This window comes from Vipera berus, assembly GCF_964194415.1.
Source record: "Vipera berus genome assembly, chromosome: 7".
Lineage (NCBI taxonomy): Eukaryota > Metazoa > Chordata > Lepidosauria > Squamata > Viperidae > Vipera > Vipera berus.
The window spans coordinates 29,672,974-29,961,331 of NC_138209.1; the positions used below are offsets into that span (position 1 = coordinate 29,672,974).

The window sequence follows — 288,358 nt, forward strand, 5'->3', positions numbered from 1 at the left end:
AAGGCCTAAACCAATGCAGACGCCCCCTCCACCCTCACAGAATCAGTCACAGGCTATTCTGAATGTGATACACTGCCTTGATGAGGCATGCCAAGAAGAGAATGGTGACACAGACACTCGCCTGGGATTGTTGGAGGAACACTGCCAACCTTCCCTCAGCTGACCACTCTTAAAGGAAAAACACATGCATTTCACTTAGTTCTGCCAACACTCAGCTAACATTTATGGGCTTTGGCTCCCAATGGGTAAGAAATCTTACCTAACAGGCAGAGATTCCTTTCCCTGCCAAAGAATACAGGAGAGAAACAGCATTTCAATTGCATTTACAAATCTGCAAAGTAGGTGGCAGATTTAATTCCAATTCATTCCAAATCCAAGAAAATCGTATAAGGATAAACCAATCTTTGATTATGCTTGTGTTGTGAAACCAACTAAGAAAATGTCTAAGCCTTGAGCAGTTCTAACATACAGAATGTTAAAGGGAAGCAGCTATATACCACAAATTTATCTCAGTTTTTGACAGTAGAAGTACTGAATTCTTTCTTGCTTCATACTTGACGTAATTCCTAGCCATAGATGATGCCAGTTATATACTGTTTCTAAAGATAGCAAAAATCTAACACCCCAAGTGTACTAATAATCCTTCTTTTTGTTCCCCAACTTTCTTTCACAGTCTCACCCAGTTGTTCAGAAAAGATATACACGAAAAGGGCAATGATTGCCATAAGGGAACATGCAATAGTCTGGCCATCTGAGGAGCTTAAAGAACAGATTATGGTGCAACAAAAGGAAGTTGTTAGTGTTACTTCATTTGTAGGAGAAAAAATTGCTGGTCTAGTACTGTATGTTTTTCTTTTGCTGAAGAATTAAAAAGGCAGGGTCAGGCCACTGGTGGTATTATGGCCAACTCTTCTTATTCTCGGACAGCCTAGTTGTGCTTGCACAGCATACATACTGTGATTAATCCAATTATGTGAGTTTGCATGACACACTGAACTTTCCGCTAGCCACAGCCTAAGTTTGTGTAACACATAAGTTAAAATGTGATTTGGTGAATTGATGGCTCAAGTTGTTTTTTTTTATGAACATAGCCAGATGGCTGCACTGTACAGCATGTGTGACAAAATTTTTCATTTTCATTTTCTCATTTTTCTAAATGTGTCAAATTTATTTTATGTGTGAGGGGTTTTTTCAGTTTGTATGATGCTTTTGAATTTGTCAAGTTTGGTTTATCACACCTGATTTTTTTCTGTAAATTTTTTTTCCCGGAAGTTTATACAGTATTTATTATTCTACATTGTCCCCAACTATGCATATTTCTGCTTGCAGAAATTGTACATTTCTGCAAACAATTTTCCCCGTACTTATTTTGGGTAATTTTTTTAAAATAAGTTCATTTTAAATCAAACTTTTCTATTTCTTTTAAGTTGGCAAATGCTTTACAATTGGAAAAGTGCAATTTGAAGAATAGCTACATTTTATGAATTAATGCACTATATTGACATTTTTAAAAATAAAAAAAAATGAAATTCCTCTTTTATGCAATTTCTCTACAGCTTTTTTTTTATTCTGTGAAATCACCATTGCCTGCCAACCTTAGTGCTTTTAACACTACAAAAGCTAATCAAGCCATTTTCTCCCAATCAGTTGACATTCATAACTAGTTGTTTTAGCTCTTCATTTTTTATGTTACTTGGTGATGAAAAGGTCTAATTTCCCCCCACACACACCTTTTAATATGTACTGAATATGTAAAAACCATTAGACTAAACTTTTTATGGTTTTCAGGTAATGAATGCTATCACAAATTAATAATTACAGGCCATGCTGCTGCTGACAAATATAGCTATGAAGCTGGTTCAAAAAATTGTCAACTGTATTTAAATTTACATCTATATTTGCATTACCTTTATTACTTAGTTTTGTTTAAAACCTGGCTTCATACACAGTGCAAATCCAGTTTGTCCAGCACACTAAGCCCAAAACAAACAAATCTAAATCTGCTGTCTCTTGTAATGTTAATGGCTGGGTAGATATATTGTGCTAACCCAAAAAAATGGTTTGCTTATAATTTGGGGAACTTAGTTAATTTTAGTTCAAATTATTTGCCCTTGAGTTCATCCTTCTCTTGTTCTCTGATATAATACAACCATTTTGGTTATTAGAAAATATTCTTGTTTTCAATATAATTCAATACTTTAGTTGTTGTAAGGTATATTTAGGTCAAAAGATTTGAAAACAAGTTCTACTGAAAATTGGGAAAAATAGAAGTTGCTTCTAACTACTGTAAAACTGTTTTGGACTAAATATTATTAGTTAAGGTCTGTCAGCTTCAATTGGCTACTTATATTACCACAAAATAGTTATGCAAATGTTTCATTGGCTATGTTGATAGTCCTCGAAGGAAATAGCCACAGTAATTAATATTAGATACATATTCAAGGCAATTTCTTTTAAAAATCTATACCGTACTTGTATTGGTGTTTACTTCTCTTTTAGTTACCCTAAGAATATATTATATTTGAAGCAAATAAAGCAAGGAAATAATAAACATTAGAAATGGTGGAAAATATTTGTGGCTCGGGTGGTACATGTTGGTGGTGGTTTGTTTTCTGAGCTTGTTTAGTTTCCAAATGTTTCATCACCAGGTTAGGTAATATCATCAGCAAAATTTCGATTGAAGTGTCTTGTTTCAGTTCTCTTCTGCTTTTATAGATCTTATGAGGTCAGTTGGTCATGTGGTCAGATGGTCATGTGACTGACTGGTCATGCCATATGAGGGTGACCACATGACCCAAAATGCCTGATCTTGACTCACATTGACACCAAACAACATCAGTTCGACTGGAACAGAACAAAAATTATTGGTCATGCAACTACACATCACACATGCGAATTCATTGAAGCCTGGTATTCAACAAACAGATCATTCAATAAACATATCAATCTGCAACCAGCCTAAGAGTCTATAAGAAGTTGGAACAATCAAGCGACCAACCAACAATGGCATTGACCACCAGCTGACTTGCATGACCTCCAGCTAGGGTGACCTCACCACCAGATGACCTCACACGGCATGATATGTAGGTCATAATATTTATGGGGGAAGATATACTAATGCTAATAGTATTAACGTGTGAAATTCAATGGAGATAAATGCTTCAATCAATTTTTAAACAGTTTTTGAAGAGGGCTTTTAACTTTATCAATTAGCAGGAGACAATGCTTATTTCATGCTAGTTATTATTCAAGGAGAGCCATGGAATTTAAGAACATGGCAATTTTAAACTGATTTGGTCTAGAAATTAGGGAGATTGTCCATATCATATGGGAGAGAATCATCAGATAGGAGAAAATTATTATTTCCTATTTAGACACAGCATGCAAATTGTAATCCATCTGAGTCTACATGTGCATTGGATTATTAATTTTAATCTAAGAATGTGGTGAAAATCTTCCTTTCTCTTTTAGTTGTCTACTGTATATTGTGCTGTAAAATTTCATTACATAGGCCTCATATTTAACTTTTCACACTGAAACATATGAACATTAGGGAAGGAAGGTTTAATGATTAGCATAGTCATAAAATAAACTTGTATTGTGTAACAACAATAATAATAGTTTTAGAAACTGAACCCATATTATATGCGTATACGTGTACCAAAAATTAAACAATATTTTCAAAGTGACATTTATAGCTGTGGACTTAAAAATGGAACATTTAGTCATATGATTTGGTTGTATCAGTCACTGACAACTTTCTGGAATATTTTAATTTACATAAGTACATTTATGAGGAAATCTTTTATTTTTAAAGACATTAACATTATGTTAAATTATGTCCTGAACTCTGATATCTGAATATTTTTAAGGTATTATGACTATATTGGGTGTTTGGTAAGACAAACAGCATTATGAATTGGATATTATGAGATGTGTAATTTGTCTGTTTTTAAAAAGGCAGTTCTATCTACTAATGTTTACCAAACTCTTTGGCACAGATTTCATGACATTTTACAACATATAATATTATCATTTAAGCTCCTTAACCTATATGTTTTAACAGGTTTTTTTATATTTGATGGTACATACCAGTAGATGTTTATATAGCTTGTCATTTGGAGTTCCCTTCAATTGGTATGGGTATTCATATCATTCATATCATACCTTTCTTAATTTCCTAGAATTTTTCATTAGGTGGCTATTGAAAGAAATGAGAGAGAAAGTTGACTTACAGTTAAAATTTACATTGCAAAAACTGGTTTTACCAGAGTTTTAATTTAAAGTAAAAGAGTTTGTTACCCCATATCTATTACATTAAAATAAAGACATAATTAAGTAAGTCTCTTCATGGCCAACAATATGTAGAATTGGACTATTAATTAGATTAGGCTGTTAACAGTGATGGATCCAGCTGATTAAATTTAAGACAAGTCCACAGATGGCATTTTGTTACTTCAAAACTGTTTTCATGTCCCTTTGATCCCATAATGGTGCCCCTGTCCAATAGCTGGGATAATCTATTTCCAGCTCAGGTGGTCAACTTGAACTGTTGTTTTAAATTTACCTTTTAAGATTATGTTGCTTTTTGGAACTTGTAAATGGGCTGATGTCGAATGGACAGATACTCTTGTTCCTAGGCTGCAGTGGGGCAAACAAATCTTTTAAGGGGAAAGGTGGCTTCATGCCTTTTCAGCTCTACAAGAAGTGCTAAATACAAACAGTGTGACAGACAGTGCTTTTTTTGTAAAAGAAAAAGGTGCCGGAACTCACACGTCATACAACCTGCCTTGCCTACCCTACAAGGTTCCATCCAAAAAAGGTGCCGGAACTCTGTTCTGAGCGTTCTATGAGAAAAAAAAGCCCTGGGACAGATAAATACACCAACAACTGTAGATGCAGATTGTAGAGTTTAAATTACATTACATTTTGCCTTAAGCATAAGAGAAAGACGTTTTTTTGTGGCTACAGGATCTTAGATGCTTGAGAGGGAAATGATTTTGATTCCTTGTTCTCAGAATTTCTGAGCTAGTAAGAGGAAGATGATTGCAGATCATGTACAAAGGGATTTTAATGATTTGGGAAAGCAAATGCTGGCAGTGTAGAAAGCTATAAAGTAGATATTTAAGGAATATTTGCCTGGTCAAATAGTCGTGATTTTCAGGGAGAGTATATAAAGTGCATTTAAGATAAATCGAAATTCTATTACATGGTATCTTTCATATATATTTGGGATTATTAATTTTTCCTTCCATTCAATCATTCTAATTTTCAGAGACTACCTGGACTAATCCCTGCAGTTTTTTAGGCAAGGTTTTCCCAAAAGTGATTTACCATTGCCTCTTTTCTAGGGCTTGACAGAAACTGATTGGTCCAAGATCATCCAGCTGGCTTTGGCCTAGGATAGTACTAGAAACTATCCTGGTTTCTAGCCTGATGCTTTAACCAATGTGCCAAACTGACTCTCATATTTTGGATTAGAATTACAATAATTTGTTATTGTTATACTTAATTGTTTCCCAATAATACTTTCAGAAAATACCAACTAACCATTTCTACCCATCCCACCCCATCTCCCTGGCTATTTTTGCATAATATGCTTCATTCAATGTATTACGTATTAATGCTTCATTGAACACAATAAGAAGAAATACCTGCTATTGTCGTTATTTTATTATATCTACTTGTTACTTTCCAGTGTAATAGAATGCACGTGTCATTTTTAGCATTATGGAAGAATTAGGTGTCGTTAAACACTGTACAAAATTATGGCCTAATTGGTAGAAATAGTATACAACAATTTGGCATTAGGCAGAGACCTTAGATTCTTGAGTAATTGCATTTTTCATATTGTTTTTCATTAAAAAAAATCTAATCCTGCAAAAAAAGAGGATTTATAGTACAGAAAACATCTGGTGTGATATGTATGAAAAGGTGAAGTCAGGCAGATGTCTAGAAGTGCTAGAAGTGAAAGTTTTCCCTTTTTAGCAAAGCAAAACAAACAACTAAGGCTGAAAAATCTGATTACAAATATTTTCATTTGATTAATAGTGCATTCTGTGCATGCATAATAAGCAGCAAGTCTGACTAAATTCAAGAAAGCTTCATTTCCAAATACATGGATATAAGATTGCAGCTTTATGCAATTATCCAGCAGTCAGTCCCACCGGATGGGAATGCATTCATTTCTCAGCAGATATATATATAGAATATCTTTGCATTGTAATTATGTAAATTTTAAGCTGAAATTCTTTGCACCTTAGGTGGAATATTTGAAAAAGTCATACTATATTTTGATAATATTTTCAGTTTTGTGGCCTCAAAATCAAAGTAGAGTTTTAGACTTGTAGCAGATCCTTTCTTCCAAGACTGAATTCATAAAAAATACAGATGTGTTTACATAGTTTATGGGCCAGATTAGCGGCTAAGTGTCTGCAGATGTGAATGACACTTCAAGGAATCTCCCTGCAGAACACATTTATTTTATTTTCCTGAATTCAGGAAAATAAAACCTAAAATTATTTCATTTTCTTGAAGCTTCTTTGCCATCTTCATTTTATATTTTGTCAATGTATCATCTAAATCTCAAATAAAATAGTCTCTTTCACACATGCATGTCACATACATATACCCACACATACTATATTACTTTACAGCACGAATGTCAAACTTGCCGCATCACGTGACGTGTTGCAATGTATCACGACTTTTTTTGCATTGCCGGAGCTGGGATGGGTGCAGCCTCTGTATGATGCAACCAGCCTGCAGGCTGGCAGTTTGACACCCCTGCTTTACAGTATATTATTACTATTATAAATTAAAGTGGGGGTATCTTTTAAAGTGATTCTGGTTTCTAAAGTCTTCAGCAGTATAAATTAATCCACCCTCCATTTTTTTTCCTTTGGGCAATGACTGATCTCACAACAATGTGATGAACAAATATATTTATTTTGAATTTTTATTTTGCATAAATATGTTGCAGATTTTCTTTCTTTTCCACATTAAAATTGTTAAATATTGCATTAATAAAGAAATGTAATTTCTATTTTTACTTTGCTAAAGTACAGAGGACCTACAAACAAGCTCTGAGTCATTAAATAAAAATCCTGAAATATAATACAGCCTTTTCAAGTTGTGTCAACTGGCCAAAAGACAGTTGTTTATTTGCTTGAAGATTTCTACCTAATTTTGAACATTTGTTTAGTACAAAAATTTGTGTTAATATTAGTAGCAGCAATAAGACTATATACATACACAGACACACAGAAACACACATACATATATAGATGTTAGCATAATAACCCTTTTTAAAATTTGTGTCTATTTATAACAATATATGCATACATACATACATAAAATGCAGCTTTTTACAAACATTGTAATATGAGATTATAATAGACCTCAAGGTTTACAATGTCCCAATGTTTATAGAAATACAGTGGTATCTTGGTACTTAAATTAAATGCTTTGTAATTCATTGAATTTAGTACTCAACGCATTTTGACGTGAAAATTTTGTCCCAGTCTTTATCATTTGTTTGGTACTCAACACACAACCTAAAACTTGTCAGTGTTGGCTGTCTTGTGACTCAGTACATTATTCCTTATGGGAAAAAATTGTTTGGCACTCATAGTTTTTGGTACTCATCACACTTCCCAGAACCAATAAAGGATGAGTACTGAGGTACCACTGTAGATAAAATAACCTGATTTTAAGTGCATAATTTGATTTAATCAAAGTAGTAAAAGGTATGTGCTTATGTGATCATTGGGTTAAACAGTTCCTAGCTCAAGATCTTTAGGGTGCAGGTTACCACTAATTATGTTCCCAATCATATTGCCATGAAGGAAAGTCATGCTGTACAGTTCCTATGGTAGAACCATGATAGAATTGGATTTTTTAATTTGAAAGGAGCACTTTGCTATTACACTGCTGTACTGACAGAAGTGTGCAATGTGGACCATTCCTATTAAAGGTGTTGCCTCTTATATAGTTGTTCTTTTAATATCTGAGCCTACTACAATCACTTCCATATATCCTATATACAGAAGCAATAGTATACATCTAGAGTAAATTAAAGAATGTAGACTTTAGATTGGTTACTTCATTATATGCTCCATGTTCCATCTTAGCTAGCAGAATCTATGTGACAATTATTTCTCCTGGTGAGAACTAGACTAAAAACTATCAACTGAACAATCTCCAACCAATTAATAACATGTTTTTACTTGAAAAGATAAAGTGTGCTAATTTTACTATCATATGCATGCATAAAACATAACTGATATAGGATTAGGAAAACTCTGTAACTTCTGCCTTAAATTCACATTTTCCTTTGATCAGAACATTGTATGTTTTTTTATCTTGCCTCATATTAGTTGCATATACTACACAATAAGCAATCTAATATGATTTATTGTTCCAAGCATTCATTCGTTCATTGGCATCCTTCAGTCTCGAGAGACTATGGTATCGTGCTCTGGAAAGAGGTCCTAAAACAGCATCTGGTATGGCTAAAAAGGCCAATTCGAGATTGGCAGTCCCTTCCACACTGAGGGCATTACAATCTTAGCAAAAGAACTAAGATGTAATTTTGTTATCTAGTAAAAAGGGTGACATTGGTCATATCCTGGGAAGTCGAGAGGGATGTTTCAAAGTATCAATTATTTATTTCTCTTCCTCCCCCCCTTGTCTTTCTTTTTCCTTTCTCTTCTTCCTCTCCCTCTCCTTTTTTTATAGTTACAACTCCCCAGTGGCGTAGCGTGGGTTGTCAGCACCCGGGGCAAGCACCCGGCCGCTGCACTGTCCCTCCCCCAGATAGTCCCTCGCTCTCTCTCTGCACCTCACCGCACGCCTGGCACCCCCCCTCCACAGTGGGTGGCGACCCGGCGGCTCGGATCGGATTCGCACAGCCAGCACTGCAGTGAGAGAGAGTGAGTGAGCCAGGCAGGGGCATAGAGCTGCGAGTGCGAGCGCGCCCCCCCAGATGTTGCACCCGGTGCGGCCGGCCCCCCCTGCACCCCCCACGCTACGCCACTGCAACTCCCTAAACATCCCAAAAAAGATTTCCAATAGTAGAGACAAAACCAGTGTACTGTAAATGGGTACTGCCACTGTCAGCATTAATTTTTATAGAAATATAGGAGACGTTGAAGGAAGAATGATGTTACAGAAAGTAAAGTCCAAACTTCTCCTGAATCACAGAGACTCCTTTTTTTGTGGCATCTGCCTTCAGGTCTAAAAACAACTTTTGATGCCAACTTTAAAACTATTCCTCTAAAGTTGCCTTTGTTGGAAGAAATGTAGCACTAACAACATTTCTGCCAAGTGAAAGAATGAAGCTTGTTTCATTTTGTTTGTGCTAAAGCTACTTGCTTCCCATATGTAACCTCACTGGAAATGAGCCTGTCTTAAGAAATCCCTTTCTGGATTTCAGCTCATTCCTCTATTTTGTTTATGGCTTGCTAAAATACCGATTGCTCCTCTTTCTACAGGTGGGCCCTTCAGGGCCTGTGACTTCCACTACAAACTTTTTAATGAGTCCCACTTCTCTGACTCATTGACATCTTCTCATTGGGTATATCTATTGGTGGAACAATTAAAAGAAAATATTGTTTTAACCATTCTTCTCCTTACTTGAGTTGGAAACTGGGAAAATTCTTGTTATAGAGGGAGGGAGGGAGGGAGGGAGGGAGGGAGGGAGGGAGGGAAGGAAGGAAGGAAGGAAGGAAGGAAGGAAGGAAGGAAGGAAGGAAGGAAGGAAGGATCACATCAATGAAGTACAGGCAATACATTTGCCAATTTTATGTGGTTTGAAAAAGCTCAACATTTCACCATTCCACTGGTGAACTTGCAAAGAGAGAGAGAGAGAGAGAGAGAGAGAAAGAGAGAAACAAATCCAATATTTAACATACAATATTTAATCTTTGACCTGATAATCAAAGTAATTTTAATCCTACAGAGTTTATCTGCTGGATACCTGCATGATGGATGGGCCAAGCAAACAGTCAACATAGTAAATAGTAGGAGACATCCAATATCTCCATTTTTTATCAGGCTGATACTCTTTTCTCTTTCTCCTAAAGCCAGGTGTCTAATGAGAAATGCTTAAATGTCTAGCAGCTGCATTTAGATGGCAAGCTTAATTCATTCCAGCTATGACTAGTTTGTGGGTATGATTGGTATACAGTTAAATATATTGTCCAAATACAAAAAAATGGGTTATTTCAGTGACCATGTTAAGTTGTGTGAACCCAAACAAAATTTAGGCTGCAGTGAAAGATATTACTAGAAACCTAGATTGCTTGCTTGCAGAAGACTTTTGAAAGCTAAAATATAAACGATGTATGAAAGCATGCAGTTGCTAAGAAAACAACTATCTAATATTTTATTTTTACATTTATGATATAACATCCTGATTGTTTTAAAAAAATATTTCAGTTGCAAGTCATGTTATTCCTTTACTTATTTGAAATTGAAACTATTTCAATTTAAAATAGTTACTCCTAATCTAAACATTCAAAGCAAGTATAGATATGCAATATGAATATAAATATATTTTTTGTAGCTCTATACATCTGTGCTCAGTCTTAGGTTATTACCTGTTTTAATTCATTGAAACCATAGTTATATGTTTTTTCTATTTGTTTTACTATAGAAATGTCTCTATATGAGCTTCCTGAACCTCAGTGAATTCTGGATATTTCACTAGAGCAGACATGTCAAACACAAGGCCCGGGGGCCAGATCCGGCCCACGAAATGGTTTCATGCGGCCCGCGAAGCCATCCTGGAAACAGTGAGGGAACGGCCCCCACTGCCTTGGCCCTGGCCCAGAGACCCTCCTTCTGCCAGAGACCCTCAGATCTGTCCCACTCCTGCCCAGGCCCCCATAGGCACCCTTGATGCAAACGATGTAGAGCTGGCCATGCCCACCCAGTAGGCCATATGCACTCTAGCCATGCCTACCCAGTAGGCAACGCCCACCCTGGCCATACCCACCCGGCCCCCTGAGGGCAACCGCAATGCTGATGCGGCCCTCAGTGAAATTGAGTTTGACACCCCTGCACTAGAGAAATGATTAGAAGGGGGAAAGGTAGTATAAGATTAAAATTTGGCTTGCTATTTAACTAAAGATAATTGAAGCAGAGCTGATAGGGTTTAACAGAATTCTTCGGGTTTCTTAGTTGGGTTAAGGTCAGTATTCACATTTCTAGCTTTGGTTAAGAGCATCTTTTATTAACTTAGTCTGAATTGCCAGCTAAGTCCTTGATTAAAGAAAAACAGACCTTGCCTTGGTTATATCCAGAATATTGCAATGCACTCTATACCAAGCTCCCTTTAAAAGGAGTTTAAACTTCCCCAGTTCCATATGCAGTGTTTGGATATTTATATACAGTGGACAGTTAGAACGTGCTTAACATTTGAGTCCAACATTTCTGTTGCTAAGTGAGACATTAAATGAGTTTTGTCCCATTTTATGACATTTTGTGCCCCAATTGTTAAGTGAATCCCTGCAGTTAGGTTAGTAACACGGTTGCTAAGTGAATCTGGTTTCCCAATCGACTTTGCTTGTCAGAAGGTTGCAAAAGGGGATCACATGACCGCAGGATGCTGCAACTAAGTACAAGTCAGTTGCCAAGTGGCTGAATTTTGATCACGTGACCATGGGGATGCTGCAATGATCGTAAGTGTGAAAAACGGTCCCTTTTTTCAGTGCCGTTGTAACTTCAAATAGCCACTAAATGAACTGTTGTAAGTCGAAGACTACCTGTATTACCTTTTTAATAATCTTTGATACATTATTTTTGCCTCACAACTATTATTCAAGATAGATATAATCACCCTTTGAAATATCTCTTTGGGCAAGACCTGCCCCCCTCCCCCATCCTTCTGCAAGAGCCTGAAGACCTGGCTCGGCCTGGTTCGCCTGGGAACCAAACAGGAGCTGTTATGTATGCAGGCACCTGCATAGCAACAGCCACCAGGGGGCGTTGGCCTGGACAGTTTCGGCGGGAAACCTAGGGCCAACCCCATTGGCTGTTAGCTTACCTGGCCAGGTATATAAGGAGGCCAGGTAGCCCTCATTCCCCAGTTCACTTCCCCTTCCAATAAAGAGCTGAACTCACACACCGGCTGGCGTCTCTCTTGCGTCGGACCCACTACACCAGTGTTTTTCAACCACTGTTCCGCGGCACACTAGTGTGCCGCGAGATGTTGCCTGGTGTGCCGTGGGAAAAATTGAAAAGTAATTATAAAATACTTTCTTTGTGTTTATTTGATTCCTATTCAAGAGAATTACTTTATATATAGTCAATATAGGCACAGAGTTAAATTTTTTAACATTTTCTAATGGTGGAGTGCCTCGTGATTTTTTTCATGAAACAAGTGTGCCTTTGCCCAAAAAAGGTTGAAAAACACTGCACTACACAATAGGAGCCTTCCACCCTGGAGGTAGCTGCTGGATTGATGGCAGACTCCACCTCCCTCTCTTGCTCTCTACTCTCCACCCATCTATCTTTTTGGTTATCATATTGATATATTCTAGTTGTGTTATTTTTCATTTTTTAAAATTTTATTTCTGTTTACACTCTTTTCATCTCTTTTTTATTGTTGTAAGCTGCCTAGAGTAGCCCCACAGCAAAACGGAGGCAAATAAATTTAACAAACAAACAAAGTATACTGAACTTTAGTGTTCCGCATGTTTAAAAGGTTTCAATTTCCCTTTAACGTTACATATGTGTTCACTTGTATATGTCTCAGATCCACATGGTGCTTCTGAATTCATTGGTCCAATTGGATCAACAGGTGGTAGACCTAGACAGTGGTGGCTTTTCCTAGCTATGATTAATGTGTTTATGGTGGCCCCTTTTGGAACAGGACCTGTGGCAATATTAAGGCCATTATTACCTCTAGACTGCAATGTATTGGGGCTGCTGCTCTTAAAGATTATTGTAACTGGAAAATTTTGTCAGTGCAGAAAGTTGCAGTCAACATATTTGTAGTTGACAGCTAACTGACCTTAATTTAACTAATTAAAATTCATAATTTGAGAACTCTGTTGGCTTTCCATGTGTTCCTGATTAGAGTTCAGAGTGCTGATAGTAACCTATAATTCTGAGAAAGGCTTGAACCAGGGTATCAATGGGATTATTTGTTCTAGATCAGGGGTAGGCAACCTCAGCTCTTTTATGACTCATGGACTTCAACTCCCAGAATTCCTGAGCCAGCTGGCTCAGGAATTCTGGGAGTTGAAGTCCATGAGTCATAAAAGAACCGAGGTTGCCTACCCCTGTTCTAGATGCTGAGGGTATCCCTGGTCTGGAAAAGGAGGGAAGAAGCTGGCCCCCCAAAACAGTTTCTTTGTGACTGACAAGGACCTCTAGAATATGCTTCTACCACCCCCTTCCCCTTCCCCATCCCCTGATGGTCCCCACACATATTTAGGCAAACTAGTTTGCTTTTCTCAACAAGCTTTTGAAAATGAAGGGTCTTGCATTTGGCAAGTGGCCATTTTAATCCTGTGTTGGTTTTAGTGTTAATTTAGAAGTTAAAATTAATTGTACTGTAAAAATCAAAATATTCAGAAGATTTGAAACATGTTTTAATGTGAATCACCTAGATTATAATTTGATAGAATATAAATACTGGAAATTAAAAATTAAAGCTTTCCATTGTAATCTGCCCAGATTTCACCAATTTGTAACCTCACTTCACTGTTTATTACACTAGGGTGTCTTGAAATAGGATCTTTCAGTAGCCATGCCATGTATGTGAAATTTCTTTTCTATTAAAGTGTGTAAGACTTGATTTAAAACCATGTTTAATTAATAATAAGTCACCTCTAAGTGAAATGGGAAGCACACAAGTCTAACAAATAAATAGAAAATATTTGTGCTCTTTGCTATTTTTTAATAGGCCGCTTCTAATTATTGAAAATATTTTAATATTTTGTACTTTATTGATGTATGATAATTCTCTAATATTGCCTTTTGTTATCTTTTGATGTAAACTGCCTTATTTTTGTCCTATAGTATATAAATTCTGAAACAAATGAACTTGTTTATATTTATTTCAAGTTGGACATTATGAACTGTGATAGCCCATTAATGTAAATAAAAATATATGTATATATTTTATATCAATTGTTGATTATGACCATGGTAGGAACAGTTTACTGTAGTGAAATCCTATTATTCAAGGGCATCAGCTCCCTTAAAACAATCCACTAGTTCCAGAATGTAACATTTTAGTTTCTCTAAAAATAATTGTGAGAATGTTCTTATATAAATATACATCTGATTATTTGAGTTAATTTCCATCTTTTATTGCAAGGTCAATCCAAATAACTCACAAATAATTCCAGTTATGTAATCTAACCTAACACAGTTAAAGTAGTAGTTCAAATCATCTTCTGTACATTTTAAAATGTCTAGCTGAAAGTAAACTTATCTGAATTCACAAGTCTCTACTGTTTAAAAGGCAAAATGTACATTTTAGCACTTTTAAGATGGGTTTCTAAATCTATTAAGAATATTTCATAAAAGTGTTTTGTTTTGGGTATTATCTATTTGAATTTGATTTCAGTGTGTTTTGAGAAAATGTAAAAAACATACTGAACTTTGCTATAGGATACCAGGCATGAAAACTAACCACTTTTCTCATTTGTAGAAATGACTTGATATAATTAAAAAAGAATAATGTGGAAACATTTACTCAAGAGATATGAATTTAGTGGAAACAAAACTATACACAATCTCTGACTCAAGCATACTGGAATTATATTGGAGTTTCACACAAAGGCATAGAAAGTTTTATATTTGCAATATATGATAGAAAGGGTTATTAATATTTGTTGTTCTTTGAAATGCACACGTTCCTACAATTTTTCCATTCCTAATTTAAATGAACTAGAATCACCTTTGAAAACATACTTGTTCTACTCAAATGACATTTCTTCATAGGAATATGAAGCAGGAAACCTGTGTTCAGAGGGTCATATATGATGAGCCACCAATGAAGTTAAAAATCAAGCTTGGCTTGGCTTCTCTTGTATGTGGTAGGTATGTAAATTTTAGTCCTGCCCTTGACTACCACCTACATATATATCTAAAGTTCTACATAGTGTATAATATAAAAATGATAATTAAAAGAAGGTAAGAGTTAAAAACAAAAGAAAAGGTGAGAGGATAAAATTTTGAAACTATCAAAGAAATGTAATTTTATTGAACAGTATTTGCTGCTTACTCTCATGGTGATTATGGCATTGATATAGGCCTAAATATGGACTTACCTACAAGTACCGTTCAGTCTTTTTAGAATAAATTGCCCATATTGTTCTTTTTGTAAAAGAAATGACTACCACTAGCAAGAATATCTCGGAAATAGTGCAGTGGTGAGTAAGATTACAAAAAGTGAGCAGCCCATTGAAACAGTTTTTGTAAAAATATCTGCATTATTATTCACTTTATGTCAGGTACCAAGTTCAAAGTTAGTGAGGGTTCTGAGAAGCAACTGTGCCTTCAATCATTTCACTTCCATTGTGTTAACAAGTTTTAGAGTTGAAATCATCAACTACCTCAGCATGAATCTCAGTCCAAATGACTGGAAATTGAACACAAAAAGAGCACTTATCTTTTCCAGTACTTTCTGGGGGACTCAACCCTTTCTCCATTCCTCCACCCGCACCCATCCTCCCTTCATGTTTGTCCTGATAGAAAAATGTATGGTTTTGTACGGCGTATGAAAGCCCCGTATGAGTTAATAACTGCAATCCCGGCTTCCTGCTATTCAGTGGGAAGGTTTCAGTAAGGCTTTTTTCGAAACCCGCATTTATGCAGAAATAAACTATAAGCTCAGAAGTCAATGTGAGTGTACTCCAGAATCAATTATTAAGGCTGACCTAATCTTACTCCACCCCCTCCACTTCCATTCTTTACATCAAGAAATTAAAAGGTTAATGTTCTTATGCTTGCCTCCCCCGACGCTTTTGATTTATTAAAGAGGACTCTTATTTGCATACATACTTGGCGCAATTCAGTTTAGTTATGTGACCACCTTCCTTGCTCCACGCCCAAAATATTATCGCACCGACTTGACCTTTATAATATTTCTCAGACCCATTTTATTTTGCAATCGACGTGGGACTCCCCCTCCCATTCCTTCCCCCCCCAACGATTCTAAGAGGAAAAAAAATGGGGGCGCATCCTGGCGGCGACCGCCTTTGTCCCCCCTTGAACCTCGCGAGGAAGAGCGCTCGCAGTTCGGTGTGTAAAGTACAGCCTAAGAGCCTGGGGGCACCTTCCTTCTTCGCTCTGCCTTGTGTGCCTGTGTGTCTCGTCTCCTCTCTCTCTCTCTTCCTCTCTCTCCTTTTCTCCCTCCCCAGCCTGTGTGTGAGCTGCGAGCACTGCCGCCGCCGCCGCTGCCCTTTGATCCCTGCATTAGTGTTAGTTAGGGGCTTGGAGACACACAGGGAGCAGCCATAGACACCGCCGCACCAGCCCTCCTTATTGACACCGCATATGAGCACACACTCTCCCTCGTCCATTAGATCCATTTCCATTGAGGAATATTGCGACCGGGGACAAACCAGGTGCACGACCGGGGGGGGGGCAGAGAAAGGGGGGAAAAAGGGGGGGAGAGGGCAAGGAAAAGGGGAGCGGGGAATCCCTTCTCCTTGGCTCCAGGAAAAGCGGCTTTCTAACCGCCTCCCCCCCCCACTTGCCCACGAGAAGGAAAGCAACCTCTGTCGGGCAGCTTCCCTTGCCCCCGCTTTGTGCCTGCCTCTGTCCCTCTTTGGGATTTTTTTTTCCCCTTTGGTCTCCCATTAAACCAAGGAGAAGAATGTGAAAAGGGGGGAAAATGCCCAGGAGGAAGCAGGAGCAACCCAAGCGCCTCTCTTCACGTAAGTGCTCCTTTTTTTTTCTCCCTTCTGTGTCCCCCCCCCCCTATCTTCCCCTTTTCCTTCTCTGCCTTGTCTCCGACCTCCCCCCTCTGCAGCCTCCTCCGTTGTTTTGTGCATTAGTTTAGGGTTACGGAGGTGAAACTGACAAAGACAGCACCCGGGTTATGCCTCTTTTAGGTCTGAGCTAAGGCAGCCATGTTGGTGATGAACAGCCTTGTGCCCTTTTAATTTTTTTCTCTCCTCTCTCCCTCTCCGTCTCTGTGTCTGAGTGCGTCTGTGTGAGCGCGAGAGGGAGAGCGTGTGTGTGTGTGTCTTTCCCTCCTCTCTTTCTTCGCTCTTCTCTTTCCCCTCCCCTTTCTTTTGATTGTGCATTTGTGTGCGTGTACGGGCGGCTTTCTCTTTTTTTTAGTCTGAAGGGGGTCTTTTTTTATTGGGGTGGGGAGTCGCAGTTGGAAAGGGTTTCTGGCGTCTTGTGCGGAATCGGCTGCGAGGTCCGTCTCCGGCTAAAGGTTGCGGCTGGGCTGGTCGGCCTCGGAGCCGGGGAAGAGGCGGGAGAAGGCGAAGAGCAGCGGGGAGGGCGAGGCAGCGGCCGGGTGGGGGGTGGTGGTGGGATAGGATAGATAGAGGGACACAGGGGACTCCGGGTCTGCCGCTTCGCCGCCGCCGAGAGGTGCGGGGAGGGCGAGAGGGAGATCGTGGCATGCGAGGTCCCTGCAGAGCAGAGGGGGTGGCGGAGGCGGCGGCATAGCAGCGGCGGTGGCAGGCGAGCTGGAGTCTGCTTCGCCTCCTCGCTGCAATAAAATGAAGGGTCAGATGCAGCCTCAGCGAGCCAAAGGTTTACGCGCCTCTGCCCCAGACCAGACCAGCAGAAGGCAGGAAGGACTGAGAGCGCGGATCACCCCCCACTTCCCCCACCTGGTGCGGGCAAAGCACACACCACACCGCAGTTTCTCCCCCCCCCCGTCCTCCTCCTCCTCCTCCTCCTCCTCAATTCTTCGCAAAACAGTTAACTTTTTCTTCTGCTTCTCTCTGGAATGGAGAAGCGATCGGGCATTCTTTGCGGAGAGGAAGAGGGAAATATCTTCGGACGAATAAGATACACGTTTTAAAAGACCTTTAAAGCGACTGGAGGCTCCTTCTGGTTGGTCTCCAAAGAAAAGAAGAATGAAGGCGGGGGGGGGGTGAATTTTGAGGGGTCATTTTTTTTCTTCCCCTCCCTGCCTCCGCACCGACGTTCTGTGCAGCCTCGCTTGGCCCCTCCCTGGCTGCGCCCCGAGGTTCGTTGTCGGCAGGCTGAACTGCTTATGTGTCAAAGCCACGGTCGGTCACCTGAAGTTCACCCGGGAGGGGGAGCGTAGAGGAAGGGAAAGCGAAGACTGTGGCGGGTGGCTGCTGAGAAGGGTGCTTGTGTGCGTGGGAGGGAGAGCGACCGTGCCCTTGTCGCAGGGGAAGATGCGATCGATTACTGACTGGTTCATATATATATATATATAATTAGCGAGAGTTTGTAGAGGGAAAGATTCCCCAGATTACCAAGACGCCCCCTCCCACTTCCCCCCCCCCCGCCGCTCTGTCCTACTACGCTCCTAGGCACCCTTCCTCTCTCCTGCCCTCCCGCCGCCCAGAATACATGATCAGCCTGGCACACATGATCCGGGGCTGAGGTAGGGAAAGGCCGGGCACAGGCTTGGCACTTGGAGCGCGCGCGCACAGCCTTCCTTTTCCTTGCCGCGTAAAGTCGGGGCCGAAGGGCTTCCTGTTTGACCCCTCCCAGCACACGGTTTGATTCCACACTCACGCCCCGCCGCCCTGCTGTCGGCCTCACGGTTTTGAAAGGGGTATATTTATAGTTTAAAAGGCCGAGAGTCGTGCTCCTATGAAAACCGAATTCAGGAAGCTTGCATAAGTGAGTTTCCTGAACCCGCGAGGGACTGCTTTGCTGTTCTACTACCCTAGTCTCCAGTAAGGGGGGGGGGGGAAGATGATAGTGATGCTTTGCAAGAATCTAGAGAGAGAGAGGAAAAAAAACGTTTGTATTTTAAAAGTGCCGAGTTATGAAATACCACATAAGCCAACATATGAGCAAATGAGAATTTGAAATATAAAGTTGTTTTGTTTTTAACTTGTGTGTGTGTGTGTGTGTGTGCGCGCGCGCGCGCGCGCGCAGAAACTCTGGGCGTAGAGTTTGGAAGGCCTGTTGTGCTTTGCTGTTGAAGAGAGCAATGCAAGCAGCTGCAAACTGCCCCGCTAGTGACCTTGACCTGGCCCTGGCTCTGCTGCCCTTTCTGTCTGTTTCTGCAGGGCAGAAATGAAGTTCTGTCTCCATTTTAGCTCACTTAGGAAGGATTTGTCCTGCAAACAGGCAGTTTCTGGTTTTGCTATTTTGTGTGTATCTGAATTTTAACTTTACCTCCCTCCCCAGAATTGCAAGTTTTGCTTGTAGAGAAGTGAACAGTATTTAAACTACAAGGTGCACTGTGGCCTTTGGGAAAGTAGACTGTGAAAAGCCCAGTTTTAAAAATGTTTCATGTTTCTCCAGCTTTGATACTTAAGTTTTTAATACATTGTAATGATTTTAAGATATGTATGCCTCAGAAGGAAAAAGGTTGTATTTTAGCCCCATTTCTAATGAAATGAGAGCTTGCCTTTGTTCTACTTTTATCATCAATTAATTTTAGAAAATAAAAATGTTAATTTGTTATTAAGACTTCCATAAAACATGAGAATTTGTTTGTGTGTTTTTGTGTGAAACATTTGTTTTCAGTGGGAAATTTAAATAAAAGTGTCCTTTGAAAGGAACCTAAGTATTCTACAGCTCATTTTAAGTGATAAGTTGAACTTCTCAAAGAACTAGCCACACTGAAGTTGAAAAAAATTATTTTTGAACAGATGTGTTTTAAACTTAATGTATATATTAATCAATGACTGCTTTTAAAAAAGAGAAATTAAAAAGCAAGTCTAATGCTAGCTGTGTTTAAACATGTGAGAGTAGTTTTGACTTTATTTGTGAGCAAATATAACTAAACATTTGGGTGTTTAATAGATTATTTTTTCCAATATTGCATTTCAGAAAAGTTGTGATAGTGATAGAAATAAAATGCCACCGTATGAATATGCTGGACTTTAATTCATTTGTTGAAAAGTTGAGATAAATACATGAGGAAAAGTTTGATCTAAATATATGTCTTGAGAAAAAAGGTTTGTATATAGCATAAAATTTATAAAAATGACAGTAATCTATTATAGGATTAAAGAACATTATAATATGCTGTTTAGATAGATATATAGATGGACAGTCAGAGCAAAGGTCATCTTTTCTTTTGCAACTTCACTTCCTGGGATCAAATGAATTGATCTAGTAAGCAGGCATTTGTTGGAATAAAATCTTGAAAGCCTTATCACTGGTACTATGAAGAAAAGAGGGAAATGTACAACTCTTGTCAATTTCATTGCAGCTCTGTAAACCTGGGAAAAGTTGCAAATATTTGCAGTTTTACAGCTGCAGTAGCAAGCAGCCAGGTTCTACTGTGAAAAGTGCTTGGTTGCAAAAAATACCGAAATGCTAACCTCCTGATTTTACAAATCACATTTGCTCTTAAATAGAAACAGAAGGAATGGCATCCTTGCAGCCAGGAAGGCTCCCCTTGAAACAACCAGATTTTTTAAAATTTCAATTGGCTAAACCAGTCCACATATCATGTACTAAAAAATATGTGGAAGGGGATTTTGTTACTGTTAAGTTAGCAAGAGAGAGCTGAAAGTATTCTGCATGTTCTTTGTATTTTGGCAGAATTGAGGGAGATTGTGGGGCAACTTCAAACTGCTTTGAGGGAATAGTGTTTTCTTTTGTGCCTGTGTTCCAGCTACATATTTTAATTTTATTTATTATTTTTAATGAAGAAACATTTTATAATGTCTTATGTTTCCATTAATGACTTTCTTTGAACCTTCTTCAATTTATCACTGTCTCATCCAAAACTGTACCTAAAATTTATATAGGTAAAGGTAAAGGTTCCCTCCCTTGCACATGCGTGCTAGTCGTTTCCGACTCTAGGGGCCGGTGCTCATCTCCGTTTCAAAGCCGAAGAGCCAGCGTTTGTCCGAGGACGTCTCCGTGGTCATGTGGCAGGCATGACTAGACGCCAAAGGCGCACGGAACGCTATTACCTTCCCACCGTAGTGGTCCCTATTTTTCTACTTGCATTTTTACATGCTTTCAAACTGCTAGGTTGGCAGAAGCTGGGACGAGTAACAGGCGCTCACTCTGTTACGCGGCACTCGGGATTCGACCCGCCAAACTGGCAACCTGATCGACAAGCTCAGCGTCCTAACCCACTGAGCCACCGCGTCCCTCCGAAAAAAAAATTATATATAATTTATATATAAAATTTATATATAAAATTTATATATAATTATATAAATACTTAACAAACACTTAACATGTGTGTGTGTATATATATATATATATATATATATATATATATATATATATATATATATATATATATATATATATATATATATATATAAAACACGGAATATTTGACACCCATTTTAACAGGGAAGAATAAATTAGTATTATTGCTTCTAATTTTGAGGGTATGGACTAAGGTTTTCAAGTTTTCATTCATAACGGTAGCAGAAATGCATAGGGAATTAAAAATATGCTTGAGGCTAAAAGTTCTCACTTAGATTTCTAAAAATATGTTTTACACCTCTAGCATTGCCAATAGTTCAACACATGATCAGAAATTATTTTCAACACTGGAAATCAAAGGTTCCTTGTTCTAATTTTATTCTTGTTGAGAAATCAGTTTGATATTATACCATCTTCCTTCGTACTTGGAATCAGATAGGGTATGAGTAGCAATGAAATACAGGTAGTGTCGACTTGCAATAGTTCATTTAGTGACTGTTCAAAGTTACAATGGCACTGGAAAAAGTGACTTAATGACCTTTTTTCACAGTGTTACGAACTTTGCAGCATCCCCATAATCATGTGATCAAAATTGAGATGCTTGGCAACTGGTACATATTTATAATCGTTGCTGGGTCCCAAATAAATAAAAACTTCACCTTACCTGTACTGATGAGAAAAAAGCATACAAATACACAAAATGACCACAGAAGCTAAGACCGCAAGGGGATGTGCACAGAGCAAGAGTTACCATCTGACTAATGTGTAACACCTTGTTTTGACTAGAAAGGGTAGCAAGTCATGAGGCAACTGACACCGACAAGTTCTAGCTTGCTCGTCAAGTACCAAATGACAATTAATGGGACAAAGTTTTCCCATCAAAATGTGTTGAGTTTGATGATTTTCAAAGCAGTCAAGTACTGAAGTACCATTGTATACAAGATCCCAGTTTTGCTCAGGTAAATTATTCCCTTAAAGTCACTGAGGAATGATGGGGTTGCAGATATCTGCTAGATTCTGCTTCAGTAAAATAGGGATGGAAGTAATGTATGTGTGCAATAGGTCATTGTAGGGATGGAAGAGCAGCCTTTAGATTGCTGAGGAGTCTGCAATCTTTTGGGGCTCTGCAGGCCACCGTGTTTGGGGCAATGACACAATGGGAAGGGTGAATGTTTTCTAAGTTTCAGGTGAGTTCTTTATATTGTGTTTAATTCTATTTTAAGAGCTATATTAGCTCATTCTTCACAGTGGAAGAAAAATGTCCTTTCAGATTTCAGCAGCATACTCAAAAATATGCTAAAGTTACAAAAAGGATTCTTTGAAGCTACAGACAGTTGTAGGTTATCCGTTGGTGCTCTAGGAAAATAATTGTCAAGTGCTAGAAAGTGTAAATGAAGCTGTAATTGGAGCTGGACAGAAAAGAAGGAAATGGTACAAATAGAAGAGGTGAATTAAGTATATCCAGTGAAATTTGAAAGTTTGGAGACTTTGGAAGTTTCATACTACAAAGAAAAACAAATCAAAAGTTTTTCAAAATACATTTCTGATCATGTAGCGCAGACATGTCAAACACAAGGCCCGGGGGCCAGATCCGGCCCGCGAAGTGGTTTCATGCGGCCCGTGAAGCCATCCTGGAAACAGTGAGGGAACGGCCCCCACTGCCTTGGCCCTGGCCCAGAGACCCCCCTTCTGCCAGAGACCCTCAGATCTGTCCCACTCCTGCCCAGGCCCCCATAGGCACCCTTGACGCAAATGATGTAGAGCTGGCCACACCCACACAGTAGGCCATACACACTCTAGCCACACCCACCCAGTAGGCCACACCCACCCTGGCCACACCCACCCGGCCCCCTGAGGGCAACCACAATGCTGATGCGGCCCTCAATGAAATTGAGTTTGACACCCCTGATGTAGCGTATGAGCTCTCCTGGAACAGCTTTCTAACCTCTTAACAGGGAAGAGACAGTTTGCAGACATACATCCTACCAGCTGTAGATGATGGTGGAGATGCAAATAGGAAGGCTTAATTTCATAGGAACAAGAAACTAAATAATCCATTGATCATTGCTTGCAATTTTAGCAGTGTCACACAAGATAACTTTCAAGTTATTTTAGTTAAGATCAAACTTTTATTTCTAAATCTTAGTAATGTATATGTTAGTAAAGAGAACAGTGGAGTTTGTTTGTTTATTTATTTATTTATTTATTTATTTATTTATTTATTTATTTATTTATTAATTTAATTTGTATACCGCCCTTCTCCCAAAGGACTCAGGGCGGTGAACAGGGCAATACATAATAAAAACAAGATACAAAAATTAAAAATTATTAAAAGTAATTAAACAACGATGCCCGTAATAAATTAGTACAGATTAAAAGTTAAGTTAATTTATAACACCCAACCCCATTCCATCAGGTCAGGCCGGCTTGTTCAAAAAGGTGGGTTTTAAGATCGCGCCGGAAGGAGCGGAGATCAGGCGCCATCCGGAGCTCGACCGGAAGATGGTTCCATAAATCCGGTGCGCCCACAGAGAACGCCCTCCCCCTGGGGGCCAGGGAGTTTAATGGCTGAACCATGAAAGTGGGATTCTGGTTTTTAAATTTATGGGCTTTAATAAGAGAAACTAATTCATATGTATATCTATTCAGAAAAAAAAATCCTACTGAGTATGATAGGTCTAATTCTCAGAAAATGGGTACAGGATTACAAGATTGTGGTATGTTACAACTTTGCTACTAATCTCTTTTGTGACTCACAGTTTACAGCAGATTGCTTATTAGGGCCATGCAAATGCTCTTATAATCTATGTTGACTTTTTTTTCAATGCGTAATAAAAATACCAGGCTAGCTAAAAATATTGACTACAAGTTTTAAACTTGTTTTCAAGAAAAAAATGAGAATGATGAAGTATATGTAAGCAAGCAGCTTGGTATGTAGCAATTATAATCAGTAGAAATAATTTATGCTATATACTATTTTCCCAGTTTTAATACATTGTTGGAAATGCTAGATTGTATTTATATTACTAATTATATTTCTTCATTTCTATGTTCATATGTACAAGCCCAATCATACTGTATTTGAGTAGTGAGCCCCACATTAAAGTGTAGCAAATACAAAATATCATGGATACATATCTTAAAAGTGGGCTAGACTGAAGTAGGTTGCAATCCGAACCAACCCAGTGATGTCCTCAACGTGATGTCCCGTTGCCTGGAAGCGGTACGAATCTGGATGGGGAAGAACAGGCTCCAGCTCAACCCGGCCAAGACCGAGTGGCTCTATGTGTCGGCATCTCGCGTTGTCCAAGATCTACCATCTTTGGTTATGAGGGGAGAGGTGTTGCCTCCTGTTGATAGGGCGTGCAACTTAGGCGTCCTCCTGGATGCACGACTCGATTTAGAACATCATATAGGAGTCGTGGCCAGGGGGGCATTTGCCCAGGTTCACCTGGTGTGCCAGTTGCGCCCCTATCTGGACCGACATGCCTTACGTATGGCCACTCATGCACTCGTCACCTCCCGTATAGATTACTGCAACGCACTCTACATGGGGCTGCCCTTGAAGACCACCCAGAGGCTTCAGCTGGTGCAGAATGCAGCCGCGCAGGTTGTGATGGGAGCATCCCGATACTCCCATATTACACCCCTCCTGCGTGGGCTGCATTGGTTGCCGGTTGCCCTTCGGGTGAGGTTCAAGGTGCTGGTTCTTACCTATAAAGCCCTACATGGCTTAGGCCTGGCATATTTACAGGACCGTCTCCTGCCAGGAATGATTTCCCATTGCCCTGTGCGCTCACACAGAGAGGGTCTCCTCAGGGTGCCGTCGGCCAGACAATGTTGGCTGGCGACCCCCAGGGGGAGGGCCTTCTCTGTTGGAGCACCTGCCCTTGGAATCAGCTCCCCCGAGAACTTCAGATGGCCCCAGATCTCCGGTCCTTTCGTCACGACCTAAAGACATACCTTTTCCAACTGGCCGACCTGGACTGAAGACAGGGGTTTTAATATTGCTTTATTTTATTGGTTTTAGTAAATAATGGGGCTTTGTAAATTTAATCTTTTTTTAATATTTGTATTTATTGTTTTTATTGTTGTTAGCTGCCCTGAGTCCTTCGGGAGATAGGGCGGCATATAAGTCCCATAATTAAATTAAATTAAATTAGATGTGTAAACTAATTTCAGAAAAATAGATACATGTTATTTCTCTTGGTAGAAAAGCTACAAAGCTGTAGGATTCCTATGTTGCAGAGCCATGGTCTTGTGATGTTTAGTGACACAGATAAAATTTATTGGTCAGTATTGGCCAGTAATAGAGCCACTTTGGTATTATAGTTTGGTGTTTATAGCTAGAAACCAGAAGAGAGCGAAGCCAGCCAAATGACCTTGGGCCACTCTCTCTCAGCTCTAGGAAGCAGGCAATGCAAACTACTTATGAAATCTCGCCAAGAAAATGCAGGGATTGGTCCAGATTGTTGCCAGGACTCAACATTGACTTGAAGGCATAAAACAACAACGTCGCCCTGTATTTCCAAAATTTTGCACATACAGATTGCACAAATACTGTTGTCTCTTCTTCCGTGTTTTCCAAATCTAGGAAGCTTTCTGAGTTTCATCCAATTCATGTTTGAATGAATATGAGAGACAATATTTTTATATGAAAACATTGAGAGCCAGTTTGAACTAGTGGTTAAGGCACCTGGCTAGAAAGCAAGAGACCATTTCATGTGCTTCCTGCTATTACTCACCATGTAAGATTCTTGAGTTTTCTTTGAGTGACATTTGGGACATGGTAGAGATGCAAATGAAGGTAAAGTTCAAGTACTGACTCTATAAACAACTTTTATAAGAGCCCCTGAGGGAAACAGGGATCAGAATGTTTTCTTAAATGAATGACAAAATCATCACCCAATTTTAAAAATATTTTTTTCCTCTACATGTCAGAATGGGAAGATGGATTAAGAAATGATATAAAACAGAAGGATTAGGAAGAGCTGGTCACTTTGGAATTAACTATTATTAATTTCTATAATTGAATTAAAACAGATCCCAGAACTAGATAATAGGAGCATGATCTACCACTAAGGGCTTTTGGGAAGGTCAAAGGCCTTCCAGCATAAAAGATTAATAAAGGTATGTTTTCATTTGTAAATGTAACATAAATAAAAATGATGTCTTTGTTCTTCAGTGTACCCAGTTTGTGCCACGCGATTTGCTAAGCAATCTAAATTATAACGTTAGCTATGGTTGTATAACCTGTTTCATTATTATTGGCTAGATTGGGCAACTAGAAGCTCGTGACCTCCCATTTACACTACTGCAATGCTCTCTACATGGGGCTGCCCTTGAGGACCACTCGGAGGCTTCAACTGGTGCAGAATGCGGCCGCGCGAGTTGTGATGGGGGCTTCCCAATACTCCCATGTAACACCTCTACTCCGCGAGCTGCATTGGCTTCCGGTTGCCCTTCGGGTCAGATTCAAGGTGCTGGTGATGACCTATAAAGCCCTAAATGGCTTGGGTCCGGGTTATCTGAGGGAACACCTGCTGCCGGCATCAAGCTCCCTTCGTCCTGTGCGCTCCCACAGGGAGGGCCTTCTCAGGATACCGCCGGTTAGGGAATGCCGGTGGGTTATTCTCAGGGGAAGAGCGTTCTCTGTGGGCGCGCCGGCCCTATGGAACCAGCTCCCCATGGAACTTAGGACTGCCCCCGACCTTCGCTCATTCCGCAGGGACCTGAAAACTTGGCTTTTTGAGCTATCTGGCCCAGGCTGAGGGGTTTTAATTTTTATTAGGCTTTAGTTTTAAATTTCGGGGACTTTAATTAATTGTTTTAATCTGATTTTACTTTTTGTATGTTTGTTTTAATCTTCCCTGTACACTGCCCTGAGTCCTCCGGGAATAGCACGGTATATAAATTTAATAAAATAAAATAAAATAAATAAATTATTGCTGAGCCATGCTTCTTAGAATCTAGTTTTTAAAGACTATTACCTATGATTCAGAATGTCTGAATACATTTGAGTTTTTTGAAATGTCTCAATACATTTGAGTTTTTTGGAAGCAATACACATTATACTAAAATGTAGTGCCAATGTGTTATGCTAGAATCTTTTCAGTGTTAAATTTATTATCTATTGGTACCTATTAATTCTTTATGATCTTTTAAAAATTATCAGTCCATGAGAATAATTTAATGCCATAGCTGTTGTGTTAGCTTAGGAAACTTTAATAACAGACTTTGTCAAATACTTTTGAAATTTATATGTCTTATATTTGTTGCAGCACTTCTGTCTATATGTTTGCTATCACTCTTAGAAAAATCTGAAGATTAGTGAGATAAGAAGCCTCCCAAGCAGGGTGAATAATAATCAATGTTTTTTAAAAAAAATTAAAAAATGGATTATTTTGATTTAAATCAGATTTTTTTATTTAAATTGGATTTTTTATTTTTATCAAATTTATTTTAATAAAATGCTTTTGGAGTAAAATCTATCTAAACATAGTTTTATATGTAAGATACATTAATAATTTAGTTTATTCAGCATGAAATGAGCTTAGTTGTGTAGCATGAGACTGTATATTCTGCAATATTTACATTTTTGGTAAACTCATTCAATGAATCCAAGCTCTGCAAGCTGAGATAACATGCACTGCACTGATGCATTCACACAATTTCACAGTAACCTTGAGATAAATCATAAAACAAAGTTCAGGACTATTCTTTTATCCCATTGTTTTGCAAATCTATGTACTCTACAAACTGTATGGTTTGAAGAGAAATGCATCTTCAGGCTCTAAATGTTTTACTTAAATTTAATTAAATAAAAGAATTTGACTAGTTCGCCAACTATGTGTAATTAACCTATGAACCTAAAATCGATTCTGATATCGCTGTTTTACTAACCTGACAGTTTATTATTCTAAATAGGAAGCCTTGATTTTGTTTGCAAATAATAATATTAAAAATTCTAACTACCAGCAAGAATGAGTCCTTACATTTAAAGAGCACCTGTCATTTCAGATCCATCATGGCAGTGCCTGTTAGCGGGCATCCACTCACCTGCTGCCCGCTACGCCCCACACCTTGTTGTGTCACTGCCGCATCACCAGCCATCCCATTAAAATGAATGGGACTGTCTGTGAGTCAACAGCGGGTCAGAGGAGGAGCCACTGCGGGACAGAGATGATAGCTACTCTTTAAAAATTACGATTTAAATTGAGTTGATTTAAATCAAGCCTTTTTACTAGTGATTTAAATTATGATTTAAATCAAATCCACTCTGCTCCTAAGAGTTTTTATTCTCTAAGTTGGGTGATTTTCTTTCTTTAATAATACTTTTTGCTACTTTTTTATTTATTTAATTAATTTATTATTTTGACTTAGATGTCACCTGACTACAATTGCTTTTGGATAACTCATAAAACAACTAATAATGTTAAGTGAAGTGACCTTTACTTTCCTCTAGCCTTCCACTCACTTTTTAAAAAAATGATATTTTATAGACTGTTTTCTAATTATCAGGAATAAGTTAAATAAGTTATCTTTGTTAACGATAAATTTTGCTTTTATGTAAGAATCAGAAATTTTGTGTCTTGAGTTCCTTACACTCCGTATTTATTGCGTGTGGACTTGGGGATGTCTACTCTATAGCATAAGTTCAATGCCTTGTCATTCAGTAGATCCCTAGTCCCCTTGTTTCATTTTCTTCTTAGAGTGTATTAAGCATTTTTAATGTTAATTTTATGTTTATTGTTCTTTTATTTATGCCCTAAAAGTATTTTGTGTCTTTGTATATGTGCTTTTTCATTGATTATTTGCATTTCTTATTCTAAACCTTAAGATCCTTTTTGTTTTCTTTTTTAAGCAAAACATTTTAAAAGAGTTCTTGCCTCCAATATAATACTTATGTTTGCTGCCCCACAAAAATTTGATGGAAAACACAAGATTAATGCCAGTTTTTGTGAGGTGTATGTAGGCCAAAGCAAGAAAGGGTTCCGTTATGATTCTGTTTCCACTAACTTTAAGCCTACTTTGTGTGGTATAGAGACATCAAAATTGATTCTTTTTCTTTCATGCAGTTCTGAGAATCTGAAGGATGGGTGAAAGAAGAAATATAAACTTTATGTAAACATAAATGTAAAATTAAAGTATACTAGAGTAGATAGTAGCCTCTTCTGAGATTAAAAGGATTTTAAATTTTTAATTCCTGTTGAAGTTGAGTGACATAGAAGCTTAAATAAATAAAGTTAAATCACTGGTATAACTTTCACCAGTTAACTATTAGAAGCAGATAGTCAAAAGTTATGTTTCTTATTCTAGCACTTTTTTGTGGCTTACATGTTAGCCATGTTTAACATCATCTAGACATGCTTCTAATTTACTGTGTGAAGTAGATAATAAATATTGAAAAGGTGGCCTTTAGAAATCCATGGGATTTGTTGAAGGTGAGTTGCTGGTATGATGATACTATAACAGTGCATAATCAAACATTAAGATTTCTCAAAGTGAGTGACTGAGTGACTGTGTCTATGTATCTATAATTTGATAAATTTCATTCTGATTTTGAGGCATAAGCTATTCTTTCAACTCAGAACAGCATAAGAGTTACCGTATTTTTAAAACACCATTGATTACTAGGTAAAGTATTGTTCATCTAATTATTATTCTTGTACTAAAACAAGAAGTCTTACATTCAAAACTCCACTTTGTCATAAAGTTCTCTGGGTACAAGGCCAATTCCACTGTTTGGAAATTAAGTGAATTCCAAGTATAAAATAGATAGCTGCAAGACAATTATGGGCAAACAAATCAGTTGGTATATGTCTGTATTAATCATAACTTATTTTCACTCCATTTATCTGTGAATTTTAAAAATCTGCAGAGAAATTTATTTGTCAAACTGGCCTTAAAATTTATCTACCATATGGACCTATGTATGTAGCTATTCCTCATAATAATTTCTCCTAATAAACATTTTCCTGTGCAGTTTTTAAGCCAAGAATTGCACCACGTACATTATGTTCCAATTTTCTTTCAGTTAGTCTGGAAAATGTAGTCTGGATCAGACCACCTAGAAAAGAAACCAACTAAATTCTTAATCTCTAGATACCATTATGACTATTATCCTAAGTTTCTTGGGGGAAAACAGGCTATAAATTAATAAATACTACAAGGAGATTTGACATTTGGTTATGTTTCCCTAAGTGGGCTGCAAGGCTCAGCAGTTAAAGACGCTGAGCTTGTTTTTCTCTATTGGAAAGCTGACAGCCTGAATTTGAGACCTGAGTGCCGTACAATGGGTTGACCTTCCGTTACTTGCTCCAGCTCCTGCTCACTAGCAGTTTGAAAACATGCAAGTGAAAGTAGATAAATAGGTACCCCTTTGATGGGAAGGTAACGGTGTTCCATGCGCCATGGCATATAATCATGCTGCCCACATGACCCTGAAATGTCTTTGGACAACGCTGGCTCCCTTGGCTAAGAAGCGGAGATGAGCAGCACCATCTAAAGTCAGAAATAACTGGATGGGAAATCTTTACCTTTTCCCTATACAAAGTCTATCCCTCTCTCTGTCTTCATTTGATATATGAAATGGCATCATTTGATTGACAAAAGAAAAAGCCCTATATCATAAACAGATGATGTAGTCTATAATGCTCGCTTATCTGTTTAACCACTTTGAATATATTTTTCTAGTATTAATTTACTTTTCTAGGTCACCTAGGAAACACTAATCTGTAGACCTGAGCAACCAGGGACCCAACCCACTATGGGCTCAATTAACCTCTTGCTTTTGCTATTTGCTGGGGATTAGCAAAGCAATAAATGATGATGGGATGAGTTAGATTAATGGAATTACAAATTTTGCAAATTTATTTACTACTGGGGAAGCCATTTTAATCCGGTCTGCTAATACCAAAGTATCTTGCAGCAGTTTTAAAGATTCATATTCGTAGCTGAAGTTATTTTCATCAGCTGTATCTGATGCAATTTTAGAAGTCCAGCAGTGTTTATCGATTCTTTTTGGCACTGTCCTATGGAGAAATAGTATTCTGAAATACAGATGTCTCCAGGTCATACATTTAGTGAGGCTCAGGCGCTGATGTCTCATTATTGGGCAATGCAACACTTGTAATTGGTTGGTATAAAAATATGATAAATAAATCATGGACAGTAGTCCAGTCAAGCTTTTACTCATAATAAATTAATTGGTCACAAAACTCATTTTTATGGTGATTGCTAGAAATGTCCTTAAATCTCAATTTTCCCTTGCTTTCAAGAAAAAAATGAGGAAGGGTCTGTATTTAACCTTGCTACACTGATTATATAATCTTTGACTTTTTCATGGGTCAGAAGCTGTGACAATGCCTTGAAAGGATCTATCTTGGAGTGAGCAATGCCTATTCCACCCAGCTTGTTCTCTTTTATCGTATTAGCCTAGGAGTACTGGTAGTTTCCTTATTCTCTCTTATTTGACTCTACTTGTTAACCCCAAAGAATCCTCTCAGGGCCTGAGAATGCAGCTGTCTTTGGTGAAGGAAACAGAATGCTGGAAAACAAACATTTCTCTGAGTTTCCCCATTGATGTTATAATGCAAGGCATGTTAGAAGTAAAATTCCTAATAAAGAAAAATGTAACTGTAACCGAACCATAGGAATTATTAAAAGCAAGATTGCTTTGATATTATAGAAAAGATGTATTTGCAAGCTAAAGGCTACTGAACCCTTGGGAACACTGCCGTATTTAAAGTACAATGATAAACAGAGCAGGAGGAAGCTCATAAAAGCATTATAAATGGCCAGTCAGATGCACAATGCTTACTAAATATAACAGTGGATGCTACAGCTTGTAGAATTAGGCTCAAACCAATTAAAAGCAACGATAAATTATTTCTGAGATCTTGCTTCTTATGTCACCTGTTACTGCTTGAGAGCTGCCAACAGATATGAAGTGAATGTGAAACTTTTTTCTGTTTTCTGATATAAATGCAGTAGCAATAATTAAAGATTCAGAATTTTAAGTGTCAAGCCTGCCCGTTTTTTGTGACAACATAGCTCTAATTTCCAGAGGCTAATCGTGTTATTTGTTGCCACAAAAGAAGCAGTCTTACTGTTCCTAAAAGTATTACAGAATAAATTTAGCACTTAGTGCTTTCAGAGTGGGAGAGGTGTGACTGTCTAACCTTTAAAGGAAATCCCATTGAATTTTCTCTGGCTTACTCAAAGGTACACATATGCTAAAGCTGAATTTGAATTTTTATCTTTTTTTTCTTTTTACTGTGGGAGGCTCAGCCAGTGACATCAGACAGCTGTAGCTATTGGTGTCATAGCGCCACAGTAGAGTAAAGAAAACAGTATTCTGTGCCACATCTCTGATTGTAACAATTGGGGTGTGTGTGTGTGTGTGTTTTGTTTTACCCTGCCTTGCCATTTGAGTACTAAAGGATGGGATGTACCTGATTTTAGAGTGTATTACTGTATGGCAGAAAAGAGTTGAAAAATCTGTCAGTGTTGTCAACAAATATCTGGGTACCTGTGCTCTTGAAATAATATATATATTTCTGATCACTGTAGCTCAAAAAGTAATTCCCTAGTGGAAAAGAGCAGGTGAAATGAACAAGAAAACACATATAGAGAAGCTTTTCTTCTATGCTCATTGGATGAGAATTGGGATCAAAGAAAAGATGAGAGATTCAGAGCAGACACTAGTAAACACTTAATACTGAAAGTTACATAATTTGCTGCCACAAGACTAACTCTACCTCAATTAGCTTTCAAATAATTCAGATAAAGACTAATTGATGAAGAAGATAGGCCAATTTATTTATTTATTTATTTATTTATTTATTTATTTATTTATTTATTTATTTATTTATTTATTTATTTATTTATTTTATTGGATTTATATACCGCCCTTCTCCCGAAGGACTCGGGGCGGTGTACAGGGCAGTTAAAACACAATATACAAAGTTAAAAATAAATTTAATTAAATTAACCCCAACAAATAAATCACATTCTAAAAATTTAAAATTCCAATCCCTCAGTCCAGGCCGGCAAGCTCAAATAACCAAGTTTTCAGGTTGCGGCAAAAGGATCGAAGGTCGGGAGCCGTCCGGAGCTCAACAGGGAGCTGGTTCCAGAGGGCAGGCGTGCCCACAGAGAATGCTCTCCCCCTGGGGGCCGCCAGTCGGCATTCCCTGGCCGACGGCACCCTGAGGAGGCCCTCTCTGTGGGAGCGCACAGGACGATGGGAAGTTAACGCCGGCAGAAGGTGCTCCCGTAAATAATTCGGACCCATGCCATTTAGGGCTTTATAGGTCATCACCAGCACCTTGAATCTCACCCGGAGGGCAACTGGAAGCCAGTGCAGCTCACGGAGAAGAGGTGTTATATGGGAGTATCGGGAGACCCCCATCACCACTCGCGCGGCCGCATTCTGCACCAGTTGGAGCCTCCGAGTGGTCCTCAAGGGCAGCCCCATGTAGAGAGCATTGCAGTAGTCAATCCGAGAGGTCACAAGCGCATGAGTGACTATACCTAGGGCATCTCGGTCCAAATAGGGCCGCAACTGGCGCACCAGGCGAACCTGGGCAATTCCCTCATGCATTTAATGCTCCAATCCTAGGATAGTTATTGTTTTGCTCCAATTTGTGACCTTTCTTGCCACAGTTGTTAAGTGAATCACTGCAATTGCTAGGTTAGTAACAGGGTTGTTAAGTGAATCTGGCTTCCCATTGACTTTGCTTGTGAGAAGGTTGCAAATGGTGATCGTATGGTTCCAGGACACTGCGACCATTATAAATATATGCCAGTTGCCAAGTGTCTGAATTTTGTCATATGACCATGGGGATGCCGCAGCAATCCTAAGTGCTAAAAATGATCATTAGTCAGTTTTTTTCAGTGCTGTGGTAACTTCGAACAATTGTGAGTCAAGAATTACTACCGTGTAAAGCAGGGATACTATATCCAGTATGCATTGAATACATTTGGTTGCTTGTAGTGGTATTGCTGCTCAATATGTTATTTTATATGTTATTATAGTTATCCACTCAATTATACAATGCTGATAAAATCTCATTCAGTGTTAGGAAATCAATCTGTAGGAAATCCTAGTAATCGACAGTCTAGCCAGCATCGATGTTCTGCATGGCTTCTGCTATGATTTGAATATCATAGACAATATCCTTACACAGCGATTTAAGCAGTTGAATGCACATGCAAATAAGTGTGCACTCAGCAACCCAAATTCAGTTCTCAGCTTGCTTATGAGTTTGTATACCAAGCATACACAATGTATCTTTAAACAAGAGGGTTTATCAGACAAAATCTGTCACTGGGATAATAGATAATATCCTAGGAACCCAGTTTGCTTTCTGGAAAATAAAACATCTTATGACATTAGGTGACATTTTGAGAGCACATATATAGCTTCAACATTCTGAATGTGCCTCTAGCTTCAAAGGTTGCCTTTTCTTGGTGGATGTGCTCAATCTCGTACTAGATGTATGCACACAGATTCAGTATGAACACTTATTTATACCTGGCATTGTGCATGGACAATGTCTTATATATTATTGCAGCCTCTAGATGTCATCCAACACATTTTTGAATACTGAAGAGGAGTTCGGAAATTATAGTCTCTTATATCTAAGGCACCAAGTTTGGAAAATCTTGGTTGTTGCCATTAGCTGATGATATATCCACAACCAAAACCCTTCTCAGCATTTGAGAGTCCCAGTTTCATTGCCAGAGAGTGATAAGAGATTTGTAATGACAAGACATACCAGAGGTGCCCCTTAAAAAGTTATATTTTTCTAGATATTTCCTGCTTTGCAGATTTTTTTTCCTAAAATTTCCTTTCTTTTTTAGTTCAAGTAAACTGCATAAAAAGGAAATATCCAGAATAATGTTTGGCTTGTACAGCTCACTAATTGATACCTATATCAGTAATACAATAAATAATGTGGTGTTGCAGTATATTTTCTTCCTTTTTTCCCTGGGTTTCAGTCAGCAATATTAAAACTCATTAACATTGTAGAGCCATTGTGGAGGATCAGGGAAGTGACTCTTGGAGTTAAGTTACTAAATTCCTAAGTTATACTCTGACTATAGCATCCCATGTTTTGTGTTTTTACCAACAAGTGATGGTTGAAGATTTTTCAAATTACACTTAATATCCTGGATACTGTTTGTGTGGTAGCAAATGGAAACTCTGAACTCTGTTAATATGCCACTTCAGCATTTACTTCAATGAAAGGTAGGTATCTTAAAGGTAAAGGTTCCCCCGCACATTCGTGCTAGTCGTTTCCGACTCTAGGGGCCGGTGCTCATCTCCGTTTCAAAGCCGAAGAGCCAGCGCTTGTCCGAGGACGTCTCCGTGGTCATGTGGCTGGCATGATTAGATGCCAAAGGCGCACGGAACGCTGTTACCTTCCCGCCGTAGTGGTCCCTATTTTTCTACTTGCATTTTTATGTGCTTTCGAACTGCTAGGTTGGCAGAAGCTGGGACGAGTAACAGACGCTCACTCTGTTACGCGGCACTCGGGATTTGACCCGTCAAACTGCCGACCTTCTGATCGACAAGCTCAGCGTCCTAACCCACTGAGCCACCACGTCCCTAGGTATCTTAATACATGTTTAATAATAAATTATTCAGTCATGGAAAAAAGATGATGATGAAAACAATAACACAAAGACCAGCTGGAAATCTTTCAATTTGGACAATATATCATGAGTATTTTTTGTGTTAAGCAGAATGGCAACTCTTGTAGTGTAAAGTGCTTCTGTTCAGCACCTGTATTTGTATTTGTTCCATTCACCCACCACCATTTAATCCCTTCTTTTCATTTGCTACTATCCTTTCCCTCACAACATCTTCAATGTTTTGTAACTCTAGACTTTGTCAGCCTTTTGCGCCTGTTTTATTTTATTTTTCCTTAGAGTTCCTGATCACTCGGAGAATAAATTCACAATCTGTCTACAGAATATTTAACAATAAGCTCCTTTTTAAAATGGTAACATTATTAAAGATTATAATTACAAAAGCAAACTAATACAAACTGAAAAGAATAAATAGAAGATCCAGAAAATGAAAACAGGAAAAATAAAAAAAGAGAAAAGAAAGAATATAGTAAAAAAATAAAGAAGTGACTTATCTTAATGACAAGTATAAACAACTTTAATAATTTTTCATCTCTTCATTTACTAGCTGTGATCTCTTCTTCCCATGTTCCATCTCTTTTCTATAATCCACAAAGCATTGTCATTTTAATTCTAGTGTCAGAAAAAGTCCACTAAGGGTTACTAGAATAATAATCAAATAAACCCACTTTATATTCCTTCCTTTTATTGCTAACAATTTTAATCTTTAGTCCATTCAAATAATATTGTAAAACTTTTTGACTTGTTTTCTTTCTCCCTTCCTTGTCATGAAAGTCTTCAAAATTGAAACAAGCCTCTTTTGTAAATCGAATATAGGAAAATTGTACAGGTTACTCTTTTTACTCTGTATATTACTTTTAATTATACCATTAGCCAGTTTCTTTTGTATGCCCAATGCAACATCTTTTTCCATGTCAATCTCATAGCCTATCCTTTGTATATCCACTTTCAACTCAGACTTGATCTTGTCAAGTAACACTTTTGATAAAACAACTTATATAGTAATGTCTTCTTATAATAGGTACTGTTAATGTACAAATAAATAGATTAAAATTATCTTTCTATTTTAAAAAAACCTATTTGGAGAGTTATGCCTTCATTTCTATAACTGTAAAATATTAATTATATAAAAATATTATTGATATGTTCATGTTCAGTCACCAACTAACCCAAGTTATTTTCCTGATTAAGTTTGACAAATAAATGTTGTCAAATTTGACTCAACTCCATAGCTGCACCTGCTCTTGCTCACAGTTTGCCAAACAGCAAGGGTGGGCTTTCATAAGGAGGGAGGGAAGCTCCAAAATGTAAGAGTGCCCTCTGTTGCCATTGAGATGCTATACACCAAGTCAGGTTATGAAATGTTTTGAGTCTTTTCTCAAAACAAAAGAACTGAACCCAATTGGTGAACTAAGAACTGTGGGTGGCCCGGAGGGGGAAAAGAGATTTTACCTATGGGGTTTTCACAGGAAAATTCCCAGAACTGATTTTGCTTCTGCTGTACCTAGATGGATTATTCAATACAGCTACTGTATACTCTTGGTAATTTAAAAGAGCTGAAAGTTTCTTTGGTTGGATGTGTCAAATGGGATGGTTGACATTAAGTCAGTTTTCAAAATAGAGGGAAGCCAAAGACCCGAGATGTTGACAACCATCAGAGGAGGAGAAGCTGGAAGACCCACTGCCTCAGGAAGCCTCAGTGGCGCTGCAGGCTGGGGCAGGGGCATAGCTGGCAGGTGCATGCTCAAAACAGGACTGAAAAGCCAGAGCCGCAAGTGGTAAGCCTAAGCAAGTGGCTGCAGGATGCTCCATATCGGGCTGAAGACTCACTGGGCAGCAAGCGTGGGGAAGGTGGCAGAGGCTGAGGGCCACCTAATTCCCGCAGGAGTCAGTATGACCCAAGGGAACAGATGGAAGGTGAGGCGACAGGTTGAGTGGGACAAACCGATCGAGTGGAAGCTCCCTACTGCTGCCCACAGCCCATTGATGGAGCACCTGGGAGAGAAGTTTGGAGGCCTGGCAGTCAAGGGAGCAATGTCACCAGGGACCAAGTGGCCGGGATGGGGGGGGAGTGAAATCACTAACCATTTTGTCTCCTCCCCTTCTGCAGCTGATGGAGCCAGCACCTGCTGGGACAGTTGGATTCCCCCTATAGGCAGTAGACTTTGCTGCCTCTCCCCCAGTTGGGCAGCATGCAATCCCAGTGGTACAATCTGGTTGTAGCCCCTCTGCCTCCTCTCCCAGCGGCAGCAGTGGTCCTACCGCCAGGGTACATTGTAGTAAGAGATGAGTGACTACTGACCCCCATCACAGGGGATTTCAATGGGGATTTGGCCAAGCTGGCTTACTTCTTAGCCCAGACATGGCATCACATGGAACACTATGGGCGAATATACCCATATGATGCAGCCCAGGTTCACCCAATGGCATCCAACCTGGAGGGCAGCATGGCCAGATGGCTGGTGTCCCTGCATGATGTCAGGGTGTGGGAGCTGGGTGACTTAGATGCATTCATCCAGATTGTGGGAGGGTGGTTTGAGGATTCCATGGCGGCCCGGCAAGTTGATCCCTGCATTTGAACCTTTAAGCAGGGGAAACAGCCATTGGCAGAGTATATCCAAGTCTTCCACAGCCTAGCCAGCCACCTTCCTGACTGGCCCAAGTGCATGCTGGTCTCCTACTTCCAAGGGAAACTACGACCAAGAACTGTAGCAGAACTACATTCCCCCAGGAATGCCATGGAACCTGCAAACATGGTTCCAAGTGGCCAGCAAAGTGGAGATTGAGCTGACTGGAGTTCCAAGAGCTCACCATGCAGGAATTCCAACATTGCAGAGCACCCAAGAGACTCCCGGGCCCTGGGTGGAAGGGGAGACACACCCTTCCCCCAGAGGAGGCAAACCTCACCAAACCACAGGAGCCTGCTTCCGCTGCAATAAGAAGGGCTACCGAGTTGCTGAGTGCCTCACATCACAACCAGAGACAGTTCTTCCGTCTACCAGTCAGCCCAAGAAGAGGCTCTGGCAAAGCCAAAAGAGAAGACATACATGGGACAGCAAGTCATTGAGTTTTCTCCATTCAGCAAGGAGGGGTTTTACCTATGTGGGTTTTCACAGGAAAAATCCCAGAACTGACTTTGCTTCTGCTGTAACTAGATGGATCTTTCAATAAAGCTACACTCTTGGTAATTTAAAAGAGCTGAGAGTTTCTTTGGTTGAATGTGCCAAATGGGACAGTTGACAAACGGTCTATCCTATTTTCCTGTTCAAAGATACACATGAAGTCAAGTTTCCTTGGAGTGGATCTTGATTACCTGGGAACCTCACAGACAGCTCCATTAAAGTTTTTGGCAACAGAACAAAAATAGTCTCTCTTTGTCTTCTGGAATAGTTAGTGTAGCCAGTTAAGTAGGTTCTGGAGGTCTCTCATTCAATTAATAGCCAAACCTAACTATTCCTAGGTTCTGACCTCAAATGAAGTCATGCAGATGCTGCCTTGTTGAGGCAGGATACTTTGTTGTGTGTTTATTTGTTGAATTTATATCCAGCCAACTCTACAGAGGACTCCCAGTAGTTAATGAAAAGAATAACAAAACATACTTAACTTAAAATTGTCCATGGGACAATTAAAACTTCCACAGCAAATCTAACAATATGTTAACTTTAAAGTAAAATAGAAAGAAGATAATGAAGAAAGAGAAGGAAAAGAAATGACAAAGTCACCACAATAAAATAAACCCAGATGGCATGAATTTATTAATCACCAAATAATAACCAGACATGCTCTGTCATTAGCAGCTTTTGGCAGTCACAGATAAATCCAACTTTTAAAGGGCAGCCATTTCATATGACCATATCTATCACAAAACATGGTTGTCTGGTCTCTTTCATGAAAATGGAGAATAGTAACAATTTTACTTGTGACAAAAGTATTGGTGAATTGATTCTGGTTGGAGAAGCTAATCTTGAAGATGACCGTGTACCAAATTATTTTCAGAATTTGAATTGCACCTATTGGCAACTAATGTAGGACTTTAGGCATAGCATAACATTTCAGCACTGGCCAATTTCAATTTCAAATCTGGTAAACCAAAACCTGTCCTTTCTTTGGTATCTTGCAGTAATTCGTATCTAATTCTCATTTTTCCCCTTGCCATATAGAAATATCCTTTTGCCATTGTCTTCCAATAGTTCTTCATTTCTATCATGGTGAATTTACTAGCAATTTATTATCTTTCCATGTTTGTCAGATTATGCTTTCTAGGGCTGCTACTCCTCTTTATGATAGATCTGTACCTGCTAAGAAAAAAAACCGGTATATTGCTTAAGGGAAAAGGAAGGAAGGATCAGATTCTTCATCTGTGCTATTTAAATACAACACTCTTGAAATTGTCTTGCTGACATTAGGGGCAGAAAATTGATTCCCTTGTCACAAAAAAGAGCTTCCCACTTAACAGTTCCCCACAGACTGACTTTGAGGAGACCTCATTGCAGGCAGTGTCTCAGGTTTATTAAATGTATTGAATTTCTAGTTAAAATTTTGAAATAGACTTTTGAGCCTATTGAGAGCTACTACAGGAGTGAGCAATGAGGCCTTCAGTGTTTGAAGTAAAATTGTCATCATTCCTCATAATTGGCTAAGACTGATGGCAGAGATTCAACACCTGGAGGGCCAGATTCTTTAGGTCAGATGATGGTAGGAAACTGTGTCACTTATATAGAGATTACTGTGTCCTCTATTGTGTTGGAATAATCTATTCATCCACTCAAGTTAGCAACCTGATTGGCACTTGGATATTTTTTCCCCTCTATGCATTGACAACCTATCATGTGTTTTATTATTTTTTAAAAACAGGTGTGGGTTTGTCTTTGATAATTATGAAAAAAGAAGTTTCAGCTGAACTGAAACCTTCACTTTTATGATCAAATTTCCTTAAGTATACTTTTTTCAAAACATTCTCTGTATCTTTTTTGCCTCCTGGAACAATCTGAAAGCTGGTTGCCTTGGTGACCTTCACAGGTTGAAATAAGTTGCAGCAAAAAAAAGTTGCTTGCATCAAAGTGTACTGATGTTTTAATCAAAGTGGTGTTAAAAAATTAGCAAGGGCATTGTAAGGGCTTGTAAATTCTTAGGAAAATTAAGACTTTTGCACCCACTCATAGGCACAAGTGAATTTTCCAGTATATGCCTAAAGATGAGTAGGTCCTAGGTCACTTGGAGGATTAAGAATGGCTGGTTAGAGGCTGTTGAAATGTTGTGCTGCAATGTCCAGTAAGTTATATAAATTTCAGCTGAAAGTTTAGCAATCTTTTCATTGGGGTTCTTTTTCTTATTGGAACTTTGAGGAAGACTTTTTTATTTTTTAAAAAAGTTTTCACTCATTTCATTAGCTTTTGTGGAAATTTTCAAGGTAAGTGATCCATTGGAGACTTTGGCCATAGGAAGGCTACATCAACCTAAGCAATAAACTAATCTGATTTCATCCTTTGATGTAAAAAAGAATACTTCCATTTTGCTACAATGAGTTAGAAGTCTGTTTAAATATCTGCTAATAGTTCATCACTTTGTACTAATCCTGAAGTACAACTTTTCCACTTTTCCAGTTCTCTTCATTACATTTTCCTAATGTGTGTTGTAAACTGAATGGCATTGATGTGAACTACCGTATATACTTGAGTATAAGCCGAATTTTTCAGCCCACTTTTTGGGCTGAAAAATTCCACTTCGGCTTATACTCCAGTCAACAAAAAAACTTACCGAGGACTTGTGCGCGGCCGAGGCTTTGGTGCTTCCGGGATCGCGCGCACCTCTCCCAAGCCACCGCCGTCCGAGACCTGCCGAAGTTTGGGGAGGTTTGGGGAGGTGCGCGCGCACCTCCCCAAACCTCCCCAAACGTCGGCAGGTCTCCGTTCCTCCGCGCCCTGCCTGCCTGCTTCTTTCCGCAGCGGAAAGAAGCAGGCAGGCAGGGCGCGGAGGAACGGAGACCTGCCGACGTTTGGGGAGGTTTGGGCGCCTCCCCAAACGTCGGCAGGTCTCCGTTCCTCCTGCCGACGTTTGGGGAGGTTTGGGCGCCTCCCCAAACCTCCCCAGGTCTCCGTTCCTCCGCGCAGACCTGCCGACATTTGGGGAGGTTTGGGCGCCTCCCCAAACCTCCCCAAACGTCGGCAGGTCTCCGTTCCTCCTGCCGACGTTTGGGGAGGTTTGGGCACCTCCCCAAACCTCCCCAGGTCTCCGTTCCTCCGCGCAGACCTGCCGACGTTTGGGGAGGTTTGGGCGCCTCCCCAAACCTCCCCAGGTCTCCGTTCCTCCTGCCGACGTTTGGGGAGGTTTGGGCGCCTCCCCAGGTCTCCGTTCCTCCGCGCAGACCTGCCGAGGTTTGGGGAGGTTTGGGCGCCTCCCCAAACCTCCCCAAACGTCGGCAGGTCTCCGTTCCTCCTGCCGAGGTTTGGGGAGGTTTGGGCGCCTCCCCAAACCTCCCCAGGTCTCCGTTCCTCTGCGCAGACCTGCCGACGTTTGGGGAGGTTTGGGCACCTCCCCAAACCTCCCCAAACGTCGGCAGGTCTCCGTTCCTCTGCGCAGACCTGCCGACGTTTGGGGAGGTTTGGGCGCCTCCCCAAACCTCCCCAGGTCTCCGTTCCTCCGCGCAGACCTGCCGACGTTTGGGGAGGTTTGGGCGCCTCCCCAAACCTCCCCAGGTCTCCGTTCCTCCTGCCGACGTTTGGGGAGGTTTGGGCACCTCCCCAAACCTCCCCAGGTCTCCGTTCCTCCGCGCAGACCTGCCGACGTTTGGGGAGGTTTGGGGAGGCGCCCAAACCTCCCCAAACGTCGGCAGGAGGAACGGAGACCTGCCGACATTTGGGGAGGTTTGGGGAGGCGCCCAAACCTCCCCAAACGTCGGCAGGTCTGCGCGGAGGAACGGAGACCTGGGGAGGTTTGGGGAGGCGCCCAAACCTCCCCAAACGTCGGCAGGAGGAACGGAGACCTGCCGACGTTTGGGGAGGTTTGGGGAGGCGCCCAAACCTCCCCAAACGTTGGCAGGTCTGCGCGGAGGAACGGAGACCTGCCGACGTTTGGGGAGGTTTGGGGAGGCGCCCAAACCTCCCCAAACGTCGGCAGGAGGAACGGAGACCTGCCGACGTTTGGGGAGGCGCCCAAACCTCCCCAAACGTCGGCAGGTCTGCGCGGAGGAACGGAGACCTGCCGACGTTTGGGGAGGTTTGGGGAGGTGCGTGCGCACCTCCCCAAACCTCCCCAAACTTCGGCAGGTCTCCGGACGGCGGCGGCTTGGGAGAGGTGCGCGCGATCCTGGAAGCACCGAAGCCTCGGCCGCGCGCAAGTCCTCGGTAAGCTCCGGGCGGTCACTTGCTTCGCGTCTCCTGAGGGAAGGGGGGGCGACTGGAGCGGGCGTGTTTCCTCGCCTGCTGGGCGCCGCGATTTGCCCGGGGAACGCGCGGGCCCCGAATGGCAGCGTGGAGCGAGGAAGCGGACAGCCAGGGCTTCCCCGAGAGCCGCGGCCACACAGGGTATTCCTGTGTATTCAGGCTTGCAAAATGGCGGATCGAGCCTCTGCTGGCGGCAGAGGCTTGCAGAGCGCGGATCCAGCCTCCGCCGGCGGCGGAGGCTTGCAGAGCGCGGATCCAGCCTCCGCCAGCGGCGGAGGCTTGCAGAGCGCGGATCGGCTTATACTCGAGTCAACAACTTTTCCCAGTTTTTGGGGGTGAAATTGGGGGTCTTGGCTTATACTCGAGTCGGCTTATACTCAAGTATATACGGTACTTTGAAAAACAGTTGCAAATAAGTAAGGGTAAAGTACTTTAAATGCATTTTGGACACATTAGGCGAAGACCTGGTTCTTTGGAGAAGGCCTTCATTTTGGGAATGATTGACAGAAAGAGAAGAAAGATCAACAGCAAGGTGGATAGGCACATTTATAGTAGCAATGACTGCCAAGTTGGAACTTCTGAAAGTCTAAGTTTGGGACTGATTGTCAAGGAGAAAATCTACCTACTTTTGTATTATCTATAAAGAATGTAAGCAAACAGGCATTTTCAATGTATGCATGTTCACATTTTTTTACAATATAATGTATAAAAATTAATTCTTATGCTTTTAATAACATTATATTGCTTTTGATAAAAAGTAAATGTTATTAAAAGCATAAGAATTAATGCTTTTTATGTGAAAAATTATGAGTTGTGTGACTTGCTTATTTTGCTGTCCAAATGGTGGTTGGACAGTTTTCAAAGTTCCAATTTTCCTTTCTTTGTTTACCTACAATCTGGTCTTAAACTAAATTATTCTTCAGAGGATGCTGCCAAAATAGAGAAATATTAGAAAGCAGGACATGACAATCCTGTACTTTAATGTTATTATTTTTTGTTGTTACCCCAGTATTTTCAATTGATGCCCATTGACAGTATTTGTTGTCAGAAAAATACAATTCAGGAAATCCGATTTTTGTTGACTATATAACGGGGAACAACTGACTGAAATTAGGTATCCTACAATTTGCAAGCATAAATATTTTTTGGAGTTGCACGTTATTGTATAAAAACATTCAATGACTTCAGTGACACTGGCTAATTAGGAAACATGCTGCATTGCATCATCATGTAATTAGGCAATGTGGTAATTCCAATCCAGGAGGAAAATCTTACCGTGGTTCCCTGAAAATAAGACTGGGTTTTATTTTATTTTTTTGCCTCCAAAAGAGGCACCAGGTCTTTTTTGCAGGGTAGGCCTTACTTCACCTCTGGCACCGACAGCCCCACCCAGCCGGTCCACTTTTTCTGGGGCTGATGTTCTGCAGCTGCATTCGGGCCTTCATTTTGCAGTCAGGCCTTTCCAGAAGGCCTTAGCAGCTGAGTACCAAGATATGGATTCAATCCATAGCTTGGTGCTCAGCTGCTGAGATCTTGCAGAACTGAGCTATGGATTGAATCCATAGCTCAGTTCTTGGCTGCACAGGCCTTCCGGAAAGCCCTGTGACCGAGAAATGCAGACCTGGCTGCAGAAGAGGCCTCAGAAGAAGGGGGCTGGCAAGGAGAAGCCTGGCTGCAAGGTAAGTGGGTGTGGGGCGGGTGGGGCAGCTCCATCCCCCCGCCCTGCCCTAGCTTGATTTTTAGGTGTGTGCCTTGCCCCAAAACTGGGGCTTTTATTAGGGATAGGGCTTATATTAGGCCCACCCCCCCAAAATCAAGTTAAGTCTTGGTGTAGGCCTTACTTTCGGGGAAACACAATAGTTGTAAGCAGATTTAGAACTTTTAGCAGGGAACAAAATCAGAAACAGCTAGAAAGTGCCAAAGTTTAAGAATCTGTTTACACAAATCTGTTTGGCATAGGTAAAAATATTTCCATAACACACACACACACACACACACAGAGAGAGAGAGAGAGAGAGAGAGAGAGAGAGAGAGAGAGAGAGCTCTTTACAACTGAAGAATCTTTGTAGACTTCACTCTTACACAAATTTATTCAGAAGTATCTCACTGATGTTATACTGTTGTTTTTCAATTCCATGTTTTTCAAAACAGTCTTTTAAAATAATGACTGTAGTTCTACATAGAGTTAGAAGAATCTCAGTTGATTATGGCAGATCATGTCTGATTAACAACCATGAAGTTGTTCTACCCAAAGGTAGAATCTAGATTAGAAGAGGATATATAGCTCCTCTTCTCATTTTGCAGTATTCTAGGGGGCTAGAATACTGTCAACATTGGCCAAATGACTGATTTTGGAGAATATGATTGTTAGTTATAAAAATAAAGGTAGAAACAGACATTGAATCTTTATTAGGCAAGCTACCTATTTTCACCTTTTAAACCTCCTTCCTAATCATTTCCCACAAACAGTGTAAGCTCATTTGATTTACACTGGTTTATGGGATCAGCCTATTTATTACTTTTTCATAAAAGAACATTTCCAGTAGTCTCCACAACAGTAGCTATGTCACACGTGCAGCTACATTCACACTAATAACATTGCATCACAACATCTGACATAAGCATATCAAAGCATCATTTTTGTAATACATGTCATTTGCTCCATACCTATGGACATGGTACTTTTCTATAGGTGCTAGTGTTTTGAAGATCCAGGGCAAAATAAGGAAGCACTATAATAAATTAAATATATATAAGACAAAATTGCTAACAAGATCATACATCCAAAAGAAAAACTGTTTTTCTATCTAGACATTTTCACTGGAATTTTATCTTCTTAAAGTTTTAATCATCGAATTGTATTAGACTAAAACAATTATTACTATCAGTCATCTCAGCATATCTGGAAAGCAGGAACTGTATCTAAATTACAATTAGGCAGGTGTCAAATGACCATGCCTGTAACAGTTTTTCATTTTCACTCAGTAACACATAGATGCAGTGTGCCACTATTAATCATTAAGCCGGTAATTGATTGATACTTTGTATATTATAACATATACAAGCTCAAATAATAATTCTGTTCATATGTTTGTTTCACCAGATAATTGGAAGTTCAACCAATCCATTCACTGCAATCCAATATTAGTTTACAGTTCCATCTGAATGTCCATGTAATTGGTTACTGCTTTTGGTATTGATTGTAATCATCTTTTTGTGACTCTTTTTGTCATGCTAATGAAAGGTATCTGGCAAGGAAGATAGATTCCATTTTATACTGACACTGCTACTGTTCTAGATTATTTCAGGGTTGGCCAGCCAAAGATGCACAAAAAATCTTTGACAATATCTATCACTCTTTGAATGACTATGATGAGCAGGTGCGACCTAGGGTCACTTCTTTTAAACACTGCCAGAAACCTCTCAGAAGATACGTTAGAATTGCTAATAGTATGAAAATGTAGTTATAGAAGCAGGTTTTCAGTTTAAAAAATTAGCATTCTATGAGAAGTGTTTGTTTTACATTTTAGAACACATTCTTATGAAAGAACTGTTTCTGAGGAACATTAGGAGAAGGAAGAGTTGTTCATTTTCTTAAGCCTAATGTTATTTAAAATTATACTCTGACTAATCATTAATATTTTGAAGATTAGTGTCATAATATGCTATTTAAAATTCCTGAGTGGAATTTGAAAAAGGGTTCAATAAATAAGTAAATTTCTTTTGTATCTGGAATGGGACAACTCACTATGGCCAACTTCCTGGAGGAAGCTTGCCACAATTCAACAAATAATAAACTTAACAGAACTGTGGCCAGTAATAATAAAATAAAGTTACAATAATTTTGATGAAAATGTGATCACCAATAGTAAAAGTAACTGAATAAAATGATTAATACAGCACTGAATTGTCCTGCAGCGAATTGTTCTGTGGAGACTTGGCTGCAGTGAGTTGTCCCATGGTAAGTTGGCCACAGCAAGTTGTTCTAGAACAGACATGTCAAACTCGCGACATCCTGTGACATCACGGGACGTATCGGAACGTTTTCCCCATTGCCGGCAATGGGGTGGGTGTGGTTTCCTTGTGACGCGTCTGGCCCATGGGCCGGCAGTTTGACACCCCTGTTCTAGAATGTAGAGCCTCTATATTGCATTTATGGATTTTTCAGTACTTCAAAAAATAAATCTCTGAAAAGATACTCTTCAGTTTGAAATGTGAGATTCTTCCCCCCCTAAGTATAAAAAAGAATATTGCCGTGGGTTTAGTTAGCTACAGATTTAGTCATTCTGTGAAATTGGACTTCTTAGAAGTGTGGAAGTTTGTTTCAATGTGAGTAGCACCTATATTTTCCTATCCAAAAATCCACACACAAATTGTGCCTGAAAAGCTGCATATATAGCATTAATAAGATTTAAAAAGAGCTTAAATTAGGCAACTATACATTAAAAGAAACATTGACTGTATGAACAAAGAATAAAAATGTAAATAGAGTAAAAAAAATCCCTGTTATATGGTTATAAAAGCAAGAGGAAAATATACTCAAAAGTCGCAAAAGTTCTGAGACATTAAGCATTGCAAGTAATCAGAGAACCAAGTGTTATGAGATTGTGTGAATATTATAAGAATAATATTCTGAAGGACATGGATAGTTTGAAAAAGACATGTAATATTTCATATAGATGCATACAGAACAAGTGCTAACAACTATATGTTGAAAATAAAGTTACTGTTCCTAGTGTATACATTATTGTGACAAAGCTCTAAAGCAGCTTTTCCTAGGCTCATGTTGGGATTACAGCTTCCAGAATTCTTATGTCTTGTTCATTCTGGCTAGGTTATTCTTTGATTTGTGCTCATAACATATATGTGGACATCAGAACATCTTGTATATAAACACTGTGCAGATTCAAGGATAGGGAAAACAACACCAAGGTCCATTGATAAAAAAGATGGAAAGAAAAGATCTAAAATTTAAATCCTGGGGGAGAGAGATGGAGAGATGGATGGATGATAGATGGATAAATATACTTAGACTTCAGTAAGGCATTTATAATAATAATAATAAAAATAATAAGTTGGAAGGGACCTTGGAGGTCATCTAGTCCAACCCCCTGCTAAGGCAGGAAACCCTATACCATTTCAGACAAATGGCTGTCCAGTCTCTTCTTAAAAACTTCCAGTGTTGGAGCATTCACCACTTCTGGAGGCAGGTTGTTCCACTGATTATCTGTCAGGAAATTTCTCCTTAGTTCTAGGTTGCTTCTCTCCTTGACTAGTTTCCATCCATTGCTTCTTGTCCTGCTCTCAGGTGCTCTGGAGAACAGCCTGGCTCCCTCCTCTTTGTGGCAGCCCCTGAGATATTGGAACACTGCTATCATGTCACCCCTCACTTTTCTCTTCATTAAACTACACATACCCAATTCCAGCAACCGTTCCCTATATGTTTTAGCCTCCAGTCCCCCAATGATAGATGGATGCATGGATCAAGGGATGGGTGGATAAGTGGATGTGTAGAGAAGCAAACTAATTTCTGTGTTCTGTGATAGGCATATCTCTACATGTATTTTTTTGTCTGCCATGTCATTTTTGGAAGCTTCTGCTATAAGCAAATTCCTAAATACTGTACAGGGTTGATTGTTTTCATTATCAAGTTTTAGTTGTATGTCTGGTGTGAAGTCAGATAGCAAGATTTGCCTGTTTTTATTCATAATACTAAGGGAAGAAATGCTATACTTCAACAGCTTTCATAATGATTACAGATCCCATTAAGTATACATTATATCACCTGTGCCTTCTCAGGACCAAGTTACCACCAGATGGACCAGGTAGTTCAGCAGAATCTACCACAACCAGCAGTCCCTTTACCAGTTCTGGCCCAAGATTCGTCAGCTGTTGGAACAGTAACTTTCTGATGCTGTGTGCTCATCTTCTCCTACCTGGCAAATATGATGGGAATCCGGCAAATTTGCTACCTTCCTGAATTATAAATCTCTATAAACTTAAAGATTTTTCCATTTTTCAGTCTCATGTATCATATGTAATAAGTCTAATAATGAAAGAGAACTGCAAAATAACCATAGTTGAAAAATTGGCAACTCCCTTTCTGGTACAAAACAGCACAGGCTTGGACAACTGCATCAATGTTATGACACTGATAAAAGTCTTAACTTCAATGATTCAGTTGCACAAGTGACCCCTAGTTGTGGAAACAATAATCTCCAACAGGGTAAGTGACAGGTGAGAGAATACCATTGAATTTCTGCTGTTAACTCAGGATTAACTATAATGAAAGAACCTAAGCAGACCATTTAAAAGAGGAATTATCAGATGAAATATGAAATTAACTCATTCATCGGGGCATTTGAAGACTTCTAGATCTGCTTGGCTATTGATGGGAGACTTAGGGAGTTGTGATAAAAGTACAAGAGAGGAAGGGAAGATGTCATTGTTCCTCTTACTGTGTTTCCTGCATCACCCCCACTCACATATGTACACCAGAGATTTGGGAAGTTGAACCCATGTAGCTAAAAACTTGAATTTCAGTATTTGTCTGACGTTCACCAACAAAAGGCTTACATTTTTCTTATAAAGAATCTCACCATATAATGCTATCCTAAAGCCCTCTTCCTTCCAGAGCATCAACAGAAGAATGTACTGGGTTCAAATGAATAATTGACATATTCATTAGGATAATAGAGCCCTTGCTTCTTTATCACACAAACTTCACAGCCTGCAAGGTCTCAAATACCTATGCAATCCAAAATAGTCTTGCTTAGCAAGAAAAGGAAAGAGAAAAATGCAACACCCCCCCATTTGTTCTCATTCGTGCAAATCAGAGTCCCATGAAATGCTACAATTTGATATCAAATATAAAGATAGCTTGAATAAAAGTATTTATTGATGAGAATTTACAGAAATTTGCCCATCTTCCTCCTTTCTTTCCCTCCAGTGTTTTTATCATTTTTATTAATAAGAAGGATAGCTCCCCATATATTTGTCTTTGATTATTGGCTTTGAACTCCATAAAAATTAAGGATAATTATCGTCTTGTTTGTTGAAGAAAGTTAACATTTTAACTCAAGATACCATTTAACTGATTTTTATTCTTATTATCTGAACAGCCAGACAGAATTCCGTATATGAAGTGGTTGGCTACATAAATTGAACAAAAAATAAATACACAGCAGTTGTATGGATTTGTTAAATTACCTTCATTCTTTGTGCAATTTATGACCAATTTTCATAAATTTTGGGTGACTTTGAATTGTGTAGTTGGACAATTTGCTCATTGATTCTGAGAATTTTGCTGTCAATACTGGAACATTCAGGTATTTTTTCAGTGGCTTTGTGATTATAGTCTCTAGTATAAATTAAAGGCTTTGACCTACCTGTGCTGGATTATTTGGGCAACTGTAGTTCCTCAGAATGAATCCAGATGGACCTGGCTAAAGTAGACCTCATTATACTTTGAAAGAAAGTGTCTCTTGGCTGTCAAGATCAAGAAGACATCAGAAGGTTCATTGATTAGAATAAAAAGGAGGAAAAAGCCTAGAATTTAAACCAGGAGCAATGTGTATGTCCGGGGGGGGGGGCTGTTCGTGTGTGCATGAGCTATGACATAATTTTGTTTTCTGTAACGTAAATTATGTGTATATTGCTTCTTGTTTACAATAAAACAACTTCTTTAACTATGTCATATCTGTAAGGCTTCTCTTATACCAAATTTCTTAATATAGGGTTAAGTATCTGGAATATCAAAATATATTACTGTGCCTATTGTGATTTACAGGACAAGAATATTCTGAAGTTGATAAGAATTCTGTTTGTTCATACTTCATGTTACACATTTTATTACCATAGAATTACCATGTAATGTGTAAAACTACAACACAATATATAACTATATAAACTAACATTTATTGATAAATTTAATATTTACTGTACTTAGTTACTTTGTAATTAAGTATATTTGAATTCATTAGCCTTACTGTATGAATAACATGGATAGAATTTAAAATGAAGTATATCCACCTTGGTTTTTCACAGATGGTACTAGACAGGAAGAAGCCGAAGAGGAGCTTAGTGAGGAAGAACATTGGTTTGGGAACTCTTCAGAAACCCCATCAGAAGCATCTTATGGAGAAATCCAGGAGAACTTCAAATTATCCTTTGAGGATAGGATCCAAGAACAATCCACATCTCCAGATACCTCTTTGGATAGCGGGACTCCTAGCAGCAACACATTGGAATTGATGGTTGTTGAGAATGAAGGCATAAGAGATGTATTACAGAACAAGGAACATCTGTCTTCTAGTGTATCTTCTGTCTGTGATGATGATAATCTTGGCCCAAACAAGCCATTGAGTAGTAACTTGAGACGTCTGTTAGAGGCTGGTTCTCTCAAGCTAGACACTACTATCACAGTTAATGGCCAGGTTGAGTCCCCAGTAAATCTTGGCTCAAATATCTCTTTTTCTCCAGCTACACATCATGCCCAGCAGCTAAGTGTCCTTGCAAGAAAGCTAGCTGAAAAACAGGAACAAAACGATCAATATGGCCCAAACACAGGTTTCATATGGAATCAAGGCAAATGGTTGCCTAACTCAATGCCCTCTTGCAGCTTGTCTCCAGATTCAGCAATCCTAAAATTGAAAGCCGCTGCCAATGCAGTCCTTCAGGACAAGTCTCTTTCTCGAACTGAAGATCCAACAATAAGGTTTGAAACCTTCCCTTCACCATTTAGTTCTCAATCAGCAAGCTCCACCTTAGCTGCATTGTCAAAGAAGGTCAGTGAAAGAAGCATGACTCCTGGTCAGGACCACTCACCGCCAGCAAATTCTTTCCTTTCTCTCACCTCAATGACTTCTTCAGCAGCCCTACTCAAGGAGGTGGCTGCAAGAGCTGCAGGCAGCCTTTTGGCTGAAAAGAAAAAGTCACTGATTGTAGAAAGCCCCCTGCAGCTTTCAGACATGAAGCAAGAGAAAGTGACTCCACCACAGTCTTTGGAACTATTGTTACTCCCAGCCCCTAAAGGAAGAGCTTCTAAAACCACAAATTCAGGTAGGAGTTCTCATTTTGCTCTAGATTCTTTATACTGCTTTATCTCTGTATCATTTCCATTACAACTAAATAGAAGACAGCAAAAATACTGTATTCACAGTAGTCCACCATCCTGATGCCTGAAAGGGAACTATTGTTGCAAATATTTTTTCTGTTACGGACAAAAAAACAACATATCTGGAAATACCTGTATAAAATTTAATAGGGGAAATCAAATAATTGTTTATGTTTTACAGTAAGGTAAAGGTAAAGCACGCACATGCATGCTAGTCATTTCCAACTCTAGGGGCCAGTGCTCATCTCCGTTTCAAAGCCTATGAGCCAGCGCTTGTCCGAGGACGTCTCCGTGGTCATGTGGCCGGCATGACTAGACGCTAAAGGCGCACGGAACGCTGTTACCTTCCTACCGTAGTGGTCCCTATTTTTCTACTTGCATTTTTTACGTGCTTTCGAACTGCTAGGTTGGCAGAAGCTGGGACGAGTAACAGGCGCTCACTCTGTTACGCGGCACTCGGGATTTGACCCGCCAAACTGGCGACCTTCTGATCAACAAGCTCAGCGTCCTAACCCACTGAGCCACCGTGTCCCTATGTTTTACAGTACATTATATTTAATAATATTTTCATCACGAGACAATTTATCAAATTGTTTTGCCCTAACAACATATTATTTCTGTTTTACTTTCTTCATTTACATGGTTTTCTACAATGCCTCTTGCATTGTGCCCAAAACCATTCTGGCAATTCACAAAGCTTTTAAAACATACTAAGCCATGCCCATCACTGCCTGCCATACTGCATTTTTGACCATTTGTATCTTCCAAGTGGTCTTCAAGTACTTGTATGTAGAGCATGTTGCCATTAGGTAAGTAGAGTAATAGCTGTCTAAGCAGCCTTTCAATACCGAAAGGGCATAACTGCTACAAAAAACCTTTTACAAAGGTTTCTTTTTAAAAATTTATTGAAAGGTGTTTACATGTTACAAAAGTTAAGTAAGAACAAGTATATAAAAGAAAAATAAAAACATAAAGATAAAAGAAAAATATGCTAAAAAAGGTTAAAAATTCTAGGAGAGATAAAAAAGAAGCAGTTTCTGATCTTCTTTAACAGCAGTTATAAATAAACATACTATCATTTCCCCCCTTTAGAACTAGGTTAAATATTTCCATTTCCCCCTATACAATTCACTTTAAATCCAGAAATCATCATTTCATTTTCTTTCCATTTTCAGCAAAAATGTCCATGACATTGTCTTTTATAAAAGTATTTATTCTTTGTACTTCTATATTGTCCCTTCTTTGTACATATAGGAGCACGTGGCAGTTACCATATGTAAAACCAGTTGTCCATGAATTCTTTCTAATTGTTTGTCCATAAATCCTAATTAAAAAATCTGGTTTCATATGAATATTAATTTTTATAAATTTATTGCATCATTGTATGCATTTGTTTCTAGTACTTTTCACTTTTTCACATGTCCACCATGTATAATAAAATGTTCCTTCATGTTTTTCATATTTCAAAAGTAATTAGTCCCTCTATACATCTTAGACAATTTCTCTGGTGAGCTATACCAATTTCTCTGGTGATCTGTATCTCTGGTCCATCATTTTATAAAAATTCTCTTTTAATTGTAGGACAGTGTGAATTTTAAACTTTTTAACCACTTCCTCTCCCATTAAAACCAAAATTCTTCCCCATTTTGTCATATACACTTTAACTTACCCTTTTTTCCCCAAAAATAAGACCAGGTCTTATATTAATTTTTGCTCCAAAAGGGCACATTGGGGCTTATTTTCCATTAAGGTCTTATTTCTGGGAAAATATGGTACTAAATGCATCCATCTGGCTGACGATCTTAACTGTGGCTTATTTTTGGGTAGGGCTTATATTACGAGCATCCTGAAAAATCATGCTAGGGTTTATTTTCCGGTTGGGTCTTATTTTCGGGGAAACACAATATTTTTTCTGTTTCAAATCTCTACAAAAGTTTCTACTTTTTAGCAATCGTGTTCAACATTTGTACATAATTCATTTTCAAATTGTTTTATGATATTCTATACTGGGCATTTTAAAATCTATATTAATCTTCCTCTCAATTGTACACGTGAAAACCATTGACAATTAAGTCCCTCTGCAATCAAGTATTCTCTGAAATTCCACTTAAGTCCTCCATTTTCTTTTACTAACAAATCTTGATATATTAACTATTTTTCTTTGCCTGATGTCTCTGTAAAATAAAATACTTGTGCTGATGCCAATAGAAGTATTTTTGGAGAAAGATTGGGTCTTTTATTTATTCCACATTCTTAATGTCATGCTTCTAATAATGATTTTTGAAATCTACATTAACTTTGACTTTATCATACCATTTTAAAAAAATGCCACTCAAACCTCAGGTTATGCTCTTATAGTTCCAGCATTCTCTTATTTCTCAACAATAGTCATTCTTTCATCCAAACTAAGCAGCAGGTGGCAGAATACAAATCTAGATATACTCTGTTTTTTTGCCACTGCTGAAAATCTTCATCATTAGTCAAAACAGGTATTATTTGAAAAAAGCAAACAAACATCATTCTAGGTAGTATATTCATTTTTACCACAGAAACTCTTCTCAGTTATGATCATTGTAACTTTCCCCATCTTGACATTTTCTTAATTTTACTTCATGACATGTTTTTTGAAATTATATATACTTCATGATTATCATAGTAATATCTATATCTTTCATTTTTTCTCAGTCTTAAAGCTGTTTCTCTTTGATCTTCTGTCTCATATTTTTTGTTATCATCTTTGTTGTTGGGTTATTTTAAATCTAGCAAATGTATAAACTTCCTTTAGTTTTTCCAATAATGTTCTATTTCTCTTAACTGGTTTTCCAAAATTAAAGCTAAATTATATGAAAGTGCCATTGGCTTATACGTTTCTCTCATCCAGCAAATTCACGTAGATATTAAATGTGAAGAGACTGACGAACTGTCCAAAGGAGAGCCCTTGAGGACTTCCCCCCCCCCCGCCTTTTCCTCCTCCATCAATAGTAACTGGGAGGAAGGAGAAGAATCACCATAAAACAGTAGCCTCAATTCCCAATCCCTGTAGCTGGTCCAGAAAGACACTCATAGACAATACTGAAAACTGCTGAGAGATCATGGAGTATAAGGATTAATACGCCAGTCAACAAGCATATCAGAATCTGTATTCCTATTGAATCCGGCTTGCAACATGTCTGAAATTCCAACCTTTTTGTCAACAACCTTCCCTAAAAGGAAAGTTGAGTGAGGTTGTTCAGTTGAAGGTTTTTTGGAGGGGAACTCCTTCAAAGTTTGAGGACTCCATTCCTTCTCTCAAAGAGGCAGTATGGACTCAACTTGCGGGTCACCTCCCTTGCTACCTTAATAACCCAGGAGGGACCTGGATTAAATAGACAGGAGACAAGCCAGAGCAAGTGTAGAGAATCTTAGCAATAGCACCTAAACTTATATATTGCTTCATAGTGCTTTACAGCACTCTCTGAGCAGTTTACAGTGTTGACATATTGTCCCCAGCACTCTGGATTCTCATTTTACTGACCTCAGAAGGATGGAAGGCTAAGTCAGCCTTGAGCTCATCAGGATCAAACTCCAAACTGTGGGCAGAGTTACTGCAATACTGCATTCTAACCTCTGTGCCACCAGGGCTGTTGTCAAATTCCTCAAGAATTACCAATTGAAACCCATCCCAGGTCACTTCACAAGATGAAATTGTTGGCATTTTGACGAACCTGGCCAGCTGGAATCTAAGAGAGGTTCTAAGCAATTTTATCTGCCAGATAGTCAAAATATATCTCAAGCAGCCCTACAAATGACTCTCTGACCTGTCTTTCTTAGTAGGGACTGAATAACCTAAATAGGGCCACCGGATAGTTATCCCCAGATGCATTAAGGGTGGAGAAATACTTACCTTTTTCTGCCCTTATTATTGCTATGAGGTAATCCCAGATGTTTGATCAAACTTGCTCCCAGTCTTCCTCCAGGGATGCTTGAGCATTTCTTTTGGTGCTTCATCTCCTGGAGTTCCTCAGTAAACCAACAGCCACCTAACCATTCCAAGCAGCAGCTAAGTGTTGGCTGAATTATCTTAAATCTTCAGGAAATACCTTAACTTCTGGGTCCATCAATTGTCTGGGGCAAGCCAGTCAAATTGGCCTTATCTCAGACAGGTGAGGTGTGTGGCACTGTATCTTTAAACATGAGAGGCTGGCCAGTGCCTCAAATAGAAATATAGATCATGTTCATGACAATTATGAATTATGGTATCATCATACTGAAGGGGGAAAACAGAATTTTGTAGAGTATGCTCCATAGAATCTATTTATTTCATTTTGCTCTGAATAATACTCCATTTTTTAAGAAGGTAATACTGTTAGGAACCAATGAATAAAATTGATAACTAGGAAACAAAAAGCTGAACATATTCTGTCTTCTATAAAGTATGAATTTATTCCTCCTTCTTATGACTCAATTTTTTTAACATCTAATTGTTTAATATTGTTTCCATACAATTTTAGAAATACTGTTCAGTGCTATTGTGAAAAGGGAAAACTTTAAAAAATTTCACCAGAATTTATTTTTTTAAAAAGTAGTATGCTGTTTATGCAAAAGGAATGAATTTTGAGCATTGCCAGTTGATGTCTGGTCTGCTATACAAACATTTTAGTAACCAAAGCTTTTTTCCAAGTTTAGCAAGAAATATTGCTCAAAGTGGATTGCCACAGACTTCTGGACACCCTGCATAAATCTTGGAAAGACATGTATGAAAGTAATAAAATCTGACATCCTGCAGTGAAATCTGATAATCCATATTGACAAGATGAAACAGTACCATCCATAATGTATAATATATGCAATGTTGCTTTTACCCTGTTTAGATGACTTTTTATAGGCTAAAAATAATAGATAAAACAAAATATAATCAAACAGTGAGAAAAGAAGGTCAAGCAAAGCATATGGCATTCCAGATACTGTGAGATTCCCATAATCTCTTAGCATTTGTCATTCTAAAAAGGGCTAATGGAAATTCAAGAACTTCTGGAAGACTACGTTTTACTTGTACAAGAAGGAATATTTCTTCATCCATAAGCTAAACATTAAGAATTGGAGTAGCTTTCATAGAAACACCATTGTTTTTGGTGCAAACTGTCCACCTTATGCTACTTGCACAAAGACCCAAACAGCTTTCAGAGAGAACAAGATTGTGTTCTTGTCCCCTTCCAAATTGTGCACTGTTCCACCTGTTGCAATTATTTCCACATTCGCTTAAGCAGTAGCACTCAAGTCAACAGGAAGTCATGTCGCAAGCATAGCTGAAGAGAGCATTTGTTGCTCCTCTAAAAACATTTTTCCCTTCGCTTTAGCAGTGTATTAAGAGGCTTATTATTCACAATCTCATACTTATTTCATCTTTTACAAACAAAGTAAATGAGACTCTTGGACAATGAACATAACACAGAAACAGAGGTCAAAAATGCCAACATTTGGCAAATTTATACATGTTAAAGTCTAGAACTTCTAAGGATTTTGAAAGTTGACTTCTAGTTCATCTGGAAGACCCCAGATTAGAGACTGTATAAATGCTTTAAAAGAACCACTTTGAAATGCAAGGGAGCACATAGGAAATACTATTTTTGAATAGTTAAGGCAGCTGTGTCTTTTTCCAGGTTCTTGTGGATGCTTCAGGATGATAGGAAGGAGTGTGCTACACATGCATGTGGAGACAGCTGAAAGTAACTTGAAGAAAATGCTTCTGTGTTTGTGTGTATTTACAATGTTTCATGTCCTTAACAAACCATTTATGATACCCTGGATAAAAGTAGGTCTAATATGAAATGCATATGCTTGATGATCTTTTGAAATTATCCTTTGAAATTATCCCTTGGATTGAAGCTTCTTTGGTCACCTTTATTTCCCAGTTCATCTTGAAAATATTTGAATAATGATAAGATGAATGAAACACTATTGTTTCTGGAGGTGAGATGCTAATATTGAAATACATGATACTGTGCAACAATCAACTCCTTTGCAAAGAAGTATGACTTGAAAGGAAATGCATCTGTTGGAGAAAACTGTTATGCATCTGTTGGGAAAAACTGTTAGAAACTGAACTGAGTACCAAAGATGTATATTAGCTATGAAAATACTCATTCATATTCCATTTATTATTTTCACAATCAGAACATAAGGTATTTTATTGTACAAGTTTCTGGATGTTATTTCTTGGGTCTCTTGCCTCTATAGGTACAGTATATGTCCTGTCCAACTTCCAATAAGATATATATCATTTCCTCATTGGCAGCATTTCTTATATGTGGTATGTAGGACAAAAACTGAGTACTCCAGTCTGAAATATATGATGAATTAGATTCTTTCACTATTATCAGCAATCCTGCTTACAGTCAGAAAGGCTGTTTTGGTAATTACAGGCCAGTGACCATATATATCATAGTTGCATTGCACACAAAAATGGCATAAAAGGAGAAATAGTGGAGGTGTTGTGCATTGTAAGTCACCTCTCATCTGTAGCACAATCATCTGTTTCAGGGAACTGTTTTGCTGCAATAAGGCAATATCTACACTGGAGCTCTTTTTATTTGTTATGTAGAACTGTGACAGTACCACTTCCAGATAGAATTGCTATTTGGTAGGCACATCACAGCAATTTCAGGATAATGTTAAACATGAGCAGACAGTGCAACTCAGCACATTGCATCATAAGTGCAAGGGTGTTGAGGATGTTTCAGAGGGCTGTCCCCCCTCTTTTACAGACAGTAATTCTTAAATCATCAGTTCCAATTTGCCATATTTTTTATTTTTTAAAATATAAAATTTAACAGAGATTTTTATGAGTAAAACCCCCCACAAAATATACAAAAAATGAGATTAAGAAAGAAAACTAGAGATTATCTTCTTTGTATAATTACAGACTTAATATCACTCCATTTCCTTTAAAATTATATTACATAGTTTGCTTCTTTCCTATTATTATTTTTGACTATGGGAAGAAGACATGTATGTGAAAGTGGACAAGGTGTACAATAATAGCTCAAGAAATTAAAAGTTAAGAATGTGCAAGAAACAGACCTATGTACTTTCTCAGGAAGAAGATAAGAACTGTGACAACAATACTAAACTAAGAATTAGTAATACTAGAATACTAATAATATTGCTAATTATTAATATTAATTCTAGTACATACTGATTATAAAATTGATTTGTTTGATTTTCCTGAAATGGACAGAAATTTATTGGTAATTTCTGGATTTGCCAATTGAAAATGGTTAACTATGGGAAGAATTAAACTATGTAATGTAATATTAGGGATGCGGTGGCTCAGTGGGTTAGGACGCTGAGCTTGTCGATCAGAAGGCTGGCAGTTTGGCGGGTGAAATCCCGAGTGCCGCGTAACAGAGTGAGCGCCTGTTACTCGTCCCAGCTTCTGCCAACCTAGCAGTTCGAAAGCACGTAAAAATGCAAGTAGAAAAATAGGGACCACTACGGTGGGAAGGTAACAGCGTTCTGTGCGCCTTTGGCATCTAGTCATGCCGGCCACATGACCACGGAGACATCCTTGGACAAGCGCTGGCTCTTTGGCTTTGAAACGGAGATGAGCACCGGCCCCTGATAAGCAAAGTCAATGGGGAAGCCAGATTCACTTAACAACCGAGTTACTAACAACAGCTGCAGTGATTCACTTAACAACTGTGGTAAAAAAAGTCATAAAATGGGGCAAAACTCACTTAATAACTGTCCTGCTTAGCCACAGAAATTCTGGACTCAGATATGGTCATAAATCAAAGATTATCTGTACTTACTTTCCAAAGTGGGTATTTAAAATCAAATGAAATGCCTAAATGTATTAACCCTGCTTCTTTAAATTAATTTACTTAGTAGTAAATCCCAGAGAATCCCTTTGAGCCTCCAAATATACATAAGCAACATAGTGCTGGAAAAAAGGCACACATATCCATGATCTTTAATGAGCAGAAAATAGAGAGTGACCTCCAACTACAAACCCATGCTTTTATTAGATGTTCCCTGCAATTAGAGTTCAGTTTAAGGTTTCCTTTCAATGTGAGGTAACTTCTCTTTGGAACAATCATTCAGTTTTAGCTTAGTCTACCTTATAGGTTTGTTGTTGAGATAAAAGGAGAAGGGAACCCCATATATGGTGCTTTGACCTCCTGGGGAAAAATGGAATGTATTAAATAATATTTCAATATTTAAATTGAGTGAATATGCATATAGATGTCCCTGAAGGAGTGCAACAAAGAAATGTACATTAGCTGCAAGTACCTAAGGATGGAATTTGTGTCATCACATCCTTTTTGCGACAAAATTATTTTGTAGCAGATGTCCATGATAGTTAATATATTGGGATGCTAAGCCAGATTTTACTGTTTAATACTCTGATAATATTTAAAAAAATAAAGTACTTAAATTTAAATAAAGTTTAAGTAAAATGAGGACCCAGATTGTTGGGGGCAATATGCTGATGTTGTAAACCAGCCAGAAAGTGCTGTAAAGCACTATGGGGAGGTGCAGTATAAAGGTTTAAGTGCTATTGCTATTGCTAGATCATAAAAGCATTCTTTATAGGTTAGCCCATGCAGGAAACTATGAGAACATGCAGCTTTTATCACTTAATTCCAGAACATTAGAACTAGTAACATTTCAGTTTTTCAAGTAAGACCAACAGCTAATGAATGCATTAGGCATTGGATTTAATATTCTGAGAGTATGCCACGGATTTTGAAAGTTTTGAAAAAATAATCAGATAACCTTTCAGCAGTCACAGAAATATTTTCTGTTGCTACAGTAACATTGTAAACTTAAAACAGAACTAGAAATGTGCAGTGTATTGTCAGATGGTTAATTATGTCAATGCAGTGGGCAGAATCCTCACATCTCTTTAGATGCCAAGACTTAACCTAATGATTATCTCATAAACTTATTACACTTTTTCATCTAGTTCCAAACTATCCCTTGTCTTGATATTGTTTGCAACAAGGGTATATAATAGCCTCATATATAAAGGCAAATCTTAATACATAAGTTCTATTTGTAAAAAATAAAATTATCATAAATAAATTATCATAATAATACAGGTAGTCCTTGACTTACAACATTTAGTTGCCATTCAAAGATACAACAACACTGGAAAATATGACTTACGACCATTTTTCACAGTTATGACCTTTGCAGCATCCCCATGACCATCTGATCAAAATTCAGATGCTTGGCAGCTGGTTCATATTTATGATTGTTGCTGTGTTCCAGTGTCATGTGATTACCTTTTGCGATCTTCTTACAAGCAAAGTCAATGGGGAAGTCAGATTCACTTAACAACTGGGTTACTAACTTATCAACTGCAATGATTCAGTTAATAACTGTGGCAAGAAAGGTCAATAAAATGGAGCAAAACTCACTTAACAAATGTTTCACTTAAGAACATAAATTTTGGGCTCAGTTGTGGTCGTACATCGAGGACTACCTGTATTCAAATCAGTCTATTAAAATGAGTTTGGAAAGGTTTTTTTCTTTTGATTCATGTAATTTGAATATGCCCAATGAAATGGTTAATTGATGCATGAATCAGCAACTTTTTCTGGCCCTAGATACTATACTACAATATTACACAGGATTGATAAAAGTTGAAGTAAGAATCTGTATAGCTTATTTAAATATCTTCAAAGAACTTTACTTTCAAGTTAACCAGGAAATATAAAGAACACCATTCAGGGTTAAGCTTAACACTGTGAGCATTGTTGCAGAAACTAGTGTTGGGTGAGACTTCATTACATTAAAATGTAAAATGAATTCTTAATGTGGGTGAAGTGAATTCTCCACTCTACTAGTTGAGGGCCAATTTGCAGGATTCTATTCTAGATTTTCAATAGACCAACATAAATAAGAGAAAGAGGATGAAAATTTTCTCTGATATAAATCCTCTTTGATTATTTTAGCACCTTTGTCCATGAGAAAGAAGCAGCAATTTATATAGCCCCTTTAGCTAGAGAGATTAAATTTAGCTTGCTTAAATTACTCTAAAATAAATTATTTATATTTATCTACACACAAAGAGACTCTTGGGCTGTGTTGTGTTGCCTTTGGCTCAAGTTAATTTTTTCAACATTACTGCACTAATAAAACAGTTGAACAAAAACTAAATACTGTCTCTTTATCTGAAATGAAATTGAGTTCTTAGATTTTTCAGGATAAAACCAATCATCAAGAGTGATTTTGGAATTTCAGTACTAGGAGTGGAATATAGCACTGTCTTAACTCTGGTCTTAATTCAGACTTGGGGATACCTGATAATGTTATTTTATTGTTTCTTGGTGAATTACAAATACTAAAGTGAAAAAGGCACTTTTGTAATGTTACATACATCTAGAGCTGACAAATTAGTTGTGAATTATAAGACTAGGTAAAGAACAGTAGCATCCTCTGCTGGTTGTTCAAAGTATGATTGGGCCCTGTCCTGTATTGTTTAGTATCGGGTTTGTTTGTTTGGACCATTCGATTTCCATGTCAGAAAAATGGAGATTAAAAGTCCACTGCATTTAATAAGATTTAAAAGATTATAATAGGTGTAAAGTTGTGGCTTCAAAGTTCTGTATCCAAAGGTACCTGAAAATTTTGAAAAAAATACTCGAGTTTGTCATAAAGTTGAAAAACTGTAAAATGGAAATAAATTCATGATAAATTCCCTCCTTCCTTTTTTCTTTTTTTTCCAAGCCTCAGAAGAAGAAAGTGGAAAACCTTTCCAATGTCCAATCTGTGGCTTGGTTATAAAAAGGAAGAGCTACTGGAAACGGCACATGGTGATCCACACAGGCTTAAAAAGTCATCAGTGTCCTTTGTGTCCATTTCGTTGTGCACGGAAAGACAATTTGAAGTCACATATGAAGGTAAGACTGGTAAATTCTGGCATTTAAAAAAATTTAGTCCCTAAAATTGCTATTGAGGATTTTAAAGCAAACTCTTAATGAAAGGCAGTGTATTTTTCATTATTAATATGATTGTTATAAATTCATTTTGTCTAGCAGAAGAATTGAGAGATTTTGGGCTTCACTTTGTTGCATTTGTTCAAACAGAGGGTAATAGGTGTTTCTCAAGACTGTTTGAATGTGAATTTTTATGTAGTTGGGAAGTAGATTTGGTATCTAAATTGCCTTTCCAACTTTATGATGTTATAATCATAAAAGTACTGATCTAACTACTACTATCTTTGAGACATCATCAAATAATTTGTCTTTAAACGTGTGTATGTGTGTACACTCACACAGGTAGATATACACATCCTAGGAAATAACTTGTTTTTGGACATAACTTGGGAAACAATAAGCTTTGTATCTGGTGTTTAATAACGTGTATAGAAGGACAACCACTTTGACCTCTATATGCTGACCTCTGTTAAAATGTTGAGATCCTCAAATGAAATGTACAGAACATAAGTTAAAAAAAAATCAGGGCAGGAAGGGAGATGATAAATCAGTAAGTGGTAACTAGCCTAATGCTCTATATATGCACCTAGACGATAACTCCCATAATCTCTTATCACTGACTTTGTCAATTGAATCTTATGAGAATTGTACAGTAATAGAGTATATTAGAATATCAGTTTACTGAATATGCATATCTTCTAGTGACACTTTTTTACCTACATGCAGTGCTTATAAGCTTCTATCTATACAATTCATTTGCAGATCTCTATGATCTTAACAAGGGATTTGTATTTATCTGAGTTATGTGCTGTTATCACTGTTGTTATTACTGAATTAGGTTCACCAACACCAGGACCGGGGAGAGACATTTCAGTGCCAGCTGTGTCCATTTACTTCCTCTCGCCATTTCAGTCTGAAACTCCACATGCGTTGCCACCAACACTTTCTGAGGACAGAAGCCAAAGTGAAGGAAGAGATTCCAGAAATGGATGTCAAGGTCTCCCCACTACTGAGTGACAACTCCAGAATGAGTCAGGAGGTGGATGGAGGAACAGACCATGTAGGGACTACTGCTGCCTCTAGATCTCCTGATGCACTTGGGCAGGTGGGAACTGTCATTCCACCTCTGCTAGTCAAAGAAGAACCCAAAGATGACAGCAGTGCCCCTAGCCCCTCTTTAGCCCTCAATGTTGTTGACAGAATTGCCAACAGTACAAAGCTAAAAGACTCGATTGACTTTGTGACCAATACAGCATCAGCACTTTTCAGTCAAGATATATCGGTCAAGATGGCTTCAGATTTTCTCATGAAACTTTCAGGTAAAGATAAACCAAACTTTTTTCTCTCTAGGTTGGGCCATTTTCTTATGCTTTTTTATACCATGAAAATAATAGTCTCTTCAGGTTATTAAAATATATTTCCAGGCATCTTAAATCAGCTGTATCCAATCCATGGTCTGGAGGGCTCATGCAGTTTAGACAACTAGTAATTCAGCCCCATAAACGTTTAACATTATTATGTGATTTTATAGTATAAAACTATATTATGTATTTTATATGCAGTCCGAAAAGGTTATTCTTCATTCAGTGTGACCCAAGTAGGCCAAAATGTTGGACACCCATGTCTTAAATGCTATTTTCTCTCAAAATAATGCATTATGCAGACATAATTATTTTCAAGATTGCCTTTGGATGCCACCAGTGTCCCACAGCACTAGGAGAGAGTTTCTTAGGAGTATAGTTCGTTATTTGGTGAATGGATGTCTATAATTGATCCTATCAATTAACATAGCTATTTTGGTAGCTGTGCACTGTGGTGGACACTTTGTGCCCAAAAAGTTCTCTACACTGTGGCTTGCATCTAAAAGTACCTAAGCTTATATTGCCAAGAATTTTATCATAACATTTGAAGAAGTACAAAATTCACAGAATAGCTAAATTTAAATCTCAGTATTACTCCAAGAAAAACAAGTAAGGAGTTTGAGAATGAATCTCAGCTGTTTCTCTCTGTTTCCAACTTTTTTCTTGGGTTGTTTTTTTTTAAGAAATCTTGTAGCAAGGATAGAAAGTAGCCAAGGCACCATGATACCTTGGCTTTTGAAAAGGGGGACAACCCAGAAACAGGATAAAACAAAAGTTCCTACCAATAGGAAACTACTTTACCCTGCAGCTCCAAAGGAAATTCTGCAACGTTGTTGTTGCACTGCCTCCTCTACATTGAAAGTTGAACTAATTCACTTCTGAAACTGGTTGAGTAAGCTTTGACTTTTATCTACTCCCATTTTTTTACATGTAAAAGGACATATTACAGTGGGAGTATAGAGTTGGTCCAATTTCCTAATTTCCCAATGAATCTAGTTGCAGAAATTACTGAGGTTATGATATACAGTAGTACAATTTCAACTGGGTTCAGGCAACGTCTAGTCATGCTGGCTACTTACACTCAGGTTGCTCTGTAATACTGCTTTGGAAATAAATCAGTGGATAGATTCTAGCTTTTGAGTCTGAGCATTTTTTAAAACAAATAGTTTTATTTTCAATTGTTGTAACAACACAGCAGCACTTCACTAATAATCTTAGGTGAATCCTGAAGCTACAGCCAGAGAGATTGCTGACAGGTGTGTCAGGGTATCACCGATGGCATACTGAACATCTGTCATTACAACACTCTTACTTAGTAAGGTGCTTACATTGTTTCTTGACACATTCAAAACTTTTACATAACATTTATGTTACTTTAAAAAAGGCTATAATATTCTCTATGCCTCCATGGTCAGGAATTTTCTTACTATTTCCTCACTCAACATTTACTAAAGAAAGGGGGGAAAAATCTGGCAGCTACTTTACTGTGATTTAAGGCCGAAAAATTTTCAGAGGCTGCTATAGAGAAAAGATATTTGTGAAGTGTGTTCTGTAGCTCTTCATACTTTTGAAGACTGAGAGTGCCCTTTTCAATGAACATTAATTGATCATCTATGTATGCTGTATCTCAGTAAATGGGAATGCTAAATGAATTGGAGGATCAGAATATATACAACCCTTTTTTTGGTAATTTCTCACTGATATTTTATAACTATTACCGGTAATTCACTTTAAAATGCAGTTTTATGTCCTGAGGATGAGAAAAGTTTCTCAAGGAGCTACAGTATGGGATATCTTCCCCTTTCTCCTCCAATTGCAGAGTAAAGTGATGGTTATAAGAAGCATTTTCGTGGCTCTTCTTATGGCCAAGGAAAGACAAATTGCAATGCTTTCAGCAGTAATAACATAAATGGAGATTCGGGGATAGACTTAAGGAAATGTTTGATCCACAGTATCTAAGCTCTTCTACTGCTAAACATGGGTAACTGCATTCTTCAGCTCCTTCACTGTGAGCAGCTTTCTCCCACTTTGCTTGCTGAAGAGGCCAATGTTAAGGTTGTTCTGTTCTGTATTTATACTCTGATCATTTAAAATGCTTTGGGTGGTTTAAAGCACTTCGAAAATGCAATGAAAACAGAAAATACGTACGGTAATAGAAACAACTAGCAAAATGAAACAGATTAAATTGATTTACAAGATGTAAAAACTTACAAAATTATTTGCCTGACATTTGAAAAATGACATCTGGGTAGGTGCTTTGCTAACCTTTGTAGTGAAAGCATTCCTCGGCATTCTGGGAAGGCCCTTTTCCCAGTAACTGCCAAGTACACAAGGTAGTGGAGATCACATAGGAATTTGGTTGAGTCTTTCAATGTGCTCTTAATCCTTTTACTCCAGGGTGGAATAAACATAAGATAGAAGGGTGGAAAGAAAAACCGCGAATAAAAGAAACTGAATGAATGCAGTTCTGAGAAACATGAAAATGATGGAATTAATAAAATGTTTTATTCTAGCTTTTTCAAGGTACAGTCTTATAAAATGCCTGCAAAGAGTAATTTCCATAGTGAAATCTACTTAGAGATAGATTAGAGAGAGTTAGAAACATGTTGATATTTTCCTCTGTTAAAGCACACTGCTTTGGAAGAAAGGGAAATGATCTCTTAAGATGTTGATCTTTTTTAAAGCCACGCTTATACCAATAATCAATTTGTAACTTCTTCGTTATACTAACCCAGTGTTTTAAATTATATTGTTTTAAGTTCATGTCATAAATTAAATGATATATTAGGTTGTGCTTTATATGTATTAAATGAATAATACAGCTTGAAATAGATATAAAAACAAATTTTGCATGGAGAGAGAAATAAGAGGAACTGAAAACTGAATATATCTTCTCTTTTGTTGCCTGTTTTTTAATTCAGAAATTGATAAGCAATTCTGTAGTGTTTAGCAAACAGAAATACGAAGGACCCAGATGAGATCTCTCATGCAAAGAGGACCGAAGCATTTTTTTAGTGTCTTTAACAAAAAGGTCCTCAAACTTGACTTGTGTGCACTGTTACCTAGCAACATGTTATAAAGTCACTGAAGGAGTGAGATATATCTTTTAGATGAAAATCTAAACTTGGTAGATGTGTCAATGCCACACAAGGGAAAGATGTTAGGTTAAAGGAAGAAATTAAATCCATTGATCAGAACGATATGTGTCTAAAATAACATATGGAATTATGCATTGAACCAACATGGCAATACTTAACAGATCCTTCCCATAAAACAATGTTTTATTTAGTAGACTTGAGAGATTTGCTAGCAACATTTTAAAAGAAACATTTCCATTTATTATAATATGAACAAACAAAAACATGAATATGAGAAAGACTCTGAGGATAGTTCTATGTCAGCTTTTTGGAGAAAAGTACTTCCTTTGGCTCAGATTGATGTACTGCAGGCTGCTCTGCAAATAAGCAAAATAGCAAGGGCAATTAAAGAAATGAAAAAGAAAAAAAATGCCAGGGCCAAGTCAGATTGGGACAGTCTGGTTATGCTGCCCTGAAGGCATTGCTTGAGGAATCCATAGATGGGTCATTGATAGTTCTTGTCCCAAAGGATATATGTGCTCTGTCAATTTTGTGAGTAATTGGGACTCTGAAGGCAATTTCACACATAGGCATCCTAAGAGGTTCATAACTTTATAAAACACCAGATATTGAAATGCTGTTTTTTTCTTCTATAAATGTCCATTAAATCTATATTTAAGTATTGGAAGCTGAAAATCATCAATCTGTTATCTCTATGCTATAGGTATGGTAATATGACTAACTTGATTAGGCTGATATTGAAGATTCTTGTGAGATGGACACCTCTCTTTTAATTTATGAAATAGAGATGTGTTGAATGAGATGGTCATAAATGCCTTTCAGCTATAGCATCTAAGGTATATTTATTGCTATCAATCAGCACAAAATGTTGGTTTTGTTCTGCTGGACAAAAGAGTAGAAAGGCTTTTTATTATTTTTGTAAGCATGTCAGGAATGGATGACAAGAAAAATTGGCAAATTATTTCAGTGTGCTATCTCTGTAGGAATAACCTGTAGGGAGATCTATTTTATTTTATTTTATTTATATGGATTTATTGTGGCTAGTATTGGGGATCTTTAGTCATAAAAAGTCATAAAATTTCCAAGCACTTGCACAAAAAACTAATAAGAATACATATATGTATATACACAAATAGATACACACAGCACACAAACCCTTTTTACGACCCTATAGCCCCTATTCAGGGTAGAGTTAGCTAGCTAGATTGGAGTTATATATAAGAAGCTCTCAAAATTGTAAATTGGGTGAACCATTGTCAGGTTCTAGAACAGCTTTTTCTAACCTCTTAGAGAATTGCCTTAATGTCAGGACCCACCCCAATCCACATCTTAGGAAAACAAAAACTCTTGGAGTCAGTTCTAGTCCAAAAGGAATTTTTACTAGGACATGTTTGGTTGTGGAAATACAAGACAGGACCTGGTATTGTTTTACAGATTGAAACTTTATAAAGAGTTCCCGGTTCAACCCCCCCTTCCCTCAACCCCATTTGGTCAGCCCCCCATCATTTACTTCGTGTCATCCCTTTCGTGGAAAAAAGGGAACTTTGGATCTTTATAGTTATTGCCTTCTTCCTTTACAGATTCAAATGGAGACACAGGCCAGATGCCTTCTTCCCTAACCCTCCCCTTTGTTCCCCCAGTTCAAAAGGTTTCCCTTGGTCTTTGAAATAACCTAAGGCAGGTTGAATCCACATCCGCTCCTCCTTCCTTGGGAGATAGCAGAATATGGGGGGGGGAAGATAATGTTTTAAACATACATTTATGAATGTGATATAAATGGATTCTGACAGTCTGCTCTCCTTAAAAGAAAGATATGTCCATCTGTAGGGAAAGAAAAGAAAAAAAACATATATAAATGTTAACCCGGTTTGTTCGGATATTCTGTATGAAATCTCTTAAACAGCTTTGGTGCTTTAACATGGCGTTTATTGACCCATTCATTTTCTGAGGAGGGGAGGTGTTTCCAAGCCACTAAACATTGGGTCGTTCCATGATGTTTTCTGGAATCCAAAATTTCTTCCACCTCAAAGTGTTGTTCCCCTTCCACCATGATGGGAGGTGGTGGTGGTGGTGGGATTTTTGTTCGTAGGGGAGATTGTTGTTCTCTCTTTATTAGGCTGCAGTGAAAGATTGGGTGTATTTGTCTAAGATTTTTAGGTAGTCCTAATTCAACTGTTACTGGGTTTATGATTCTTTTAATTGGAAAAGGTCCAATATATTTTGGTCCTAGTTTTTTACAGGGTTGGAGTGATTTAAGGTATTTTGTGGACAGATATACCATCTCTCCCACCTTGAACGGTATGGGATCGGCTCTTTTCCTGTCTGCCTGTGTCTTGTATGCTAGTCTAGCATCTGTTAATGCTCTTCTGACAATAGGCCAGGTGTATTGTAATTGAGCAATCCATTCCTTTAGTTCTGGAATTACCGGTTCTTTTGGGGTTAGTTCAGGTATGGGATTGAAGCTTTGGCCTGTAGCTACTTGAAAAGGAGTGTAACCTGTGCTGGAGTGGACTGCATTATTATATGCCACTTCTGTGAAAGGCAGTAGGTCCTTCTAGTTTGACTGCTGAAAATTTACATAACATCTTAAATATTGCTCAAGTACTGCATTAGATCTTTCACATTGCCCGTTCGATTGAGGATGATGACTAGATGTCAATCCTTGGGTAGTTTCTAACAGGGATAAAAATTCCTTCCAAAATGCCGTGGTAAACTGCACCCCTCTGTCAGATATGATGCATTGTGGTGCCCCATGCAATCTGTAAATATGCTGTACAAAAAGTTTTGCGAATGCTTTTGCAGTTGGAATTTTTTGGCAAGGTATGAAATGGACTTGCTTAGAGAACAGATCAGTGGCAGTCCAGACAATGGTGTTTTTGTTGCTTTCTGGTAGTTCTACGATAAAGTCCATGGCTATTTCTTTCCATGTGGCTGAGGGATTTGCCACCGGTTGTAACAGTCCTGGCGATTTCCCTTGTAACCTCTTAGCCATCGTGCAAATTTGACAACTGCTCACATAGCTTTCTATGTCTTTTTTCATAGATGGCCACCAAAATTGCCTTTTAGTTAAGTGTAATGTTTTTACAAACCCGAAATGTCCTGCTGATTTTGTATCATGGCACAGTTGCATGAAATTGCTCCTCTGGGTGGCAGGTATGTATAACTTCTCACCCACCCAGGGTAGTCCATCTTTAATTGTGCACACATGCTTATTTTTCTGGAACCATTCGTCCCCTTCCAAGGACTTTCGGAATTCTATTCCGGTTTGGCTATCCACTTTCGGCTTCATTTTTACTTGTGCCCTGGTGGTGACTGGTGCTGCCAGTTGTTCTGGAACAAGTGGTTTAAAGTCGGTTACCCGTGTGCTGTTATATTGGGGCATGCGAGATAATGCGTCTGCCAGGAAGTTCTTTTCCCCCAGCAAGTGTTTGAGAGTGAAATTGAATCGGTGAAAGTGTTGGGACCAGCGGGCTTGCTTAGGAGTGAGTTTCCTGGGCATTTTTAGTGTAGGCTGAATCCACATCCGCTCCTCCTTCCTTGGGAGATGGCAGAATCCTGGGGGGGGGAGATAATGTTTTAAACATACATTTATGAATGTGATATAAATGGATTCTGACACTTTAGATTCAGGTCATCCCTTGGAAAGGAAGGACTATACAGGGAATCTTTGACTTATAACCATTTGTTTAGCAACTGTTCAAAGTTTCCACAGAACTGAAAAAGTGACTTATGACAAATCTTCATACTTGTGACCAGCACAGCATTCCCATCCACAATCAAAGTTCAGGTATTTGGCAACCAGCATGTGTTTATGATGGTTTTAGCATTTTGGGGTCACATGATCACCATTTATGACCTACCCAGTTGAATTCTGGGAATAAGAAAAAATAAGACAATACATTACAATCTCTATAAACCTACAACACAATTATATATAAAATTATATAATATTATAAGCTTAAACAACAAATTCACTATGCAGAATTGATCACTTTCCATTGCATTTTATAAAGGGTCAGTTTAAAGCTCGAAAGTCTCTATGATTTTAAATCTGAGGTGGTTATTTGAAACCACACTTTTTTTTTCTTCGTTGCCCTCAAGCCTAGCAAATTATCTTTTAACATATTTGCCACAAGAACCAAAGTTTATGCGAGTTAGACAAAGAAAGGTATGGTAGGAAAAATATGTATTTTAATTTTTTTAATGAAGATATTTTTAAAAAAAGAAAAGAAAAATATTGGAGAAATATATCAAAATTAGGGACCTCTCCTAAGTTACTCAATTAGATTTCTTGGTGCGATTTCCCCAGTTGTTGCCCATGTTTAGCTTTCTCTTGTGAACTGATTTTATATTCATGCATTTCCTTTCACTATTCCCCCTTTTTCTAATAGCTGCAAATCAAAAAGAACCCTTGACGCCCACATTTAAAGTGAAAGAAGAACCGAAAGATGAGGACAGTGCAAGCTCCACGTTGTCTCAAACCAGTTACGGATTTAGTCATGAACCTGAAGTATCTGCCCCAAGTATTCCTAAGGAGAATCTCAAATCACAAGAAGTGCCAGCAAATGTACTGCAACAGGATATGTCAGTCAAAGCAGCATCTGAACTTCTCATGAAATTATCAGGTAATTAGTTACTTGAACATTAATCTAGCTTCTTGCATTTTTATTTTGTTTATTTGAAATTGCCTACCATTCCATTATTATTTATTTTTATGGGCACCAAGTTCTCCATCGTCATGCTGAGAAAAGGCGTTCAGGTAAGACAACGCCCCATCTCATTACTGGAATGCACAAAATTATAAATATTATTAAATAGTTGCGGAACCTATTCGTTTCTTAATGAGTGCATTTGTGCATTACTAATATTGGTACAATTTTAAAATGTTATAAAACAGCCCTCCCTCACCAAGTGACATCTGGATATACTGGGATTATAATCATCATGTTTTGTCATAGAAGGTTGAAGAATTCAGTCTTTTCTGTTATCTGTCTTGTTGTAAAAGGGAAAAAGATTGGGGGAAAGTGACATCAGTGTTAATACTTCGACTGTGTCCAAGAGCATCTTGAGCCACAAAGTAGCTGATTGCATTTTATAGTAAAGTATTATTTAATCTTGCCTGTGGTAGCTTATGCCTTCGTATGTTGTAGAAGTTTGACTTATTTTTGAAAAGCATGTGTAAATTAACTATGTAGTCATAAATTTAAAGCCTTTGTAAAAGGAGAAACATCACCCTTATCCCTGTTATCCAGAAATCCCTCCTCTTTTTAAACCCTTTTAACCCGGCAGTTTCATTGGCTCTTAAGCCTAACCGCTACAGTAATGCTCACATAATTTAAATTTTCCAAGCCATTATTTTACTGGCTGAAAATCTCTTAATTTGTATGAAATTTTGTCTACAAAATTTTTGCAAGTACAACAGAATTAGTTAAGGTTCTTCCTACAGACACCCGTGTACTCCTAACAATTCCCTGGCTGCCACAGTCTCTCTACGCTTGATTTTTTATAAAAGGTTTTAAATAAAAAAATTACATGATCGTACATAATTTGTGTCATGACCTGCATCATGTATCTGGAAAAATAGTTGATTGGGGAGGGTTGTGGCATATACTCAAATGTTCTGTTCTATATTTTACTTTGGTGGTTTTCTAACATTATTAGTACAGTTCAAAGAAAATAGCGGGGGGAGGGGGGAATCTCAATTGGCACTTTTTCCAGGGACTATCATTCTGGATGCCTAGTTGTATACTAAGATTATTATATTTCATCAGCATGACAGACTTTATTCTTATTTCATGACAATTTCAAAACATTCACAACCTGGCATAGAAAAGCTTACATTCTAGATTAATATAGGTTCATATAGTACTGCACCGACTATCATATACATTAATGACTTCTTTGTGTGAAGATTTTTATGTATCCATACTATACACACAATAGTTTAAGGAGATCTGCAGGAAAACCCATATTTTCAGAATTTGGTAATGGTATGACAAAAACCACATAATAAGGATTGCATATGCTCAGTTGAAGGGCTTTTTAGGAGGGAACTGTAGAATTGAACATATTATCCTGAAACGACATAGATCTCTCACTGGAATTCTAAGAATTGCTCCAGAAGAAATGGGGTGTGTGCTCTGTTAAATACACCACTGGATGCAAGTGTATTTGTTTTTTAAAAAATAGCTTTGAAATAGGCGGAAAGGTCATAGAAAACTCTGATCTCCAGTACTGGAAGTTATAATTGATCCTTCTATGGGAACTATTCCATTCCTGCATGTTTGTTATATAACTAGGTATTCTGGCTTTAGTCATTAGTTAATTCAGTTCAATCTAGAAGTTAAAATTAATAGTACTAAAATTAAATACTGCTTAATAATAGCTCAGAGTCCACATGCATTTGAATAAAGTTCCCCAATGCTGCCCATATCCTTCTGTTTATTTGTCTGCTCTTTAAGTGCACTGTGTATTCTATGTAATTATGCTATGATATTTGCAAACAGCTCACTTGGGTAAACTACTCTTGTGCAGATAGTGTATATGCCTCGTAGCTTTACATAAATATTAGGTAGCACCCTATATAAAATATTCAGCATGTAATTATAGGAAATTGAGATTTTGATAACATTTCCAGCACCATACCTAGTGACATAGAATTTGTTTTTCATTGAGAAAGCACATGTGTTTGTAGGTAATGTTCAGAATACAAATATAAAAGCATATATAGAAGAAACCACACATTTTGAAGTCATGAATATTAAGTGCTTGTTTTTGGCAAGGAAGTTTTATTAATTCTTGTGCATTTAGTTATAAAGTAATAAAAAGTCTTGTTTGGCTTCCAAGTAATATAGTTCAATTTGGTTACCCACAACTTAAGAAGAACTGATTCAGAATCCCAAATGATTGTTGAACAGAAATGTAATTCTAATAATAATTTCTGTAATCACATGACTACTTATTCTTTTTCTTTCTAAAATGCATTGGTTATAAAGGGAGATATGGCACAAAGCAGCTTATTAGACTATAATATTGAAGACGTTGCTTGAAGAGAATTGGTCGACTCCCCTCCGTCCCGTGCGTTCCCACAGAGAGGGCCTCCTCAGGGTGCCTCCAGTCAGAGAATGTCGACTGGTGGCCCCCAGGGGGAGGGCCTTCTCTGTGGGCGCTCCGGCTTTGTGGAATCAGCTGCCGGTTGAGCTCTGGATGGCACCGGATCTCCGCTCCTTCCGGCGCGGGTTAAAGACCCATTTATTTGAACAAGCTGGCCTGGCCTGATGGGGAATTACTTAGGGTTTTAATATTTATATATATATATTATTGTTTTTATTGTGGGCAATAATTTAATTCTTTTTTAACTTTTGTACTTTTGTAGTTTTAAGATATGCCCTGTTCACCGCCCTGAGTCCTTCGGGAGAAGGGCGGTATAAAAATTTAATTAAATAAATAAATAAATAAATAAATATACCTGACTCAGGAAGCAGTCCCTAATCTTTCCCCACTAATACCCTTTATACAGAATTGTCCAAAGCATGAGTCAGCACAGAGATTTGTGCCAAAAAAATAATCATCACCTTCCAATTGTCAGCTGTGTTGTAGAGGCAGTAATCAGGGTAAGCAGCCACCAGCCGGGCATAGAGGATTTTACAGAATACCTAGCCATGATTGATTCCACTGTGCAAAAAGAGATGGAGGGAACAGCATCACAACCTGTTTCTATGTCCTATGGAAAACCAAGAAAGGCAACAAGCATGAAAAATGCACATGCTGCTGCTTATATACTTGTTCTTTATATCTTTGTTCAACTACCCCATGCAAGAATTTAACCTAGCTAAGCAATTGGCTAAGATATCTGCTTGTTTGCCATCCTCTTATATTATAAAAAGTAGATGCAATGTAAAGTAATGATGTTAGTTTTCAGGATGTAGCTTCTTTTCAGGGTGTCTAAGAGCTAAATCACCAAGTGTTCTGCTAGTGCAGGGGTAGGCAACCTTGACTCTTTTATGACTTGTGGTCTTCAATACCCAGAATTCCTGAACCAGTCATGCTGACTCAGGAATTCTGGGATTTGAAGTCCACAAGTCATAAAAGAGCCAAGGTTGCCTAACCCTGCTGTAGTGGAAAGCTTTGCAAATCTCTGCATACAGCCAACTACTGTAGGTGACTCAGCCTGTCGTTCCCTCTCAGTCCTGTGAAGAAGGAAATAGGCCATTTCTGAAAATGTTGCAGAAAAAAATGCATGGACTTAACCACGTAGTAGCCACTAGTCAAGACTTATATGAAGATCCATCTATTCTATCTCTCCATCCACCTACCCTACCTACAAAGGAAGTACTCAAAGTTAGACTAGTACAGTGATGGCGAACCTTTTAGAGACCGAGTGCCCAAACTAAAACCCAAAACCCACTTATTTATCACCGGGTGCCAGGTGGGACGTGGCCCACTGGGTGGGTGTGGCTGTGGTGGTCATGGCAGACTGGGTGGGTGTGGCCAAAGTGAGCGTGGTCACCTCGATGTTGCTCGTGGGGAGGGACACCTGTGGGGGCTGGACAGGGTTGGGGGAGATCCATGGCGTCTCTGGCAGGTGGGGTGGTGGGCAGGAGTCTCGTCCTGTGGGGTGAAGCAAAGCAGGATGGGGGTGCCATTGCCACAGGGCAAGGCGAGGCAGGGGCCAGGCCAGCTGCTGCCTGACACCATTGGCCCCTGCACACAGAGGCCAGCGAGTGCATGGGGGCTGACGGTGTCCGTCAGCAGCCAGAGCCTGCCAGCTCCTTGACCAGTGCACTCTGGAGCATCACAGCCCGCCACCAGCAGTTCAGAGAAGCTGCCTCTGAGCTGGACAGCTGCCGGACAGCTGAGGAGGCGATGCAGTGGGTTGTGCCCAGGAAAAGGAGAGCATGCGAGGCCAGGAGGGGACAGGATGGGGGGAGAGGGAAACCAGCCGTGCCGGGATGCATCCGGCCACGTGGGACCTCGGGCAGCTGGTTGAAGAGGGACGGTTGCCATCTCCAGGGCATGGCATGTTTGCCCACAAAAAGGGCTCTGACTGCCACCTCTGGCACGCGTATATTGTATTAAAATGTTGCTGTATAACATACTATACCAATAACTTTGGGTACTTCCTTTGTGGGTACTTTGGAAAGAGAAATGTTCTGCTTTAAAAAATTATATAGTATTAAACTTGCACTATAAATTGTTGGGAGTTCAGTTTTCTTTAGGGTTTTTTTTTTGTTTTTTGAATAGTTGGTCAGTGCCAAGCTTCTGGATTTCATTTGATTATGTATTTAAATACTTTTAAAAACTCAACAGCTGTAAGTGCAGATGTTTTCTGTTTTGCAGGAAGTGTTTCCTTTCTCATTTCTTTTCATCTTTTTCCAATTAAACTACAATAATGAATTTCAATAGTTGGATTTGCTATTTCCAGGGTTATTGGTCAGTAGCATCCCAGCTTCTAATAGTCTCACAAGGAAGATTTGGCTAATGCCACATTCAAGTATTTTTGATTGTGTGATTTTTTTAAAAAAATATTTACTTATTGAATTATTTATGTGATTATACTGTTATACTTGTTGTTCAGGGTCAAAGAGGACAACTGCAGCATTCATCCTTTAATAAATTGCCCATATTTGTGACTATTTCTTGAAATATATTATGATTGCCTCTGTAGGAAAATAAAAATCCAATACAGCAGCTGCATGCAAGAGCAAGGGTTAAAGATCTATAAATATGAAAAAGGATATAAAAAATACTGGAAATGTAGAGTAGAAAGATCAAACTTTTTTATGCAATTTATTCATAGTATTTTTAAAACAGTATTTTGCAGACAGTTACACAACTGAAACTCCCAAGAACCATGATGCAGAGTTTGTAAAGTTAGTTGACTTCTGTCCATATACCAGGGGTGTCAAACTCAATTTCATTGAGGGCCGCATCAGCATTGCGGTTGCCCTCAGGGGGCCGGGTGGGTATGGCCAGGGTGGGTGTGGCCTACTGGGTGGGCGTGGCTAGAGTGTGTATGGCCTACTGGGTGGGCGTGGCCAGCTCTACATAGTTCACATCAAGGCTGCCTATGGGGGCCTGGGCAGGAGTGGGACAGATCTGAGGGTCTCTGGCAGGAGGAGGGTCTCTGGGCCAGGGCCAAGGCAGTGGGGGCCGTTCCCTCACTGTTTCCAGGATGGCTTCGCGGGCCGCATGAAACCACTTCGCGGGCCGGATCTGGCCCCCGGGCCTTGTGTTTGACATGTCTGCCATATACAATGAACTTAGTACAGGTAGTTCTCTACTTACAATAGTTCATTTGGTGTTTTGTTTATGTTTTATTTAATTTATATACCGCCCTTCTCCCTGGGGACTCAGGGCGGTTCACAGGGCATATAAATAAAAATACAATACTATACAAAAGTTAAAACAAAGATTAAATCAGTGCCCAATTAAAAAACAATAATGCAATCTAAAATGACAATTTAAAACACAGCTCCCCCATCAGGCCAGACCGGCCAATTCAAACAAATGGGTCTTCAGACCACGACGGAAAGTTCGGAGGTCCGATGCCGTCCGGAGCTCCACCGGCAGTTGGTTCCACAAAGCCGGGGCACCCACAGAGAAGGCTCTCCCCCTGGGGGCCGCCAGTCGACATTCCCTGACCGGAGGCACCCTGAGGAGGCCCTCTCTGTGGGAACGCACAGGGCGGAGGGGAGTTGAAGCCGGCAGCAGGTGGTCCCCGAGGTACCCCGGACCCATGCCATGTAGGGACTTAAAGATCATAACTAAGACCTTGAACCTCACCCGGAAGACAACTGGTAACCAATGCAGCTCGCGGAGCAAAGGTGTAACATGGGAGTACCGGGAAACTCCCAAGACAACTCTCGCGGCCGCATTCTGTACCAGTTGGAGCCTCCGAGTGGTCTTCAAGGGAAGCCCCATGTAGAGAGCATTACAGTAGTCAAGGCGAGAGGTCACGAGCGCATGAGTGACCGTGCACAGGGCATCCCGGTCCAGATAGGGCCGCAACTGGCGCACCAGGCGAACCTGGGCAAAAGCCCCCCTAGTCACGGCCACTACATGATCTTCTAGGGTAAGCCGTGAATCTAGGAGGACTCCCAAGTTGCGAGCCCTATCCACGGGGGGTAAGAGCTCACCCCCCATAGAAAGAGATGGAACATCTTGAATGTCCCGGGATGCCGGAATGCACAGCCACTCAGTCTTGTCAGGGTTGAGCTGAAGTCTGTTCCTCCCCATCCAGACCCGAACCGCCTCCAGGCAACGGGACATCACAGCGAGGGCATCACTGGGGTGGTTTGGGGTCGAAAAGAAAAGTTGGGTATCATCGGCATATTGATGATACCCAACTCCAAAACCACGAATGATCTTACCCAGCGGTTTCATGTAGATGTTGAACAGGAGAGGCGAGAGAACCGACCCCTGAGGAACTCCACAAACGAGAGACCTCGGGGCCGATCTCTGCCCCCCTGCCAACACCGACTGCGAACGTCCCAGGAGATAGGAGGAGAACCACCGAAGAACCGTGCCTCCCACTCCCAATCCCCTGAGACGCCGCAGCAAGATACCATGGTCGATGGTATCGAAAGCCGCCGAGAGGTCTAATAGGACTAGGACAGAGGAATATCCCCTGTCCCGAGCCCTCCAGAGATCATTCACCAGAGCGACCAATGCCGTCTCCGTGCTGTACCCGGGCCTGAAACCCGATTGGTAGGGGTCCAGATAATCCGCTTCATCCAGGACCAGAGGGAGCTGATGCGCCACCACACTCTCAACAACCTTCGCAAGAAAGCGAAGGTTGGAGACTGGACGAAAGTTGTTCAACACAGCTGGGTCCAAGGCAGGCTTCTTGAGGAGAGGTCTCACCACCGCCTCCTTCAAGACGGTGGGGAAATAACCCTCACTCAAAGAAGCAGATATAACCGCCTGGAGCCAGCCTCGTGTCCTCTCCCTAGCTGCATAAACCAGCCAGGAAGGGCACGGGTCCAACAAACATGTGGAGGAGCTCAGCCTCCCCATAATCCTGTCCACTTCATCAGGGGTCACAGAATCAAACTCTTCCCAGATAACATTGACAAGACCGTCCGTGTCCTGATCGCCTGACTCTGCCCAGCTGGAGTCCAAACCGGTCCGAATCCGAGCGATTTTATCCGACAGATGTTGACTAAATTCCTCGGCACGACCCTGCAAGGGATCCTCCCTCACCTCCTGATTAAGAAGTGAGCGAGTCACCCTAAACAGGGCGGCCGGGCGATTATCTGCGGACGCAATGAGGGTAGAGAAGTAATTACACCTCGCCACCCTCATCGCTGCAAGATAAGACCTAATATAGGTTCTTAACCGCAACCGGTCGGGTTCGGATCGGCTCGACCTCCAACAGCTCTCTAGGCCCCGTTTCCGACGCTTCATCTCCCGGAGCTCCGCGGAGAACCATGGAGCTCGCTGGGATCTGCGCCGGGTCAGGGGCCGCAAGGGTACAACCCGGTCAAGTGCCTCAGTGGCTGCCCTTTCCCAGGTTTCCACTAAGGCATCCGCCGAGCTGTGAGCAATGGAGGCAGGTGGGGACCCCAGCGCCGCTTGGAATCTATCAGGATCCATTAAGCGTCTGGGGCGGTACCATCTAATTGGTTCCGTATCCCCACGGCGGGGGGTGGCAAAACGGAAGACCATCCGCAGGAGATGATGATCGGTCCATGACAGGGGCATAATAAATGGAGAGCCCCCACCAAGATCATCCAACCACCGTCTAGATAAAAAAATCAGGTCAAGAGTGTGGCCTCCCTCATGAGTTGGTTCAGAAATTACTTGCGTCAGGTCCATGGCCGTCATGGAAGCCATGAACTCCCGAGCTAGCTCAGATGAGCCTCCCAGGGATGGTAGATTGAAGTCTCCCAAAACTATAAGTTTGGGAAACTCAACCACCAACCCTGAGAGGATATCAAGCAGCTCGGGCAGGGCTGCCGCTGTACGACTAGGCGAAATGTACGTCAGCAGCAAACCCAACTGCGCCCCAGAACCAAATCTCACAAAGAGAGACTCACACCCGACTATCTGAGAAACGGTGGTCTCCCGCGGACATAAGGTCTCCCTAATAATAACCGCCACTCCCCCACCCCTACCTTGAGCTCTTGGCCGGTGCAGCACCCGGAAGCCTGGTGGGCAGATGTCAACCAAAGGGACCCCACCCTCTGGGCCCAACCAGGTCTCCGTGATGCAGGCCAGGTCCGCATGCTCACCCTCAACTAAATCCCTAACGATTAACGAGGGTGACCGTTCAAAGTTACAACATTACTGAAAAAAGTGACTTATGACTATTTTTCACACTTACCACTGTTGCAGTATCCTCATGATCACATGATCAGAATTCAGTTGCTTGACAACTGGCATATATTTATGAAGATTGCTGTGGCCCAGGATCATGTGATCGTCTTTTGCAACCTTTTGACCAGCAAAGTCAATGGGGAAGCCACATTCACTTAATAACTGTATTATTAACAACTGCAGTGATTCACTTAACAATTGTGGCAAGAAAGGTCATAAATGGGGCAAAATTCACTTAACACCTTTCTCACCTAGCAACAGAAATTTTGGGCTCAGTTATGATTGTAAGTCAAGGACTATCTGGAGTCAGGAAGGATTTCAAGATACCAAACACTGTCTTTCTATTACTACTGTTACTGTTCTAATATTTATTATTGTTATTAATAGTAATATTGCTAATTTATACAGTAACTACACCATATATGCATTCATTTTAATTTTTAAACAAGTGATATGTGGAGAAAAGCAAAGTCTTACATTTAGGCAGGAAAACCCAAAAGCACAAATACAGATTGGGCGAGACCTGGCTTAAAAACAGTAACTGTGAGAGGCACCTTGGCATCCTAGTGGACGATCACTTGACTATGAGCCAGTTGCGTGCAGCAGCAACCAAAAAAGCTAATACAATACTTTGTTGTATAAACAGAGGCATAGAATCAAGATCACACGAAGTATTATTACCGCTTTATAAAACCTTAGTAAGACCACACCTGGAATACTGCAGCCAATTTTGGTCACCATATCATAAAAAAGATGTTGAGAGTTTGGAAAAAATTCAGAGAAGAGCAACTAAGATGATCAAAGGCCTGGAGACTAAAACATACAAAGAATGGCTATGGGACTTGGGTTTGACTAGTCTAAAGAAAAAGAAGAAATAGAGGAGACATGATAGCAGTGTTCCAGTATCTAAGGGGCTGCCACAAGGCAGAGGGGGTCAGGTTGTTCACCAAAATGCCAGATGGAAAGATGAGAAACAATGGTTGGAAACTGATCAAAGAGAGAAGCAACCTGGAATTAAGGACAAACTTCCTGACAGTGAGGACAATCAACCAGCGGAACAGCTTACCCCCAGAAATCGTGGGCGCTCCATTACTAGAGATTTTTAAGAAGAGACTAGACATTCACCTGTCTGAGATGGTATAGGTTCTCCTGCTTGAGCAGGGGGCTGGACTTAGAAGACCTCCAAGGTCCCTTTCCAGCTCTATTCTATTCTACACATGCATATATATGATGCTGATGCCCCTTTTCCAGCACTTAAAGAGAACATCTGTAAAAGAACATTTGCAGGATATCTTTTTAGACCAATGTAAATTCAAACTTCCCCTTCATGGATTACTGCCTTGTCGTGGCAAAGGGGCTTGCGTAATTCAATGAAGCTATGAGCTATGCCGTGCAGGGCCACCCAAGACAGAAAGGTCATAGCAGAGAGTTCTGACAAAACGTGATCCACTGGAGAAGGAAATGGCAACTCACTCCAGTATCTTTGCCATGAAAACCCTATGGACAGTACCAAAAGGCAAAATGATATGACGCTGGAAAATGAGCCCCTCAGGTCGGAAGGCGTCCAATATGCTACTGGGGAAGAGCAGAGGGCTAGTACTTGTAGCACCAGAAAGAATGAAGCGACTGGCCCAAAGCCGAAAGGACGCTCAGCTGTGGATGTATCTAATGGTGAAAGGAAAGTCTGATGTTGTAAAGATTTTTTCTCCATAGGAACCTGGAATGTAAGATCCATGAATCAAGGCAAGCTGGACGTGGTCAAACAAGAGATGACAAGACTGAACATCGACATCTTAGGAATCATCGAACTAAAATGGACAGGAATGGGTGAATTTAATTCAGATGACCATCAGGTATACTACTGTGGACAAGAATCCTTCAGAAGAAATGGAGTAGCCTTCATAGTCAATAAAAGAGTAGGAAAAGCAATACTGGGATACAATCCTCAAAATGACAGAATGATCTCAGTTCGAATCCAAGGCAAACCATTCAATATCACAGTAGTCCAAGTCTATGCCCCAACCACCAGTGCTGAAGAGGATGAAATTGACCAGTTCTATGAAGCACTACAGCACCTTATAGAACTAACACCAAAAAATGATGTTCTTATCATCATGGGGGATTGGAATGCTAAAGTAGGAAGCCAAAAGATAACTGGAATAACAGGCAAGTTTGGCCTTGGAGTGCAAAATGAAGCAGGGCACAGGCTGATAGAATTCTGTCAAGAGAATGCGATGGTCATAGCAAACACTCTTTTCCAACAACCCAAGAGACGGCTCTACACATGGACATCACCAGACGGTCAACACAGAAATCAGATTGACTATATGCTCTGCAGCCAAAGATGGAGAAGCTCTATACAGTCAGTAAAAACAAGACCAGGAGCTGACTGTGGCTCAGACCATGAGCTTCTTGTTGCAAAGTTTAGGCTTAAACTGAAGAAAGTAGGGAAAAGTGCTAGGCCAGTCAGGTATGAATTAAATCATATCCCTGTTGAATATACAGTAGAGGTGACAAATAGATTTAAGGAATTAGATCTGATAGACAAAGTGCCTGAAGAACTATGGACAGAGGTTCGCAACATTGTACAACAGGTAGCAACCAAAACCATCCCAAAGAAAAAGAAATGCAAGAAAGCAAAATGGCTGTCTGAGGAAGCTTTGCAAATAACTGAGGAAAGGAGGGAAGTAAAAGGCAAGGGAGAAAAAGTAAAGTTATGCTTAAAATCCTACAAGCTAGACTTCAGCAGTATGTGGATCGAGAACTACCAGAAGTACAGGCAGGATTTCAAAGAGGCAGAGGAACTAGAGATCAATTTGCCAACATACGCTGGATCATGGAGAAAGCTAGAGAGTTCCAGAAAAACATCTACTTCTGCTTCATTGACTATGCTAAAGCCTTTGATTGTGTGGATCATAACAAACTGTGGCAAGTCCTTAAAGAGATGGGTGTACCAGACCATCTTATTTGTCTCTTGAGAAACTATATGCAGGCCACGAAGCAACAGTGAGAACTGGACACGGAACCACTGATTGGTTCAAAATTGGGAAAGGAGTCCAGCAAGGCTGTATACTGTCGCCTTGCCTATTTAACTTATATGCAGAGCACATCATGAGAAAGGCAGGGCTAGATGAATCAAAAGTTGGAATTAAGATTGCCGGGAGAAATATCAACAACCTAAGATATGCAGATGGTACCACTGTAATGGCAGAAAGTGAACAAGAACTAAAGAGCCTCTTGTTGCGGGTGAAGAAGGAGAGTGCAAAACTTGGGTTGAAACTAAACATTAAGAAAACCAAGATCATGGCATCCGGCCCTCTCAATTCCTGGCAAATAGATGGGGAAGAAATGGAGGTGGTGACAGATTTTATTTTCCTGGGCTCCAAGGTCACTGCAGATGGGGACTGTAGCCAAGAAATTAAAAGACGCTTGCTCCTGAGGAGGAAAGCCATGGCAAATCTAGACAGCACACTAAAAAGCAGAGACCTCACCCTGTCAACAAAAGTGCGTATAGTCAAGGCTATGGTCTTCCCAGTTGCAATGTATGGCAGTGAAAGTTGGACCATAAAAAAGGTTGAGCGCCAAAGAATTGAGGCCTTTGAACTATGGTGCTGGAGAGGACACCTGCGAGTCCCTTGGACTGCAAGGCGATCAAACCGGTCAGTCCTAGAGGAGATCAACCCTGACTGCTCTTTAGAAGGTCAGGTCCTGAAGCTAAAACTCAAATACTTTGGCCACCTAATGAGAAGGAAGGACTCACTAGAGAAGAGCCTAATGCTGGGAAAGATTGAGGGCAATAGAAGAAGGGGACGACAGAGAATGAGGTGGCTGGATGGAGGCACTGAAGCAGTAGTCGTGAGCTTAAATGGACTCCAGAAGATAGTAGAGGACAGGAAGGCCTGGAGGAATGTTGTCCATAGGGTTGCGATGGGTCGGACACGACTTCGCAACTAACAACAACAAATTCAAACTTGAATAGGATTGTCAAAAAGAGAGAGAGATAAAGCCAATAATATTTGTGTCTCCCAAAAGCTTTATTTCTTTCAATTATAGGCAGGGGTTTTTTTTGGCACATAAGAGGCAGTAATGAAAATCAAGATTATTTTTCCATCACATAGGTCCTATTTGAAATATATAAAACAGTCAAAAGGAGTGAAAAAAATTGTTTTATATATTATGAACAAATATACAAGATTGTACTCCTTGAAATATAGATGTCATGAACACAGCTTTAAGAATAGTTGAAAATAATTATTGATTCTGGGTTCTCATTTTATTGACCTCAGAAGGATGGAAGGCTGAGTCAACCTTGAACTGGTGAGACACGAACTAACCACTGCGCCACCACGGCTCATTTCTGGATGTATACCAATGCTTATTTAGTAGTGTTTAATTGCATTATTTTTGTTAAAAAATAAAGCAACATTGTTATGTTTTTGTATTTGTTTTTATGAAATAAAAATATAATCTAATTGTTTAAATCTTGGATAAAAGACCTATAAAAATGGATGTCCTTAATTTGTCAACATTATGCTTCACTCTAAAAAGACTGGACTACATTAATCTCATCTCCATATTGAGATAGATTGTTGCCACACTTTTTTTATTAAATATACCACACAAATAAAAGGAAAAGGAAAGGAGCCTTTGCAGAATTTACTCTGCTAGTCGTTGGGGGCAGTGCTCGTCTCCATTTCAAGGCCATGAGCCATTGTTGTCTGAAGACATTTCTGCAGTCATGGGGCCAGTATGATGTCACAAAGTGATACCTGTTTACCTACTCACATTTGCATGCTTTAAACTGCTGGATGGACAGGAGCCAGCATCGTGCGACACTCTGGTCTCGAACTCGGGCTATCACTGACAAGCCATGTTTCTTGATCGCTGAGCCATCGTGCTGTACTAATAAAGCTTATTAGAAAATCTTCAAGGCTTTATTTTACTTTGCTCTGCAGTAAGATGGGTGGCAAACAAATTTAATAAATAAATAAAATTAAAACAATTGTAATCTCTGAAATTTATTTGCTTATTTTTATTAATGTTGAAGTTCATACAACTAATAAAAAATGCATATTAATTTATGCAGCTAGTTAGTATTTTTACCATAAATCTTGTAAATGATGGATAATAAAATTGTACTGTGAATTTTGTATCTCAGACGTTTTGGGGTTTTATCTTAGAATTTAGCTACCATGTTATTTCAGAAAGTCTTTTAATATCTAGACATACAAACTTAGGAGAAGTACAGTGGTACCTTGGTACTCATTGTTAATTGGTTCCAGGAGGCCCAAGGAGTACCAAAAACCATGAGTAATGGAAAAAAATCCATAAGGAATAATGTAATGAATCACAAGGCAGCTGACACTGACAGATTCTATTTGTGCATTGAGTACCAAACAAATGATGAGTACCAGGACAAATTATTTGCATCAAATGCGTTGAGTACCAAATTTGATGAGTTCCAAAGTGGTTGAGTAACAAGGTGCCACTGAATAGAGAATTCTGGCATTGTTTGGCGCAATGAGGTTTGCAGCAACAGCAGCATGATCACCACCCATTTCAGACAATTTCCTGACATCTGAACATAGATGGATTGGTGCAGGGGAAAGAAAAGTCCCCATTCTGTTGCTCAAACAATCTCTCATCAACAGAATACTGGCTGAATCAGTGAATTTATGTAATTTCAGACATACATTTTTTCCATAAGGCATAGTCCTTTTATGAAATGTTTAACCATGAAGTGCCAAGAAATCTGCCACTCAGAAACTGGTGGCAGTTTATAATGTTATAAACTCCTAATTCAATCAACATTAAAAATCAGATAGTAAAAAGTGTATTTATTGAAAATAGTTCTACTTGCATTTGAATTCCCCCTAATCTCATTATGAACATGGAATGGAAAGAGGCATCAACTAATAATCCAGAAATTAATTAATGAACCAAACAGAACTTTTCCCCATTACATTTCATGCAAAAAAACATATATTTCAAGAGTATCTGGCACAGTTAAAGGAGGAATAGAAAAATCTGCATGGTCATTAATATTGCAGCTACTTGGATGGATTACCCTCTGAGTTAAGGCCAGGTTCATATCTCTTATAGTAAATTTCTTTGTTCGTTTTTCCCATCCTGAGTGAGAAATTTGAAACTAATATTGTCAACTTCTATATCTGAAAGGTATTTGAAATTTAATAATAATAAACCTGTTGTGTTGATTTAAACAATGTTTATACAATGTTTAAACATGACCTGTTGATTGGAATTACCGTAGTTCAAATCATTTCAAAGTTGACTATTTAATGCTGTATAAACTTAGGTATAATTGCCTGATGTCATCTTTGGAAATAGATTCCACAAATAAGCAATTCTGTTTTGATAAATAGTCTGAAAATATTAATAGTAGTGAATATGCAGCTTGATCTCAGTATGTAAATAAAGCATTCTTACAACTTGGTGCTCCACTTCTGGAGGTCATCAAAATGGAGAAGGTTACCATCACAACTCTGTTAAGAAGTTTGTGCACTTATTCATATGAATCAGTTATGGGTAACTATCCCCATTTTCAAAAATAGCATAGTGCCTTAAATCCTGTGTTCAGTCTTATGTTCATTTATTTGGGAATAAATCCTGCGCAAGAGAGAGATTTGCTTAGTCTGCCATTTCCTGAAAAATGTTAATACAATTAAATATTGCACTGTCCAGCAATGGCCACCAGTTGGAAAAGTTCCAGGATTTTTACAGAGAAGCAAAAGTTCTTTAATGTGTCCATTTATTTTTAAACAAAGGCTTAAATCTATATTTTTGTTCATAACCTGTCAAATGAGCCTTGCTTAGTATTTAGACAAGTCCATTTGATTTTCTAAAAATTTGTGCTTCCTGGGAGCACAAAAAAGACATAAGATTTCAAACAAGTTAAAAGGAAAATAAAATGGAATTTTGACCAACTGCTGTTCTAACTGCAAGGGAATGTTCAACTGGTCATTTATTGTTTGTAATCTTTGAAGATTACAAAATACATTGTTCTACAGTGTCTACTTGAAGAAGGTGAAAAAGCTTTCCACTTGACAAAGATGGTTAGGAAGAGGATATACTACTAAAGTAATCAAGTAGAATTCTATGTGAAGTGAACAATCCTTTTGCAGGTGAAGTGACCTTTGAGCTCCTTAAGGAGGACATAATCTTGGGCATGCTGTAATTAGGATAAGTGAAAATGCACAAAATAATGGGCAAACTTTCAAGGTCTCTAGATTTCTTCATCAGGCAAAATGTTTTAAAAGTGAAGGAGATGCTGAATTCATATAGAAGTAATAAAAGACTGTATAATCTTTTCCTCATGTCTGCTTTGTTAATTTTTTCAGTAGTTACAATGCATAGATGTAGAAATTGCCTACAATTTTGTGGATTTTTATTGGACTTAATAATGGTGTTGATTCTGGAATCAATTCCGTTTACTATAATTTACTAGAAGAGAAAATTGTAAGAAATTAAAGTAATTAGATATTATAATGCTTTTACTATAAAGGAGATAGCTGAGAAAAAGCTCTGGCAAAATTGAAACAAAAGCTTAAGGTGAAAAAAGATATATTTTGCCATTAATACATTAAAGATCAAGGATAGCAGTTGTTTGGCAGGCAGTACAGCTTTTTCCTTTACATAGCTTTTCAAAAATATTGTGCAGTGTATCTTACTTTTCATATGCGTGTGATACTCATACAATGAATAACCTCTTTTCAACCTTTTTCTTATTTAGCTCAGCCAGCCAATAAATAAATTTCTGATAACTTCCATGCAGCGTGGGGGGTGAGCGAAGTCTTTATTGTGCATGTAACAATAAAATGCTGGTTTGATTCAGTATCATATCATATCATATCGCAACTGACAATCTGTTGACAATTAGCATTGCTATATGGTATATTCTCTTTTTCTTGTTATTTACATAGATTTAATTGCCTTGTTAGTAACCTATAGCGACCAAAGATTATGCCAAGATAAGAGGTGATGTGTGTGTGATTTATTCCTGGCAAAGAGATAGAGCAGAAATTTTGTTTCAAGTATTTAATTTAATGTAACAGATCTTTCCATGACAATCATAGAAACTCAAAATAACATGAGCCCTAGAGAAAGTCAGTACAATGATACCTCCCATGTTGGATTTTGACCAGATTTTGAATGCTGAACCATGAAGTTCCCTGGATGACCTTGGGCCACTTGCCAAGTCTCAGCCTAACCTTTTCAATGACCATTTTTTTTAAAAAACAGCCTTATTTCCTTAGATGGTGGAAGACAGATGCATTATTAAAAATAATAATAGATATGTTGAGCATTTATAATGCCTGATGCAGCTAAACTATTTTTAAATGATACATTAGAATGTCAGGAGTTTGCAGTCATTACAGACCCTTTAAATGTTCTCCAAATCTAAAAAATTACTAGAGCTTAAGACTAGAACCCACTTGTTGCTGATTATCTTAGTCCATTCACGAACAGAAAGGTATAATTTCTTGAGTTGTTTCTAAGCAGGGATCAACCCAGTGATGCCCTCGACGTGATGTCCCGTTGCCTGGAAGCGGTACGGATTTGGATGGGGAAGAACAGGCTCCGGCTCAACCCGGCCAAGACTGAGTGGCTTTACGTACCGGCATCTCGTTTAGTCCAAGAGGTTCCATCTTTGGTTATGGGAGGAGAGGTGTTACCTCCTGTTGATAGGGCACGTAATTTAGGCATCCTCCTGGATTCACGACTCAGTTTTGAAGATCATATTGGAGTCATGGCCAGGGGGGCATTTGCCCAGGTTCGCCTGGTGCGCCAGTTGCGCCCCTATCTGGACCGAGATGCCCTACGTATGGTCACTCACGCACTTATTACCTCCCGTATAGATTACTGCAATGCTCTCTACATGGGGCTGCCCTTGAAGACCACCCGGAGGGTCCAGGTGGTGCAGAATGCAGCCACGCGGGTAGTGATGGGAGCATCCCGATATTCCCATATTACACCCCTCCTGCGTGAGCTGCATTGGTTACCGGTTGTCCTCCGGGTGAGATTTAAGGTGCTGGTACTTACCTTTAAAGCCCTACATGGCTTAGGCCCGGGATATTTGCAGGACCGTCTGCTGCCGGGAATGATCTCCCATCGCCCAGTACGCTCACACAGAGAGGGCCTCCTCAGGGTGCCATCGGCTAGACAATGTCGGCTGGCGACCCCCAGGGGTAGGGCCTTCTCTGTGGGAGCACCAGCCCTATGGAACCAACTTCCCCTTGAGCTCCGGATGGCCCTGGATCTCCGGTCCTTTTGCCGCGGCCTTAAAACACTTCTTTTCCATCAGGCTGACCTGGACTGACAACAGGGATTTTAAATTGTTATTTAATTTTTAACTTCAATTGTAATTTATTTTATTGGGGCTGTTAATTTAATTCTTTTTAACTTTTGTATCATTGTATTTTATTGTTGTTAGCCGCCCTGAGTCCTTCGGGAGATAGGGCGGCATATAAATCCCAAAAATAAATAAATAAATAAATAAATAAATAAATAAATAAATAAATAAATAAATAAATAAATATTCAAAATTTGTTCATTCTGTTCATAAAGAAAATCTAAAATAATATATGATGATGGATTACATCCTTCAATTCAAATGGAAATGATATTAGTAATTCTCTTCACCTAATATTTAAACAGTTTGCAAGCTCCTTTTTATTCCCACTCATCCTCTGCCAATTCTTGCATTTAAGTCCTATACTAAAATGATGGTAGAAATTGGGATGCTACTTTCCAGTTCTACAGCTCCATCAAACTCATACCACTAGAAAGTGTTAGTTCTCATGGAATTAAATATTAACTATTATTCTAGAAATCCTACTGTAACACAGAGCTTTATCACTAGAAGGTAAGGGAAGAAATCTAATTTAATTTGCATGGGTTCCAATTTGCTTTTTCAAATTACTGGTGTGAATAAACCACTTTGTGGAAATCCCATATAGGTTATAGGAGGAGGTCATAGAATAGTCACTTCAAATATATTAAGTGTATTTTTTGCTCAGATTCATGTTTCTCATAGTTTTTCAGTGTTATGGAAGTGTAATAGTTTAAAAAACTATAATCTGCTTTCTCACCAGAAATGTTCCAAATGAAGATTAATAAAAAATAAAGTATATAATGAAATATAATACTACATAGATAAAACTTATAAAATAAATCCAAACAAAGGGTTAACAAATGTAAAGTATTAATTAATAAAAAGGTTACACATATACCATATCAGTTTGTAATCTGGTCATTTACCACAGATATTAATTGGCTGTGAAATGGGAATATCTTCACTCTATTACCCTGTACCTGCTCCTCTAGATATCTGATGGTTGTCTTGTCTTAATCACACATAATTTCTACTCCCCCCCCATTGTTTTTACAAGATTTTATGACAGATTAGACAATCTATGCCCTATTAGGTAATTTTTTCAGGGATATTTCCTTACCTAAACAGAGAAACAGAATGATCATGGCTGGGCAAAAGATCAGTGGAAGTGAGAATGATCATAAATACTCCCTCCCTGTGATTCTGTCATTTCCTTCTTTACTGTACACTGATGATACCCAAATATACATATCTGCCCTTGTCAAAATAAATGATATGTGCATCTTATTCCAGTCCCTGGCGTCTGTGAATGTCTGCATGGTGAATAACACCTTCTATTGAGCCCTGACTAGACTGAGTTCTACTCACAGTCACTTAGGGCCTAGTCACTTCCCCATGTACAGAGCATTAGTAATGTAATGCTCTGTAGGGGGGGCTGCCACTGCAGAGTATTTTAAAGCTTCAGCAGGTGCAGAATGCAGCAGCATGGGCAATTATATGTTTGTTTACGAGTCTAATTCAAGATTCTGGTTTTGACCTTTAAAGCCTTACATGGGACTGCCTTATTTGAGGTACTGTGTCACCCCCTATTACATCTACCTGTCCAGCAAGTCCAGCAAAGACAGGTCCATGGTCCAAAACACAAAGACCTCAAGCCAAAATCCAATTCCAAGGTCCACAAGGCAAAGTCCAGAAGTAGAATCAGGGACGAAGTTCCAAGGCAAGGTACACAGTGGCTGAACAAATGCACGATCCGAAATGGAAGAATTGTTCTCAGCATCACTCTGCTCCATTGGGACTGGTGCAAGTCATTAGGGATGAGGCTGCTTCTTCGCAAGTAGCCTCGCCGAACTCCATTGCACCTCTCGGCCCTGTGAGCCATAGGATCTGGCAGAGGAAGCAGTTCTCGCTCATTAGTTGCAGCTGCGCCCCTTCTCTGTCCTCTGCTTTTGGCTGGCCTTCCAAGCCTCTTGGCTGCGGCTACATTTCTTCCTTCTCATTGTCAGCCAACTGCTTGTCTGATCACTCCTCTGGCCCTTCTAAAGTTCTTGGTCTCTCCTATTCTTCTTGCCCATCCTCTCTTGGTTCAGAGTCCCCCCACTTCTTCCAGACGCTCTGCCACACCCTGCTCCCAAATTTCTGAAGCAGGCTCTTCCTCTTCATTTGAGTCCACTTTGGGGATACCTATGACACCACCTTTATCTCAGGCAGAAAATTGTTTGGGGTTGGATATACCTGAAAATATAATCTGTGGCCCTTTATTTTATTATTTATTTATTAATTAAATTTATATACCGCCCTATTCCCATAGGACTCAGGGCAGTTTACAGGGAAAATTAAAATCAGTTAAAAACAATTAATTAAATTCCAGTCCCTGAAATTAAAACTAAAACCCAATTAAATTAAAACCCCTCAGTCTGGGCCAAACAGCTCGAAGAGCCAAGTTTTCAGGTCCCGGCGAAATGAACGAAGGTCGGGGGCAGTCCTGAGTTCCGTGGGAAGTTGGTTCCATAGGGCCGGTGCGCCCACAGAGAACACCCTTCCCCTGGGAATAACCCGCCGGCATTCCTTAACCGGCGGTACCCTGAGAAGGCCCTCCCTGTGGGAACGCACAGGACGATGGGAAGTTGATGCTGGCAGCATGTGTTCCCTTAGATAATCCGAACCCAAGCCATTTGAGGCTTTATAGGTCATTACCAGCACCTTGCCCATTATTGGCTCTGCATAGACCAAAATAATTTCATGTTACAATTTATTTTTGTTCTAAAATACAGGATGATCCTGAACTTTTTTAACCTCCCTTTCAAAACAGCAATGTTAATATGTACCCTTTTGTCTGACTGCAGAGGAAATCAGTTCCGGAAGTTTGGAACAAAGCAGAAATGGTTCCAAAATGAGACTCAAACTGTGGGGGGGGGGGGGGTAGGGGGAGAAGAGAAGGAAATCATAAGGTTTTATTTTGGTGCGCAAGGGCATCAGAAACAGAGTAATTATTTAGTACTTAAATCCAAGTTAGAATAGATGGAGAAACTACCCGAATGAAGCAAGGTCATGATGTAAACTGAACATTTACACAGTAATACGTCTAACACTAAAATAATTTCCAATAATTTAAAATTCAATCACTATATTCTGGTAATCTTGAAGTCAGAGTGTGGTAATTATTCTGTAAAGGTCATTCTTTAAAATAAAATGTTTTATGAAATTATCCTGAGAATTTCTGCTAAAAGGCAGTATAGGCATAAAATTATCTAAATAGAGTTGGAAGGGTCCATATTGGCAGTTGAACAGTTGCTAAGTGCAGGAATTCAAATTAAATCTTCAGTAATCTGCACAGACCTGTTCAGTAATTCATTGCATATCTGCTTGAACACCTTTAGTGAATGAAAGCATATTTCCACTGCAGTTAGTTGTAATGTCATTTTTTTTTGTTTTTAAAAAGTTTTTCCTTAGCTTATAATTGGAATTTATAATAACCTCCTGTAATTTAAGACCATTATTATTGTCGTGTCTTTTGGAATAATAGAAAATCTTTACTTTCTTCTGTGACATCCTATATGTTTTTGAAAAGCACTACCATATCTGTCCCTAGTCTTTTCTTTCCAGCTAAATAGCCCAAATTCCTGTAAATTCTTTTCACAGGATTTAGTATATAATCCCTTGAACATTCTGGGTGTCCTTTTCTAAATATGCACCACTTTATTTGAATCCTTCATAATGTATGATGATCAGAACTAGAAAAATACTCCAGGTAAACTCACACCAACATCAAATAAAATGCAACCATTTTTCCTGATTAGGAAATAATTTTTCTCTGATGCATTCTAAAACGGAATTTGACTTTTTTACAGTTATATCACACTGCTGACTCATATTTGTAATTGACTATTCTAATTTTTTCCCCAAATATTGTTGAGAAGCTAAAAAACAGTCATCTTATACTTTGGTTTGCCTTCTGTTTCCTAAATGCATAGTTTTGCATTTGTCTTACATGCAGAATTTGTGTAAATGCATAATTTGATTTTAATTCTATTATTTTCAGTTTCTTTCTATAATTTATGAAGATTATTTAGAATGTTATTTCTTCCTTCTAAGGTAGTAGCAATCCATTTTGGGCCAACTAAAAAATTGATAAACATTGCCTTCGCCTACTCAATTATATCGTTATTAATAATAGTCTTTGAAAGAACAGGCCTCGAGGCCAAATGTTGTGGCATTCCTCTGGTCACCTCATTTCAGTTGAATAAAAAAGCCATCCATGAGCATTCTTTGAATATGATTTTTAAGCCAGCATATGTCCATTTAATTGTCATGCTATTCAGCTCACATTTTAATAAACCATAAGTTCTTACAAATGTATCACTTTATGATGTTCTAAAATATTTCATAATCTTGATGTTACACTACATAGCCCACTTTCTGTGTTCCCCCCCCCATCCTCTGAAGACCATGCACATCCCAAAAAATATTATGGCACATAGCCACCAAAACTTTGTCTGCAGCTGCTGTATGGGTTTGGTGATAGCATAGTGTATTTGAGCTGCCTTTGCCTCATAAATTAGAATCTGGAGACAGACAACAGATATGTATCTACTTAATATGTTCTCTGCATGCAATGTTGTATCTTAAGACTTCCTGAGCTAATGCAGTCCTGATTTGATGGGATTACAAGCGCTTTTAGAGTTTTAATCCCAATACACCTGGAAAATACCCTGTTGGAGAAAGCTGTTTTATACTAATCAATGTTGAATATTGAAAATTAACAAATTATTAAGTACATTCAAATGGGGAATTTGAAATATATAAACATGGAATAGATAGAATGTTAGATGCTATAGAAGGGGTACAGGGATGTTAATTAAAAATACTTTGATTCGCTCACAAACACTCTGGAGTGAATTTTCTCATTTCCTTCACATTGAGGTAGCAGCTACTTGCATTCTAAATGCCTCAGCTGATGGACATAAGTGATAACTGAGGCGTTTCAGTTTTCCAGGCCACATCACAACTACATCCACAAATGACGTAATATTGCCTGTTTTCCCTTTCCCTTTCTCCTATTAGATATAACTTGCTAGGTTAATAAGCATTTTGCATTACACTGTTGTAACAAATATAATGGAATCAGCATCAAAATTTATGGTGTGGGAATCAGCATCAATACAGTATCATTAATCTACCTGAATCATGAAAAAGAAATGTTTTTAGTTTGTGAAAAATCATTGTAGAATTTTGGAGACTCTACTACCTATTCCTTTGTGTCTTTGTATGTTATATGTTTATGTTGTTGTTAGCTGCGAAGTCATGTCCGACCCATCGCGACCCTATGGACAACGTTCCTCCAGGCCTTCCTGTCCTCTACCATCTTCTGGAGTCCATTTAAGCTCACACCTACTGCTTCAGTGACCCCATCCAGCCACCTCATTCTCTGTCGTCCCCTTCTTCTATTGCCCTCAATCTTTCCCAGCATTAGGCTCTTCTCCAGTGAGTCCTTCTCATTAGGTGGCCAAAGTATTTGAGTTTTAGCTTCAGGATCTGGCCTTCTAAAGAGCAGTCAGGGTTGATCTCCTCTAGGACTGGCCGGTTTGATCGCCTTGCAGTCCAAGGGACTCGCAGGAGTCTTCTCCAGCACCATAGTTCAAAGGCCTCAATTCTTTGGCGCTCAGCCTTTTTTATGGTCCAACTTTCACTGCCATACATTGCAACTGGGAAGACCATAGCCTTGACTATACGCACTTTTGTTGACAGGGTGATGTCTCTGCTTTTTAGTGTGCTGTCTAGATTTGCCATGGCTTTCCTCCCGAGGAGCAAGCGTCTTTTAATTTCTTGGCTACATTCCCCATCTGCAGTGACCTTGGAGCCCAGGAAAATAAAACCTGTCACTACCTCCATTTCTTCCCCATCTATTTGCCAGGAATTGAGAGGGCCGGATGCCATGATCTTGGTTTTTTTAATGTTAAGTTTCAACCCAAGTTTTGCACTCTCCTTCTTCACCCGCAACAAGAGGCTCTTTAGTTCCTCTTCACTTTCTGCCATTAGAGTGGTATCATCTGCATATCTTAGGTTGTTGATATTTCTTCCGGCAATCTTAATTCCAACTTTTGATTCATCTAGCCCTGCCTTTCTCATGATGTGCTCTGCATATAACTTAAATAGGCAGGGCTATTATCAGGGACATTAAGCTCATTCTTGTATAGTTCTTCTGTGTAATTTTGCCACCTCTTCTTAATCTCTTCTGCCTCTGTTAGGTCCCTGCCATTTTGGTCCTTTATCATACCCATTTTTGCATGAAACGTTCCCTTCATCTCTCCAATTTTCTTGAAAAGATCTCTGGTCCTCCCTATTCTATTGTTTTCTTCTATTTCTTTGCACTGTTCATTTAAGAAGGCATTCTTATCTCTTCTAGCTATTCTCTGGAATTCTGCATTCAATTGGGCGTATCTTTCTTTTTCTCCCTTGCCTTTCACTTCCCTCCTTTCCTCAGCTATTTGCAAAGCTTCCTCAGACAACCATTTTGCTTTCTTGTATTTCTTTTTCTTTGGGATGGTTTTGGTTGCTACCTGTTGTACAATGTTGCGAACCTCTGTCCATAGTTCTTCAGGCACTCTGTCTATCAGATCTAATTCCTTAAATCTATTTGTCACCTCTACTGTACATTCAACAGGGATATGATTTAATTCATACCTGACTGGCCTATTGCTTTTCCCTACTTTCTTCAGTTTAAGCCTAAACTTTGCAACGAGAAGCTCATGGTCTGAGCCACAGTCAGCTCCTGGTCTTGTTTTTACTGACTGTATAGAGCTTCTCCATCTTTGGCTGCAGAGCATATAGTCAATCTGATTTCTGTGTCGACCGTCTGGTGATGTCCATGTGTAGAGCCGTCTCTTGGGTTGTTGGAAAAGAGTGTTTGCTGTGACCATCGTATTCTCTTGACAAAATTCTATCAGCCTGTGCCCTGCTTCATTTTATACTCCAAGGCCAAAGTTGCCTGTTATTCCAGTTATCTTTTGGCTTCCTACTTTAGCATTCCAATCCCCCATGATGATAAGGACATCATTTTTTGGTGTTAGTTCTATAAGGTGCTGTAGGGCTTCATAGAACCAGTCAATTTCATCCTCTTCAGCATTGGTGGTTGGGGCATAGACTTTGACTACAGTAATCCATGAAGGGGATATGTTTATGTACATATATTTAATTAGTTGTCAGTGAGAGTGAGAGGCTAAAGAATGAAACTATTTCTTTTCTGGTTGTAAATAAGTTGTGACGCTTCACTTTCCTGATGATTTGGCTGAATTAGAATCTTTAATACAGATGAAAATAAAGTCTTAAACACAACAATTGATTGCTCCCTGGCAGGAATAGATTTCAGGGCCTTTATTTCAGATATTTTTCTCATTCTTTCTAAATGAAACAATACTTCACAGTTTGCTTGGTGAATTTAGGAGGCTGTAACACAGATACATAAAATTCCTCCCTACCTTTAGCCACTGATTCTCAATTAACCAGCATCAGATATTACACAAATTGGTAAAATAAAAATAAAAGGAATTAGGTCTGATTTGAACATGTTCAGGTGATAGCATGACAACATGCTTTCACTCATGGCATTTCCATATACCAGATACATAATCTGCTCTACCACTTTAAAATTCTACTATTTCACTCTCATTTGTAAGATGGCAAGTTGAACTAGATTAAAATGGTTCAAGGTATAAGCATCTCAGTTGGCCACAGGGAAAAAAACCCCAGTTATTGCAGGTTTTCTTTTACTCTAGTCATGTCTGTGTGTGCCTGCTAGAAGTGTTAGCTGAGCCAAGGATTAAGCTGTGCATGCAGCAGAAACAGAAATAGAAAGAATGTTTTGAAAGAAAAGCTGAGCAGCAAAGGTCATCTTGACTCCTCCACCTAAATTTGGAGCCCAGTGCCGGAACTCTAGAGGTCAGACATCTGAAGAACACATTTGTTCTTTCTGTTATCTGAGATTTTCATAGATAGAGATACTCAGGGTGTACGTCCAAGGAGCCAAGTTCATTCTTAATGAACATTTGGGAGGTTTACCTTTCATTCTGCTGCTGAGAAGGAGAATCTTACCATAAGTGTGTGAAAAACTGATATAAAAACAATAACAGTAGCACAGTACTTTTAAACATGAACGCCAAAATAAAATTCAGCAAAATTAATAAATTATATCATGCAAAGAATTACTCTAAAACCCTAATGCTGTAGACGCCTTTTTATCAGATTTCAGGTATAATGAACAAAATCTAAATTTGGACTGCTTCACCAAGCAATAGACTTGCCAAATAACAATAAATGACATACCAAATAAAAAATGACATAGATATTATATATATTACGTAAATTAAGTTTTAATTGATTCTCAGTTTTAATGGACTTTCTTCTTAGTCCGTAACATCAAGGGGGGGGATTTGGTTATTAAATTTGAGTGTTGTTTCAGAATACTAGATTAATTTCTGTGAAGAAAAAAAAGTGGAGGAAAAATGTTACATTGACATAAGAGAAAGTATGGTGTGCTCAAATGCAGCCTCCCATCCTGGGCCTTTAAAGGACCTTGTATAAATGCCACCTAATTAATTTGATTAGTCCTATTATTTAACAGACCAAAATTGCATCTCTGCTATACTTTTTGTTGTAATCAATCACTTGCATACTCCCTGCTATCATTTTTTTTCTGCATACTGTATTCTACTCCTGGAGAAGTGAAGAGGTTGCTCTCTTGAGTCACTGGCGATAAAAAAGAATCCATTTCTCCAGCTTGAAACTACTGAGATTAATTTGCTGTCTCATAGCCTATCACCTGTTCTAAAGCAAGAGAAGGAATGTGAATTAATCTGTTAGCATTTGACCTCTTCCAGTCAGCCTTGAAACCAGGTCACAGCACTGTAAGGTATCACAACATGGATGGACAACTTCATGGCCCACTGGAAAAGTGAAACAAATGAAGGTGCTATTTCATCTGTCAGCTCTCCTTGACATAATAAAGTACACGGGATTCTCGAAGCTGAAATAATGATTCTCTTTCCATCCTTTCCAAAATGTTATGACAGCAAGTTTCCCTTATCTAAACTATGCTGCTAACATTTACACTTTCTAAAGGTAAATGCCCAGTACTGCTATTGTTGTGCAACTGCAACAATTCCCAGCTGCGAGTGGGGTCAGTCATGACAAGTATCCTGCCAGCCATTTGTGACTGAGATATCATAGGTTTCAGTATCTTCTGTGCACAAAAAATTGGGTACCAAAAGTATTACATTAAGCATAAGAAACAAATGACTTAGAATATAAACAAATCAGCAAAGAAATAGCTACATTTTAATTGGAGGCCACACATTTTTGAGCAAGTATGCAAGTCATTTTCTCATAATCTAATATTAATTTCAATATCCTCCATGTTTAAAACTTCGCTACCATTTGTAAATATTTATAAGAATCCATTTGAACAATATTAACCATCTCTTTTGACCTTAGCATTAGACCCAATTTATGCACACATGTCTCTAGATTATGATCTGTAAGTGTCAAGTGCATGTGTGAATCAGCATCGGATTGCTTATAGCAGAGATAATTTCCATATCTGTGGTGTTGACTTAATAATTATTTTCATTGATTGTTCAAACATTTGGTACAGTTAACAAATAATGAACATGTCATGATAAATTGACACATAATTTGTAGATATAAGCGATGATCAAATGATACTGAATTTTCAGTACCTTTCCACTGTAAAGTATTGTAATTAATCATTACAGTTTAACTCTAAATTTATATATTTAGTTGATATTCAGTATTTCAATAACTATCTTTGGATTAATGATATATGATGAACACTCAGCTAAAAAAAACCTTGATATGTCTAAATAATGTATCCCCCCCTCCCTCTCTCTCTCTCTCCTATCCAAGTTTATATGTATGTGGAATGGGTGAAGCAAATTCGTATTGTCAGTGGAGGACCTAATAATTTTACTGAAGACACACTGTGCTTTAGGAATCAAGCTGCAGTTTCATTGAGTTATTTATCCTTTCTTTTCCTGTTTGAAGACATATACTCCTTTGTCTGTGGGAGAAATCTTAAAAAGTCCTTCTCCTTTGCTGGAAAGAAAGCAGAGAATGATTCATTTCATCTCCCCCTGCACAGAAAAAATATATGGAAGAAGAGGAACTGATTTATCCCTCCCGTCTCTTCAGATATGGAGTACTTATGTATGTTGCCTTTTCCAACAAAGAAAGGACACAGTTGATCTGCTTTCTTCTACATTGGGGTGGACAAGTTTCTTGTAACCAGCAGCTATTCTTTCATTTATGTAGTCCCCAGGAGCTACAGGGCCAAGACTTATGTATGTATGTATATATATATAGAGAGATAGATAGATAGATAGATAGATAGATAGATAGATAGATAGATAGATAGATAGATAGATAGATAGATAGATAGATAGATAGATCCATAATTTCTACATTTTGTGGGCATCTGGTAATACTTTAGAAAGAATTAATGTCTGAAATGGGCATCATTAACCTTTTCAGATCAATCTGTAAACACTTCCTCCAAACCTGCCAATAACAAAAAGCTGTAAAGTTTATTTTTACCCATTCTAGGAATGCTGATCTTGGAGTGTTAAAATAGGAATGCTAGTGCTGGTTGCATTCTTTCATCACAACCATTGTTTATATCTTATAATTTACCAGTAATGGGTAAGAAAATTTGGACCTACTGTGTTTCCCTGAAAAGAAGATGCGATGTATGTATGTATGTATGTATGTATGTATGTATGTATGTATGTATGTATGTATAAACAAATAAAAGACTGGGTCTTATTTTCGGGGAAACACAGTAGGTCCAGATTTTCTTACCCATTACTGGTAAATTATAAGATATAAACAATGGTTGTGATGAAAGAATGCCACCAGCACTAGCATTCCTATTTTAACATTATAACACTATATATATAATTTTATGGGTTAAGGCTTATTTTAAGGGAAACACGGTATCAGGGTGATCAGCCTGGCCACGTACCCCACCCCTGGCACGCACACAAGAGATGGTGAGCACATAGGGGCCAATGGTGCCTGACTGCTGCCATAGCCCACTAGCTCCTTGGCCACCACACTCTGGGCCTGCACAGCCCACACAGTGTAGGTGAGTTGATTACCTGTCCAAGCAACAGGCAGAGGTAGACTTGGGGGAGGCATGTGATCTGGACGTGCCACGCGGCCACCTAGCTCACAGAATGCTCATGGGAGGCTTGCGTGTTGGCACTGGCAGCAGGCAGAGATAGAGGTATGGGGAGATAGGCAATCCCAATGCACTGCATGGCCACCTGCCTCAACACAGCTGCGGACAAGCCAAAAGATGGTGGGATGGAGTGGGCAGGTGCATCGGGGCAGGTGGATTCACAGCACGTAGGGATAGCCTGCCTCACCTCTGCCTCCTCCTGCTGCTGGTGCCCCTGCATGATGATGAGCCTCCTGCGGCCATCCACCCACTCCATCCTACCATCTCGGCTTGCCCACACCAGGGCAGGAGGCCGCATAGCATATCGGGATTGCCTGCCTCTCCCCTTGCCTCTGCTTGGAGGGCCAGCCTGGTGCTCCCAGCACTTGGACTTACCTGCGCTGTGTGGACTGCAGCTGCTGCCAGACACTGTTGCCCCCTGTGTGCTCACCGCCTCCTGTGTTCACCACGTCCACCCCCCACCCCCCAAGGCTGATGATGATCTTAACTGGGGCTTATTTTTGGGATAAGTCTTATTTTCTGGTTGGGTCTTATTTTCGGGGAAACACAATAATTGCTTTCCATCCATATTTTATAAGGTGTATTTTTCCTCATGTTTTTCCTGCTTGTGTAATATTGTTTATACTTAGTTCTGTATATATTTAAACATAAATAATGAAGTTCCTGTGATAGTCAGGATAGAATCCTATGCCAAAATACTGTGAGCAATCCTCATCAGAATATTGTTGAACTTTATTTTGTACTTGACAGATACACATTAGATTTTTTTTGTTTAGAGCAATAAAGCCTATAAAACACTGAGCCATCTATGAAGCTATTTCCTTTCAGAACCAGTCCTGATGGCTAAAATTAATACCATTTATATATTTTTTATTTTTTTATTTTAATTTAATTTTTATACCGCCCTTCTCCCAAAGGACTCAGGGCGGTGTACAGGGCAATACAATAAAATACAATATATAAAAATTAAAAAATATTAAATACTACAGCCCAATTCAATAAATTAATACAATACCGTTAAAATACCCCTAAACCCATCAGACCAGGCCGGCTTGTTCAAATAAATATGTTTTTAGGTCACGTCGGAAGGAGCGAAGGTTGGGAGCCATCCAGAGCTCCACCAGTAAACGGTTCCAAAGGCCTGGCGCACCAACAGAGAACGCCCTCCCCCTGGGGGCCGCCAGTCGACACTCTTTGACCGACGGCACCCTAAGGAGGCCCTCTCTGTGGGAGCGCACTGGACGAAGGGAAGTTGATGCCAGCAGCAGGTGCTCCCGTAAGTAACCCGGACCCATGCCATTTAGGGCTTTATGGGTCATAACCAGCACCTTGAATCTTACCCGGAGGGCAACCGGAAGCTAATGCAGCTCATGGAGTAGAGGTGTTACTTGGGAGTATCGGGAAGCCCCCACCACCACTCGCGCGGCTGCATTCTGCACCAGCTGAAGCCTTCGAGTAGTCCTCAAATGCAGCCCCATGTACAGAGCATTGCAGTAGTCCAAACGGGAGGTCACGAGTGCATGAGTGACTGTGCGCAAGGCATCCCGGTCTAGATAGGGTCGCAACTGACGCACCAGATGAACCTGGGTGAAGGCCCCCCTAGTCACAGCTCCTATATGATCTTCCAAGGAGAGCTGTGAATCTAGGAGGACACCCAAGTTGCGAGCCCTATCTACGGGGGGGGGGGGAAATATCTCACCCCCCATAATTAACGATGGAATATTCTGAATTTCCCGAGACGCCGGCACACACAGCCACTCAGTCTTGTCAGGGTTGAGCCGAAGCCTGTTCCTCCCCATCCAGACCCGGACCGCCTCCAGGCAACGGGACATCACATCGAGGGCATCACTGGGGTGGTTTGGGGTAGAAATAAAAAGCTGGGTATCATCAGCATATTGATGATACCCAGCCCCAAAACCATGAATGATCTCACCCAGCGGCTTCATATAGATGTTGAACAGGAGAGGCGAGAGGACCGACCCCTGAGGAACTCCACAAACAAGAGGCCTCGAGGCCGACCTCTGCCCTCCTGCCAACACCGACTGCGAACGTCCCAGGAGGTAGGAGGAGAACCACGGTAAGACGGTGCCTCCCACTCCCAACCCCCGAAGACGCCGCAGTAAGATACCATGGTCGATGGTATCAAAAGCCGCTGAGAGGTCTAATAGGACTAGGACAGAGGAGCAACCCCTGTCCCGAGCCCACCAGAGATCATTCACCAGCGTGACCAATGCCGTCTCTGTGCTGTACCCGGGCCTGAAGCCCGATTGGTACGGGTCTAGGTAATCAGCTTCCTCCAGGAACAGAGGGAGCTGCTGCGCCACCACACTCTCAACAACCTTCGCAAGAAAGCAAAGGTTGGAGACTGGATGAAAGTTGTTTAAAACAGCTGGGTCCAGGGCAGGCTTCTTGAGGAGGGGTCTCACCACTGCCTCCTTCAAGGCGGTGGGAAAACTACCCTCATTCAGAGTAGCAGTTTTCACTGCCTGGAGCCAGCCTCGTGTCCCCTCCCGAGCCGAATAAACCAGCCACGAGGGGCACGGGTCCAATAAACACATGGTGGAGCTCAGCCTCCCCATAATCCTGTCCACCTCTTCAGGAGTCACAGGATCGAACTCCTCCCAGATGACATCGACAAGGCCACCCATGTCCTCACCGTCAGACTCTGCCCAGTCGGAGGCCAAACCGGTCCTTTATAGGCTTATAATAAAGAATAAGTTATTATCTGAAGAAGATTCAAAGCTCTAAGAGGCCTTAGCACAATTAATTATGTGGGTGATGAAGATCCTGTACCACTTCTCCTTCAATGGCATCCTGTTTCTGTAGTGTCTAAAGCAATTGAGATATTTTCAGTCAAGATACTGCTGCAAAATAATCATTACAAACATAAATAATAATACATTTGCATCACTTATTACTCCTATGAAATTACCGCTCTTTCCTTGCTTACCAATACAAAGCCATGAATAACAGTGAGTAGTTTTCACTAATAAATGACCTCAAAGAAGCATCTTATTTGGAAGTCTATAGAACGCGGTGGCTATAGGGACGCGGTGGCTCAGTGGGTTAGGACGCTGAGCTTGTCGATCAGAAGGTCGGCAGTTTGGCGGGTCGAATCCCGAGTGCCGCGTAACAGAGTGAGCGCCTGTTACTCGTCCCAGCTTCTGCCAACCTAGCAGTTCGAAAGCACGTAAAAATGCAAGTAGAAAAATAGGGACCACCATGGTGGGAAGGTAACAGCGTTCCGTGCGCCTTTGGCGTCTAGTCATGCCGGCCACATGACCACGGAGACGTCCTCGGACAAACGCTGGCTCTTCGGCTTTGAAACGGAGATGAGCACCGGCCCCTAGAGTCGGAAACGACTAGCACGCATGTGCGGGGGAACCTTTACCTTTTTATAGAAGTTCTGTGGTGCTTTTTATCACCTCTTTTCATATACAGTATTCCACATACTCTTTTTTTCATTGCCTGACCTCTTTCATTGTTGTTTTTAATGTATACTGAAGCATCTTGAACAAAATAATCCAGTACTTTCTTAAAGGCAAATTATAAGACAATTGCTTTATTTGTGTGTCTGTGATAGGGAGGGGAAATCAAGTAGTGTGGTGAAGTTTGCTTGAAGTGCAGCCTTTGAGATCTCTTTGACTGGAAAAATAGTTAATACTTCAAAAAAAGTGGTCATTTAATCTGTACTCATAACTAAAGCGTTTTTTCTGCAAGAGACAACAGTCCAAGAAGTGGGAAAATATTGTTTAATTTGGGGGAATGGGTACTTTTATAGAATGAAATCAAAATCTTTAAAATTCTGATTGTAGTAAAGTAGAAATGAGTGCAGAAAAATCTAATGGGAACCAAAATAATTATAAAGTATAACTACCATTTCTATAGAAATCTTATTTCTATTAATCAGACAAATACATAAAATTCAAAAGAGGAAATATTGAAAAAAAATACATTTTCATATAACTACCATGTGGCAAACAAGATGATTCTCACTAATAAATAAGGCATGTTATGCAGAGAGAGAAAGGAAGAAAAAAGAGAAAGTGAAAGATTTTCAGTTTTTGAAACAAACTTACAAACCTCAATGAAAAGCAACAAAATTAGTAAATATTTTTTCTTTGGAATCTAACCTGGTTTATTTTCTAATTATCTAAGTTTTTTGCCTTTAAGTAGTCAATATACATGGTAGTTTTTTCTTTTAGGATCTTTGAGATTATTCCTCCTTTGAAAAACTTTCTATGATATTTTCACCAAATTCATGGCTTTCTAGGGTAAATATTTATGGTTCAGACCTTTCTGAAATATAATCTCTATTTATTTTAGAAATCAATATTAGGGTACAGTAGTTTTATAATTTCAGTTTAGTATTTCTCTATTCATAAAATTTGCTAAAATGTTTATTTTATAATTCCTGGCTAATTCTTGCAGTATAATATATAACTAATTTGTTCATTTTTAAACTCTTCATTGATTTATTAATTGTCTGCATTTTTTATTTTATTTTTTAAACTATATATTTGCAGCAGAAAGTTGCAAGGAATCCCAGTCAACAAAGATTAAAGAAGAGCCAATGGAGGTTGAGATTCATGACTCCCATGCTTCTGTTTCACCTAGCCAAAATGTCAGTTACAGCACTTTACTCAGGCAAGAGATAACTGAACAGGTTCAAAAGATCCCTGAAAGCCGTGTAGTTCCAGAGAGAAACCTCTTTAGCCAAGATATATCCGTGAAAATGGCTTCAGAATTACTTTTTCAATTGTCAGGTAAGTATTATATCTAGAGATTCACATTATACTTTTCAGATTTGTCATGTCTGAATTTGCTGTGTGTTGATTTTTTAAGTATCTATAATACCTAGAAGCTGCAGTTATACATATTTTCACATTTACAAAGTTTTATTAGTTTATAACATACGATACAATTGAAATACAAAGTAAATAGTGGAAAAGATGGGGAAGGGAAAAGGGAGTAGAGAAGTGAGGTGAAGGAGAGAAAAAAGGGAAAAAAGGGATTGACTTCTGACTGACTTCAAACGTGAAAGTGTTATACATATTTAAAATAGCTACAATGTGTCTTATTTTGGGGAAAGCATGGTATATATAGAATAGCACTATTTTTTTTAAAAAATCGCATTTATATCCCGCCCTTCTCCAAAGACTCAGGGCGGCTTACAATTTAAAGCACAAATCAATGTGCTTAGCAGTAGCCTTCATTCTATGTATATGCCTGCTTATTAGCGCTTTCCCCCCCCCCCCAGCGGCATTATTACAAAGTCAGCTTAATTGCCCCCAACAATCTGAGTCCTCATTTTACCTACCTCGGAAGGATGGAAGGCTGAGTCAACCTTGTTTAAACACCAAAAACTATTTCTAAATAAACATAGTTATTATGGTTACAATTCAATTAGAAAAATAGCCTTGCTTCAGCATTTAATTCCTACAAAAAATCAGCCAAAATTAGCCAGGTGTTGCCATCTGACTAGTCAACTTTGTAAGCAGTATAGCAGAAGCTACCGTTGGATATTATAAATTAACTTCTATATTTTTCCAAGATTTTCATAAAAGAAAATATTGGAGACAATTTACCCCTAACAATTTCGTAAGAAAGTGTTTAAATAATTATCTACAAATAGGGGGGAAAAGCATGGACATCACCTGCTTCCTTTTCTACTTTTTCTGCATTGTGTGAATTGCAACTTAGAGGTTTATTTAAACTTTTACCTCTAGAGTTCATTCTTTATATAACTCAATACAATACATAGCTACATTCTCAGCATCTTTTTCTTGTTTGCTTGCCTTACCTTATTCTTCTTGCATACCAAAGAGACCACACATAAACTGTCATTTAGGCCCCAATTACTCTGAAAAAGGAAATGTGGGACTCCCGGTAAGACTCGTGTAAATAGACTTAACATTTCAATGAGAAAACGTTGGAGAAAACGTTGGAGAAAACGTTTAGATAGGTTAATAAATCCATATATATCATTTTTCTTATTAAAGCGGTAATACTTTCATGACCAAAATTTTATTTTATTTTGCTTAAAATAATAATTTATTTTTCCGCAGAAAAAGTGAGCAAAGAGCACAATCAGTCTAAAGATAATACCATCACAATTACAACTAGGTAAGTACCACTCATGGTAAACAAAAGTAGGCTTGATAAAGTTCAGTGTAACATCATTTTTACAGATATTTAGCTCAGGTGTCCAGCAAATATTTTATTTCATATTTTAGATGATAATATGTATGTAATGAAAATTTGTGCAGATAGAGATAAAACATTTCCAGAAATGTTAAAATAATTAAAAGGGAGTAAATAGTTTTTTCCCCTGGAAAAAATGAAACATTGGGAAATAATTGAAATATTTACAGGCATACAATAAAGATTTTTTTAAATAAAATGTATTACATATGAGTTATTTCCTTAGAAAAATATACATAATGAATAAAAAAAGAAAATATAGCTATTTCAGATGTATTTACAAATGTATTGATTTGATCTATTTTTACATGTTTTAATATTTGATACAAATAAGAGGTACAGACCTTAAGGCAGACATGTCAAACTCGTGACGTCACATGACATATTAGAGCTGGGGTGGGTGTGGTTTTGTCGTGACATGTCCGGCCCGCAGGCCGGCAATTTGACACCCCTGCCTTAAGGAAAGTAACATCTCTTCATTTTTGCCTACTTAGTAGCAGCAGTTACAAAAAAATCAATATGAAAGAGAAGAAGCTGTTAACATCAAAATATATCAAACAAAAATATTCTTTATGTCTTCAAGTGCTTTTTTTCAAAAAATACTTTTAACGTGAAACAGGAAGAGAGGGAGGATCAAAGTTAACTACTATCATTTTCTGAATCTCAGATAATCTCATTATCAACTCACTCTTTCCTCTGATCCTTCATTTATATCATTTTATCTTTTTATATTAAGGGACGCGGTGGCTCAGTGGGTTAGGATGCTGAGCTTGTCGATCAGAAGGTCGACAGTTTGGCGGGTCGAATCCCGAGTGCCGTGTAACAGAGTGAGCGCCTGTTACTCGTCCCAGCTTCTGCCAACCTAGCAGTTCGAAAGCACATAAAAATGCAAGTAGAAAAATAGGGACCACTACGGTGGGAAGGTAACAGCGTTCCGTGCGCCTTTGGCATCTAGTCATGCTGCCCACATGACCACGGAGACGTCCTCAGACAAGCGCTGGCTCTCGGCTTTGAAACAGAGATGAGCACTGGCCCCTAGAGTCAGAAATGACTAGCACACATGTGCGGGGGAACCTTTACCTTTTATCTTTTTATTTGTATTTTTAAATGTTAGCTGTTTTGTTAAGATTTAAATAAGAATACTGGGAATCAATTCATATTTTTTTCTTTTTCAATCTTTGAAAAAAAACAACAACCCCAAACCTTAGGTTTTCTAGGATTTCCTCCTTTTTTACTCAAGCCTTCACATCACTATGCATGGTCCGCAGTCTAGCAAGAATTGAGTACAGTTAAATCCCTTTGATTTCCTACTGAAACTATGTGATTTACTATGGCTGGTTTATAGAATGTCTTGTTTTTATTAATATTGACAAATACTGTGTATCTCTGTTTGAGATATAATTAAAAATGCAAGTCAATCATGAAGCAAACTAATGAAATATTCTTGATGTGCATATACATTATAAAATTGTATTTATACCATGCATCCAAAGGATTATTTTCTGTGCTCACTGTTGTCAGTCACCATGGATATGAAACCTCATCATTTTAAGACAAACTGCTGATCAACACATTGCTTAACTTTTTCTTACTTAATCACTGATGTCATGTGGATTATCCTCATGTCTGTTTGAGTGTAAGACGAGCAGTTTAATACCTATCTTCTCCAGCTTGAATTTGAAAGAAAATAAAACATGGTGCCCCACCCTAGTAGTCTTAAAATAGATTTTATTTGTATCAATGGGAACTCTTTTTTATAAGCCTCCTATTGCACCAGGTTGCAGAGGCCGGGAAACTTCTTAGATCAGTGCCAGAGAGGAAATAATAATAGTTCCCCTCATGCTTACTATTAATTAAGGAAAATTGGATATGTGGCTGTTGGATATTTTTGTTTTAGCTTGGCATGATTTCTCAGATTTCTCCCTAAAATTTCACTTCTGTTCAGTTTGGCAAAAAAACCAACACCCGAGTATGATTTCTTACCTTGTTTAATCCAATAAGTTAGGAAGTTGCTCTCAGGAGATTCCGAAGAGACATATATTAGTCATTAGTCATTATAGTAAAAAGTAAGCAACCTCAACCTCTGGATAGAGGGACAGTAAGGATGGTGAAGCCAAGAAGAATTTTTGGAAGGCAGAATAGAAACAGGGTCAAATTGTCTTTCAGCTGCTAAATAAGTGATGCTGTAAGATTATTTTTCTGGACTGGCCCGTAAACTTGGTTAAGATCTCATTTCAAAAAATTACAGTCAAGGTTCTTGGATCCTCAAAAATAGCATTTAGATAGATTACAATCATGAGGGGAAAAACAAATCAATCTATTGAAAATCATGTGCAGTGCATTTGGGATAGTAGTCAACTATTCCTAAGCTTTCAAACGTCATTGTAGTCTTTTTAAAAAAATTTATTCCTTCCTTTGAATTTATCACCCAAAGCTCTCTTTGGCTTTTTGGACTTGACTTTAAACAATTGCTTTTATTGTTTATAAGGAAATTAGCTAGTAAATTAGGGCAGGTGCTAATTATTTAAACAAGCCATTCAGGTAGTGCTGGGGAGACAGGGAGGAATTGCATTATTGTATATTTTAAAAATTCAGACAAGCTATAAGGGTGCTAGTAGTAGTATCACTACCTGAATAGCTTCCTTAAACAACAGATAGAATGCATTGGCTTAGCCAAAGAGGAGGTAAATAATTGTGACAAGAACACTTAACTTCAAAAGATTCCTTAATTATAAATACATTTTCCAAAAAAAAATAGCTGCTTACTAAAAGTCATATTGGAATAAACATTGTACTTCATGTAAAAAATATTACAAGGAGGTGTCAGTCTTCACACTGACTTTTACTTTATCCAGACCACTTGAATTAACTTGGTTGGAACCTGCTTCTGGTATATATAGTTTGTCTTTGCAGTGTAGTGCTCTATAAAATCTCATATAAACTGTCCTATGTCCTGAAATTCCTCTACACAAGCGTGTGCAATCCACTAATACTGCTTTTCTGAACATCTGCATTGGCCATGGAAAATAATATTTATTCCAGAGTTATATTGGGAAGATCTTGGGATTTGGGCAGCAAAATTAAGTTTTTTTAGTGGTTGGTTAGTTTGTTTTGAATCATTTTCAAAATATTTTAACAGTATTTAGGATTGGGACATAGTTTGATAATACGAGTCCCTAATATTGATTTTTGCAATAATGGTTGCAAAAGTTTATCCAAAACATGCTTTCAGTCTTGTATATCTCTAAACCACAAAATTCAAAGAGATGCACCATGTGATATAGTTATGCATTAATAGGACTTATTTACTAATCAATATATATTTCTGTTTTAAAAATCATTTTTCCTCAGCCCATTTTTTTCTGAAGATACTTTTAGACAATCACCATTCACTTCCAACTCAAAAGATCTTCTGTCTAATGAGAGTGCTGTTCAGGGAAGAACATCAGTTCTAGGTATAGTAACACCATGTTTCAAATGTTGTGGAAAAAGTGCTAAACATAATATGTCAAATAAAAATAGTGTGTTGGTTTTTACTTAATTTAACAAGAATTCAAATTTGTTGGGGAGTTGGAAAAAAAAGAATGATTAATTGCATGGGGAGAATGGCATTGTCAATAATATATCGATTCTAGGGTTAAAAACTGTGAGAATGAATGTTAATTAGAAATTCCTAATTAGAATACTGGGAAGAATGTTGATCTATAGCAGTCATATCAAACTCGTGACATTGCGTGACGTATTGCGACTTTTTTCCTCATTGCCGGCAATGGGGTGGGCGCAGTTTTAGCATGATGTATCTGGCCTGTTGGCCGGCAGTTTGACATGCCTGATCTATAGCAATTATTTTTCTGGATTGCTTTTTCTGCTATACATATACTCACTTGCAATATTGTCATAGAAATTGTGTGAGTCAAGCATACATTGCATGAAGCTATAGTTAATAGAATTAAAATTAGAATAGAATAGAATAGAATAGAATAGAATAGAATAGAATAGAATAGAATAGAATAGAATAGAATAGAATAGAATAGAATAGAATAGAATAGAATAGAATAGAATAGAAATTGGCTTGTGGGGTAGAGTTTAGATTAAAGATTGCATAAAGTAGCATATTTGTATTAAAACTGGGCTTTGGTTGAGCATAATGGCCAGGATAATTTAATCCATAAAATATGTAGTCATTCTGTTAGTGTTTCCTGCATCCAAGGTTAACCAAGCTAATACGGATCTTTAGAATCTCTTGAAGCTCCTGAAAGATTTGGTTTATTCTTTTATTGTTGCAGTATAGAACTGTGTGAGATCACCACTTTGCAGAAATAAAGTGTTATGGATGCTATGCTATTTAAAATTCTTTTAAGATTTAATATTTTTTTGCAATTGTTATTAACTCCATTTTGAAGCATGGGTAAAATATAGTCTAGTCGTAGTCTGGTTTAGTCTCCTTTCATATTTGGTCAAAAGGCATACATGACTGTGGGAAAGAGTATACCCAAACACAGTAGCCATTGTTTTCTGTCTGTTTGGCCATAGCTAAGAGAAAAACCTATCTAAAAAATTAAATACAGGTAGTCCTTGACTTACAAGATTTCATTTAGTGACTGGTAAAAGTTACAGTACAGAAAAAAGTGACTTATGACCATTTTTGGCACTTAAAACAGTTGCAGAATTCTTGTGGTCACTTGATCAAAATTCAGGCAGTTGATAACTGTGTCATATTTATGATGGTTATAGTGTCCTGGGTCATGGGATCCCCTTTTGAAACCTCCTGCAAGCAAAATCAATGGAGAAGCCAGATTAACTTAACAACCTTGTTACTAACTTAACAGCAATGATTCACTTAACAACTGTGGCAAGAAAGGTCATGAAATGGGGCAAAACTCACTTAACAAATGTCTACTTAGCAACATTTTGGGCTCCATTGTAGTCAAAAGTCAAGGACTACCTGCATTATGTATTAGAAAATTAAGGGAAAACAATTTTCTATACATTAGAATTTTTGTGAGGTAAGGAATGGAGACTAGAAAGCATTATTGTTCACACTTGGTGCCTATACTTTGAAATATTTGTTCTCTAGAACTTAGATTGGTTCCTTCAGTCAATGTTTTTTGGAAGCCAGCAAATACAGAACTCTTCCAATCGTTTTTCATCATCATTTTTCTTTATTCACTTTTTATTCCTTTTATTCTTACTATTGGCTTTTCTTTGGAACTTTTAGATATTCTAGGCACTGATATTCTGAAGGTGTTAATTAAAATAATATTTTTCTACTTTTCTTGTCATACAGATTTTTTTTTACTTATTTTTGTTTTTCTTAAGTGTTTTTCTTATTTTTTATTTTGTTGTAAGCCGCCAAGAATCAGAATGATTCAGGGGCATACAAATTAAATAAATAAACAAAGCTAATAAATAAGTACATTGTAGATTTAGATTTTTGGCTATGAAGTAAAGAATATAAATGGCATACCCAAGGGCTTCAAGTAGAGGAATGGAAAACATTTTGAATCTGAAAAGTTTTGAATTTGAAACAGTCATTATGTTTGGAACTGGTTGTCCTAGCCATTCTGTGTTTTATGCCTTAAATAGAGCTCAGGCACTCAGAGCAGTTTCTAACATAAAACAACTGTTTAAACTTGAAATGGCTGTTTTGAATTCAAAACAGAACATTATAAATTCAAAACATTTTGCACGCTTCTGCTTCCAACTTTATGTCAGAAATGAGAAATATCTCAGTTAAGAGTCACATGCAGCTAAAATCTGGCATTAAAAAAGTTCACATATGCACCTTCTGGAGGGGCAGGAATAGAAAGATAGTGAACAGTATAGCAGTTTTTGTGACACAGTTTAAAATGCCAGTGGCATCTGGATACTGAGCTGTACAGTATATGGAAAATTTCGGTAAAGAAAACAGCATCTAAAAGTTTGCCATGACTGCTGTTTGTACTCAGTTTGAGGGACCTAAAGCAAAGTATCTTTGAATACGATAGTGGGCAGCAACTGCATTTCATTTTTCTAGGCCAATGTTTCTCAACCTTAGCAACTTTAAGATGTGTGGTTTTCAACATCCAGAATTCCCAGCCAGCTATGGGGAATTCTGGGGATTGAAATCCATGTATCTTAAAGTTGCCAAGATTGACAAACATTGGTCTATTATCAGTTCAGCAATAGTTTCCGGACTCGTTGCCTCCATGTGAGGCTATTTTGAGAAATCGGGAAGGAAGATGATCAATTTGTAGCCATTTTGCCCAATTTTTTCTCTTTCTTGGTCAGGTCCTGATTTCATGCCAATGAAATAAAGAAACATTGCATCAACATGGACCTGGCATTTTCCAGACCTTTCACCTGCTGATGCCAGGTGGGGCAAAGGTGTTATCTTCCTTTTTTACCCCATTAGATATTATTCTAGATAGTATCAGTGTAGTTCAGTGATTAATATTGATTTTAATTCATATTTCTTACAAATATGGAAGGTTAATATGCAATAAGGTGAGCCTATCAAAATACACTAACAAAGCAAAATATTAGATCAACTTATAGTCATCAAACAAAGTCATAGTTCAGTGTTAACAGAATTGCATAGTTAAGGCTTCCGCCTGATTACTATTTGTAATGTTATTTTGTTTTGTTTTATTGATGTTAAGTTGATTTAAAAAATGAAAATGTTCTGGGCCCAGTGCTCTTCAACATCTTCATCAATGATTTGGATGAGGGGATAGATGGGGATCTGATCAAATCTGCAGACGACACTAAGCTGGCAGGAATAGCCAACACTCCAGATGACAGGCTTAAGATACAGAAGGATCTTGACAGACTTGAACATTGGGCGCTATCTAATAAAATGAAATTCAGTGGTGAAAAAAGTGTAAGGTTCTACATTTAGGCAAGAAAAATCAAATGCACAGGTATAGTATAGGTGGTACCTTGCTCAATAGTAGTAACTGTGAGAGGGATCTCGGAGTCCTAGTGGACAGTCACTTAAATATGAGCCAGCAGTGTGCTGCAGCTGCCAAAAAAGCCAACACAGTGCTTAGCTGCATTAACAGAGGGATAGAATCAAGATTATGTGAAGTGTTAATATCATTTTACAATGGCTTGGTAAGGCCACACTTGGAATATTGCAACCAGTTTTGGGCACCACGATGTAAAAAAGATGTTGAGACTCTAGAAAGAGTACAGAGAAGAGCAACAAAAATGATCAGGGAACTGAAGGCTACAACATACAAGGAACAGTTGCTGGAATTGGGAATGTCTAATCTAATGAAGAGAAAGACGAGGGGTGACATGATAGCAGTGTTCCAGTATCTCAGGGGCTGCCACAAAGAAGAGGGGGTCAAGCTATTCTCCAGAGCGCCTGAAGGGAGGACAAGAAGCAACAGATGGAAACTAATCAAGGAGAGAAGCAACCTAGAACTAAGGAGAAATTTTCTCACAGTTGGAACAATCAGTGTGAATGCTCCAACACTGGAAGTTTTTAAGAGATTGGACAGCCATTTGTCTGTAATGGTATAGGGCAGGGATGTCAAACTGCCGGCCCGCAGGCTGGATGCATCATGGCCCATTGCCGGCAATGAAAAAAAAAAGTCACATGACGTTGCGAGTTTGACACCCCTGGTATAGGGTTTCCTGCATGAGCAGGGGGTTGGACTAGATGACCTCCAAGGTCCCTTCCAACTATTATTACTAATAATAATAATAATAATAATAATAATAATAATAATAATAATAATAATAATAATAATAATAATAATGTAATAACTTTTATATTGATGTTAAGTTGATTAAAAAAATGAAAATGTTTACAAAAATCAGTTTTCAGTTTTTTTTTAAAAAAGTACATTCATTAGCTAGCTTGTACAACAGGCTCCACAATTTTAAGTTCTGTATTTATTTGGCTCATTTCTTGTTCCCCAGTACTAATTTCCAGTATTTTTAACATTTTGTTAAAAAAATTGTCCATTAATTCTTTTTGCTCTTTAAAAGTTGTCACTGTCGATAACAGGGCCAAACATTTTATTTCATAATTAAAGCAGCTTCTTTTAGCAGCCCTTGCTATCCAGAAAAGTCAAGAGACAGTACTCAAGTACTGTAGCTTATGCCAACATGCTGAGTTGACATTTTCACTGAGCAATTTATTTTCGTAAAATAAATTTACATTAGAACTGAATAAAAACCTCCAGCACCTTAGAAAACATTTCACACATGACTGTCAGTAAAAAAAATAATAGTTTTAATTGTAATGCTATAAAAAGATCCATAACAGTAGCCATGACACTTAGGTTGAAAGGAAAGTAAATGAATCGCTTACAAACCAAGTGGGAAATATTTTTTCAGTCCGTGAGACAGCATATGACAGTGCCAATAGTAATGAAATGCCAAACATACTGGCATTATACGATAGCAAGAAAGAGGCTGCCTGTGTTATAAATAATTCTGCCAACATTTCTAGCTTACTTTAGCTCTGACATAGATTTGCTGGAATATTCTGGCAAAATAAGAATACTGAATTGCAAAGAAGCAAGTTTATTTGAGTAGATGCCAAACAACAAGAATGAACTGATTGGGATGATTTGGCCTGTGAGTTCAGTGGTATCTTGTAAACTTGAGGGATCTTGTTGGAAGGCACTGTTAAAATACTGATTTAACAATAACTTTAATTTTAAAATGTTAATGTAACTTTATCATGGATTGTTTTATCTCTGAATGCCAGACCTTTGGAACAGCCTTTCTAAACCTGGTATCACTAGAATTGCTGGGCTGAAACTTCCATATCTGTAGCAAGCATAACTTTATAGTCATGGCTGGATACAGTCATTTTATCTTGTATGTTTTTAACCTCAGTTGTTGAATTGGGTAATCATATCCTGCTCAGGGTTGATTGGATTGGAACAGATTAAAAAATGTAAATAAAGTAAAATAAACACTTTCAAACTAATAGAAAAACAACCTGACATTGGAATCAAAAGGAATTAAAACATGCATTTTCTTGGTAATAGATTCAGGACCCTCTTTGTAAAAAATCAAGTGCTAGAATGATGGAAAAACCCTTGAGAGCCCAATCTGTCAGACTAAGTGGATAATATGAACTATATGGGCAAACGGTCCATAAAGTGGCTGTTCAGAGAAAAGAATGGATATCTTGTATTCCCATGCACCTAACAGTATGCATTATAATTTTTATAAATATAATGGTGATGAAGTGGGATCCCCCAGGAACACCAAATAAATTTCACTGAAAGCAGACAAAATAATTAAACATAATAAAGAGTCAAAACATATTAAGAAAAATCAAATAAGGGGGGAAAAGGTACAGATTCACTTTGAAATATAAAGGTCAGCAAAATCTTCACTACAATTTTATATTAGCTGGAAAGCCTTGGACATATGATTGAATTCTTAACAGCTACCAGAAATGATCCGTGGATTTGGAAGAGACTTCAAAAAGAAGTCTCTTACTTTCTAGGAAAGCATATTGCTAGTTTGTGCTGAGATACTGTATATTTAGTGAAAAGGAGAAAAGAATCCTAGCATTTAGCATTAAACATTGCCACAGGCTTCGTGATTACAAGCAACTACTTCTCTAGCAGCACAAAAGATGACTGTGTCTCCATTTGCACTGACACAAACACTCAAAGGCAATACTTAAGATGGTGACCTTTAAAACACAGTTCGTTTAAGGAATTGCAAACACATGTCATATATATGTTCCCGAGTCCTCTGAAGCCTTTTTTTTTTGTTTTTGTATCTGAAGCATTTGCATGGTGGCAGTTTTTTATATATAAAAAAATCCATGCTCAAAACCAGGCTTGTGAGAATAACTATGTAGGAAGAGAGCCATCTTGGTCTATAGTGGCAAACAATCAGAAAACTGGTGGCACTTTTTCCAACTAACAGATTATATTAAAAGGCATAAGCTCACTTCATCAGATGCCTTTTATGTAAAATTATTTTCCTTTTTAAAAAACTAATTAGACAAATAAAGATTGCTGTTCATTTAAAAAGGCAAGAGAAAAATCAGGTGTTTTAACAAGCATTGTGAAACTGACTTGAAACCGAAGGATTATGTTTGCATTCCCTGAAAAGATTTCCTGTACCCCTTGCCATACATAGCTTGTAATGGCCCCTATAATAAGTTTTTTTTTTGCACCCAAGAGCTGGAAATTTTTAATTTAATTTTTTTAATTTTAATCCCATTTATATCCCGCCCTTCTCCGAAGACTCAGGGCGGCTTACAATTTAAAGTACAAATCAATGTGCTTAGCAATAGCCTTCATTCTATGTATATGCCTGCTTATTAGGGCTTTCGGCCCCATCTCAGGCGGCATTATTACAAAGTCAGCTTATTGCCCCCAACAATCTGGGTCCTCATTTTACCTACCTCGGAAGGATGGAAGGCTGAGTCAACCTTGAGTCAAATCATGGTATAATAACTGAGAATAGGAAAACTATCCCTCTGAGGTTTGTTTGGTTGTTTTTTGAGGGGGTGGTGGTGGTCCTGACTTCGTTCCAGTTTCACATAAATTGACACAGAATTAGAAAAATACTGGAATAGCCTTAAAAAAATTCTATTTTCCTCTTGTAAACCCATGAAAAGATTTAAAATGTTTGCTTGGATTTTTAACCTTCAGTTTAGCATCACGTCTGAATATGGATGGTTTGTGGTTAGTTTTTAATTATTGTCACTCTAACAGTATAGTTACAACTGTTGTTTCTGGATTGGGTTATTTTCTTACTTGACATCAGCCACTTATAAAATTCAGAAGTAATTCAATCAGTTGAAAACAGAAGCAAAATTTTCCTGTTTCCTCTTACTCTGAGAAGGGAAGTACACAAGTTGAAGGCTTCACTAAACCCAGCTGGATTTACTCCAATGTATTGAATCAAAAGGCTGGCATCTTGCCTAAAATTGCCTAGTCACATTAGAAGCACACAGACAGTTGGAAGAAGAGAAGCTATTCTTGAAAATAGCTTTAATAATTTGTACTGAATAATGATTGCAATAAAGTCTTTCAGTAGCTTTAATATGTATTATATATCTAGAAAGAATTTTATGTAACCAATTTGATATTACATGAAAAGACTAGGATGATAATACTATGCTCACACACACACACACACACACCTCGCACACACATATACATACATACACTCAATGGTAATATTTAATATGTCAGGGTAGCACTTGATCACTCGAAAATTACATTGAATATGTGGGAAATATCTAGAAGCATTTTGCTGTGTTTCATTAAAGTACTTTGCAGTTTGAATCTAATAATACAGATAGACTGGAATGGGATATAGGAAACAGTCTAAGTTGCAGGTTCCAGATATCATGAATAGTCGTATCCCTGTTTAACTGAATAGTTATTCCTCACTGCAGAACTTCCCCTCATATGAAGATAATAGAGGCAAATTGTAAATCGCCATTGCAATCAGAGAGAGATTAACTTTGACTTCTCGTGTGCTTCCGTGTGGTGATCACTTTTAAAGCCCTTCATGGCATGGGTCCAGGTTACTTAAGGGACTGTCCCACTCCACTGGGATTGGCCCGTATCATTCGTGCTGGCAGAGGAGAGTTCCATCAACCTGATTATTCTGGCTTATGGGGTCTAGGAGGAGGATCTTCTCTGCTGTTGCTCCTGCTCTTTGGAACATCTTGTCCCCTGCTGTGAGGTTATCTTTTTGTAAGGGCCTAAAGACATGGCTTTGTCAGTCGGCCTGGGGCCCCAGTGGAGGAACAGCATAATGGAAGTGGTTGATTGAGTAATAACAGATTCCACCTTCTCCTCCCCCCCCATTCTGCCCACACCCCATGTGCCTTTGGTTTTAATGTTTGATTTTAACTTTTTATGTTTTAACTTAGATGTAATTGTAAGCCACTCAGAGTTACCCTATGGTAAGATGGGTGGCCAATAAATGTTTTTTGTAAGCTGTCTAGTCATATATGTGAGATGACAATAATAACAACCACAACAGGAACAACTTGCTAATACGACATTGAGGGGAGAGGAGCTTTGACTTTACTACAGTACTGCAAGGTATAGCTTTTTAGAGACCAAGAATGGTGGAAGGATTATGAATGCATTTTGAATTTCTAGGCACTGATATCTGCATCAACAAGATTTTAAAATACCAGGTCAAATATAAACATTTGTTTGCCTTTTAAAGTTTTACTGTAACTTAAGAAGTTGCTTCTTTTTATATATAGTGATGCCTGGAATTCTTCAGGATTGGTAGCTAGAAGAACATTTCATTCCAAGGACTAGCCACATTTCTGGTCCTATGGTAAACCATTAGTTCATTTGACCTCACCTTAACAAACAAACAATTGATTTCTTCAGACTGAACAGCCATATAGACAATATGAGAGTGAAGGTTCATTCTCTGAGCTTGTGGGTTGGTTTCCAAAAGTTTCATTAATAGGCTAGGTAACGTCTTCAGCGGAGTTCCCCTAAACTCTGCTGAAGATGTTACCAAGCCTGGTAATGAAACTTTTGGAAAGCAACCCACAAGCATGGAGACAATATCTTACCATGACTGAACTTTTAGACATATAATATGGTTATTGATGGTAATGCCTAGATCTGTCATCAAACTGAATCTTTGCCCAATAATTGAGTTTCTTTGCCCCGTACAATTTGCAATCTCATTTCAAAAATGTATCTTACTTTCATGTTTCTATATCTCTAAACTAAATTACCAATATCCTGGATAAGTAATTTCTTTCCTCTTCTTTTACTTCAGCAATAAATCCAGATAATTTCAGCTCTTGCCAGCCTGCTTTGGTTTCTGAGAAGCAGGTTTCTGTTTCATAGTGATATGAAATATATATGATTTTTCTAGCTAAGTTGACTTTTTCCCCTTGTACCAAACTGGGAAGGCTTGTAAAACAGTTCTTTCTTCTTCTTATCAATTTGGCAAGAAGGAACTATATTAAACAGCAATAGAAGTTATTGAACTATTTTATAACATCTTCTTTTGAAGCAACTGACCCTAGTTATATCTTTACTCAAAAGACAGGACTTCAGATCTAAGTTAAGTTAGGAATGCTATCTTAGAAATAGGTCAAATTAATCATAACTAACTTAATCCTCTGACTCTAGAAGAACAGCAACATGACTAATTTCATTTCTATCTGAAAATAACATGTATTAAATTCACTAAAAGCAGTTATTAATAAAAGAGATCCTGTGATCTTTGAAACTAATATGGTGGGTTTTGTTTAGTTTATCCTACTCTAGGTCTGGTAACTTCCAGAAGGTTTAAATACAATTCCCATTATTCCCTCTCAAACAAGTAAAAGATTTGTATGATTTTTGTAGCTTGCAAGGTATCTAATTCGGAATAACTGCCACCTGCTTTTTGAGTAATATCTATGAATTAAAGAGGGCCCACAAATTTCACACCAATCTCAAATAGTCACAATCTCTCCCCTGCCATCAATACTCATTGGAAAGTAACCACTGAGAAAGGAGGCAAACCATAATTTGATATTTCAATGGGCAAATTTCCACATATTGCACCAATGCATTATACCCTGAAAATTCCATAATCTGTGCCTAGCAGCATAACGCTTTTGTTGGAACTGGCTTATTCTTGGTATTTTCCTATAATCATTACCATATTTTTCTCTCTAAAGCCTATTTGATTAAGTGCTCAAAAAGCTCTGCTAAAACATATGTTGTTGCTGTAGAGTCAAATGACTATTCTCTTGAACTCAAAACGAATAATTGAAAGAGTGGTTCACAATTGATTTCAGAGAAGTTAAACACTTTATACATACTTCAGCTATTTCTTTCCATTTGCCTTTTAAACTTTGCAGAAGGACTAATTTGGAAGATGCATGATTAATCACATTTTAAGGATAATTTGTATTATAAAGGCAAATGTCAGATAATGGTAGCACCCAGAGGATACCTGTCAAGTGGCAAGCTTTTGTTGTTTCAAGTGCTATATGAACCATGGCTTTTCTGAGAGATGGGGCTTATAATAAATAGGCCGTGATAATGACTGAATAGCTGTTTGTTGCTCAGTTAAGCTAGCTTTCAGGTCTTGCTTGAATTAATCACAGTAATTCGCTTATACAGTATTTTCTTTGACTGATAATCTATCCAGATTGCTGTGGCTTTTTACAAAAATGAGCACTTCCCAACAGGTCAGACATATATGCATTCATGCAAGTGAAACAGAATGCTGGGAGAGAGCTTGGATTTCATAGGGATAACAATTGTTATTTGTGTTCTCATTATTATGATATAGGGAAAATATATAGACATATATCTGATCATACTTAGCTGAAGTATTTATAAGACGCCTGTATAGTTCCTGTACAGTAATACATGTTGTTATAGTGCACTAGATACACAATCATTTTGCTAGTCTTAGTAAAATAATAGCACAATTAGAAATTACTGAGCAGAATGGCAACACACAGAGTATGTCTGATGAGTTGTATTTGGCTTTATATGTGACTAGTGATATAGGCCTGGGACAGGGGTGGGGAACCATGGCCCTATTATGACTTGTGGACTTCAACTCCCAGAATTCCTGAGCCATGCTGGCTCAGGAATTCTGGGAGTTGAAGTCCACAAGTCATAAAGGGGCCATCATTTCCCCATCGCTGGCCTAGGACATACAGTACTCTATTAAGGTTAATTCTTTTACGAACTCTCTCTTCTTATTTGTTTGCAAAGAATCCCAATTTACTTTCTTGAATGTGTTTACACATTCATAAAACACTATACACATTTTCATAAAAACACTATTTTTCTATCCAAAATACTATTCAGCTACCACCCTTAAATATTGTCAGTGAAGGTTGTCAGTCATCCAGGTGCAAGCTAAATCAATAACTGAACTTATTTTCTTGTTGAAATGTTTTACTGCTTATCCAAGTAGTTTCTTCAATCTGTGCAAGCTGGTTAGGAGGAATCTGAGTAGGCATTTCTTATGCTACTCTCTTATCAGGCCCCAGTAAGATTAAGACCACTTCACAGGTTCACCAGGGAGGCCACACTTAATGACCCCTAAAAATTTTGGGAATTGGTACATTCCAACAACTGTCTACTACACAGATTCCCTAACCAACTTGCTCATATGGATAACTAACAAAATGTTTCAAACCAACAAAAAAAGTAAGTCCAGTTTTCATGACTCAACTTTCAGACCTTTTAATGTTGTTTCTCTACTAGTCACACAAAATATACGGGGACAAAAAAATTCTGATTTTGAATTATCTTTTTTTTCTTCATTAAAAAGGAAAGAATTAAAGTTAAAAAATACAAAAAGCTTTGCAATTCAATGTTCATATACTATTTTGAGCATGATATTTTACTTCCTAGTTTAACCGGAAAACTTGTTTTTTACAAAGGAAGATAGCATTAGGTATGAATACATATCAGTAGGATGAACCTACATCAATAGTATGAACGTATATGCAGTATCAACTTTTATACTTGGCCATTTGAAGCAACTTATTTATTAGATAATTATAAACTCAAAAATTGTTTAAGGACAGGAAAAAGGGATGATAAACCAGCCCTTGAAAAAGAATACTTTGATTAATTAATCCCATTTTAGTATCCTAACAATTATCAAACTGTTGTATAATACTCACATATTTTATCATAGAACATTGATAATTGTGAATCAACCAAAATACTATATGAATATAATAACAGTTAATGTTCAAGTCCAGCCAGCTTTATAGCTGAAATAGCCTTAGATTGTCTACTAAAACATTTCCATGAAACACCTTTACCGGTGAAGAAATAATTCCACTTGTCATAATTTAAGCAGGCTAATATCTGATTAACCCTCTTTTTCACTAAAAGAAATAGCTGCCTTACCTTAAATATTTAAATTGTTACATACATTTAGTTTTGATTGCTGCGTGCATTGATCATGTGATTGGACTCAATGACATAAAAGATTCCTTCCAATTCGGTAATTCTGTACTTAGTGCTGGTGGACCTCAGAAAGAAGCCAAGATATTGGCCACTGACAAGCATTATGGGAGTTATTGGGAACTATATGGATTATTAAGAGGGAACCTTTGGGAATCATTAAGATCTCAAGAGCAAGAATATGCATTTAGGCTGAACTGCAGAAACAATAAACCTTTTTCCTCAAAAACTGAAATGAGAGCCTTTTTTGGATGTCAAATATGTCTTGATAGCAGTAGGAAATTAAATGGAGAAAACAAAAAAGGGCTGTAAGAAAAGAGCTTCAAATTAAAACTGAGTCTGATGCTATTTGGATATGCAAAGCACTTCTATACTTTTCCTATCAACGTTGAGGTGAAACATGCAAATTACTATTGTGGAAAGGCATTATTTTTCTATATTTGGAACTGTGTAGGCCTTGATGTTGAGAAGGCAAGCACTTCAGGGAATGATTTGGTTGTGGTAGAAATAGGCTGGTAAACAGAGACAACAACAAAAATCCTTCTCAAGGCACTCATTATTTGTGATTTTATACAGTTCCATATTTATGGGACTTGCTCAGTTGAGAATTATATAAGGCTTGAGAGCATATCTTACCTGTTCCAGCAGTCCGGCCTGGCCTGATAGCTCTTGGGGTTTCATTTGTTTTTACTATTGTTTAACTGTATACCTACCTTACTCTGTACACCGCCCCGAGTCCCTCGGGAGAAGGGCGGTATATAAAAACAAACAAATAAATAAATAAATAAATAAATATCGTTTATCCTTCAGACACAACTTATATTAGCTGTCCAAACTGCTTATGGATTCATGCACGTGTTATCCCAAAACAGTCTGTCCCAGCGGAATTCAGTGCTGCTCAAGAAAGGGAAGTCCTGATTTCCCCCCCCCCCTCAAATAATCATCTTGAAATTAGAGTGGGGCAGGGAATATAAAACTGTTGTAATACCAATAAAGGAGAAAACTTGCAGCTCAGGGCTGAAATTTTTTATTATTATTTTAATTCCATTTATATCCCGCCCTTCTCCGAAGACTCAGGGCGGCTTACAAGCTTAGCAGTAGCCTTCATTCTATATATATGCCTGCTTATTAGGGCTTTCACACACACCCCCAAAGTGGCATTATTACAAAGTCAGCTTAATTGCCCCCAACAATCTGGGTCCTCATTTTACCTACCTCGGAAGGATGGAAGGCTGAGTCAACCTTGAGCCTGGTGGGATGCGAACCTGCACTAATTGCAGGCAGCTGGTGTTACTTAAGGAGGCATTAGCCCACTGCTCCACCAAGGCTCCCTGAGGGGTCCTTAGTGATCTCTTGAGTTTGGTTGTTTTGTTGCAGACATTTCATCACCCAAAGTAGGTAAACATCATCAGTGTTCCTAAGGAGTGGGGTTTGCTCTCCGTTTATATTCTAGTAGCTTGCCACTGGCAGCACTGACGATGTTACCTAGTTCAGGTAATGAAACATCTGCAAGGAAACAATCAAGCTCAGAGAGCACCAATGACCCCTCCCTCTTGTATTAGCAGACAGAATAGAAGACCAAGGAAGTAGGAGGAATAGATGACTACAGACCTTGTTGCTAAAAGTCATGGGAACCTTTGAACATTAACCATCACTTGAAAAGGAATGTGCTTGCCTTATGAATTTTAAATGTATTTGTAAGGCCTAATCTGGGCTTCCCTTCCCTTCCTTTCCCCTCCCTCCTTTTTCCCCCCATCCATTCTTTTTCTAACACATCTAATCCTTCCCATTAGTCCATCTCTATCCCGTTGTTTTTTTCCTTATTTCCTCCCCTTTGGAAATGCATTTATGTTTTTAAATGTACATGGTTACACATATATAAAGATGGGTCATATGCACTTTTTATTGGAAGTGGGGTGGAGGAATGTCCAGATTTGAATTTGGTTCTGGGTTTGGTCCAGGTGGAATTGACATACTTAGGCTAACAAGAAGCGAATGGAAAGGATTACGTGGAGTGTTTGAGCTTATTTTTTCTCTGTAGTTCAGGATGGATGGGGATTCACTTAAATTTAAATTTGTCCTCCTTTCTGTTCCTACTTACCAACTCTCTTGAGATACAAAATAGTCAAAAGCAGGAAGATAACTGAAAATATTAAAACTCAACAAAATCAGTTGTGTTGTAAACCTGAATTTGATGCACTCTAGAAATAAGCTTTAGAATTTAATTAATTAATTAAATTAATAAATAAAAGCACATTCCAAGTTTGATGTACCAGCTACTTGGTACTGGTCAGCGAGGGAGGTTATTGGTATCTGCCTGCTATTCAAACCCTGACATTTAACTGTATTTTACCTTTCTTTTAAAGATTGATATTATTTGTTTAGTAGTGAGATATTATTTTACAAACTCTTTAATAGGATTGATAGTTTTGCAAAGTCCGAATCATATTTACTGAGAGCGGAATAGTTCCCTTTTATTGCCAGTGGTATACCCAGCAAGACACAGTAGACAAAATTGAGAATGCCTTTGGCTTACTAATAATAGAATGACATTTTTTTTTCTTTTTTTTTGGGGGGGAACAGAAACAGAGAAGATAGGACTGGAAACTGGAAATGGGTTGCCGTCCTGGAAATTTAATGACCACCTCTTTCCTTGTGATGTATGTGGAAAAGTGTTTGGCCGACAACAGACGTTGTCCCGACATCTCTCCCTGCACACGGGTAATATTTTGTTTCTAAAATAAGATAGGATAGAATTTGTTCTTTTTTCAGGGTACATTTCTTTGAAGGCGAATAAGAATGAATAGAGGTGGAATCACTGCAGTGATCATAGGCAATTACTTAAAGCCATCATTAAAATATATCCTTCTCTTTCTGTGATTGTCTGGAAGAACCATGAAATAAGAATCAGTTACTGGAATATTCTGAATTAAATCCATCTATGTAATAAAAACTGCCTGTCCCCACCCAGTTACAAATCTAAAGGGAAAAGAAAACCACATTTATAGAAGCAATCAGTTGTCTAGTAACGGAGAATAAGAGGTAGGGCTGTTATTTCTCATTTTTAAGAATTAATTGCTTAAGAACAGAAAGATGTCACATTTTCTGTAGTCATCTCAGATCTCTGGAAATGTCCCCTACTTAGTTAAGGAAATAAATTTTAAAAAATTAATTGCCATTTTATCTTGATTACTATTTGATTTCTTTGTTAATATATTTGGTTTTAACTCTGACTTTCAACTTTTAATGTAAACTTTAATAACTTTGACTTTTATTTTAAATCAAGAGATTTTCAGTAATCACAAGCATAAGTTTAATAAATAATAACAGAATCAAACTTTTTATGTTTTCAATTCTGCACTGAAAAAGTATTTGCTTATTTCTTCCCACAAATGAATGGAATCTGGAATCCATTTTCTGTTTCTGGTAGAAAATCTGGCCCCGTTGTGTTGTTACAATTGTAGATGTGTATTAAAAACATACAGAAATGTGATTGTAACAAAATATATCAGAATAACTAGCGTACGTTGTATTTGCAGGTGGAAAAAGAATTGAATAAATGTACTAATGTTATCCAATTAAACTATAAGACTTTTTCTTCCACAAAGCATTATTTGTCTATAATAAAAAAATAATAACAATAGAGAGTATGATCTTTTTGTTTTGCATAGCTATGCTTCTTGAAATATTCCGAAGGATTTCTTCTACGGTAGACTTTTCTAGTCTGGTTCAATGTGATGTACTTAATTTGGGTCACTCTGGCAAGGAATCCTAGTTGGGGGTCCAGGAAATTGTCCACATTGGGAGAAACTGTTCTAGATCATTGCTTTGCACTTAGTATTTTGATAAAATTGCTTTGATGCTTTAGCATGTCTGCACTTTTTAAATTGCAGAAAGAAATAGTGTTTTAGTACATGTACTGTTTATTTTTTAAATGAAATCAAAGTAGCATATCCTTTTAAATCCCAGGGAATTTCAGGTTAAACATGTCTCGTCTATTAATTGAAAGTTTCACAACTCTCTCAGTATCTGGACTTCAAAAAAATCTAGATGGCCACAAGACAGCAACAAAAACCTTTTTTTTTTTAAAAAAAAAATAGCAACTTCTTTTTCTCAAATATCCTGCAGCTGAGCCACTTCAGCTGCCAAGGGGTAGTAGATACAACATTGCACAGATGCAAAAATTGATTGGTGCAAAGACCTTTATGTGGAAGTTCTGGATGGTGTTTTTTTTTAGAAATAGAAATGTTTATGTAAATATAAATATAAACTTACAAGAAAATTTGAGCAGGTATCACTCCTTTTGGATCACCTGGTTCAGCAACTCTTCATAATGATGGAAGCCCCAGGCTCATACTTGTATCAAGAGATGCATACAAGAAACTCCATTCAGGTTTTTCTTTTTTAATATTTCTTTCCAGAAGAGAGAAAATATAAATGCCATTTGTGCCCATATGCTGCTAAGTGCCGTGCTAATCTGAACCAGCATCTGACTGTGCATTCTGTGAAGTTGGTGAGTACAGACACTGAGGACATTGTCAGCGCTGTCACGTCTGAAGGCAATGATGGAAAGAAGCATCCTTATTACTACAGGTGAGGATCTTCGTGAAAACCAAACTCATAGCTCAGGTCTCAGTTTTCGTTTAGGCTTATGAAAGAGCCACCACCGTACTATTTACATAAGGATAATGATGTGTTTATTATACCTTGCAAAAAGGTTCAAATCAAAGTAATTACCATTTTACAGTAGAACTTCACACTTTCTACATCCCAAAAAAATGAAGTAAAATGAAACTATATTATTCTCTTCCTTAAGAGTTTTATTGCACATATTGGTCTGCCAATTTGTGCTTTCCAACCTACTTCTTAAGCTAGGTTATGTCCATATTTATATGCTAGGACAAACTTCATGTTTTTTTAGAATGTTCTGCAATAACAGATTGAAATGCCACATTTCTTAACCTAAGAATTGGTCTAATAGGAACTGAAATCACTTTTGATATTAGTGAATTTTTTAACATCATAATTGTGTCTACTGGGTAAAATCTTGACTTTTGATCTTGTGAAAACATCTGAATTAAACTAGGATATGAGCTATATTTTTTTTCTAGTATCTAAAATATGCTGCAACACTTGCTCCTAAATAACTGCATTGTCTCATTTGTCTGCTGCACCTTGTATAAAGGTCTTGCCTGAAAGTCTGGGATGCAAATTGTGGGTCACTTGGAATTTATACCATGGGTCAGGGGTCTCCAACATTGGAACTTTAAGAGTTGTGGACTTCAACTCCCAGAATTCCTCAGCCAGCAAAGATTTGAAGTCCACAAAGGATTAAAGTTGCCAAGGTTGAGAACCCCTGCCATGGGTAGTACCTTACTGAAAAGCCCCAAATCACAAACCGCTCAGTATAGTAGCATGATGACATGAATGGATCCAGATAGCAATCTGCTGTGTCCAAAAGATTTACTCTCTACTGCAGTTCCAAGTGGCCATCTCTGGATTAGTTGAGTGAATTGGCAATTGAGTATCTGGTCTGTTAATGTTCAGACAAATTGCAGGAAACATTGTAAAATATGTCAGCTGTAGAAACAATGTCAGTATAAATATACAGTTATCTTTTGAAACAAGACTCACTCAAGGCCCCACACTCCAGTTAAATTAAACCATACAATTAGCACTTTAAAAATAATGAAACAATAAAATCCAGCAGTAAGCAGAATTAAAAGAGATTACTAAAGAAAGCCTTATGTTCATTATCCAATTAAAGTATATAGAGAGAGTTCTGGAAAGGGTTTTATAATTTGGTCATCCAAATAAAAGAGTCTGGTACACTGCTTAATGCACAGATCCAGATCTGTCTATCCATCCTCAATATAGAAATTTATCGGATGACTTTGGGGTAAACACTGCCTCTAAAAGATTATGTGCTCCTAGAGAAATGGCAGAAAATAAATTTATTTTACCTTATCCCATGAACCATTCTGAGAGACAATTTTCATGAGATGACTCCTGAAATTCCTTGGTTCAAGACTATTTAGGCCAGCCATTTTCACCCAAATGCTGGACCACAATTTCTGTTCTCTCTATCAAGCGTGAAAATGGGGCTGCTGAGGGTTGTGATCCTTTGCAGCTGGAATGCCAAATTATGGAAATGTGAAGATTTAAACGCCAAATCAGTACTATAAGAGAAGGAATTGATTGCAAAATGTCCCTTAGCGCTGTTTCTATTTGTGTATTAAGCTTTTACCTGATCAGGCAGAAAATGTTCCTGCACCCATTTTTGGCTTGCTTGTATTAAGAATTCCAAACTTTTCTGTGTTAGATCCCAAGCTTGGGAATTGCTGTAAAGAGCAGAATGAACTCCCCATTTGTCCACCTAGTAGGCTGACTGAACATCTTGGCAAGATTGCAGCACATCTGATTGCCCAAAAGAAATAGCTAGGTGATGTGCAACATCTGGAACTTGTAGTTGTTAATTAATTTTATGATTATTTAGCATCATTATAGCATGTTCGGGATTGTTGCCTTGTGCCTGCCCTTAATCAGCTTGGCAAGGCTGTCAGTTCAGAAGCAGTTCAACAGACAAAAGAATATCCCAGTGCAATTTTAGCTGAACAGTTTGTAAAACCAGGAGCTGATCAGGATGATTTTTTTAAAAAAAGCAGTGTTCACTATATCACAGAGGATCCATAATAGCATACTCTTTAATATTTCTAACTTTCTCCTGCCTCCAGTTGTCATGTGTGTGGATTTGAAACAGAGCTGAATGTCCAGTTTGTCAGTCATATGTCACTTCATGTGGATAAAGAACAATGGATGTTTTCTATTTGCTGCACAGCCTGTGATTTTGTTACCATGGAAGAGGCAGAGATGAAGGCTCATGTTGCCACCAAACATACAGGTGATAACCTCTCTCTGTGTCCAGGTTTGTCTCCTCCTCCTGCTTCTGTCCCACAACTCTACATTAGGGTTCACTGATGCCATTCCAGTTTGGTCCAGCCATTACAAAATTCTGATAGCCGCAATCTAAAATGGTGATTACGGCCAAATGGATTTTATATTCTTACTCATGACACCGTGCATTATTTGGATTCTGTTCAGCCCTATGTGAAGATTTTTTGAGAGCTAATTGCTGTCATTAGGTAGGAGAATGCAAGAGTTCACTGAGCAGAATCTAGACTCTGTCCAGAAATTCTTTGCAAGAACAGGTAGTAATCTTGTGTAGGTATGATTTCATGAGCATCTTGATTGTACACCATCATAAATAAAAATGTTAAAGATAACATAATGAACTACTTATGAAATACCTTCATGTTATGTCACCAACTGCATGATCTGTTGTATTAGTTTCCTATCATTTTCTCATTCTTCTGCCTGTAGCTTTGTCTGATCCTTCCCTGCTTCAATGTACATTTATGTTTTATTCCTAATATACGTGCATTTTGACAAGCAGTTTTGTTGTACATACTTGTGCTTCTATCCCAGACATGTCAAACACAAGGCCCGGGGGCCAGATCCGGCCCGCGAAGTGGTTTCATGTGGCCCGTGAAACCATCCTGGAAACAGTGAGGGAACGGCCCTCACTGCCTTGGCCCTGCCCCAGAGACCCTCCTTCTGCCAGAGACCCTCAGATCTGTCCCACTCCTGCCCAGGCCCCCATAGGCACCCTTGATGCGAACGATGTAGAGCTGGCCATGCCCACCCAGTAGGCCATATGCACTCTAGCCACGCCCACCCATTAGGCCATGCCCACCCTGGCCATACCCACCCGGCCCCTTGAGGGCAACCGCAATGCTGATGCGGCCCTCAATGAAATTGAGTTTTACACCCCTGTTCTATCCTAATACACATTTTTGTAGGAGTTTTTAGAACTAAGAACTGCATAACTAGATTTGGAAAAGTGCATATATTGGTATATAACTGCATATAGTTTTGTCTCTAAATTTTGAAATGTGAACTACACAAATCTCTATTAAAATACAAACCAAAATAAGGCTGCTTGCTAGACCAATACTTGCTTTCCTTCTTCTCAACTATGTTATCTGCAGAAAAATGCATTGCATTGAACATGGAACATAAGAAGGAAAACCATTCCTTCTCAATGCCCCTTTTCCTCTTTCTTTTTAAAATGGAACTCCTTTTTAAAGACAGTATCCTTCCCTTTACTTTTCTTCCCAAATAGTTTGGAGTTGTAATTCGGACTGGAAATAGAAGACCCATCTACTAGATGTACTGCAAACACTATTACTTAATATAAAGGGCTTGCTGGTGAAAAAGGATTTTGCCAGGCACAAACCACTTTGGTGAGGATGTTAATAGGTTCCACGGCTTAATTGCCCATTGATTTTCATTTTGCCTAAGGAATAATGTAATATCATTTGTCCAATTATAATTATTTGAAAAATTAAAATAATTAGAATCCCAACATTGCATTAACACTCCAATTCCTGCGGGCAGTGCCTGGAAAAGCTAGTCATAAAGGGCTGTCATTGATAAAAGAAAAATGAAGTATTTTAACCCTACTTGGAACTCCAGATATGCATAAGGCAGAATAGAAAGAAACAAACTAGTACTTTTTCCTGCATTGAGGAGCAGGCAGGTAAAGGAAATAGGCAAATATAGCAGTCCCTATGTTGTCAATGTGGCCCTCCCAAAGATCCTTCAGAAGTTGCCATGAAATTGTAATGCTTAATATGATAGGATTGGAAAAATATTCAGCATTTTTAATCAACTTAAATGTACTTCAATAGTTGAGCTGTAATTGCAATCAGCTGTATGTTAATTAGATTTAGTTGTGAACCCTGTCAACCTCTGAGTTCTGGCCTCCATTGCTTTTGGGAGGGCAGCCCCTGACATGTCACTCAAAGGCCACAGCCTTACTGCTTTAAAATAACTATAAATTGGTGCAAGTGGTACAAAACCATCATACATAGCTAACTGCACTTTAAAATTAATCAGTGTAAAAATGCTACTAATGTAAGTGGGATACATAGAACTTTTTTGCTCTCAGAAACAAGTTCAAGCTGACTGGTGATCATCTTTGCCCCAGAAAGATGGGCACAAGATTATTAGTTCACCCTTGTTTTGCAGAGCCAGTAAAATCTGGTAGGCAAAAGAGGTATCCATTTGGGTTTTAAATCTAGAATGAGATACATTGGACATTCACCACCCCCACCCCCCAAAAAGTTCTACTTAATTTCAGAAAGGAAATCATATTTTAAAAGATCAAATTTTCCTTTCGCTGTGTACTCAGTCGGCCCACATAACTGTGCTAAAATGACTCCAAGCAACTCCAAAGCATACTTGGCCAATATCTTAGGGGCAATGTTAAGTGTTGTATCAGGTGCTTCTGATTTTATCTGTTGGAAATTTAACGTCCTTAGCGGGGCTTGCTTTTACACTGACAATTCCAAAACAATACTGCTAACAAGTGAAATTATAGGAACTCATTAAAATCTAATAAGCATCTAAGGTGCAAGAAATGCCATATTCCTAAAATAAAGCATAAAAATTATATCAGTGTTATCCATGCAATAAATATTTCAAAGCTTAGTTTTAGATAGATGATAAGGTCAGCCTGGGGGGGTCTGGCTACATTCTCCGGGTAGCTAGGCAACCCTCTCTCCCAAATCAGATTCAGCTGCATTCCCTTATATTAACTGTAAAATAAAGTTTTGTGAAAGCTTGTTGGTGCAAAACTGCAGGCTAATTAAACCTAACCCAACAGAAGCCATGTAACATAGAAGCATGCTATTAAACAGGGCCATTTGACTTGGTCAACTTATTCATTTTTTTACTTCCTTAAAATGCAAATGTCTTTTGCAGAGCACCTACTCTTCAACTTTCCAGCTGGTAGTAGGAGGACATAAACCAGCATCTACCAATGTCCACCACCCATCCATAATCTGTTTGGTTTGGTATTTAAATCAATTGACCTTTTCCAGAGGCTGTGGGAAGGATTGTAAAGATAGATTAAACCATTCAGTTTACTAAGAGAGATGAGAGTACAGTAATAGCTTGAAGTGCTTAATCTCAGTTAGAAGGAAATACAGTTGTACTCAGGAAATCTTAAATTTGTTTAGCTTAATTAATTAAAGAGAAGGCTGCATTTAACCCAATCAGCGTAGGGATGCACAAAGAAAGATGCTTCTATGTATGGATCTCTGAGCTGAATTGCTTGCATGCTGATTTCAATAAGCAGGTTAATGTTTATCATTGATTCCTTGATTTTTTTTTGTAGGTGAAGAAAGGAAAACACCCAGTGATTCAACCAGTCCTTCTTCTTCTTCCTTGTCAGCACTTAGTGATTCTGCCAATAGTAAAGAAGATGCAGATATCAGCCCCAAACCCAAGGGACCCAATAACCTGCTAGTTATTTCCGTAGTGCCTGGTAGTCAGACTCTATTAAATGCGGAAGAAAAATCAGAGAAAGGTAAAAAGTTGGCGAAGGAATGCAAAGTGACTCCATCCACTTTCTCAAGGCTGTCGTGCGTGACTTAGGTAATAGTGTCTGTAATTTCCTTCTGCAGGTTTTGAATGTGTTTTCTGTAACTTTGTCTGCAAAACAAAAACCATGTTTGAGCGCCATTTGCAAATCCACCTGATTACACGGATGTTTGAATGTGATGTGTGCCACAAGTTCATGAAGACTCCTGAGCAATTACTGGAGCACAAGAAATGCCATACTGTCCCCACTGGTGGGCTCAAGTAAGGAAAGCAAGTACACAAACTTTTACTGTGTTAAGTACCTTGATCACTGTGGAAGTAGAAACAGAGATACTTGCATGGGAGAACATAGAAATGTTGGGGGAGATAAAGCCAGAGAGCTTATTATGAAGAACAAATTGAAGATGCTGTAAATCAGGAATAGGCAACATATGGCAATGTGTGGCACTTCAGATGTTGCTGAATTATATCTCTCACTATCCCAAGGGAATATGGTTAATGCTGATGGTGGGAGTCATAGTTTAGTGCCATTTGAAATACCACATGTTACCTAGTGGCTACTAGAAAACAAACTCATCTGGTCTCTTAGGTGCACTAATGCTACACTAAACAAAAATAACAGTATTGAGCACTACTGATTTATTTTTTACCAACAGTGGCATAAATGTTTGGTGTCTCTGTAACTAAAATAGTTCCAAAGGCTCAGACTGGTACTAATACATTTCCAGATATATGAAAATTCTTAAACATTGTCTTATGATAATGACATTAACAGTTGCAAAACTAACTCTAATTCAAAGAAATATAGACAAATATACTAAATGGATTATTGCTGATATGTAAATATTATCTACTGCTGGTAGGTCTTTATGGTATGTTAACAGAGGTATGTTACATTACTGTGTATGTTACTGTGTTAGGTGGGAATTCTGGGATGTAGTCCCAATGTATCTAGAGGGTGCTAGGTTGACTTAATAATGACTTATTTGATACTTTTTAACATCAGTTACCAATGATGGCTTCAATTTACATTAGAAGTCTTTTAAGCTATTGTTTTCAGCCTAATAAAAACACAAATGTTACTGCCATGTGGTAATCTGATTCTAAATGGAGTAGGCACATGCCATCAGTAGTAGCAGATCACTGGATTAAAATATTAATATTCAATTATATGTTTATCAGATATGATTGGGAACAGGTACTCTTGAATGTGTGAAAGCATGAATGCAGCCTTCTCTGATTCATTAAAGCAGCTGTATCTTTGTTGACTCTTTTTATGAGTTACAAAAACTTTACTGCTTATCAAAGCTTTCCTAATAGAATCAAAAGCATTGCACATCCCACATGTTTACATCTGTAACATTTTAGAACTTCCACATGATAACGTATGGTAAAATATTTTCAGTATTTACTATTACCTCTAAACTGTTAACTTCATTACACTATTAAAAGTCACTAATAATCTAATGCAAGTATTTCTGAGAAGTAAGTCTTCTCATATTTGTAAGTCTTACTCTATTCAACTAATAGTTGGGGCCTCACTAAATTTGTATTATTTATATTTTTATGTAACAGTATTTAAAGACTGCCCCAATTTGTACATACTTTAGATGGCAAACCACAAATCAATATGCAATAAAATTTAAATGATCAATAATAATGATAATAATAAATTGTCAGTGATGGTTTCTTGAACACCACTAATTCAAAAATATTAATACTACTCAAAAGGAAGGTATTTCCAAGGCTGTGGCTTTAGTTATGGATAATAGTTAACATGTTGAAATTCTGTTGGTGTCAGCAGCAGATTACGTACATACCTAACAGTTCTTTTGTACAATTATCCTACTGTAGCAACCCTTGCCCACATTGGTACAGAAATATACAACCAATGACGATAGTACAATTTGCTACCACTGCAGAGCAGAGCCCTCTGTGTGATTTTTTTACCACTTTTTATATTTATTGATATAAAAATAAATCTTTTGGCCTTCTAGGACTCAGTGCAACCAACAACAATTCAATAAATACAATAATTTCAAAGAAAAAAGTGAATCTAGTAAAAGCAGACAGGTGTAGCTGATAAAAGAGTACATACCTCAAAAAGCAAACAACCTCTCAAAAAAGTGTTTATCAAAAGCAGAAGGTTATTGCACAAGCTCATTGCAGAGAAAGTTAAGGTGCCCAATCTTGGCAACTTTAAGACCAGTGGACTTCAACTCCCAGAATTCCCCAATCAATGTGGCTTCTGGGAATTGAAGTCCACAGTCTTAAAGCCGCCAAGGTTGGACACACCTGGTCTAAGTGTTTCCTCCAAAAGAGTTTCAGTGACTTTTAACTTCTTCCTGTAAAAGTTTAGAATTGTTCCTTTCAAGGTTTAGAATCAAATAGTGTCATTCATGAAGCACTTCTTTCATTGTGAAATATAGAGTACTGCTTTTAAAATTTCTCAAAGCATTGAAATGATTAGCATTCGTGGATGCGATGACTGTCCCCTACACAGAAGCCAGAGAGTTCTGCCACAGTCTTCTCCACTGGATTTGTAATAGTCGCTAACAGAGTGTTTAGCATAGCCTGTGTAAATCTCACCTTTTTGCAGAGGCAGGGACATAGCAAAAGTTTGGTTTCTCAAATGGAGTTGCAAAAACAAACGGAGTTACTAAAAACAGCACAGGAAAGCACTTTCTTCTGCACACAGATGTGTACAAGAGGAAAAGAATCACATGGCAGAATGGGTTGAATATTTAAGTACCCTCCAGAAACTGCCAGGAAATTGCAGGGGCATATTAAAAGCAATGGGAGCCTAGTAATGAGCAGGCATTTTTGGAGGGTGAGGGTGGTGTATGATCAAAGTCAGTATCAAGTTCAAAAAGTAGTTAATGCACCCTGTGAAATGGATTTATCTGCTGCTGAATCAGGGTGACTATATGCAGACTACAAGCAATTACTATTCCAATTAGCCTATTTATCTCTCTGTACTTTGCAAAAGTACTTGGGCTGCATTATCTGATGTGAATAAAGTTAAATCTACACTACTTTATGAAGTTTTAACAGTACATTTAAAGAAATTAAAATATTTTGATGTATAGAGAAAATACTGTACTGGAATACTGGGGAAAGTGGTAGGATGTTGCAATTGCTTATTTATACTTACTGCCTATCAGATTCTCAATTTTTAAGATTGTTCTCCTGAAAATAAGGTGCAACTTTAAACTACCAAATATGCTTGAAGTGGGAGAACATTTTGCAGAAAAGGTTTGATCCAGGAATAATTTCTGGCCCTCACCCCTCTTGTCTTTAAATTGAAAAAATGTAGCGGATGAAAAGGATTCATCCATCTACATGAGTACGTTCTGTGTGTTCTTGTATTGTGATTTTGTGTGTTCAGCAATATAAGTTAAGCATCCCTCTGGGATGGGAGGCAAGGAGATCCTTTGGAGTGTGAAGATGTATAGCGTAGCCCCTCTCTTTTCTTGGGGTTTGCTGGAGTGATGTTTAGGAAGGCAGACAGATGCTGCTCGTAAGCATTTTCCAATGGTTCTTTTTGCCTTTAAGTTTGAATTGCTGAACATACCTGTTAAGCAGCCCCAGAAAGTCCATGTCATACAAGAGGAGAAAATAATCGCTCCAGGCAGCACAGTAACAGAGAAAAAAAGATTAAACAAAATCTGGAATTTGAGCCCATAAGGAGCCCATGCCGCATGAGTCCTGTGGCTCAACCAGCAGGTTGGAAGGAGTGGCAGATTGTGTCCCTGTTGTGGCCATCAGGATTGCCCTTTGTTTTGCCAGCTGCTGCCAACCAGCAAGTCATAGAAGACTTTGCTGCTTTAGCACCTACTGTTTAATTTTAAATATTACTTGGCATTTTAAAAAAGCATCTGGCATTCTCCTGACGTCTCTCTTACAAGCTCAACCCACAGTTCACTTGCTATTTAATTTGAGTTTTGCAGTGGCATTTGCTTCTTTTGTGCCAAAGTCACTGAAATACAGCACTTTCTGGTCTTCTTGCCTGCAGTGGCTTATCTGGAAAAGAACTCTTTTCTCCAAGAGGCATTGAGGGGCAAGGTTACCATAGAAATAATTATATCATCCTATTGAGACAAACAATCTATAAGGTTTGATTTTTAAGATAGAAGGAGAGAGGTGGCCTCTGTAAAGGTAAAAATTTTAAAAGCAAGTTGGGAGATAGACATTGCAGTGGAGTAAACCTGAAGTAGCAATATGTTTTCTTGAGTTTGCACCAAACTCAGTAAATATTTATTTATTAATAACAACGTTAATCATTAGACTAAAGCTAAATTAAAAGCTTCATTCATACTTTACATTCTGTTATATCAATATTGTAATTGATATAATTACAATATTGTAATTTAAAATGTGTCTTTGGATAAATCTTCCCATTTTCTGTGTAGTCAGTTGCTGAAAAAGAAAAAAATGACAATAGTTTGAAAAATGATTAAAAAAATATGCAGGGTCCGTAGGTTATGGCTAAGGCTTGCACTTTACCCCTCCCCCCATGAAGCTTCCAAGGGATTTGGTCAGTGACATCATGATATGAACAACTGAAGTGAATCGTAGCCCATTCAGACATTTGGGGAGGACAGTGAAATATATAATCTTCATTTTGTCCTTGTTTGATCATTTGGAACTTGACCCATTGGGGCCTTATAGCAAGCTTTTTTCCTCATCTGTCCCCGCCTGATTGTACAGAGAGAAGAGTGAAATAGTGAAGTGAGTGGCTTAAATTTCTGCAAAACCTTAACCACCAAATTTGTCATCCCTAAAGAAACTAAAAACATGCTATAGAAATCAGCCCTGCCTACTCTGAGGGACACTAAAGGGTTCTGGGAACTCTATATGGGGTATAGGTTGCTCCCGGCTGTTCTAGATCCATGTATCAATCTATATTTTGCATTTTGACAGGTGTCCCTTCTGCATTTATTCCACAAACCGTCCAGCAGCAATGGAATGCCATTTGAAAACCCACTACAAAATGGAGTACAAGTGCCGGATCTGCCAAGCAGTGAAAGCCAATCAGCTCGAGCTGGAAATGCATGTTCGAGAGCATCGCCTTGGCAACCACTACAAGTGCGATCAGTGTGGCTATCTTTCAAAGACTGCCAACAAGCTGATAGAGCATGTGCGTGTGCATACAGGGGAACGCCCTTTTCACTGTGACCAGTGCAACTACAGCTGCAAACGCAAAGACAATCTCAACCTGCACAAGAAACTCAAGCATGCGCCCCGGCAGACCTTCAGCTGTGAAGAGTGCCTCTTCAAGACCACTCACCCATTTGTCTTCAGCCGCCATGTGAAGAAACATCAAAATGGTGACTGCTCTGAAGAGGAGAAAAAAGGGCAGGGTGTGAATTCTAAGGAAGCCAGGCCCCTACTCGTGGCCAACAGTTCCCGCAGCCTCTTGTCGCCTCTCTCAGTGATGTCAGCCTCCCATGCTCTACAGACAGTGGCCATGTCAGCTGCTCAAAGTGGCCGGGCAGAGCTGAGGTCCTTGACCGTAAACGGCACTTCCCTGTGCTTTGATAAATACCGGAACTCTGAGTTTGCCCACCTCATTCCCTTGACCATGTTTTTCCCAAAAAACCACTTTGAAATCACATTCCATTCACCTCAATCACAGACCCTACGTCTGGATGACACTTCGCCAAAACACTCCTTCCTTGCCTATCTCGGACTAACAGAAAGAGCAGAAGCTCTCTAGGACAGCCTCCTCTGTACCAAAAATCCTCCACACCCACCAGACTCCAAGCAGATTTTATTTCAAACCATAGATCCAAGAGTTTGGCTGCCCAACCAGTTGTACAATATATCATTAGGAGTAAGACACAGTAAAGAAAATGGCTCCAAGTGTCTCCTTAATACATGGCCATGAAGGCTGCTTTGTTAAACCTTCAGACAGATGACCTCCTACATATTTCTATTTTCAGAGGCATGTTTCTGTACTCTCACCTGAGAAACATTTTGTCTCTTTTAAGCTGAACGAGAGTGTCCTTAATGGCAGTCAGCACTAGCTAAGATGACCCTTTGATGCATTTGACTTTGGGTTGCGAATCTGAGCATTTAAAAAAAAAAGAGTCTGTGTGCCATGGCATTGCTTTTGCACATCCTTTTGTACTGGCTTATTTAATATGAACTTAAGCTGCCTTATGCTGCATCAGACAGTCCATCAAGCCCAGTATTGTCTGTTACGATTGACACCTCTTCTCCAGGGTCTTGGATAGAAGTCATTTCTAGCAGCTGTTTCCTGAGATTTCTTAACTAGAGATGCTGGTGACTGAATCTGGGATCTTTATACGTACAAAGCATGTGCTCTACCACTGAGCTGTAGCCCCACCCCTGTAAAACATTACAGTCCATGCTTGCTCACCTTGCCTGCTTCTCTTTTACTGCTGTTATAGAATGTAAGAACAGCAATCAAGAAGAACTAGCATGGCAGTCAGTCCTGCTGGGAATTTGCTACGTTATAGCGGCTAGGTTAGTCTCACATCTTAAAGAGTTTGATGATCAGGGCAAAAGCAGAAGAGGGGAAATTACTTTAGCCTTGCAAGGTGATGCTATTTCCTATGATAACTTTTTTCCTACATGGAGATATTCTGTATGGCCGTGCATGTACACCTGTAATATGAAGGGCTTTTCTCTGTGTACACACTTGGGTAGCCATGTTTTCATACCTGCTGCTCTGTGGATTTATTCATGTTCTGACCCTTCCCAGCAAAACAAAAAACACTCCTATTACCTTTGAAATAATACTGTCAATGTGATTATCTCTATGAATGAAAAAAGATAATGTTTAAAGCAGTCCCGAATACATAAGAGTGATGTATGAGAAGGCAACTAGATTTATAAACAACAAGTGTGTTGCATTCATGCCCCCAATTGATTGATTGGTTACATTCATGTGACTTGGTCCTTTTTAAAAATAATTTTGGATACAAATACCCAATAGCAAGGTACATATGATAAGGCATTTGTTTTAGACTGGACATATACATTACATTTAAATTGCTGCTTACCTTGATCAGATAACTGGAGACAGAAACCTGATCATTTTGTCAACTCGCTTCTTCTAGTCAACAAAGAAAAATATGATTCGAAAATAACACTGTTCAAATTTGATGCAAGGCGACTTACACAAAAATATAGCAAACAGCCCTCAGACCACAAAATCACATCTACACATTCTCAGTTGGTCTGAACGCAGTGGGTTAGCTTGGTTTGTGAGGGCAAGGATGCACATTTAGAAGTGATTAAACCCATAAGAAGGAATTTTTAAAAGGAAGGATTTCTTAAAACTCTGGGCAATAGGGCTCAGATTAAATAAAGGCAGGTTTTGCACAGTGGTTGAGTCTTGCACTAGTATGTTTCTCACTAGCAAAAAAAAGTAAAAGTAAGAAACATATCAAAGATAATGTTTCTTTTTTTTAACTGAAAAATATCGTGCAAGTTCTTTCAAATGGAAGGAGAAAAAGGTGCTGTTTAATGATAGAATTCTCTTTTATATGTCCAACTATTCAGCTATATTGGCAACTTTGTGTTCTATCCCCTTCATGTTATTTGTATTTCTTTATAACATTTGCTAATGCTTACTCAAGTATACTCTTCTAGGAAGGTAACTTTATATTTTCTTAAGGCTCTTATTTTTAGTCATTAAAATGACATAAATATTGCACTTTATTGCAGTAGAAGCAAATGTTGCATTCCTAATGATTGATCTAAATATTAACATTTCCTAAGATTTTTTTTAATGCCCATGCACTGAACATTTATTATAAATCACTACCATAAATTCCCCACTAAAGAAATATGGGGGAGGGGGGTATTCAAAGATTTTACAACAGAGAACAAGGAAGGGAAAAGCCTAAATACCAGCCATTTATAACACTGAAATAACATAAGCATAGTCAAAATAATGAAAGTTCACAAAGAAGTTTAACCAACACATGGACTTATTTGGCTAACTGTTACGGTAAAATAAGTCATTGTTTTAAATCTCTTTTTGGGGCCCTGTTTATTGCACTAAATTCTGACAAAAACACTTAGAAATTTTGTAAACTTCATCAAAAGGATGATTAAGATAAGGTTGGTGTAATGTGCTGAACTAACTGACTATGCAATAGTCGGCATCACTTCTTGGAGCCTTCCCCAGCCGTTCATTGTGCTGGCAGAGTCTGCTTGATGGTGCAGACTCTGCCAATGCACGCTGAAGACATAAAATAGAGGAAGGCTGAGTTTCTGATCCTGTTCCCATGACATGATTAACCTCACCCATGCACCAAGTTATACTCCATTGTCGGTGGATCGGTCCATGGGCTGAGAGCCAATGTTTAAAATTCTGCTGCTGTTGAGCGGCCAGAAGACTATTATTTTCTGCTTTTCCTTTTTTTTCACCCTACATCAGAGTGAAGAATTAAATTTCAAGAAGGGTGTTCTTACCCCATTATTAGTCCTTTTTCTGCTATTCAGTCGCAGGGTGGAAACCAAATCTGCCATATAGATGGAATGTCTAGGGGGGGGGGAAACCTTCACAAGCCTCTCTAGAATTTCATCTCTATCCAAGGCAGGATCAGTGTTAATTAACCACATGGTCAGTGGCGACATGGCTAACCAGAGGGATTTAATTTAGTTCTTTGCAAACTTGTTTATGGCTAGTTTTAAGTCGCTTGTGTCTGGTTGCTATCTCAGTTAATCCATAAGTTAACCCTGTTGGCCAGATAAGTGTCATGGGAAAAGGGTCATTAATCGTCCCCTCCTTTACTTGTTTCCAGTGGTGCACATCTTGGGGAATAGGGCTCCTGTACACCCTAACCTCATGAGTCCTGAAGCCTGGCAACAGAAGACTAGTAAAGAATGGGGTGTGATCTGGGATGTGAAAGCTATATAATACTCTGTCACATGGGAGTAGAGCAGTGGCAGATCCAGCTATGTAACAGTAATGTTCTAATAGTACAAGTGGGATTTTGCAATAAATGAATGATCTGGCCAATTTCTGTTACCCAGAATGTGGCTGCAACAGCATTGCCAAATAGTGAATGAAAGTTTGATCTCAATTATCTAATCCGACCTTCTCCAACCCAGTACCTTCCATGCATGTTGGATTACAGCTTTCCTCCATCCCAGACAGCATACTTTGGCCATGATTAAAGTTATGCATCAGTTCATGTGGAGGGTACCAGACTGAAGCAACCTAAGCTCTGGAGGTTTCTGAAACTTGTTTTGGGAGTAACCTTGAAGCAATTATTCAGCTACAGTTGCCATTAACGGTATAAGCTTCATAAATCTCTTCAACTGATGATTTTGGAAGAAATAAAGTTAATGCCACACTCCTTAGGGAGCATAATGATTTAGAATGCTAACAATTTGTGGCAAAAATAATGGAGATTTCTTCCTACAAGTGGCTATTGCAGTTAGTTACATATATTCAAGGTGTTTTAAGATAACCTCCAAAAAAACCAGTGACCCTACAAAAAAGAAAAAAAAAGTATTGTGTCAGCAAGTAAGCTACGCATGCATAGGAATGTTATAAACATTTTTTTCTGTAAACCAAATAGTGCAATATACATAGGGGATTTCAAGGAATGAGAGTATTATGATGCTATAAGCATACTGTAATGCCTTGGGTTTAACCAGTTTCCTTTTGTATTTGTCATTGTAATGCTTAATATAATTGGGCAGCTTTATTTAGCACTTTGACCACTGAATTATTTCTGGAAAGTTAATTATGCATTGTTTCTGTTTAAGATGGAAAAAAAGAATTTGAGCTGTTTTTATTTTTTTAAGAAAAAATATACAATATTTATCAGCCCTTGCATACCCAAGAATTGGTTTGCTGTTTGACGCAAAAACTAGGAATGCTCACTAATAACCTTTTGCTTGTTAAAAAAAACGTAATGTTTGTATCAACAGTTCACTTTGTACCTGTTTTTCCCCACTATGCACTCCTTAAAATAGTCTGGCTTCTTGTTTTCAATTGGTTAGATTCTCAGCACCTTTCTTGCTTTCCCTTTTTCTTTTAACTTGCTGTATCATATTCAAATATCACACTGTCAAGGTTCATGTACATTAATGGAAATTTGTAATGTATAAAGCTTTTTTTGCATTATAAGGCTGTACAGGGTCATTTTGACAGTAATTAGTATATTTCTCTGCATCTTACGTTGCATTGCCAATTTCTAGTGTATCCAGTTTGGAAGTATATATAATCAAATTAAAACAAAGTTGTCTATACTCTGCCACCAGCTTTGTATTTCTTTCAGCATTGTTTTATTATTTACATGTATAGAGTCTTATTCTACATTCCATGACAAAGTTGTACTTATGCTTCCAACTCAGATCAGTTGTTCAGATCAGAGTAGATTAGTGAAGGCTGTAGCTATCTAGCTCTGTTATTTTTAATTTTATGCACAATTTAATCTATAAAGTCCTGTTCTTTGAATGTCACTGGGCAGCAGAGGATATCTGAGGGGGGTAGATCAGAATGAAGCCGTAGAGAGTAGTATAACTAAATGACCAATGTTGCCTGCTGGTACCTCTTTTGGCACCTGTCCACCAAGCTCTATTCTCTACCTGAATAGGGGTGTTTTTTTTAGCATGGTGCAAAAGAAAGTGCCAAGCTCCAAACAACCTTTATTTGTTCTGGCCCTACATAGGCCCTGATGCATCCTTAGAAAATAAAAATAGTACTATAGTGTTTTTACTAGAAAAAAGACTCACCTGGCCAATAGAACAGGATGGTAGGGAACAAACTAACCAGTCTGCCCTATGGCGAAAGTAAATGGTGTGACTGGCTACACCCATAATAGCTGTCTTTGGCTGAGAATGTTCCTTGCAAATATCCCAAATTCAAAATGTGTCTAAAAGAAACTCTGAATTTAGGATCACCTGACTTTTCACATTGTACGTATTATTTTTTGTTTACATCACTTTATGTAGGATACAATCCTGCAAGAATATTTCTTAAAGATACGACTGGAGGATTTATTTCTATAAACCTATGAGTATAAGGCAAATTTTAGAGTCTCCTTTTTTTCTTGGGTTTCCATGAAATAGGGAGTGTAGTGAATAAGGAGAAATTCTTCTCCAAGAGTTCAGGTCCTGCAATGATAAATGGAACATTGGCTTGATCTTGCTACAGTATACAGGGAACAAACAGAAGCAGGGGAAGTCAGAAAAATCAAACACCAACAAGCCATTCTGGAGGTGGTTTTCCCCTTCTAGGGGGAGCTTCCTGAAAAGGAGAAGACATCTTTTATTTATTCTTTCAGGTTTTTATCTTTTCAGAAGCTGCTGGGAGTTGTAGTTCTACACAATCTGAAGACTAGAAATTCCTCTCTTCTGAACTGAATCCTGCAAGTTTATATTTTTCAGGCATATTTTTGCTAGAGATTCCATTGGTAGAATAAAAGCAGCAAGAACAAATGAGCACTCTTGTGTAGTGCCTTTTTTTAATCAACTCTATTAACCTTAATTGTAGCTGTCAAGATTTGGTACATACAAAAAGATGGTTTTAATGATTCATATTCTTTTTTTCCTGTTAGTTTCGATTTTAAAACAAACCCCTGATGAAATCCGTTCAAGGCTTTATGTATATCTAACACTGTAAGGGCAAGAGATCTGTCATTAACCTTGCAGTAATGGATAACACTAAGAATGAGTCTGGTGTAATCTGAGAATTGGAAATGGGTCACAAATTATATTTTATTGGATATTAACTCTAGCAGTCCAAACAGCTGAGATAATTTTAAAGTCTAATTTGCCTACATGATTCCATGAACTATGGAGGCATTCCTGGCTTATAAACTTGAGTTTCTGGAGACCTGACAAAGGTTGATGGCAAATACTGTCTAGCTTGTTGAAGAATAGCTTTAGTCTAATCATTAATGCTATCACACTATTCTTATTTGATACAGATATGGGGTGGGGGAGGATGTCAGTAAAACTAGGGTTTGTTGAGTTTTACATCTATTTGTGGTGCTTCCTTCCTAGAATATTATGGTTTCTAAAAGTTTATTGATCCTGTCAGTGGAATTGATTTCTACTTTGTCTAAATATGCATCCCTAGGGTTCTTCAGCGTGGTAGCATGAAAATGCTGCTATGCAGTGCAGGAGCCAACAGAAAACTCTGCTGGCTTATTGAAAGGGCTGGCCACACTTCCCAAAGCAATTATGCTTTAGCAAGGAAGCAAAATAGGAGTGGAATGGGAAGTGCCTTCTTTGGCACCAGTAGCTGGCAACAGAAGACATGGAGTGTCCATGGAGACTGGAGTGTCCATTCTGTGGGATTAGGAGTTTGGCACCAAAGGAGCTGTTCCATTCTCATTTCTCTCCTGCCTTCTGCCCCCTGTTCCCTGCTCATCCTGCCAACCATGGCTAGAGAGGGAATGGGAAAAAGTGACCTGTTCCCCCATTTTCTCCCCACCTCTTTTCTTTGCATGGGAAGAGAAAAAGTAAAGTGGGTTTTAATGGTTTTTAACAGTTTATATTGCTTGTCTAATCTTTCTTGATGGCAATAGCTGGCCTCATCTCCACGCAAAACTGAAGTATAGCATTGATGCTAAACACTTTTAAGGGAAAACAAAGCAGTGAGAGAGTTTTTGCATGCTGATAGAGCTCTGAATTGTGCACAATAATAGGAACTGGACAATTGAACAACTACACTTGCATTTACTTTTGGATCTTAAAACAATGCATCAGGGCCAATAAATCTTAGATCTTTGGCCCCTTTATTCCTTTATTTCTAACTTACCACTGACATCATTGTCATGCAAATTTTTTTCTCATTCATGCAATCCATCTAGCTTTGTGAATACATGATGGAACCTGATTTGCATTTGCGCAACACAGGGATTATAAAATAAGAGATTTACTGTATACTTGCAAGAACCCATGCAATATATGAACTTCCCTTCTGAATGTTTATCTTGAGCTGTGAAATCAGGAGTTGCATAGACTTTCTCAACCTCACTTATGGGTAAGTGGGTTTTTGCTTGCTATCATGTGCATCTCTCACAAGTCCTCTTTTTTTACTTTGACGCCTAGGATTTCCTAAACTGAATCACAGTAAGATTTCAGATAATTCTATTACCTCTCTTAGCATATTCACATGTTTTTATTATTAGATAATTTTCTAAAAAAAGAATTTTTTATTAGCTTTCAAGGAAGATTAGCATACCAGTTTTTAAATCCAGAGTTCTCAAGCTGACTGTTAACCCAATGATCCTTCCTCCAAAGGAATTTTTCATGGGATTTTTTTACAGGTATTCTTGGGCTGTCTTCCACTCAGTTTCCTTGAAAAGGCACTGACAATGTGCCACTGCATGTTACTGTACATTGGAGATTAAGATCCTATGGTCCTGCAGAAGTAGCCTGAACTGCACTCCCAACAGCTGAATCAGCATGACAAGTGTAAAGAAATGTGAAGAATTGCAGTTTAGCAACACCTAGAAGATCACAATTTAACTACTCTTGCTCTGTATGCTATGAAAGTGATTCAGAAAGTGAGTTTGGACACAATATTTCTCTGCTGTTCATTACAATCGGTCTGCTGGCAGGAATTTAGAAAAAAAAGTTGCTGTTATTTTAAGGAATATGCCAATTAAAGTTAACATGGCTAGCAATGTTTTTTTAAAAAAAATCAGACTCACATAAAAGCCTGTGAAAGTTGGTGATATAACAATAAAAGAAATGGGCTCAAGCAAGGTCTGAAAGTCTTCTTCCAAATTCTTTTCCAAGTATTTGCATCCCTACTTAATGCTGTCTAGAAGCCAGTTTCTCCTCTATTGCTTTCCCTCCTCATACACCACTTACTCTGTTCTTTGTCTCTTCAATCAACTCTTCCCCCTAAGTTTCCCCACATGTAGACATATTTTGCATTTTACATCAACCAGACCCAAGAAGCCACACCAAATATGGTTATTCAGGTTTTTTTAGTGCCAGAAAGGGCATTTAACTGCAAAAAGGGATTTCTTTGACTGAAGCATTCACAGAGAAAATCATAGTTGAGGCCAAGTGACAAATATAGGGACAAATCTTTACACTTCTTTATTTAAACAAAGACACACAACAAAAATATGTAACCTTCATTTTGCTTAATCTGCACTAGGTTGCTGAATGTTATGCCTGTAATACAAATCAAATAAATACATTCATATTTTTAATTTATTTGTTTAACCAGGCAGTGAAACAGAAGCATCAAGTAGATATCCTTTATTTCATGTTACTTAAAAAGACATTTTAAAATGTTTTCTTTCTGTAACCTGGCCATATAGGGGTATAGAGGAGAGATTATGGAGATAGAATGGGCCTTCTTACCCCCACCTATGCATCTTCATCCACGTTAGAGTGCTCACCATGTAATGTCAGGTAATTTTGTTCTCCTTGATTAATGAAGGAGAGTTTGGCCATCCTGAATACCTGTGAATAGTAGAGCTTCTGGAACCACCTTCACATTTGGAGGATACAGGCAGCGACCTCTGACTTTCCTATTGATACAACTGTATTGTCTCCTTTTATTCAATTAGTGACCAAGGGACCTAAAGGCCTTATCTATTTTTGTACTGGCAGGAGGCATGGAAACTATAAGTCCCAAATCCCCAATAAGCATGAAGGCTCATGTTGGAAAAATCTGCCTAAGGAGATTTGATATGGTATTTCTGTTTTTCCCATCCTTTCCATAGAAGCTGGGAGAGGAATCTTCCCCTCCAAAGTGGGAAAAGCTGAATGTCCCTGCCACCATATATGGAGCAAGAGGACATTACTCCACAATCATGGAGAGTTGCAGTCACATGGTCCTTCATACATAAATGGGGTCTGTAAATTAAATTTGGCCTAAACAGTGATGTGTGTATGTGTAAGAAGTGCTACTTTGTCTATTTTTATTATATCTGTCATTTTTCCTCGAGTAAACAAATTCCATTTGGGGATATCATAGAAAGCACGTTTCACAGAGAACAATTTATACCATTCCTACATCATCCTTCTCTAAATCCTCTTTCTCCAAAAGTCAGTAACTAATTCAAGAAAGTAAACAAGCATTCACTCTGGTCTTGGCACTGAGATAAGTACATAGTCAAGATTGAGATTTATTCACTTCTCCATTTCCAACAGCTGCAAGAGAAGAGAAAGAAGGTACTGTTCAGTTTTCAACTTGAACTGTAACTATCCCGTGGAATTCAAAACATATAAGACAATATAGGATGCCTGGACTTTTTACACTGATTAAAAACAGTTTTGAAATTTGCTTAGCCCTTTGGTATCTTTGTAATACTTGTAATACTCAGCCCTACACAGAAGCAGGAGCACCTCCTGCTCCTTCCCCCAGACCCATTATAGCTATGCTTCATAAAACTTCAGGCAAAATTAGTTTAAGTTACTTGTAAATTAAGTGATGTCTAAGGATCGCTACAAACCAGTCAAGTAATAAGGATCCTTGCCAGTGGGTGACTAGGTTGAAATGTGGCAACTTTAAGATGTGTGGACTTCAGCTTCCAGAATTTACCAACCAGAAATTCACACATATTAAGTCCACAAATCTTAAAGTTGCCAAGTTTGAAAAAATACTGATATAGAGCAAAAAAAAAATCATCTTAAGAACCTTTGACTGCAGGGGTCTGTATTTATCAGAAACTGAGTTTCTCCAGTGGCAGGCCATCCCCTCAGCATATCCTGGCTGCACAATGATGTTGTTCCTTGTTTGGCTCCCTGTCATGAATGAAAAATAATTCTTTAAAATGAAAACTTTTGTTATGTGTTGAGATGTTAGACTATGTTATAATATGTTATATGTAAAAGTTATGAGGTAAAATCACTGTCAGAGCACACGTGGCAGCTTTTGACAGCTGTCAGCTGTCAAAAGCTGCCGAGAGCAAATGCGCACGCGTGGCAGCTTGACAGCTCTCAGCTGTCAAGGCGGCCGCCAGCTACCACGCAGGCGCGTCAAGCCGTTGACAGCTCCAAGCTGTCAAACTGGCTAATGCTGATTGGACCAAGCATCCGCAGCGGGGAAAAATACGCTATGCGGATTGGACAAAGGCCCGCCAGCTGGGGTATAAAAGAGCTACACCAACACACTGTCAGCATCCGGTTCCTCATGAAATAAAGGTTATCAACTGTCAGCCAGCTGTCTCTTCGTGGTCCTTAACTTGCGAATACTTCAACTTTATCCTGGAAAATAGAAGAAAGAAACCTCAAACAAGATGCATTGGTGTGCTCACTTTTTAAACTGGCATAGTTTATCCTCTTCTGAATTGCCTCAAGTGATGCTAATGGAAATGCAGCAGCAACTGCATTGTGCTTAATCTAGAAGGGTTTTTTTTCTAAAAAGGAAAGAAACATGTTATGTACTGGGCTTTTGGTACCACACCACGTGCGTCTCCGGTCCTGCAATTGGTCAACCTCGGGCGGCAAGCACGGGTTCAATCTGATCGGTTGCTACCATAGGGTTTGGCTATATATTGTGGCGGGGTGCGCCCCAAGTCCTAGTACAGTTCCATCTTGAATAAAAGAATGAGTTTCTCTGTACTCAGCTGTGTGTCTTCATTCCTGCTCACCAGAGCCCACAACTTAACAAAACAGATGATAGTGAGACTCTAAAACTCAAATTTATAAAGTGCATCATTTTTAAGTAAAATATCTATTTCTGCCACTGCATGCAATATATCAGTATATGAGATTTTTTTTGTCCTAGATTGTAAAATAAAGGATCAGCACTAGTGCAGCATCTGGTTAATCTACACATATTAAAATATCTGTATAAGAAGTCACTGACAATTCAGTTTACTTAGTGATGTAGAACATTCACTCTGTACATGCTCAGGGTTGTTCTTTATTCCCCTTTTACAGGACGGGTTCAATAGAAGCCCTGCATTCCTCATTTTCTCAGAAGAATCACAACTGCAATGCTGAAGCTGAAAAAGCAGAACACTGAATGCAAACACTCTCCATTGTTTCCATGTTCAGCTTCCTCCTCACAGAGAGAAAACAATAATTATTACCCTGGCTGAAACACCCTCTCTCTTGTCAGAATTTAATTTGAAATGCGGCTCACTAGGAACATGGTCCCCATCCTTTTATGCCAGGAATTACATACTATGCCTTTTTCATTATCGTGTTGTGTTATGCAGTACAAAAGATCAGATCTCAGCCACACAGAAAACATAGTCTAAAAATTTCTAAAGGGGAATAATAATAATACATTGACATACCTTTCTAAAGGACCGTTACCCAAGCTTCACAGTTTAGGGTTACCAGATCTGGGTTGCAAAAATCTAAATGATCATTAAATGATAGCAAAACCACAATTTTTGAATTTTTTGGCTGCCATCTACTGGCTGTCCCCATTACTACAGCTCAGGCGTGATGTGCCAACAGTTTGGCTTTCAAAATATATACCATTAAAATCCCATAGGACAGTAAAGACAACATCCCTGTGATTTTACTGAAATACTTTGTGCTCTAATCACTGTTTTATTTCTGTTTCTGTGCAGGAAAAAATAGGCCTGATTTACATAACTTAGTAATACATACTACCGTTGCTGTAAACTATGGCTTAATATGCTGAGTGAATCCAGACAATGGAAGGTTATTCAGCAACCTATAGCTAATCACACAATAGTGTTGAATACAATGTATAAACTCAACCGAAGTATTGCAGTAAGGAGAAACGTGGTATATTTCTTTAAAGTGGTATGTAAACAAGCAATATATATTATTACTAGAAATGAAAAATATTTCTACACCACCACCAGATTTTATCTGTAAAATGGAAGGGATAGCTTGCATTTACTAAGAGTATAGGAACACAGAAGTATCTCTATCTTTACTTCCGCCAAATCATGAGGGATTCAATTTATTATCAATTGCAAATGAAAAAAATGACTTAATTGATAATATGGAAATATAATCCAATGAAAATTATTTCATTTATTACTGTCTTAATTCTTTGCCACCTCCCTTTTCTATTCAGTGTTGTTGTAGGTCTTTCTTCCTTTAAGAAGATATGTAGTATGCCTCAAGAGGATGGGGGGAAATACTGAGCTCAACTACAAGAGGATTTTCCCCACATCTGCTATGGGTTATTTAACTCTCAATTGCAAAACATTGGCTGCAAACCAGTACTGCCGCATTACAAGCAGCAAAATATTTTAGACATTCTACCGTTTCTCCTTTTTATTTGAACCTCTATTTTCAATTTCCCTGTGCTTCCATTCTTCATTAGTTATGCTACCTGTTGCACTCCCTCCTTCTTTACGCACATTATATGTTCACACAATCAATGTAGATATGCATTTGGGGAAAGACAAAAGAAAGAAAAAGTGGGTTTGGCTTGTAGTAAATTAGAAATTACTTGCAAATTAAGAGGGTTGTGATGTGCTAAGGTTTTGCATGGCATTTCTTGCACCCAGTGTATTTTAGCTCTTAAGATGAATATAGCATGTATAAAATTCTATAAATGCTCTCCAGGAAAGCTATAGGAAGAGTTTATAACAAGGATGGGCACTAGTTTAACAGCGGTGGAAACTTATGAACATTTAAGACTTTCCCGTGTCCCTTACCATTAAAGCTATTTTTTACTTTTTGTGGGGGGAGACATATTTTCAATCAAAATCTGAAGATACCTGCTTTTTTCTAATTATATCTATGTTGCAGAATCAATGCTTGTCCAAATATGATTGGGCAGTTTCAGCACGTTTTCTTAAAAAGTGTTTAAATCTAACAAGTAGGAGTCTTGATCTTTCAGACTGAATTAATGTATGTTTCTCTTCTAGTCTCTTATATGCTCCTAAAGTTTTCTTCTTTTGCCAAATAATGGCTAGATTAACTTTATTCTGTTTTCATATTTTAATTAAAATGTATGCTTTAATATCATCTTCCACTCAGAACAAGTTAGCTTATGGTGATTAATTGGGGTGCTAAGACTGGGTGAGGGGCAGAGGGGGACAGTGTTGCCTATAAGAAACAGCACAAATAGATCGTTTTTACAGATAAAATTGGTACCGTATTTTCCAGTGTATAAGACGACTTTTTAACCCATGAAAATCACCTCAAAAGTTGGGGGGGGGAGTCGTCTTATACGCCCAGTCGTCTTATACGCCGGAAAATACGGTAGTGTTGACATGCCTGGCCGTGTGTGTGTGTGTGTGTGTGTGTGAGAGAGAGAGAGAGAGAGAGAGAGAGTGTGTGTAGTTTTCATATCTTTAAACAGTGGTTGTTGTATTTCATCATTTTTAATTTCTGCAGTACCTTTTCTAGTTCCATAATGTCCAGGAAGATTGTGAAGCTGGTTTACTAAAAATACTCTAGAGAAAACACAAAATGAGATGTCTTAATTTATTTAACCAATTTTATTTTATGATATCTATTTTAAAATTTATTTAGTCTATTATACTGTACAGGGTATAATTTATATTACTAAAAGGAAGTGTACTGAGCTAATTTTACATATGAATTACTATATATTGTAGCTATCTGTATAGACCAGAGGTAGCAAACTGATCCGAAAGCCGCACCCACCCCATTGCCGGCAATGGCAAAACTGTCCAGATATGTTGCGCAATGTTACGTGACGTCACGAGTTTGACATGTCTGCTACAGACTAATAATACCTTTTGATAAAGAGGGGAAACTTAAGGAATGAAGGAGGAGGAGAATGTATATCCTTCTCTTTGTGCATATATCTTCTCCTTGACTTGTGAACAGATGTAAACACAGTTTTGAATCCAGAGAAAAGAATATACCCAGAAGCCCCAATAGAATTAAAAGAATACCTTATTGTAACCAGAAACGTTGGGTGGGGGGAGTGAGACATTAAACAGCTAAACAGTAAAGACTTGATTCTGGACAATATCCAGTCTGGAGAGCTGTTGAATCAGCAATTCAATAATATATTATACTGTCCTCAAGCAAACATTCTGAAAAAGAACAGAGATATTAAAGGATATTAAAGGTTTCTGTAGAAATGTGGGGCATGGTTTTTTCTTGAAGTTTTTCTCTCACACATTTGACACTATGCCCACAATGCTACAGTAGACAAGATGGAAATAATCGAAAACAGCAGCAACCTTCTCCAAAAAATTGGCAATACTCTCTCATTTATAATTGCATGGCAGCTATTCATAACTATAACTCTAATTTGATATTGTATGACTTCAGCCTAGTTTTTGATTAAAAACAGTTAATAAGTTAAATACATAAGATGAGGAAAGACCCATGCTTTTTTATATAAATATCACTTTAATCAGAATTTGGCCAGAAACCAATACTGTAGCGTATTAAATTACTGTCATTTGAGCTAGTGAAGAACTTATGCAATTTTATATCAGCATTAAGCCAGTAAAACTGGAATACTTTGGCCAATGAAAGGGTTCTCTGGCATTATTTAATTTCTTTTTCTGGGGAAGAAGAAAGCAAGCTTACCTCGAAGAAAGTGGTCCAGTTTCAAACTACTCTGCTCACCAAACGGCCAGGAAAAGGTTTTTGTGACTTTTTTCAGCATTGATAGTCTGACTTTATTAATAAGTAAAGATACATGAATAACATGTACCACTAACATGTGTCTATGTAACAAACCTCCACTTTCAATATGGTATGAAAATGCCCTGTGTAAAGTGTCTGGTAAATTGAGCAGACCTGAGTATGTGGGGTGAAGTTTCTGCTTTCTTCCAAAAGCTTCTCCTTTTATACAGTGACACAACTGGTGAAAGTTAGGCTGTATCTTCATTACAGCACATGTTAGGAATGTGCATTTAGTCATAAGATAATTTATTTTTATTGGCTATACCAGGGGTAGGCAACCTCAGCTCTTTTATGACTCATGGACTTCAACTCCCAGAATTCCTGAGTCAGCATAACTGACTCAGGAATTCTGGGAGTTGAAGTCCATGAGTCATAAAAGAGCTGAGGTTGCCTACCCCTGCCCTAGAAGAAGAAAAAAGGACTCATCTACAACATACAGTTTAAGGACTGTACAGTAATAACCACTGTGTAGGGCAGACAGGCAGAGTACATGCATGAATACCAGCTAGCAGTCAGAAGATATGATGAAAATGCCTTACCTGCACAGCTTATGAACTGATGTAACCATATTTTTAACTAGAAAACTGTGAGCATCCTAGACTAAGTGAAGTTCAAAAATTCTAAAGAATTCCAGGAAGCCTGGCACTCAAACAAATCAGCCATCAATAGGTACATACAAGGTTTCCCCGAAAATAAGACCTACCCCCAAAATAAGCCCTAGTTAAGATCCCACCCACTCTGTCCCACTGTCTGGTTGTATCAGGTGGGGTGGACACACATGAAAAAATCAAGCTAAAGCAGGGGTGAGAGAGTGGAGCTGCCCCATGCGACCCAAACCTGCTTACCTCAGGACCACTGCAGCCAGGCCTCCCATGCCCTGATATTTGTTGTGCCGCTTGCAGCCGCTTGTAACAGGAGGCCATGTGGCGTTTGCAGCAGTAAGCCTCATGGAGCATTGCGCAGTGCCGCTGCTCATGCGTGCCACAGCCCAACACACCACATGACATCTTGCCACCAGCAGCGGCATCAGCGCGACTCACCACGTGGCCTCCTGTCACAAGCAGTGGCACCAGCACGATGTGCCATGTGGCCTCCTGCTGTGTCAGCCACAGAAAAAGGCAGGCAGCGGCATGATAGGTGTCTGGGTGTGGGAGTCCTGGGTGTGGCGGTATTGAGGTAAGCAGGTAAGACATCCCCTGAAAATAAGACCACCCATAAAACATGGTATAAACATTTACATACCACTCAAAAGAAACAATCAAAAAGCTAAAAAAAAGGAAGCAATAAAACCAAAACACTTTCCTCCCCAACAATCAATACCCAAATAAGTAGGAATTGATACCAGACCAAGAATCAGTCAGTAAACAATACCCCAATCAAGGATGTATCAACTCATCCAAATGATCAAACTATAAACAACAGCCTAATCAAGGAATGACCAAGAAGAAAACAAGACTTCCACCAATATTAACAGGGTAAGCCACTTTAAATGAGAGCAATCCCCACTCGCTTCTAGCACTGATGATGTTACCTGGTTAGGTAATGAAATGTCTGCAAGAAAACAAACTCAGGGAGCAGCAAGGGCTCCACAGTTCCCACCCTGAGCTACAAATATTCTCTTTTATTGGAACTTACCAATGGAATGTATTAGATTTATTTATTAGACTCTTATCATAGCACACAGGACAGACACAGGACAAAACCTCCATTTATACAGTAATATTATTGCAAGTATTACATCATAATGTATCACTTGGTGATTATGGTTTACTGAACTATACAATTCTCGGGATACACTAGAGGACACTGAGCTATCAACTGGCCAGATAGTTTGTGTAACGTATCCTCTAGATGGCTAATTTGTGACTCAGTGTTGAGCCAACCATATCTTCTATGTGATAGAAACAGCTGTGGGTAGTTTATTGGCTTATTGATCTTGGCTGAAGTTTTCAGTATAGGCCCAAATCATTAAGCACACTTAGTGGCTTGCTTTATACATCACAATACACTGTAATGAAATTTGTTTGGGTTGTCTTAGCATGTTGAGTGAACCCAGTCATTTTAGTGTGTAAACCATGGCATATGGCTGAGAATGTTATACAGATCCAGCCAATTGTGTTTGTATGGGGAAAAAGTTAAATAAATCATATTTGCATGAACCTTTTCTGCTTGCTTTGGAGGTAGAAAGATTTTAATGAACAAAGTAATGTCTTTGGGTTTTGAACTTGATATTCATTATACTGTTTCAAAACCACACAAAAATCAGGATAATGTTTTATATTTTGGAAGGAAGGCAAAATGGGTGCCTTAGATTTCATGTTTAAGTAGATGATTTGTCCTTAGACCATCCCAGACAGGCCCAAACTTCTGGACCACACCCACTTGACAGGCACCCCATACAAGATTCAGAAAAGATTTTAAAATTATTTGTCTCAAAAGTTTTGCTTCCCTGATTTAGCCTTTTTTTTCTCTGTGGCCCTGCTTCTGCCAAATGGTAGCTCCTTAAATTAACAAGTTTCAAAAATCTCAAACTATTAGTATTTATGCATTTTTGCTATAGTTTATAGTCATACTTTTCAGAGTTGAAACTAAGAATTAAAAGTTAAAGCTTCATTGTTCATACTGTAATTCTTCTCTAGTTGTCTGGAATCTGTCTATAGCAGTTAAAGACACATGATAAAACTATGTGAAATACGTGTAATGTGTAGACTGGCACTCAACAGTAATGCTGAAAGTTCTAACTAGCATCAGCCAACTCCTAGGCTTCCAGAATCTTATGTTAATTTTATCAAAATCTCAAAAACTGCAACCATGAACGTATTTTAACATTGTTGTTGTTGTTGTTTAGTTGCGAAGTTGTGTCTGACCCGTCGTGACCCCATGGACAACGTTCCTCCAGGCCTTCCTGTCCTCTACCATCTTCTGGAGTCCATTTAGGCTCACGCCTACTGCTTCAGTGACTCCATCCAGCCACCTCATTCATTCTCTGTCATCCCTTTCTTCTCTTGCCCTCAACCTTTCCCAGCATTAGGCTCTTCTCCAATGAGTCCTTCCTTCTCAAACATACATAACATTAAATGCAAAGTCATGATAACAGGTATGCGAAAGCCATACCTAGTTCCAAAAAACGGGTGTAATTAAACTATCTTGACATGACACTATTTCCAGTACTCAAATGATATACACAGCAGCTGAGAAGCTACTTTAAAATTTGATTTTGTGTATATATGTTCATGTCCATCTAGAATGCTGCCGATATTTTCTCCTCACATTCAGCTTCACATTTCAGTTTGGCCACAGATGATATGGAAGAATAAGGAAAGAGGAAATTATAGTTGTAATCCTTTGGGATAAATGTAAATTTACAGAAGAGCAAACCAGAGGCAGCCTGGACCAAAAGGAGACATTTCATTGCTCACATATCAAGATTGTCTTGTATTTACTGACAATAGCAGGGTAAGATTAAAGAGCAATAGATTTCTTTATCTACATTAGCTATTAGTGTCACTGTACTGTTGCCGGGCAACAAGTAATATGGAAAAGACATAATGTTCTAATTTGACTTTTTCTCATCTGGTACTCTCTAGATCACGGGTGTCAAACTTGCCGTATCACGTGACGTGTTGCGACGTATTGCAACTTTTTTTGCACTGCCGGAGCTGAGGTGAGTGCGGCCTCCATGTGATGCGACCAGCCCATGGGCTGGCAGTTTGACACCCCTGCTCTAGATGTATTGGATTACAAGTTTTGTAGCCTCAGCAAATACTGAAAAAAGAAAAGCCTAATTCATCATCATGCTAAACCACAAGTTAACTATGAATAACTAAATCACATAAACCTGAACTGCTATTTACCTGGGTGAAGTTGATTCTGTAGTTGAGATTTATATATGCAGGTGTTGGCATGCCCAATAATTTTTGTTCTTTCCCAATCAAATTGATGTTGTTTATCATCAATGTGGTTTGAGATCAGAGATTTTTGGTCAAGTCGTTGACCAATTGATTTTGTATGCTATGTTGCTGTTGTCTTCCTTCTGTATTTTGTATTTGACTTTATATATCTCTTTTCTGAGTGTATATGTGGGTTTCTGAGCTATCATTATTCCTAGGGGTTGCAGTATTCTGGCAGCCATTTCGGATGTTCCTTTGATGTGTGGCAGGACTTGTTTTGTGTTGTGGTTGACTGTGTATTTTGTCGGGATTTGGACAATAAGCATCGTATTATGAAATTTTTGGGATAGCCATTGTGGAGGGAAACATCAAAAAGTTGTTTCTCTCCTGCTTTCTTAATAATTCAGTGCTGCAGTGTGTTTCGGCTCTTTTGAAAAGGGTCTGAATGCAGCTCCTCTTGTGTGCAGCAGTTGGTTGGTTGTGAAATTTAGAATTAGCTCTGTGTGCATGCCATTATCTTGTCTCCTTATGTCAATATCTAGGAAGGGGAGTCGTTGCTCTTTTTCTTCCTTGCGTGTAAAACTAACCCCACTGAATACGTTGTTGAGTAGATGGTGTCTCTCTTCTAGTCTGGTGTGTTTGATGATAGTAAAAGTGTTATCCACGTAACGTACCCAAAATTTTGGCTAGATAGTTGGCAGGACTGTGAGTTCAAGTTTCTGCATTACTGCTATGTAAAGAGCTATCTAAAGTCAAAGACAAAATACAGAAGGAAGACAACATCAACGTAGTATACAAAATCAGTTGCAACAATTGTAACCAATTCTATGTGGGACAAACAGGAAGGCAATTGAAAACAAGATTTCATGAACATCAACTAGCAGTTAAAACAACATGACCAAAAATCCCTGATTTCAATCACATTGATGATAAACAACACCAATTTGATTGGGAAGGAACACAATTATTGGGCATGCCAACACCTGCCACACACATGAATTTATTGAGGCCTGGTATTCCAGCAAAGGAGCAGTTAATAAGCATATTGATCTAGATCAGTGGTGTCAAACTGCCGGCCTGCGGACTGGACGTGTCATGTGGAAGCCGCACCACCCCATTGCCAGCAATGGCAAAACTGTCCCGATACGTTGTGTTATGTCACACGATGTCGCGAGTTTGACATGTCTGATCTAGATCCAGCGTATCAGTATGTAAGAAACCAGATCATTCTAAGTGCCAATGAACAAGAGAACCAATCAGCTGCTCAGAATTCAAATATAGCACCAAACAAACAACCAATCACATGATCAACTGACCACACTGGCACACAAGATGCTTATTGAGCTAGTAAGAGAATAGGAAAAGAAAATCCTGCTGATGTTACCTAATTTGGTAACGAAACATTCAGAAACTATATTGAAACAAGCTTGGAGGACAAACCACAGTCAAAATTTATATAAGTTGTCTGGTTTCATTTAACAGATGCTGCCTCATGCAGAATTATGCTTACAGTATGTTAATTTAAAAACAGATGAAGAGTTCTAAAAAACTCAAAAGGGTACAATTATTTTAGAAATTCCGGGTGCAATTATTTTAGAAATTCCACTGACTTAATATAAGTATTGTTTCTGTAATTTGTGTGGGGGGGTATCTTTTTGTGGGTAAGATAACTTAGGATTTATAAAATAACTGAATTCAGCTGTTTAAGATCAGAATTTTGCAAAGAAGAATTTTGCATCATCTTTGTTGAGATTCTAATTATTTGGGACTTTATTTCTATAGAAATAATTCTATTATTTATGTAATCCTATCTACTTTGGCTTTGATTAAATTATACTGCTAGGTTACAAAATCAAATTATTCACAGATCTTTTGGCTAATGAAAATGGAAACAAAAATAAGCAGTCTTCTTATTTACAGGATAGACACACTTTTGACTTTTAACAACTGAAATTCATTGTTTGAAAACATGGGGGGATTAGCCATAACTTGCTTGTTCCTTTTTTTTAAAGAGAGCTTTGGGAATGCATAAATTGAAGAGACTTGAAAGGAACATAAATTCATAAGCATTGTATATAAGGAGAACCAAGTTCCAAAAATTGTCAGATCCCACCTTCTGTGCCCTTGACAGAGCTAACTTTCCAGTGATATATTTTATCATTGTTACATTTACAGTATTTTCTCCAGCCTGATATGTGCTCCCCATTCTATTCAGAAAAAATAGAATCAATGAAGGAAATTTGCTTTGGTTTTAAATTTTGGATCAGAAAGAATATATAAAGCCGTGCCTCGGATCATGAATTCTTAAAACACAAAGATTGTAAGGTGAATAAATGAATGTCTATCCACGAAGGCAGCTGAAAGTAAGGCAGGTTTCTTGAACAATGGGTTCTCTAGATGTGCAGGAGAACTGTTAAAGTCCAACATTATTTGAAGGATACCACATTGGGAAGAATGATACAAAATGTATTAACTTGAATGTTCAGAGGACAATTTCAGGAGGCCAGTCATCTATCAAGAGTCTTGCACAAGAAATACTTTTGAGTTGAATGTTTTATATAAAAACATTATTTCTTCAATGTCAGCTTCAAACAGTGTGAAGTCAAAATATTAGTTATCTCAGTACAGTCAACAGTTGAAAACCCCATTATCTAAGCTGGCTGCAATTGAGTTATACGTGAGTACTACTTTTGTAGGAAAGGTAGGATATAAGATTCAAGTTTTCCCAGATAAGTGCAGTGAACTTGTCCATACCTACTGTTGGGTAGATACATTTATATTATTATAATAATGCAATGCAATACAATACAATACAATACAATATAACATTTCAAATAGACAAGCATCTGCCACTTAACATACCAGAATTAACAATTGTCAATAAGAAAGATAAAAAAGTCCAGACAACAGAGACGGCAGTACCTGGAGACAGCAAAATACAAGAGAAAGAACTGAAGAAAATTACAAATATAAACATATGCAAATAGAGTGACTGTGGCCAAAGAAAGTGAAGATAATATCAATAGTGATCGGCGTCTTGGGTGCAGTCCCAAAGCATCTGGAGCATCACTTTGAACACCATCTGCACTGGTAGAATCATGATCAGCCATTTGCAAAAGGCTGCTTTACTTGGAACAGTTTACATCCTGCAGCAATGTCTTTAACACCATCAAACAACATCCCAGGTCTTTGGAAATGATTCAATAGATGGATAAAAATGCCAAATCCATTCTAAACATCTGTTAATAGTAATCAGTTCCGACTTCCGGTGGCGGCGGAGCGCCGGAGACAGCCTTTTCGGGCTGCCCGCGGCTCAGCTGTGTAGATTTCACCCGAAACAGCGCCGATCAGCTGTTCGGGTGAATTTGAAGCCCCCTCCTCAGGAGAAGAGGAGGGGGTGAGGCCCCAGGTAGGGGTCGAGTTCTCCGGGGCCGCCTGAGTTTAAAGCTCGGGCGGCTGAAGGATCGAACTCCCCTGTAGCCTGGGTTGCTCCCAGCTGGTCAGCGTCTCTGCTCCGGATTTCTTGGAGCAGAGCCAGGCGTTTACGACCACCCCTGCCAAAAGGAAAGACCCTGGAACAAAAGGAGCAGGCAGAGCGGTACAAGAGGAAAAGGTGAAGAGGATCTTTATTTTTACTCTCGAGCTTAATGGACTTTTTAAACTTAAAGTGAAAGTGCGTCACAAGTGAAAGTAAAAGATGGCGGCTAAACCTCCCTCAAAAACTCTTTGGAGTGCTGGAACTTCTCCGGTGCAACAGACATCGTTGCAAACCTTGCTTCCTCCTGCTGCATTGACATCGAAGGATTTACAAGATGCCCTTGAAAAACATGCCCAGGTAATTTTAGTAACATTGGGTGATAAATTGGCAAAAATGGAGGAGAGAATAGAAGAGAGGATGGAAGAGAAATTTAGTGCGATGAGGGTAGACATTTTGTCTACAGTAGAAAGTGTGGCTGAATGTGTGCAAGGTCTGGAAGAAAAAGTGGAAGATTTGACTCAAAAAAATGCTGTACTAGAAGTAAAGGTATTGGAGAATGAAGACTTAAGAGACAAAATGGACAGAGAGTTAAGCCTTGTTCAGTTTCAGCAGATGCAGTATGCTGTTAGAATCAGAGGCTTAAAAGAAAATATTAAAGAAGATTTAAAGCAGCTGATTTCTGAAGCCCTGGAAGCAGTATTGGGTCAGCCAGCATCTGAAATAAAGGGATGTATGGATAAAGTTTTTCGTGTTAACTCATGGATTGCCAGACAGAGGAAGTTACCTAGAGATGTGGTGGTTTACTTTACAAAGAGAGAAATCAGAGATGAAGTTATTCAAGCTGCCTACGATACTAAAGTAGTGGTTGCTGACCAAGAAGTTTTGGTCCTAAAGGAAATCCCTCCAAAGATTTTAAGGAGAAGAAAGGACTTTGCATTTATTGTGCAGGAACTTAAGCAACGTGATATAAGGTTCAGATGGGAGATTCCAGTTGGGCTGGTGGTGATGTATGAAGGTAAAAGATACCGTCTGACTACTGTGGCACAGGCGCGTGATTTCTACAACAATGTTTTAAAAGCAACCCCACTATCACTTTTGGAAGCGGCAAAGGGATCTGGTGAAGAAAAACCTCATGAGGCTGAAGATGGCCAGACAGAGGAGGATGGTGCTGGAAGGGATCAATTTACAACTTTGTTGGCTGATGCTGGAGAGCTAAGGGTGACGCGTGCTGCTTTAAAAAGAGCAAAACAAATAAAAGAACAAGACCAGCAGAAGTTTATGGAACTTTCAAAGCGTACTTACAGCGAGGCAGTGGGAGGAGCCCGGCCCAAAGAAGATAGGGCCATTGGAGAGGTGCTCCAGAAGCTTCGGGGCGACAAGAATGGCGACTAAATTCTTAACTTGGAATGTTAATGGACTAAATTCGCCTCAGAAGAGGAAGAAAGTTTTTCAATATTTAAAACAATTTAAGACCGATGTTATATGTTTGCAAGAAACGCATATTAGGGCTATGGACCAAAAGTTTTTATTGAATTCAAGATTGGGTACGCAATTTGTTGCCTCTGCAATGAATAAGAAAAATGGAGTGGTTGTTTATGTTAAAAGTGCTATAACAGCGGACTTAATTGAAGCAGATAAGCATGGAAGATACGTAATGATAGATTTGTTGTTAGAAGGCAAAAAAACGCTTTTAGTTGGACTGTATGCTCCTAATCAACAACAACAACAGGCTGACTTTTTTAGCACACTTCATACAAAGCTTACTCAATTGGATTACAAATCGTTTATTTTTATGGGGGATTGGAATGGCGTTTTGGACGTACAGATGGATAAGGCTGGTTTTTTTAAGCGTATTCCGTGCCATGCCAGATTGCCTAAGTCTTTTTTTGAAATGAAGGACGATTTGGAATTGCGAGACATTTGGCGTGACACACACCTGCATGAAAAGGATTATACTTTTTTTTCTGATAGACATCAATCTTTTTCTAGGATTGACTTCATTTTGTTGACTAATGACTTTTTTTCTAGGATTAAGAAGGTAAAGATCTGTGCAAGAGCTATTTCTGACCATAGTCCAGTATGGTTAGAGATCAATAAGGACAATAGAGATAGGCGCTCGTGGCGCGTAAATGAGAACTTGTTTAGAAATGAGAAAAATGTGGAAGAATGTAAACAACGGATGAAGGATTTTTTTGAAATTAATATGAATAAGGATACGTCTATGGACATGGTTTGGGATGCAAGCAAGGCATATATGAGAGGGGTGCTGATATACATGAATAATAAACATAGACGTACTTTGGAAGCTAGAAGGAAAGAATTGGAGAATGAAATTAAGGAAAAAGAGAAGGCCTTGATTTTGAATCCATTGGATGTGAAGACTAAGGAGGCTATCAAGCTATTAAGAGGACAATTTGATAAATTAATGGCTGATCAAGTGGCAACTAACTTGAGGTTTGCTAGGCATAATACTTTTTGCAATGCTAATAAGCCAGGTAGATGGCTGGCTTATAGACTAAGGAAAAAGCAGAGGGCTTCTAACATAGACAAAATTGAACATAAGGGGAAGGTAGTGTTTCAACAGGATCTTATTAAGGAAGCCTTTGTGGATTTTTATTCTAAATTATATGCTAAGGAGAAGATTAATGAAAAAGATATTGATGAGTATTTGGAGAATGCTAGCATCCCGGCTCTTACGCAAGTACAAAAAGAGGAGATTAATCAATTGATTACAGAAGAAGAAATATTTACAGCAATTAAGGAGTTGAAGGTCGACAAAGCGCCAGGTACAGATGGTTTGACTGCGGCTTACTACAAAAATTTACAATTAGAGATGGTTCAACCGTTAAGGCAACTGTTCCAGACAATCCAGAGAGGGGGAAAGGTGCCTCCATCTTGGAGAACTGCTTTTATCTCTCTGATCCCGAAGGAGGACCAAGATGCTACTCAAGTAAAAAACTATAGACCGATATCACTATTAAATACAGACTACAAGATATTTGCTAAGGTGCTGGCTAATAGACTGATGAGGGTTCTGCAACGGATGATTCATGGGGATCAAACTGGGTTTATTAGTGGTAGGCAAATGAAAAATAACGTGAGGCATATAGTTGATGTGTTGGAGTTTTTGGAAAGGAACAACCAGATCCCTGCGGCGCTAATTTTTCTAGATGCTGAAAAAGCTTTTGATCAATTGAATTGGCAATTTTTGATGAAAGTTTTAGATAAAATGAATTTTGGGGATAAATTTTTGCAACCAATTAGGGCATTATATCAAAAACAAACAGCTCGAATAATAGTTAACAATAGTTTGTCAGAAGTATGTAGTATTGAGAAGGGTACAAGACAAGGGTGCCCGCTATCGCCTTTATTATTTGTGTTAACATTGGAGATATTATTGGTAAAAATACGAAATTCGGAAAGAATTAAGGGTATACGGATTAGAGATCAGGATTATAGATTGAGAGCGTTTGCAGATGATCTGGTTGTTACAGTGACCCAGCCGGAGAGCTCTGTTGTGGACCTGATGGAGATAATAATGCAATATGGGAAGGTTTCTGGATTTAAAGTTAATGTACAAAAAACTAAAATCTTGGCCAAAAATATGACAGCATCGCAAAAGGCCCTTCTAGAAGGGTTAACTGGATTTGAGATTGTCAAAAGGGTCAAATATTTGGGGGTGCTTTTGTCGCCCTCTAATACAAAATTATATAAAAATAATTATGAAAAATTATGGGGAAAAATTCAAAAAGAAATGGAGAGTTGGGAAAAATTGCAATTGTCTTTACTGGGAAGAATTGCAGCAGTGAAAATGAATGTCCTGCCTAAATTTCTGTTTTTATTTCAAATGATACCGATTCTTAAGAAAGATTCTAACTTGGAGGAATGGCAGAGAGGTATCAACAAATTTGTTTGGGCAGGGAAAAGACCACGAGTCAAACTTAAGATTATGCAGGATACTCGTGAAAGAGGTGGTCTTAAAATGCCTAATCTTAAATTATATTATGAAGCTGCTGCGTTAGTAGGTATAAGTGATTGGATTAATTTGACACAAGACAGATTATTAAATCTTGAGGGCCACGACTTGTTGTTTGGTTGGCATGCATATTTGTTGTATGATAAGAAGGTAGATAATGGGTTTAGAGTGCATATTTTAAGACAGGCATTGCTGAGAGTTTGGAAGAAGTACAGACATAAGCTAGACTGCAAGATACCATTGTGGGCAATTCCAAAACACGCAATAGAAAATATACATGCTGGTTTCAAACATGATGTGACTACCTACAAGGAGATTCTAAACTTGGAAAGAAATGTTTGGTGTTTGAAACCATATAGTCTCTTGCGAGATGAGAAGATTGTTCAGAATTGGTTTCAATATACTCAGCTACGAGCCAGGTGGAAAGAAGATCAGAAAAATGGTTTTACAATGACTGATGAAAATCTGATAAAGCAAATCAGAAATCAGGGTCCAGCACATATTAAACGGATATATCTTGCATTGATAGAGATTGACTCAGAAACAGAACTTGTTAAGGATTGTATGATAAAATGGGCCCAAAATATTCAAGAAGTTATTACAATGGACATGTGGGAAAAGATTTGGGTGAGGAATGTAAAATTTACACAAGCTCAAAATCTAAGAGAGAACTTTTATAAAATGTTTTATAGATGGCATTTAGATCCTAAAAAGTTGGCAAGTATGTATCCGAATTATCAACCAAAATGTTGGAGGTGTGGTGATGAAGATGCAACATATTTTCATGTATGGTGGACTTGTAAAAAGGTTAAGGCCTTTTGGATAAAAATTTGGTGGAATATGCAGAAGATTTTCAAGCAAAGGATAAAGTTTTGTCCGCAACTCTTCTTGCTGGGAATAATTACAGATGCTACGGTTGTGGACACTAAGTTGATGTTGAATTTAATCACGGCAGCAAGACTTTTAATAGGTCAGTATTGGAAGAAAGAGGAACTGCCGACTATAGAAGAATGGACTTTAAAGGTTTCCGACCTGGCAGAGATGGCAAAGATTTCGGCTTACTTGAAAGATCACTCGCAAGAACGTTATTTTATGGAATGGAGAAAATGGGTTGAGTACATTCAGAACAAATATAGGGTTAAGAAGTTTTATGTAGCATTTGAATAAGTCTTCCTTCGTTTTTTCTCTCTTTATTTCCTTTTTTTTCTTTCTTTTTTCTTTTCTATATATATTTGATATTATTAAGATTTGTATTATCCTGTATAAGCTAGAGAGTGATGGATTTTAGAGTTTATGGTTGTTAGTATATGGTTGCTTATGATTGGTTTTTTTTTCTATACCTTGTATTTAGCTCTGGGAAGTCGGGGGGGGGAGGGGGGGAGGGGTAGGGAGGGAGGGAGAGGGGAGGGGGAGGGGGGACTGTTAAAGATAAACTGTATGTTAAAACTTTTCAATAAAAAAAAAATAGTAATCAGTTCCTACTTTTAGACTGATCTCTCTCACACATATACCCCAATATACACAGAGACCCATTTGCTTCCTAATATTAGCTAATATTAGTGCACTCTGGTAGGAGAGGAGGGGGTGACCCAACCTCATGTAGAAACATCCAATCTTTTATTTCCAAAAGTAGCAGCGTAGGAGGCGGAGCCGCTCTCATATTCCTGGGTGTGTTGCTTCCAGGTTTTGCCTGCAAGACATTTGATCTCTTCAAAACTTTCAGGAGAAGGGGGCTGAATGGCATAGGCAACCTGGGTGCCCAAAACAGATACTTGGCCATGGGAAGTTTCTGTTCAAAGTCAGTAATAATTTCACACAACTTTTGACACCTCTTTCCACACTCCTGCCAATAGCCTCTTGTGAACTGGCCTACAAAATCCTGCAGATAAAAGAAAGGGGAAAGCATACCCTGTACTTGTTCATAAATGTTGCTAAGCAACACCTTGACAGATCACAAACATTGTGAACCTCATAAAAGTCTAAAAGGCAGGGCAAGTTAAAGGTCTAGTCATATTTTGCCTGTTGGTTTAAGAATAAGTCCCATCATGTTAAATAGGACTTCAAGATTTAATCAGTGCATCTAGAAAAGTACAATTTCACTCTTAACTTTTCACGTCAGTATACATGGCATTGATAGTTCATTTGTAGTTGTCGCTATTCCAGTTCCTTTTATTTGCTAACCCAGTTCATACGTTGCACCAAACTACACATTTGTTGAATAAATCACAAGTAGCTGAATTCATATAATGCATAAAGATTTATATATGTGGCAATTTCTTTATCCATACATCATGTACATACAAAACTCAATAAACATTATGAACATTATCTTACCAAAAAAATAGGAAAAAATGAGGATCAAACATGTTAATTTTATAAATCCAAACTGGCCATACACTGTGACAGTAAGGGCAGAAAAGCTTCAGTACTTCTCTGCCATAACTGTGGCTGTGATGTGCTTATTTAAGGTGACCCATCCTTTCACATTCCTGGAGACTGCTCTGACTTGTTCAGTTTTTCAAAGATAAATCACTCATATGTACTTCAGCTTGGCATCTTCTGGGCAGAATCTGGTGACTGGGATGACATCCTGCAAAATCATTTAGGATGCATTTGACCCACTGGATGCCAAGAAAGTGGAGAACTACTTCTACAACATGAATTCTAGATTTCTGCCCCTCTTGGCCCTATTCAGGTTGTGTGGGAGGGGCCTGAAAGAGGAATCAAAGAGCTTGGGAATATTTCTTCATGGGAGAGGGTGATGCCCATCTTCTTAAAGGGAGCGGTAGGATGTCCCTTCCCAAGTCATCCCTGGATGTGGCAATTCTGGACAACTTCTGTTCCATCTCCAAACATTCCTTCTTGGGGAAAATTCTGAAGAAATTAATTGGGATTTGGCTTCAGAGGGCCTTGAAATAAAATGCAGAAGGGCAGGGAAGGTTGAAGGGCTAATCACATTTTGCACATTGGTTTAAGAGTAAGCTATCTAAATCCTTGTGAATCTTGTATGATACCCCAATAGCAGACTATACAATTTCCTTATTTGTTTCTCATCTGGCCCCAATAAGATTTTATCCAATGCAGTTTCTTGAATATTTATCCCCCACTCTTTCTTATCTTTCCCATATCGTGTTTGTATCTGTAAGTAAGCCCACCATTCCAATTTTATCCCTTGTTGTTCTAGTTCCTGTCTAGATTTCAATTCTCCCACATCATTCATAATATCTTTGTACGAGATGCTATTTTCCAAGTTGAACAAATTTGGATAAACTATTGCCTCAAGGGTGGACAGCCAGACTGGTACTTTAATGTAATTTTGTTTTCTAATTTTGTTCCAAATTTTGAGTAGCGCTTGTCTAATCCAATGTTTTTGAAAATGTTGATATAGCCCTTGTTTTTCATTCCATAGGAATGTGTGTCAGCCTACTTGCAGATCATGGCCTTCTAAAATTAATAATCTTTTATTCTTTAAAATTATCCATTCTGTAATCCAGGTTAGGGCTGCTGCATGATAGTATGTTTCCCAGTCCAGTAGTCCTAAACCCCCATTTACTTTAGCATCCTGCAAATGTTTCATTTTAATCCTCGTTTTTTCCCCTTGCCATATAAAATTTAGTGTCAGTTTGTTCAGGTTCCCAAAAATTTTTCGATCTAGTTGTATAGGAATATTTTGGAACAGGAATAGGATTTTAGGTAGTACATTCATTTTTACAACAGCAATTCTCCCTAACAGTGAAAGACTCAAGTTTCCCCATCTTTCCAGGTCTTCTTTTATTTGTTTCACTATTTTATTGTAATTGTCTTCTTTGATTGAAGTACATCTGGCCCTAATAGTAATTCCTAGATATTTTATCTTCTTAACTATTTGTATATCCATAATCCTAGCCAAATTTTCTGTTTATTCGTCATATTTTTAACAATCATTTTAGTTTTACCCTTATTTATTTTCAGCCCAGCAGCTTCACCATATTTATCTAGTTCTTCCAACAATTTCGGTCCCGATTGTTGTGGATCCTCCATAATTAAGACCAAATCATCCGCGAATGCTTGAAGTTTAAAAATTACTTTTTAAATTTCTAATCCTTTTATATGCGGTTCATTGCTAATTATCCTCATTAGGACCTCTAGCGTCAGTATAAATAATAATGGGGATAGAGGGCATCCTTGTCGTGTTCCTTTTTGTATTTGAAATTTCCTGGTTACTTCTCCATTTATTATTATTTTGGCTTCCTGATTAGAATATATTGCCCTAATTATGTTTATAAATTTTTCACCCATATCCATATACCTAAGTTGTTGATATATAAATGACCACTTAACATTATCAAAGGCCTTCTGAGCGTCTAAAAATAGTAACGCCATTTGTTGTCCACTATGTATTTCATAATATTCTAGCGTGTCCAATATTATCCTAATGTTGTGTTTAGTTTGTCTTTTGGGTAAAAATCCGTTCTGATCCACGTGTATAAAATCTTTTAAAAATCTTTTTAATCGCTCAGCTATAATTGTTGTAAATATCTTGTAATCAGAGTTAAGAAAAGATATTGGTCTGTAATTTTGGACTGATGTATGGTCCATGTTATCTTTTGGGATCAGAACAATATTTGCCTCTGACCATGACTTTGGAATTTTTGCTTGTCCAGGACCGCATTGAACACATTCAATAAAGGTTGTCCTAAGATGTTTTGTTGTTCCTTGTAGATTTCTATCGGAAGGCCATCAGGGCCCGGTGCTTTATTATTTTTTTGTTTATTAATGGCCGTAATCACCTCTGTCATCCTAATTTCTTCATTCAACATATTTTTGATTTCATCTGTAACTTTTGGTAGTATTGCTTTTTTGAAACATTCCTCCGCTTTCTCTTCATTTTCCTGGTTATCTTCCTTGTATAATTTCTCATAGAATTCCTGGGCTATAATTTTTTTCTTCTCTTCTTGATAGTGTATTCTCCCTTTGTCATCTCTTAATTTACTAATCCAACTTTTCTCCTTTTGTTTTTTCAATTTGTGTGCAAGCCATCAACCAGGTTTATTTGCATTTTCGAAAAAGTTCTTTTATACGTCTTATCTGTTGTGCTATTTTTTCTTTTTCTAAAATGTTAAGTTTATGTTTAATTAAGTCCATTTGTTGTTTTACATTTTTTTTGTGGTTCTTGTTGGAGTATTGCTTCTAATCTTTTGTATTCCCCTTCTAACATTTTCTGTTGTTGTTTTTTCTTCTTATTCTTTTTCGCCATATATGCTATAGCTACTCCTCTCATAATTGCCTTGGCAGTGTCCCAATGATTTTGGACAGAGGTGTCTTCAGTTTTATTTTCTTTAAAAAAGAAGTCCAATTCCCTCTCCATCTTTAGTCTGAAGTCATCTTCTTTTAATATTAATCTTTGTATAGTCCATTTAGATGTTTTTTTGGATCCTTTCCAGCTGAATTTCACAGGATTGTGGTCTGCCCAGGTGCTTGTCTCTATACACACATCTTCCCTTGACATCCACACCATGTCAATCCTAGACCACGAGCTATGTCGATTAGAGTAGTATGTATATTGCCTTGCCTCCCAATTCCTTTCTCTCCATATGTCCTGAATGTTTAGTTCTTTGGCCAATTTGAACAAGGATCTTGGTAGTATTCTTATTTTCCTTTTCCTGGTCTTGTTACCCTTGTAATCCAAATTATTATCGGTAATAGCATTGAGGTCTCCCAACTCAGAGATCTCATCATAATCTATATCACGTAACTTATTATGTAACATTTTGAAAAACTGTTCTTGATTTCCATTCGGGGCATATATTTCTACTATCACTACTTTCCTATGGTTTATTTCTACCTCTACTATCAATATTCTGCCTTCTTTGTCTTTTATAAACTTGTTTAGCTACCAGTTTCTCATTCACATATAATACTACTCCCCTCTTTTTTGTTGATCTAATGATACAAATATATTCCCTAATTTTGGCTGATCAAACAGATGTTTTTGTTGTTCTTTTATATGAACTTCCTGAATTGCTATTATGTCTAGTTTTTCACGAATAAGTTTATTAAAAATTTTGTGTCTTTTCATTGGCGAATTTAAACCATTGATATTCAGTGACAGAATCCTGCATTCTTCTCCCTTTATTTTACTTATATCTGGGTCTTGTGCTTCTCGTTGTGCGGATCTCTTTTGTTTCTTTTTCTCTGCCTTCATATTTCTCTGTAGTCTCTCCAGTTTTATTTCCTCTATCCTCTATTCCTAGTACCTTCCCTTCTACAGCCATCTGTCTTGCATCCCTTTCTCTTATTTCCCCTCCATCTTGGTCTTCTACTTCATCTTCATTATTAAAATGGAGCTTATAAAAATCTTCTGTCTTGTCTATCGAATCGAATCTATACCTTCTATCTTGCCATGTGACTAGGATGCCTTCTGGAGTTAGCCATCTAAAGTTCACATTGTAACTAATCAGTTTCGATGTCAAAAATTGGTAGCCTCATCTCAAGTCTCTCATTCTTTTAGGTATTTGTTTGAGAATTGTTATTCGTTGTCCTCCATAATCTAGCGGCTCCTCTCTTGATCTATGTAGTAGTTCATCCCGGGTCGATTTTTTAACCAATCTCACATGTACTTCTTTTGGAAGATTATGTCTCCTCGCATAATTAGTTTGGACCCTATACGTCTCATCTATTTCCGCAAACATTTCATCTTTTCCTATGCCTAATGCTTTCTCCATTAAGTCCGCCATCATGTCTGGCAAGTCTTCACCTTTTTTTTCCTTAACATTTTGAAAGCACAGATAGTGGGCAGCTTTCTCCACTTCCAAGATCACTGTTGTTTCGAGCTCTCTGTTTGCCCGGATTAAAGTTTCACTTAATTCCTCTACTTTCTTCTTCTCCTTCTCCATTCTTACTTCCATTTCCTATAATCTTTGCTCATTTTTTATTAATTGTTGTTGAATCACCTCAAATTTACCGTCAATCGCTTGTATTTTTTCCTAGAGCTCACCAGTATCATTTCTCACTTGGCCTATCTCTTTCTTCATTTCTTTTTTCATCTCTTCATGGTTCCTAGTCATAGCTTCTTGCATATTTTGCAAAAGTGCTTGTAGATCTTTAAGGGAGTTTGACCTCTCCCTTTGTAGCATGTTGTCAATGGACTTCTGACTAGAACGGCTTGAGGACATCCCTAACCCCTGTGGAGCTGCCCTCTTTCCTGCGCTGATCTTCATTTAGTTCGGTATGCTTGTCATATTTAACCAGATTTTTATAAAAATACTGTTTATGGGGTATTTCCACCTTCTTTTCTCCCCTCTATCTCTCTCCACCACAACCTCCTTATCTATTTCCTAATTCAGGGGAGATATGTCAAAATCAACAGCCACCCTATCTAAGACATTGCTCAGTATGTATGTATGTATATGTGTGTGTGTGTATATATATATATATATAAATTAGCTATTTTATTATCAATTATTTAATTAAATAATTAATTAAAAATATTTCAATTCTATTAATTTATCCAATTATAGCAGTCAATAATCGCAGCAATAAAGTTGTTGCACAAATATAGCAAGCAGTCAGTCTATATATTTATATTTATGTGTGTCTTTTTATCTATATTTATATATCACCTTTATTTTCCTGTCCCATCAAAGTCATTTTCCTTTTTGATTATAAATTTCCAACTCCGGATTTGTAGCTCCTTTTGTATCTTCTTCTTTAGCTAGTGGCCAGTAATAGTCTCACTATCTGAACTGCAGTCCTAAAGTTGCTGTGTCACTTTCTCCATCTTGGATCCGTTATACTCTCATGTCTTATAACTCAAAAGTTCAAAGTCTGTCTAAACAATTCACTTTCCTTCTACTTATAGTTCACACTCATTTTTCCAAAAGTTCAATCTCCAAGACTCAAAAACCTGTCTTTTCCTGTTGCCTTTCTGTCCGTTCGCCTGGTCTCATGGCTAGTTTACAATCTTCTAACTTCCTGGCTTCCTCTTCTTGTTGCTCTCGCCTGCCACTTTATCCCTCATCGCTTCTCTCACCGCTCACTCCCTCTCAGTAAGGCACCCTCTTATTTCAAAAGCGCACCCTTTCACTTTTTAAATATAAAATCTTGGAATTACTTTTTGTCAGATCCGATACACCATTGTTCCACTAGGTCGATGCTAGTTCCGTCCCCGTCAGATCTTCCTGTCGGCCATTACTGGCCTCCTCCCCGGTCTGCTTGCATCGGGTTTTCTCCGGATCTCCAACATGGACCGCCGCTCATGTAGGTTCTCCGGGACGCCCACAACTTCGGCTGTCCCTCCAGGACCTCCTATGGCTCCGAGGAGCCCCCGCGGACACTGGGTGAGAGGCTGTGCAATACAGAGAAGCCCATTCACACAGCCGCCCGCTCTGACAGCTGGCCCTGCTGGAACATTATCTTATACGTGTTTATTCTTAATGCTTACTTACAGAAGATATATGTATCTTCTCCCTCTCCTCACCATTTAACCTTAAGTGTTTTGAGTATTTGGATATAGAAAACAACAGAAATACAATACAGGTTCATTATTCCTTGTTTTTGTCTTACTGCTAGAAAAGCAGGTGGGATGGTAGTCTATACTGAGTGATATTTATTAACCAATATATAGAAAAATGATCATGAGGTTGATTTGAAAAAAAGTATTTTTAAAAAAATCTCATAGCAAATAAATAAGCAACAATTAAACATACTGTTTGTGGCTAACATGCAAATAATCAGCCATAACCAGTAGAACAAGCTATTAAACAAGAATTAATTTCAACAATACAGCCAGTAAATCATGTAAGAGCAAAATGCACTGTCATGGAAAACATCCTATTTCAACCCACAAATTTCAACTTCCTGTAGCAAAGATTTGAAAATATCAGGTAGGGATCCTTTTCTTAAGATGTTTCTCAGGCACACAAATTCCAGTGACTTCCCCTAATCCTAACTATCTCCATTTCTTAAATAGTTCTAGTTCCAGCCGAAAGGAGGGGAGATATAGCTTATACTCCTTGTTTTATGAACAATGCACTGTCCAGGTGTTTGTGGTAGAATTTTTAAAAAGGTACATCTAAGAAGTAATAACATTCAAACATGCATGAAGACCTGTTGAGATAAAACTTTAGAATATCTGGAAATTGTAATTTTGCATTTGGAATGTGTTCTACATTCCTATTGCTTTTAATAACTCTGGGTTTTTTTAAAAAAATATAACATGTAACAAAATATATTCTTCTCTCCATTGAAGATACAGAATTGAGCAAACTCAAGATATCACCATGAAACAGCTTTTGCATATAGATAGTCCTCGACTTACAACAGTTTGTTTAGTGATGGTTCGAAGTTACAACGGCACTGGAAAAAAAGTGACTTATGACCATTTTTCACACTTGCAACTATCACAGCATCCCCATGGTCATCAAATCAAAATTCAGACGCTTGGCAACAGACTCACATTTATGACGGTCGCAGTGTCCCAGAGCCATGGGATCACCTTTTGTGACCTTCTGACAAGCCAAGTCAGTGAGAAAGCCAGATTCACTTAACAACTGTGTTACTAATTTAACGACTGCAGTGATTCACTTAATAAATGTGGCAAGAAATGTAGTAGAAGGGGGCAAAATTCACTTAATAAATGTTTCGCTTAGCAACAAAAATTTCAGGCTCAATTGTGGTCATAAGTCGAGAACTACCTGTACTATCCTTTCTAGTTTCAGTTTTCCCCCACATTTAGGGTTGCTTTTTAGCAAGGTATAATATTTGACTGAGACCCAATTTGGTGTCGTGGTTAAGACATCAGGCTAGAAACCGGCAGACTATTAGTTCTAGTCCCATCTTAGGCACAAAGCCAGCTGGGTAAATTTGTGCCAGTCACTTTCTCTCAGTCTAGCAAAGAGGCAATGGCAAACCACTTCTGAAATTTTGCAAAGAAACTGCAGAGACTTCACCAAGCAGTCACCAGGAGTCCACACTGATTTGAAGGCACCAACAAAAAAAGGTCATCTGATTATAACTTTTAAAATGTGTTTTATTGTATTACTTCTGCCGTATGTAAAAGAGAATGATCTGTAATAAAATTATCCTAGCATTACTTTAAAATTAAAAATGAAACATTCCTAAGCAAGTTATCACTTTTTAAATCTGAAAATGTATTCTATTTAATTTTATTCAGCTAAGCATTTATTTTAGCAAGCCACATTCAATGCATAAAAGCATGCAAAATAGGAGAAATATCTATTTACTGCATAACCGTTTAGAAAGAGCAGCTGAGTAGATGGCAGCAATACAGAGAAAGGAAGCAATATGCAGAAGGGCTATGCATATTAAAGGCCACTCAACTTGTATTACAGGAAGGAATTCATTACAAAGGAGCAGTGTAGATTAGATATACAGGGAGAAACTTCCTAATATGAGCAACGGTAACAATACTGCTGCCAAAGTGTGGTAGTTCTCTCAAGCTGCTAAATCTGTACAGAAAAAAAAATCAGACTAAAGAATCTACTAAAGGCAATTCAGAAAGTAGCAATATTAGTGTTGTGAGATTTAAAGTGTTCCTGATATCTCTGTGGATCCTTTTCCACATATTTGTATCATTAGGTTTGGTTTTAAATTAGCCTCAATTACTGTCCTGAAACTTATCCACTAGTATTTCAAGTATATTACACATAGCCCCACTAGGATTGTATGAATGAGGACCAGCACACATATATCATATATAAACTGATCATATTCATGTTTTCTGTTCTTAAGCCTGTCATGATCTATGTGACCTCTTGAATTCTTGCAGAAGATGGAGACCCTAATGTCAAATAAAATATGTGCCTTCACGCTGTCAGAAATAATTCTGCGTACAGAGTTTGATATGGCAAACATCTGTATGAAGCATACAGTATGTGCAACTCCATGGATTGAGATCACCGTGATGCATGCTTCATCAATTTATATGTACAAGATGTCATGACCAAGATGCTTTTGGTCTGGTTCAGTTGTACAGTAATGTGGCAATTGCAATTTTTTTAATGTTGCACTGGTAAAGATTTCAACCATCTTTAACATCCAGTAATTTAGTGATGCTGTAGAAATAAAATTTGTGAAGGACTCATATACAAGTCAGTTCAATTCCATATATAATGCGTCTTTATATATAGCTAGGATTCTCTGCAGATTAAATAGAAACTGAAACTGCAATTCCTCATTTTTGCACTAGCATACAGTAATTACCACTCTCCTATAAATGTGTCTAAATATGCTGGCCTAGTCTATATTCACATTTATTTTAATTATTTGCTGCCTATCTTGTATCAAAACCACTCTGAGTGGCTTACAGCATTAAAACATTAAAATACCAAAAGATAAATATTTTTAATATTGTAAATTGTTATCTGTTTAGGTAGGCTAATTCAGGGACAGAAAAGAACAGTGACTGTGATGGTGAGCGATGCCTTCTATCAACTGAAGCAAATTTATCACTTTCACTGTTTCTTGAATAGTACTGACCAAACACTGTGATCCATACGATGGTTACCTCACATGGGAAGCCTCTGAAAGGAACTTGGAAGCTGTAGTAGATACAGAATGCAGTGGTCAGGCTTTTGATAGGTATTCCTTATTGAAGCCAGTGACACCAAGGGCTAAAAGCTGTTCACCAAATCAAATTCAGTGTGATTATTGTAACACAGAAATCCCCTCACAATTCAGGACTTGTCTATCTATCCTACATTATAAACAAGGAGCTCCACTCATCAACTTGGTGGAGCCTTGGTGGAGCAGTGGGCTAATGCCTCAAGTAACATCAGCTGCCTGCAATTAGTGCAGGCTCAAGGTTGACTCAGCCTTCCATCCTTCCGAGGTAGGTAAAATGAGGACCCAGATTGTTGGGGGCAATTAAGCTGACCTTGTAATAATGCCGCTTAAGGGGTGTGTGAAAGCCCTAATAAGCAGGCATATACATAGGATGAATGCTACTGCTAAGCTTGTAAGCCGCCCTGAGTCTTCAGAGAAGGGCGGGATATAAATGGAATTAAAATAAAAAAAAATAACTAAGGCCTATGGGGTGATGGTCAGGAAGGAGGCCCAACAGAAATCAGCTGGGTCCAAGATCTAATCTGTGGGAGCTGCAATGCTATCAAATTCTCTCTCTGGTTAATGGCCTTTGCATTTCTGCAGACTTCCATGGCAATTTGAAAGCTTATTTTTATAACCTGGCATTTCCTTTCTCTGGGCCGCTTTATAACCGGCAACAATGGTCGTTTTAATATTGTGGTATAAGTTTTTATTGTTAATTATTGTTGCAAATCAAGGCAGGCATTGCTGGAAATGTACAGGTACAAATTTGATAATAAAGAAGTTCATGGTTCAGACTTTTTTTTTAAAAATGCTGTACATTTATCATTTATTTCTTATCAGGTCATATACAGAAAATCAGGATTTCTCTTTAAAAGCCCTGAGCAGTAGGTCTGCAGCTAGCCCAGGAGATAGGATCCCATCAACAACCTTGTCTTCCAGGAGAGGAATTTGATCCTTCACTTCTGAGTGATGCCGGAAATGGTCCAGCATGCTTTCTTGGATTACATTCCACATCCACACTTTTTGCTGCCTCCTGCGTTTGGCAAGCAACTCACCACTTGTAAGCACGAGCTCTTGGAATTCTGTCATCTTATCCCATACATCCGAAATGCCTTCTCCGGTTTTGGCAGAGATGCGCATTACCTATGAGATTGAGAAGATAACCCTACTTACCAAGCAATGTCATCACCTTTGGAGATGACGTGGAGAGAATTTTCCTGATCCAAATTAATGCTATGAAGGGGCAATTGTTTATTAAAAATTTCACTTAGCCACAGAGTGCAATACTAACCAAACAACAATTCATACTAAATATCAGGGCTGTACAAAACATTTAGAATTAAATTATGGAACTGAAAACTTTGTCCTGAGTCTGGAATTCAGTCCATTATTTTAAATTTAAAGTGGGTTGTTTTCAGCAGTTTGGAAGTGTTTAAGGAAGCCATTTCAGAACACTAACAAAGGGGAATGTTTGTAGCTCAGGATTAACATAGGGAGTCCTCAGTGCTCTCTGAGCTTGCTTGTTTTCTTGCAGACGTTTCATTACCCAAACTAGGTAACAGCATCAGTGCTAGTCATATCATCAGTGCTAGTCAAAATAGGACACACTGAATTAGAAATGGTTCGGCTTCAAAAAAAATTGGCACCTTTAAAAACATATCTAAAATATGTAATGTTAATAGAATAACTGATACATCTTCTGGTACCTGTACATAGTTTATCCATTTATAAAAGGTAAAGGTAAAGGTTCCCCCACACGTGTGCTAGTCGTTTCCAACTCAAGGGGCCGGTGCTCATCTCTGTTTCAAAGCCGAAGAGCCAGCGCTTGTCCAGGGACGTCTCCGTGGTCATGTGGCCGGCATGACTAGACGCCAAAGGCGCACGGAACGCTGTTACCTTCCCACCGTAGTGGTCCCTATTTTTCTACTTGCATTTTTATGTGCTTTCGAACTGCTAGGTTGGCAGAAGCTGGGACGAGTAACAGGCGCTCACTCTGTTACGCGGCACTCGGGATTCGACCCGCCAAACTGCCAACCTTCCGATCGACAAGCTCAGCGTCCTAACCCACTGAGCCACCGCGTCCCTTTATATCCAGGTTTAATTCAAGATGTTGATTTTTCAAGGTAAGCCCCACTTGGGTTATACAATTACTGTCTTATAACTGCAATTTTATATACTCATCCTCTTTTGGCTTTAGCCCACCATATAGGTGGAATATTATGTATGTTTGCTGCCTTGTTACTTATAAACATACTTGTTCGAGCAAGCCGGCCTGGCCTGAGGGGGGATTGGTAGGTTTTTTTTACTATTTTTATTGGGGTTTTTTTTACCATGTATTAACTGTATTTTTAATCGGGCATGTATTTAATTATCTTTTATTTTTTGTAAATTTCTGTGTTTTATCCTTCGGGAGAAGGGCGGTATAGAAATATTAATAAATTAAATTAAATTAAATTAAAGTAACAAAGGTTAGATGAAAATCTAATAAATACATATGTCTGAGATTCATTTTAATAAGTATATCTAGAACTACAATATAAATTAATAAAATCCTTGAAATTCAGTTTGTTTGTTCCCATGCCTTATTTAATCTGACTTTTTAGAAACTGACATGTTGTTCCTTTATTTGGTCTGTTATTGCTCCTGATTTTAAGTTTGCCTATTTTATAGTTTTACATGTATACATTTTATAGTTTTGCATAGTCTTAAGAGTTTAATATAAAAGCTAACATTACAGACAGTTAAAACATTTTGGAAAAAAAGACATTATTGCAATTAGATATACTAAAATATACACACCAAGAGTTTAAATAATTTTTTATATTAAGAGAAAGTTGCTGTTAGAAGTATACAGATAAATGACATTCTCAGGATAAAAACTGTTATATGCAGATGTGTATGTCCCAACTTAACACTTCTCTCAAGCATAAAATAGTTAAAATAATTAATTTCCCATGGGACAAATAACATTTGGGTTATTTTAGTTTTATTATGAACTTCCTTGGGAGAGATAGACAGTATACAAATTGTCACATTTGAAAAGTATATCAAAGGACAAATATAAATACTTGTAATTATTTATATATTATTTATATATTTTCTAAATTATTTTAATGTACTAACCTTTGGTCTCCAAATTTTTGAGCGCTTATGAAGCAATTTTAAAGCACTAACGTATTCTGCTTGAATCCTCCGTGCTGGCACAATGAGGTCTCCATCTGCTTTGGTTATAACAACAAGATCTGCCATCTCAATGATACCTCGTTTGATACCCTGAAAAATAAAAATGAGACTTAGTAACCAGAAAATACTTTATTTATTTATTTATTTATTTATTTATTTATTTATTTAATTGGTTTTATATACCGCCCTATTCCCGAAGGACTCAGGGCGGTTTACAGGGCAAAGTTAAAAAACAATATAAGTTAAAATAGAGTTAAAATAAAATTAAATAACAATTAATAGCCCCCAAAGTTAAAAATCTAAAACCCCTCAGTCCAGGCCAGATAAATCAAATAACCAGGTTTTTAGGTCCCAGCAAAATGAACGAAGGTCGGGGGCAGTCCCGAGATCCACAGGCAGATCATTCCATAGGGCAGGCGCACCCACAGAGAACGCCCTTCCCCTGGGGATCACCCGCCGGCACTCACTGACTGGCGGCACCCTAAGGAGGCCCTCCCTATGGGAGCGCACAGGACGATGGGAAATTGATGCTGGCAGCAGGTGCTCCCTAAGATAATCCGGACCCATGCCATTTAGGGCTTTATAGGTCATCACCAGCACCAGGAACTCTTCATTTTTATATAGAGTTTTAAAAGAAATTAATTTCTTTTTAATTAGTTTAATTAATGTCTTACCTCTTGGAAGGGAAATGCAAATTGTGAAATGGTTTATCAAATACAAAAAAAACATATTGCATATTCTCATTTACAAGATTTCAAAAGAAAAACTAATGTTACCCTTTGAAAACTGTATCAGAACTGAATATAGATAAAGCTTGTTCTGCACTTAAATAACTCAGATGCATTTCTAAAAATCAGAATTAGTGCTGCTAATCCTCACATGGTATATTTATTTCAAATATTTTAGATTATCTATTTAAGCAGGTGTCAGAACAATATATTAATAAAAATATGAAGTACAGAAAACTGTTCAGAACTGTTTAATATGCTAAACACTATTTAAAAGCATACTACTGTACTCTTTTTTATTTTTGATCTTATTCTTGTTTTTTTCTTTCTTTCCAATTACCTATTCTGTATTTTATTATTACACTGTGAGCCACCTAGGGTCGCCTGGAATCAAGCAATATTTGAGTAATTCAAGTTAAATTATGTAAAACCAAGAATTAAACATATATAAAAGGACCATTTCTTATTAAAGGCATTGTTTTCAGGGCACATAGAATTAAAAACCGAGCAAAATTATTATCATTATAAATAATGAACAATTGCCCACTTAAAAGTTCTACTACTCCTGAGGAAAGCACAATGGTGAAAATGACAAAATTCCTCATTTAAAACTAGCAAGACTTGGTAAAACTGACCGCTATATTTTGCTTATCATTTCTGGTAAACCAGCTTGGTCTGAGCCATTACCAAATAGCTCTTACAGGTTAGACCAGGATTTCTCAACCTTGGCACTTTAAAATGTGTGGACTTCAACTCTCAGAATTTCCCAGCCAGCATGGGATTCTGAGAGTTGAAGTCCGCATGACTTAAAGTTGCTAAGGCTGAGAAAACCTGGGGGTTGTTCAACTTAAGATTTTCATCAGATGCAACGTCAGTACCTGTAACTCATCACCTCCTGCTGGTGGCAGCAGCAATACAAACATATCCACCATATCAGCAACTGCAAACTCTGACTGACCCACTCCTGAGAACGGAAAAACCGAAGTGTTAAGGTTTAACATTTAAATTGCAAATATAGAGACCTTCTCCCTGAAGAGACTGAAAAAGTATCCCGAGGGCTGATGAAAAACTATTGGTACTTTGTGCCTGCTTCTAATAGCATATTACTATGGAGTTGCTGATTTAAATTGCACAAGAAACCTGGACACCTTCCTTGTTCAACCACTTCAGCACAGATCGATAGTATTTTTGGCCACACTTGTATTTTTGCAATTTCTGAGGGCTGCAGGCATATTGGTCAAGGGCCTATGTTTTTATTCTGTAGTTATTACATTGAAAAATGAGATAAACCAGGGCTTTTTTTCTCATAGAACGCTCAGAATGGAGTTCCGGAACCTTTTTTGGATGGAACCTTGTAGGGTAGGCAAGGCAGGTTGTATAACATGTGTGAGTTCCGGCACCTTTTTGTTTTACAAAAAAAGGAAATGAGATAAACTAACCTTACTAATAATTATGCCATGTACATTAGTCTCCCTCCCTCTCCCCAAGGCAGCCAATATGCTGTGGTGGTTACGGTATTGGACAAGAAGAGGGGAGATCCAGATTCAAGTCCTTCTTAAGGCAAAGAAGGCAGCTGGTGACCCTGGGCCAGTCACTCTCTATAAGCTCAAATCAGCCCTAGACTGTTACAAGCCAGTTGAAACACACCCACACAAACGTGTCAGAATGTCATGATAGTTTTGCTATGTGAACTATGTTGGGACATATGGCACATACAGTGGGGAAAAAGGTAGAACTTCAACAAGAACATTTTATGGGGTTTTTTTAAAAAAATTTTTTTTTAAAAAAATCTATTTTATTTGCTGATTTTTATGGTGTAATTTGGAGGACTACAGTGGCCACAGAAATGGTTGAAGGAATACATACTATCTATAGGTTACTCACCTTGAGTTACAGAGCATGATAGCTAAAACTGACAAGGAATTTCACTTACCTACTGTTTCGACAAGAACAATATCATAACCTCCTCCTTCACACAGCAAAATGGCTTCATTTGTAGTCCGCGTTACGCCACCCAATGTTCCTCTGGTTGGAGATGGTCTGATATAAGCATTCAGATCTCTTGACAACTCAGGCATTCGTGTTTTATCACCCAAGAGTGAGCCTTAAGGATTACACAAAGACCAGCCATTCAAATAAAATAGGTTTTTGCCCAAAACTACAGAGGCTTATTATTCCAAAACAACTAAGCTATAATATGGCTATCTGTGAAGGGAGAAAATAATAAAACATACACTGTGCTGCAACCTCCACCTCTTTTGTACTTTGATCATGATGTTACACACTAGTACAAAAGGGTAGAGCTTGTCTTTTGATGTCACAATACACATTTTCTTTTCTTTTCTTTTCTTTTCTTTTCTTTTCGCAGCTTGTTGTGTAAATCCCTTGCAGATAAAAGTTCTTGGACAAGATGTATTTAAGATGTTTTCACCAATACAGAAAAAATATCTACTAAATTTTAAGTATTTTTCCACTACCTTATCCTAATTAATATACTTGAATGAACTTTATCAGAAAAGCATGTAATGTCAGAAGAGAACTTAATGCAATTCCTTTTATGTTTATTAATAATAGTAGCCAATACAATACGGTTGAAGAATCTTGTATCTATCTTCAGCAAAGACACTTCAACTGAGCTTTTAAAATATAATTATTTCAATAAAAATAATGGAACTATCTGATTTTGTTAAAAATTACTCCATTAAATACATACTGCCTTTTACAAATTCTATATTCATTATAAAAAGAATGAAAGACAAATAGTGCTTTTGCCAACATACTCACCACCGGTAGTACTAGAGGAAGGATCTACTGCCAGGACAGACACTTTGTGTCTTCTTTCAGTCAGCATTTTCCCAAAACATTCAATGAATGTTGATTTTCCAGCACCAGGAGGGCCAGATAATCCTAAATGGCAGCAACACATCAATATCTATTTGAATTCACATTGGGTTAGAAAAACAATGAGCAGACATACGTTTCAGGTAGGCAGGCAACATATTTGCTACCAATAATAATAATAATAAACCTTTATTGTCAAAGTACAACATGTGTACATTGAGATTAGCTGAGCCTCCCCCCATGCTCTCTCCCCCCAACACACAGTGACAACAAACCCTCCATCCCACCACACCAAGTGAACCAACTACACCACACACCGGCCTCCCAAGTCAATTCTGCATAAGATTATGTCCCATTTAAAAGCCTAACAGCCCACGGATAAAAGCTATTTTTCAGCCTGTTGTTACGGCTGGCTATATTCCTATATCTTCTACCGGATGGTAGGAGAGTAAAGAGATACCGTCCAGGGTGTGAGTCATCCCTGAGAATCTTCCTCACTCTTCCAAGGCAACGAGCCCTGGCGATGTCATCCAGTGGTGTCAGGGAACAGCCCACAATGTCTTGTGCTGTGCTCACTACCCTCTGTAATACTTTCCTGTCCGCGGCTGTCAGACCAGCATACCAAACCACAATACCATACGAGAGGACGCTCTCTATAGTAGACCGGTAAAAGAGGGTCATTAGCTGTTGTTCTACCCTGTTCTTCTGCAAGACCCTAAGAAAGTGAAGTCTCTGTTGGGCCTTTCTAGCCACCTGAGTTGTGTTAACTTTCCAGGTCAGATCTTCACAGAGGTAGACTCCCAGAAATTTAAAGGAGGAAACTCTCTCTACACAGTCCTCCCCGATGTAAAGTGGGGCAGGTTCCTCCTTTTTTCTCCGGAAGTCTAACACCATCTCTTTCGTCTTGCCAATGTTTAGGTGCAAGTTGTTGTTACTACACCATATGGATAGTTTTTGTACCTCCGCCCTATATGCTGTCTCATCCCCACCTGTAATAAGACGCACCACAGTTGTATCATCTGCAAACTTGATTATCGCAGTGGATGGGTCAGATGATACACAATCATAAGTGTATAAAGAGTACAGGTAGGGGCTAAGCACACAGCCCTGTGGCGTGCCGGTGCAAAGCTTCAGGGGGGTGGACAAAGCAGACCCGACCCTCACTGTTTGTAACCGATCCCTAAGAAAGTCTTGAATCCAATCGCAGATGGCAGGGGAGAATTTCAAGTCAGTCAGCTTCTCGATGAGAATGCTCGGCAAAAAACATTTTAAGCAAAACGCTTTTTCCAAAATTACACATCTATTTATAATTTGTCGATTTATGTATATCTGGCATCCTTTGTGTAGCCTACGATTTTTTTTTTCAATCGCCCCCAACTCTACACTGAATGGGGATTAAAGGGTCATAAAAAGGGAGTTATTATTATTGTCAAGGGTTGCAAGGTAGGGCTGAAGGCAATAAAGCCACCAGAGGAAGAACGGGCTGGCCCTTCATTCTTCCTTTCACTGTTTTGGATTTTTCATTACTGGATACTCAACTTAGTTTTCTTCATACCTTAAAAATAAAGAGTAACATCTCTCCGTTGTCGCTTGGTAATTTGCTGCCAGGTTTTAATGTGGAAGGGCACCAGAGATGGCAAAGCAGGAGCTATGAGCTAATCCATCCCACAAATAAAAACTGAATTCACAGATTGAAGTCAAGGAGTCATATTTTCAAAATAAATCTGATGTGATTTTTCCCCCCTCTATCTAGAAACGTATTATGTAGTATATTTTATAGAAATGATAACAAAGTTTTCTGGAATTAAAGGAAACCAGTCAGCAGTTAGCTAAGCAGTCCCACACAGACTTCCTTTCAGAGAAAGAAGACAGTTCAGAGGGAGCAATTTTAGAAGCATTTGAAAGCATGTCTTGAGATGACATTCTACCTAGCTACTAGAGGCAATGTCTGAGGGGCAAACTTCACAACTTCAGCAGTTCACTAGTATCAAACTTACATCATATGATCATCAACTTTGTAAACTTGTTATCATAGCAATAGGCAAATAAGGATACTTTGAATCAGAATAGTAATAACTGCACAAACAAGAAAAAACTGACCCACTCTAAAGGCTAGCGGCTTTCCTTTATTTAACTGTTCTTGTTCGCGGTGGTGGGATAATACCTTCTGAAGAAGAACTTGGGCAACTTCCTTTTTCCTCTTATGTGTTGACTCTATGAGAGTAATGGCTTCTGCCAGGCAGGCCCTGTGTCCTTGGATCAGCCCAGTGTACAGCTTGTTTATAAGTCTTTGCTCCTTGTCAGAGAGCCCAGGTGTTTGCTGTTCTGCTGCTGCTGCTGGACACCCCAGCCCAGATTTCAACTCCTTTGAAAACATCCTCCTCCATGAACAAAAGGACTGTGGTGAATTAATTCGCTGGCCATATGGAAAAGTAAATCCATTGCTAGATTTCCAGCACAAATTTTTCCAGAAAGGCTTCCTAACATTCTTAAGAAGCTGGTAGAGAGGAAACCGCAGCAACGTTGATGTTTTATTCATCTTGTTTCAAGCCAGGAAAGCCTGTTTTAAAGAGCCTAGTAACAAAAGAAAAAGATATTTTTTTCCCCTTAATTCTACCACCAGCACAACTTTGTGAAGTAGTCAGTTGATTAATCTGAATTTTCATGATTAAGAGTAAACTTTAGCCTCAGTCTCTGCAGTTCTACTTCAACCAGAAGGCAAGCACTGGAAGTCTCTTTGTAGCATAGGTCTCCACTAACTGCTTTTATACTCTTCATCAAACCACAATCCTTGGATTTGAAATCCTTAAAATCAGCCTGAGGATTTTCCAAACAATATGGATTTCTAAAATGTTAATATTTAAGTTGAAATTTTGTTTAAAACAGGGCTTTAGAAAGAAGAAAATTAATACAATTGTATATTTGTCTAGGGAGATTCTCAGTCATCCAGGTCATGGTTGTTCCAAAGGTGCTTTTTCAAAAGACAACTTGACTTTCTTATTTATTTTCAAGGAAAAACCAAGTTCCATTGCCTTTTGAGAGAGCACCTTTGGGACAATTCTATATTATTACCTACATATAAAATGATTAATATCTTCTGTTAAAAATATTGTATGTCACTATACCTGTTCATTTGAATCTTATATTGAAAAATTAGCTACCTCACCAGTCCTATTTTCAGTACTTTGTCACTAGGGTTCAGTGTGATTATGCTCCACATGCATATTCTTATGAATGGTCTACACTCTGATGCTTTCCAGATACACAGGCTTTAAACTGCAAGATTCACAGCCATCAATACTGCTTGACCATGCTGTCTAGGAAATCAGAGACATGGTTGCAGTCATACATCTAGAACACAGCTGTCAAACTCGCAGCGTCACGTGACGTGTCGCGATGTATCGCGACTCTTCTTGCATTGCTGGCAATGGGGCGGGCGCGGCTTCAGTATGATGAAACTAGCCCACAGGCCAGCAGTTTGACACCCCTGATCTAGAAGAACTCAGAAACAGAAATGTAAAAACCAAATAATGTTTAGATACTGTTTTTTGATAATTAAATTTCTATAATGAATCAAGATTACACTGCATATAAAGGCACAGTAAGCCCAAAGCATTCTCTATCAGAAAATATTGTAGTCTAAAATACTTATTTAGAAGATATTCACTGAAACAATGGAACATATATTTGAACACATGTTATGATGAATATTGAAAAGGTAATATGTAAATATGTAAGTAAATATTTATCAAGTAACCAAGCATGTAACAATGTTATGTTACAGAATACATTAAGGGTGTAAAATTTAATAACTAAACTTCAGACATAAAATTAATTACTTGAAACTTAGCTACATAGCCCTAGACCTAAATACACATATTTTTTTTAAAAAAATTACAACTGAATATGCAGTTCTAGAAAGAGACTAAAATTTATATACTGGCATACATTTCTTTTCTAACCTGGATGTCAATACTGCAATTCTAACGAGTTGGGAAAAAAGTAGGATTTGAGCATTCCTTTAAAGAGCATAAGGAAAACACTGCAGAATGAATGAATCCTAAAATCTTTTTAATTGATATTTTAATTTAAATAAATGCTACAGTTCATCATCACTCACCACAGCTTAATTCTATTTTGGAGATAAATATTTGGGAGATTTCTACATACGTAGACTATGTCAGACAACTGTGCGAACCCACAAGTAGCTGCATTCACATATCATAGTAAACCACAAAGGAGCAAACGCATTGTAACTTAACACTAGATATGAGAACCCATTCCAAAATCAACCTGACGAGGAATGCTGCATTAAAGTCCAAGTGGCGTTCCCCTAATACTGTACATTTGACCTACGCCAAATTTATTTCCTTCTCAAGCATAAGAAAACGAAGGTCTGTTCTCCCTTACTCACACGGAACAAGGATCGCTACTGCCCGACACTCCAACCAAAGCACCTGAATCTTAGGCAGTCTCTTTACGGACACAAGCATACACTACATAAGACACAACCTCGTCTCGAATGTCACATCCACGCAAAGTTCACCCCACTTCCACCTGCTAGCAATCCATTAGGCTGCGCCTGCGTGACTGCCTGGGAGATGGAGGGCGGCGCAGCATTTACGCAAGCGCAAGCAAACTCTTCACTCTCATTGGCCTTTGCGACGGGCTATGAGGAAGTCTTAGAGGACAGTTCTTTTGTTTGCGGACAACACTTCCCGGGCCAAGAATGCGTGTTTGGGTGTCTTATTTTTACTCTTTAACCACTCCTTAGAACGAGAGTAATTCACGACCAGGGAAATTTCCGGTTCCCAATAATTGAGTGTGTATCGGTGGGTGAGCGATGGGAAGATTAAAAGAACCTAACTGGCAGATCTTTTTCGCTTGGGGAAACTTGCAGTAATGTCTGGACCCGATTATTCCGAGATTAAGCAGTTTGGCCATATTTAGCATTTATCTGAGAAACTATCCGAGAACAGTATAGTATAATGCAGGGGTAGGCAACCTCGGCTCTTTTATGACTCATGGACTTCTGGGAGTTGAAGTCCATGAGTCATAAAAGAGCCGAGGTTGCCTACCCCTGGTATAATCAGACTGGAAAGTCAGTTTTTAAAATAAAAAAATCCCCAACGTATTGAAAAGTGAGAAACAGCCTTTTGGAAGGCCTTAGCAAAGCCTCTTTGCTTCATTTCCCAAAATTGTACGGACGTCCCCCTAAAATCACCAGAAGCGAAGCTCTATTCCAATCAGACTTGAATTCTTTGCATGCGGATACGCAGCGTTTGCTCGCTCCTGAAGAAATCTTGGTTTAGGATTGCTCCATCCTTACTCTTCCCCCTTTGCAGCCGGCTGGAAGGGGGAGGGGGCAGTTTTTGCGACTAGACTAGATAAGAGCAATGGAGAAGACGAGTTAAACGGAAATACGTACAGAGACATATGTGGTATACACATTTTATTCTCTCACCTTTCATTTCTTCCAAATCTTCAGTTTCCATCTCTATCTAGCACTTGATCTGTACTATGCAGCAGGGACCTCAAACATGATTTTTCAAAAGGCGACTGGACTGGATTTTTTTTCTCCTAAGGAAGACGTTTCACTTCTCATCCAAGAAGCTTCATCGGCTCATATGTAACAGAGAATTTTATTTATTTATTTATTTATTTTAATTCCATTTATATCCCGCCCTTCTCCGAAGACTCAGGGCGGCTCACAAGCTTAGCAGTAGCCTTCATTCTATGTATATGCCTGCTTATTAGGGCTTTCACACACACCCCAAGCGGCATTATTACAAAGTCAGCTTAATTGCCCCCAACAATCTGGGTCCTCATTTTACCTACCTCGAAAGGATGGAAGGCTGAGTCAACCTCAGTCAATTTCGAGCATGCAATTTGAGTTTCTGCTTTGCAGTTTCTCTCCCAACGGCAGATATTAATGTATTTGCCTGGTACGTGAGCCATAGCCGATTCAAAAATTGTTAACTAAATAAATTTGAGGGTTCTTTGGTGCTTTTGGTTGTTTTCTTGCAGATGTGTTTTTAACCAAACTAGGTAACATCGGTGCTAGTAAGGAGTGGGGTTTGCTCTTACTAGCACTGATGATGTTTCCTAGTTTGGGTAATGAAACATCTACAAGAAAGCAACCAATAGCTCAGAGCACCTAGGACTGAGCTACAAACATTGTCCTTTATTCATTCATTTGCCTGGATTTTCAAGGAACCAAAGATCATATTTTAGTCTACTACCTTATTGTGTTAGCCTGAATTAAACTCCAAAGTCAAACATTGCTGTAAACAAGGTGTTCCTAAGCTTTTTGCAAACAGAACTCCCCTTAATATATACACACACAAAAAAAAATCAGTGCACAAATGAACAATGAAAACAATCCTATAAAATTTTGGCAAAGTGGATTCATTGTAACCAAGTACCTAAAAAGTTCTTCACACTCCCCTGGAAATCAGTCTTCACTTACCTCAGTTTGGAGAACCCTGTAAACCAGGGTTGGGGAACTATGACTCTTTTGTGACTTGTGGATTTCAACTCCCAGAATTCCTGAGCCAGCCATGCTGGCTTTAAACAATGGTTTTGTTTTAATGTTTTCAATAATCCAGTCTTCCTCTTCCCAAATTTCAGCTCAAGTAACTTTATCCATATGCTTAGAACAGCCTTCCTGATCTAGAAATCCATCACCTTGATCAAAGATTATGTCCGACTATGACATTTGCCTATTTGAGAAGTGTACCAGAAAGTTAGTATGCTAAAGAAGACTTACCTTCACATGACTGATTGTAATTATTCCAACTTAATTCTTCTACATTTTGTTGAAGACAGGGCAGAAACCTACATCCCACATTTATAGGACCTTTTCCTTTTGTTATCATGTCTTAATACTTGCTCATGTTCATTTATGAAACGTGCTATAAGGCATGATTTGGAAGCTAGAATGTCTAAGCCAAAATCATGTTATATACTTAAATTTGGTTTGCATATTATGAGAACATGGCCACTGAGGTTTGTCAGTAGTGGACTAATGGATTAATGTGTTGACACAGCCAACATGTTAATCTAAATCACATGGAATTTGTTGATTTTTTTTTCAAAATAAGCATGTTTGCAGTTTTACATCATTCCTTCTGTGTCCATACTTACATTAACATTCCTAAATTTAGTCAACATAATCCACTTAATATTTTGCCTCTTACAACCAAAATTTGTAGTTATTCAATTTTATCCTGCAAATGGAAACGATTTAGGGTGCAATCCATCATGCTTGTACATAGAACAAATAATTTTTAAAAAAATAACAGAGGGTTTTGAGTTTTAATTAAATATCCTGCATTATTTGTGGAGAGAAAAAAAAAGAAAGAGGAAAGAAAGAAAGAGAAAGAAAGAAAGAAAGAAAGAAAGAAAGAAAGAAAGAAGAAAGAGAAAGAGAAAAAGAGAATGAAAGAAAGAGGAAAAAAGAAAGGAAAGAAAAGAAAGCAAGCTGGGAGGATATATACATAGTTGCACTGTTTTGGTCTAAAAGTAGTATTCATTCTTGCCACTTGATGCTGCTTAAAAGCAATTGACATTTTCACCAATAGAAGAGATAATTTTGTACAATGAAAAGGCAGAACGTAGCCATTAACTATTGTAGTAAGTACAGTAATGTTAAATGAAAATTGTAAATAGCAGAACTGCTTCTTTTATCCCAAAGGAACAGTGATTACTGTGTTTTTTCATGTGAATTGGCTGGATTTCTTATGTTTATTTCATTATGCTTTTACTATTAAACCTCCTTATGTCATTTTAACAGCTCTTTCATAATACTGCAATTTTGCATGTATAACTACATTTAAGATTCTTCAGAGTTGTAGATTTTATATTTTAAAAAATGAAAACTCAACCATTTTATTATTTCAGCAGCTTTTATAAATTTAAATGCAAACTACACTCATAACATGATAGAACCAATGAATGAGAATTTCTCATTCTATTTAAAGATTTTAATTAGATGAAGATATTATGCAAAAACACTGCTTGTCTAGCAAACCATATCTTGATAGGGCTTTATAAATTTAACAGAATCCTAAAAACACATTTACAACTACTGTGCAACTTGTATTGTCTCCATCCTGCCCAGCAGATTGGAAAAATAAGCATAAGCAGGCGGAAAGTATACTGCTGGCATAGATAATATTATGATAAATTTATTCCTTGTAACTAGGCATGTAACTCATGGTAATAATTTTTTGGCTAATTTTCAAGGGAATACAGGTAGTCCTCCACTTACAACCACACAACTGAGCCCAACATTTATGTTGCTAAGTGAGAAATTTGTTAAGTGAGTTTTGCCCTATTTTACAACTTTTCTTACCACATTTGTTAAATGAATCACTGCAGTTAAATTAGTAATACCGTTTTTATTGAATCTGGCTTTCCAATTGACTTTGCTTGTCAGAAGGTCACAAAATGGGATCACATGACCTTGGTACTCTGTAGCCGTCATAAATATGAACCAGTTGTCAAGCATCCGAGTGTAAATCACATGACCATGTGGATGCTGCAATGGTCATAAGTGTTAAAAATGGTCATGTCACTTTTTTCAGTGCCATTGTAACTTCAAACTTCATTAAATAAACTTTTGTAAGTCAAGGATAACCTGTATATCATCCAGGGGTAGGCAACCTTGGCTGTTTTATGACTCGTGGACTTCAAATCCCTGAATTCCTGAGCCAGCATAGCTGGCTCAGGAATTATGGGAGTTGAAGTCCACGAGTCATAAAAGGGCCAAGGTTGCCTACCCCTGAAGTCTAAGAACCATTTCATAGGCATGAACATTTAATCTTAAACTGACAATCACAAATGTGTTTGGAGCCAATGGGTGGTAGAATGTGAACAAAGGGATTAAAAATAGAAGACTTGTAAGCAGCAGTTACAGACACTTAAAGAGCTTAACATATGAAGAATAGGCAATGACAGTTCATAAACACAAGAACTGATAATAAGATTGTGCTAATGTGTTAGGCAAATTAACATCTGTAATGGGATAGGAAGGCCTTATCTCTATTCAAGCCAAAAGAACAAATACAAATTGTAATTAAACTATACCTGGCTAACAGCTCTTTTTGAAATTCTTGTATAAAGAATGGAAACTTTTAACAATCTTTAAAGTGTGAGTAAAATATGCTTTTTAGTCTAAGGACACCAGGCCCTTGAATCTTCAAGTAAAGTATTGAAATGTACCTGACCAGCGTCTAGAAAAATCATTTGGAAATAATATTGTGTCCATGACTCTGAAAATATTGTAGTATCCTTCAAAATGGAACTTTAAAATGCTTGTGTAGATATGCTTTTCTTCATCACAGCTGTTGACTGATCTTGTCCAGAATTGGATTCTAAGGCTTGATAAGCATTTGGACAGGAGTCTCTGAGGTAATACGATAGACTAAATTGGAAAGGATTTTTTTAAAGCTACTAAAGCAATAGCAAGAGACTTTAAGAGAATTGTTGGAAGTCACCAGAATTTGAGTTTGACTCAAAGTAAATCTGAACTTTTTAATGCTTCTCTTTATAGCAGGGTGTCAAACTCACAACATCACGTGATGTGTAGTGACACTGCGACTTTTTTTCCCCATTGCCAGCAATGGGGTGGGCACAGTTTCGCTATGATGTATCCAGCCCAAGGGTCAGCAGTTTGACACCCGTGCTTTACAGTTTTGAATCTAGCTACAAAAGCTTTGTCTCCGATTACTATGAATGATTTCCACATTATGCAAAAATGAGTTTGTACAACATATTACCACCAAAACCAGCTTATAAATCAAATAACCAGATGTAGATATTTAGCCAGAATCATACTTAACATGTTGTATAAACTAAGCATTCCTTATTTTTTTAGGGCAGTGAACATCAGACCATACTAAGCTCATATGTCGTTACCTGTGATACTCTGATAACTATGATGATATAACTTGTAACATAAGCTTGGGCAAAACTGTAAATGACTATTTTCCATTAAGTTCACAATATAAAATTGGGCAAATTATTTAAATGTTAAGGATTCACAAAGGGAACTTTGAGTATCCATTCTTGCATGGTGATAATTTTGAACTCCTGAACAAACATTAACAACTCTTCATGTACCCACATTCATTTATCTCAAAACTGATAGGCTTTTTCATCTTGATTATAAACAAAGTTGCAGAAGAGATTGTTTTAATCAAAGTAAGCAATGTTTATTTGAACTTCAATAAGGATGAACCCCCCTAAGTTTTGGAATTTTTTTAAAAAATACTGAAAACCTACTACAGCTTGAATGAATATAAAAACATTAGCAGAAAGAAAACAATTAAAATAGTAAAAAAAATAACCTTTTAGTTTGAAACACTTGAATAGGTTAAGTCCTCCCAACATAAGCTAATATCTGCTAAGTTGGTAAAACACAAATGTTTTACAAAATGAAAAAATTGCTTCTGTTATGTGAACTGCATAAAAACGCTCAATTTTTTAACGACTGTACAGTTTTGTTTTGAAATCTACAGACCGTGCAGTACACAACAAAAGCATTGACCCACCCTTTCTCTATGAAGCTGCAGATGGCAGAAATATTGGTTAATATTAAGATGAAGCCACTATTAAAAGTGAAATGCACACAAAAAGACTTGGTCTTGTTTTAACAAGCTATGTTTACAGTATAATTCTACCTGTCCTTCTCAGCTTCACTTCCCACCCACTTCCCGCATCTATCTAATTTCTTGTCCATCTCTAAATTCCAATTATACTGTACATACATTTAGGAGAGAGCATATGTAAAAATTCTTGCAGCAATATGGTCAATACAGTTTCAGAAGATTACACAGAAGCCTTTTTCCCCCAAGATAGCTACTATTACCGAGACTTTCAAATACCAATGCAAACTTTCTTTTGAGTATAACTGTCAATGTTGGGTATTCATTTCAGGACAAAGTACAATGAATGAGTCACATATGGTGATGTTAGTGTGTTAAGTAAAACCGCTTGAAAACAGTATTCAATTGACATTAGTTTGGCCATCCCTAGCTTTTACAATCCCCTGCCTAAAGATTGGGAAGATTGTGAAAACTGGATTTTTAAAAATAACTTAGTAACTTAACACGACCTTTCTTCCTGATCTAACAATTGGTCACAGATATCAAGTATAATAAAGGCTGCTGCCAGTTTTGTACATATGTCTGACTCATACATCCTTCAAGTACATGCAAGGCTCACTAGATTCTGAAATTCAGAATTCTTTTAAGACACAGAAGAGATTGGGTTATGAGGAGAGCCCATCTGTGTAAGAACTTTATCCAGCCATTGAAGAGGACCATGCAAATGAATTTCAATCCAACATGGTGTGCTTGTGACATCTTGCCGGTGATATTCAGCTCCCCAACCCTAGGAAATAGAAAAGATTTAATGTTAGCAGATGTATCCTGATATACATACTAGCACCTTGGTCATATTAGCATCTTGATAATACAAAGGCAATTTTTATTTGTTTAGCATATGGTATCTACAGAGGTCATACAATCATTGATACACAATGCTAATAAAACACATTATACATTCAAACACAAATATAAGTTTAAATAAAGCATCAGCATATATATATAGTATGTAGACAATACAATATATGAGATAAAATATTAAGGAAAAACCATAATAAAATAATCAAAATATAGTGCCATAGAGTTGCAATAGGATAGCTGTTATTACACAAAGGCAGTAGGTAATACTAATAATTAGGCATTATCTTTCTTTTTTAATGAATTAAGATGTATTCCCATATTATGCTCTTTGCGTGTTTATCAGTAGTGGATTTAAAGCATGGCTTGACAGAAAGAAAGCCATTTTCCAATTACCGTATATACTTGAGTATAAGCCGACTCGAGTATAAGCCGAGACCCCTAATTTTACCCCAAAAAACTGGAAAAAGTTATTGACTCAAGTATAAGCCGAGGCTGGGAAATGCAGCAGCTGGAGGCTGGATCCCCCAAAACTCTGCTGAGATGAGAGAACGGGGTGGCAAGCCGCCGAGAGAATGGGGCGGTGGAGTGCTCCACCGAGAGAATGGGGTGGCTTGCTGTTCTCTCAGTGCAGCACGGCAGAGGCTGGATCTCGCGAAAGAAGTCTCTGCCGAGAGAATGGGCGGCAAGCCTCCACCACCCCATTCTCTCAGCGGAGCGCTCCACCGCCCCATTCTCTCGGCAGCTTGCCACCCCGTTCTCTCATCTCAGCAGAGACGTCTTTCGGGAGATCCAGCCTCTGCCGTGCTGCACCGAGAAAACAGCAAGCCGCCCCATTCTCTCAGCGGAGCACTCCACCGCCCCATTCTCTCGGCGGCTTGCCACCCCGTTCTCTCATCTCGGTGGAGACTTCTTTCGGGGGATCCAGCCTCTGTCGCCCCCTTTTCTCAGCTGGGCTCTGCCGAGACGAGAGAATGGGGCAGCAAGCCGCTGAGAGAATGGGGCAGTGGAGCGCTCCGCCGAGAGAATGGGGTGGCTTGCTGTTGGCGCGGTGCGGCGTGGCAGAGGCTGGATCCCCCGAAAGAAGTCTCCGCCGAAAGAATGGGCAGCAAGCCTCCACTGCCCCATACTTGGCGGAGCGCTCCACCACCTCATTCTCTCGTCTCAGCGGAGACTTCTTTCGGGGGATCCAGCCTCTGTCACCCCCTTCTCTCAGCTTCCTGGCAGCACATCCCGCAGGGGAGGTCTGCTAGGGAGGTGGCAGTCCGGCGTTGTTTCCCCCCTCGTGCGTGTGTGTGTGTGTGTGTGTCAGACCCACAGGAATGGCTAGTAAAGGTGGCGGCAGTCCGGCATTTGCGTTTCTCTGTGTGTCAAGCCCCGTGGGCCCGACACATAGGAGGAGGGGGGGACGCCGCTTCCTTACCAGCCATTCCCGTGGGTCTGACACACGCACGCATGCATGAGGGGGGGAAACGCTGGACTGCCGCCGCCTCTTCTCTCCGCTGCCTGGCCTGAACAGAGGAGCCAAAGGGAGCAGCTCTGCAAGCCCCGCCGCCCCCTTCTCTCAGCAGCCTGGCCCGAACGAAGGGATGCCCCTTCGTTCGGAACAGGCAGTGGAGAGAAGGGGCGGCAGAGGCTTGCAGAGCTGGTAAAGGGGGCGGCAGTCCAGCGTTGTTTCTCCCCCTCGTGCGTGCGTGTGTGTGTCAGACCCACGGGAATGGCTGGTAGGGAAGCGGCATTCCGGCATTCCCCCCCTTCCTGTGTGTCAGGCCCACGGGGCTCGACACACAAAAAAATGCAAATGCCGGACTCCCCCCTCGTGCGTGCGTGTGTGTGTCAGACCCACGGGAATGGCTGGTAGAGGTGGCGGCAGTCCGGCGTTTGCATTTTTTTGTGTGTCGAGCCCCGTGGGCCCGACACACAGGAAGGGGGGGAATGCCGGAATGCCGCTTCCCTACCAGCCATTCCCGTGGGTCTGACACACACACGCACGCACGAGGGGGAGAAACAACGCTGGACTGCCGCCGCCTCTACCAGCTCTGCAAGCCTCTGCCGCCCCTTCTCTCCGCTGCCTGTTCCGAACGAAGGGGCGTCCCTTCGTTCGGGCCAGGCTGCTGAGAGAAGGGAGCGGCAGAGCCTTGCAGAGCTGCTCCCTTCGGCTCCTCTGTTCAGGCCAGGCAGCGGAGAGAAGGGGCAGCAAAGGCTTGCAGAGCTGGCAGGCAGTCCAGCGTTTCCCCCCCTCATGCATGCGTGCGTGTGTCAGACCCACGGGAATGGCTGGTAAGGAAGCGGCGTCCCCCCCCTCCTGTGTGTCGGGCCCACGGGGCTTGACACACAGAGAAACGCAAATGCTGGACTGCCGCCACCTTTACTAGCCATTCCTGCGGGTCTGACACACACACACACACAAGTCGCGCGCGCAAGTCCTCGGTAAGTTCTTTTTTTTTGTTCACTGGAGTATAAGCCGAAGTGGATTTTTCAGCCCAAAAAGTGGGCTGAAAAATTCGGCTTATACTCAAGTATATACGGTAACTCAGTACATATCACTGGTGAGATTTGCAGTAAAAATTCCATTTCCACTTCCTGGGAAAAATATATGTCACTGTAGAAGTAGTCCTTGGTTTATGACCACAATTGAGTCCAAAATTTTTGTTGCTAAGTGAAACATTTGTTAAGTGAATTTTGCCCCATTTTACTTACTTTCTTGCTACAATTATTAGGTGAATCACTGCAGTTATTAAGTTAATGACAGTTGTTAAGTGGCTTCCTCATTGACTTTGCATGTGAGAAAATCACAAAAGGTGATCACATGATCCCAGGACACTGCAACCGTCATAAGTACATGCCAGTTGCCAAGCATCCAAATTTTGATCACATGACCATGAGGATGCTACAACAACCGTAAGTGTGAAAAACAGTCATACGTAACACTTTTTCAGTGCTGTTGTAACTTTAGGTAAAAGGTAAAGGTTCCCCCACACATGCGTGCTAGTCGTTTCTAACTCTAGGGGCCGGTGCTCATCTCCGTTTCAAAGCCGAAGAGCCAGCGTTTGTCCGAGGACGTCTCCATGGTCATGTGGCCGGCATAACTAGATGCCAAAGGCGCACGGAACGCTGTTACCTTCCCACTGTAGTGGTCCCTATTTTTGTACTTGCATTTTTACGTGCTTTCGAACTGCTAGGTTGGCAGAAGCTGGGACGAGTAACAGGCGCTCACTCTGCTACGCGGCACTCGGGATTCGACCCGCCAAACTGCCGATCTTCTGATCGACAAGCTCAGCGTCCTAACCCACTGAGTTGTATAAGTCAACGACTACCAGTATAAGTAGTCCATGTTTTAGTTTCAATTATTTGTATGGAATCATAAACTTTACTATCAAGAAAGCCAATTAGGTACAATTAAGGTGTTGGACTGGCCCTGAGAAGAGCCAGATTCCATTCACCCCAGTCAGAAAAGCTTACTGAGTGACCATGGGCGCATGAAACCCATCTTTCCCAGGATGGGATTCTTGTCAGGAGAAAAAGGAGGAAGGAATGCTATGTACACTGGCTTGAATTCCTACATGAAAAGCAGGATATAAACCTGACAAAGAAATAAATAGCTATTTAATATCCATTTAATTACGCATCAGTGGATAAGCTATTTCTGATAGGATGTTATCTTCCAAAATTAAACTGCTAAATTTTGTAATATCTTCAATAGGAGCATTTACTCTCCAACCCTAAAGGCTTTCCACCGGATGGCTAAGATTCCAACACTCAATTGATCTGAAATTCTGATCAAGATTCTACCTCAAAATAAGGTTTAATAATTATGTAAAGCATTCCCAAGAGGTACTGAAATAAGCAAAACATCTTTCTTCAAAGCATTAAAGCAGCTGTATCCTTTAGAAGTCTCGTACATCCGCTTGGAGGGCTGTTTGACTGCTGTCAGGACACTTCAGCTGCCACAAGCAGCAATGCTTCCTTTCCCAAACACATTTAGTACAAATCCAGATCACAGTTAAGTTTTGAGAAACTCTTTCTTTCTGTATACATGCACACATGTGCGAGAAACTCAGTTGAGCTCTAAGATTTTAGGCAAATTAATGCCTTTTAAATTTTACTGTTTGGAGAGCAGGCAGTGAAGTGCTAGCAACTCAAGCCATTGTTTTTTTGTTTCTCTGGTTTAAAAAGTCACTCGTTCATGAACTGAAATGGAAAGCCTTGCTTACCTTTACAAAACTCATACGAATAGTGCACATCTTAGTGAGTTCATACACAGTTTCAAAACCATGGTTCACTGACTGAGCTAAAAGTTGAGCAAATTCTTGATTGTTGAAAATTTTTAAGCTGCAGCCGCTCGGAATTTTGCAGACGGTAGTTGGATGAAAGCCATGATGGTAATTGCAATTTCGACTTTGCACAAATATACTACTGTCACTAAGGCACTCTGCATAGACTTCTCCACCAACATAATACAAATGAACTCCTAGAAAAGAGACAGAAGATGGTTAAATTTTCTCTGAAATTGTAGAAACTTCTACTTGTGGCACAAAATATAAATGAAGAATTGCATATAGGTCAATCAACTTAGCAGCTGCATAAAGAAAGTAAGGTTTTAGTCATCTGCGTATACTCTTACACCTAAGTATTTCCCCAATTATGAACAATAGGGATACTTCTAGATATTTGTTTTGGCAGCTTAAAACTATCAAAATACAAGAATTCATGAATTCACATTCATCAATATAGTCAATCTCTTTGCAATTAGTCAAAACTACAATTTCTTTATGATGCCTAACTGGGATGCAATTATCTTACACACATCTGGAAAAACTCTTTTTGTCTTCTATGTAGTCAGCCTTTCTCTCCTAACTGCCAATGTGGGGGGTAGGGAACAAACATCTCTTACCTGTATATAATCCTGGCTTTTTAAAAGTATTTTGAGCACAACTGTGTACTAATGTTTCCCTTTTCCCTTTTCAATAAATACCTTTGCCGTTCATCAAAATTAATCAAAAAATATTTTTCCATGGAATTCATCCCAAGTCTTCATCATTAAAAAAAGATTCTAGAAAACCCAAATCCGAACCAGTATCACAGTTCTTAAAAGTAAGGATGCAACATGCTACTGGAGTTATATAATTTTGCCAATTCAAATGAAACTTATTTGCCTTTAAAAAAAAACTTTAAAAATCCAATTTGCAATTGTGGATTGGAAAGAGACATGTCCAACCACTTTTCCCTTATTCTTCATCTATTATTACATAAAATACATCAATACTCAGGAGGTTCAATAGATATTTCAGCCTCCAATATATAAGGATCTACCATCCTTATTTCAGCCATAGTCATATTCATTTCAAATGGATTATTTCTATAAAATGGTGTAGCAGCTTTCTTTAATCTGCATTAGAGTATATTTCTCACTATCTCTGGGCAACATCAGTTTTTTCTGGAGATATACCCATCACATTAGGGGGGGAGGTGTAATCTCATTCCTACAGGTTGCCAGCATTTTGCAGAGATAAACATATGAATAATGTTGTTGAATACATTATTTCTCAATGAAGCCTAAAAACCTGTTAAATGTAGCTTGCATCTCCAATGTACTGACATGATCAGAATCAATAATACCTTTGCCAATATGCCGCCTAGTATTCTCAATAGTAGAATTCCGGTTAACATTTGACAAGAGCCCCAGGCAAAACCTGTTCTTGTTATTTGAGGGATCAGTGAAGCCATCCACCAACAAACTTGTGGAAGAGGCATGAAATGCCTCTCCAACACGATTATTGAGTTCGTAATAGACAATAGAGCACCAGTGTTTTGGCTCTTCATAAGCAACTGCCTGAACATCTGCAACAAAAGAAAAACAGAAATAAGCAATGCTAGAATTAATGAGTTCCTGAGCTTTAAAGTTTAATTTATTTATATTCATTGTGTAGACTTTGGTTTAAGATTATGGGGGGGGGGGGGAGAAAATCTGGTGGTGTAGCTTCTAATTAGAAATTCTCCCACAGTGTCCCATTATATGATATATTTAAACCATATTAGTAATGCAGTCAAAGCATTCAAAGCTGAGAAATGGAAAGGAGGTGGGGCAGATATTTGAGCAAGTCATATGAAGGTTTCTTTTTTAAAAAGAACAGTTGCTCTAAGCAGCTTTGCATGTTGACTTACAAAAATAAAGGCTGCATAGTTCTTAAAGACAACAAATACATTATGGTGTAATTTCTTATGGAACAGACAATAATTAAGTTCTCTTCTTAAGAATTTATTAAGTCTTTAAAATGCTACCAAATTTACTCTACTGTAACAATGAACACATAATTATATCTCATTTCTTACAGTTCCTGTAATAATTACAGTTCCTTAGGTTTGGTTTAACCTGGTTTATTGAATAACCTTTAATGACTGTTCATACAATACAGTAAGCTATAAACATTGTTTTATAAACCACAAGAGCTAAGTGTATACAGAACCCAAACCTGTGTAGTCTTTGGTGCTCTCTGAGTTTGGTTGTTTGCTTGCAGATATTTCATTATCCAAAAGAGGCAAACACTGCTATATCTAAACAAGGCAAACCCCACACTCATTTGCACTGATGTTAAATGGTCATATAATGAAATGTCTGAAGCGAACAACCAAGCTCAGAGAGCACCAAGGATTCCTTATATCATTCCTGAGCTACATATATATACACATATATATATACATTCCTGATCTACATATATATATGTGTGTGTGTGTGTGTGTGTGTAAATTTTTAGATTGCTAACAAAGAATTAAAGAATTAATTAATTGTTAGCAATCTAAAAATTTACACAAATATGAGCTGTCGCTGTTGTGACCACTGCCTGTGGATGGCCTTCGGTTAGGCCGAAACAGGAAATAAAGATTTGTCCCATGTTTGGGGCCTAGCAAGGTAATTTAAATAGTTAACAAGCATTTAACACACACACACACACACACACACACACACACACACACACACATATACACACACACAGACGTAAATTTTTTGGCTTGCTAACAAAGAATACAGGGAGACAGATACGATCATTTCAAACTTATTTGTTCTTATCAGTCAGCCATATCTTTCTGAGATTCGAACCTGGGCCGACTGCATCTTAAGCAGTTGTTTTAACCCCTAGGCTAGATGGCCTTGGGTTAGGCTGAAACAGGAAATAAGATTTATCCCGTGTTTGGGACTTAAGCAAGTGCATTCTAAATTCTTAACAAACATTTAACACATATCTTCCTTGCTTCTCAGCTAACAAAGAGAGAGAGAGGGAGCCTGTGGCCTAGGGGTTAAAACAACTGCTTAAGATGCAGTCGGCCCAGGTTCGAATCTCAGAAGGGTATGGCTGACTGATGAGAACAAATAAGTTTGAAATGATCATATCTGTCTCCCTTTATTGTTTGTTAGCAAGCCAAAAAATTTACACAAATATGAGCTGCCACTGCTGTGGCTACTATTTAGGGCACAGGTCTGCAACCCGCAGCTCCGGAGCCGCATGCGGCTCTTTCAGCCGTCTCCTGCGGCTCCCAGTCCTCTGCCATGTGCAGTCCAAAAAAAAAAAAACTGGGACTAAAAAAGTTCAACCAATCAATTCAAATATGCAGGGTAGGTGCATATCTCACCTTGGCTCCACTCTTCAGTCAAACCCTGTTCTGCGCATGTGTGCATGTATGCACATGCACACACATTTTTTGCGGCTCCCAGTTTTTCCTTTTGTGAGGGAACCGGTTCCGAGTGGCTCTTTCACTGTTTCAGGTTGCTGACCCCTGATTTAGGGAATGCCATTTAGGGAATGGCAGCATTCGTGCGAACAGAGGGCCGCATCAATATTTGGGAGGGCGTGCCCACTGTCTCCAAGCGGTGATGCACTCCGACCCTCTAGTTTCGGCCCATGGTTCCGGGAGCGAGGATGAGCAGCAACCTGAGCTCAGGCTCGTGTATTTCAATGCCAGGTCCGTAGTTAATAAGGCTCCTCTTATACGTGATTTGATCGAGGAGGAGCATGCGGACCTGGCTTGCATTACGGAGACCTGGTTGGGCCCAGAGGGCGGTGTCCCTCTGGTTGATCTTTGTCCATCGGGTTTCCAGGTGCTGCACCAGCCTCGGGCTCAGGGTAGGGGCGGAGGAGTGGCGGTAGTCGTGAGGGAGACCTTATTTTCGCGGGTGGCCACCGTTGTCCAAATTGTCGGGTGTGAGTCCCTCCTCCTGAGATGTGGCCCTAGAGCTCAGTTGGGCTTGCTGCTGGTGTACTTTTCGCCTAGTCGCGCAGCAGCAGCCCTGCCTGAGTTTCTCGACATCCTCTCAGGGTTGGTGATTGAGTTCCCCAAACTTATGGTTTGGGGTGACTTCAATCTACCATCCCTGGGGGGATCATCGGAGTTAGCTCGGGAGTTCATGGCTTCCATGACGGCCATGGACCTGATGCAAGTTATTCAGGGTACAACTCATGGGGGGGGTCACACGCTCGATTTGGTTTTTCTATCTGGACGGTGGTTATATGATCTGGGTGGGGGTTCTCCAATTGTTACGCCCCTGTCATGGACCGATCATCATCTCCTGCGGTTGGTCTTCCGTTTTGCCACTCCCCGTCGTGGGGTTGTTGAACCAATGAGATGGTTCCGCCCTAGGCGCTTAATGGACCCCGAGTGCGCTCCCACAGAGAGGGCCTCCTCAGGGTGCCTGCAATCAGAGAATGTCGATTGGTGGCCCCCAGGGGGAGGGCGTTCTCTGTGGGCGCGCCAGACCTATGGAACCGCTTGCCGGTTGAGCTCCGGACGGCCCCCGAACTTCGCTCCTTCTGACGCGATCTAAAAACCTATTTATTTGAACAAGCCGGCCTGGTCTGATGGGTTTGGGGTTTGGGTTTGGGTTTTAACACAGCTTTTAATTACTGTATTATATCGGGCATAATTATTTAATCTTTTTTAACTTTTGTATTTTGTATTTTGATATTTATTGCCCTGTACACCGCCCTGAGTCCTTCGGGAGAAGGGCGGCATAAAAATTTAATAAATATAAATATAATAAATATACCTGTAGATGGCCTTGGGTTAGGCTGAAACAGGAAATAATCCAAATCCAACCCATGTTATGGGTTAGTGTAATACATAAACCTTGTAAATTATTTTTAACAAAATATAATGGAGATGCATTTCTGGAATGTTTATTTAAGACATACATTTATTAAACTTTTATTTTTTTTACAAATTTAAACTAAGGAAGAATTCTAGTCAACAATAACCGTTCTTCCTCTCAGCAACCAGAACTGCCTCTAGCCAGGAAAAAAAAAACCCTATGCTCCCCTATTCAACAAGAGAATATATTCAAGCAGCTACAGGACCTGCTGCTACAAATACTCAAACATCTTAACAAAGTGTAATGAAACTGAAAGGAGAACATAGAATTTCAAGGTCCATTTTTTGGGTACACTCATATAAGAGGAATAAATCCACTCATTCTGCACTAAATTTTCAGGTTGTGTTAAGATTTATGCAGCCAATTTGTTTTTGATAAATTTTTAATTTACAATCTCATTAAAGTGTTAAGAGGGAAAGTGCTGCTTTGTAATCAATAGCAACAATAACCTCTTCCTGACTCACTGAACTACAAATTTAAGAAAGATGTTTTTGCTTTTACTGGCTAAAGAGACCGATTGCTTCCAGGAACTCTTGCCTTCCTTTTTGATAATTATCTTTAGTCAGAGTAATTCAAACGTATATGGCTGATGCTGTCTGTTTACACAATGTTATTTTTATCCAAGCAGCTTGCAGCAACATACATGGGCTTCGTTGCATTTTATTATCATACCCATCCTATCAGGTAGATTCAGAATCAAAACACTGGAGTTGTTCATCATTACTCAGTAACATTAATGAGCAATCTGTGGTTTGCACTTTCTTTCCCCCCCCCCTATTTATTTCACACATCACAACTGCTTGCACAATATATAAACCCAGATGATTTTTTTGGTATATAATTTACCAATAAGTGATTCAAGATAAAAGAGAGTTCCCAATATGGTTTTCACAAATGAAATTGAACAGCTGGGTTCAAATATTGTGCTAAGCCATGGTTCATTTAAAAATGGTTTATTGAATAAACTATAGATGGTTGGGGTAGCACAACTCGTTAAGGATAGGCCAACTGCCGGTGCAAACAATTCGCTGCATTTTTAATCCTTTCAAGTCACTGTTAGGCAATCTTTAATTATTAGTAACTCAGTGCACTTTTCACAGCAAGATGCCAGTAACTATTACTGCTGCACAGCTTTGCCCTAGTTCTCAAAGTCAGGAAGAAATGCTGCCAGCTGGCCATTCCTGAAGAGTGAAATCATATCTCTCTCTCTCTCTCTCTCTCTCTCACACACACACACACACACACACACACACACACACACACACACAGAGGCGGATTTCATAGGAACTTCCTCACATTTGCCTTAAGTCATGCAGAGCAGGTGTGTTTTGTCTCTCCATTCCCAGCATGAGCCAACAATAGGAATTACCCAACTTCATTGACAGGATGCAGCTTGTTAAGTAAAATCTCTTAAGACTAACAAATCTTCACAAGGAGCAGGCCTCCAAATCTCTGTAGCCAGAGAGCACTGGGGTTTGCGTTTATTGCTAGTGCCCTTCATAAACATGAACTGCAGCAGACCTTTTTGAAAGGCTATTAAACAAAGGATGTAACCATGCACATCAGGTAGAGGTCTGGGGCACAGATAAGAGCTCACTGAATTAGCGGAAACAGGTGTGGAATAAATAATATGAATGGAAAAAAGAGTCTGTTTCCCCTTCACAAATGAAGAGAAGAATTATTGTATCACTCTAATTACAGTATTTTAATTACTAATATTACTAGTAGGAATCAGGTTGTCAACTTTACTCTTTCTGCATTCTTAAGGGCAACCTGCTTCACCTCATTCGCTCCCTGCCAAACAATATAATCCAAGATTAACAGGAAGAAAGAAATTGAAGCTTACTCTAATACCAATTCTAGCAAATTTATAAGACTTGCCTGGAACTGGTGTAATTGGGGTTTAGCTGACATCCAACTCAATACAACACAGCCCTGGTGGCTGATTGTACTGCCAGTCCCCAAATTAATGTCTGACTTAAGGACAACCACTAGGGCTTATCCTTAAGGTTACAAACAAGCTTAATATTACTAACAAAGGTGGATGACATTCTCTTCCTCAACCTCACAAAGCACTGAAGCTGCACAATCTTTCCAGAACTGCTGAAGGCAAATGTTTTTAAGCTATAGCCTGTTTTCAGCAATTTTCACTAATTTCCTAAAAACATTACACTGCTACGGTGATTTCATCTGCTGGAGGAAGGACAATACCATTTGCCATTTTTAATAATAGGCTGTTTGCCTATATACGTTCGAACTTAAAATACAAATTTGGGTTAAGACAGAGTTAGGGAATGGAACTGGCAATAGAAGAAGGGGACGACAGAGAATGAGGTGGCTGGATGGAGTCACTGAAGCAGTAGGCGTGAGCTTAAATGGACTCCAGAAGATGGTAGAGGACAGGAAGGCCTGGAGGAACGTTGTCCATAGGGTCGCAATGGGTCGGACACAACTTCGCAGCTAACAACAACAACACAGGGAATGGAACTAGTTATTAATCTGTGGACTGTCTGTAATGTGATCATATTCTTAAGTTCAAAGTCAATTCAATTAGGTGCCAAAGGGATCACTGGGTATGTGCACTTGTCTCTTTCCCTAATTTGTGGCAACTCATACCATAACCCTTAAGAACTCAATCAAATATCTGAGTTTACATGGATAGAGGAAGGGGACAGTCCTAGGGAATGAAAATATTTTAGGGTTGAGATATTTATAAAATTTTATTAAAAAATTATATTATATTTTTTATAATTTATAAAAAGATAAAAATATGCAGAAAATCATAGTTAAAGCAAAACACTGGTAAATTTGCCTTTTTTCAGCTACAAGGACTACCTACCATAAACAAATCAGCAAAAACGCAAGTGTTTGCATTTATCTACTAAAAGCTTGCTTTAAAGCAGAATAACATAAAGAAATTGTTGCTTACGCTTATCCTTCAAAAACTTTTCAGTTGCTTACTAAGCTTAGTAGCAGCCACGTTATCCAGGTGGTTGCATATCTGGTCCCAACAGCTTGACAGGGCATATTATGACTGAACTATCTCCAAGTATAGCAAAATGTGTGAACATATATTGAATGCTAGTGCTGAATTAAATGCAACTTTGTCTGCTGTACCATTTGCACAGGTCTTAACATAAGCATCTTACCATATCCACTGCTGTTTTTAAGTGCAGCACTTAGAGTTGATGCATGTCATTTTTATCCTGCCTTCTTCTTTAGCAGGAACTTAAGACAATACAATGAAAATATAAAACAGGAAGTAAAAGTGCCACACACATATGCAAACATTTTTCATAATTGAAATATGAAGTGTCACCTCCTCTGTTTATTTCTGAAGGAATTGAAGGTGCCATCATATTGGTATCCATTGGTTGTGAACCATCCTGGGTCATCTGATCTTCTGGAGGTAGATAAGCAGGAGGGGGAGTATCAGCTAAGGTAAAACAAAATACTGTTATTTCATCTTTGTACTTATCCATTTTATGGACAGTGCTAAGCCAAACTACAATGCACTTGTAATAATAGAAGAAAACCATCCATTTTTTACTCATCTCTGTTAACATGGCTAACACAGAAATTATTACTCTTTGATTAATTATACTTAAGTTTACTTTTCCTTGAAGGAATTAGGTTTGGGAAAGTTCTGAAGCAAACAGATCAAATCTCTATATGTGAAAAAGAAGTGATGATGATTTGCATACAGGTCATCTTTTCCAATATATTTATCAGTAGACAGGTGCTACATCCTAGTGCACAACAACAAGAACAACTTATTGATGATGGCATTACAATTTAATAATCAATGGAGGCAAAGCATCAATGTAAGACTTACTTTTAGTATTACTGGTTTGCAGCCACATGTGATTATCTCTATATTATTTTTATACTAACATTGTCCTGATGTTTATTTATAACATTCTCTTAAGCCAAAGGTATGCTATTGTCAACTGAACTCACCCTTAGGTTTCAACATCCAAAATGCAGAAAAAAATTATATAGGAACTAAGCATTTACTTAGTGAGGGAACTGGGAGGTTGCCATTCTGCCTATATCTGTGGACAGATATAAATTCCCAGAACATTCTTGTTTACCTAACTTTTCTAAAAAGGAACATCCTTTGCTATTAAGGTGGCTAATTAAAATTACATCTTTTTCTGAAATAATGAAGAATATGCTATAGTGCATATATTATAGCATTATTTAGTGACTACTGCCTTCTTCTAGTTGCTGAAATCCACTTTCTGGAGATTCCATGGCTAAACAGAACAGAAGCAGCAGCTAAGTGGTTTTTTTTCATAAATTCAATTGGGAATAAAAATGCAACTCCATAAAAAAATTCTTTTTTTTATTAAAAAGTTTTATAAAAGTTACAATACAAACCCACCCCCAAACCACCCCCCTCCCCCTCCCCCACTTCCCAGAACTGAATACAGGGTTACAAAAATAACAATCAAAATCTAAATAACATTAACCAACTATATATGTAACCAAGTTCCTAGCACTTTAACTCCCCTTTAACACGAACACAAACAAGATAAAAGTAAACATAATAATAATAACATAAAAACAAGATAATATCCATATTATTAAACAATACTAATAATAAAAATAAAATATAATAAAAACTAATAAAAATACCATAAAAACATACTAATATTATCATTCTATAATTCACATTAAAAAAATTCTGACTTGAGTAATCATTTAAAATCATTTAATCATTTACTACAAAGATGTATGTTATTTAGGAATGATCACATTCCTTCCAAAACATAAGCTTTATTTGTTTCATTGATGATTTACCTTCAAACAGCTTGTTGGCCTAAAACACATTAATGCCTCATGATCTATTTGAGTTAGCCGGCCTGGACTGAGGGGTTTTAAGGTTGTAAATTTTAAATTTTAAACTCTTTTGGGGCTATTAATTTAATTTAATTTTAATCTGTACATTGTACTGTTTTAATTTGCCCTGTAAACCGCCCTGAGTTCCTCGGGAAAAGGGCGGTATATAAATCAAAATAAATAAATAAATAAATGATCTTGGGAGACATATTCTCAACTTTAAATAAGCACAAATAGCTTGGTGATATTCAGTAACTGCCAACATATTACGTCGTCCTACATCCTCTCATTATTGAGGGAAAACCATCTATATGCTTTATTTAAGCAAACTATATATATTTTGTAGATATTTTGAGACTTGATGAAGCCTCGATAATAGAAAAACTGAGGTAGAAAAGAAAAAATATCTTGGCCTGGAGGATGGTGGCCTGAGCAAAGCAAGGCCAAAATTATCTTATTAGGAGGAATATCCAAATCCTTTCTAGTTCCCCTTCTGGAACATGAGGGATATATCCACTTAAGTATGCTTTAGTTCCACTGCAGAAAAATGATACAGCTACTAGAAAGCACATTTTATCAAAAATTCTGGAAATATTTTACTGGCTTAACAATTGCACTAAAACCACTGGAACATCATCCTTCGTATTTCCCCTCTTTGCCTCCCATTGCTGGTCAATGTGCTGTCCCAAAACCATTGCCAATGCTAAGAAATTGCTGCTGAGGTTTCAGAGGAAGCTTACCTGGCATCTGAAAAGGGCTTCCTGGGTCAGAGCTGGCAGGTGAATGAGGGTAGGTACCACTGCTGCTTCCAGGCGAATTTGGATAGCTACTGTTTGGTGAATGGGGGAATGGATGACTGTTGGGTTGCTGGAAAGAGTCTGGAAAAGTAGCATTATGTGGCATATGAGGCTCATTTTGTCCCAAGTTGCGAAATTGAGCCAGGAGACTGTGCTGAGGGTTGTATTCACTGTGTCTAGGAACAAGCACAGGAGGAAGAACTGAAAAGGAAAAAGAAAGGGAAGCTTGAAAACAAATACTGTAAACAATGATAGCTGTACAATCATTTCAGTTGCAGTTAATGAAGAAGTCATACTTTAGAAACAGGTCTAAGGAGCAGGTCTAAGCAAAAATATTTCCTTGTGTCTAGTTACTACATAAGTTACATTTTTGCTGGATGCACCAACTGCAGAATCCCACAGCTGTAAGTTTAGTTTTCACAGCAACTGGGAGAAAAGTGGTTAGATTTGCAGGCAGAATAGTGAAGCTGAACTGGTATTCACAACTAAGAAGAATAGCAAAGATAACCTACCCCCACTTTCAGCTCCCAAAGCTAAAGAAATGTATACAAGGGACAGTCTTTAACTTATGCAAAGTATTGGCTACTGACATCCTTCTGGATGACTTATATCCATCTTTTCCTCTTTTTGAGTTAACATACATAGGGCTGCCTTCTCCAATTTTTTTTAACATAATCACCATTAATATTTGGTAAACAGCATGTTGTCCATGTTTATATTTACAAACAATCCATAACAATTAGTTTCTATAATGCCATACTCTAAAATAGTAGCTTTCCTTGATTTTCTCTTCTTCCAATAATATTCTCTTTTATCAACCTTAAATTAGTACATTTCTTAGTATTTTAGTAGATAACAATTGAATATAAACATTTTTATAGTATTTCTACAAGTAACAACCACATCAATATGAAGCTTCTTTTCTAGTTAATCATCTTAATCACCTTATCATAGATCCTGTTATTAAGGTTCTTATTTAAATTTATTTTCCTCACAATATTCAAAAACATTTTTACCTGTTAAGATTTTCTTAGAGTTAATTACACTTAAATATTTAAGTCTTTTTCCTCATACAAGCCATCCCAACAGTTTTACATTTTTCATTTCTTAAACCAAAAACAAAAAAGAGAAGAAAAAAGGAAATAATATACTACTTGAAAAATTTATCCCTCTTAAGCTAAAATACATTTATGTCCAAAAAAAATTCTATTCTTTTTAAACATATTCAAACCAATATTTAATCTTTAAGTATTCCATCTAATAAATCTACAGCTAATCTTTTCAAAACATTCTTATTAATTGAAAGATTGATGAGAGGATATGCGTTTCCTAAGGCCTAGTAATACTACATCAGATTTTCCCACTTCTCTAATGCAAGACATTTCAAATCATGTGATTTTATCAAATTTCTACAGAAGCTGGATCTGCACAGTGCTTCTTTCTACAAAAGCTAGATGAAAATCTGCAGCCACTTCTTTTGGTTTTCTAATCAGATTTTCCAGGGACAAAAGACACGGGATTCTCCATATAAACTACAAAGGGCAGAAAGAAGGGAAACCATCACTTCTAGCATACATTTCCCATAACAGCTCATGCATTTAATGCCATTAATTTAGGCTCGATTATTATGCTGGGAAGCATCATGTTTTCCCTTCATAAAAAACCAAATTACAAAGATCTGGGTAAGACCACTTAAAATCTCCATAAGCTATGCAATCAGAAGAATTAATAAATGGAAAGAGAAGTTCAGGCCCTAAAACAGGCAGACAATTTAATATGGCCAGGGCAAAGAGATTGTCATGGATGCCATTGTGGCATCTTTGAAGGAAAGTACAGTTTCTACATACATATGCTCTAATGAACCATTTCATAAGCTATGCTAAACTTTTAATACAATTTCTCTGAATTTGGCTGAACATTATGAGTGACCCCAACCATGTGTGAATCCAACCATTTGTTAAGTCATTGTTTGTGGTTTAATATGTTATGTAAACCCCATCAATTGTGGTTTGTAAAATAAACCAGAAATGTTGCTTGAACTAGATCAGTGATGGTAACCGTATTCAGGAAAATACAAATTTTTAAATTGTAAGGCTTGATCAGGTTCAGAATCTTCACTGTAAAAAATAAAGGGCTAAAAATGTACATAACGGGGGAGAATGCTGATTCTCAGAAATTGCTGGCAGCCCAGGGGAAGAGATGTAATTGAAGAGACAGCATGAGACTTCTGCTGTATTCAGCCAAGCACACCTGTTGCCACAAAGCAAACAAGAGGCCCACATCTGCTCTTTAGAGAGGCTGTGAGCCCCTGGAGGGTAAAGCTGTAGAGGTGTTAACTCTTGCCTAGACTGAAGCAAATGCTCTACTACACTGTATAGAAAACTAGTATATCTCAGACCTAAGCATCCTTCTGGAGCTCTGTGTTTTCCAAATTTGAACTTCCAAAATTCTCAACTGGTAGGCATGGAAGCTAGGACTTTAAGAAACTGTTTCCAATGGAACTGAAGGACAACTAGATTATGGATCTTGAAGGACCATGTCAAGAGACAGATGTTAATGTCCCTGACCTTCAAATCACATTTCAACTGTCTGAAACAAAAGCCAAATCTAATGTACTGTGTTTTACCTAGCATGATATGCAAAAAACACACATTATCATAGAATGAAGGCTACTGCTAAGCTTGTAAGCCGCCCTGAGTCTTCGGAGAAGGGCGGGATATAAATGTAATTAAAATAAATAAATAAATAATAAATAAAACAAAGTTCAGGAATATGCTTTTATCCCATTGTTTTGCAAATCTATGTACACTACAAACTGTATGATTGTTTGAAGAAAATGCATCTGTACCAGGCTCTAAGTGTTTTAATTAAATAAAAGAATTTGAGTAGGTCTCCAACTATGTGTTTCCCCAAAAGTAAGATCTGGTCTAATATTATTTTTGCCTCCGAAAGAGGCATTAGGTCTTATTTTGGGGGGATGCAGTATACAGGTCCTCAGTGGAAGGCAGGCTAGTACAATTGTTTTTTCTGCAGTTCTAACTATTCGTTGAAATCTATGTCTGTCTTGTTTGGTTGCAGTTCCAAACCAGACAGTTATAGAGGTGCAAATAACAGACTCAATAATTCCTTTGTAGAACTGTATCAGCAACTCCCTGGGTAGTCTGAGCTTTACGAGTTGGCACAGGAAGAACATTCTTTGTTGTGCTTTTTTGATGACACTTTTGATGTTAGGTGTCCATTTTAAATCTTGAGATATTATAGAACCTAGAAACTTGAAGGTCTCTACTGTTGATACTATGTTGTCTAGTATTGTAAAAGGTGGTAAGATAGTACGGTTTCTCCTAAAATCTGTCACTTCTACAGTTTTGAGTGTGTTCAGTTCAAGATTGTTCCGGCCGTACCACAAGGCTAATTGTTCAACCTCCCATCTGTATGCAGATTCGTCATTGTCTCGAATCACTGTTGTATAATCTGCAAACCTCAGTACTTTAACAGAGGGATCTTTTGAGATGCAGTCATTGGTATATAGAAAGAAGTGGAGAGAGCACACAGCCCTGGGGGGGGGGGGGCTGTGCTAATTGTACAGGTATCTGATGTGATTTTGCCTAGCTTCACTTGTTGCTTCCTGTCTGTTAGAAAGCTTATGATCCACTTACAGGTGTGGTCAGGCACAGCCAGCTGATTTAGTTTAGTGAGAAGGCTATCTGGAATGATGGTATTGAATGCCGAGCTGAAGTTTACAAAAAGATCCTTGAATAGGTCTTTGGAGATTCAAGATGTTGTAGGTTTTAGTGCAGAGCCATATTAACAGCATCATCTGCTGATCTATTTGCTCGGTAGGCAAATTGCAAGGGGTCTAACAGCGGATGCGTAATAGTTTTCATATGGGCCAGCACTAGCCTTTCAAAGGTTTTCATAACTATGGATGTCAGACCAACTGGTCTGTAGTCATTCAGTTCCTTGATGGTTTCTTTGACACTGGGATGATAGAAAACCATTTGAAACAAGAAGGAACAGCACATCTTTAATGATTTATTAAAGATTTGGGTGAGGATGGGGGCCAATTGGTCAGCACAAACTTTCAAGCAAGAAGGAGTTATCTTGTATGGGCCTGGTGCTTTTCCAAGCTTTTGTCTGTGAAATAGACCTTGCACATCATTTTCTGAGATCATCAGAAGTGGGGGACCCAAGGGGATAAAGTCAGTTGTAGGAGGTTTGGCTGTTGTTGGTATATCTAAGATGGGGATGGTGGAGATAGATGACAGTGGTTTCCTCTCATACCTACAGTAAAACACATTCAGGTCATCTGCTAGTTGTTGATTTCTTCAGCATGGAGAGGATGTTTGCTGTAACCAGTGATGTTTTTTAGAATTTTCTACATATTTGCTGGCTCCTTTGTTAACAACTAATTCCTTAGCTTTTCAGAGTAGTTTCTTTTTGTTGCTCTGATCTCCCTTCTTAATACCGTATTTTCCGTCGTATAAGACGACTTTTTAACCCATGAAAATCTTCTCAAAAGTCAGGGGTCTTATACGCCGGGTGCTGAAACTTTAGGGACAGAGCTGGCTGGAAAACCTGGAGCGGATCTTCCATTTAGACCAATTGGAGAAGAAGCTGCAGTCTGTGATTTTTTACAGGCTTGGGTCTGGGCGTCTTTCCTTCTAAAGTTGAAGAGCAGCTGTAATTTATCCCAACTTGAAAGGCAGGTGGGGAATGCTGCAGCCAGAGCAGCTGCTTAGCTCTAAGGACACATTTGACTCAGGAACTGGGCGGGCGGGCTGGAAAACCTGGAGCGGATCTCCCATTTGGTCTTTTTTTTTAAATCCCATTTATATCCCTCCCTTCTCTGAAGACTCAGGGCAGCTTACAATTTAAAGCACAAATCAATGTGCTTAGCAATAGCCTTCATTCTATGTATATGCCTGCTTATTAGGGCTTTCACCACCCCCCAAGCAGCATTATTACAAAGTCAGCTTATTGCCCCCAACAATCTGGGTCCTCATTTTACCTACCTCGGAAGGATGGAAGGCTGAGTCAACCTTGAGCCTGGTGGGATGCGAACCTGCACTAATTGCAGGCAGCTGGTGTTACTTAAGGCTCTGCGCAGGGAAAGCTTTAGAGTGAATTAGGAAAAGTGAAAAAGTGAATTAAGAAAATAGGGAATGGTTGCTGGAATTGGGTATGTGTAGTTTAACGAAGAGAAGGGTGAGGGGTGACATGATAGCAGTGATCCAATATCTCAGGGGCTGCCACAAAGAAGAGGGAGCCAAGCTATTCTCCAAAGCACCTGAAAGCAGGACAAGAAGCAATGGATGGAAACTAGTCAAGGAGAGAAGCAACCTAGAACTAAGGAGAAACTTCCTGACAGTTAGAACAATTAACCAGTGGAACAACCTGCCTCCAGAAGTGGTGAATGCTCCAACACTGGAAGTTTTTAAGAAGAGTCTGGACAGCCATTTGTCTGAAATGGTATAGGGTTTCCTGCCTTAGCAGGGGCTTGGACTAGATGACCTCCAAGGTCCCTTCCTACTTCTTCTTCTTCTTCTTCTTCTTCTTCTTATTATTATTATTATTATTATTATTATTATTATTATTATTATTATTATTAAAGTTTAATCCACTTGCACTGTTTTATGTTTACATGTTTGATGACAAACAGCCTTATGTTTATAAGTGACAGTTTTCCTACTAAGTACCTGCATGTCATAAGCATTTGAATTAAAATTACCATATTAAAATCAAATCTGATGTTTTTTTAATTTTTATTTGGTGTGTGTTGGAAGAGGGGTAGTCTTATACGGCGAGTATAGCCCAAACCCTATAATTTAACAGGAAATGTAGGGGGTCGTCTTATACGCCCAGTCGTCTTATACGCCGGAAAATACGGTACATTTCTAGTCTGATTGTACAGCATTCTATCTTTTTTCTTGTAGGCTTCCTCCTTGGCATGACGTAGCTGCTGGAGTTTAGCTGTGAACCAAGGCTTGTTTTTACTGTATATTCATAAGTTTCTGGTTGGCACACATAGGTCTTCACAAAAAACTAATATATGATGTTCTATCTGTGAGTTTATCCAAGACTGCAGAGGTATCTTCAAAAACTTTCCAATCAGTGCTGTCAAAGCAAGCCTGAAGTTTAGCTTTGCCTCCTCAGTTCAAGACTTCACTGATTTAATTGTTGGTTTGATGGTTTTAAGTCTTTGTCTATAAACAGGTACAAGGTGAATCATACTATGATCAGAGTGTCCCACAGCTGCTTGTGGTAAAGACTGATAGGCATCTTTTAGTGTTGTGTAGCAGTGGTCTAAAGTATTCTTGCCTCTAGAGAGACAGTTGACATGCTCAAAGTATTTTGGTAGCTCTTGGCTTAAGTTAGCACTGTTGAAATCTCCTAACACAATGAGGAGTGAATCAGGATATATTTCTTCAGCCCACAGAATCTTGTCAGCTAGTTTGTAATGCTTTAATTGTGCAAGCTTGTTGCGAAACATACACTGCAAATAGGACAATTTTTTATAGATAATATAGATTTATAGTTTATAAAATATTGATTAGAGAAAAAAATGAAAGTTGTGGCATGAACATAGAGTAAAAGGTTAATGTACAGTTATAATTCCTATAAAAGAAAATCACAACTCATTTCTTTAAATTTTCTTTCCTTTTTCTGTACTTTTGTTTTTTCTTTACTACTTTGTTTTTTCTTTACTACTATTTTTCTGTATTCTAAATATTAATTTCTCTTACTTTTCTCTTTCTTTTTTATAATCTTAATAAAGCTATTTTAAAAGAAGAAAAGAAATGCAGGCAGGACAAACCTAAATTTATCCATTGTACCATTAGCCTAAAATGCTAAAAATATAGTATTATTTCAGGAGTTATATAAGGTATTACCCATCTACTTAAAAGTGTAGTGTATGATATATGACATGGGAAGAATGTAAGTACCTGAATAATTGAAAAATGTATTCTGCTTTGTGAACCATATAAAGTATTATGTATAGAATGGCTTCCTAAAGATCTTGCAAAACAAAAACATTAAAATTAGAATAAACTTTAATAGTGTGGAGTGAGCTATGATATTCTCATTAAATAATTTAAACTTAGTTTTCCCTATTTCTTTTAGTGGAGCTATTTAAACAAGTTATGCTTACTTCAGATACAAAAGCCACATTTAATGTGCCAGATAGATTTGGCGTCATCTTTAAGCTATCATACTTTTGTATACAAAGCACAAAAATAGTTTCATATAGTAAATTATAGTTGGCTGTTACAGAAATGCCTGTGCAAGGCCTTTCTTTCCGACAATTGTGCAGGAGTGTTTGCCAACTGATGGCAAGTTTCCTCCACCATTTCTTCTTCCTTCTATAACCACACATATGCAGCAGTCTATCAGGAAGTAGTCTGACAAAGAGTGGCCTCTCCAAGCTTTGAATTCCCATTAGCTTTTCGCCTGATTCTAGCTGTTTCAATTTCTAGCTGACTTACCAGACTGCTGACTGCTTTCAAAGACTAGCAGTCTCTCCTCTTGGTTTCAGAAATACAGTTAATAACAATGCTTCAACAATTCAAGCAATTTCCTTACTGTGTGACCTATAATACAGTTCTTTAAATCTGATTATAAAGAAAACAGTTTATATGTGTTGTTTGCCAACTTGTCACAAATCTTCAAACATCATGTAACTAAGTTCTGCTCATTAATTTACTGGATACAACTTTTTATAAACCAAAACTATATTCAAACAAGAACTCACTAAGTATGTCATATACAGCCTTTGCTGTAAACCTAGAGAAGTCTTTTCCCAAATGAAGTACAGCAGATGCACCCAAATCTAATTTAGAAGTCACTGCTCAAGGCACTATCTCACCTAAGCAAGTTCACTTCAAAATCAGCAAAAGGCACTGATGAAAATCATACACTGGGTGCTTTCATATTTCTATTTCCTCTCTCACGAGACAAGGGAAGTTTTAAAGGAAGTCAAAGTACTGAGAGAAAAGGATTGAAAGGAACTGCAAAGAAGCTAACAGTAAACTTCCAAATCAAGACATACCAAGGCTACTCTCACTAACACTGACAGGGCAAGCCACTAGACTAGAATATAACATGAGAGCAAACCCCATTCCCTACTTGGCACAGATGTTACTTGGTTTGGGTAACGAAATATCTGCATGATAACAACCAAGCTCAGGAAGTCAAAGTGTTTTGAGCAAAAGATTATTGCTTTCATGGTATCAACTCCAGTCATGTTAAGAGTCTGCCTGAGTACTTTAACAAATATAAATATAACATATTGTTACTTTATTACAGTTCAGTAATGTTAGAATGGGAAAAAGTAAAATCTCCCCTCTCGCCCACTGAATCAATCCCACTTAGTGCTATTGTTAAAAATAATTGTAGATGGGGAAAGAAGGGGAAATGAACATATAATGAAATTTCCTACCTGGGCTTTCCACTCGTTTGTAATGATAGGGATTGATGCAGACTTCCTTCTGTTTTGAACCAAAGGGAAACTCACAGCATTCCAATGGTTTAAGTTCATGATGGCTCTGAAGATCGGGCCAGCGCCATACACGACAATAAATTACATGGGGAAGCCCCTTGCGATGAGAAACCTGAAGTCTGCCATCTAAGGAACGAGGAATTGTAACACAGTTGCTTGGCTGACCAGGACAACTTAATGCTTTTTCCAACTCTTCCATTGCTCCTTTTTTCTTCTTAAGTTTTTTAACTAAGGCATCAACAGCTTTCTCTGCCCATTTTTCCTCTTCATCCCCTTGCTTCCACCCCAGCAGTCTTTTAACAGCTGGGCTTGTAAAGGAGAACAAACTTGTCACATTCATAGTGATTAGTTAGAAGGAAAGTATCAGAGCACAATTTCTATATCTCCTTCCAACAACTATCCAGAACAAATTCAGATGATTTCTCCCAATTCCAAATTCTTGCAAAATGAACCCAACATTCCAGTCTGATAGATGTCTTTGGAGTTCCACGTCTTAACCAGGTACCTACAGAACATAACATTGGAAGGGAAAAAAAAGTTCGGTTAAAACAATATAATTTTACCAATATCGATAGCATACCTTTTCTACTTCATTGGCAAAATCCAGACTCTAATAGGACATTTTTCATTATTACTGAGTAAAGGGTTATCATATATTAGTTCTTTTATATTATGAAATAAAGCCAGTTTTTTTACTCCTCATGTAATATACAAACCTCTTTCAACATAGTATTTTAGTTTCGATAACTGAAAGAATGAAAAGTGCATAATGTGATTTCTATCAATCTCTGAAGTCAATCAGCAGTTAATATGTGAACAGTTTGCTAGCAATTCAGAATACTGATGGTCGATATCCCACACCTGAATTTGTTCAGAGTTTATAGTCAATTATAACAGTCTGAACAACTGTTAACTCTTTAGTTTAGTCATACAGGTTTATAAAACTGCCACTCATAATTATGACAAATTAATTTTATTATATTTAGTGTTGCTTGTTATGAACCAGTCAACAGGTTTTAAACATCCAACTAACCAAGAATTATTATACTCTCTCTCTCTCTCTCTCTCTCTCTCTCTCTCTCTCACACACACACACACACACACACACACACACCAAAAGGAAAAAAATTGCTTAACAAGGATGTCTGATTAAAATGCTTCTGCAGCATTTAAAACAAAATTCATACCGCTTTTCTCAGAAATGCAGTCTTTGTATATACTGGGATACTAGACAACCTGTGACCCATTTAGGTACTGTTTCAGAAATATTTTCTTACTTAAACAGAGAAACAGAATGATTATAAGCAGCCAAAACATCAGTTGGAGAGACTTCTGAATTCTGCCTGGCTTCTACCGTCATTGAGTGTCCTTGTGGGAGCATTGGAAATATCCTTTTATTTATTTCTTCCTTCTCTCCCTCCTTCTTCCTTTTCCTTCTTTTTCTCCCTCCCTGCTTCCTTCCTCCCTTCCCTCCACTCCTTCCTTCCTTCCTTCCTATATCTTTACTCCTCTCTTCTTATATCTCCACTCCTTCTCCCTCTCCCTATATCTACTAATTTTGACCAATTGAAAATTACAAACAAACACAAGACTTTTAGTAGTATAAGAATAAGAAATATATAAACAATTGACTGATTTCGATATTTAATTTTAATGAGTTCTAACACAATTATCATTGCTCAGAGTGCTTGCCCAATAAATTTAAGGCACCAGACTAGAAGGCCAAGCACTGTGAGTTCTAGTCCTGCCTTAGCCGTGAAAGCCAGTTAGGTAACCTTGGGCCAGTCACTCTTTCTCAACTGAACGCACCTCACAGGGTAGCTGTTGTGGAGAAAACAGGAGGAGGAAGGTGTGTTGGATATAATCATTGCCTTGAGTTATTTATAAAAATAATAAAGGTGGGATACAAATAAACAAACAAAAAGCCCCCAATCTAGTATAACAGGGGTGTCAAACTGCCGGCCCACGGGCCGGTGTGTCATGTGGAAACCGCGCCCACCCCATTGCCGGCAATGGCAAAACCATCCCGATATGTTGTGTGACGTCATGTGACGTCACGAGTTTGACATGTCTGATCTAAGGTAACAATGACTTTTTTAAGAAAAAAAAAAGCAATCCAGTAGACTGAATGCTTATCAGGAAGTGTTGAGATTCGGTCTACTTGAGTTAGAAAAATCTATGTTCATTAGGGAAAAGCAGTATAAATTAGCAGCAACATAATAAGAAAATATTTATTCTCAAGAAGTCTAAATCTCTGGAGCCAAATGCATCCTTGAGTACTGAAGGCATTAACAAATGTTTTGGCTGAACACATATATTATCTTTAAGAAAACCCGGTGAACCACTGAAATGCCAGATGACTGACGTTTCAGTCTTCAAAGAACAGAAAAAAGCAGGAAACTACAGATTCAGATATCCTGACATTGATACTTAGAAAAGTTCTTAGGGTAATCTAAATCATTTTGTATTAGGGTAGTGTCAAAAGGGGCAATCAGCCAAATGAATCCTATTGAGATCAAAACGTGTCTATAAATGACTTGTGGAAAGCAAAACATTTTGAAGAGTTTGTTTCAGCATTTGTTGTTTACTGCAGTTGTTAACTTGCAGGAAGGAAAGGAGAAATGTCAATTTTAAAGTATATATGTAAGTGAAGAAAACCCAGTCTAACTTGTTAGGAAGGAGTAGGCAATCCCCAGTTTGTAAGGATAGCATTCATGAAGGAATTCCTTCAATTAAATTAGGCCCCCAGACTAAGAAGACTAGCGGCATATATCAAAAGTAATTGGATTGGGAGAAAGATCTAGTTTGCTACAAAAATGTATTTAAGAAATCCTTATCCTTTGGCCATGCCAGGGAAGGATAATGGGATATCTAAAAAGAGCTGCCAAGTGTTATCCAAGAGCAGTGATGGCGAACCTTTTAGAGACCGAGTGCCCAAATGCAACCCAAAACCCAGTTATGTATCGTTGGGTGCTGGGTGGGCATGGCCCATTGGGTGGGTGTAGCCCATTGGGTGGTTGTGGCCAATTGGGTGGGCATGGCCCATTGGGTGGGCATGGCTGTGGTGGTAACAGCAGACTGGGTGGGACTAAAAAGTTCAATCAATTCCAACTTTGCGAGATCTTTTTTTTTCCTGCAAGAAGTTGAAATTGATTGAAACTTTTTTTTTGCACACGGCAGCGGAGGCCTAAAGCAAAAAAAGTTTTATAAAAGCCAGCTGAAGGCTAGGACTGGGGCAATGGGGCACGTGCCCACAGACAGGGCTCTGCGTGCCACCTGTGGCAGGCGTGCCACAGGTTCACCACCATGGTCCTAGAGTTTAGCAGAGGCAATCAAGCATGTCACAATCAAAAGCACTGGTATCTTAAGTGCTAAGAATTGGACAGTAAGAATTTCTATGTTACAATTATTGGAATTTTTAAAAAATGAATAATACTTGGTCTAGAACTGCTACAAATGCACCTAGAAATAATGGTTTTGGCAGATGCAGTTATGAAGACCAGTTTCTCACACAAGCATTTGAGCAGATGGTGCCAAGGCAAACTTTATCAACCAGTTGTGTATTATGGGCCCCGGCTACACTTTCCAGAATTCCTGTCTAGCATGGAAGTTGTAATTCCTATAGATTTCAAGGTACCAAATTTGGAATTATTGCCTTAGCATAACTAGTTATCATTTCCATTCTTAATAATTCATTCCTTTAATGTATAGATATGACACAATAGCAAATATTTTCAGAATATTTACAATTTACAATGAAATTTACAGTTTTACAAATTTAGAATATGGTACAAAAGCAAATATTTTCAAAAAGGAGTGCCAAAACAGTCTGAGCCTTTGCTTTTTCAGAGATCCCTTCCCATTTTGAACAGCAACAATTACAAACATCTGCTTATTTTAAATAGCAGTTTTCTCATAATCTGTGTAGGTGTATTAGAAACACACAGGCAAAAGAACAGACATTTCCATCTATATTTAGATCTGCCCGGTCAGCTGTAATTGCATAATTTCATCAGAATCTTCTGCAACGGAAATACATCCATATTCATCCAGGATTCAAAGGAAACATCTTTACAAGCCATATCCTTTTACAAACCAACACATGGTCTCATGCTACTCTGTCCAATTGTTAAATATCTTCTTTAGGAAGGGCAGGGAATTTTATTTCTTTATCCATTCCAAAGACATTTCCTTTTATGATTTGAAGAGTAAGGTGGAGCCTCACACACAGGTGAAAAGGGAGAGGGAACAACGAAAAAGAGGCAGACAGTTGACACTAGTGAACTTCTGTAATGGTATTTGGAAATGATCTTGGGAGACAAGTGCAGAGACGCTGCCTAGGATATGGTCAGATAAGAGAGAGAATAGCTCGCAGCTGGATAGTGGACACAGCAAGAGGCTCAAGAAGAGATCTTCGCTAGTTTCTCAGACTGTAAAGGAGATGGGAGGAGAATTGTACTTTCAGATTCCAGGATTACCAGGCAGACCAGCTAGGAAATATGACCAGATAAGCTAATTCTATCCTATGGTAAACCTCCATTAACAGAGTCTTACAATTTATAAACTCTAGTTTACAGTTCACTGCTGTAAACTCTTTCAAACCAACGTTTGATAAGCCAAAAAACATCCCATTGATTCAGATTCTATTATATATATCAATACAAGCACTTAATATTATTTGAAAATAAACTGTACACTTGGACTCTGACTGTATCTAATTTTAATATACCATTAAGCATTAATTTTATCAAGCTGCAATTGTTTATGACTTGAAAGAGAAAACATTGTAGGAATAATCTGATTAAGCAATCTCCAAATCAGAACATTTTCTGTTTCCCAAATTTGCAGAATTATCACTACAGTATACTCTTCAAGCGTCCTACTCCAAATTACATTAACTCCTTCATTTGAGCCTAAGTACAAGGATACTAAAATATGCTGGAAAAAATCCTGGTTTTTTTCTCTTTCAGTTGGAAAGCCTAAGATTTCTTTTTAGTGAAAAATGAAACAAGCTATAACTTGTGCATTCGTCTCTAATCAAATTTGCATTGCATATCTTCAAACTGTTTGGAATACTGACAGAATTAGACATGCTCACGGTTTCCTCATGGAATGCCAGTATGAGCAGGTGTTAAATTGTAAGCAAAACATGGCTGACAGTAAATGCCTGTTTTCCCCTATTTGTTCTCATGCATGTAAAACTGTTGTATCTCTGAACAGAAAATTCAGTCATGCTCCCAATGTAAGCATTGTAATAGTGTTTATACATACATACATACATACATACATACATATGGTAAAGGTTCCCCTGTACATGCGTGCTAGTCGTTTCCGACTCTAGGGGCCAGTGCTCATCTCCGTTTCAAAGCCGAAGAGCCAGTGCTTGTCCGAGGACGTCTCTGTGGTCATGTGGCCGGCATGACTAGACACCAAAGGTGCACGGAACACTGTTACCTTCCCACCGAAGTGGTCCCTATTTTTCTACTTGAATTTTTACGTGCTTTCGAACTGCTAGGTTGGCAGAAGCTGGGATGAGTAACAGGCGCTCACTCTTGTTACACGGCAGTCGGGATTCAACCCGCCAAACTGCCGACCTTCTGATCGACAAGCTCAGCGTCTTAACCCACTGAGCCACCGCGTCCCACATAACCAAAGATCCACATACGAACACCCGCGAAAACCTCAGAAAACAAATGTGTGTATATATATATATATATATATATATATATATATATATATATATATAAAATTTTAAAAATACGAATCCCAAGCATATTTAATTAAAGTATAAAATCTTCGAACAATGGGATGGATAAAAAACAGTTGTTTATTGCTAAAAGATCATAATAAGCAATAAAAAGTAACTGTTTAAAGCATATCTACCTAATCTAAGCTTTCGCTGGTCCTCTGTCAGCATCATCAGAGAAAACATTGATGGTTGGAACGACCATTGGTAAGCCTGTTTGGTTCCGCGCTCTGCTCATTGGCCACGTGATGGACCTTCTCTAGCCAATCGTGATTGTTCTGACTGTCTCGCATCGCTTCCCTTGCAATCCGGTCTTACTGTCCCCCCCTTTTTTTATCGTTCTCCTCCCTATCTGTTTTGATTTGACTGATCTTGTTTTCTTTTGTTGTTCCTATTCCAATGTCATAGCTGTCGGTATTTTGTACTCTGTGTCCTCCTTCTCTACCCTCCTTGCTTGTGATCGGCTATTCTGTGCTATGCCTGGGTTTCCCTCCAAATGACTCCCTTCCTGTTCTGCAAACAGCTCCCCGCCCCGATTCACTTGCACGTATGTCTTTCTTTCAATGCTTATCCATTGATCTTTATTTGATCCCTGGACTAGCCACCCAAATGTTTTTGGTTTATTTATATGCTGCTCGTAGCTTTACTCGATGTGTCAATCAAACAAACGGCACCCTCAACACATCTGTTTACAGAAAAGGGACACACACAGATAGGATGCTAAATTATAAAAGTAATCTCCATACATCCCACAAGATCTCCTGCATCTGAACATTATTCAAACATTTAGACACACACTGTAACACGAAAAGAGCCAAGGACAAGGAATGTGATCATCTATATCGGGTATGCAGACGTAACGGCTACCCAACATATTTTATTGGGCGTTACAGTAGGCACCAAGAACCACGTTTGACACAAAATGGCTTGGCAAATACAACTTGGATGACAATTCCATACATAAATGGAGTTTCAGAGGCAACGGCAAGAATATTGGCACCACACAACATTAATGTGGCACACCGGCCAAACCAGACACTCCGTACCAAGTTGATGCGCCCAAAAGAACAACTATCTGAAAAAGAAAAATCATCAGTAATCTATAGGGTGAGATGCAATGACTGCCAATGTAGCTACATCGGAGAAGGATCCAAATAACTACGGTAAAGACAAGAATCCATGAACATAAGCTTGCCATCAAAAGACATGAACAATATTCACAAATATGGACACACATGATCGATAATAACCACTCCTTCCACTTTGCAGGGGCACAGACCATTGCCCAAGACACCTCCAAAGGAGGCAGATTACTTAAGGAAGCCTGGTTCTCAGATAAATTTACAATTAATCGCCACATAGAATTACCACCTGCCTACCAGGCATTAAAAGCACATCAACAGCAACAGAAAGGTCTACCCACAATAAAAAGGAGAGAAGCCAAAAGAAATCAAACTTGGACAACCAGGACACTGGAAGAGATATCTAAAACACAACAACCCACCGAGCCCATATATCTAAATCTCCCAAATCTCTTGAATTTCTGTAGCTTCAAGAATGGGTAAGTACAACTAAATGCATAAAATTGGATACCATATTACACAGTTTAGACTAGAGTCTCTCAAGTTCTACTTAGAAATTATACATGCTTCAAAAATAATTCCTTGTAATAGGAAAGTAATTTGATAGCGTAAGTTACAGAGGTTTAAAAAATGGCTTCATATTTTCAACATTTTGTGAATTTTCAAATAGTAGTAGTACTTATACTTACATTTTACATTGGTTAATTAAGTTTTTCAGTGTAAATGGGATGTGTTTTTTTAATATCGTGCAAAAGTATATTACAATTAGTCCTCAACTTACAACCACAACTGGGACCAGAAGTTGTTGCTAAGCGTTACAGTTATTCCATGAAACATACTGTTCAGCAATGGAAGTTCCAGTAATGCCAGATGCAGGGAAGCATCTTATGCTTTTCCGGCCCCACTGCACTTGCCTTTGCTCAGCCCCCAGTCCTACCTATCTTCTCCCCTATTCTGCCCTTTTGGGTGCCCTGCACTTTGTCACATACTCCTGCTGCCCCCTGCACTGGTGCCTCCTCCACTGCCCATGGCTAACCTTTTCCTCCTGCTGGTGGCCCAGGACTTAGATGCTAGACAAGGGTATAGCCCTGGGATATGTGGAGTGAGGACACGGAGAACTGTTCATTGGCATTTCCCAGGGCGAAAGGGGAATCCATATGGGAGGTGTCGTTTGGGGTGATGATAGAACTGGAAGGGGAGGAATGTGGGCTTCTGAGAGGAGAAGCACATGTACTTCAGCTCATGATGCCCGTATTCCTGGAGAAAGGTCTGTGGGTTTTAACAAGAAGTGGACAAAAGTTCACAGACCCCCTCAGTTCAGGCTTCCTCCTACAAAGTTGATGAAATTTGTGGGGTGGGAGGAATGCTTTACCTGCAGGCAGGCACATGGAACAGTCCAACCAATCAAAAGGAGAACAGCATGCAAATCAATCAAGAAGAGGTGCCCCAGAACTTTGCCCAACCTCACTGCATGTTTATCACAGCGACCAGTGGATAAGTGTATGAGGGAGCATTATATAGAAAAAAGCAGTTTCTTTGCCAAACACAAAATCTTTGCACCAGCCTGCACCCTCTTTTAGGTTCTGTATTTTTTCTTGTTTCCTCTAGTAAAAGTCGAGCTTTTTTCTTCAAATACTGATTAGGAAAAATGAAGGAATCGCTTGGCACACGTGGCAGAAGCAGCACTAGTGGCTGCAAGGAGGGTGTGGCACAGGTTTTAAAGCCTTGATTGGGGCAGGGGGCTACCTACTGTCTTGGATATCTTCTCCAAAGGCTGTTGATGCAGTAGAAACTTCCAATTTTCAGACCAGACAGAACTATAAACTGAGATTTCTTTGATTCTCAGGGATGAAAAAGGGGCCAAAATTGATTGACTTGAAGGAGGAGAAAGGACCAGGAGTTTAAACCCTGGAGTAGACACATACAAAGTTTGATTTCTGTGTTCTACTAACTAAAGGCTGTATTTACTACGTGTGTAAATTGCCCAGAGTTGCTTACGTGAGGTGGGAGATTTAGATATATGATATAATAAACATATTTATTACTTCTTATCTGCAATAAAGCATGTTATCCAATTACCTCATGTCTATAAAAAATTTTCTGTAATCAAATTGCTGAACACAGGTTTGAGTGAAATGCTACAATTTATTGCCTTGCCTACTCTTAAGTCTGAACATCTTTCCAAAATAGTCTTGTTTCCACCTTCAGAACCATTCTGATGGCATAAAACATTTTAAACTATTAGTACAACATAAAAAAGCACTAGAAAGGAATGAAGAGTTGCACTGTATGTCAAAAGTATCCTCACCTGCTCAGAATTCAGATGAACTTAGCAATACTGCAGAAACAATGTCTGCCTGAATTCTTACATAACATCTCTGACAAATCATATAGAACAAGAGAAATACCAGACACTTCAATAAGGCCATATTATGTTCCTATCTTGAGGAAAGGCTGGTGCAGAGAACTGCAAGTCCTTAAGTTACGATCAAAATATAGCCTGCCTATCATGGTTGTAACTCATGACAAATCATAAAGCATGCTGATCATGTGACTGACCTGCTTTTACAACCTTTTTTGCAGTGGTCATTAAGTGAATGTTGCAGTCATTAAGTGAACCAATGGCTCACCATATAGGCAGTTTTGACGAAAACTGGAAGTATATGCCAATTTTCAGCAAAACTATCATAAAACGTAGTCAAATGACCATGGAACACATCAAGCAGCTATAACTGCAACTCAGTTGCTAAGCATCCTCAAGGCAGTCATGTGACTGGGAGGAGATTTCAAATCTGGGTCATAAGTCGAGGACTATATACCAGCCAATTAAAGAAAATCCTTGGAAAAAATTATACAGCAGTTCATAGAAAAGGATCAGTAAATACCTTAAAAACTATCTGGTAATTATCCAAAGTCAGCATAAATTTAGGAAGAACAGGCCTTGCCAGACTAATTGTATCTTATTTATGACTAAATAAATTCTTTACTGGATTCTAGGTGTTCTGTATCTTGAATTCAATAAATTATTCAAGATAGTATCTTGTATTCTGGTTAGCAAACTAATAAAAGTGTGGGCTGATACAACTGGCAGTATATTGAATAAAAAATTTTTTTCCCCTACTCGGTTTGCCTGGTTGCATTAGTGCCATTTGAAACTCTCAAATTACACGTTCTATTCAAAAGTTTGGGAAATTTCTAAATGTAAATGTTTTTAAAGAGAACTTAAAAGTTTTAGAATAGATTTGTGCAACCTTAATAAATCAAAATCCTGTTTTTGAGAACTGATTAACAGTGATTTATTCATACCTTTTTAAATAAACATAATGGTGTCTAATACGTCCAAATAATTGTTGCTGCATATACTGTAATCTAGGATCTAAAAAGATTCTGATTAAAGGTAAAACATTCTCCCACTGCTTAGGGAAAAAATGCAGCTCTCCAATGCCTTATTCTATCTAGTATTTAAAGTCTTCATATTAATTTATTTATAATAGATATTTATAAAGAATGATTACAGGCTTTTTGGTCTCACAGAAGTAAACTAATATAATAACTTAGGTATCTATGGGGCTGAAAACACTGCTGATTCAAATCAAAATTTCAATAATTGCTGTAACTGTAAATACTGTCAGTGCGTAGCAAGTGACAAAACATTATTTATCCTAAAACAGAAAAATCTTTAAAACTAAGATTATCTACCAGTTGATCCAACATAAAGTTCCCACCATCCTTCCATAAAGCATTCTTTTAATGTCAAAATGCATTTTTCCAGAAGTAAGATACCAGGTTTTGAACTAACAGGACAGAAATAGGAGATATAGCAAATCTATTCTGTTTTGAATCCCATTAAGTAAATGTATTAAATATAAATATTTCAACAGGCTAAGGAACAAGAAATTGCAGTAAGTGAAAATGTCCAAAGTTTGGTACTAGTCAATAGAGAATATTGGGTATTTGGTATCCTCCTTTTTATGCTAGCCATTAATTATTTAAGGGGACTTTACAAATATGATTTGGGCTTGCACGACTTTCATTTGGTCTGATACTCAAATCATTGTTCATACGATTTTGTGTAGCATAAAGCTATTTAAAGAAGTTGGTGTAATGTTAAATTGTGTACCTAAAATTTATTTTAAACAACATCAGATTTAGAGATCTTGGTGTGTAGCGTTACTGTTTTGCTTTGTTGAAAAAAAAACCTGCTTAAAATCCTAGATGAAATACGTGTTCACTTTCAGTTCTTAAACTGTTTTTTTATTGATGAAATGGAAAAAGTTATCAATATGATTCTGTATGAGCAAGATTTTAAATTGTTGTTTAAAAATGGAGTTGCTGTTATGTCTCTATTCTGTTTTTTAAAAATTATGTCCATGTGTGAATTTGTTTTCTCTCTAATTTATTTTTTTAGGGTATTTTTAAAGATATGTTCTTTTGTAATTCCTTTTTTGTCATTTGATTATTACTGCAACAAAATTAAAATGGCTCATCAAACCAAACTGAGGTATCCGACAAGGTATGAAAAGGTAAAATTCTGAAAAAGAATTAAAAGGATGGCTCACAGTAAAAGCTAGGTCCCATTTACATTTCATTTCTCCAAAGGGCAGAACTTGGACTTTATGTTGCATGAAAATAGATTCTGACTCTCCAATCTTACTGCTCCTTCAGTAAAGATATTGGAATGCTTATCTGATTTGCAGAAGATACAATACTGCTGTAAAATTTCGTTCTTTTAAATAAGAAAAAGTAATTTTTATAAAGGTGTATAAATAACAGAATGAAATTTAACCCAAAATCCCCGATGTTCTTGGTTAAGAAATAAAAGTCAAATGTTCAGCTTTAGTAATAGTGATTGTCAAAACAATATTTTTTAATAATAGCTGGTTATAAATCAACCATGACTCAGCAATCTGATTTAGCTACAAAAAAGGCACGTGGACATTTAGGCTGCATTAACAGAAGTGTAGTTCCCAACAAAAAGAATGTTATAATATCATTCCATTTGATGGTGATCAGACCTTAGCCCAACATTCTAGGCAAAATATTCTAACAAGAGTTGAAGAAAAAATTGGAACACGTTTAATAAAGGGCAAGTATATGAACAGGGAATTAGAAACTCCTATGAAAAGAAATTTAAGAAGCTGGGCATGACTATCCTTGAGAAAAAGAATTGAAAGGATGGCTCACAGAAAAAGACAGGTCCCATTTTCTATTTCTCCAAAGGGTAGGACATGGACTTTATGTTGCACGAAGCTGGATTCTGACTGAACATCAGAAAAAAACACCTAGAGGTGTGGTCTAATGTGTTCAAGAACAGCTACATCTATCATTCAAGGATTCCTTAGTTTTGATTCATGTACTATACTCAGCATTTTCAACTGCCTAAACTCTCAGGTGGATTCTCTTGTCATTTTATTCATGTAGTTTTTAAAAATGTATTATGTGATATCCTGGAATCCAATTTGATGAGGTGCTTTGGAGAAGTTTTTGCATTAAAATAATCATATTTTCTAAATACACCATTTAAAAATAATAGAATCTGCTTCAGAATTGCAATTTTACACATATATTCAAGTATAAATCAATTAGAATTTTATTAAGTTAGAGCTGTGGTTGATAAAGAGTCAAACACAATTCAAACTGCAGATTCTTAAACATGAATACTGTGGGATAAGAAAAAGGGGCTTTCAGCAAACCATCTGAAAGGAAGAGAAGTTACTATGATTGCCATCATCAAATCAATCTGCTGAAAGTAACTTCCATCTGGACAGGTAGCTATAGTCTAACCTCTGTTCATAGACAATATCAGTGCTGTCATGTGTTGCATTTTGGATGACTGGCAACCAGACTAAATTTATGGCTATTTGCAGTGCTTTTTTTGTAAAAGAAAAAGGTGCCGGAACTCACACATGTCATACAACCTGCCTTGCCTACCCTATAAGGTACCATCCAAAAAAGGTGCCGGAACTCCATTCTGAGCGTTCTATGAGAAAAAAAGCCCTGGCTATTTGTAACATCCTGTGGTCACATGACTGCAATTTACAGTGTGTGGGGTTTTTTGTTGCAAATCAGTATTTTGTTTCCAGCTTCTGGTAAAAAATGTCCATTGAGGACAGTGGGTTCATATTATGACTGTGATGTTTGCTTAATGACTGACTCAAAAAATGTCATAAAATCAGGTTGGTCAAATGGTGCCTCAATGTATGACTGTCATGACATACGGTGTAAATTCTGGGCTCCATTAGAGTTGTAAATCAAAGACTACCTGCAGATCATATAGAGCCCCAATTTGAGCCCCAATATACTTTGGGCATCTTATAAAGCACTGAATTCAAAAATATTTGGTTATATACCACCCATCTGTGTGCACACATAGGATGCTGATTGTATAGCTTGGATTCCATAGTCAAATAAGTAAATGTGCATTTTATTTTGTATTCACATACCCATATTTTGCCTTTCCTCCTAGGACTCTATAAACAGTGGTTTTATTAATGATTTAGACAGAGGAAAACCGACCTAAAGTCACTAGTGAGCTTCCATGATTGAGGGTGGACTTGAACTTGCATCTGCCTTGCCCTAAAACCTTAGCTGCTATACATGTGCTAAAGCAGCTGACAGAACAACTTTTCATTCCTTTTGATCTCATACCAATCTGGATGTGTGATTAATCACGTGCTTACCAGAAAGAAATCTGTTAAGAGAAAGATTTCCATCCTTCATTCAGTATGATCTTTTTCTGCAATGACCCAGACTGAAAAACAAACTCTCCTAATTCAAGTGAAAGTACATTCCAGGGACTTCTGGTAATTCAATTTTCTCTTTTCCAACCTTATTAATAAATTTATAGTGGCCCATGTAATTATTGTTGATGTAAATCTTTCTTGGTTAGCAGAAACCTTGATTTGTTTGTTGTGTACAAGAATCTATCAGTGCCACGAACTGAACTGCACACACAAAACAATAACACAGAGTTTAGCTTTGCATGCGTGTTATTTGATTAGAGCAGGATCTACAATTTCATAATTGCTAGGAAGTCTGTTGCAGTCACAATCTGAATTAAGTACAAAATATCTATCTAAGGACAAAGCTGCATTAGCAGATTTGTTATACTTTAATCCCACTACAGCAGACATGTCGAACTTGCAACATCATGTGACATCGCGCGACTATCGGGACTTTTTCCCCATTGCCAGCAATGGGGTGGGTGCGGTTTCATCGTGATGCATCCGGCCACAGGCCGGCAGTTTGACACCCCTGCCCTACAGCAACTCTTCAAATATACAGTTCAAACTCAGTGGCTAGAGACTTGCCAAAAGCTAAACTTAAACCCTATAGAATTAAACCTAGTTCTCCAATGTTCTATTTTTAGCACTACAAAGCTATTGAACATGTGGTAATCCACTGGAAAATTAAGATACAGCAACTTTTCAGAAATGCATTTAGTCATACCCAATCTTTTTCTCTTGTTTACTGTTTAATAACTTACTACCTGCTCTGTTTTGGGGAACAAAAGAGAAAATTATAGAAGAAACAATATTCTTTGTATTTTTAAAAATCTTCACCTCTATACTGCCTACAAATAAATGATAATGTAACAATATGATGTCTTAATATATTTATGATAACTGAAGCTGAACCCCTCACGTCATCCTGATGTATCATTTTGCGTTTTACTGCTGTAAGTCAATTTGAGATCTACAGCAGGTTGGAAAGGCTAGTAATGATGCTCTCTGCAGTCTCTAGAGAGTCCACATTATACACAGCTTACATTATTTATAAAGTTAGATGATGCCTCCATTAGCCCTGCAAGATTACACACCAAGAAAACCACTTATACTTGACAAGACAGGCTACACTGCATTACCAGCACAACTTAATTCAAGTTTACCTACTCCCTAGACCGATCTTGCCTTCTGTTTACACACATTAAGCAGGAATACAGTGAGAAACTTATTTGGAAATAATCGCTGTCAGTTTAAAAGTTCATGCCTTTCTTTTGAGAATTAGAATTTTACCTGCTACTTCTTTATCTGGCAGCATATACTGTATATGTGAAAAACACTGGGCTTTTTATAAAACTAATACCAAGGTCATTTTAAGTGGCTAGTAATTATTGCCTATGTTTCTGTACAGCCATCAATAATTAAATTTTCCTGCATGTCTTCATTACATGTAAATATCTCTGCCAGAATTATTTTCTACAGCTTATATACATCAAGGACCAGTTTCTTCCTAGGAAATCACTTTCCAGCAAAACACACACATATACACATATAAGAAGGACAAAGAGGGAAGCATTTTCTCAGTTTCACACCAATGCTAAAAAAATTAAAATCTTGGCCACCCTTTTCTGCCTCTGCCTTACTACTGCAATAGGGAATGTATAAGTATAAAGCATTACAGACATTGCAGGGAGTTCTCCCGCAATTGATTTTACTGAAAAGTTCAAATAAATTATGGGTGAGATAATTTCTAGCTGTGGAAATACATATGCAAATATATTCACTGGAGAGTGTGAAGGCAGCATCCAGTTTAAGCAAGTTTGAAAAGATTTATTCAACTCTAGCTTGAAGCAAAAGCATCCTTTGCAAATAATGGCAGATATGCATTAACAAAAGGGAAAAGCAGAAAAATACAAATGTTTACATCAGTAAATATATATTCTACTTTCCTTCAGTGGAACTTATGTAATTGTAACCTTAGAGGTTCTCAATTGTCTTAGCCTCTGCAAACAGTGGAGTCATCTGATCAAGGATATGCACACAAAAAAACCACAAGTAAAGAGAAGGACACTGCAGATGAGAACTGTATTTGAGAACCGTATTTGATTATGTGGAGGGGGGTTGAAAGGGTCAGAATTAAAACAAGGACAAATCAGTGCCCTTGTAACACGATCTGGCCTTGAACCAAAATGATCTTATCAGGTATGGTGGCTAGGAAGCTTTTAGGCAGGTTTAGCTTCTGCAATCATGCCCTGAAGACTGAGTTATGCCTTGAGAAAAGAAAGACCAAGTATTCCTGTTATCAAGAGGAGTTAGGCATTTCCAAAAGCTTTTCAAATAGAAGTCACAATAGTTATGTTAAATGGCCTCCTTCAACCCTCAGCAGGTACCATCCTCAGCCCTTTCTGGATGCAAAGCACACCTATAAAAATAAGAATTGCATAGGTTTAAAGTGGCAACCGCCTAGAGGAATGCTGTCTTATTGTTGCTGCAACTAAACAACTAGAACTTGGAAGTCTATGGAGATCCTCAGTCATCCAGGTCATGATTGTCCTAAAGGTACCTTTTCAAAGGCAACTAGACTTTCCAGTCCAGTTACCTTTTGACAAAGCACCTTTGGGATAGTGCTTGGAAGGGGGAACCTCTGCAGCTGCAGTTCATGTTCAATTCTTAAATAAACACAATTGAAGGGGCAGCAAGTTAGACAGAACAAAGCCTCTGCCAGTTGTTCTTAAAGGGGATTGAGTTTTTCTATGGCTACTGATGAGAACACTACAATTCAAACACCAACTCTTTTTGTTACCACGCAGGAGTGATTTGTCCTAAACCCAACTGGACTCTGGCCATTTTCACCATGGAACTCTTCCATGAGTTTATATCTACTTTCCCTTCCTAAGGGAAGCAAAGGTTGCTCCCCAGTATAATGAAAATGAATCTGGATTAAAATTGGTATCCACATATATTTAGCCACAGTAAAGATCTGTTGTCTTATCCTTAAGCATAGAGAGCTAATCCTCAAATTAAAGCAGCTTTTCATATTCATACCCTGTATTAAGAAATTCTAAGTCAGCCCACACACGCAGCCTCATCCACTATTAACAAAGGGCAGAAAGAAACTGCTATCCTCGATTTATCATAGCTTTCCGCTACGAATTCCCGTAAACCTCGCCAAATAAACCCGGAGGATGGGTGGGAGGAGAAAGCAAGGTTTCTACTAGAGCAAACAAACAAAAATTCCCGACTGGGTCATCGATAATGTATTTTAATTTATTTATTATATTTTTATACCGCCCTTCTCCCGAAGGACTCAGGGCGGTGTACAGGGCAATAAATATAAAAAACGAAATACAAAAGTTAAAAAACGAATTAAATATTTAGCCCAAGTTTAAAACAGTATTAAAAACATATTAAAACCCCAACCCTAACCCCATCAGACCAGGTCAGATTGCTCAAATAAATAAAACGTCAAAAAGGGAAGTTTGCGCAGAGAAATCTTGCCACTCAAAAAGGAAAGAAATCGGGCTCAGAAAGCGCCCCCCCCCAAGCATCAGACACACACACACAAAAAAGGAAAAATGCTGAATTGTAAAAGAGAGGGCAGCTCCATTGGGGTGGTTCATCTTCCTCAAGTACTGACGCCAAATTGGAGGCCAATTTCTTCACTTTGGCTCGGAATAGCCAGGACGCCCGCAAGGATCTCCTGACTGGGAAGCAAAGACTCTGGGTTTCTATTGCTTTCCCTCTCCCCTACTTGAGAAGTGGCAGCAGAAAGGAAGTGGAAAGCAGAGAAGGGGGAGGGGGATGGCGTGTCTACTTTACCTCTGGAGCTACAAAAAGGTCTCCATACCTCCACCTCCTCCTTTCCCCCCCCCCTCTCCCTAGGAAGAGGAGAGGAAACTTTTTAGAGCGTTAAAATCACCGCCGCTGCAGCGCCTCGCTCTTTTCGGCTCCTCCATCAGCACAGCCGCCATCATGAGAGAAACGAAAGCTCTCCTTTGCCCTAATCTCTCTTACACGCGCGCGATTCAAGATCGTCGCCGCTCAGCCTCACCCTGCCCACCCTCTTCCATTCTTGCAGTCGCATTGTTTTAAAAAGCCAGCGAGGAAACGGCAGAAAGAGGAGAGAGGGGGGGGAATTTTTTTTTTCCAAAAAAAAAGGGAGGAGAAAGAACACAAAAGCGGGTAGGAGGATGACTCCCCAAGGAAGGCGAGCTCGGAGTTGAGCGGCAGACAAGAGTAGCCAAAGCCGACCTCTTACCAGCTGTTCGCGAGGGGCGAGGCGAGGGAATAAGGAAAAGATCATGCAAAGCGCCGGGCAGCGCGTCGCAGCTGCTGGACAGGCGGGCAAAGTCCCACCCGCTGCCGCCGCTGCTTTTCCGCTCTCGCTTCCAGAGCCGCCGCTTAGCAGCCAGCGCTCGCTCCGCCGCTGCGCCTGGATTGATCTGGTCTCACTGGCGTCAGAGAGTCGGAGCCACCCAACCTCCACTTACCCCACTGCCAATACACAACATACATACATACATACACACACAGAGACACACAAAGACACACATACACACACACACACACAATATAAATATATAAATATATATATATATATATAAATATATATATATATATAAATATATATATATATATATATATATATATATATATATATATATATATATATATATATATATATATATATATATATATATATATATATATATATATATATATATATATATATATATATATACACACACACACACACACACACAACACGCACGCACACGCTCTGCCTCTAGGCCAAGTTAGGGATCCTCTCCAAATGCCCGCCCCCGCGTCGGCAAGGAAGGCATTGCTGGTTCGGCTGGACTGGAGAAACAGCTTCGTGCTTTTCCCTCCCTCTTCTTTCTCCGCTCCCCAGCCCGCCTGGAGGAGCACTCGCAGTCATGGAGCGGACCGGCGGCCTGCAGCGGGATTGCAGCTTCGACGGAGCCATTTGCCCAGGGGTATCAGCGACCCGGGCAGCTTTTTAGGATTTCGCTTCCAGTTTTGTGTAACTCAGGCGCGGCTTCGGTGGCAAGCCTGGGACATGTATCCCCAGAACGTGTCCTCCTGCCACCGACCTGAATCTGAAAAAGCAGTGGTTTCGAGCTGGTAAAATCGGGTGTTTTTGTGAAGCTCAGCAGTCTGACTAGATCAGGGGTCTTCAAACTTGGCCCTTTTATGACTTGTGGACTTCAACTCCCAGAATTCCTCAGCCAGCAAAGCTGGCTGAGGAATTCTGGGAGTTGAAGTCCACAAGTCATAAAAGGGCCAAGTTTGAAGACCCCTGGACTAGATTGACCAACACTATCGCCAGATTTCTCATTTTCCCAGAAATGCAATTTGTCCCGTTTGACACACACACACCCCCACACAAACACAAACACACAGTCACAGACAGATAATCCCACATATAGGTGTGAACACAAGTGTAGGTATTTGGGTACCATTCTGTTGAAAAATGTTCAGAACCTGCTTCTAATAAGTCAAATGAGTTGTACTGGATTAGGCCAAAATTTAATCACAGCATTTTACTCATGGGACACCATATCCTTCTAGGATGACCACAAGGAGAATAACATCCTATTGGCCAAAATCATCATTCAGAGAAATACTGTCTCCAAGAAGCATTTTCTTCTACACGATTGTCTAACCTGGCCAGAGGGTCTTCTGGCACTAAACTCTCAAGCAACTGCTTTGACCCTTTCAGCAACTATAACTGCTTTGCAGCTTTGAGGTACAATCGAGACAAGCCCTTCATTCATGAACACAACACCTCATTGAATTATTGGTACAGGCCTATTATTCTTCATTTACATTTTGTAATCAGAATTCATGGTTGTGCTTCCTTTTTTTCTTCCTAATTGCTAGGTTTGCTTAGCATTCTTTTTTATTAAAGGACTTTGTCAAACACTTTTTGAAAATCTAAGTAAACAGTCAATGATCCCTAGCCCATATACTTGTTTACACTCTTAAAATACTTTAACAGCTACATGGGTCAATTTGCTTCTAAGAAATCAGATGAGTTGTACCGGATTAGGTCAAAGTTTCATCTAATCACAACATTTTACTCATCCTATGAGACACCATATGTTTCCAGGAGTTTTTGCCTTTGCAGAAATTGATGATGGTTCTTCCAAGTGTTATTTTTACAGTGATAATTTCTTTAATCACATTTTCTACCAATTTGAACATACAAACATTGAACAGATCTTCCCATAGTTTTCTAGATCTTCTCAATTTTTTTTATTAATTCCAACTCAATACCATATTTGAAAGAAATTGTGTAAGGGTTTAGGATTCTGTCCAGCCATCTGGCAGCGGTGATATAATTGTCTGAAAACAGAACAGAATGGAAATCGGTATACTGGTAATAGTAGAAGCAGGCAAAAGAAAGCTGATTTAAAAATTGACTGAATTTGGCATGAGGTGAGGAGGAGAATATTCCAGAAAATTTTCTCCAATCCTAAGAGACAGGCAATGCAGCAGTACTGACAAGGCTGCTGAGCTCTGCAATTAAGCCTCCTTCTTTCTCCTTAATACTGTAGCAAAGCTGGTATTAAAAAGTGAAAAAGAATCCTAGAAAAAGGACTCTTTCCCTACAGTAGTTTGTTAATAGCAACAAATTATGAAATCCATCTTCCCTCCCACTATTTGCTCAGCCTTCAAGGACATGCAAAGAATTCCTTCATCTTTTCTGCAATCTTTTCTTTAATATTCCTCTGCTATGCAACATTCCATCTATCTCTGTAGCATTTCTTTTTCCCAATGTATATTTTTGTCCTAAAGAAAGCTAGAAGGCTATATTAAAATGCAATCCACATGTTTTTGAGTCTCAATATTTGCTGCTTGATGGCTGAATACCATTGTCCCTTAATCATTGACCTTGGTACTATCTTCACAATTTTAATCCAAGAAATCTTATAGAAAGTGACGGATTCCCTGGCTTTGTCCTCTCCTATCAAGTGCCACCTGGCAGCATGAAAACTACTACAACTGGTCTCCTTCATGTGGATGGGTAAGGAGCAGAGCTGGGCAAGTATAGGTGGATGCTTTGGCAGATTAAGCCATATGTCAAGTCCTATTGAAGTCTATCCACGTTTGCCAAACCATCAGGCAAATAATGGTGATTTCTGAACCCAAGTCTAGAGCTCTTTTCAAAAAATACTAAATTCTTGCTACCAAATAGTTTTGCTGACAAAGATAGGCATGGTGGTAGTAGTGAGATGAAGAGGGGGGAAAAGCGTCTCCATGTGCCAAGAAGGTTTTGTATCTGTCTCAAAGATGACTCCACAGAATGTGCTTGAACATCAACCCCCAAATCACCAGCCAGCATGAGCAAAACCTGGTAATTTAGGCAATTGCAGTCCCAAATATTAAAAAAAGGCTGGTCCATTGTAAATCATTTTTGACCAAAAAGTTTTTTAATCCTATTTTTGAAACAATTACCAACATTATATGTACTGTAAAATATTAAGACAGATTTTTTAAAAGGACCACTGAAATGTAACAGATAAAACTATCAGTCAGATTATTTTACTTCTTCAGAAATAATTTCTCTCCAATCTTTCTCCATGGATCTGTTTGATACATTCCTTTCCTGTAACCTTTAATTTAAAAAATAACTAAGGCAAAAAGGTATTTCCATTTTAGATATGGGGAATATGTTAAATTTCTACATAATGTACTGATGTACCAAACAGGAACATTGGAAGAATTCCCCGCCATTTCACCCTCTGCCTTTTTCTACGCCTGTGACCTTCAACCAAGCTACTTTTTATTGATTTATTTAAATTTATATGCTGCCTATCACACCTAGAGGCAGCTTTTGGACATGGGTCCAGTCTTCATTCAAAAAAACTCAAGATATTCAGAAATGGCCTGATAGACAGTTACAGGCTACTATTCTCATTGGTGTAAGAATCAGCAGCACCTAGCTGGCAGGACCTATTTCTCTTTCTGAGCTTAACTTGACTTTCTCGGCTAAAATGTTTCCATTTTAGATACTGGGAGAATTAGAACCTTGTTGCTCTACTGAGCAGGAACATCAGGAGATTTTTCTTCTGCCCCTTTCTGTGCCAGCAACTTTAGCTAGGCTATTTTTGAAGAAACGTTTAGTGCTCTTCTAAAAGAACACCAGATTTGCATTCAGAAATAGCCAAATTGAGAGTTAATCAACAGTTAAACTTGTGATTCATAGCACCCTCCCAAACTTGGCAACTTTTATTTTGCTCCCTGCTCAGGAGGTCCTAATCCTTGACTGCCTCAGCAACAAAGTTGTTGGTGAACTATATCAGACAGCCGAAAATACATCAGGAGAAAAAAGGAGAATAATACTCAAAACTGGAACAATTAAACACAAGTTTAACCTGTGCTGTGGACAAGTTACAAATAATGTTAAATGGTTACAGGATGTGTTTGTGTCAAAGTTAAAGGAATATTGTTGCCCCATTGCTCTAAGGAGACGTTTCATCTCTTTAGTGTTTCCAGATGATCTTTCAATAACTACACTGTCACATGACCTATTTTTTTTAACAAATCACAGCCACAGTAAATGCAACGAGAACTCAGTGCAAGTTCTACCCAACGCTATGAATACCATTATAATAAACAATTTCCATAAGTTTTCATTGATTTTTAAACTATTGCTATAATAGTTCCATCAGGTCCTTTACTGCTTTTCCAAGAAAAAGGTAGCACTATCCCTCTTTTTAGGGAACTTTCCAGGATATTCATTTGCACTGCTTAGTTAGAGCATTAGACTAGGTTCATTTACAGTATGCTTTAATTAACCAAGGTTTTGTTCACAAACCAGAGTTTATATAGAATTTATACGTGTTGTGCCATAAAATGTGGTTTATAAATCAAGGAAACCTTATTAAGGTTTATCATGTGGTGTGATCCCCATTTTAGAACTGATGGGAGTCTGTTCTGAACGCCTATTAACAAATTCTGCTATAAGGAAAGATATTCGTTAAAAGTTTAGTACTTTATCAATTTTAAACTACAATTCATTTGTATAATTTATGTTATATTGACAATTTGCAAAATGAATAATGTTTTCTTGTCTAAAAATATTTTACTGTTCTTACCATTCAATATTTCAACAACTCTGGGAGATGAAAAAGAGATATGAATTCAAGAGTTCTCAGTGAGAATTTACTTTCTCTGGCCAAGGAAAAGTGCAAATTTGGAGCTCTTGTGTTATAACTTAGCATGCTATGAATTATTTTGTACAAACATTCAGTTACATAGTTTCCACTATGTAAAGAATAAAGGCAAAGAGCATCAGAAAATAATTAGAAACAAATCGTAATGCTGTTTTAAGGAAGACCATTGCCTGGAAATTGTATAATCAACATATATTTTTGATAGAAAAGAAATAGAAGAGAAAACTGAAGATAATTGAATCCATTACAAAAATTTAGGAAAAAGATACAAAATAATAAAAGGAGTTGTCCCAACATACAACAGTATATTTATAAATATTATATTACTAGAGTTGTTCAAGAAGTCAATATGCCCTTGAAATTGTATATAATGGTAAGGTAAAGGTAAATGTAAAGGTTCCCCCGTACATGTGTGCTAGTCGTTTCCAACTCTAGGGGCCGGTGCTCATCTCCGTTTCAAAGCTGAGGAGCCAGCGCTTGTCCGAGGACGTCTCCGTGGTCATGTGGCCAGCATGACTAGACGTCAAAAGCGCACGGAACGCTGTTACCTTCCCACCATAGTGGTCCCTATTTTTCTACTTGCATTTTTACGTGCTTTCGAACTGCTAGGTTGGCAGAAGCTGGGACAAGTAACAGGCGCTCAGTCTGTTACGTGGCACTCGGGATTCGACCCACCAAACTGCCGACGTTCTGATTGACAAGCTCAGTGTCCTAACCCACTGAGCCACTGCGTCCCTCATATAATGGTAGGATCCTCAAAAAGCCATGTTAGATACCTATTTTAATGTATGTTTATATGTTTGGAAGGATTTGTAGGTATGAAGATAAATTAGTTTTTGTTTTATACATGCTCAGTATTGGTGCATTTTACCAAACAGAGATTAGATTTCCACACTTTGGTAAAGTTTAGTAACTAAGAAATGAATTACAAAACTTTTAAAATCATGTTTTATTGAATAAACCACAATTAACTAGCTCACAACATCAACTAAATCACATTCCCATTTGATACAGTACAGTAGATGAATTTGGTTACCTGTCTACTTCATAGTACACTAAGCTAAAATGTGATTTCTTTGGATTTACCTTGACATGTTGCATGAATTCACCAATTGTGATTTCTTAAACTAGGCATTACAGTAATGTGAATATTGTGTCAAGTTTCCGACGTATGGGCTTTTCAAGTGACTCTGAGGCATTGTTTACCTTAAAAGTCCTTTATCAGCCTAATACACTGGCAAATGCTTGCTCGAAGGAAGCTGGAATCTGAAATCTCCGCTCCTTGCACAATATATTAAAACACAATTCTCCACCTTTCTAATTTTGTCATTAATCACATTCTCCAATTAATTTAAAGAATCAGTTTCCCTTCCATTAGAAAACCTGCCAAGGCCTTATCTTCTTTAGTTAGATAGTTGGCCTTGAAGGTGCAATCCTACTCATTCCCCCTCCCAACCTTAAACTAAATCTTTTAAAGCAATACACAAGTTTAACATATGAAATGGCACTTCTTCATCTCTTGTCAAGCAATAACATTCGATGTTAGCAGTGTTGACATATTGAACAACAAAGTGGAGAGATGTTAATTGGAATGATATAAAAATTTTACTGTTTAATACCAAAGATAAAAATTTCTCTAATTTGGAGGATTAGTCTAATTTTAAACTTTATAAGTGGGACCCAGTCATGTTGAATAAAGCTAGTGCTGTTTTGTGCATTTTTTTGGCATGGTTATTTATAATCAATATTAGGATGATTAAGAAAATGACCAGTTTTCCTTCTTCATAGAGGAAAGTTTTCTATTTGAAAAGCTATGCCAGCTTAAGGAGAGATGTGTTACTTTCTCTCAAGGAGAGAAGCAACCTAGAACTAAGGAGAAACTTCCTGACAGTTAGGACAATTAATCAGTGGAACGAATTGCCTCCAAAGGTTGTGGGTGCTCCAACACTGGAAGTTTTTAAGAAGAGATTGGACAACCATTTGTCTGAAATGGTATAGGGTTTCCTGCCTGAGCAGGGAGTTAACAGGGCTTTTCAACCAGTGGTACGGGTACCACCTGTGGTACATTGGCACCTGGCAGGTTGGTACGCAACCATCCTAGAAAAGTGGTGGTGGGGGAGGGGAATGAGCTGAACCGGTGGCAGCACTGCACAAGCCTGAGCGAGATATGGCTGGAGCTAGGTGACTGGTGGTACTCAGATTTTGCCATATCCTAAAAGTGGTACAATGGGTGAAAAGGTTGAAAAGCCCTGGACTAGAAGATCTTTAAGGTCCCTTCCAACTCTCTTATTCTGTTCTGTTCTATTTTTTTCAGTGCTAGCTGCTTTCTTAATGGACTAATATTCAGAATATTTAGCTGAGCTTTACCTGAAACTTTACTGTCCATGTGAATCTGCATTCCTTAGGAGTGGGCAGGGATTCTACTTTCATTCCAGAACTAAAGGAGACGTTCCTGTGGCTCAAGATCATCTCCTTAGGGATCAGGACTTACCTGTCTGCCTCCTATTTCCTAAAAAACTATCATGCCCTATTCTGTTTGAATGGCTACTATGTCCAAATCTGGTTTAGCTTGCCCGAAAACAATGGAGAGAAAATAAAGATGCCCATCAACAGTACGTGAACTACAAATTAAGCAGGTACACAGATCTTCTGTTCATAATCTCACACAATGGGGGGATGTTTTTATATTTCTATTTTGAGTAACTATTTCTAAGTATTCAACTGTGCATATAAATAAATGTATATTATCTTACTTGAGAGTATATGTTGTGCTTTACTTTTGTAAATATATAATGGCCTACTTTAGCATTACCGTATTTTCTGGCATATAAGATGACTTTTTAACCCATGAAAATCTTCTCAAAAGTCAGGGGTCGTCTTATACGCCGGGTGTTCTGTATGCACCTGTCCAGCCTCATGATTGGCTAATTCGGCCGGCAGGAATTCCTGGACACCAGGTTGGGTGTCTGAGGCAAGGCGGGAGATTGCAGCCAGGGGGTTGGCTAGCGTCCGGCAGTTGCCGGACATATAAGGGTCACCGGGGCATGTGAGGTCAGTTCGGCCACGTGTATTGGAATAAACAGAATAACCCCATACCAGTCTCCAAGTCATCTGTCGCAGCACTGAACACAACACCGGGTGCTGAAACTTTAGGGACAGGGCTGGCTGGAAAACCTGGAGCAGATCTCCCATTTGGTCTGCGCAGGGAAAGCGGGACCAATTGGAGAAGAAGCTGCAGTCTGTGATTTTTTACAGGCTGGGGTCTGGGTGTCTTTCCTTCTAAAGTTGAAGAGCAGCTGCAGTCTATCCCAACTTGAAAGGCAGGTGGGGAATGCAGCAGTCAGAGCAACTGCTTAGTTCTAAGGACACATTTGACTCAGGAACTGGGCGGGCTGGCTGGAAAACCTGGAGCGGATGTCCCATTTGGTCTGCACAGGGAAAGCTTTAGAGTGAATTAGGAAAAGTTTAATCCACTTGCACTGTTTTATGTTTACATGTTTGATGACAAAGAGCCTTGGTGGAGCAGTGGGCTAATGCCTCCTTAAGTAACACCAGCTGCCTGCAATTAGTGCAGGTTCACATCCCACCAGGCTCAAGGTTGACTCAGCCTTCCATCCTTCCGAGGTAGGTAAAATGAGGACCCAGATTGTTGGGGGCAATAAGCTGACTTTGTAATAATGCCGCTTGGGGGGGGGGGGCGAAAGCCCTAATAAGCAGGCATATACATAGAATGAAGGCTATTGCTAAGCACATTGATTTGTGCTTAGAGTGTAAGCCGCCCTGAGTCTTCGGAGAAGGGCGGGATATAAATGGGATTAAAATAAAAAAATAAAATAAAAATTATGTTTATAAGTGACAGTTTTTCCTACTAAGTACCTGCATGTCATAAGCATTTGAATTAAAATTACCATATTAAAATCAAATCTGATGTTTTTTAATTTTTATTTGGTGTGTGTTGAAAGAGGGGTAGTCTTATACGGCGAGTATAGCCCAAACCCTATAATTTAACAGGAAATGTAGGGGGTCGTCTTATACGCCCAGTCGTCTTATACGCCGGAAAATACGGTAGTCTCTCTGATTCTCTTAAGCAATTCCTTCTCCCCTATTTTTCAGATTATACTTTATATTTCTTTGTACATGTGGAATTATAATATTATTTTATGTTGGAGCCTTAAAATATTGGAAGAATGGAACACTGGTCTCTGAACAGAACTGAAGCATTGTAGAGACCAAGAGAAGAATTTTGCTTTCACTTAAAGTTGAGGAAGGTCAAGCTCAGAAAAAGGGAATTGATTGCTTCAGTTTGGGTTCAGAAATAATTTCCTTCCCACATCAGTAATCATTTTCAGAAAGTAATATAGTAATGCTTCTTATATAACTATTAAAAAGTTCAGTTTCCTATCTCACTATGCTGTTTTTCTATGGAAAAGGGAAAAGGTGATCAGAAAAATCCAAATATGATGTATGAAAATACTTGGGTTTGTCTCTGTGTTAAAAAGTAGATAGATTGTCTTCTGTAGTGAGGCACAACCTCTCCTGGCATGCTTCTCTAAGTTAGCAATATTGGCATTATTCCCACCACTGTTTCTGTAGTGATGATTCATATTGTTCTTTAAGCTTTTACTTTCATCATTATTTCCATATTTAAATAATCCTTATGGCTCATACTGTAAAACTGTGTTTTTGTTTAAAATGGAGAGCAATATAGGCTTGTGTAAAGTAAATAAGAACCATTACAATTGTACTTATCATTTCATGGTTGACACTGGGGGCAGTAATAACTTTTCAAAAACTTTCTCTGATCACAATTTTCCAAGTGTGCAGTGTTAATTGCTGATTTATCCAGTACCTCAAATTTTATGATTTGGTAAATCAGAACAAAAACAAAAGTCAGATGCCCTACTTTAGGTCTTACACTAAGCCAATTACTGAAGAGATTTTCATATTTTGCATAGTCCGTCCACTGGTCGAGCGAATCAAGTCAGAGCCATTGGAACAGCAGTATGCAACCATGATACTATACCAGAATTTTCAAGGGTCTGCATCATACCTGTCCAGGATATAAAGTGCAAGGGAATTCTTATGAAATAATGATAGCATATTTAAGCTAATGCTCTCTGAATCCAAATTCTGAAAAATGTATTTTATACTTACATATTTGGGAGCTCAAAGCCTTGCTAACACTCCCTCAGCTGATCAATGGGGACTGCAAAAATCAGCTCTTAATGAGTGCTCCACCCATTCTCATTGTATGGTGTTTCTGCAGTGAGGAAAAAATATTCTGTTCACTCAGTTTAAAAATTATGGTGAAATCATAATAAGGCATCATGCCATGAGCAGAATAGAGTTGAGAAACCAGGAAGTAGGTTAAGAGTTAATCAGTTCATCTGTAGAAGAGTGAGAGACACCTAACAACACTGTGGAAACCCAGCACCAAAGCACCAGCCCTGGAGTGGTGCAGATGCTGCATGTAGATGGTCCCTTGGGTGCACGTAGCATATAACCAAAAGCACACAAGATTAGCATCTCATATAATCCACGAACATTGTATGTTTCTATAGAATAAAAGAGCACAAAGAACAAACAAAACCCCTAGGTATATTAAGGTATTCTATTATTATATAACATTTTACTGTAGGAGATGACCAGGCTGAGCCTGAGGGAGGGTCAATCATGTCATCTGTTTGGAGTCCCTTTGGTCCCACAAAAGAATTAAGACCAGCTCTCCTTGAATTCTGTTGATGCTTATCTACCACCAATTTGCCTAGTAGTTCAGTTTTTGCAGAGATCTAGCATGGAGTAAACTTGTACTCATTTGAACAACCTTGATTCCTGGTTTTTGTGCCTGACATTTACTTTTCTAAATAAAATAACCCTTGTATAGAAATCTAAATGCCAAAATTGCTTTTTGCTTGACTTGTGTACTCATTTTATCTTTATCCACTGATGAGATTCAGATTAAAATGTATTATCTCTCCCTTGTATTTGCTATCCTGATTAAATCTTTTACATCAAAAATGAATTTAATAGTTGCTATTATTTTTTTATTCCTGGAATTACAAATTTAATTTGCATTCAGCCTATCAGTTGAATTCCACTTATACAAAATGGTTTATCGTAGTGCATTAGTTTACTTGGTTGGAAGTTTGGAATCTGAAATGTTGGATTACATATTATACTTTGGTATAAATGTTCTGCTTTTAAAACTCTTATTTGTCTTTATAAGGTGTTTTTCTCTAAGAACACAAAGACAGTATACTGTACATGGCTCTCTTCATCCCCCAAACTGCCCCCATTTATTATCTCAGATATATTTAACCAAAATTGAACTTGAGTTAATGGCTGGGCTTACATATTCTAAACCATTATGTGATTTTTTAAATTTATGTGATATATGAATTTACCTATTGTGCACAGAGTGATGCAGAAACCTATTCAATGATTTGCCCAAAGTGATGCAATCATTTTCATGGCTAAATGAGGTTTTGACATGATCTTCCCTATTATATTTCAATGATAGAAAACTCTAATTCTTTGCTTTCATCTAGTAGTTGTCCAGATTTTTGCACCCCATATTTTGGTAGATCTAAATTTGATGTAATGCTTAAACCAAACCAAAGTCTTGCTTTCCTTGTAGCTCATACCTTAATTTGAAAATCAGGAGTCTGATAGCACTTTTTCCTACTAACAAAAGTTATTAAAAGACAAAGGCTTGGATGAGCTGCGGTCACTTCATCTGATTCAGAGTGGCAAGACTGATATAGGATTTAAATTGAAATAGAGTGAGAATCTCAATGACATTGCCCAGAATTTTGCAGAGAGATTATAAAAATAAATTATGTCTTTGTAAGTTTTGTATATATAGCTATTTACATAACTGGATTAACATGGTCTTCTATTCACTTGGAAGACATCCGTATTATAAACCTAGTTTGACTCATTAATTACACTCTCCCATTCCTTATAAGCTCTGTCCTACTTACATCTAATTAAAAACTGCAAACTCATATATTAAAATGCATTTCAACATATATGTGGCAAACACCAAATTAAAGTTTTCCTCTTAGTAGTCATTGGGTATTTTCTGGTTTCACTCTTTGGTGGCAACTTAAAGGGCTAGTCCAGTTTGTACATCTCTACATGTGCTTTCCCACATAACACAATTCCTTCTAATTATATCTCATGCATAAACCAGGGTAGCTATAGACATATCTAGCCATGGATAGAAATTATTCCAATATGTTACTACTGAGGCAGAAATTACTACTAATAATATCCTGTCCAACTTCACTGGACACTTTTCTATACAATCTGATATTAAGGACAACTGAAATAGATGGGTATACAGAAGGAAAAAAACAGAAAACAAAGTCAAGTTATGGAATGTTGTGATCAGATCCTTGGAATAAATGCCTACCCAAAGTATAGATAATTACATCATCCTACCAAATCCTATGTCATCCTACCAAATCCCTTGTTATGTGGATCATAACAAACTGTGGCAAGTTCTTAAAGAGATGGGAGTACCAGACCATCTTATTTGTCTCTTGAGAAACCTATATGCGGGTCAAGAAGCAACAGTGAGAACTGGACACGGAACCACTGATTGGTTCAAAATTGGGAAAGGAGTCCGGCAAGGCTGTATACTGTCGCCCTGCCTATTTAACTTATATGCAGAGCACATCATGAGAAAGGCAGGGCTAGATGAATCAAAAGTTGGAATTAAGATTGCCGGAAGAAATATCAACAACCTAAGATACGCAGATGATACCACTCTAATGGCAGAAAGTGAAGAAGAACTAAAGAGCCTCTTGTTGCAGGTGAAGAAGGAGAGTGCAAAACTTGGGTTGAAACTTAACATTAAGAAAACCAAGATCATGGCATCTGGCCCTCTCAATTCCTGGCAAATAGATGGGGAAGAAATGGAGGTAGTGACAGATTTTATTTTCCTGGGCTCCAAGATCACTGCAGATGGGGACTGTAGCCAAGAAATTAAAAGACGCTTGCTCCTGGGGAGGAAAGCCATGGCAAATCTAGACAGCACACTAAAAAGCAGAGACATCACCCTGTCAACAAAAGTGCGTATAGTCAAGGCTATGGTCTTCCCAGTTGCAACGTATGGCAGTGAAAGTTGGACCATAAGAAAGGCTGAGCGCCAAAGAATTGAGGCCTTTGAACTATGGTGCTGGAGAAGACTCCTGCGAGTCCCTTGGACTGCAAGGCGATCAAACCGGTCAGTCCTAGAGGAGATCAATCCTGACTGCTCTTTAGAAGGCCAGATCCTGAAGCTAAAACTCAAGTACTTTGGCCACCTAATGAGAAGGAAGGACTCACTGGAGAAGAGCCTAATGCTGGGAAAGATCGAGGGCAATAGAAGAAGGGGACGACAGAGAATGAGGTGGCTGGATGGAGTCACTGAAGCAGTAGGCGTGAGCTTAAATGGACTCCAGAAGATGGTAGAGGACAGGAAGGCCTGGAGGAATGTTGTCCATAGGGTCGCGATGGGTCGGACACGACTTCGCAGCTAACAACAACAACCAAATCCCAGTTAAAGGTTTTGATAATTATTGGGTTTGCATATTGCACTTACCCTCAAGCGATTCGTTTGGTTTTAGCTTAATATTAGACAACCATACCCCATTGGATCCTCATTTCAGAGAGATTTCCTGAACCTAAACAGAACAAACAGAATGACCATGGGTGGGCAGAAAAAGCAGTGGGAGCAGGACCGTCTTCTGACTTCCTGCTGGCCTCCTCATTAATGAATTTCAAACACAAAATCACATGTTTGTTAATTTTTTTGTTAGCAAATAGAGGATTTTATTTTCTTTTTGCATAAATGAGGTAGGAAGCTGGAAATACAAATTGATGGGAAAGAAAGCACAAATCAGGGTGTGTGCTAAATGCATATACCCTGCAAGAGGAGCATTCTGCAAGAGTATTGTCTAAGATCAAACATTATAAACTTCATCTCTGCTGTAAGGTAAATTTTGTGTTCAAAATTTCAATCGATATACTATATAGAAAAATGTTAATAGTTCTTTGTTTAATAAGAAACTAAGAGACTACTTTATATTCCTCTGTCTCTAGTGTCTATTGTATAACACTGCATACTCTATACAACTCTTTTGACTTGTCGCTTATAATGGTGGTTTCTCCCCCACTCCAAGATATAAATGTATCCAGCAACAGGCATATGGGAACCAGTCCTCTGCCAATATAAACAGCTTGCCCACCCACATTGACTCATTTTACTCTGACTAGGTGCCTATTTTTTAGAGGGCTCATTGGCTTCATATCAAACTTTGATGCAGCCAAACTTTAAGTAGAAGTTAAAATGTGGGTTGTCTAGCTATCTGTCCTGGGGCAGTGGGGTTTTGGCAGGTACTTGAAGACAGATGGTCTTGAGAGAGATCTGCTTCCAGTTGTTCTCCTGGAGAAAACTGTGCTCCTGATTTCATCTATCCTGACATGCTCATGCTTACACAACTTGTTAAAAATCTAGATATAGTGTGAAAAAAGTAGGGAATGTCGATTCAGTTTCAAACAGCAAACCTCTTCTCAGTATTTTGGCAAAATTATTTGTCACTTCAGTGATGAAACATCTTATTAAGGCCTCCTTTCCTTTCTTCAGTTTATTTCACAAACAGATCACCTTATCAGCCACAGGGTCTTCTCTCAGTTGCAACAAGGCCGGCCTCATTTTGTCACCAGTCTAGGAATTAATCTTAGGCTGTTTCTAAAAACAGCTGAAGTCCCACCACAGCAAAAAGCTAGGAAAGAATCACAACACTGTGCTCTATAATTCAGGGACGCAAGGATAGGTAGGTTGTACAATGTGTTAAGAGCTGTGTCTTATCCTTCCCTCAAGGCATTAGTTGCCAGGATATTGGCCAATGCTATTCTGAAAATACCCAAGCCGCGAGGACACAATCTAATAAATACTGGACATTGGCTACTTTCTGGACAACTCAAATCATGATGGTGGTTTTCCTTCCTTCCTCCCTCTCACACACAGACATATACACAGGGAAAGCTGTACAGTCCCATAGTTCAGATTCTAAGAGCATTTGATTTTACCTTTTACAACTGTGAGAAACAGTTGTGTAAGAGAACAGAGCAGGAGTCCCTTTCATTTATAAGGCTACAGAACTGCAGCATTTTCTCATAGTACAGCTGCTGTTTAGTAGGCACATAGCTGATAATATGATGAAATATCCACTGTGTGCATAATGTAAATATGAGGCTAATTCCTTGTTACCAGGTACCCTATTGGTCTGTGGAAGTTTTGAAAAAGTTGAGATGCCATTGTTGTATATATTTTATATTTTATTTTAATTCAATTTTCCATTTGTGAGTATGTACATTTGAGCACCTGTTCATATGATCGCTTCTTTTAAAAATAAATCAAATATCCTCCAATTCCTTGGCTCTTTCCGAAACTCTAGTCAATTTCATAAAAATCTTATACAAGTCATTTTAGACTCTTCTAATCAATATCAATCACTTTTAGTCACTTTGAGTGATGTCTACAGAAAATCCCCTAGCTGGACTTCCCTTGCATATAAAAGTAGCATTAATATTTCCTTAGTAACCTCCCAAAATAAAAATGATAGTACCCTAGTATTGAAAGTTGTATGCAGCAACACATAGAAACAATAACTGATCCATAATTGCCAAAAGGTAATTATCAAAACAACTAGGGAATAAAAAGATAAAAGCAGACACTTGAAAGTTTGAACATATGTAGGCAGAGTATATACTGACTTCATGAGTGAATGTTATTTGTAACATTTCTGATAACTACGCATAGATAGACACTCACATCCCAGAATTATACAGAACGTGAATAGTCTATGAATCCTCATTAAATTCAACCATACTACCTATTAGTCAGAGTAATCTACAGGAGGAATACAACTCAAATTTGTTGCTTGTATTTATATAGTTAAGAAGTCTGCAGTCATGTTGCAGAGCAAGTCTGGTTGGTACCTAGATGGGAAATACTGATGGGTAGGCATGAGTAGTGCAGGAAATTAGGGTGACCATGATTCACCTGCTGAACTCATTGTGCCACACTGACTTTAGGCATTATTTCAGTCATGAAATTAATAGGCCTGTCCCACATATAAAATTTAGACCAATAGTTAGAAACTTTATTTGCTTGTGGAAATCATAAATAAATCCACCTCTTGGTAGAATCTGATAAAAATGGTGTTGTAGACCAGGGGTCCCAACCCCCAAGCCATGGACTGGTACTAGTCCTTGGTCTGTTAGGAACTGGGCTGCACAGATAGAGGTAAGGATGGTTGAGTGAGCAAAACTTCATCTGTATTTGCAGCTGCTCCCCAGCACTAGCATCACCAGCTTAGCTTCACCTCAGATCATCAGACATTAGATTGTCATAGGAGTATGTAACCTATGGTAAACTGCACAAACAAGGGATTAGCTTGCACACTTCCCCCCTCTGTGAAAAATTGTCTTCCACGGAATTGGTCCCTGGTGCCAAAAAGTTTGGGGACAGATGTTGTAGACTATCTTTGTCAGGTGGGAAGCTTTCAGGGTGTCACAAGTAATTGTAGAATAGTGAGAATGTGTACCTGTCCAGGCCCTGCAATCTGAATTCATGTTTGACAAATATATGCCAATGATTGTTTTCTCAACTCATAAACATCAACTGACCTTGAAATGCGAAGACAAGTCTTGAGAAGAAATAGGAATTTGTGCAAACAGGGACCCGCAGTGATTTTTAACATCATGGGTTTATTTTTTATATAAATACAACACCATTGTGAAGGAGCTGTGGAAATCTTATGTCAGACCCAATATCGATCTGAAAAAAAAGTTTAGGAATTTATGACAATTCATTTTGAGAATATATACATTTGGCCTCCTAAAAATGAACCTTAACCCATGCTCTCCAGAATATTGGACCAACTCCTATAAATCCCACTTATTAGGAAATTATGGAAACTGACAGCTAGCTGTTTAGAGGATCCCAAGTTAAAGAAGGCTGCTGTACAGAAACAGTCTGGTTTCTAAATGCTACATCTTACAACTAGTGTGAGGTCAGAGCATCATTGTAGGGTTTATATCCTTTAGAGTAGGGAATTCGGATGCTAAGTATTTATCATAATAATCTGTGTCTCTCATTTTGAAAACTAATAAAGAGATAAATGCAACAGATACTGGAAGCTGAGCTACAAGACAAAGCATGCAGGCTATTATTTGAATTTTTATTCTCTAATTTCTGACATGTGCTTTTCTTAGAAGAGCAGATTCAGCCTTGAATACCTGAGTTCTATTTTATTTTCTGTTAGCAAGAAGTACTGATTTGAGTGTTACAATCAAATCAAAGATAGGTCAATTGGTTTCCTAGGCAGCCATGCTACCATTTATAACAGAAATTTATCTTTTGCTAACATAGTTCTTATGACTTGGTAATAGTAAAGGGCTGTTATCAAAAGAAAAACGACTTGACATTTCTCTTTGTTAAACTCCTAAAGCAAATTGCTATTCTTCCTCTCAGTTTTGCCTGTGTATTGTTATTGTGTTAGGCCTGTATCAGCAAACTCAATACAGATGAATGCAGCCATTCATAAGTGGATATGCAATAGCTGCCATGGAAAATCTTCTATAGGGAGTTGTGATTTTGCAATCCCAAATGACAGAAAGGATTTTTTTGGAAATAATCTAGTATTCATTTACATTACACAATGACAGATTTTGTTGATGATAATGGAAGATCAGAAATCTTGTGCTTTGTTATGTTTTTTTCCCCCTAGGTAAAGGACCCTTGTCCAACATAGTATCTTCTGAGTTTCGGAATTACAATTTCCAGAATTCCTAGCCAAGCGAAAATGTAAGGTTGAGAAAAGCCTGTGCAAGGAGATTATGAACCAAATGCCCACTAATACATATGCAAGAATTTAAAATTAAGTTTCTAATGGAGCTAGATAATTATACATTTATTTTTGTATCTATCCTTCAAAATCTTGAACAAATCAATTATAGCTCCTTCAGTTTGAACAAATGGACTACGGTATTTATTTTTTTTGTTTTTAAAATAATGACAGAGAAACAGAGAGAAAAAATAAAACTTCCAAATAAAAATACATATATTGTTAAAGAAAAGGGGGAAACACACACACATAGAAAGTGCCACCTGCCCTTTATTCATTTCCCAGCATCTCCATATCATATTGATTTATTGATAACAACTATCTAGAGAAACTAATAGTAGGTTTTTAATTTCAAATTATTTAACAATTACATCTGGTAGATGATATTTGTGTCTTAACACAAAATATTTAAAAATTCATCTTCATTATCTTCAATTGATCCAAAGTCACTATTCTCACTTCCATCCAAATTTTCTAATCATCTTTTCCCCAATTTTTAAAATCAGGTTTTTCCATAAACTTACTTTAACATAGAAAAAAGGGTCAACTTTTTTAGACATTCCATTCCATAATTTCTAACTGATGTAATTGTTTTGAGAGATATTACAGTTTTGGTATAATTGAATCCTAATATTGTCCATTGAACCATACATATATATGTATATTCCAAAATCAAAAAATTAACACCAATTTCTGGCTTCCATTATTTAATATTTGACAATGAATGAGTATGATGACATATGGTAGCTCCAAGTCTGGAAAACTGAATCCTTCCTAATTGGTAACTGAATTTTCAATATTCTCAGAATCAAAGAACCCCATAATTTTTTTTTTAACAAAGAATGTATTTTTGAAAATATTTTCCAGTTAAATAAACTTATATATTTGGTTTAATGACTCATCTATTGATATCTAAAGAAACCTCTGTCTATATTTCATTTTTATTACATGCTATATTTTTTGGGTAACCCTTACCTAGGTATTTAATGGATCCAGTACAAATACAGGATCAGTGCTTTTTTTGTAAAAGAAAAAGGTGCCGGAACTCACACGTCATACAACCCACCTTGCCTACCCTACAAGGTTCCATCCAAAAAAGGTGCCGGAACTCCGTTCTGAGCATTCTATGAGAAAAAAAGCCCTGTACAGAATTATTACTTAACTAGCTTGGGTAACCACATTTTCATCTATAGGCATCAGTTCTAATTTAGAACAGTTAATTTAAACAACTGGACTTAATTAAGAATGTAGTTCAATTCATTTGTTAATTCATAAATATAATATTCATTGATTTGATCTTAACCTACTCAAAGTTTGGTTGCTGACATCTCTTTACAACTAGGTATTAAAATCTAAACCATTGCCAATTCTTATAACAATAATAGGTTTTTCAGGGAAAATACGGTATGTAAAGGTAAAATGGGAAACAATATAGCACAGCTTTATATTCCTTGAAAAACAATAAATTATTGAGGATAGTCCCCTGCAGGGGTGTCAAACTGCCAGCCCGTGGGCCAGGCGTGTCACAAAGAAACCGCAGCCACCCCATTGCCGACAATGGGAAAAAAGCTCCGATACGTCACGTGTGACATCGCGAGTTTGACATGTCTGATCTAAAGAGTTAAATATAAGAGGGAAACAACTGTCTCTTCAGAGGTTGTTGGTCTTCACTTCCCATGACCATCAGCTAAACTGCAGTCAGCAGTCAGATATAATGGAAGTCCAAAACATTATGAAGTTCCCTATCTAGACTGACACAAGAGCTAGCCTACTATACTTCTTCTTTACCTCTCTTCCACATTTGAAATAATTCATCCGCGAGCATAGTATGGTATGGTATGGAGTTGTTGTTGAACAGAAAATCAATCTGTAGTTTTTTAACTTCATAAAACAAGTTTGTGGTTCTTTGGCCTATGATCCAGAATCTAGACAGAAATGCTTTTTCTTGATCTCTTAAGTTCCCTGCAATCCTAGGAGAAATCAAAATCTGCAGTTGGCCCCATTCTAATAGCAACCAGCTGCTGGAAACTGAAGCTAAAGCACTAGGAACAAACCAAATGATTAACAGAAACGGATCCTGCTGTTTTGTAACTACTCTGAAACTGAAGGTAAAGATTGAATGTGAGAGAAAGATGACTCACACTCCTGTCACATTAGGGACTTTTTCTCTCTTACAGGTATGTTTGATAAATGTTTGAGGGGGGAAATAGCAGCATGTTTAACATGATTATAATGGAAGCAAATTCTTGCTGTTTCATGGGATTTTCTGTTTCACATCCCAAAATCTTGATTTGAAAGCACGAGCGCCCTAGTGAGCAGAGCAATTATAAAAAATGAGGGTGGGGGTTGCTTTCAGGTTATACTTCCCCCTCTTCCAAAAATCTATATTAAGATTACAGCTCAGTTGTCACATATTTCTTTCCTCATTAAAACGGAAAATTGTGCAATCAATTTTTAGCAGTAATAATTTCAGGGACTGAAGACTTATAGATTGTCCATCCTTTCTCTAAGCTTGGAGACTCTGGTAACAAAGCTTGCAGCTTTCTTGCCTTCCTTTTAATATAGGGTTGCTATAGAAATTAAATGATTGATTGATTGAATGAATGAATGAATGAATGAATGAATGAATGAATGAATGAATGAATATAACTGTGGTGGTTATAGCACTTCAAAGCAAAGCCATGTTTTGCTCATTTCTATTAAGAATCAAAATAGAAATTGGAAAATATTTGAAATTATTCAATGAAAAGTAAATTTTGTAACTGGGATCCAGAGTCAGGGCTTGGGAATGGCTCTTTTTTCCTGTTTCATTCTAGTTCAGTGATGTCTATGTATATTTAAAACCCTTTAAAAGTGTCTAGTTCACCCACCCCTAATGTCAGCCATGTTAATTTAGGGGTGTGAAAAGAGCAACTCCTAAGTGAGAGAGAGCTGTGCCTTCTCCATCTTCCTGCCTACTTGATGCCATGAGGCTCTTCCCAACCAAATGCTCTCGAAGGTGTCTGTTTGGTGCAAGCAGTTTCCTTCTTCCAAGACAGGCTGCCATTTTAGTTAGAGGGTTTTCTTATCCCTGGAAAAACAGGAAATGATTTCTGTTTTTAATTTCATGCTTGTAATAATGATGGCATGGTACTCAGAGAAGTAATTTAATGGGCATTTGAGCCCAATGACAAAAATACTTTTACAGTGTGTGAACCCAAGGTTGCAGTTACAAAAATGTCTATAAAGACAACTAATCGAACAGTTACAAAAAGTAAAATAATCCATCTGATTGGTTCTCCTTCACCCAAGTTCTTTGCTAAGCTATTACAAGTGTCTTTTCTCTCCATGGTAATTGATAGGTGGTGTGTTTTTTTGCTTTTTTTAACCCAATCCTTTTTCTAAAGCAAAACTGCTATTCCTTTTTTTTAACATCAGTTATCAGCTGTTCTAATCAGCCAATTCTCTTTTTTGGATGTGACTTTCTTGGTAGAGAGAGGGACAATACTAATATTCTCCTCCATGCAGCAAAAACCTTTGAATCAATGAAGAAACTAGAAAAAAATTCGAGTTCATTCTGTGGCTGGGTAAATGAGCATGGGACACCTCTGAAGGAGGTAGGATTTATTTTGACAGCAAAACCACTAATGCACAATCTGAATTGATGAAAGTCAGAGCACAGAATTGGATCACTGAGAGTGGTAGTACTTATAGTAAAAATGGACTTTGAACTTGAAGTAATGAACTTTGATATGAAGTATGTTAGATGTGCAAATTGAGATGCTCCTGCCCTAGGGATGTTTTAATTCTGGGTCAGGAAGGTCCGTTCCTTGTCCTGTGGAGTGTGTGTGATCTTAGATGTGCAAATCTCTCCCTTGGTGTGAAATTTAATGAGGGATGTGGTATCATTTGCCAGTGTTAGCTGACTTCCTGGAAAGGAGTACTTAATCAATTGCATCCCAATTGTCTAATGTGAGTAGAAAAAGTTTAAGCAGTTTCTCTGTATCTTTATTTGAGATTGCCAGTAAATCAGGGTAGTTGAGATAGTTGTAAGCCTTGGTTAAAAAAGGGGAAAGTGTCAAAAGGGGGGAATGTTTTATTCTTCCAACCTCAATGCAAGATTTTTATTCTATTGTGAATTATATGCCTGTTAAACATATAATTTCAACAATATATTTAATATAATAATTGAAAGTCATTCATCTCTCCCAAAATATGTGGAAAGCTGCTGCATCTCTTTCAAGGATACTTAAAATATCTATTAAGATCATCTTCAAATAATGTAAAACTCAAATTATGACAGCTAATATGCACAGAACATTGTAACAACTGATGTGTGTGTGTGTGTGTGTACAATTGGGATTGGGAATGGGGGTGCATGAGGTAGATGAAAGGACATCTCTTGATATTCTTCCCAGACATGACCCTTGAAGACCCTCAGTTCATTCACCTAAGGAATTAAGAGTAGCTGGTTTCAGGAAGTGGTTCTGTGGTCAGAAACCACAGAATTCCTTATCATTTTTGTGCTACATTTACACAAAAGCATGTGGAGGAGTGATCCAAAGATTCAAAACACAATGCTGTTAATATTTGTATGTTATGAGTGTCCTCTAAAATTTGTAGCTGTTTCTAAGAAGTCTGTAGATGAGGATTACACTTAGCAACCCTTAATTCAAGATGGGGAGATCTATTAGTAAGTGCTAATTGATAATTTAAGTTATACTTGGTAGAATAAGTTACCATCAGTTAGGTTACACATGTAGATATTCCTTTACCATTATTTATAAACCATATTGTCTGGGCTCGGGCTCTCTATAAAGTAAAACCAATAAACCATATTAAGTCTTAGAACAACAGGCAAACCTACTGCATCTATTTAGTTTGTTTTAAAAGGAGAAACATTCTACCTGTTTCTCAAATTGGAAATGCTATAGGATTAGGTAGTTGTGTTTCAGCATTTTTGTTTTTGACTGGAATGCTAACTGGTTCTGCATGAAAAGACAATTTTTTCCTTGCTGCCCGTGCTGTAAGTGTAAATCACCCTGATGATTCTAGTGTTCAACAGATGTTGATGTAAAAGAAATAGAACAATAAATTGGAATCAAGAAGGACAGGGCAGGAGAGAAATGTGAGATTTCTCTAAAACAAAAGGAGCAGGCCATAGGAGAAACAAATAGTAAAATCAGCAATGAAATCTCCCTGTGCTGGAAATATCACCCTCTTCTTATTAATACTGTTGTAATATGTTTGTAATGAACTTTTAATCTTTATTCATTGTTATTACAAATCAGTATTGTTGATACATCATTTGTATTTGGCATTATGTATTAGAAAATTATCTTACACAAACCATACTGTTATGAATAGAAGCCTTGCAAAAGTAGTAACATGCAAATAAATGTTTAAATGAAGCTTCCTGTTGGAATGTGTCCTTTATTGTATTTTTTTAATCAAAGGGAGGAAGCATCTGAACATAAAAGTTTATGCTGACTGTAGTCATTTAAGTCCCTGCAGCTGTGAAGTTCCTATGGAGTTCTCCAACCCCATGTGTTTTTCCACATCTGTATGCAAATTCAGAGATAAAAGGATTAACTGGAGTACCTTGAGTCATTCAGTAGATTTGAGATACTCCCCCAAATACTAGAAGCTCTATTAAACAAATGCAAATATGTGTCATTATCACAGTCTTATTCAGCAGACAGTTTTGTGTACTTATCCATGTGTACACGATGGAGAACAGTTTTGCTGAGATATTCTATTATGGATAAGTAAGGTTACAATAATGCATTTGGAATGTTTGTTTAAGTATATCATAATATTGCATCAAAGTCAAGGACCAGTAGAATGCATGCCAAGATGCTGTTCATGAACTTTTATGGTTTATCTTCATTTTTTCTTAAGTAATTTTAGCAATAAAGTAAAGATATATCAACATTAGTAACATAAAATAATAGAAAACATAAAAAGGGTTACTTCCGAGTAATATTTATAAGATTACATTGTTAGACTACAAATAATGGGCTATACCCATTCATTCAAATGTTGTATAATGAACTAAATATTTCTATATTGTAATGTAATCCTATTGGAGGACTAAGAAAGAAAGAAAGAAAGAAAGAAAGAAAGAAAGAAAGAAAGAAAGAAAGAAAGAAAGAAAGAAAGATAGAAAGATAGATAGATAGATAGATAGATAGATAGATAGATAGATAGATAGATAGATAGATAGATAGACAGACAGACCTTTATTGTCATTTTTTTTACTGTGGGTACAATGGCACACATTAAAAATGAAATTTAGTTGCTTGCTCTCAAAGTGTACACATGGATAACAGACATTTAAACATACTACAAACAACATATGTATAGACCTATATACCCTTACATATAAGTAACATATAAATATTAATCACTGTCCATCTTGAATACATAATGCATGGAGGAAGCTTTAGAGTCCACAAGGTTAATACTGTATGGAACAAAACTGTGACTGAATCTGGATATTCTGCTTCGGATACCACAAAGCCTCCTCCCAGAAGGTAACAAGAAAAACATGTGCCAGACTACAACCTTTATAATTTCTAGCCAAAATGGCCATTGGTTCTTTAATATTTTCCTTAAAATAATACAAAATAATCCTTCAATGACATTTCATTTTTTCCATTGATCTTCAGAATTAACAGTCCAGTCTGGCCTTTTCCACATTTAATCTGAACTAAATGTGTTTTCAATGGAATATTCTCTGTGTTAAGGAATTACCAATAATGCAGTACTGAGGATTCTTCCGTTCCATGAAGCAGGGATGGATAATCTTGTTTGCATGTGTGTGTGTGATATGGGCATTTTATAATTCTGAGATCACAAAATGATGTGTGTGTTGGGGTAACTGATAGCAAAATGGCAGCTGTGGAAAGAAACAAACAAATAGTTCCCTTTTACCAGTTCAACTAGTGAGATTCCCTATGATGACTATATGGGGAGGGAGCTACCTCAAACAATTCTGAAGAACAATGTTTATATTTAAACCTTAAATTAAGAGTCTTGGACACATCAAACCAACTGGAGCCTAGTAGGCGATATGGGAGGAGTCCAGAGGCATCATGGACCTAGACAGCCCATTGCATAGCTCTAGCCAAATCAGTCTCCATTCTCTGTGACCTCATAATAAAGGAATGCGAATTAAACCAGCTCAGAAGGCAAAGTTTTGGGGGAAACAACATGTGAAGTTGTTAAATAAATCCCAAGGTCATACTGTAAGTCTGAGTCCACCCTCCCAAATGGGCATTTTTCACCATTAAGTTGAGGACTACCTGTATTCACACAAGTAGGGAGAAAATCCCAATTTGCTGGCTGGAAATTCACAGCATTGTAATCCAAAATACCTGAGGGTATCAGCTTGGGAAAGACTGGACTAAACTAATAAGGAAGTGTTTTCCCCATGAATTAGGTGGTTTAGTTAGGGTGGAATTTTAATTCAGAGGGTGGCTTGGAGGAAAATAGAGAGGTTAGTTCGGGAACCAAATACCGTATTTTCCGGCGTATAAGACGACCCGGCGTATAAGATGACCCCCTACTTTTAAGAAGATTTTGAAGGTTTTGTCTTATACGCCGGAAAATACTTACCCGCCGGCCTTCCCGCTGCTCCCGCGCTTCTGCCGGCCCCCGAGGCGCAGCGTTTCCCAGGCGGCAGGCAGTGCCGGAGGGCAGCCGCCACCCTGCCATGGCCGGCGCCCCTCCTGCTTCCCCCCCCAGGCCTTGAACTTCTCCCATTCGGCGCAGGGCGGGGCAGCTCCGCCCGCAGCCTCTTTTTTAGAACTCACGTGCCGCTTCCCTCTCACTGTCGGCCGAGGCGCGCTCGGCCCGGGCTCCCGGTCCCTCTTCCCGGCCGGCTTCCCGCCCTGCTCCTCATGCAGCTGGCCTGGGCGTGCAGCCTCTCGGTGTGGCTGCTTTTCCTGGGCAGCCTGGCGGTGCAGCTCCTGCGCTCCGACCTGTTGCTGAGCCGGCGGCTGCTGCTGCGCGTGCGGCTGCTGGCCATCCTGCAGGCGCTGGGCCAGGACGTCCTGCCGCTGCCCCTCAGCACCGCGCTCACGGCGGCTGCCTGCTGGCTCATCTTGGCCAGCACCGCCCGGCAGAAGCACATCCCCGCGGGGGGAAGAGCGGTGCTGGTGACAGGTGAGTCCGGAAGGAAGCCTGAGGCTACAGCTTTCCCAAGTTGCTGGTCCCCAAAAGTTAGGCTCCCCAAGTCTCCTTCCTTCCCTCTTTGCCCCATGCGAGTTTGCTCGAATGTTGCAGCTGCTGGAAGGCCCCGCCAAACAGGAAGCTAAGCCTATACCTTCAGAACTGCAAAAAGCCACATGGTTCCTCGCGGGGCTTCCCGGAACAAGGGGCCGGCAGCCGCAGCCCCAAGCCAGGCCGAGAAGAGCGGCAGGCATGGGGGAGGAGCGGGGCCAGAGGGGGAAAGCAGGCCCAGGGGGCGCCGCCCCCGCCCAGGCCAGGCTCCGGGAGAACCTTCAGCACAGGCACGCCCCTCTCGCCTTTGTCCGCCAGCCCGCCTCGCTCCCCGGCCTCTCCCAGCGCCTCTGCCGAGCCACTCGCACGGGAAGCGCCGCTCGGCTTCACGCGGCCCACCCAGCAGTCCCTGGAGAGGCGCACACACACCCCCATGAAGGGAAAGGGAAAAAGCGCCTCTCCGCCGCGGCTCCGGGTCCTCGGCGGCTCGCACTCCTAGTTGCAGGCTGCTCTTCGGTCACCCGCCGGGAAACTTGCCAAACCGGGAGAGCGACTGCCGCGCCCACGCCCCGCCTGGGACGCCGCGCCTGCCTGCCTCTTCTGGGGACTCCTCCTCCTCCTTCCACCCTCCCGCCACCCTCTCGCCTCACGAAACGGCCTCTTAGTCCGGCGCGCAGCTCCGATCCCGGCTGCCTGCTGGCTCGTCTCCGACAGCACCGTCCGGCGGAAACGCATCCCCGCGGGGGGAGAGAGCGGTGCTGGTGACGAGTCCGGCGGGTGGGAGGCCCTCCCTATTGATTGATTGGTGATTGGCCCAGCTTTGCTCCTTTCCTGCCAAAGGGGCGCCTCGCCTTATTGTCTCTGAGCTCTCTCGCCTGCTGCGCTGCTGCTCGTCAGCTTCTGGGGCGGCTACTGCAGCTGCTGCCGTTGCTCGCTCAAGGACTGGCCGTGCTAGTGCCTCCAATGCTTGGCTGTCAGGTCCCCGACGAGAGGACGGGCAGGCGGTCCCCAGAGGTGCCCCGCTCGACCGTAGGGAGAGCCTTTGCTCCCGCCAAGGCACCGCCTGACTCGCGCTGACCACAAGAATTGCTTGCTCAGAGTGCGGAACTGAGAGCAGCAGCGCAGCAGGCGAGAGAGCTCAGAGACAATAAGGCGAGGCGCCCCTTTGGCGGGAAAGGAGCAAAGCTGGGCCAATCACAGAGCAGGCGGAGCAGGGAAACAGGGAGGGAAACAGGGCAGCGGCTGCTCGAGACGACGGGCGCGGGCTAGTCCCGCTCCTCTCATCAGGGACCTGTCAGCCAGCATTGGAGGCGCTAGCACGGCCAGTCCTTGAGCGAGCAACGGCAGCAGCTGCTGTAGCCGCCCCAGAAGTTGACGAGTTTGCCCTCTATCACCCGTTCGCCGTTGGCCGCTTAACCACGGGTCGCCATCGCCTGCCTCCATTCACCCAGCGATCTCGCCGCCCAGCAGAAAAAAGATCCGAAGGTGTTTTTTTTCCGGCGTATAAGGCGACTGGGCGTATAAGACGACCCCCCAACTTTTGAGGTGATTTTCAGGGGTTCAAAAGTCGTCTTATACGCCGGAAAATACGGTAATACTTCTTTTTAAGGTTTTTTTTTTAAATCTTAATTTTAGGCTACCTACCCTTCCCCCAGATAACCTGCAACCAAATTAAATCCTGCATTCATGCTTAAAACTGAGTTACTGGCTAAATTAGAACTGGCTGGCTAAGCTTCAAATATGGTGCCTCAATTCATACAACATGCTAAAGTGAAATCAAACAAGCCACTCTACGGCTTAATATGATATGTGTATCTGGGGAGTGAAAGAAAGGCACATTTGAAGAACTTGGAAAGTGGAACAGTAAAGAGGAGAACAAGACTACAGAACAGGATTTTAAGATGCTCAGTGGCTGGATTGGTTTATGTCAGACATGTCAAACTTGTGACGTTGCGTGACATATCGGAATTTTTCCCATTGCCGGCAATGGGATGGGCGCGGTTGCTCTGTGACGCTCCGGCCCGTGGGCTGGCAGTTTGACACCCCTGGTTTATGTGAAAGCTGAAGGCATAAGGTGACCCACTCTTGATTCAGATGCTGCATAAGTGGCAACTGTTCCTTCTATGTGCTTCAGTGTCCATTCCTAATAGACAAGTGTTATAGTTTATGGACAAATTTTACCTTGGCTGGTATAATGTCCCTTTTTCCACTTACAGGTTTTCTAGGCCAAATTTTGAAGTCCAGTCTAAGTAGCTGCTTTCTTAAACTTCTGGCTTTCTGTGGTAATATTCATCTCATCGTATTCACTTCTCCTGCCACAAATCTGTTCTTTACACAGAATTTCCAAAATCAATATGTGATTATTCCATTTGTTCTGGCACATTGATGCTGAATTATACTGAATGGCAACCTGGCTGGAATATTTGGAACTCTTAACATCCTGGATTGTCAAGGCAAGGTCAATTCAGGTTCCCGTCTGTTTGGAATTAAATCACAAACTATTTGGAAGCCAGAATATACAGCATGCCTTCCATAATTTTTAGCAGTAGTATCAAGTGATTGTGTTGATTCTTTAATCTATTGCTTCTTGTGGATATTTTTCCCCCTGTGTAGAGGGCCTTCATACGTTTCTCCCATTCTGACCTCAAATGGACATTTTATAACACAATCATCAAATACGAAAAAGTAACAAAACTGGGTTTGTTACACAAGCTAGTCCACAGTTTAGTCATATGAGGTTTTCAGTTTAGCATCCTGTCTCATGCTTGCAGAAAATGTTTTGGTTTGATCACATGTGTTCAGATTCATTTAGACTTACAACATTATGTCTGTAACATAGAAAAAGCATTTCATGCAATCCACCATGACTCACTTTTTATCATGTTATCATCTTATGAGACTGAGAAAACATACCTTCTCTGTTGTGGCCCCCACCCTCTAGAAGAGCATCTCTCCAGATATATGGATAGTGCCATCTCACCATGGTTTTTGCAAAGCTGTTAAATCTGGCTTTGATCCCAGGCCTATTTGGGGTACCTCTGGTCTGGTTTGTCATTGCTATAATTGTTTTAATCAGGGGTGCCTACTATGGTGTTGTAGTGTTAACTGTTTTTATTGGTTTTGGATTTGTAAGCCACTCAAGAGTCTTCTGGAATGGGTAGCTATAATATTAAATCAATAAATAATAACAAAACATACAGAAAACCAGTTTGATCAGGTGCTTGAGGCACCAGGCTAGAAACCAGGAGAATGAGTTCTAGTCTTGTCTTCAATTATTGTCACAACAAATGGATCAACATCTGGTTGATCTGAAAAAAGTGGAGCTTGCACTAGTGGGGAAAAATGGTAAGAAAAAAAACAACATACCGGTACACTTCCAGGTTAAGATATTTTAGTGCTTTCTGTAATTGTGGGCTTATTTTATCTTCCTTTGTATCACAGCAGCTGGATCTTTATACAGATCAAAAAAAGCCATAAATGTAACAAAGTACATTTTAGCTAAAGTGTAATGGAGAATACTATGCCATCTACAGCACTGAAGCAGCCATCATTTATCATGCTAGCCATCTTCTATAAGATTTTCCTGACATTCTTTTTAGTCTGCCAGCAAATGTCATACATTATGGAAATTTTCACAATACAAAAGCCTTCTCATGTCTACTACAGAGTATATGCCTTCCTACTCTATCACTTCCTTTTACTAAGAAAAGGACTTTTTTTAACTTTTAAAATCCAGTGCTGCTCTTTTACCAGCTTTAACTATACTTCCGCAGTCAATGGGACCCTGTATTCCAGGAAATTCTCACCTGGTCCACCATTCTCCTGGGCTTAGTTTTCATGTGAATGCAGGGCCTTTAAACCATCTTCCCTGCCCTTCCCTGTTTTCTCTACATTGTTTAGAATAGATCTTTCTTAATTACTCTATTTCCTACAAGTTTAGTACCATGCTTTTTTCTATCACAAACATCTGGAAAGCCTCTGAATTCTAGTTTCCACCATGTCCCTTGTGAATGATGGGCTGCTGAAGCCCTCAGAGATAAGCTTATTCCCATGTCAGCCACATACTCACTTGTCTTGAAGAGACTCAGGGAGCTATTTTAATGCATCCCTATGGAGTTTTAAGTGGATTTTTTTATACAAGTCATACAAACATAGGATATGATTGATTTGCCTATCGTACTAATCTATGATGTAATCTTGTTTGATTGCACATATTCTCTTCTTTGAAGTGTGAGCCAAGCTATTATAGCCTACTGTATTTAGCAAGGCACTGAGTTGTTGTTGGTTTTTATCTTGGTGCTGATAATCTGTCTTTTTTATTGTTACATACTTTTGTATAATTTTTAATTACTATTAGCCACCCAGAGTTGTATATTTCAGGTGGGTGCCAAATAAATAAATAAATAAATAAATAAATAAATAAATAAATAAATAAATAATCCCAAACCCATGTAAATCCAGCCATGGAATGCATTAATATAATATGCTAGCTATATCTTAGCATTTATCAGCTAAGCATAGCTTAGTACTAATCGCAAGACACAAACCATAGCCACTTACTGTCTGACATTGTTTCTTCTTTGGGGTAGATATTCCGGCCAAAAGCAATTTTTGAAATGATAAAATTCCAAGATATTCTGCCTGCAATAACATTTCTCAAACAAAGTTTCCCATTAAGTTCTGACGACAGTCAGCTGCACTAGAAAAGCAGATGAAGAGGGCATATGTTAGTGAGAAGATCAGAGGGAGGTAGATATAAAGTGGGAAGATAATCTGAAAAGAAGCAATCCCAGTTCAATAGTTTTGCATATTGCTCAAATGCATCTTCATAGAAAAATATGGAACACCAAATTTATATCCTACTTGATATATGCTGTGGGCATGGATGTCCATAGATAGTATGAGACAGTTATTGCAGTGTAATTGCTGAATGCAAGACAATTCTATATTCCCACTTCTTATGGGTAGCAAGCACTCCTATCAGCAAGCACCCCTTGTAGTCATTAGATTGTAGAAAAGGTACTAAATTGCTAATCTCACTCTCATCCAAGCAGGATTCAGAAGGTGTCAAATGACAAAAGCAGCATTATGCTGGTTTGAGACCAATAATGCCATTTTTGCATAACCATAGCAATGTTGCATGCGTGTACATAAGAACTGTCTCATGACATCATGATGCTGCTTTAGTCAACAAAAATGGGTTACTACAGATGCCTCCAAGCTCCTGCATTGTCTCCAGTTTGGGCAAGCACCCTGTAATATGTATGAAGAGCCAATAGTTGTCCATGTGCAGAAATATTATAAGTTCAGTAGCACTTAATTTTTTTGATCACCCAGTTCATGATGACACAGTGCGTGTCATGGTATCATCAGGGCAATTATACAAATTATATAATTTATAACAACCATGTCACAAGCACATTATGTACAGTATACCAGTGTTATTCTGCATTTTTTCCATGATGATTTCCTGCTATGAGTGATAACACACATATCCCCTAATTTATGCGTCAAGAATTTTCCCACTCCAGTGTGGATATAATAGGTCCCAAAGCTCTTTTTTCTTTCTTCTATTTGTGTTTTAATGTTTAGATATAACGATGGGATCTATAACTTATTCCTATGCTGTGATTAAGAAGAAAGGTTGCCTACAAAACATCTATTAGCTCTATTATGATTGATTATGTACCATCATATTGGTGTTGACTTTTAGTATTAGGCCCAAAGTTGTTGAGAATTGGTTACTATTCAGACTTATGACTAAATAAATAGCAACCACAGTTATCTATTTTTAGAATCTTATATATGTTAATATGCTACAGAATTAAAAAAATGTAGCAAAAGAGTATTTGGGTGAAAAACACTACTTTTCAGATTTGTATTTGAATAAACTTGTTATACTATCCTTACAAAGAAATATTTCTTATGATCTTAGACATTTTATACTACAAACCAAGATCCATTGTAGCACCTGATAAATATTTTCTGCCAACGGTTCTGTATTTAGTGATCACCTTGTAATCTGAACTGAGAAAATAATAATTCATAGTAGTATTTTTACTGAAGCATGGAATATTAGCAATACTATAATGGGCAAATAAATACTAGATTACGTAATTATATATGATATCTTCAAAGCTATTGAAAAGAAGTGTAAAACTGAAAAGGTCTCTTTTATAATGTGAATTAGGAACAACTGAATAGTGTTTGTATTATTATTTTGGTGGGTCACATAGTCAGACAGTGTTTAGACTGGATTTGGTATTTTTATCCACCTGTCAAGTCCTTCCCAAGGACCTCCGATAGGCAGATGTTGATCTTTGATGGTGTCTTATTTCAGTCCACATGCAAATCCAAACCCCTAATGTGAATCCCCAAAACCCCACTCGCACCCACTTGCAAAGTCTTAGGAAGCCCAACACTGTTTGGTCAGGGTACAAACTTACCAAGTCCAAGGAAAAAAGGCAAATACAAAGTGCACAGTCCAAGTCCAGTCTGGATGGCAAGGCAAAGGTCCAAAATCCATAAGCAAGTCCAAGATCCAAACCCACAGTCAATCACAATGCAATCTAAAGTCAAGAAAACCAAGATCACGAAACCAAAGCATGCACACGGCAGGAGAATAGGAAGTTGTTTCCAACAACCCCCAACTCCACTCATCCAATTAAATAGGTGCTCACCAGTACGAGCTCATCAGGAGGGGCGAGGCTGCCGCCTTGTGAGTAGCCTTGCCAACCTCTTTTGTGCCTGCCTCTGCTCAACCCTATGCGTCTGTGGATCAGGTGGAGGAAGCAATTTCTACTCATCCTTGCTGGCCAGCTGCTGCTGCACATCCTATGCTGCCAGTGGGGCCTCTGAGCTCTCCAGCTTTAGTGGCATCTCTCTTCCTTCTTCAACCAGCCGTTCATCTGGTCACCCCTCCAGCAACCTCTCTGCTGTGCCTGGCCTCTCAACTCCTGGCTCAGAGACCTCATCGACTTTCTGGTGCTCTTCTGCACCTCCCTCCAAAGTCCCCAGAGCCAGCTCTTTTTCATAGTCCCAGCTGGAGTCTGTGGAAACCATCAGAGGTGATGTTAAAGATATTGCCTCAAGGTGTAAGTTGTTATAGGTAAAACTGCCTTTTGCAATTGACTGATGGTGTTTTTTTAGCAATGCCAATGGTATTCAAGTGGTGATCCATTTGTTTTGAAATTGCGCCCAATTTGCTTATTACTATTGGTACTATTATTATTCTCCTAAATATTTTAAACTCCTTAATAAGTTTATTAAGAAAAATTGCTACACTTTTAGAAATGCTAAGGATTTGCACGCATTGAGTTGAATGTCAGCATATGGGAGGTTGGCTATCGGGTTGCCACACAAGCAGAGTCATTCAAATATACAGGCTGCACAACTTGCAAAACAAATTTTGGGATGACTAATACATTAAAAAAAAGTCTCAAACTTCAATGAAGTCATCAACAAAGTCATCAGGAGTGAAGATCAGCTCAAGGATTTTTTTTTTACTTTTACAAAGGCTATTGGAATAGCCATATTGAGTACAATCCACTAGAGCACACATGTCAAACTCTCGACGTCATGCGACATTGCGCAACGTATCGGGACAGTTTTGCCATTGCCGGCAATGGAGTGGGCACGGCTTCCGCATGACGTGCCCAGTCTGTGGGCCAGCAGTTTGACACCGCTGCACTAGAGGAAGCAGAATATCAATCCCAGTAAAACATATATGGCTGCATCACTTCTATTGAGCCACTGGGTCCTGAGGAAGAAGCAAATATGCAAGGAGTTATTTTTTTTAATGCTTTTGATTCTTTGCACTACTTCCTGTGCTCTACTGCCACCAAGTACAGATTGAATATATGCTTTGGAATTGTAGAGACAAAACAAATGAAAAATAATACATTCCAACCCCTCCATGAAGGCAAGAGATAAATATATATGGATAGGGGTCTTGATCGGGATCCAAAACAGCACTTACGATTAAGAAACTAAAAAAAAGGTATGACTTCCTCAATATATTATGCTCTAATTACAGCCATTTGTCAGAGACAATGGCTGACTTCATAATAATAATGCTAAGCCAGAATTTTTTAAAATCATAGGTTTTGGACCAGGTTAGTAGAAACCACCTGGGAATTAGAGAACTATTGGTAGATTAGTAATCTGAAAAACATCCCAAAGGCGGCAAAGGAAATTACTTCATAATACTGCCAGGAAAAGTGCACAGATGCAATCATGAAAAAGACAAGTTTGATTTTCTACCTTGGGGAGCAAGCAAAAGTTGCCAGATTCATACATAATGATAACCCATAATGGATGGATTAAGAAACAACATAATGAACATTTTAGCACAATGGATAAACCAGACATAACAGAATTTGTTACTGGGCCACAAATGGTGGCTTGGGACTAAACTAGCTAACTGTATGAAAGGTTATTTGTCCACATCCACCCATTAAGTCAAGACTTCTAAATTCCTAAGCAATTCCTGAACAAGAGGCCATGATTATTCAGATTAATTAATCTGGTGTACAAATGAGTATATCTGTGCAAATTTGATTTGGTACACACAGGGATGTACAACTTTATATGGGCCAATAGCCAAATGTACTCTTTGAATAGCATGAGCATTGAATGACATTGAATGGCGTTCCAAAAAAGTTCAGTAAAAAACTCAAAATTAATGTAAATCAAAGTAATCAATTATAATTAGGAGTTCAGTCCTGCCTTAGGCATGAAGGCAGCTGGGTGATTTTGGGCCAATCTTTTTCTCTCAGTCTTAGAAAAAAGGCAGTGGCAAACCATTACTGAAGATGTTGCCAAGAAGACTGCATAGAACTGTCCATGAAGTCACTAGGAATAAAACACACACACACACACACACACAGAGAGAGAGAGAGAGAGAGAGAGAGAGAGAGAATTCTACAATAATTCCCTATGTATTTAATAATTTTCCATTACCCTACATTTAAAAATAAAATTTGGTATCAACTTTTGTAGCAGCCCTGTGAGCCTAATCAAGGTTTTTGTCTATAGGTAGGGATATATGTAGCATTATAACTTCTGCAATATCATCATGACTAACATTTTCCAAAGGGTTACAATGGAAAACATTTTTATTTTCCAAAAATTTGATATAGCCCCAAGATTTACATTTTTAGCAAGATTATAAAAGTATTTAATATAGAACACATTACTTGAGATCCCAGGTCTGCAACCCGCGGCTCCGGAGCCGCATGTGGCTCTTTCAGCCGTCTCCTGCGGCTCCCAGTCCTCTGCCATGTGCAGTCCAAAAAAAAAGTGGGACTAAAAAAGTTCAACCAATCAATTCAAATATGCAGGGTAGGTGCATATCTTGCCTTGGCTCCACTCTTCAGTCAAACCCTGTTCTCCGCATGCGCACATGTACGCACATGCACACATATTCTTTGTGGCTTCCAGTTTTTCCTTTTGTGAGGGAACCGGTTCCGAGTGGCTCTTTCACTGTTTCAGGTTGCTGACCCCTGCTTTAGATATATCCATAAACAAGATTTACATTTATAGTGTCACATAAGGCTGAGGTTTACCCTCAAATACATAGCTGTGTAAGCTCAAGCATGTACAGTACACATAACTAAAAACTAAGAAAGCAGCATTATGTCCAACTTAATATTTATATATGTCAAGAGAATCAATGCTATCAACTGGAGTGCTCAGGACAAGATGGTAGTCGTGGTTGTGTGCTGTTTTGCACATGTATCAACATTGCAAGGACAAAGGGGTGGGGTTTTAAACACTCTGCTATAACTGTCATCTGTTTTGATCCCCTACCCTCTGCTCAGAGGATGCTGCTGATCACTGATTGATTGATTATGTGCCATCAAGCTGGTGTTGACTCTTAGCAGCCAAATAGATTTTCTCCATGATAATCTATGCCAATCTGGTCCTTCAGTTCTTCCAATGGTGCACTCATTGCTACTGTAGCAAGTCTATCCATCATGCTGCTGATCATTCTGTTCTTCTTTTTCCCTTAATTTGATTTTTATTGAATCTTTTAAAAAAGAAGATAAAAATTAATACAAACTAATACAAAACAAGAAATAAGAAAAAGAAACAAATCAAAGAGAAAGCAAAAAGTGCAAGAAAAGAAAAAAAGTTGTGGGAAAATAGAAAAACAAGAAAAAGGATACAAAGAAGTGGCTTCCTATATTCTTCACAGTAGTTGTAAGTGTAATCATATTTTTCCCTCTTTCTAAGTAGTACCGTATTTTCCAGCGTATAAGACGACTGGGCGTATAAGACGACCCCCCAACTTTTGAGGTGATTTTCATGGGTTAAAAAGTCGTCTTATACGCCGGAAAATACGGTATATCACACTACTTTTCTTTCTATAATGTATCCTGCCTTGTCATCAAAGCCATGTCACAAGTTCGGGTTTTTTTTTTCATTTTTATGCAAAAAGTTGATAAGATGCTACTAGTTACCAATAAATGTAGATAATGTCTTTTCTCTAATCAAAGAAGTTAATTTATCAATCTCAGTAGGATCTGTGAACTTCACCAAGCATTCCTCCATAGTGGGTAGTGCAGGATCTTTCCATCTCTTGCTGCAGTAATCATATGCTGAAATAATCTTCCATGGCTTTTTTCTGACTGTTTATCCATTAGTCTTAAAAGGAAAGTTCTGGTTTCAATCGAATATTAACCTTTAAAATATTCTGTATCAAAGTATGTATTTAAATCCATTTTAAGCTGTTTTTACATATCCAGTAAGCATGATAAAATGTCCTTTTATGTTCACATTTTCAACATACATTTGAAGTGCCTTTATATATTATAGTTCATTTCTCTGATGTTATATATCAATGATACATCATTTTACTAAAATTCTGTTTAAGATCATAACACAAAGTACATTTCAACCCTTTTAACCACATATTTCCCATTGGTTCATATGTATATTATAAGCAAAATTCTTAGTCCACTTTATCATACATTCTTTTATCTGTTCTTCCTGTTTCTGATTTCAACAAAAGTTTATACATTTTAGCTATTATGTGTTCATGTTCAGAAAAGAAAGTGACATTAAAGTTACACAAAGGAAATACTATAATAACAGATAATCCAAATATGTAAAAAAAAATAATCATACTGCTTTATACAAAAGTCAAGAAATTTCCTGGGAAAAAGTGGATGAATATTTGTATAATCAGAATTTACTGAAGATTACAGATAATTAGAGACAAAGTTTGAATGGATTTTTGCTTCTACTTTTTGTAGCCTTACTGCCTTCTCTAGACAGCTAGGTCTTTACATAATGAGTCCAAAGTAGAATAATTTCAGTCTGGTCATTTGTAGCTCAAGTGAGAATTCTATGTTGTTTGATGATCCATTTGTTTGTTTTCTTGGCTAGTCATAGTATTCTCAAAAGTCTTCTCCAATACCAAAATTCAAAAGCATCAACACTCTTACCTTGCTTCTTCAAAGTCCAACTTTCACTAAACATTAAGTTCATTGATAGTCAAGGTAAAAATTAACGATATTCAGCTGTGAGCCAAATGGTGACTGTTGTCTATATTGTTATGTTACTATATGTGGCTAATTGTGACTCATTTAAAGTATTTGGAAATGTAGTGGCATATAAACTGAAATAATAAAGAAATACATGGGAACACACCCACCCTCTGACTCAGTATGAAGAAGACATTTTATTTTTTTAGCTCATGTTAAGAAAACAAAATGTGTCCAATTTTTGGTTTGGTACATATACTGTATACAAAAATAAAAAAAATGTTTATTTCTTCCTGGTAGTGACACAACTTTACAAAATGTGACCCAACTTTAAGGAAGCTAAACTGTGAGCTGGGCTGGTCTGTGACTAATAATGAGGAGAGACATAATAGCATTTTCCCACACAAGAGTCACATCATTAAGACTGAATTCATCCTTCTGGGCTATGTTCCTGGAATGTGTGAAGAATTAATTAGCACACAAAACAGGTAAGAGAAACCATTTTGGCAGCTTTCAAAGAAAGAGGTGCCAGGCATGGTAAGAAGAAAAGCTTGAAAGAAACACAACAAAGTGGTTTACAGAGAACCTTTTAATTTGTTTGGATAAGCGCCAGTCAGTTGCCCCCTTAAGCAAATCACAAATTTGTAAGTCCCAGGAATTATTTCTTTAAGTGGATTCAAGTAAGACTAGTTGGAAAGTGGATGAAGCATGAGGCAACAGTCCCAGTTTGTGCACTGAGTGAGAACATCAGCTGAACTTCAAAAGGTGACATTGTTAGAAAGAGGTTTGGGGGAGAGAAAGAAGTTGATCATAGGGCTGTCTCCAACATTTATTTAATGAAATTTATTTGCCACTCATCTCGTGCCAACGACTCTGAACAGTTTACAACATAAAAACATATATTGCAATGATCAGAACTAGTTTTTACTAATGTTGTATTTCTGGAACAGTTTTGAATATTACATTCTGCATGCAGAGAACTACTGGGGGCAGGGAACAAGGAAAAGGAACTTGGAATGGGCCAGAATCTCTTTGGTAGCTTAGCAACTAGAACAAAGTGTTTTTAGCTGGGAAACTACATCTTAAATGAGTACAAGTTTGGGTAGGGAACAAAGTAAAATGAAAAGTCAGATAAAACAAAAGTAAGTAAGAAAGAAAAAAGTTGACAGTTCCATAGCCACCACAGGAAAATAGTTTGGTTTTCTAAAAAAAACAACGGTTCTACTTTTAAGATAACTTGTATTTCAGTAATAACCTTAGAGGCATTTGCTTTTCAGTCACATGTCAGACTTTAAGATGTGTGGACTTCAACTCCCAGAATTCTGGCTGGGGAATTCTAGGAGTTGAATAAAGTCCACACATTTAAAGTCGTCAAGGTTGAAAAGCACTGCCCTAATGTGTTGAAGCAATGTCTTCCTGGAAAATGAGAAATGGAACAGAAATAGAAACATCTATCCTTAGTTTGAAATGGAAGCTTCACCTTTTCTCTTACGTTGTCACAGAGCTTTAGCTAAAATGATTAGATATACAGTACATACTAATAATAGTCCCAGATTTGTATTCCCAAAAGAGTGAGAGATAAAAAATATACCCTAAAGCAGAGGTCTTCAAACTTGGCCCTTTTATGATTTGTGGACTTCAACTCCCAGAATTCCTCAGCCAGCGTGCCTCAGCCAGCGTGCCTCAGCCAGGCACGCTGGCTGAGGAATTCTGGGAGTTGAAGTCCACAAGTCATAAAAGGGCCACGTTTGAAGACCCCTGCCCTAAAGTGTGACTTTCTTACAAGATTACAGACAACTGAAAACCTGTGATGGTTTTCATCCTATTCCCTATCAGCATATCAAAGTACATATTGTTATCTTGCTCATATACAGTACATGGTAATTTGGCTATTGAAAAGCTAACTGTTGGCTACACAAACTGGGATCGTACGCTATTAAATCCTTCAAAGTTTCATCAGTGTCTTGTGGCTTACAGATGCAATTTTAGTAATGGAAAATGAGATCATCCATGGTGTGGTAGGTTATTCATTAGGGAGAGAATGGTGCAACTGATATCATCATTACATCATTTTACTCTGTGCCTCTCACTGCAGCAGATAGGGAAAACACCTATTGAAAGACAGTTATTTCATCTTCTCCTTCTGTTATTTCATCATCTTCTGCAGGCTGTGCTTATTTATAAAGGTCTGGAATGCCATTTCTGCTCCATTAAAATTCTAAAATTGAAAACTGGAGTAAAGAACCTCAAGATTATTTTTGTGCATATTAGCTCTTTCTAATTCTATAAAAACCAATATTGAAAACAGGAACAATAATACTGTATCAAACCAATAATTCCACAATAATAAAAAAAAATTATTAAAGGCTCCAAGTAAGTACTAGGAATAGCTCAGCATGCAAGATCCATTTCCCTGAGTTAATATGTCATGATAAGCCATTGTTTTCACCACTTTTATAAAGCAATATTGCAGAGCAACAAAATACATGTGGCTAGTGTGAGTAATTCTTGCATTTGTTTCTCTTTTTTAGCTTCTCTAGCCTTGAACATCTTCCAAACTTTGGCAGGACACAGAAACAGATCAGGAATAAATCAAGAAACCACAAACAATATTTGTGTATGGATCATGCTAAAGCATAACTGTAATCAGTAAGTTAGGCTTGCATAAACTTTTTTTTGTCTGAGGGCCAGAATGTATTGAATTGAGATTTAATAGAAAACTGGTTTTGGTATTATTGTTATTAAATTTTGTTGCTATCAGCAGTATCCAGCCATGTATCAAATAGGATTTCCTTTGGTCAAATAATACGTTTCAATTTTGTAACAATTTTTGGAATTCTTTAGAAATGGTAGCCAAAACTTCTCAGAGTAAAATGAAGCTTAGGTCACAGTTATTGGAAATCCTTTGCAGATTCAATCATCTCTACAGAAAGCCATCCAACACTGCTTTGTTGCATTTCCAGTTCACTTTTGTTAAAAAAAAATAAAAACAAGTTATGTTGTATTATGCTAAATAAACAAATAGGCAAAACCCTGATTGGTTTGGCATGATATCTGTAAATCCAAGGAGTCTAGTCAATGCAGTGATGAAAATAACTAGGGTGCACGCATCTTTTACTCTCAATAATTTTGTGAAAGTATTTAAAAATACAAATTCTTTCACTTTCTTAAATAGTTATAGGTAAGAGACATAAACTAGTTGCCTTTTTATACAGAGCTTCAGCTCTTACTGAATTATGTTTAAATGCAACTCGTGTTCTTACTTATTGTAGATATTTTGATTTCTATACCATGGAATTTTAATCATTAAATGTTAAGTACTGGAACTCCTTGGAAGATTCAGTCACACATAAATTCAATACATGAATAAAGAGTAGAAAAAAGATCTGCTTGTCTTCATATTCTAATTGTTTGCTTCCTTAATAATTGCCTCTTCTACAACCATGGTACAATTGGTATGCATGCTGCCATAGTTCACAGACAGAACTAGACTCATTCTCTGAGAAGCCTCTCCAGGTAGACCAGCAGGAAACATGACAGATGAGCTAATTCTACTTGATTGTAAGACTCCATCAACAGAATTTTGCAAGTCTGAAACTACGAATCTCCCACCATCTCCTGTGCCCTCTCTTATCTGACCATTCCCGAAGCATCATTCTTCTCCTGTGTCATTCTCACACAATTACATTTTCTGCTAGGCAAGGTGTCAGGCACAAATAACCAGGAACAGGAGTTGAGTTTAAAGCACTAAGAGTTTATTCTTGTCACCTGTACACAAGGATCAGAGGGACTGGTGTTGTTTCTCTGATTCTGCAGCCTCTTTTCAGGACAGCTTTCACTGGAAGTGTGAGTGGGATGTCTTTCTCCTGTCCTGGGTGCTATAGAAGGGCAAACCTTGACCATGAGCCCAGATTCTCCACAGTAGAAACAGAGTGCCAAATGTCTGTGCGTCTGCCTTTCTTTTGTAGCTGGGGATTGCCTAGCTGCCTATTTGCATGGGCTCTTTCCCTCCTGATCCTCTTCAATTGGTGCAAGGGGGTCGAGGTTTGCATATGGGAGTTGAGGAGTTGGCAGCCTGTGACCATTGGAGTTAGCTTAGGTGTCTTTTAAATTTGAGTCAGTTTTAATGCAGATTCTGTAAATTTGATCCAGGATCTACGGAACTCCCTGCTTGATAAATTCATTAGCAGTCCTATCAAGACTACATCTGAATTGTATTTTTTTTTTTGTATTTTAATTCCATTTATATCCCGCCCTTCTCCGAAGACTCAGGGTGGCTTACAAGCTTAGCAGTAGCCTTCATTCTATGTATATGCCTGCTTATTAGGGCTTTCACACACACCCCCAAGCGGCATTATTACAAAGTCAGCTTAATTGCCCCCAACAATCTGGGTCTTCATTTTACCTACCTCGGAAGGATGGAAGGCTGAGTCAACCTTGAGCCTGGTGGGATGCGAACCTGCACTAATTGCAGGCAGCTGGTGTTACTTAGCCCACTGCTCCACCAAGGCTCTTTTTGTGCCATCTGCTGCAACCAACTTGAATTCTTCAATATATAGTTTTACTCTTTGGTTGCCTTGTTGATGCTCCTGAATTTTGCATGTGGCGGTGTCATGCATAGGATCTTCAAAGTTTCTTCAAACACTAAGACTTTTTGATAGTTATCTATGATTGGATCATTGGACCCATGGTGGTGCAGTGGTTACAATGCAGTATTGCAGGCTAATTCTGCTGACTGCCAGGGGTTCAGTCCCCACTGGCTCAAGCTTGACTCAACCTTCCATCTTTCCGAGATCAATAAAATGAGGACCCGGATTGCTGCGAAGTCGTGTCCGACCCATCGTGACCCCATGGACAAGGTTCCTCCAGGCCTTCCTGCCCTCTACCATCTTCTGGAGTCAATTTAAGCTCACGCCTATGCTTCAGTGACTCCATCCAGCCACCTCATTCTCTGTCGTCCCCTTCTTCTTTTGCCCTCAATCTTTCCCAGCATTAGGCTCTTCTCCAGTGAATCCTTCCTTCTCATTAGGTGGCCAAAGTATTTGAGTTTCAACTTCAGGATCTGGCCTTCTAAAGAGCAGTCAGGGTTGATCTCCTCTAGGACTGACCAGTTTGATCACCTTGCAGTCCAAGGGACTCGCAGGAGTCTTCTCCAGCACCATAGTTCAAGGGCCTCAATTCTTTGGCACTCAGCCTTTTTTATGGTCCAGCTGTCACTGCCATACATTGCAACTAGGAAGACCATAGCCTTGACTATACGCACTTTTGTTGACAGGGTGATGTCTCTGCTTTTTAGTGTGCTGTCTAGATTTGCCATGGTTTTCCTCCCCAGGAGCGTCTTTTAATTTCTTGGCTACAGTCTCCATCTGCAGTGATCTTGGAGCCCAGGAAAATAAAATCTGTCACTACCTCCATTTCTTCCCCATCTATTTGCCAGGAATTGAGAGGGCCGGATGCCATGATCTTGGTTTTCTTAATGTTAAGTTTCAACCCAACTTTTGCACTCTCCTTCTTCACCCGCAACAAGAGGCTCTTTAGTTCCTCTTCACTTTCTGCCATTAGAGTGGTACCATCTGCATATTTTAGATTGTTATTTGTCCCGGCAATCTTAATTCCAACTTTTGATTCATATAGCCCTGCCTTTCTCATGATGTGCTCTGCATATAAGTTAAATAGGCAAGGTGACAGTATACAGCCTTGCTGGACTCCTTTCCCAATTTTGAACCAATCAGTGGTTCCGTGTCCAGTTCTCACTGTTGCTTCTTGACCTGCATATAGTTTCTCAAGAGACAAATAAGATGGTCTGGTACACCCATCTCTTTAAGGACTTGCCACAGTTTGTTATGATCCACACAATCAAAGGCTTTAGCATAGTCAATGAAGCAGAAGTAGATGTTTTTCTGGAACTCTCTAGCTTTCTCCATGATCCAGCGTATGTTGGCAATTTGATCTCTAGTTCCTCTGCCTCTTTGAAATCCTGCCTGTACTTCTGGTAGTTCTCGATCCACATACTGCTGAAGTCTAGCTATATATATATAGTATATGTTTCCGTAGATTTTCACGGGTATAGGTATGTAGGTCTTGGCGTATTCAGGTCTTTTCCCATGTAGGATTGAGGGTGTCTTGGCGAAGTTTCGACGAGGTCCCACTCGTCATCTTCAGGCTGGTGTCTTCGGCTTCGTGCTGAATCACAATATACTGTTACATTAACTTGTGCGAGCAAAGTTGTGCGAGCTGAGCGTGCCAAAAGACCTGGCCGGCAAACGTTGCACCGGCAAGTTGTCTGTAGTGAAGGCGAGTTGGCAGGAACTTTGCATCCCTCCCTGCTGCCCAACTACACCATCTCAACTAGGTAAGTAAGAGAGGACAAGGAGTGGGAGGTGGGTTCTGCAGAGTCCATGTGCACTCCTTCCTTGTGCTCACCCATTTCAGCCAGGCTGGTGGCCTACCTGGTGCTGGACCTGTGCCACCGTCGCCTCGCCCTGTGTGTCTAAGTGGCCACCCTGCATCGCCTGGCCTGCCCCACCTCCGCCCCGTGCAGCCCCGCCATATAGAGCGGGCCTCGCTGCTCCCACAGCACCAGCTGCACCGGCTCCGGCCCCAGGGGGCAGCCCACCACCAACACCCCTCGCACCCATGACCGCAGCAGTGCCCCCCCCCCCGCCTGCCTGCCAAGATGAGAGTTCCGGCACCTTTTTTTTTTTTGAAAAAAAAAGCACTGGTTAGAATAGAAATAGAAGCTGAAACAAAGTCAGAACCAGAGATGGCTATGAACACATCTGATTATAAAATCTTATTCCTGTATGATTACTAGAAAGTAGTCTTTTCAGACTTTAATTCAATTAGGAAAAATAATAATGAGAACAGAAGCAAAAACTAATTAAGCCTTCCCCACTCTGGACTCCCAAGCTCTTACAATGTCTACTAAGCATGTATTTGCCCATTCTAGTGAGGAAATGTAGGATTGGAGGTCCAACACATGTGGAATGTCCCAGGTTGGGGAAAGATAGCCCAATTTGTTTTATGTGCTATATCTGCTTAAAAAGGTGAATGAAGAAGAAAATATACGTTTAATTCTTTATATTGTCTGAGCTTTCCTTGCTATAAACATTGGCATGGCTGGTCTGGACAGATTACAATCTTGTATTATGATACTAGCTCATAATATAAAGTAATATAAGGAATTCTGGGAGTTGAAGTCCACCAAGTCATAAAAGGGCCAAGTTTGAAGACCCCTGTTTTAAAGCATGAAAGATTCATTGGCTTTGGATTAGTCATGTCAAGAGCTAAAAGAAAAGGTAAAAGTATAGGTAGTCCTTGATTTACGACCATAATTGAACTACAATTGTGGTCGTAAGTTGTAATGGTCATTAAGCAGATCACCACATAACCATGCCCAAGTTTACAAACATTTTTTGGGTGGTTGTAAAGTGAACACTGCAGTTATTGAGCAAACACTGTGGTTGTTAAGTGAATGCTGTAGTTGTTGAGGATTACCTATATGACAAAATGCAGTTGCATGAACTACTGAAGCTAGCCTGTGGCTTGACTTTAATTTCTTCTCTACAAAAAGGCCTAAGAAAACTGTTCAGTTCATTACTTCATGCCATATTTCTTGTTAATAGCATTGGAGCTGTCTTCACATTTGTGCATATTTGATTTTTGCATGCAAACTATGTTTAACAATACAGTCTGTGAAGTAGCTTAAGAAAACTACATTATTTTGTGGAAAAAAATTAAAGCTATTATTTTTAAATGATAGACATGGAAAAAACAAAAGATCCACATGGTCAAACAAATCACAATTGCCATTAATGCAGTGGTTCATTCTGAAATTGGAAACAAAATGTCAATTCAAACCCTAAACAATGTTCCTTCTTATCATATAGGGCAGATGATCACAATATTGTTATTTCAATGATTTGATCAGTATTTGCTTGTGTGACTACCTTGTCTGGTTAATAAATGACTGAGTACATGTGATTTTAGCCAAAAAGACTTAACAATGTCAACAATTTATAAGTCCTGAGGTTTGTAGTTTTATAGTTAGTTTGATATTATTTTTCACAAAACTCTTTTCTGGAAAATTATTATAACAATTATTAAATAGCCAGTTTTATTATCTAAAAAGCAGCGTTATAATTTGTATAATCTTGAAATTTCAAGTGACTTGATACCAAGGTTACAAGGAAGGAGTTTATGATTACATCAAACTAATGATAAAACAAAAAATGAGTCATAGCTATTTACTATTAACCCCTTTGTTCTCACACTTGCTGAAGGCTGATTGCTTAGCAACAAATTGTTAATTGACTTTATTTGGACTGGACATTTCATTTGCTTCTTTGGCATAATTTAACTAGAATATAGCCAAAACATTGTTAAAGCATATCGTAGCATAGCACAGTGCATCGCAAAGTAAAAGAAAATACAGAGATATTAGAAAGGTATGAGGCAAATACAAAGTAAAATTAAATATTGTGTAGACATAGTCCTTAGCTGGTTTTATATTAGAAAAGGGATAGATGCAAGTAGTCAGGCTCTAGAATTATTCCTGTCCTCAAGGCAATTTAGTTTTGTAGTCACCAGATGGAACCATCAAACTGGATATCAAAACAAGTGATTTTCAAGTTGTGCAAACAAAAACTGAAAATTGTTTTGACATAAACACCTTACAAATTTCCTTATTTCTCGATATCCTTTCAGGCTTGGTGGTTGAGTTCCCCAAACTTATAGTTTTGGGTGACTTCAACCTACCATCCCTGGGAGGATCATCTGAGTTAGCTCGGGAGTTCATGGCTTCCATGACGGCCATGGACCTGATGCAGGTTATTCAGGGCCCAACTCATGGGGGGGGGTCATACGCTCGATTTGGTTTTTCTATCCGGACGGTGGTTAGATGATCTTGGGGGGGGGGTTTCTCCAATTATTACACCCCTGTCATGGACCGATCATCATCTCCTGCGGTTGGTCTTCCGTTTTGCCACTCCCCGTCATGGGGTTGCTGAGCCAATGAGATGGTTCCGTCCTAGGCGCCTGATGGACCCTGAGCGGTTCCAGGCGGCGCTTGGGCCCCCACCTGCCTCCTTTGCCCACAGCTCGGTCGATGCCCTAGTGGAAGCCTGGGAAAAGGCGGCCACAGAGGCACTCGACCAAGTTGTACCCATGCGGCCCTTGACCCGGCGCAGATCCCAATGGGCTCCATGGTTCTCCATGGAGCTCCGGGAGATGAAGCGTCGGAGACGAGGCCTAGAGAGCTGTTGGAGATCCAGCCGATCCGAATCCGACCGGTTACGACTAAGGTCGTTTACGAGAACTTATCTCGCAGCGATGAGGGTGGCAAGGTCTAACCACTTTGCCACCCTCATCGCGTCCGCAGATAATCGCCCGGCTGCCCTGTTTAGAGTAACTCGCTCTCTCCTTAATCGGGAGGTGAGGGAGGAACCCTTGCAGGGTCGAGCCGAGGAGTTTAGTCGATTTCTGTCGGACAAAATCGCTCGGATCCGGACCGGCCTGGACTCCGACTGGGCAGAGTCTGACGATGAGGATACGGGCAGCCTTGTCGATGTTATCTGGGAGGAGTTCGATCCTGTGACTCCTTAAGAAGTGGACAAGATCATGGGGAAGCTGAGCTCCACCACGTGTTTGTTGGACCCGTGTCCCTCCTGGCTGACGTATGCGGCTCGGGATGGGACACGAGGCTGGCTCCAGGCAGTGATTACTGCCTCTTTGAGTGAGGGTAGCTTTCCCGCCGCCTTGAAGGAGGCGGTGGTGAGACCCCTCCTCAAGAAGCCTGCCTTGGACCCAGCAATATTAAACAACTTTCGTCCGGTCTCTAACCTTCGCTTTCTGGCGAAGGTTGTTGAGAGCGTGGTGGCGCATCAGCTCCCTTTGTTCTTGGACGAAGCTGATTATCTAGACCCATACCAATCGGGCTTCAGGCCCGGGTACAGCACGGAGACGGCATTGGTCGCGCTGGTGAATGATCTCTGGCGGGCTCGGGACAGGGGTTGCTCCTCTGTCCTAGTCCTTTTAGACCTCTCAGCGGCTTTTGATACCATCGACCATGGTATCTTGCTGCGACGTCTCAGGGGGTTGGGAGTGGGAGGCACAGTTCTCCAGTGGTTCTCCTCCTACCTTCTGGGATGTTCACAGTCAGTGTTGGCAGGGGGACAGAGGTCGACCTTGAGGCCTCTCATTTGTGGAGTCCCTCAGGGATCGGTCCTCTCGCCTCTCCTGTTCAACATCTACATGAAGCCGCTGGGCGAGATCATTCGTGGTTTTGGAGTTGGGTATCATCAGTATGCTGATGATACCCAGCTTTTTATTTCGACCCCAAACCACCCCAGTGATGCCCTCGACGTGATGTCCCGCTGCCTGGAGGCGGTCTGGGTCTGGATGGGGAGGAACAGGCTTCGACTCAACCCTGACAAGACTGAGTGGCTGTTCGTGCCGGCATCCCGGGAAATTCCGATTATTCTATCTCTGGCCATGGGGGGTGAGCTATTACCCCCCGTAGATAGGGTGCGCAACTTGGGGGTCCTTCTAGATTCACAGCTCTCTTTAGAAGAGCATATTGGAGCTGTGACTAGGGGGGCCTTTGCCCAGGTTCGCCTGGTGCGCCAGCTGCGACCCTATCTGGACTGGGATGCCTTGCGTACAGTCACTCATGCGCTCGTGACCTGTCGTCTAGACTACTGTAATGCTCTCTACATGGGGCTGCCCTTGAAGTCCACCCGGAGGCTTCAACTGGTGCAGACTGTGGCCGCGCGATTTGTACTGGGAGTTTCCCGATACTCCCATGTTACACCTTTGCTCCGCGAGTTGCATTGGCTGCCGGTTGCCCTCCGGGTGAAATTCAAGGTGTTGGTAATGACTTACAAAGCCCTACATGGCATGGGTCCGGATTACCTACGGCAACACCTGCGGCCGGCATCAACTTCCCTCCGTCCAGTGCGCTCCCACAGAGAGGGCCTCCTCAGGGTGCCTCCGATCAAAGAATGCCGATTGGTGGCCCCCAGGGGGAGGGCGTTCTCTGTGGGCGCGCCAGACCTGTGGAACCGCTTGCCGTTTGAGCTCCGGATGGCCCCCGACCTTCGCTTCTTCCGGCGCGATCTAAAAACGTATTTATTTGAGCAATCTGACCTGGTCTGATGGGTTAGGGTTGGGGTTTTAAATATGTTCTTAATTATTGTTTTAAATTTTAAATTTGGGCATTATATTTAATTGTATTTTAACTTTTATATTCTGTTTTTTATATTTATTGCCCTGTACACCGCCCTGAGTCCTTCGGGACAAGGGCGGTATAAAAATAAAATAAAATAAATAAATAAATTAATTAAAAGAGAAAAAAAAGGAAAATAAAAGAAATCTACCCTGAAGTGCAGACCCTGGCTTCAAAGGTTGCTTGCTTTACTTCTCTATATAAGTATTTCTCAACTTTGGCAATTTTAACGTTTGTGAATTTCAACTCCTGGAAATCCCAGCCACGTATCTTAAAGTTGCCTATGTTGAGAAATTGATGACATACAAAATTTATGTATGATTACCAGTTATTCTCTTTTGGTACTGTGTACATTTGTGATATGATAGCATGTTTTATTCTGGTTTGAGCATTTTGAAGTATGTACATATAAAAAGTAAACAGCAATCAAAAGAAATGTCTCTTGTATTAATTATATAACCATCAATATATTTGAGGTTTTATTAAATAACAGAACCAAAACATAGTATTATTTGTCTTAAAGAACTCCTACATTTAAAGAGTTTAAACTATATTTCTTTTCTTTTGCTCTACTCTGTAGGACTTTGGTGCCATCTAGAGTGTATAAAGTATTATAGAAACAGTATGAAAAGAAAAGAAAAACCCAGCTATGTTAGCCCTATGAAAAACTTTGAAAGCTAGGCCACTGGAAATAACCTAAGGTAGATTTACAACTCTTCAAAACTTTTTATCAAGCCAGATGGTGAACAAATCAATCACAAGAAAAAAGGAACTATATTAAAATTAAGGTTTCTGTACTGAACTCAATGCATACAGAAGTTAAAATAGCTTACAGACATTTGAATTAAACTGTGCTGAGTTGACAGGTTTTGCTGAAATGGATAAATTGACTTCCTGATTAGAGAAAAAAAACATTATTTACATTTATTGGTGACTGAAATCCTGTTATAGGCTTTTTGAATAAAAATGAAAAAAGTGAACTTGTGACTTATGGCTTTGATGACAAGATGGGATAGATTATAGAAAGAGTAGTAGTATGATGTAACTTTACAAAGAGAAGTCAAAGATATTTATACTTACAACTGTGAAGAATATTGGAAATTTTTTATCTTTTTTCTCCTATTTTTTCCAACTTTTTTTTTCTCGCACCTTTTGCTTTTTCTTTGATTTCTTTCTTTTTTCTTCCTTACTTTATATTAGTTTGTATTTTTATCTTGTTTAAAAGTTTAAATAAAATTATATACACATGGGCATATACATATACTAGTTGGGTCACAGATCCAAGGAGCCAATACTAAGGATCTGTTCTTTAATCTTTACATAAGAATAAGTTGTTATATCTCAGGCACTCACTCTCTGAATAAATATGTATACACTAAGTACTGTAGGTTCTACCAGTTGATAGGCAGTGATGCTGCATGCAATTTCAACTTGTACAGTAGACATTAGGTACACATTACATATCCTAATGTGGTTTCTCTGACTTTGACTTAGTGATGTAAAAAGTTAATGTTCTTAAAGGAAGGCTCTTGGAGGTTTTAGAATAAATAATTTTATTTATGCTATTTGTTCTTTTTTGTTTGGTCATCACAGCTACACAACACTCAATAAATGTTGGGTCTGTTTAGCATTAAGATATTTCGTCCATTACTTACTATGGCAGGACTGCAAGAGTGTTAGCAAAGTTTGGTCCACTGTCCACTTTACATTTCCCCAAGATAGACTCATTGAGGCAGCATAATTGAGAATAATGTGGAGTTTCTTTGGGATATATCTGTTCAGATTCCCACTTGTCCTATTCCTAGATACTGCTTGCAACAAGATTTTGACACACTTCCCCGATATGCACATTCTGAAACTAGATCTATCCCAAAGACAGCAACTCCACACAAGCTTAATTGGAAACCCCATTAAACAGTTTGATCCTACTTGCTTCAGTATTATTCTATATAGGAAGTATTTTGAAGGAAGCCCCATTACCCACACTTGGGCACACTTTAAATCAGCAAAAGAATAATGGCCTAGGCCCTAAATTACATAACCATGACCATTATACAGCATTATACACTATATTTATTAGGCTTTTATCCTTTTTTCCACACATAATTCAAGGTAGCAAATGTACCTACACTTCCTATTTTCCCGAAGTGAGTTATGATGTATGCTTTAAAGAGCAGAAAATAACTAGCCTTAAGAAAACTACAATTTAAAATATTTAACCACTAGCCTCTTTAGTTGTTGTAGAAGCAAATATGGGAAACTGTTGAATTACACTCGACAAGAAAACTGCAGGGATTTGTCAGGCAGGCAAATCAGACACGACTGAATGGAAGAAAAAAAATGTAGGAAGACAGCTGTGAGCTGTCTTTTTCTTCAATGTTTCCTATGTATCTGGATCAGTGTCTGTCAACCTTGCTAGCTTGAAGATGCGTGGAGTTGAAATCCATATATCTTCAAACAGCCAAGGTGAAGAAACGCTGAAATAGACCCTTGGGGTTTTCTTTGAGCTACCCTTGGATGCGCACGTTA

The 288,358-nt window shown here is 38.6% G+C and overlaps 3 protein-coding genes and 1 long non-coding RNA gene across 10 annotated transcripts; 1 reads left to right on the forward strand and 3 right to left on the reverse strand.

The window, feature by feature from the left end:
- The first annotated feature begins 16,673 nt into the window (after positions 1-16,673).
- On the forward strand, positions 16,674-144,572 carry ZNF827 (zinc finger protein 827). The gene is made up of 14 exons (XM_081332652.1): positions 16,674-16,901; positions 51,408-52,421; positions 63,193-63,365; positions 64,240-64,720; positions 72,252-72,485; positions 106,313-106,552; positions 107,855-107,912; positions 111,342-111,445; positions 126,476-126,613; positions 128,314-128,485; positions 130,627-130,793; positions 134,133-134,324; positions 134,422-134,599; positions 139,262-144,572. Exons 1-14 carry the CDS (start codon positions 16,859-16,861, stop codon positions 140,055-140,057), a joined length of 3,990 nt encoding a protein of 1,329 aa, XP_081188778.1. The 5' UTR covers positions 16,674-16,858; the 3' UTR covers positions 140,058-144,572.
- A 3,806-nt stretch (positions 144,573-148,378) lies between these two features.
- Positions 148,379-151,514, reverse strand: LOC308670874. Of its 2 annotated transcripts, XR_014027100.1 has the most exons (3): positions 150,422-151,514; positions 149,946-150,052; positions 148,379-149,458 (listed from the first exon to the last, which is right to left on the reverse strand). It is a non-coding gene; the product is annotated as an uncharacterized lncRNA (long non-coding RNA). The 2 variants fall into 2 exon arrangements; XR_014027101.1 differs by having other exon boundaries at positions 149,946-151,514.
- Positions 151,515-177,418: 25,904 nt separating this feature from the next.
- Positions 177,419-189,108, reverse strand: MMAA (metabolism of cobalamin associated A). 4 transcript variants are annotated; one of them, XM_081332663.1, is made up of 8 exons: positions 188,922-189,078; positions 186,608-187,081; positions 184,451-184,573; positions 183,600-183,770; positions 182,545-182,630; positions 180,879-181,028; positions 178,811-178,898; positions 177,419-177,748 (listed from the first exon to the last, which is right to left on the reverse strand). In XM_081332663.1, exons 2-8 carry the CDS (start codon positions 187,044-187,046, stop codon positions 177,711-177,713), a joined length of 1,095 nt encoding a protein of 364 aa, XP_081188789.1. In that variant the 5' UTR covers positions 187,047-187,081; positions 188,922-189,078; the 3' UTR covers positions 177,419-177,710. The 4 variants fall into 4 exon arrangements, with proteins under 4 accessions (XP_081188789.1, XP_081188787.1, XP_081188788.1 ...); XM_081332661.1 differs by lacking the exon at positions 177,419-177,748 and having other exon boundaries at positions 178,453-178,898; positions 189,008-189,108; XM_081332662.1 differs by lacking the exon at positions 177,419-177,748 and having other exon boundaries at positions 178,453-178,898; positions 184,451-184,598; positions 186,672-187,081.
- A 5,597-nt stretch (positions 189,109-194,705) lies between these two features.
- Positions 194,706-237,328, reverse strand: SMAD1 (SMAD family member 1). Of its 3 annotated transcripts, none has more exons than XM_081332659.1 (7): positions 237,065-237,328; positions 219,197-219,761; positions 210,703-210,960; positions 208,437-208,520; positions 201,595-201,816; positions 200,190-200,446; positions 194,706-195,904 (listed from the first exon to the last, which is right to left on the reverse strand). In XM_081332659.1, exons 2-7 carry the CDS (start codon positions 219,594-219,596, stop codon positions 195,761-195,763), a joined length of 1,365 nt encoding a protein of 454 aa, XP_081188785.1. In that variant the 5' UTR covers positions 219,597-219,761; positions 237,065-237,328; the 3' UTR covers positions 194,706-195,760. The 3 variants fall into 3 exon arrangements, with proteins under 3 accessions (XP_081188785.1, XP_081188783.1, XP_081188784.1); XM_081332657.1 differs by having other exon boundaries at positions 208,437-208,553; positions 237,065-237,327; XM_081332658.1 differs by lacking the exon at positions 237,065-237,328 and adding an exon at positions 236,626-236,863 and having other exon boundaries at positions 208,437-208,553.
- Positions 237,329-288,358: the final 51,030 nt, after the last annotated feature.

Bases quoted from the DNA above. Each gene is read 5' to 3' on its own strand.
- MMAA (XM_081332661.1), bottom strand. From the start codon at position 187,046: ATGAATAAAACATCAACGTTGCTGCGGTTTCCTCTCTACCAGCTTCTT. The intron at 184,574-186,607 runs GTCAGTTTTTTC...GCTGCCATTTAG, and splicing joins GCCGCTAGCCTTTAGAGTGG to GATTATCTGGCCCTCCTGGT. The intron at 178,899-180,878 runs GTTAGTACATTA...TCAATCTCATAG, and splicing joins CAAAAATTTGGAGACCAAAG to GTAATGCGCATCTCTGCCAA.
- ZNF827 (XM_081332652.1), top strand. From the start codon at position 16,859: ATGCCCAGGAGGAAGCAGGAGCAACCCAAGCGCCTCTCTTCAC. The intron at 16,902-51,407 runs GTAAGTGCTCCT...GGTTTTTCACAG, and splicing joins ACCCAAGCGCCTCTCTTCAC to ATGGTACTAGACAGGAAGAA. The intron at 126,614-128,313 runs GTAATATTTTGT...ATTTCTTTCCAG, and splicing joins ACATCTCTCCCTGCACACGG to AAGAGAGAAAATATAAATGC.
- SMAD1 (XM_081332657.1), bottom strand. From the start codon at position 219,596: ATGAATGTGACAAGTTTGTTCTCCTTTACAAGCCCAGCTGTTAAAAGA. The intron at 200,447-201,594 runs GTATTATTGATT...TCTCTTTTCTAG, and splicing joins TAGGCGGCATATTGGCAAAG to GAGTTCATTTGTATTATGTT. The intron at 195,905-200,189 runs GTAAGCAAGGCT...TCTATTTCCTAG, and splicing joins TTCGTATGAGTTTTGTAAAG to GGTTGGGGAGCTGAATATCA.